The 288358-nt window shown below is 39.1% G+C and overlaps 3 protein-coding genes and 1 pseudogene across 5 annotated transcripts; 2 read left to right on the plus strand and 2 right to left on the minus strand.

Moving 5' to 3' along the window:
* Positions 1–3927: 3927 nt before the first annotated feature.
* On the plus strand, positions 3928–117377 carry MTMR2 (myotubularin related protein 2). Of its 3 annotated transcripts, XM_052652419.1 has the most exons (17): positions 3928–4139; positions 13086–13156; positions 15343–15528; positions 47116–47221; positions 70726–70801; positions 77735–77829; positions 77986–78096; positions 82030–82131; positions 83198–83281; positions 94794–94943; positions 95692–95880; positions 103932–104117; positions 107037–107243; positions 110319–110411; positions 113252–113365; positions 115183–115359; positions 116054–117377. In XM_052652419.1, exons 5-17 carry the CDS (start codon positions 70756–70758, stop codon positions 116213–116215), a joined length of 1716 nt encoding a protein of 571 aa, XP_052508379.1. In that variant the 5' UTR covers positions 3928–4139; positions 13086–13156; positions 15343–15528; positions 47116–47221; positions 70726–70755; the 3' UTR covers positions 116216–117377. The 3 variants fall into 3 exon arrangements, with proteins under 3 accessions (XP_052508379.1, XP_052508380.1, XP_052508378.1); XM_052652420.1 differs by lacking the exon at positions 70726–70801; XM_052652418.1 differs by lacking the exons at positions 13086–13156; positions 15343–15528.
* Positions 89188–90445, minus strand: LOC128060125 (ubiquitin-associated domain-containing protein 1-like; annotated as a pseudogene).
* Positions 117378–126468: 9091 nt separating the features above from the next.
* On the minus strand, positions 126469–149944 carry CEP57 (centrosomal protein 57). Its single transcript, XM_052653148.1, has 10 exons — positions 149794–149944; positions 139311–139490; positions 138831–138952; positions 136745–136861; positions 136075–136152; positions 134716–134823; positions 134086–134163; positions 128689–128927; positions 127954–128098; positions 126469–126785 (listed from the first exon to the last, which is right to left on the minus strand). The coding sequence occupies exons 1-10, from the start codon at positions 149912–149914 to the stop codon at positions 126555–126557; spliced, it is 1419 nt and encodes a 472-aa protein (XP_052509108.1). The 5' UTR covers positions 149915–149944; the 3' UTR covers positions 126469–126554.
* Positions 149945–168581: 18637 nt separating this feature from the next.
* On the plus strand, positions 168582–187247 carry FAM76B (family with sequence similarity 76 member B). Its single transcript, XM_052653006.1, has 10 exons — positions 168582–168668; positions 169518–169582; positions 170596–170650; positions 171677–171832; positions 174295–174494; positions 178310–178357; positions 178546–178626; positions 179272–179407; positions 182410–182511; positions 187158–187247. Exons 1-10 carry the CDS (start codon positions 168582–168584, stop codon positions 187245–187247), a joined length of 1020 nt encoding a protein of 339 aa, XP_052508966.1.
* The last annotated feature ends 101111 nt before the right edge of the window (positions 187248–288358 follow it).

The raw sequence follows: 288358 nt of genomic DNA on the forward strand, positions 1-288358 counted from the left end.
AGTTGCTATCCAGTACCTGCCAAGCTAGGGAATGGAACAGAAAGGCCAAGTCTTTTTGCTTCAATACATATTCATTCATTGTAATAAGTACAACAGTGGCAAATTTTATTTTCTTGAGCTCCAAAATTACTGTGGATGGTGACGACTGCCATGAAATGAAAAGACATTTCCTCCTTGGAAGAAAAGCTATGCCAAATCTAGACACTGTATTAAAAAGCAGAGACATCACTTTGCCAACAAAGGTCCATATAGTCAAAGCCATGGTTTCTCCAGTAGTCGTGTACTGATGTGAGAGTTGGATCAAGGCTGAGCACTGAAAAACTGATGTTTTCCAATTGTGGTGCTGGAGAAGATGCTTGAGAGTCCCTTGGACAGCAAGGACACCAGTCAATCCTAAAGGAAATCAACCCTGAATTTTCATTGCAAGGATAGTTGCTGAAGTTGAAGCTCCGGTACTTTGGCCACCTGATGTGAAGAGCCAACTCATTAGAAAAGACCCTAATGCTGGGAAAGATTGAGGGCAAGAGGAGGCAGTGGCAGAGGATGAGATGGTTAGATGGCATCACTGACTCACTGGACATGAATTTGAGATAGTGATGGACAGAGAAGCCTGGCAAGCTGCAGTCCATGAGGTCACAAGGAGTCGGACAGGACTCAGTGACTGAACAGCAATGAACTACAGCTTACACGGAACACAACTAGGTTAGCTGCTCTTCTGAGGAATGCACTTGCAAGTTAATATTTCACTGCTCCTATACCTTGAGACTTTCTTAAAGACATCAGTTATTGTCAGTGTAAATCATACTCAGTTTAAATCAACATAATTCTATTTATCCTAGCAAGGAAGCTTCTTTTTTTAACCACTCATTGTCTTGATTTCTTTCACAGAAATAATCTTTGCATATTTTTATACCACATACATAAGGTGACTGTGACTCAGTGTCAACCAGAGAAATTCCTTTATGATATCTTTTCTATGGCCTTCCTTTGTCCTCTGTAATAGAAAATTACCAGCAGAAGCACTTCCCCTTCACCCAGTTCCTGTTCTCTTATCACAGATTATCCCTTTACACTCCCTTCCTGCCTTGTTGGGGAATTTGAGAGGGCAGGGAAAGACTGCTAAACCTTTGCCTTCTATCCAATATCCACTGCATCCAATAGTATACATGTCTAATCTTTTGCACATTTAACGCTTCCCTCACCAATTCCTCTTTCATACCTTTTTGAGTAGACAATGGATTAATGCCAAAGTGATTTTTCCCCTTCACACAATTCAAAACCACACAGAGTTTAATCCAAGTTACAGCAGGACTGATAGTTTCAGCTTTTATTTTTTTGTAGTGCCCTTTCTATAATGCTGGGCCAGGGGTGCAAGGGAAACAGAATAATGAGCAGTCATTTTTTTCCCTACCTGGTTTATACTTTCCATACTACCGTTACCATACCAATCACTTCTTCCTTCTCAACCTCCTCCTCTCCTGTAGCTATTATGTTTGAAACTGTGTTAAAAACTGCTTATACACACTAGTCCATTTCATCCTAACCACCCTTACGGAGAGGGTAGTAATACTACTTACATTTGAGGGCTTTTTATGTATGAAGCATTGTTGCAAGTGTGCCACAGGACTGGAAAAGGTCAGTTTTTATTCCAATCCCAAAGAAAGGCAATGTCATAAGAATGCTCAAACTACCGCACAATCGCACCCATCTTACACGCTAGTAATGCTCAAAATTCTCCAAGCCAGGCTTCAGCAATACGTAAACCGTGAACTTCCAAATGTTCAAGCTGGTTTTAGAAAAGGCAGAGGAACCAGAGATCAAATTGCCAACATCCGCTGGATCATGGAAAAAGCAAGAGAGTTCCAGAAAAACATTTATTTCTGCTTTATTGACTATGCCAAAGCCTTTGACTGTGTGGATCATGATAAACTGTGGAAAATTCTTAAAGAGATGGGAATACCAGAGCACCTGACCTGCCTCTTGAGAAACCTATATGCAGGTCAGGAAGCAACAGTTAGAACTGGACATGGAACAGCAGACTGGTTCCAAATAGGAAAAGGAGTACGTCAAGGCTGTCTATTGTCACCCTGCTTATTTAACTTCTATGCAGAGTACATCATGAGAAATGCTGGACTGGAAGAAACACAAGCTGGAATCAAGATTGCCGGGAGAAATGTCAGTAACCTCAGATATGCAGATGACACCACCCTTATGGCAGAAAGTGAAGAGGAGCTAAAAAGCCTCTTGATGAAAGTGAAAGAGGAAAGTGAAAAAGTTGGCTTAAAGCTCAACATTCAGAAAACGAAGATCATGGCATCCGGTCCCATCACTTCATGGCAGATAGATGGGGAAACAGTGGAAACAGTGTCAGACTTTATTTTTTTTGGGGCTCCAAAATCACTGCAGATGGTGATTGCAGCCATGAAATTAAAAGATGCTTACTCCTTGGAAGAAAAGTTATGACCAACCTAGATAGTATATTCAAAAGCAGAGACATTACTTTGCCAACAAAGGTCCGTCTAGTCAAGGCTATGGTTTTTCCAATGGTCATGTATGGATGTGAGGGTTGGACTGTGAAGAAAGCTGAGCACCGAAGAATTGATGCTTTTGAACTGTGGGTGTTGGAGAAGACTGTTGAGAGTCCCTTGGACTGCAAGGAGATCCAACCAGTCCACTCTGAAGGAGATCAGCCCTGGGATTTCTTTGGAGGGAATGATGCTGAAGCTGAAACTCCAGTACTTTGGCCACCGCATGTGAAGAGTTGACTCATTGGGAAAGATTCTGATGCTGGGAGGGATTGGGGGCAGGAGGAGAAGGGGACGACAGAGGATGAGATGGCTAGATGGCATCACTGACTCGATGGACATGAGTCTGAGTGAACTCTGGGAGTTGGTTGACAGGGAGGCCTGGTGTGCTGCGATTCATGGGGTCGCAAAGACTCGGACAGGACCGAGCGACTGAACTGAACTCCTCTAATCTGTGAAGCTGGTTTTCCTGTTTTACAGATTAAAAAATTAATGTTCCATGCCTTGGACTATACTGCAAATAACTGAGAGAGGCAGGATGTGAATCCACTAACTTTAAAGTAGGCTTTGCGTGCTTAGTCGCTTCAGTCGTGTCCGACTCTGCGACCCCATGAACTGCAGCCTACCAGGCTTCTCTGTCCATGGGATTCTCCAGCCAACAGTACTGGAGTGGGTTGCCATTTCCTTCTCCTAAGTGAAGTCGCTCAGTCGTGTCCGACTCCTTGCGACCCCGTGGACTGCAGCCTACCAAGCTTCTCTGTCCATGGGATTCTTCAGGCAAGAATACTGGAGTGAGTTACCATTTCCTTCTCCAGGGGATCTTCACGACCCAGGGATCGAACCCAGGTCTCCCGCATCGGAGGCAGACGCTTTAACCTCTAAGCCACCAAGGAAGCCTCCTAAAGTAGGCTTTAATTATGATTTAAGGAACAATTACTTAATCATTTTCAGTTCTTGACGTGATGAGTATTTCGCCATCTCACCTCTCACAGCCTCATCCTGTACGCGAACCTGTGTTCAGGTCCTCCCCTCCTCATCCCCCACGTCCCTCTGCCTCTCATCCTACGGTTTGCCCACATCCGTTATTATTCTGTTCTCTTCCCCGACCCTCACATTCCCGTCACAATCGTCCCCGTCCTTAAGGTCCTTGTCTTCAGACCCTCGTCCGTAGTACTCGCTGCTTCATTATTTTTCAAACGGCCCCTCCGCCTGCAGCCCCGGCTCCCGCCGGCCTCAGAGGAGCCTCGGCCCTCAGGCGCCGTCACGCGCTCCCCGGCCCGCAGCGGCCGCACGGGGTGGCGGCGTGCGAAGCGCGCGAGGGCGGGCGCCCCCGGGGCGCCGCGGGCTCCTCCGGCTCCCAGCAGCGCCCGCGCGCGGTGCAGGCTGGGGGAACATGGCCGCTTCCGGTCTCCCTGCCGGGCCGGCGCGGGCTTGAGCGCGGACCCAGCCCGTCGCAGCCCGCCCTCCGCTCCTCCCGCCGGGCAGCCGCGGAGGTCGCCGCAGGCTTTTCCTCCGGCTGCCCCCGTGCCGCGCCATGGAGAAGAGCTCGAGTTGCGAAAGCCTTGGCTCTCAGCCAGCAGTAGCACGGCCGCCCAGCGTCGACTCCCTGTCCAGGTAACCGGGGCCCGCCGAGCGCCCGAGGGGGATGAAGAGGAGCCCGGGACCCGCTGGACGGTGCCCCACGTCGCGGGCTCCGGGACTGGGAAGCTGCGCCGGAATTCCTTCCCTCAGGCTGGGCACCTCTTCTTTCTTCCTCTCTGCGGGTTAGAGGCTGGGAAAGAGGAGGTTAAAACTCTGCGGTCTGCATCGGCCTTACCTTTTGTATTCTGGTGTTTTTATCTGCGGTCGAGAACGCCTCAGTCCACTACATCCTCTAATCTCTCACTTCCCTTTAATTCATTTTTTGGACAGCCCTTCCCCAACTCTATCCCCTCCCCCATCTCCTCCCTGCCTTTCTCCCTGGACGACTCTTTTCTGAGACCCTTCTCCAGTCTTTTTTCCATCCGTCTTTCAGTCTTGGGTGTCTGGGTTCTTGCCCACCCTTTCCGCTCTTTCCCGTCACTTCACTCACTTATTTTAAGGTTTCCTTGCATTCTGATCTTCCCCCCTCCCCCCAACTTTGCTTTAAAATGTGAGTACCTACACCGTGAATCTTCCAGCTGAACCTTATTATTCCTGAGTAATGAGTGGTAGTTTTCGTTCTTCCTGGGCTACCTACCGGTTCTCCAGGTTTCCATCTTGTATCAGCTGGGATTTTTTTCCCCCTGGAATTTTGAGGAGGATTTTACTATGTAGCTTTTCACAGGGCTGTCGTAAATATTAACTTGACGTGTTTCAAAGGCAGTTTTTTCCTGTTGTTTTAAAATAGTAAATTTTATTAAGAAATAGGAAGACCTGTATTGTTATACTGCTACATTGAAATCAGCTTCTTTTCCTTTGAAAAAGTCTAGTTGTTATTAGTTATTAGATACTAAATCGCTGTAAACTACTAGCACGTTTCATTTTTTCTTTCCCGTGAATAAATTGGAATTATTAGTATTACTAGTTGCTCAGTCGTGTCCGACTTTTTGCGACCCCATGGACTGTAGCCCGCCAGGCTCCTCTGTCCATGGGATTCTCTGGGCAAAAACACTGGAGTGGATTGCCATTTCCTCCTCCAGGGGACCTTCCCAACTGTACATAAAGGAGACTTCATTAATGTGCATTAGAGGATACCCCAGGTTAACTGTCATAGAAAACTGTCTCTTGAGCCTTTAAATTCTGTTGCTCTCTTTTAATTCGTTTCGGACTCTGCTAAATATGGGTGATACTGCTTTTTTTTTTTTCTGTTGCTGTTCAGGACCTCATTGGGAAGTCAATCATTACTTGATCCCACCTTTCTTTATTAGATTCTCTTCCTAAATGTGTTCACAGCAACCTGCCCACCCCTTTTACAGTGTTTTTAACAAGCACAGTGTTGGTTTAATTGTCTTCTCTACTAGCCTGTCAGCTACTTGAGGACAAGGATCATATCGTATTGGTTTTCATATCACCATCATTTAACAGAGACCCTGCCTGTCAGAGGTGCTTAATAAATTTTATTTTTTGAATTTGTGGTTTGAATTATGCCGGAGAGTGATTTTGCATTTGATTATATACCACTAGTGTGCATTTGTTTCAGGTGCTTTTTAGGTTTATTGCTCCGAAATTTAGGTCTTCCCTGGTGGCTCGGAAGGTAAAGAATCTGCCTGCAATGAAATTTAGAAGACTAGGGGATTTACACTCAGCTGTAAAATCATGCAGAAAACAGGTTGGAAAATTATAATTTTATGGGAAAGTTACAAATGGCAACTATGGCTCAGGATAGATAGAATGTAAAGAAAACAAATGAGACAGCTGAAGTAATATCATCCAAGGGAGGATTTGGAACCACAGGAGGCAGCATACTCTTGTTAGAAAGAAAGTACTGAATGTCAGGAGGCTCAGGCTCTTTAGACCTAGGCTCAGTTTGTCATTTGGCCTGTCTCATTTAACCTCTCCAGTCTGCGGTTTTTTCATCTTTTGAAATAAGGCAGGGGGAAGGGAGAGTTGATCTAGAACATCTGTAAGGTCCCTTTAAGCTTTAAAAATCTGTCAGTTCTGTATCTTAATGATAATAACCTTTGTTTTGAATTTTTGAAATTACACTAAATGTTTATATCACATAACTAGGTTAGTTTTGCCAGTTAAGCACATTTATTTAGTAAAAGAAAAAGCCCAACAACTTCAAAGTTTATATGTATATATTTTAACTTCTTAATGAAACATTAGGTTACATATGAATATGGGGAAGTTAAGAATTCCTTGAATTTTGACTGGAGTTTGTTGGCTTCATCCTCTCCAGACAAAACTACAAGTATGGCTCTACTTTCACAGGAAAATGCCAGCTTTCATTCCTGTTCTCTAGAAAAGTAGAAAAATAATATTTATTGTATTGATTGTCTATAGAATTCATCCTGCTAAATTCTTTCATATCTTTTATTTTGTGAATCATTACACCTATTTGTGGCACTCTCTTTAATCAACATTATAGGATAGCTGGATTGTAGACACTTGTTAGAAAGCTTAATTTTGGGTCACAGTCAATTACAGGTGCTTCTAATACAGAGGGAGGGTGGACAACTATGGTTACAACGGCAATGTTACGTAACTACCCAGATTAGGTTTACTACTTTTGTTATCCTATGATTAAGTGAAATATTGGTGTTTGAACTGTATTATTTCAGTCTTTTGCAGAAATCTCATTCTTAAATTGTAGTTCTGCTTTCGTTTTATACAATTAGAAAATTCTCGTTTTCTTATTTTCAGTTAGGAAAATTGCCTTGTGAAATTACTTTGATATCTCTTGCAAAATAATAGTTAATAATTCTATTCAGTGTATTACAGATTGTGATTTGCACACTAGATTACCAAATTTCTGCTGAGTTTAGTTTCAAGGGAAATTTTGGTTATATTTTCTATTTGTTTCAAAATGGAAATTATGTAGCTGCATCTTCACTTTGGCAAAAAGTCTTCAGTCAAATTTATAACTGAAGTTGGTAATATATTCATCTTTAATTCCTTCAAATACTCCTACTATTAGATGGCGCCAGCTTAAATATTATGTTTAAATGTGTTAATTTGTAAAATGTTTTATACTCTTCTGGGAAGTAGGAAAAATATAAATCTGTAAAATAGTACTGTAACCCTTTGTGGTTGCCCATTGTTTTTTGGAAAACGACACACTCAATTTAGGTTGAGTGATTGGCTCTTGTGGGATCTGTGGTTCACACTAAACATTAAATATTAGTTTTAATATCTATATATCCACAGTCTATGTATATCTATAAATCTGTAGTCAGCTCAGAATTGCTATTGCTTCTAGCTTTGCCTTCTAGGTCATCATAAGCCTTATATCTTTGTTCACAGAAGAGCAATGTCATTCTTAATATGATATTTAGATAGTAGTTTCTATCAGCTATAGCTGATTAGCAATTATGTCATCTTGCATGCTTAAGCTGATTTTCTTTGGTGAGTCCTGCTTGGTATTGCCTACTTGAGTGAACGGTTCAGCAGCTCTTGTATATCCTGCTGTTGCCTTCACCACACATGTCCTGCCCCACAGAGAGAGAGAGAGAGTTGTGGAAAAAAATTCATTTCAGCACACTGATTATCTGACTGTATACCAGTTGGTCTTGCTCTGATTTTTGTGGTCAGACTATTGATAAAACAATACTGTGGGCTGGATATGGCAGCTAGGGTAGACCTGAGCTTCAGAATTGTAGAAGTTATACAGCAGAATTTAAGACTACATTGATATTCATCTGGCTTCTTAGTCTGTTTTTTTCCATCTTTCAGTTTGTACACTGTTAGAGAATGTACTGCTTAAGTGGGTTTCTTTGATTATTTTTTACTGTGCACAATCATGCTAATAAATCTAGTGCCAGAGAGGCACCCAGTAGATGATTGAATAAAGAAATGTTGACTGAATGTTCAACACTTGTCTTATTTGTTGTTTCTACCCAAAGAATTAAAAGGTTTTCCAAAGTGAAATGTGGCCTATAAAGTCACAAGTTCAGGTTCGAGCTGATGGGGCCCTTGTGTGAAGCCTCTTGACACCCCGGGCGTTTTTATTGTTTGAATTATCTTCCTGGGCCCACTCCTCTTGTCTTCACAACATCGTTTCCTTAGCCTACTGGATTTTCCATCTGTCTTGATTACTTTGGTCTCTTTCTCTCAAATTTAGTTTGTCAGTTACTTAATCTGTATTTCTTTCATCCGATATATCCTCATTTTCTAATTTCTCTGGGCACCATTTGTTTGTCTCAGATTGTTTTTGGTTATCAGTTGATTTCTAGTGTATAAATTCATTAGCATTTATGAGCATCTTATATTTACATTTAACTTAGATTAAAACAATCAAAGAGGAGGTGCACATAATATAATCAAAAAAGTAGCTCAAGCTAATTACATTTTTGAATTGCATGTCTTCCTTAAAATTATCATCATTTGAAAACAGCAGATCGTGGATTTCTGTTTCTATGAATTTTGATGATACTTACCGCCTGGAGGGGCTTCCTTGGTGGCTCAGCGATAAATAATCTGCTGGCAACGCAGGAGCCGCAGGAGATGCAGGTTCAGTGTCTCCAGAAAGATCCCCTGGAGGAGGGCATAGCAACCCACTCCAGTGTTCTTGCCTGGAGAATCCCATGGACAGAGGAGCCTGGCCAGCTACAGCCCATAGGGTTGCCAAAAGTCGAATACAAGTCAAGCAACTTAGCATGCTTGTACGCACACACAGACATAGCCTGAAGAGGTAGGAGTTTTTAAGATTTCCAAACTACATTTCACTGGAGGGTCTCATTCCTGGTTTCAGCCCCAAGGTCACTTAGAAGTGATGCCAGTAGGAAGTATCCTTTCAGGTTGTTTTTTTCAGTAGTGGTGATGGATTTGTATCCAATGACACATTCTTACCAGTCTCCTTTTGACTCTTGGCATGACTTCTGAGGCAGCTGGCTGAGTTAGCAGACTATAGCTACAGAACAGAGTGAACTAATCGATTGTATCTCCCACCTTGGCCTTGTTATTAACACCTTGCATCAGACATTGAACATTTAGACAGCCTAAAAATTACTTATTTTGAGTTTCATTATAACAGGACCCTAAAAGAACCTTTAAGTTCTATTAGATCCAATATTATTGTGAACTAATCAGTACTTGTGTATATTTTTCTGGAAGAACATGTACAAAGATTACTTATTGATCACAAGTGTTTGGGTTAATACTGAAGTTGAAACTGGGTCCTGTGTATGATTTTTACCTGCTTACTCTGTCATCATCAGTCTTCTGTTAATATAGCTCAGTAGTTCCAAGACAGTAACATCAGCATCCCTTAGGAATTTGTTCAAATACAGGTTTCCTGGCCCTGCCTCAGATGTAGCTGAATGCAAAGCTTTGGGGGTGGAGACCAGTGTTTGTATTTTATCAGGACAGCCAGGTGATCCTGATGCATGCTGAAGTTGGAGAACCACTGTTTTGAGTCTTTCACTGATGGTTGCTTAGTAACTCCAAGCCTATTACTTGGGAGCACTTTTGTAAAAATATTGACTGAAATAATGAAAGGTAAAAGTCCATCTCTTGTGGATTTATTATATCTGGCTTTTAGGAAATTTCCTGAGAGCTTTTCTTTCTTAGCCACAAGAAAGAACACCAAAACATTATGTTTTGGGGCTTATGAAAATAGGTCCTTGGTGAGATGCATTAGTGGTAACATACAATTTTTGAAACTATTAAAAAGAATTCCAGAAGGCTATCACCTGAACCAATAAAGGATTATGTTCAAGGGAAGGAAATAACCCAGATACAGATGTTCAGAAAACAGTGAGTTTATTTTGGAAAGCTTCCAGTTAATGCTATTGTATTCAAACTCACCAGGGACAAAGGTTGTGTGTGATTCAGGAAATTCTCTAGATTAGTATAGAGTATTTTCTTTCTAAAGGAGGTTAGTTTTGAGTCGGTAAAGCACTTGCTATGTCTTGGCCTACGCTATGATTTAGTTAAATCAATGGATAGGATTAAAGCTATTGAGAGGTGAGAGTGATTTTATCAGCTTGCTTTACACAGGAAGTCAGATTAAAAATGGAACTATATAAAATGAAAAGATTGATACAAGGTGGTTATAATTAAAGGGACAGGGAAGATGCCCTTTTAAAGAAAATAATCTTAGTGACCTCAATTCCCTTTCCTGTAGCTTTATTACACAGAACTAACCGTGGGTATCCCTCTTAATGTGTTTCTATATATGTACCAATGTTGTCATCACTATAGACCACTTATGAGCAAGTTTTCTAATTCTTCTCCTGGCCAAGTACCTTAGTACCGTGGCAGTAATTGCTGATGAATTTTCCTTCTTTAAAAGACTTTACTGGATGTGATTAACTCTTGGGCTGTTTAAGTAATTCTTAGTCTAGATTAAATAAGAGCAGATGCTATATAATAAAAATTTTAAAATGTTTCAACCTATACACTTCAAAAAACCTAAGTACACTTACTTGGAAAACTCTTCTCTTTTTTTTTGAAGTTTAGGTTTAGCAGAGTATAACAGAAAATCCAAAGTAACCTTGTCATAAAACAAAGATAATTTTGTGTTCTTTTTGCCCCACATAAAAACCCAGGAATAGTTAATACAGATCTGATACAATGGATATAAAGTATCCAGGACATAGACTCTTTCTAACTCACTGTATCTTACATTCCAGTGTTACCATGAGAGCCAGAATTACTGTTGCAGTTCTTTAACCACTGATCTTCATGAGTCAAAAAGGCGGACAGGAAGAAGAAAGGCATGTTGCCTCTATTTAAAGGATAAATTTTTTGAAGTCACATACCAGGTTTTAAGTTTACATCCAGTTGGCCAGATCATGGTCCCATGCCATACACAGTGGAGGCTAGATTATGTAGTCTCTTCTGGGAGGCCTTATTCTAAACTAAAAATTGGAAATGTATGTCTAAGGAATAGAAGAGAATAGGTATTGAAGACAGGCAGTAGCTTCTCCCATATATACAGATAAATCATCTTAAAGCAAGGAAAATATTTTTCAGTTGAAGTGTACAAAACTTACTTGTGCCAGAGACATTCTTAGATTTGCTGCAGTGATCACAATGGAAAATGCCTGGAAAGAGAGAGATGATATGTTGTAGCAAACCAAAAATGAGAACTGTATCTTGGAGCCCTCTAAACTTTTGGGTTTTTAAGGTTTTTACTTTTTTGTGTGTGTATTATCTTAGGCTCGATTTTTATAATCTTAATCTAGGACCATACAGTGAAAAGGATGCATTTATTTATTCCCGTGGCATTAAGTGAAAAGCAAGTAGAAATCAAATGAAGAGTGACCAGCTGTGCTATTTCATTTGAGACGCTCAAGGAATTGTTGGGTAAAGTAGTGGTGGTCTGAGGACAGTGGCCTACACTGCTTATTCCTCTGCACTTTAGCATTCATTTCGAGGCCATGTATCCATGTGTTTAATATCCTCCCAGAATGCTGCATCAGGTTATAATGAGGTATTTTCTCTCATTTCAGTTGAGAAGGTTTGGTCTTCATAAGGAAAGGAGAGCAGGCTGTTCAGGGCCATGTTAATTTATGAATGCTTTTGCCAATATCTTGTGTTTATTTTTGTATCTTCAATCTAAAAGTTCTATGTATTTTTGTTACCAAACTTAAATATTAATATTTTAAGCATGTAATGTCAAACATAAGGAGTTTAATCATTGGGGATTAATGGAGGAGGGTAGAGGAGTCTCTTCTGGGAGACTCCTGTGATTCATTGTGCTCAAGGGATTTGATAGGCATGAGTAACAGACATATCCATCTTCTTTCTAACAGCATTGGCAATACTGAAACCAGCAAGTGGGTAGTTGCTCAAGTAAGACTTTGTTAGGAGGTTGTGTGTTAGCCAAAGGTGTAGTAACTTTGACTCATGATGGGCTAGTATCATGAGCCTTAATTTTCTTGAATTGAGCCAGGACACCTGGCAAAAGTCAAGAATGAAATTTTACATAATATAAATGTCCTCTGTTTCTGGTACTAGATAATATTCTTTTACAACCAAAGCAGTACCTAAAAATATGAATACCTGAGATAAACTTTGCTCTTCAAGTGAAAGTTGTTCTAGTAAACGATAGTAATAATATCAGTAGTCACAATAATATTGTAAATAAAAGCACTTAACGTTTATTGAGTGCTTACTGTGTGCTTGGTATAGTGCTAAAATTCCTTATATGCATTTTCTCATATAATCCTCCTCATTATATGAAAGAAGCAGTATTATTATTCGCCTTTTACAGATGAGAAAACTGCAGATTAGGGAGAACAGTTTGACATTTGGACCCAAGTTTTGTTTAACATCAGGGGCTCAGTGCTGAAATGAACTCCTCATGCCCGGCGATCTGGTGCCCCAGCTCCAGGGCAGAACTTGGTTCAGCAGTGAGAGGGCAGGCCCAGGCAGGTCAGGTGGGTGTCTTGACGGGGAAGTGAGTTTCCTTGACCAGTTGCACTTTCTGCTGAGCAAAAGGATGAGGTGCACAGTATATTAAGTTCAGAATTTCGATCTTTGGAGAGAATTTTCTCCAGTTTTTTTTTTTTTAAATTTTTATTTTTACTTTATTTTACTTTACAATACTGTATTGGTTTTGCCATACATTGACATGAATCCACCACGGGTGTACATGCGTTCCCAAACATGAACCCCCCTCCCACCTCCCTCCCCATATCATCTCTCTGGGTCATCCCCGTTTTTCTCCAGTTTTGAATGTTTTTTTCTTCCAATGGAAAATAGGATAATTTTTTTTTCTTTGCCTAAATAGTAAGAGGACAGTATCACTTTCAGTTAGAAGAACAGGCTTACATTTCGAATATCAGATAAATTAATAAAGAATAAACATGATGCCAAAACCTCTTTCTGCTCGTCCCTCCCCTTTAGGCTTTACAGAGTATTTTAGACTATTTTACTGTAGGATTCCTTAAATATCTGAATTCCCTTAAGTTCCTTTGTGTTTGTTTACAGTTAATGTGTTAAGAGCCATTGACATTTGAAGATCATCAGAAGTGAAGATAAAACATCTCAAAAATTATAATGTAAGTGAATGGGAAAATGGAAATAAATGGACGAAAGTTAATATTGCCAACAATATTTCTGCATTTCATATATTATCCCAAATGAAATTTATGTGTATGAGTAACCAATAACTTCAAACTTTAGTCCCACATCCAAGTCCTAGTCCTTAAATTCTGTTCTCTTCTACCTGGGGAAAATAGTCACCAATTTTTAGTCATCAGTAATTTCCCATTAAAATTCTTTTGGCTTCCATGTACTATTTTTTGCTTTTTCCTTCCTAGACTTTGCACTTTGACAAGGGCTGATGTTGTCTTTAAAATTGTATGTGTGTGGAGACTGATGTCTTCACTTTCCAGCCACTGATGTATGTTCTATGCAGTTTTAATTTTACTATTGTTCTGTATTTCTTAGGCAAAAATATGACCAGTAAGCTAGCTAGCCTCTCCCTTCCTTCCCTTCTGTCTTTACCCGCTCCCTTCCTTCCTTTCTTACTCTCTATAAATATTTGCTTAACATAGATAATGTCCTGCACATTGAGCTAGATCTAGAATTCCTGAATAAGACCTTGGTGCTGAAGTGAGTAATGTCATCTTTTTAAACAGTTAGGGTGTTAGAGATGAGCTAGTTAATTTCTCAAGTGTGCCTGAGGCCCGCCTACACATTTCAGTCACTTGTGGTGCTTGATGAGCATTTAGTTTCCTAGGTTCTGAACCAGACATTCTGAATCCTGGGGAATGGGCCCAGGAGTCTCTCCTTAAAGTGAGAACCACTAATCCAGATATTTTTGGATTCTAGTACAGCTGTGTAAGTTTGTAGTTGAGGGAACAGACCTAGAGAAGTTTAGTAACTTAACCCAAAGACACCATAAGTGTTTGAAGGCCAGGAATGGTTTGGTGGTGTTTTCTCCAAAGTCACAGAGATATTTGGTGCCAGAAGTGATCTCCTGACTCCTGCTTCTAGACTTCAAGTCATGGCATGATTTCAGTTAGGCCAGACCGTTTTAGTGTGTATGTGTGTAATCATAAGCAGTTCATCACTGCTCCTGAAAAAAATAACTAAAAAAATAACTGAAGAACATGAACTGTTTGTTTCTTCATCTTCAGTCAGGTGGATGACTGGTTCTGATTTTGGAATCACTGGGTGGGAAAAAGCCCCTGGTAGTCCAGTCCAGAAAGAGTAACCCCTCTCTCCCCTGCACCCATGGCCATATCTCTACTTGGTCTTTAAATTTTATGCTTCTGAAAAGGAAGGATCTGATTTCATTTTTGAATCATGGTAGCTAATAGTAGGTGTTTGGTAAATAGTATAAACAGGTTGCTGTTAAAATTTTTTTTTCCCCTTTGGATTCTATAAGATACTATTAGGAGTGGTTTTATTTTCTTTGTACAGAAGTTGATACTTTATATACTAAGCCAGAGACCTTAAATAGTTGAAGTCATTTGTATGTATGATACTCCATTGTTACAGTTCCTATGTTCACAATATCTCTGAGTATGAAAATATTCTAAAGTGTTTTCTGAACTGTGTGTTAATTAATTTTAGTGTTGTATTTTATATTGTATTGTATATGATATATTGATAATTACTGAATTTTCACCTTACATTAGTAAATGTATTTAGCCAATTTTCTTTGAAATATGCTTTAACTCTCAAATTAACTACAAAGTTTCACTATAAAATGCTGTTAACTCAATTTTCCAGAAATTTTGGAACATATTTTCCTTGTAAGATTTTTAAAAAGGGACATTTAAAATCACATACTCATTTCTAATAAGTTGTATTTTTGTAATTTAAAATTTTCTTCCCATTACACACTTTTTTTTTTACTCTTTTTGTAATCACAGACTTAAAATTGTACCTATGGTAGTTCTAAAAAGGAGTCTTATCTACTATGTAGTATACATCCTTCCTTTTTTGGTGTGTTGAGACACTGACATTAAGGGACTTGCCTAAGAGTGGAATTTTTGTAAATATTAAAATACACGTGAGCAAACAGTAATATTGTATTTCTATAATGATAAGTATGAAATGCTTTGAACACTGTAAAAGTATCACACAAATGTAATGTGTTATGGTTACTGCTCTGGTGATAATATGTGCAGTTAGTTTTCTTATGATTAAATTAAAAACATTGACTATTTAAAATCAGAAAGAAAAATACGCAGATGCTTGTGACATGGTCTGTTCTCTTATTTCTTCTGTTCAGATTTTACTGTGTCTTCTTGAAGTACATGGTACTAGAATAGATACTTTGTGGGTTACCAGTGAAATTTCTCTTTCCTTGTGGTAGTCCAATCCAGATCGTCACCTTATACAGTTACACAAAGTACTCAGAGTGATACTTCTGTATTGCAAGACTTCTGTCAGCAGTTTTCTTTGGGGAAAAAAAATGGTGAGTGAATGAATGTTCAGTATTGTTCCTCAATGTAATCAAAGTAACTAATGGTAATGTTAACACATTTTGGTGTAGTTTATAGTTAGAAAAGTGTTTCACCTACATTATCTTTTGTGAGGAGATTCTCATTGGACAGATGAGTAACTTGAGGCTCAGAGGAGTGCATGACTGTTCATTGTTCTTGCTTAGAAGAGGTTGAACTAGAACTTGAACTTTGACTCTAAATGCATGCTGTTGCCTTGCCCTACATAAATCATAGTATGAACGTGTTCAAGTTTCATGGGGTATACATTTTGTTTTTAAAAATAAACTCTTAAATATTGGAAAATTAATGATAGGTTTACCTTGTCCAGCCAGTCCAATTATTTTCTTTGGAAATCTGACTCACTTTTGCTACTGTTAAAATGCTTAGCAAGAGATGAAGGTTTATTTTGAATAAAAAAGGTATATTCTTAGCATGGCTACCAGTGTGTGCTGCCTAGAATTATTTGAGTGTTTAAATGTTTAAAAGAGTAGTAATTATAGCCTTTAGAAGTATATTGAACTATGTAAGCTAAAAATTTGTCCTGTGTAATATATACAACCTAATGTAGTGAAAAGTCTTGGTACTTTCTTAGGGCTGAGTATTTTTAGTTTGGATTCTGCTTCTTAACTGTGACTCGGCTTGATATCTCTGAGCCTGATTCCTTTATCTGGAAAAAGGGTAAAATGATACTTGCTGTCTTTATAGAATTGTTGTGAGACCTGAATATGATGATTTATCTTGATGACAGTAATTAAAAAAAATAATGCTTATGTAGTGTGTACTATGTAATAGGCACTGTTTTAAGTATTTTATGTATAGTCATTGAATTCTCTATTCATATTCCTGTGAAGTATGAGAATTATCACTATAGATGAGGAAACTGAAGCACGGGGAGTTTAGTAACTTCCTCGAAGTCACATCAGAGTGGTAGAATCGTAATTTAGTACCAGACAGTCTAGTTCCAGAGTTGGTAAGAAGTATGAAAGAGAATATGTATGAGAGCTCTTTGACATTTGTAAAGGGCTATGCTAATGTTAAGTATAATTACTTCAAAAATATTTTAAAAGAGAGATGTTTTCCTCATCTTCATTATATAGCCTGAGGGAAAAAGGCAAAAACAAGCAAGAAAAAGCAACCAGCTTAATCTGGTAAATAGTGAATAGTATTCAGAATAAGGGAGGATAAATCACTGAATGATGCCAAGACACTAGATTTTTAATGTAACTATTCCAGGCTACAGAGAAGGCAATGGCACCCCACTCCAGTACTCTTGCCTGGCAAATCCCATGGATGGAGGAGCCTGGTAGGCTGCAGTCCATGGGGTCTCTAAGAGTCGGACACGACTGAGCGACTTCACTTTCACTTTTCACTTTCATGCATTGGAGAAGGAAATGGCAACCCACTCCAGTGTTCTTACCTGGAGAATCCTGGGGAAAGGGGAGCCTGGTGGGCTTCCGTCTATGGGGTCGCACAGAGTCGGACACGACTGAAGCGACTTAGCAGTAGCAGATCCCAGGCTAGGAAGAGAAAGAGACATTGAATGATCTTATTTTCCTACAAAATGTTTCAGTGACTGCAGAATAAAACAAAAACCTATGTCAACTTCACTTACATTACTGAAGTTTTTGCAGAAAACTTGTATCTCATGTTGATGGGGTTGTGACCAATTAATAGTAATAATTTGTTTTTCTCTGATTTGGAAAAGGAAAAATGTCCGTCTAGATAACTGGAAGAACAGATGCGTGACTTCAGAGTTTTAATAATGAATTATATTTGCATGATGGAATGAGAAAATTACATGCAAGGTCCTTTATCAGTGTGTGAATTCCCCATGTATTTTCTGTATTTGTTTGGGTAAAAGTGTTGAGCAAGCATTTACAGAATAGGTCAACTCTCCTCTTCGTAGTGTTTCTGCCCTGATACTTCAATTTGGATGGAACTGTTTGTTTCTAAAAGGAAATGCAGTATCTGTGTAGTGTGCTTTGAGCTCTAATAATCATATCAGCTTTCCAATAATCTTTCTCAGCTAAACTGATCTATACATAACTTTTCCTCTCTAGGCTTTGTATGAAACCATGTGAGTTTTAATTTCTACTCTCATCAGAGTTTGAATCAGGATTTTTGAAGGGATTCTGAGAAACTATTTATTTATTTTTAAACTTGTTCATTTATTTTATTTACTTGACTACATTGGGTCTTAGTTGTGGCAAAGCATGTGGGATCTTAGTTCCCCAAACAGGGATTGAACCCGTATCCCCCGCATAGCAAGGCGGATTCTTAACCACTGGATCACCAGGGAAGTCCCTGAGAAACTCTTTAAAAAGGAGTTGTTGATGATGTTGGAACTCATGGTCCCTCCTGCTCTCCATGTCTTACCTCATCCCCCATAGGCACATTTCGTTTTGGCCAGAATACTTTTGCTTTCACCTATTTATTTATATTTCCAGATAAGATCTTTGAAGAAACTGTACTCTGTAGAAAAAAAGATGCATGTAAACTATGTTCTATGCAGCTTGGTTTTCATACTTTCTCTTGCATTACCAAATAACATGTCCTACCTTTTACTTAGGAAAATGTAGCTGATAGACCTGAAACTAAAACAGTAAAAATTAAGCTGTAACCAAGGTTGCATGTACCTTAGAACTTAGAGATTTTCCAGATGTCAGCTTGCACCAGCTGTCTCAGAGCTCAAATCCCCTTTGTTTCTCTGAAGAGGAATGTAGTCTCATCTTTGTTAATCAGATGCCATGATGATAAGATCACTGTGCCACCTCTTTTAAACTATGGGTTGGTTAAGTAAAAAAAAAAATTCAGGTTTCTGGTGTACCATTTGAAAAATAATTACTATAATTTGTAATTAATTTGTTTGGGGAGTTGTTTTTCTATTTTGGAGATCCTACAAATATTCTGACAATAGGTCTTTTGTATCCCAAGTGCTTTATACACACTGCAGGCCTTTTATTTATTTTTAATAAAACTTTCAACAGAACGATGAATAGAGCATGAACAGTGCTTATGTACTGTAGTCTATTGTGTAAGTATTGACAGCAAAATTTGCATTTCTAGAAAAGCCTGTTCACAGTCAGAATGTAGAGTACATTCTTTAATGTTCTTGGACAAACATGCTATGTATGTGCTCAGGACATTACTTACAGGAGAATACTTTTTTGAAAAGAACCTTTTCTTCCCATGGGATACTGAAGAAAAATTAAATTGGCTGTAGGAGTGAAGCCGTTTATATAAGGCAAGTGATTTAAATCTTATTGTAATGATTGTTGTCAATAGTGACTGGAAATAAAAGAAATGCAAGTTTTCTCAGATTCTTGGGAGGCATTAGTTGATTAGGATATGTGAAAAGATAGGTGAATTGTTTCCTGTCACTTGAGTTAGGAGTGTAAAGTGTGGGCATATTTATCTGCACCCCTAATTTTCACAAACACTTTCTCACTTTTGCTATAATAGAAATATTTTTTACTGGATTTTGAATTATTAAATCAGGAGAACTAAGAGGAGTATAAATCTATTTTTGGCATCTTCTGATACTTGAGTTTTATTTTTCTGTTTGTTATTGTGAAATACCACTAAGTGTTGGTGTGTTTGACAATAAAGTGATGCTAATTAATTCTGTTACGAGCCCAGCAGACAGCAGAGTCAAGAGGGTTGGTACATTGCTGATAGTTACACTGAAAAATGCTGGTGATGGAATTGGTTTTATTTGGGGCAGTCTTCTGTTTGAATCTGTCAGAAGTTACACAGGATACATGTGTGCATGTGTGTAACATATACATATTTATATATATTTAAAATTTTTCCCCGTGATGTTTGTGCTTAGAATTAAGTGATTTGTCCATTAAGTAAAACTTTTATTTTAAGCTTAAAAGTTTATACATTTAGTTATCTTAGTCAAATGAGGACATTTTACAGTGCACATCTGAGTGAAAAGTACTTTTAGTGCCAAGGACTTTGCTTCATTTTAATTTAATTAGTGGGTTACTTGAAAGGAGACCTTTATTTTTTATTTTATCTTATTTTCCCTTCTGACCAGGGTACTTTTGTATTTTCACAATACTATTGATTTAACACTTTCTCCCAGTTAAGAGTTTAGCACTAATTACTTTCTATAGGTCATGTGTTTTTTTATCCTTATTATGGTTTTAATAAGGTATCATTACCTTATTTTATGAGCTTATTTTATAAAGAAAGACGTTAGACTAAGTAACTTGCTGAATTATTATCTGCTAAGTGGTGAAACCAAGTCTTTGTGCCGCTGCCGCTCATGTGTTCAGCTCCTGAGTGCTTCTGAGTCTGCATCTGTGCTCTGAGCTTTGTATTCTCTGCTGTGTTTCTGCTTCATCCTTTATATCCCTTCATTTCCACTCTGTTCTCTTACAAAATACTTAGATATCCAGCATCTTTGTTGTATTCTTAAGTCCCATGAAGAAAATGAATCTGTTTTCAACACTATCCCTAGTCCCTGATAGATGGATGATGTCAGTAACTGTCAGAGGGGAGGGTATGAAACAGGCAACTTTAGGAAGTTCCTGCTCCGCAAAGGGAGAGGGAGAGTGTGAAGACCAGAGGGGAGACGGCTGAGTCCTTTAGTGGAGGTGGAGATTCCGAGTCTCCATCCTGGCAAGGAAACTGAGGGGTACTTTGAGACATGGGAATATTTGAACGTGATAAGCAACTGAACAGGAACCAGTATCTGGAGACAGATTTTTCTGCTTTTGCAGCATTATCAGGGATGCTGTAAGTTCAGTAGTATGAGGTAAGAAATACTTCTGTGTAGGTACCCAGATTCATTTGTTTAGACATGACTGTCCTAAGTAGCAAGTTTTTAGCCTGATTAGTTCCCAAGAATAATTATAACTTACAGGAATAAGTATAACTTAAAATCTGATTGAAACAAAGAGTTGAAAATCTTATTTAAGGATACTATTTTGAAAAGCATATAAAAAGTAACTTCTGCCTGCCTACCAATAGTTAGTTTGTATAACTTTGTTCACCTAAATGCTACACTTTGAAATAGAAGAGCTTTTGAGACGGAAAGGGTGGAACACTGCTGTTAGGAATGGTGTAGCAAGGGAAAAAGACGTTCTGTTATAATAACAGCAGACCAGTAAATGTGTGGGAATGAGTAAGAGTCAGATGATGGAATTTTTGTTTTGATCTTGTGGTGGAAAGAAAACTGTGTCACTCTGGCTGACATAGTGGCAGAACTATTGAAAAATAGTATGACTAGAGCCGTCCTGTATTATGCTTCTCTTTGTTGTTCAGTCGCTAAGTCCTGTCCAACGCTTTGCAACCCCGTTGACTGCACCAAGCCAAGCTTCCTGTCCTTCACTGTCTCCCGGAGTTGGCTCAAACTCGTGTCCATTGAGTTCGTGATACTATCTAACCATCTCATCTTCTGCTGCCCTCTTCTCCTTTTACCTTCAGTCTTTCCCAGCATCAGGGCCTTTTTCACTGAGTCAGCTCTTCGCATCATCTGGCCAAAGTATTGGCGTTTCAGGTTCAGCATAAGTCCTTCAGTGACTATTCAGGGTTGATTTCCTTTCGGATTGACTGGTTTGATCTCCTTGCAGTCCAAGGGACTCTCAGGAGTCTTCTTCAGCACCACAATTTAAAGACATCAGTTTTTCAGCACTCAACTTCTTTATGGTCCAACTCTCACATCTGTACATGACTCCTGGAAAAACTATAGCTTTGATTAGATGAACCTTTGTTGGCAAAGTGATGTCTCTGCTTTTTGATACACTAACTAGGTTTTTCATAACTCCTTCCAGGGAGCAAGTGTCTCTTAATGTCATGGCTGCAGTCACTGTCTGCAGTGATTTTGGAGCTCAAGAAAATAAAGTCTGTCACTGCTTCCACTGTTTCCCCTTCTGCCATTTTTCTCTGCTGTGTTTCTGTTGCATCTTTTATACCCCTTCACTTCCACACTGTACTATTATGAAACGCTTAGATGTCGAGCATCTTCCTGACACTCTTAAGTCATCACTCATCACTAAGATGTGATGAGACCAGATTCCATGATCTCAGTTTTTCAGCTGTTGAGTTTAAGCCAGCTTTTTCACTCTCCTCTTTCACCTTCATCAAGAGGCTTTTTAGTTCCTCTTCACTTTCTGCCATTAAAGTGTTGTCATCTGCATGTCTGAGGTGGTTGATATTTCTCCCAGCAATCTTGATTCCAGCTTGTGATTCATCCAGCCAGCATTTCACATGATGTACTCTGCATAGAAATTAAATAAGCAGAATGATAATATACATTCTTGACATACTCCTTTCCCAGTTTTGAACCAACCTGTCTTTCAGTGTCCAGTTCTAACTGTTACTTCTTGACCTCCGTACAGATTTCTCAGGAGGCAGGTAAGGTGGTCTGGTATTTAAGAATTTTCCATCTCTTTAAGAATTTCCACAGTTTCTTGTGATCCACACAGTCAAAGGCTTTAGCGTAATCTGTAAAGCAGATTTTTTTTTCTGAAATTTCCTTGCTTTCTTACCCCTCTTACTGTCTATATACCTAAGTTCTATTCTTCCATGGATATGTGTGTATGTTCATTTGGTTATTTTGCAGAGCCAGACATTAACATTAAAACAATACTGACTTGATTCCTTTAAATTAGGAGTACAGAGAATAGTATAGTTTAGGGTAGAATGAAAAGTGGGTTAAAGAGGGGAATTCTGTTGAAAGTGGTTTCCCATTTATGAGGGCGTGGCTTTGCGAATTTGGATGAGCACATTTGTGAATGTGAATTGTTTGCATGTTCATGTAATCTTTAACTGCTCTTCCTAAGGGTAATATAATGAATCAGAATTTAGAGTGTAAGCATATAATGGCAGTTTTATGCTGAGTTTTTTTTAGCCTCTTGAGAAAAGCAGTCTACATATGAATAAATATGTAGAATAATTAGTATTATTAACAAGAGTATTCCACAGTGCTAGTTATATTTTAATCACTATAACAATCTTATTAATTTCTAAATGGTGTTTTATTTATGCCTTTTTTTTTTTTTGACATAGCACACTTATTTAAGTAAAGGTACCTACCCTTGAGGTATTAGGATTGCTTTTGCTCCAAAGTACACTTGCTGCTGCTGCTAAGTCGCTTCAGTCATGTCCGACTCTGTGCAACCCCATAGATGGCAGCCCACCAGGCTCCCCCGTACCTCTCCATTATTTTGAACCGTGTTAATTACTTGCAGGTTATGCAGGGAGTGTTCTATTTATTTATGGCTTAGATATTTGAACCTCTTTGGTGGTTTTTTGTACCTCCATTAAAGGATTTATAGGAAAAGGATAATTATAATTTGATATTATTTCTTAATGATCCTGATTGAAGGTTTGGGCAGAAAAATGCCCATGCTAATTGAAGATGAATAAAATTGTATGATGTTGGTGCTGTGTGGCAGCCTTCTTATAGGGAGAGTTTATGCAAAATAGCTAAGAAGTAATACTGACAGCGAAGTCTGTTAATCACATTTTCATACTGACAGCAAAGTCGTTGAATCACGTTTTCATATGGGACAATGGTTTATTTGTATGTATGTATGTGTACATGTGCGTGTTAGGAAGGGATAGTCAGGGGCATTTTGACTACCAGGAGCTGAAAGGAATATTAAAAAGTGATAAAGTCCAGCTTAGCAAATTTTTCCAATAGTTAGAACCATAGCTCTTTATTTGTAGTCTTAGAATTTTCTAAGATTGTATGCTCTGAGTCATAGGATCTCAAGATTTGAACTTTTGAGACCATCTTGTACAGCAGCGCCACCCCTCACGTCTTCCTTATGACTTGAATGTCATCACTGAATTGAGTTCATTGAATGTCATCGTTCACAAAGCCCTCACTTTCTCAACACTTCCTGCACCATTTTGGAGGTCACTCCAAAGAAGAGGCACTGGATATAGGAAATGACCCATTTGGTTGCCTGTCAGTTAAAGGGAATATGGATAGTGGAGAATGGTTGCTAAGTTTGGAAACATAGTTGTGTTTCTCATGTATGCTTACATTTGGAGAAATCTTTTTTGTCATGAGGGGGAGGTGGCATTTAGTGATTAAACCAGATGCTATGGAATGGCTATAATTTAATTTAAATGGCAACAACTACAGTTCTTTTAATCTTTTTGAAATCACTCAGTGAAACTATAATGACACTGATTGGTCATTTAAAAAAAGTATTTGGACCATGAACCTGTGACTCTGTATGTCATCTTCTCATTTGTGTGACAGATTCTACTCAATCTGGATTTTGTAAAAAGGAAGATGACGTGATTTTTTTTTTTTTTTGGACATTTGGTGACTTCCACAGGTCTTTTATCGTTTGTCTTACAGTTTTCCCTAGTGGCTCAGATGGTAAAGAATCTGCCTACAATGCAGGAGACTTGAGTTTGATTCCTGGGTTGTGAAGATCCCCTGGAGAAGGGAATGACAACCCTTTTCAGTATTCTTGCCTGGAATATTCCATGGATAGAGGAGCCTGGCAGGCTACAGTCCATGAGGTTGCAAAGAGTCGGACACTACTGAGCGACTAACAGTTTACTGTTTGTAATGATAGATTTGATCATCTCAAATATTTATTTAATGTCTTTTCCTATAAATCAGTTATCCTTTTACATTTTTTTTAGTATAAATTGATCTGGCTTAATATTCTATTACTGTCATTTTAAATATAATAGATGTGTTGTAAATGCTAATCTCTAAAGAGCTATTTTTGAAGTTTGCTTAATAAGCAAACATTTATTGAGTTTGGGCATTTACCTAACCAGAAAATGTAAGCTTGCTTGAAAACACTAGCAAAGAACTATAGCAAGTAGCTGTGAAGCAAAGATGAATGTGGTGAGAAGGGTATGTATTCAAGGAATCATCTGAGACGAGTGTTGCTAGTCTAGAAAGTCTTCCTGATGCCTTGTTTCTTAGATAGCCCCATATATTATCTGAAACATTTTAACAGTAGCTTCACTTTAATACATTATCAGTGTTGAATTCTGGTCCTCCCCCTGCACCCCCATTAATGGTGTTTATATAGAAAATAATTTTAATGCTTAGATAGTATTTTCACATTATTTTCACTTGGTCTTTGTAACCATCCAGTAAGATAAGAAGAACGAGTATTTTTATCCCTGTTGCAGTATGAACTTGAGGCTCTGAGAGGCTAAATGACTTTCTGTGACTCATGAGACCTAATTTTCCTTTTTCTCCTTGTAGCTTAAACTTACATGTCCCAGTTAGAATGAGAGATTAGTTATGTGTCAGCATCTGCCAAAATGTCCCATGCGTCTTATTGTGAAGATGCTTTTCAGTATGGTTACTTATAGTAATCCACTATTAAACACATAATGGTAGATATCCTTTTTTGGTCATGAAATAAAATAGTACACAGCTTTTGTGATGAAAGTAGAAAGGATCTTATGTTTCCAACAGTGATTTAATAATTGGAACGGATTGCTAGAAGGGAAATATGAAACTTTCTTTTCCAGAAGTTATTTTTGCTTTCTTGTCTTGTTTTAAATAAATTGTATTAAATATTCTCTGGCAGAGACTATCTGATTATGGGTAATTTAGCTCCTTGTTTCTTTAAGGATCAAATTGCTGAGAGTGTCATTTTTCTTAATTCTCCAGCTCTGTGTTTAACCTCATTCTGTTAAAACTGGAGTTCTCTGACGATAGTAGGAGGCATGCTATTCCAGTCTCCATTAGATAAAAATAATATTTTACATTGTTCTGGTGTTTCTGTCAGGTAATATGCTAAACTCTTTGCATGCATTATTTCATTTAATCTTTACCAGTATTTGAACTCTTCCTGGCATATGGTAAGTAAGTACTCAGCGAGTATTAACTAAATGGAGAAAACAGAAAATAAGTAAAACAACAGTTGTATCAGATTTGGAAAAATAAAGCTGGGAGGATGAGTAAAGAATGAGTGGGTGGATTTGCAGTTGTTTGCAATTTTAAATGGAATGGCCAGGGAAGGTCTCACTCTGCAGGCAACATTTGAGTAAAAAGGCTGGAAAAAGGAAGAAGTACAATATTTAGAAGATAGTTATAGATAAACAGAAAATATTAGGAATTTGAAGTGGGACCTTGCCTGGTGTGTTTGAGGAACAGCGAGAGCTCTGCTGTTGCTGCAGTGCAGAGAAGCAGAGGGGCGATTGTGGAAGGCTTTGGGGGCATTTTAAGGACTTCATGGCTTTTGTTCTGAGTGCTGAGGGAAGGTAGCAGGAGGTTTTTTCGCAGAGGGGTTACTATGTCAAATGTTTCAGAATGGTTAATCTGACTGCTCTGTTGAGAACAGACTAGGATGCAGAAGCAGGGAGACTGGTTGGTAGGCAGTTGGAATTATCCAGAAGGCAGATGATTATAGCCAAAAGAGTAAAGAGACTTGTTTTGAGGGTGCAACCAGGCAGATTTCCGGATGTACTGAACATGTAGTCTAGGAGGAAAGTCAGAAGTTCACTCTAGAATTTTTGGCTCAAGAAAGTGTAGAAGGATGTGCTTAGTTGTGTCTGACTCTGCAGCCCATGGAATGTAGCTTGCCAGGATCCTCTGTCTGTGGAATTACCCTGGCAAGAATACTGGAGTCAGTTGCCATTTCCTTCTCCAGGGGATCTTCCTGACCCAGGATCGAGTCTGTGTCTCCTGCGTTGGCAGGCAGATTCTTTACCGTTGCGCCAGCTGGGAAATCCAGAGAAGGATAGAATTACTATTTACTAAGATGTTAGAGTTGGTATCAAGAAGAAGAGCAGGAATTTGGTTTGGGGTATATTAGATGTTCACCCGAAGGTGTTAAGCAAATTTGTGATTGAAATCTGGATTTCAAGAGAAAAGTGTGCGATGGTGTTTAAATTTGGGCTCATCAACTTAGAAATGTTCAAGTTGTGAGACTGGATGAGATTATAAAGGAGGGGAGGTGTGCATGGAGAAAAGTTTCAAGGACAGAGTTCAGGTGGAATTCAGTGTTAGGAGGTTCAGAAGGGAAAAGGAATCACCATAGGAGACCTGAGAGCAAGCGGGGCTCACGAGGCAGCGATAAGAGTACAGCATTTGGGAAGCCGAAGATAGGAAGTCTTTGAAGAAGGAAGGCTCAGCTCTGTCAAATGCTGCTCACAGATGGGGACTGAGTATTGACAACTGACTTTAGCGAAGTGGAGTTCTTGATGGCCTTTATCAAGCATTTTTGTTGACCTGTTGGAAGCGGGTTCAGAGAAAATGAGAAGCGAGGAGTTGGAAGCAGTGAGTAGACTTCTGTTTCTAGGGGTTTTTCCATAAGGAAGCTCAAAGAAGCGAATTGGTATCAGTAGGGGTTAAGTTAAGAGAAATAATAGCATGTTTCTATGTTGACTGGAATGACTGAGAGGAGAGGAAAATTTTTCTTCTGCAAGAACTAGAGGGAAAATTGCTGCAGAGATTTTCTTGCAAATATGAGGGGAGATAATAGTTCAGTGGAAGAGCTGGCTTTAGATGAAATTATGGATGCCTCCCCTACAGTAAGAGAAAGAAAGGCAGAGTACATGGACACACATGCAAAGAGATTGTAGTTGAGGGAGCCTGTGAAAGATCTATTTTGATTACCTCTGTATTTTTCAGTGAAATGGGTCACCTACTAATATTGAAGATGGAGAGGGCAATAGAGGATGGGGAAAGAAAAGACCATATGAAATAGTTGTCTGGAAGAATGGGAAACATAATGGACTAGAGAAATGTAGTGTAAGTCAGAGTTGCCTGAATGAATGAACAAACAGGTGCTTGACCAAGTAACATGTAAAATCTTGGTCCACTGCTGCATGAGGAGACCTTGATGCCACCTCAGTGTTAATTCCAGGAAGAACCTTGTTAGCTACTTTCCTTGGTCTAATTGGCACACTGGTTTCTCCATCAGCAATACTTGGGATCATATTTTGACCCTTTTCTCTCCCTCTCTCATCATGTCAAGTCAGTTGTTGAGTCCTATTGATTCTGTCTGCAGTGTCCTTTGCATCCACTCCTATTTCCTTTCTCTGCTAGTTTAGACCCTTAATACCTCTACCTTGAGGAGGTCTAATAGTTTCCAAATAGGTTTTCCTGCTGTTATCATCCATTCTTTGACCCACTGTTAAGATGATTTTCCTCAAGCACAGAGACTTCAGTGTCTTCTCACTGTTTTCAGAACCATCTAGATATCAGGTTATTTTTTAGGACTTGTGCAATCTAATAAAATATTACCTTTTCTGCTGTATATCTGATTGAGCTTATAAGTATCCCATGCTTCAGCCAGAGTGGTCTGTCTCTAACAGTGGCCTTAAAATGTCTTGAATTTCCTATTTCTTTTTCTTTTTTTTTTCATGTTGTTTATTTAGTGAAATTTTTGAGACTGTATCGAACCTCTTCTTCTCCTTGTTGAATAGGCTAAGTCGTCTCCGACTCTTTGTGACCCCGTGGACTGCAGCACACCAGGCTTCCATGTCCTTCACTATTTCCCGGAGTTTGCTCAAACTCTCATGTCCGTTGAGTCAGTGACGCCATCCAGTGATCTCATCCTCTGTTGTCCCTTCTCCTCTTGCCTTCAGTCTTTCCCAGCATCAGAGACTTCCAGGAAGTTGGCTCTTTGCATCAGGTGGCCAAATTATTGGAGTCTGAGCTTCAGCATCAGTCCCTCAAATGAATATTCAGAGTTGATTTCCTTTAGGATTCACTGGTTTCATTTCCTTGTTGTCCAAGGGACTCTGAAGAGTCTTCTCCAGCACCATAGTTCAAAAACATCAATTCTTCGATGCTCAGTTTTCTTTATGATCCAGCTCTCACACTTGTACATGACTACTGGAAAAGCCATAGCTTTGAATATATGGACCTTTGTTGGCAAAGTGATGTCTTTTCTTTGTAATATGCTGTCTAGATTTGTCATAACCTTTCTTCCAAGGAGCATGGTTCTATATTCTAGCTAACTTCAAATGTTCAGCTCAGTTCAGTCACTCAGTCATGTCCGACTCTTTGCAACCCCATGGAGTGCAGCATGCCAGGCCTCCCTGTCCATCACCAACTCTCGGAGCTTGCTCAAACTCATGTCCATTGAGTCGGTGATGCCATCCAGCCATGTCATCCTCTGTAGTCCCCTTCTCCTCCTGCCTTCAATCTTTCCCAGCATCAGGGTCTTTTCCAGTGAGTTAGTTCTTTGTATCAGGTGGCCAAAGTATTGGAGTTTCAGCTTTAGCATCAGTTCTTCCAATGAATATTCAAGACTGATTTCCTTTCAGATTGACTGGTTTGATCTCCTTGCAGTCCAAGGGACTTTCAAGAGTGTTCTCCAACACTACAGTTCAAAAGCATCAATTCTTCAGTGCTGAGCTCTCTTTATAGTCCAACTCTGACATCCATACATGACTAGTGGAAAAACCATAGCTTTGACTAGACAGACCGTTGTTGGGAAAGTAATATCTTTGCTTTTTAATATGCCCTCTAGGTTGGTCATAGCTTTTCTTCCAAGAACAAGCATCTTTTAATTTCATGGCTCCAGTCACCATCTACAGTGATTTTGGAGCCCAAGAAAATAGTCTGTCACTGTTCCATTGTTTTCCCATCTGTTTGCCATGAAGTGATGGGACCAGATGCCATGATCTTCATTTTTTGAATGTTGAGTTTTAAGCCAGCTTTTTCACTCCTTTTTCACTTTCATCAAGGGCCTCTAGTTCCTCTTCACTTTCTGCCATAAAAGTGGTGTCATCTGCCTATCTGAGGTTATTGATATTTCTCCCAGCAATCTTGATTCCAGCTTGTGCTTCATCTAGCCCAGTGTTTCTCATGGTATACTCTGCATATAAGTTAAATAAGCAGGGTGACAATATACAACCTTGATGTACTCCTTTCCCAGTTGGGGACCAGTCTGTTGTTCCATGTCCAGTTCTAACTGTTGCTTCTTGACCTGCATACACATTTCTCAAGAGGCAGGTCAGGTGGTCAGGTATTCCCATCTCTTGAAGAATTTTCCACAGTTTGTTTTGATCTACATAGATAAAGGCTTTGATGTAATCAATAGGCAGAATTAGATGTTTTTCTGAAAGTCGCTTGCTTTTTTGATGATCCAGTGGATGTTGGCAATTTGGTCTCTGGTTCCTCTGCCTTTTAAAATCCAGCTTGAACATCTGGAGGTTCACGGGTCACGTACCCTTGAAGCCTAGCTTGGAGAATTTTGAGCATTACTTTCCTAGCATGTGAGATGAGTGTACTTAAAGATGAACACCCCAGGTTGCTAGGTGTCCAGTATGCTACTGGAGAAGAATGGAGAAATAACTCCAGAAATAACTCCAGAAATATCAATAACCTCAGATAGGCAGATGACACCACTTTTATGGCAGAAAGTGAAGAGGAACTAAAGAAGAAGAATGGAGCCAAAGCGAAAACAGTGCCCAGTTGTGGATGTGACTGTTGATGGAAGTAAAGTCCGATGCTTTAAAGAGCAATATTGCATAGGAACCTGGAATGTTAGGTCCATGAATCAAAATAAATTAGAAGTGGTCAAACAGGAGATGGCAAGAGTGAACATCAACATCTTAGAATCAGTGAACTAAAATATACTGGAAGGGGCGGATTTAATTCAGATGACCATTGTATCTACTACTATGGGCACGAATCTCTTAGAAGAAATTGGAGTAACCTCATAGTCAACAAAAGAGTCTGAAATGCAGTACTTGGGTGCAGTCTCAAAAATGACGGAATGATCTCTGTTTGTTTCTAAGGCAAACCATTCAGTGTTACAGTAATCCAGGTTTGTCTCCCAACCAGTAATGCTGAAGAAGCTGAAGTTGAATGGTTCTATGAAGACCTCCAAGACCTTCTGGAACTATCACCCCCAAAAGATGTCCTTTTCGTCATAGGGGACTGTAGTGCAAAAGTAGGAAGTCAAGAGCTACCTGGAATAACAGGCAAATTTGGCCTTGGAGTACAGAATGAAGCAAGGCAAAGGCTAATAGAGTTTTGCCAAGAGAACGCACTGGTCATAGGAAACACAAGAGAAGACTCTACGCATGGACATCACCAGATGGTCATTACAGAAATCAGATTGATTATAATTCTTTGCAACCAAAGATGGAGAAGCTCTATATAGTCAGCAAAAACAAGACCAGGAGCTTACTGTGGCTCTGATCATGAACTCCTTATTGCCAAATTCAGACTTAAATTGAAGAAAGTAGAGAAAACCACTAGAGCATTCAGGCATGACCTAAATCAAATCCCTTACGATTATATAGTAGAAGTGACAAATAGATTCAAGGGATTAGATCTAGTAGAGTGCCTGAAGAACTATGGACAGAGGTTTGTAACACTGTACAGGAGGCAGTGTTCAAGACCATCAGAATGGCAATGCAAAATGGAAATGCAAAAAGGCAAAATGGTTGTCTGAGGAGGCCTTACAAATAGCTGAGAAAGGAAGAGAAGCTAAAGGCAAAGTCAAAAAGGTAAGATATACTCATCTGAATGCAGAGTTTCAAAGAATAGCAAATAAAGTCTTCCTCAGTGATTAGTGCAAAGAAATAGAGGAAACCATAGAATGGGAAAGACTAGTGATCTCGTCAAGAAAATTTGAGATACCAAGGGAGCATTTCATGCAAAGATGGGCTCAATAAAGGACAGAAATGGTATGGGCCTAACAGAAATAGAAGATATTAAGAAATGGTGGCAAGAATACACAGAACTATACAAAAACGATCTTCATGACCCAGATAACCACGATGGTGTGATCACTTAACCTAGAGCCAGACACCCTGAATGCAAAGTCAAGTGGGCCTTAGGAAGCATCATAACGAACAAAGCTAGTGGAGGTGATGGAATTCCAGTTGAGCTATTTCAAATCCTAAAAGATGATGCTGTGAAAGTGCTGCACTCAATATACCAGCAAATTTGGAAAACTCAGCAGAGGCCATAGGAGTGGTAAAGATCATTTTTTTCCCCAATCCTAAAGAAGGGCAATCCTGAAGAATCCTCAGACTTCAAAATATTACCTCTTTCTTAAAACCTTCTGAAGCCCTTAGTCCAGATCCTCAAGTTCTTTCTCTCTTATTTATTTTTTGTATTTTATGTTGTGTTGTGTAGTAAGTACTTTGGAGTGAAAGTTCACTAGGGGCCACAACCCTGTTGTTTATCTCTGTATTAATATGTAGTAACTCCTAGGATAGTAGTATCTTGCATATAATAGGTGCTCAACAGTATTGATGAAATTAAACTTAGATATGAAATAACCAAAAGAATATGCTAGTGAGGAGAGCTGAATTTATAGTATCAGAACTGAGAAAAGACCTTTTTTTAAAAAAAAAAAAAAACAGATCATTAATAAATATATTAAGGAGCCATTTTAAGGCCTTGGTAGAGTCAAAAGCCAAAGTGGAAGGAACTGGGGAAGGAGTGGGTACTAAGCAAGTGGAACCATTGAAGATAGACCATTTGCTATAATGTGGAAGGTAGCTAAACTCTTAAGAAATGGAATATGGTGTGCAGATTTGGAAAGAGACTGGTGAAGGAAAAAGCATATGTGGTGTTTGAAAAAAAAATGAGTGTGTTGGCAGAAATGCAAGTACCAAGATTACTCCAAGTCATGTGTTTTCCTTTTTCACCTTGGCAGAGGCTAAGCACCCCAGTGAGTCAGGCCACTGACGCTAATAATGAGTCCAGTGTGCTGAGGCCGCAGGTTAGAGGAAGAGTGCAGATCACGGACCAGAAAGCCTTGTAAACCGCATCACGGCAGCCATCGGCAAGGACGATGCTCCTGAGTCACTGGACTTGTGTTCTTGTGTTCTCGTTCATTCTGATGAAATTATTTATTTAGAAAACTATATTTTTGCGGAGGTATCTCCCGTAAATTATTACAGATATCTTTTGAAATTTATGATGTTTGTTATAGAATTGTTAAGCTCAGGAATCTGAATGGAGGAAGATGTTGATAATGTGTGGTAGGGACAGGGAGGCAGACAGTGAAGGTCTTTCCATTGTGCTTGAAGTGACATGATGGGGAGACTTCTGTGGCCCATCTGTGGTTCAGTTTTTTTTTTTAAAAGGAAAAAAGAATCATTACTTAGCTAATTAAAATGTTTTTCAAGTGTATTTTAAAAGATATAGTTTCTGATAAAATCACTTGATATAAAAACAATGAAAATAATTTAATTGTTTAAATAGTTAAACAATGAAAGGTAAATAGTTTCTGATAAAAGTCACTTGATATTATAACAATGAAAATATTTCTTGATAGAATATTATTTCTGTTTATCTATAATTGGGGGTGTTGAGTTTACAAAATGATAGCCCAGAGTTCCTAAAATAAGTGTAGCTGTTGGATTTAGTTTCCTTTTGACTCTATTGTATGAAATACAATATTAGAATATTTATGTTTAGGCTATGAGTCTTAAATAAAATTTATTCAAGTCTCTGATTACTTAATTAGAAAACACTTGCGTGTATATACACATACATGCACATGTGCCTTTCGGACAGTCAATTTCATTTTTCAGTATTTCTGTAGATAATTGTGTGACTATTTCAAAAGGTAGAATACTCATTTCCGAAGCTCTGGACTATGTTAGAACTAAAAGAGACCATCTAGACATGATTCTTGACCTTAAAGTGGCTGACATTGGAAACAGTTCAGGGAATAGTTTTCATGAGATTTTCAAAGAGGTATCTGACCATCAAAAAACTAACCACTAAAATAGTCTAATCGGTACTTTTCACGGATAATGGAGCTATAGTGGAGAGGGGGGATTAAGTCACTCGGCTGCGGATACTGCTGTTAGCTAGAATGGACTAAAATCCTGGTTTCTTAATTCTCAACAACTTTTTCTTTAGCCTTTTGGGAACTAGCAGTCAAAAAACAATTCCCACCAGTTGTGTAAGGATTATTTGTCATTTACATAAGACATGGTCTCTCTTTTAAGAAATTATCTATTTATTTATTACTTTTGGCTGTGGTGGTCTTTGCTGCTGCACAGGCTTTTCACTAGTGCAGAGACCAGAGATGAGCTGCGCTGCGCTGGCTTCTCACGGAGCACAGGCTCTAGAGCGCGTGGCCTTCCATAATTGGGGGCACGTTGGCTCAGCAGTTGCAGCTACCGGCTCTTAGAGCGCAAGCTCAATAGTAGTGGCCTGCAGGCTTAGTTGCTGTGCAGCATATGGGGTCATCCCACATCAGGGATTGAATGCACGTCTCCTGCCTTGGCAGGTGCATTCTTTACCACTGAGCCACCAGGGAAGCCCTAAGACATAGTCTCTTTACAAAATGTTTGCTCTAGTGTCCTAAGAAAGTTTTCAGTAGAAATGGAATACTGTGTATATGGCATATGTACTAAAATATCCTCAGTAACTCCAGAAGGAAAATGAAACTTTCTGTTTATCTTCCTCTACTTGTGAGTTTTTTCCCTCAGTTTCAAATGGTTCAGCTGAATGTATTTCTTCTTTTCTCCAATCCTGAAGTTATTACCATTTCCTTTGAGTTTTTTCCCCAATTCTTATTTGTCGCTCTTATGGTATTATTGATATGTCTATGTGGCATAATGTCTGTTTCTGGCTGAAGCCTCAAGGGCAGAGGCTGTTCTGTAATCTGGTGTTTCGTATCAGTTCAGTTCAGTCACTCAGTTGTGTCTGAGTCTTTGTGATACCATGGACTGCAGCACGCCAGGCTTCCCCGTCCATCACCCAACTCCTGGAGCTTGCTCAGACTAATGTCCATCAAGGCAGTGATGCCATCCAACTGTCTCATCCTCTGTCGTCCTCTTTTCCTCCTGCCTTCAATCTTTCCCAGCATCAGAGTCTTTTCCAGTGAGTCAGTTCTTCGCATCAGGTGGCCAAAGTATTGGAATTTCAGCTTCAGCATCAGTCCTTCCATTGAATATTCAGAACTGATTTCCTTTTGGATGGACTGGTTGGATCTCCTTTCAGTCCAAGGGACTCTCAAGAGTCTTCTCCAACACCACAGTTCAAAAGCATCAATTCTTCGGCGCTCAGCTTTCTTCACAGTCCAACTCTCACATCCATACATGACTACTGGAAAAACCATAGCTTTGACTAGACAGACCTTTGTCAGGAAAGTAATGTCTCTGCTTTTTAATACACTGTCTAGGTTGGTCATAGCTTTTCTTCTAGGGAGCAAGTGTCTTTTAATTTCATGGCTGCAGTCACCATCTACAATGATTTTGGAGCCCAAGAAAATAAAGTCTGTCACTGTTCCATTGTTCCCCATCTATTTGCCGTCAAGTGATGGGACCAGAGGCCATGATCTTCGTGTTTTGAATGTTAAACTTTAAGCCACCTTTTTCACTCTCCTTTTTCACTTTCATCAAGAGGCTCTTCAGTTATTTTTCCCTTTCTGCCATAAGGGTGGTGTCATCTGCATATCTGAGGTTTTTGATATTTCTCCCAGCAATTTTGATTCCAGCTTGTGCTTCATCCAGCCCAGCATTTCACATGATGTACTCTGCATAGAAGTTAAATAAGCAGGGTGACAGTATACAGCCTTGACTTACTCGTTTCCCAATTTGGAAACAATCCATTGTTCCGTATCTGTTTCTGACTGCGCTTCTGGACCTGCATACAGATTTCTCAGGAGGCAGGTGAGGTGGTCAGGTATTCCCATCTGTTGAAGAATTTTCCACAGTTTGTTGTGATCCACACAATCAAAGGCTTTGGTGTAGTCAATAAAGCAGAAGTAGATGTTTTTTTGAAACTGTCTTGCTTTTACTGTGATCCAGCAGATGTTGGCAATTTGATTTCTGTCTCCTTTGCTTTTTCTAAATCCATTGAACATCTGGAAGTTCTCGGTTCACACACTATTGAAGCCTGGCTTGGAGGATTTTGAGCATTGTTTTACTAGCATGTGAGATGAGTTCAATTATGTGGTATTTTGAACATTCTTTTGCTTTGCCTTTCTTTGGTATTGAAATGAAAACTGACCTTTTCCTTTCCTGTGGCCACTGCTGACTTTTCCAAATTTGCTGGCATCTTGAGTGCAGCACTTTCACAGCATCATCTTCTAGGGTTTGAAATAGCTTAGCTAGAATTCCATCATCTCCACTAGCTTTGTTCATAGTGATGCTTCCTAAGGCCCACTTGACTTCACATTCCAGGATGGCTGACTCTACTTAAGTGTCACACCATTGTGGTTATTTGAGTCATTAAGATCTTTCTTCTGTGTATTCTTGCCACTTCTTCTTAATATCTTCTGCTTCTGTTAGGTTCATAACATTTCTGTCCTTATGAAATGTTCCCTTGGTATCTCTGATTTTCTTGAAGAGATCTCCGGTCTTTCCCATTTTGTTGTTTTCCTTTTCTTTACAGTGATCCCTGAGGAAGGCTGTTTTATCTCTACTTGCTATTTTTTGGAACTCTGCATTCAGATGAGAAAGCAGTGGCACCCTACTCCAGTACTCTTGCCTGGAAAATCCCACGGCCGGAGAAGCCTGGTGGTCTGCAGTCCATGGGGTCGCTAAGAGTTGGACACAACTGAGTGACTTCACTTTCACTTTTCACTTTCACGCATTGGAGAAGGAAATGGCAACCCACACCAGTATTGCTTCCCTGGAGAATCCCAGGGATGGGGGAGCCTGGTGGGCTGCCGTCTATGGGGTCGCATAGAGTAGGACACGACTGAAGCGACTTAGCAGCAGTAGCAGCTGCATTCAGATGGGTATATCTTTCCTTTCCTTCTTTGCCTTTAGCTTCTTTCCTTTTTTCAGCTATCTGTAAGGCCTCCTCAGACAACCATTTTGCCTTTTTGCATTTCTTCCCTTGGGGATGGTCTTGATCACTGCCTCTTTTACAAACCTCTGTCCGTAGTTCTTCAGGCACTCTGTCTATCAGATCTAATCCCTTGAATCTATTTGTCACTTCCACTCTTTAATTGTAAGGAATTTGATTTAGGTCATGGCTGTACGGTCTAGTGGTTTTCTGTACTTTCTTCAATTTAAGTGAATTTGGCAATAAGGAATTCCTGATCTGAGCCACAGTAAGCTCCTGGTCTTGTTTTTGCTGATTGTATAGAGCTTCTTCATCTTTGGCTACAAAGAATATAATCAATCTGTTTTCGGAATTGACCATCTGGTGATGTCAATGTGTAGAGTCTTCTCTTGTGTTGTTGGAAGAGAGTATTTCCTTTGGCCAGTGTGTTCTCTTGGCAAAACTCAATTAGCCTTTGCCCTGCTTCATTTTGTACTCCAAGGTCAAATTTGCCTGTTACTCTGGGTAGCTTTTGACTTGCTACTTTTGCATTACAGTCCACTGTGATGAAAAGGACATCTGTTTTGGGTGTTAGTTCTAGAAGGTCTTGCAGGTTTTTATAGAACTGTTCAACTTCAGCTTCTTCTTGCCGAAGCTAAAGTCCATGCCCCAACCATATGCCCCTGTAGCTGGGGCATAGACTTGGATTACTGTGATATTGAATGGTTTGTCTTGGAAACAGAGATCATTCTGTCATTTGAGATTGTACCCAAGTACTGCATTTCAGACTCTTCTGTTGACTATGAGGGCTACTCCATTTCTTCTGGGCGTCAGGGGAAGGTAGTTAAGGAAGGAGTTGGATCTGGTGTGGGAAATCTGGGTGCAGCCAGAGAAGAGCTACATCCTGCAGCCAGATGTACAGCAGTGTTTTGTACATAGGGTTTTATCATTGTTAATTTTTTTGAAGAAATATGTGTGTTATGCAGTGAATCAAGATAGACAAAATTGAATCAGTATAAACAGTACATCAATATAAACATAACCAATTGTAAAGGTTTTGCAATGACTTATTGAATCAGTAAGAATAACAGGACTGATTTATTGTGGAAAATATACCTTCAGGATAAGTTCGGGCTGGTTAAAAACCAGAGTTGGTCAGAAGAGAAGACAGTTTGGAGACTAAGTTAAAAAATATTTAACTTTAAGACTGATTCTCATGACCAGTGGCAAGGAACTGTTGTGTCTGGCTGGAATGAAATGTAAACTTGAGCTAGAATGAGATATGGTGGAGTACCTTGGCACTCTGAATACTGTTTTAGTTTGATTTGGAGATAATTGGGTAGCAGTATATGCACTTTCATCATAATGACTACAAGTGCTAAATAATTGTTGGAGTGATGTTAGAAGAAAATTATTCTTATAGATTTGAATATTACATATTAAAAAGTGGTGGGACTAACATCACTGAGAGCATCCCGTTACGAGCTGATTCTGGCTTTTTTCATCCAAAGTGTATTGAGCTAGAGTGAGACATGAAAATGCGAAATAAAAATCCTATTCAATTTGAAAGAAAGGAAGGGAAGAAGAAAAAAAAAATAAACTGTTCCTTAATGGACATGACTTCATGCAATTGAAATGGCTGTCAAATTGGAGTAAACAGTTTTGGGAAAAGTAGTTCTGTGGAAAACATAATAGGCAAAAGAGCGTTAGTTTTTACTCTGATTTTTTCCAGAGAAAGGTTATTTTTGGTGACATAATTAGTTGTCTTCTGGTAGTACTACCATGTCCTTTTTATTACTTTATGGAACACTTGAGCTTTTTAGTATAGAAAAAGTTAATTTTATATTGTCAGTTTCAAGTTGGATGTCTTTCACTTCTGAATCCATATTATCTAACGTAATGTTGTCCAAAAGATATAATTTCTTATTTTGTGAATACCAGGTCTTTAATTATAGTTCTTGCTGTCTCCTCCCCACCCCCACCCCTTAGAAACCTAAGAGTATAGTCACTGAGGCACATTTGTATTCTGACTTGTATGTCACAGCTGGAAGTAGTAATAATGAGAAGTGAAACAGCAACGTTGCCATTATAATTTTTCAATTTATGCAGCTAATCTGACTTGGGGTAGGGTAGTTTCTGTGTAATAACATTTGTTGTAAATAGTAGCAGTTAGTCATGTGGTGCTTTTTTTTAGACACTTTACATATTTTATTGTAACCAAGTTGAGAAAACGATCTATGGTGAAGGATCTTGGAATAGCAACACAAACAACAAAAATGTCTGAGAAGAGGAGCTCATAGATGAGTAAAAACAGTTAAATTTTACAGGTATTGCAATAGAAATATGTACAGTGTACAGTGAAGGAAGACGCAGTTAAGATGGATAGGGACAAACAGGGAAGTGTATGAAGGACGTTACAGGCAAAGACAGCAGAGTCAGCAGCGAAGGTGCAGATGCATGAGATGGCTAAAGAACTTAGAGAGTCTGCACGCCATTCCCAGTGGGTTCAGTTGAGTGAAGCTATGGCTAGATATATGGAACAAAGGCCTGATCATGGAAGACTTCAGGTGTTGTGCTAAGGAGGTTGGGTGCGATTCTGTAGGCAGTATAGTCAGTTCAGTTCAGTCACTCAGTCGTGTCTGACTCTTCGCGATCCTATGAATCGCAGCACGCCAGGCCTTCTGTCCATCACCAACTCCCGGAGTTTACCCAAACTCATGTGCATCGAGTTGGTGTTGCCATCCAGCCATCTCATCCTCTGTCGGCCCCTTCTCCTGCCCCCAATCCCTCCCAGCATTAGAGTGTTTTCCAGTGAATCAACTCTTCGCATGAGGTGGCCAAAGTACTGGAGTTTCACCTTTAGCATCAGTACTTCTAAAGAACATCCAGGACTGATCTCCTTTAGAATGGACTGGTTGGATCTCCTTGCAGTCCAAGGGATTCTTAAGAGTCTTCTCCAACACTACAGTTCAAAGGCATCAATTCTTCGGTGCTCAGCTTTCTTCACAGTTCAACTTTCACATCCATACGTTACCACTGGAAAAACCGTAGCCTTGACTAGACAGACCTTTGTTGGCAAAGTAATGTCTCTGCTTTTGAATACACTGTCTAGGTTGGTCATAACTTTCCTTCCAAGGAGTAAGTGTCTTTTAATTTCATGGCTGCAGTCACCATCTGCAGTGATTTTGGAGCCCCCCAAAATAAAGTCTGACACTGTATCCACTGTTTCCCCATCTATTTCCCATGAAGTGATGGGACTGGATGCCATGATCTTCATTTTCTGAATGCTGAGTTTCAAGCCAGCTTTTTCATTCTCCTCTTTCACTTTCATCAAGAGGCTTTTGAGTTCCTCTTCACTTTCTGCCATAAGGGTGGTGTCATCCGCATATCTGAGGTTATTGATATTTCTCCCTGCAATCTTGATTCCAGCTTGTGCTTCTTCCAGCCCAGGGTTTTTCATGATGTACTGTGCATATAAGTTAAATAAGCAGGGTGACAATAAACAGCCTTGACATATTCCTTTGAAGGTTTAAGCAGGGAATGCAGGTCAAAACCACAGTGTGATATCACTTCATCTCTGTGTTGTTTAGTTGCTGTTCAGTCACTCAGTCGTGTCCCACTCTTTGAGACCCTGTGGACTGCAGCACGCCAGGCTGCCCTGTCCTTCATACCTGTTAGAATGGCAGTTATCAAAAAGACAGAAAATCGTGAATGCTGGTCAGGATGTGGATAAAAAGGGAACCCTGGTAGACTGTTGGTTGGAATATAAATTGGTGCAACCACTATAGAAAAAGGATGGAGGTTCCTCCAAAAATTAAACATAGAACTATCATGTGATGCAGCAATTTGACTTCTGGATATTTATATGAGAAAAACAAAAACACTAACTTGAAAGGGTACTCCCACATTAACTTCAGCATTATTTATAGTAACCAAGACATGGAAGCAACCTAAAGGTCCATTGATGGGTGAATGGATAAAGAAAATGTGCCACACACACACACACACACGGCGAGAGACACAGTGGGTGGCATTTAACCATAAAAAGAAGAAAATACTGCCATTTGCAACAGCATGGGTGGATCTTGGCATTATGTCTAGTGAAATAAGTCAGAGAAAGACAAATACTATATGATCTCACAAATACATGTGGAATCTGAAAAACAAAAACCAAACTCATAGGTACAGAGTGCAGATTGGTGGTTGCCAAGAGGCAGGTGATTTGGGTTGGGGGCAGTGGGTGAAATGGGTAAAGGTGGTCAAAATACATACTTCTGGTTATGAAATAAGTTGTGGGGATGTGATGTATACCATGGTGACTATAGTTAATAATAATGTTTAGTTGAGAGTTGCTAAGAGAGTTGATTTTAAAAGTTCTCATCAGAAGAAACAAATTGTTAATATATGTGGTGATGGATGTTAATGAGATTTTCTATGATTACTGCACAATATATACAAATATTGAATCGTTAGGCTGTACATCTGAAACTAATGTTATATATCTATTATATGTCAGTTTTTTAAAAAAAAGTCTTAAGCAGAGGAATAATAGGATCAGATCTGTTTTTGAAAGATCACTTTGGTATTAGTTTGGGATGATGTATTGAATGAGTAGTTGAGGGAAAAGGTGTTGCGCTAAGACTGTAAAAATTAGGATATGAAAAGGATGCATTCAAGAGATGGTAGGGAGGTGGACTCTACAGAACTTTGGATTGATTGTGTGCGATTGGTTTGGGAAAAAATGGTGATGGTTTAGAAAGCTCACTTGGGAAGTGGGACTGTTGCTGAGCACTGCCTGGGGTCTAGCTAATGTTTCTAACGGTGAGTTAAGATGGCCCCAATGTGAAGATTTACTCCATTAGCACAGAAGAACGTAGATAGTTATATTGATCTGAATTCAGGGATTAGCAGGGCAGGGGTGGTCAGTGGATAGAAACAGGACACCGAGGGTTTGCCGAAAGAGAATGTAAACTGTTACACTGGGTATTTGCGGTTGGATGGAGAAGGAGGTGAAGCGGGGGAGAGAGAAAAGTAAGCATGAAGAATAAGGACAAACGGAGAAGTTGAGGGATGAGTTGTCACCACTGGATTGACGATTCAATGTAGGGAGAGTTACGAAAGTGAGATGTTTGGAAAGAATAGCATCTGCGGTCAGATACTGGTTTCCTTGAGTTTTTGATGACAAAGACTGGGTAGTTTCCAGAAATGGTAAAGTGGGGTATGTGCTGCAGAAACACATTGCTCAGGTGGGGATGTAGATGAGGAATGTAGGAAGTGAGGAATTTTGAGCTAGGCGGTTGCTAGTTTGTCCCTATGAACATTAAAATTGCCGCGATGAAGGCAGAGTAGAAAGAAGCTTTAAGAGGAGAAAGTGAGCCAGGTTAGCAGGAAGTCTTTGCTAATGTGAGAAGCAGTGATTAAAAGGTAGGTGGGGGATAGTAAGAGAGGTTGTCTGCACAAATACCAAGCACCTCGGAGGAAGAAGGCTTTTATATATGGAGATGGAAAAGGAACACTAGAGTGGAAGCATGAGACAGGAGCTGGGGGAATGCTGGCTTCACCTTTGGATTTGGTTAGATGTGGGGCAAGAGTCTTCTCTAGAAAAGGCTGCATGGAAGTGGGCTCCTGGAAGGAGATCTCAGCGGAAGCAAAGAGGTGGAGGGGAGAATTTGGTTGAAGATAGAAGAGAATTTATTCCATATGGCGTAAAAAGTCCAGTGTAAAGGAAAAGTTAGCTGAAAGAAGACTTAGGCAGGGAAAATGGACAGAGGAAACAGAGTTGGACTTGAAGGTTTGGCATTTTTGAAGAGGTTCACGATGACAAGGATAATAAGAATGTTTGGATTGAAGTTTGTGTGTTGAAGTTTATGGGCCTAGGAAAACTGAGGACCAAAGCGGCATTGGTTACTTAGTGAGATTGTTGTTGTTTAGTCGCTGAGTCATGTCTGACTCTCTGCGACCCTGTTGACTGTAGCCCTCCAGGCTCCTCTGTCCATGGGATTCTCTAGGCAAGAAAACTGAAGAGGGTTGCCATTTCCTTCTCCAGACTTAATGAGATTAGCAGACTGCAGTCTTTGCTCTGAGTTCAGATGCCTTGCCAATTCTTACTCTCTAGAAGTTTATCTTTTAAAAGGAGGAGCAGTGTAACCAAAGAGCTCTAGTCTACAGATTTAAATGCCATTATAGAGTATAGGCAGAAGTATAGATGATGGAGTTTTATTCCACTGGATGACCTGGGAAGGCTTCTTGGAAAAACTGGCCTTTTAACTGGGTCTTAAAGAGTAAGTAACAATAGGATGTTAATAAATAGAAAGAATTAGCTCAGTCCTGTTTGACTCTTTGCGACCCCATGGGCTGTAGCCTGCCATGCTCCTCTGTCCATGGGATTTCCCAGGCAAGAAGACTAGAGTGGGTTGCCATTTCCTTCTCTAGGAGACCTTCCTGACCCAGGGATTGAACCTGGGTCTCCCACACTGCAGGCAGACTCTTTACTGTTTGAGCAACCAGGGAAGAGAAATGGCCATTCTGTTTTGGAGTTGCATGAGCAGTGGTATGAATTCAGGGAAATACAGAGCTTATTTATGAAACAGTTCATAAAAGGTAAACATAGAGGGCTAGACCTCAAGAAGAGCAGTGGAGAAATGGAAAAGAACAGTGGAAATGAAGTTATATTATCCTAGTAGCCATGGTGATCAGAAGCATGTACAAAGCCCATATGACAGGAGAAAAATAACTGTTGAAAATAGAGCTCTGCATTCCATAGCCACCTTCAGTCTTGAGTAGCCACTTCATGTTTATACCAGAACTTTCAGCAATTGTGGTGGTGATGGTAGTGGTATGTGTATGTGTGTTTGTGTTTACTATAATCACAACAACAGTACTATGATATGGTCACACGTGTGGCCCCTCCAGCCCCTCGTATCTTGCCTGGAGTTTAAAACCTTCTAGTGCTTATTCAAATATGTTGCAGATCATATCTATTTATATTTATGTGTATCTGAAAAAAGTTACTAATTAAAGGCTGTTTTCCACACTTCTGCTTGAAAGACTGATTCTTTGAGACTGAAAGGTACTAGTTACAATACCTGGTTTTGTTTATTTTCCCTTAGATTTGTTTTCTTCATATTTTGGCTCTAAAGAACTGTTTGGTGTCCTAATGGGACATACTCTGATATTCCTATTGGTACTGTTTTTGCCTAGGTCTGCACTACCCTAATTCCAAGTTGTGTTTTGTTGCCTTTACATAGTTCTGTTTTCTCAGGTCATACACATAAAAGCAGTGTTATACATTTCAGCTTGTTCGAAATAGACTTTATAAAGTATTGGTTGCTGTAACACTTAGAGACTTGTGTTTGGCTGTACAGAATAGAAGATTCCATTACAGTGATTTTAAAAATTAAACTTCATTTAATTTACATAACCAAGACTCCCAAAGTAGGGAGTTGTTGGGGGTGGATTCACCTGCTCACCAGGACTTTATGCCCTTTGATGTCCTACATAGGCCAACACTTGCTCGCATTTACAGGATGCCCAGTATTTCTGAGCTTTGCATTCTTGGTCCAGGCAAGAGAAAGTGGGAAAGGTTAAGAAGTGTCTTGCTATTTCTACTCTCCTTTATTAAGAAAATAAAAGGCTTCCAAAACAATGAAACAGACTTCCGCTTAAATTTCACTGACCAAAATTGTGTCACATTGTCTCCTAGACACAAAAGAACCAAAAGCAAGCATGTCATCTTGGGCTCACCATAACTGTCCTCATGCAGATCAGGAAAGAAAGGAATGTGTATGTATATGGAGTAGGCAGCAAACAATATTTGTCAGAGTACTGTGCTTAAATTTTTATTGTTTTCCTTGTTATTTTAAGGTTATGTTTAGTGTTATTTTAATTAATCATAAATTGGTACAGAAAAAAAGAAATCATTCTCAGCCTATCAATTTCTCTTTCCTTACACTATAAAGCTAAAGATATTCTGTTATCTAAAGATAATAGAATTCTTATGACTGTTCCCTTGTCATATTATAGATTCTTGGCCACAAAAAGAGTTAACCACAATTATACTTTGAAATAGGTAATAAAGAGATGTTTGTATTTGAAAACAAATTTTTTGACGTGTTTGCAGTGGAATGCCATTTTCTTTCTTTTTTTGTTTTTGCCATTTTCATTCATTTAAATGAAGTGATTATTTTGAGGGAGATGATTTTCTCATTGTATAAATATATAAAAATGTAGATAGCATGATTTTATACATGCAACATTGTAAAAAAAAACTGGACAAAAAACTAATACATTCAGGAAAGTAGCAGGATACAAAATCAACATGGAGAAGTCAGTTGTTTCTATATACTAATAATGCATTTTCCAAAAAAGACACTAAGGAAACAAATTCATTGCAATAGCATTAAAAAAAAAAGGAAAATATAATACTAAGGAATAAAATTATCCAAGGAAGTTAAAGACCTGTATGAAGAAAACTGTAAAATGATGATGGGAGAAATTGAAAAAGACACAAATCGATAGAAAGTTATCCTGTGTTAATGAATTGGTAAAATTAATCTTGTTAAAATGTCATTGCTGCCCAAAGTGATTTACAGATTCAATGCATGCTACATAAAAATTCTAATGGCATTTTACATAGATAGAAAAAACAATCTTGAAGTCAGTATGGAACCATTAAAACCCAAAATGGCTAACGCGGTCTTGAGCACAAAGAACAGAGCTGGAGGCATCACACTTCCTAACCTCAAGCTGTATGGCAAGGCTGTGGTTCTCAAAACAGTGGACAGCAGAACAGATTGGTAGAACTACATGTGTACACAGTCAATCTACCTTTGAAAACAGCAAGAATGAACAGTGGGGAAATGATAGACTCTTCAATGAATAGTGTTGGTGAAAATGGATATCCATATGCAGAAGGGTGAGATTGGACCCTTATATTACATCACACAAGAAATCAACCAAAATGGATTAAGCATTTAAAAGTAAGACCTGAATCTGTAAAACCCCAGGAGGAAAACATTGGGGAAAAGCTCTTTGTTACTGGTCTTGAAAATGGTTTCTCAGATTTGCCACCGTTAGGGGAGGTAACAAAAGCAAAAACAAACTATTAGGACTATATCAAAGTGACCAACAGAGTGAGAGAAAATGTTTTCAAATCCTATCTGATAAGGGGGAAAAATCTGTCCTATCAAAAGGGACAAATTTTCAGATATAAATTATGTCTGGGTACCTAATATATAGCATAGTGACTATAGTTTAATAATATTGTATACTTGAAATTGCCAAGATGGTAATCTCAAATTGTCTCACCACAGAAAGAAAGGTAACTGTGTGAGGTGATGGTGTCTCAATTAGCTTTATTGTGGTGATCATTTCATAGTGAATACATATATCAGAATAACATGTGGTACACCTAAAATATGTACAATATTTTTAGTATCCAAACCTCAATAAAAATGAACTGACAGCTGTTTGAGAGGAGATGATTTTTACATTGTAAACATAATTTAGTAGTCACTACATGCAGGTATTATAGTGGACAAATTTTAAAACAAAAATGTGGTTTCTAAATATCACAACCTCAAGGTGGATTATTATATCAGAATCTTGACTTCTTGTGTGAAGTAGGCTTTTAATATGTTGGGAATGAAGCTTTAGAAAAATGTATTTCTTAGTCAGAACTTTAAGTTTCAGTTCAAAATGTCTGAGATTTTCCTACCATTGATTTTTCTTCCGTAAATAATTTAAGTTTCTTCTACTGATGAAAGGAAATGATGTAAATCATTCAGTTTGTGGCATCAGTTTATTGTCACTGTATTTTTGAATTTAATAAACATAATACACGTTAACTATATACAAAGGCACTGAAGTAGATTTTATAGAAAATAAAGACACAGTTGTCCTTCTTGGGACATTGAAATTTTAATTGGTGAGACAACATTTACATACTTGAGACCAATAAACAGTAAAAGGCAGTATGTGATCAGGTATCCAAAGGTCTATAACAATTTAAGAGAATAAAAGTATCGAGTGTGATTACTTAGTGTAATGGAAAAAGTGGATATTTAAGACAGGCTTGTTAAAAAACACACAATTTGGTTGTGGGGGAAAGTTACAAGGTACGAAGACAGGCTTGTCTTTCCATCATTATCTTTTCTCCTTCTGCTCATCTAACCCTGTCAAACTATTTGTAGTTTCTCAAGTGTTCTGTGCTCTTTGATAATTCTACACTTTTAGTGATTTTTGTTTATTTTTGGAATTCCCTTGCTTGTTTGTCAGCCTGGCAATTTCCTATCTTTCAAGACTCAGTTCAGATATCACCTGCTCTGTGATGTCTTCCCTGAACTTTCCTGGGTAGAGTTAGGTACTTTCTTTTCCTTTTTCCAGATTCATAATCACGGTGCTTCTCTGTCTCTCTGCTCTCTGTCCACCTGGGGGTGTTTGTACGTGTATAGTTAGGGTTATCACATTGTGCTCTTTATCTGTCTCTTCCACAAGCTTGTGAGCTTTATGAACATGAGAGCTTTGCCCTATTTATCTCCAAGTCATAGCACCTGGTGTAATGGTTTTTTGCACATTGGCCTGATAATTGAGTGATTAATTGGATGGTTAGATAAAAAGAAAGAATTAATCTGGAGTGTATTCATAAATACTGGGGAAGCCTGTCTAGAGGGAATGTGGATGGTAAGACTACTTAGCCCTATTCTTAGAAATAGAGCTTGCAATTTATCAGTATTTAGAGATAAGATTGAATAGGCAGTATTGGACTGGTTGGCAGTAGAAATTTTAATAAACAGTGGGGTTACAGTTAATAAAATTTCTGATTTTTTTAAATTTTTTTAAATTTCTGAATTTTTAACATGCCCATTTTTCAAATGTCCTGTGCTTTTGTATCTTGTAGTGCTTCCACTTCTCATTCAGAGAATTCAGTGCATACAAAATCAGCTTCTGTTGTCTCATCGGATTCCATATCAACTTCTGCAGAGAACTTTTCTCCTGATTTGAGGGTATGTATATTGTTCCTAAGTCCTAGTGAAGTATTTGCTATCAGCTGTTTGTGGCCACACTATCAGTATAACTTTTAACTAATTAGGCAGGAGACATTGATGGAGCATTCTCAAAGACCTGAATCTGTATGTAATATCCTAGAACAGGCTATTCTTACTTATCTATAAAAAAGAAAATAAAAACATATGTGTCATTTCTGAGTTTGATGTCTTCTAAGTTCTTTGCCAAAAGGTAATTAATGAATTCTGTAGTGGTATAAAAGATTTCCATGAATACTCCCATAATGCTTTACTCCCAGTCATAACTAATATTTATTGAGTGCCTACCATGTGCCAAATGTTGTTCTAAGTGCTTTAGTGAAATATCTCTTATAATACTTCCACCAATTCTGTAAGGTAGAAATTATTATTACCACCATTCTACAGATGACAATAACTCATAGAGAGATTAAAAAACATGTCAAAGGTCTCATAGCCAATAAATCTTATTGTCAGTATTCCTGCTCATGTAGTCCAGTTCTGGAGCTAAGTCACTTAAATATTGTGCTGTGGTTGCTACATAACTTATTGTAGTTTATAAGTCAGTCAGTTCATTCACTCAGTCGTGTCTGACTCTTTGTGACTCCATGAATGCCAGGCCTCCCTGTCCATCACCAACTCCCGGAGTTACCCAAACCCATGTCCATCGAGTCGATGATGCCATCCAACCATCTCATCTGTTGTCCCCTTCTCCTGTCCTCAGTCTTTCCCAGCATCAGGGTCTTTTCCAATGAGTCAGCCCTTTGCATGAGGTGGCCAAAGTATTGGAGTTTCAACTTCAACATCAGTCCTTCCAAAGAACAACCAGGACTGATCTCCTTTAGGATGGACGGTTGGATCTCCCTGCAGTCCAAGGGACTCTCAAGAGTCTTCTCCAACACCACAGTTCAAAAGCATCAATTCTTCAGTGTTCAGCTTTCTTCACAGTCCAACTCTCACATCCATACATGACCACTGGAAAAACCATAGCCTTGACTAGACGGACCTTTGTTGGCAAAGTAATGTCTCTGCTTTTGAATATGCTGTCTAGGTTGGTCATAACTTTCCTTCCAAGGAGTAAGCGTCTTTTAATTTCATGGCTGTAGTCACCATTTGCAGTCATTTTGGAGCCCAGAAAAATAAAAAGTCAGCCACTGTATCCACTGTTTCCCCATCTATCTGCCATGAAGTGATGGGACCGGATGCCATGATCTTCGTTTTCTGAATGTTGAGCTTTAAGCCAGCTTTTCACTCTCCTCTTTCACTTTCATCAAGAGGCTCTTTAGTTCTTCTTCCCTTTCTGCCATAAGGGTGGTGTCATCTGCATCTCTGAGCTTATTGCTGTTTCTCCCGGCAATCTTGATTCCAGCTTGTACTTCCTCCAGCCCAGTGTTTCTCATGATGTACTCTGCATATAAGTTAAATAAGCAGGGTGACAGAATAAAGCCTTGATGTACTCCTTTTCCTTTTTACAACAAATGTGAAAAGACTGGATAGAAACATCTGTAAAGGTGTCTGCATATTAGCCATTATCTTTTGTGAAATGTCACAAAATACTAAATAGGGTATAGCACTTTAAACATCACTACAAATGGTAAATGTTTATTTTTAGAATCTAAATATATGTTGTACTGATTTAAAAGGCTTCATGATATCATTAACTGTTATCTTGAAGCATAACATACATTTAGGGCAGGGCTCATCATTAATGATAGTGCATATAAATCTACTATTACCTTTCATTAATTTATTACTATTTAAAATACACATTTGATATATGTATCTAACTTTGGTTTATTCATTACATTAAAAGAATGCATTAAGGGCCTCTGGGCCTCTTGATAATTTTGAAGTTTTTGGCCTACTTCTGATCAGCTTTTATTAGTTAAAAACTATCATTTTAAACCTCATGTGACTGATAAAGAACTCATATTAGGAATGGGAGAAATACTGCTTTTATTTCTAGCCTATACTTACATTATTAATGTTATATTCTACCTGCTATTTCTTGCCTAAAATATGTTAAACCATTTGTGTGTTCTTGTGAGAGTTAGTTTGTTTAAATTCCTTATGGTTACATTAAATTTGGTTAAATTCCTGGGCACACATGTGAAATGCAGTACATTGTAGGAAGCTGAAAGAAGGCCTCCATTGTCAGCTTGTCTGCGTGCAGACCTCCTTTATTTCCTCAGGATGTTGTATGTATGTAGGAGTGGTTTACATTGGGAAAAGTAGGGGTCAAGCCAGGAGGAGAATGGGACAACAGAGGATGAGATGGTTGGATGGCATCACTGACTCAATGGACATGAGCTTGAGTGAACTCCGGGAGTTGGTGATGGACAGGGAGGCCTGGCGTGCTGCAGTCCATGGGGTCGCAAAAGAGTTGGACATGACTGAGTAACTGAACTGAACTGAATGTTAAACTATATGTTAAACAGTTTAAGTTCTTATTTTGAATAAAGTTTTAATTTTAGAACAGGTTTAGATATACAGAAAAATTGCAAAGATACTACAGAGTTCCCAGATATTTGACATCCAGTTTCCCCTGTTATTAATATCTTAGAATACATTAGTATGGTATATTTGTTAAAATTAATGAACCAATGTTGATACATTATTATTAAATAAAGTCAATGCTGTATTCAGATATCCTCTGAGTTTTTATCTAATGTCCTTGTTTGTGTTCCATGGCCCATATCACAGTGCATTTGGTAGCCGTGTCTCTTTAGGCACTTCTTGGCTGTGATCTCAGACTTTCTTTTTGGTGAGACTTACTTTCTTTTCTTTCTTTCTGGCACTAGTGGTAAAGAACCTGCCTGCCAATGCAGGACATGTAAGAGACATGATCAGGAAGATCCCCTGGAGGAGGGCATGGCAACTCACTCCAGCATTCTTGCCTGGAGAATCCCATGGACAGAGGAGCCTGGTGGGCTACAGTCTGTGGGGTTGCACAGAGTTGAACGTGACTGAAGTGATTTAGCACACATGCATGGTCAGATACTTTGTAGAATGTTTGATGTTTTACCCTTAATTAGACTGGGGCTACCTGTTAGACCACAGAGATGAAGAACCATTTTCATCACATCATATCAAAGGTGGTATGTACTATCAATATAGTTTGTCACTTGTCAGTGTTGACCTTAATCTCTTGGTTCAGGTAGTGATAGGTTCTGTCACTATAAAATACTCCTTCTTCCCCGCTTCTTACTCTTACAGTGTACTCTTTGAATGAAGTAACTATGCACAGTCCCTGTTTAAGGAGCCCAGATAGAGTGGAACACTTTTTATTTCTTTTGCATGAGAGATTTGTCTCTTCTACCCTACTCAAGTACTCTTGCCTGGAGAATCCCATGGACGGAGGAGCCTGGTGGGCTGCAGTCCATGGGGTCGTGAAGAGTCGGACACGACTGGGCGACTTCACTTTCACGTTTCCCTTTCATGCATTGGAGAAGGAAATGGCAACCCACTCCAGTGTTCTTGCCTGGAGAATCCCAGGGACGGGGGAGCCTGGTGGGCTGCTGTCTATGGGGTCACATAGAGTCGGACACAACTGGAGTGACTTAGCGGCAGTGGCCTCATTTATTGAGTTATGCAGTTATTTATTTATATCAGTGTAGACTCATGGATGTTTATTTTATATATGTTACAATGCAGTATTACTTCGCTGCTAGCCTTGTTTCAGTTTCAGATTGGGAGTTCTTTCAGTCAGAGCTTGTGTCCCTTTGACATACTCCCATTATGGTGTTTTGTGGTTGTTTTTCTCATCTGTTTTTTGTTTAGTCACTCTTCCTTACTTTTTGTCACTGTAAGATGCTTCACGCTCATCCTGATGCTTCCCTCCTCAGGCCTGGAAGCATCATCTGTTTCTCAGGGGGCCAGTTTTCTTTTATTGGAAAATGGCATTTGAAAGCTAGATCTGGGCACCAGGCGTGCTCACTTTCTTTTTCTTCCCTCTCTCCTCCACCCTCCCTCTCTTTTTCTTTCTTTTTTTTTAAGACTTGTTTATTTATTTATTGGCTGTGGTGGGTCTCCATTGCTGTACGTGGGCTTTCTCTAGTTTTGGCGAGCGGGGGCTGCTTTTCCTTGCAGGAGCTTCTCATCGGGGTGCACAGGCGCTTGGCACGAGGGCTTCAGTAGCTGTGATGCCTGGGCTCAGCGGTGTGGCTCGTGGGCTTAGTTGCTCCGTGGCATGGGAACCCTTCCCGGACCAGGGATGGAACCGGTGTCCCTTGCATTGCAAGCTGGATTCCTGGAGAAGCCCCTCTTTCTTTCTTTTAACAAAAAAAGGTAACACAGGACTTTTTTTCTCCTTCTAAAGCAAAAGATCATTTGTGTGCATCCTATTTGGAAATAATGAGAATCGTGATCCCATATGCAAGTTTGTCTGGAGTAGTCTTACTTTATGCTATTGTCTCTTTAGGTTTAACAGTAGACACACAAAGGTCCTCAGTCAGTGACTCTCTTAGCAGTAGCATACTAAAGGAATCTGTTAAATTTATACATCAGCTCCATGACTTTGGGATTGTCCCCATTAGTGCCTTATTAGCTCAGTATCTTTTACAACTGAGTGGGGCCCTGAGATAATTTTCATTAGAAAAATGAAGAGACAGTTGTTAAATGTTATAGTAAGGAGTATTAAATGTTATATTAAGAAGATCATTTTGGACACCAAAGGTTAACCGTACTTACCACGGTAGGGTGCCTGAAAGGCAGAGAAAAAAAGGAAATTAATATGTTTAGGCTGATTGTTTTCATGTTCCTTCATTTTAAGACATACCTTTGATAATTAGATATAATCTTTACTTGAATCACAGTCTGTTTTTTAGTTGTGGGAAGGAGATGAATGAGGAGCATCTAATATCATTTAAGAAATGAAGCCTGATTTCGAATGTATGTGTAGGATGGAAGGAAGGATGTGCTTCTCATAATTAAAAAAAAATCCAGTGTGTTACCTGGATAAATATTCATACAAGCTTTGTCTCATCACAACAATCCTATGAGACAGATATCACTATCCCATTTGACAGAGGCGCAGCCGGATACTCAGGACAGCTGAGTTAAATGATGTGCTTAAAGACACACAGCTCAGTGTTGCCATTTTATTTGGTCTCGGGTTGGTCACATTCCTGTACAGCATGTTACCCAGAGAGACTGTGCTCCTGCGATTTTGCTGCTAAGTTTTTTCAAATGTGAGGTGTCTGTTAGTCACTCAGTCGTGCCTGACTCTTTGTGACCCCGTGTATGGTAGCCCACCAGGCTCCTCTGTCCATGGAATTCTCCAGGCAAGAATACTGGAGTGCATTGCCATTCCTTCTCCAGGGAATGTGAAGTGAGAAGTTCTTAATTCAAAGAAGTATCTTTAAGCCATTTTTTGAGGTAGAAGTAGCAGTTTTCAGCATTCCTTAATAAATGAGAATTGCTTTTCTCTCTAATTCTAAAAGAGGGTTTTTCTAATAAAATCTGATTTTTCCCCTTTCTCAGTTTCATTAGCTGTTGATATTTTAGTATATATACCTTTAGCTGTAAAATGATAGTGTTCTAGTTAATTATAGGTGGAACTCACTGCAGACAGCTATGTGTTTTTCTTTCACTGATCACAGTTTGGCTTTGTTATGAGATGAGGGGCTTGGCCTGCAAATCGTCATTCACAGATGATTTGAACTTGGTTAACCTCTGGGCTTTGAGTTTTCCTTAGACTGTCACTGTTTATCTCTGCTCTGAGCCTCAGCATTTTATAAGCTCCATTAATAACAGCTTTTAAATAGAAGTAGAAAGAACACAATGTGTTGAAAAGCTAATTCAGTTTCATTAAAAATATTAAATTAGATTGTATAGGTTTTCTGGTACAAGTACCATGAAGTGACTCCTCAAAGGATAGTGTTGTAATAGAGCAATGCCTGTGAAAGCTTCTGTTAAGAATTTCCTATTCAAACAAGGTTGTTTGCTCCCACATCAGTAAAGCAGAATCGAAAATCATCAGGGATAAGGGGTATTTACTCAGGTAGAATTCCGTTTGTGTTACTTTTTCATCTTGTAAGTGTAGTTTGTTCTGGAAAAAGTCATATACAGATTTAATCCGGTAGATGTGTTTCTGAAAAGTTGAGCACAGTCTCAGGCTTGGTAAATTGATTCATGCTTCCTCAGTGATAATACTTGTAGTGTTTTCTGTTTGCTTTGTTCTTCACTTTGGCACTTGGCCTATTGAATTTCATTTAAAAAACTTAAAATCCTTTCATATAAAAATTTTAATCATCAAATTATTTTAAAATAAGTTTTCCGTTTTAAAAAGCAAGCTTTCTTTAATACAACTATGTTCCTACTAAGAACATAGTTTTAGAGTTTGACAGGAGAATTAAGAAGTTAGGAAACTTGTGTTTGGTTGATTTATTTGTTCACCAAAGACTAAAATCTCATGAAATATAGAACTTTAAAATTCAAATGCACAGCTCTATTTATTTATAGAATGTAATTTATATGGCATTGGGCTTTAATTAAAGTGTATTCCTTAAATGATGGTGATTAAAGATAAGTTAAAAGTCAGGCTATGCAGTATTCCCTTTCCTTTGTTGATGCTTGTGATATGGCACTTATAATGATGTTTGTCTGCAATTCAAAATCAAATTGTATTGATACTGTATTCTGTGTTTTTTATCCCATTATTTTAGAAGTCCTCAGACATATGATCTCAGAATATATATATGTATTTATATAGTTTATATATGTGTATATTTGAGATAAAAGTTGTAGTATTTTGGGTTTTGTTTATAACCATCTTTCCTTATCTTGAAATATTAATGGGCTTAAATCAAGCAAATGTGATTATCCATTCAAAATTTGTGTTACATTATTAATATTTCTTCGTGAACCAAAGGTCACAGATAATTGGATCATTTCTTCTAGAGTATATATGTGAATGTAGTTTTGACACATTCTGTAAGTATGCAGGTCTAGTCAGAATGAGTTAAGGCTCATAGGGCAGATGTTAGGTAAACGGAGAACAGTTTCTGTTATACATAGTTATCTTAATAGCCCGAGCAAAAATTGATTGAAGATAGCCCTTATTTGTGACTAACACCACCACCCCTCATACCAATGTTACCTCTTAACAGCCTACAAATTGAAAAGAACAACTTAGGCAAATAAAGGATATCCACTAAAAACTCCATTATAAGCCTCATCCTTAATGGAAATGTGTTAGAAGCCATTTACTTGGAACTTAGAAGCATGATCCTGGTTTCTGTCACTGCTTCCAACATTATGCTAGAAGTCCTAGCCAGTAAAATAAGAAAAGAGTAAATAATATAGGGAATGAAAAGAAGCAAAACCTTAATTGTTTATTGATGATTGTTGATACAGAAGATTTAAGAAAAATCTATTATATACACTTCTAGCACTGATGCTGGATATAAGATAATTTAACAAAAAAAATCATGCTTCTATACTTTAGCAAAAATGTTTAGATAGTGTGATTTAAAAAATACTCTAGTCACAAGAGCAACACAATTACATCACTTGTCTAATAAACGATATGTAACAACTTCATGGAGGAAGTTATAAAACTTTACTAAAGAGCCTAAAACTATCTCAAATATATGAGCAGACAGAAAAGCTTGGGAATGTCAAATTTTTTCAATATATCACTTAACTCAGTGTCATTTCAAACAAAATTCAGCTTGATCCTGTAGAACTTGACAAGCTGATCCTAAAATTTATATGGAAAGATAAAATGCCAAGATTACTAATAAGAAAAATGAAGCAGGAGGATTCATTTAGTCGATATAAAGCTAAAGTAATTAGTACAGAAATAGATGAATGAAAAATAACAAAGTTCAAGAACAGATATTTATAGGAACTCTGTATTGGAGTTGGTATAATAGGTCATTGGGGGAGGAATGAACTATTTGGTAGTCAGCCATATCAGCCATATGGTTAGCCATATTGGAGAAGAAAAATTGAATTCTTAATTCAAACACAAAAACTGAATTCTTTAGACTTAACATTGAAAAATCAAAAATTTATAATATAATGTCTTTATAACATGTCAGAAGAGAACGTTAATATAAGACCCAAAGTATTAACCTTAAAAGAAAAGCTATAGAAGGCCCCCCTAGTGGTTCAGTGGTTAGGAAGATCTCTGGTCTGGGAATTAAGATCTCACATGCCACGGAGCAACTCAGCCTGCGCGCCCCGCCGCCGAGCCCGCGTGCCGCCACTGGAGAGTCTGTGAGCCGTGATCCCGAGTGCTGCAACTAACACCCAATGCAGCCAAATAAATACGTATTTTTTAAAAGATATAAAAAATAAATTTTAAAAGTTACATTTATAAAAAAATAAAACAAAATTTTATTATGCTAAGATGGTAACGAACTTTTCCTGTTTATTTGATTGCTGTTCATCTTAACCTCTATCAATTTAAGCTCTACAAAGGCAGGAGCCTTGGTTATTTCTCTAGTTTGTAGAATAGTGCCTGAATCAATGTGACTTAAAATCTATTTTACACATATGGCCAGTTGCAACCTAAAGCTCCTTGGGATGCTGGGAACATACATCCTCCCATTTGCTGTATTTAATTGGTGGAAAAGGTTGAGGAGCACTCCTAATTGACTGAAATTTGAAACCACCTGTTGGCTACATCTAGGAAACTAAAGAAGAAAATTTTGTGTTTTATTCATAGTTCCCAATGAAATCTATGCATTTAATGGCAACCCACTCCAATATTCTTGCCTGGAAAGTCCCATGGACAGAGAAGCCTGGTGAGCTACAGTCCATGGGGTCACGGCTTAACAACTAAATAGGATTCACTAACTCACTGCCCTCTCTTGAAATTTCTTGAGTGGGGAGAAAGTATCCAGTAAGACCTGGCCCCAGCCAGCGTGAAGGTTAGAATCATGTAGTGGAAAAGGAGATAAGTAAATCAGTGATTATTATGTGACAGGTACTATCACAAAGGTATACTTTGGAAGCAGAAAGGGCAGAGCATTCTAAAACAGTTTATATTATAAGTAAATAAAGTTCTACTACATTTAAACACACTTTAAGTATTTGGAGGGTATTCACAAAATAAGAATTCAAAGAAAAATAAACTTTATGAAAAAGAAAAAGAGAATATGCTATAACATATATACAGGTAAGAATGTATCTGTTTTCCTTTCTTGTATCCTTAGAGCTTAGTATTTGGAATGTGGAAGGTACCCAGGAAAAGTGTTTTGACTAAATCAGTTGAAGAAAATGAGAAATATTCAGTTATTTTCTCTTTTAACAAAATGTCGTTATCTTCTGAAGAATGCTCATTTCCCTTTACTTTCCATCCTTAGTAGTCCCCTGGTTCTTATGTCTGGTAGACTTGTCTTTGTCTGTTGAAGCTAATGTACCATCATAAAGCTCATCTTCCTTTGACATCACTTTCCATGTGTGATACCCCGGTTTAAAAATTCTTCAAGGGGATCCTTGTTTCTTATAGTGGTGACTGCAGACTTCTGAGCCTTGTGTTCAGGGTTCTTTGTGTTTGGTCCCATCACAGCTGTCACACTGAATCACCCACTGTCACCAAGTATGACTCCACCTCTTCAGGGATTCCTCAGATAGTCTCTCACCTGTTACACAAAATGTGCTCATCTCACTTCCTTTCATGCTCACTTACTCACATATCTGGAGTGTACTCTGCTCTTCAGTGAAGCAAATGATGCTCAGTCTGTTCATCACAGACTCCCTGCCACCTCTGTCCCTTCTAGCCCATTATGATCTTTATTTTCTGATAGAAGATACTTAGATAAGTCAGAGAGACAGCAATGGTGAAAGACTTTACAGAAATTATATAAGGTGAATTTGAAAGACGCAGGCAGTCACTAATGTGCACCTCCTTCATGGAAATCCCCTTGAAAATGGGGTTTATGGTTGTCTCATTTCCATGCTTAATAAAGAAATGACTTTAGACCATACCCTTATGATTTCCATTTTACTGAAACTTTTCTCTCCAGAGTCCATTGGCTCTCCTTTCTAAAAGTTTGTATCTTTTATAATAACCTTGAGAGTTTTTTTTTTAATTATAAAAGCAATACAATGTAATGATAATTTGTGGGAAATAGAAACAGGGTTAAGGAAAAAGTAAAAATCACCAGTGCTTCTACTGTCACCATCTCTTTGGTATACAAACAAATCTTCCCTAAAAGTTCCCTAAAAGCATTTGATACCCCCCAAAACATCTTCCTTTAAAGTTCCTATGTAGAATTTTTGGGTATCGGAGTAAAAGCTCTTCAGCTCTGCTGACCGTAAGTTTATGATGTCAGCAGTTGGCTAAGTTATAAGTAGAGTCTTGCCTATTATACTGTTCAATGGTCTGTAGCCTATTTATTGGGTTTGTAATTATTTTGATGTGATTTGCAGATTATATTACATATAGTATTAATGTCATTAAGGCTTAAAAGAATAAAAACTTTAAATGTGTTAAAAGTTTCAGTAAAAACAGCCAAATAATTATAATAGAAATAAATATAGAAATTATTAAAAAATTAGAAAGTGTGGAAAAACGGATGAACATAAAAGTATATTTAATACAGTCATGATGCAGCAGGGATAATAATGACTATATTCAGTTGATGGTAAAGAAATAAGTAAAACTGTGCCTAGAGGATATTTAATTAGGTGGTGGTTGTAGAGTCGCTCAGTCGTGTCTGACTCTTTGTGACCCCATGGACTGCAGAATCAGCGTAGACAAGTAGAAAGTGAAAAACTCCAGGGGCGTCCCAGTCTTAGGTGGGTCTTCATAGTTTTGTGAGATTTACCAACAGGAGCCCCACCAGGTTCTTACAGTGAAGGCTTAGAAAAATTCTCTTTTGATACTGGCAGAGGGAGAGGAAAAGCAGTTATTTTGAAAATGTCCAGAACATTCTGTTTTTCTTAAACCTGCCCTCAAAAGAACCTGTTTTGCTAGCCTAGCCTGTGGGTTTTGTCAGAGCCTAACTGATCTGGGGGAAGGGAGATACCCAATTCCAGCCTCCTCTAACCTTCCCCACGGGTGAAGAGAAGTACAAACTGCAGCACCCTCTGGCCAGCCTGTCCTATGGGGGTGGCGGTGGGGACAGTGAAAGTGTTAGTCCCTCAGTTGTGTCCGACTCTTGGTGACCCCATGAACGGTAACCAGCTAGACTCTTCAGTCCGTGGAATTTTCCAGGCAAGAATACAGGAGTGGCTTGCCATTTACTCCTCCAGGGATCAAACCCCAGTCTTCTGCATTGCAGGCAAATTTTTTTTTCACCGTCTGAGCCACAAGGAAAGAAGCACTTATAAATGTCACAGTCTTTATAAAAGGCAGAGGATTAAGAGATTGAGACACAGAACTATGGGACATTTCTCCTCCCGCCTCCACACCTCACCACCACTTTAGGAACCTGTTTATTTCAGCTCTTTTTACCTGGTGCATTATGTTCAACTTTTAACAAAAAATTACAAGGCATACTAAAAGCCAAAATTGATATGTATGAATCAACAACAATTTTATATTTCTATCATAAAATAGATCACCAAAAGAAACTTATATTTCTATTATCAGTTCAGTTCAGTCGCTCAGTCGTGTCCGACTGTTTGCGACCCCATGAATCGCAGCACGCCAGGCCTCCCTGTCCATCACCAACTCCTGGAGTTCACTCAGACTCACGTCCATCGAGTCAGTGATGCCATCCAGCCATCTCATCCTCTGTCATCCCCCTCTCCTCCTGCCCCCAGTCCCTCCCAGCATCAGAGTCTTTTCCAATGAGTCAACTCTTCGCATGAGGTGGCCAAAGTACTGGAGTTTCAGCTTTAGCATCATTCCTTCCAAAGAAGTCCCAGGGCTGATCTCCTTCAGAATGGACTGGTTGGATCTCCTTGCAGTCCAAGGGACTTTTAAGAGTCTTCTCCAACACCACAGTTCAAAAGCATCAATTCTTTGGCACTCAGCCTTCTTCACAGTCCAACTCTCACATCCATAAATGACCACTGGAAAAACCATAGGCTTGACTAGGTGGACCTTTGTTGGCAAAGTAATGTCTCAGCTTTTGAATATGCTATCTAGGTTGGTCATAACTTTTCTTCCAAGGAGTAAGTGTCTTTTAATTTCGTGGCTGCAGTCACCATCTGCAGTGATTTTGGAGCCCCCCAAAATAAAGTCTGACACTGTTTCCCCATCTATTTGCCATGAAATGATGGGACTGGATGCCATGATCTTCGTTTTCTGAATGTTGAGCTTTAAGCCAACTTTTTCACTCTCCACTTTCACTTCATCAAGAGGCTTTTTAGTTCCTCTTCACTTTCTGCCATAAGGGTGGTGTCATCTGCATATCTGAGGTTATGGATATATCTTGCATTGGTATGTTGCATTCATTATAATTGATGAACCAATATTGGCACATAATATTAATTAAAATCCATGGTTTACATGAGGGTTTACTCTTGGGTTGTATGTTCTCTGGGTTTCAACAAATGTATAATGACATGTTTCTACCATTACTGTGTCATGAAAAGTAGTTTCACTACCCTGAGAGCACTCTTGACCCCACCTCCCTGTCCTTCCCCCATCTCCCTGAACCCCTGGCTACCACTGATCTTCTCCCTTTCTCCATAGTTTTGCCTTTTCAGAATGTCACATAGTTGCAATCATCCAGTACATAGCCAGATTGGCTTCTTAGCAATATGCCTTTATGAGTCTTCCATGTCTCTTCAGGGCTTGATAGCTCATTTCTTCTCATCAGTAACTAATCTTCCTTTGAATTGATATACCACAGTTAGTTTGTCCATTTACTTACTGGAGGACTTTTCAATTGCGTTCAAGTTTTAACAGTTATTGAACACCTTGCATTTTAAGATTTAAACTTTAAAATTTTTCTTCATATCAGGTATATTCATTCCTAGGATTATTGTAACAGAATATGCAAACTGGGTGGCTTAAAACAACAGAATTTTATTCTCTCACAGTTCTGGAGTATGTAATAAGAAATATATTTATATATATAGGTCTTCATCTTTAGCTCTTAGAGCTCCTAAAACTTGTCATCTTCTAAGTGATAAGAGCCAGAGAAGCATCTTTGGTTATAATATTTGGCTTTTTAGTCTCTGGTTCCAGAGTGATAAAAGTAAAGAGCATCTTTTGTTATTCATAATACACCCTCTTGGGTCACACCTGAGTTTGTGTTAATGAATAACTCTTGGAAAGCCCCTAAGGATGGGGCCTGGTTATCGTGGGAGCCCACCTTGATTGCTTTTGGAACTTTCAGCCTCTTCCATCTCTGGGGAGGGTAGAGAGGTTGGAGGTTGAGTTGACCACTAATGGCTGTAATTCAGTCCATCTAGTAATGAAGCCTCCATAAAGATACCCTGACTGAGGGGTTTGGAGGTCTTCCAGATTGGTGCACACTTTTAAGGGTATGGAAATTTCAAGGTGTGGAAATCCCACACAGCCTTATACCACATACTGGTATCTAAGTACTGTCCTTCATAAAAATTTGGCAAATGTAGGTAAGATGTTTCCCTGAGTTTTGTGAGCCATTTTAGTAAATTACTGAACTGAAGAAGAGCTTGTGGGAAACTTTGCTATATGAATGTTTGCCCAGAAATAAGATGACAGTCTAGGGTTTGAGATTGGTGCTTGAAGTGTAGGGGCGGTCTTGTGGGACTAAGCCCTTACAACATGTGACCTGCACTAACCACTGTTGATAGTGTAGTAACTGAGTTGTAGAATACCCAGGTGGTATCTGCCAAGAACTGGAGATTTCCTTGGTATGGAAAAACCCACATATCTATGTCAGAAGTGTTGAGAAAGAGGATAGAAAAATAAATTTTTTTTTTTTTCCCCTTTTAGGAGGCTTGTAATGTGAAATCAAGGTGTTGGGAGGGTGGTTACTTCTGAGGACTCAGGCTCTCAGAGCCCTCGCCATCTGTTCCACACCTCTTTTCCAGCTGCTGGGGAAGACCCGTGATTCTTGGTGTTGCTTGGCTTGTAGATCCATTACACTCATCTCTGCCTCCATCTTCATGGGACATTATCCGTGTGTCTCTGTGTTTTCATAGGGATGTCATCCTACATACACGGCGGTCATCCTGGATTAGGAGTCCACCCTATCCAGTATATATCCTCATTGAACCAACTGCATCTGCACTGACTGTATTTCCAAATAAGGTCATGTTCCCAGGTGCCATCAGTTAGTACCTCTCCCTATCTTTAAATAACCTGTAGCATGAAGTGATGCTTTCCAGCCTGCTCCTGTGTGCATACTCTCCCTTTTTTTTTGTTATTGTTGAATCATTGATGATGATGTAATATTATCCAGCTCTTACTAATTGTGGTTTCAGCTGAAAACCAAATTTTCCTTGGCAGTGTTATAAAAAAGGGCTTCCTTGTGCTTGAATTTGGATGTATTTTCAAATATATAACCAAGAAGATACATCCCAGATGCCAGTGTGTGGCTCTACCCTGCTCAGATTGGTTTTTATGGTTCATTTGCGTACTTTGTGGTTTGTCAAGTATAAAAAAATAACAATAAAGTGAAATTGATGTGAAATGATTTTTTCCTAGAATTATCCAATGAAGGATGTTTATTCTTATTATTTACTGTTTTAGTACATAAAGAAACTGTGAAAGATAGTTTATAACATCTACAGACTCCTTTTCCCCTTTTAGGTGGTTATAATTTAGTGTTTTGCAGATTTCAGAAAGAATTCTTTTCCTGTTTTTCTGTTATCTTACATTCCATGTGAAAACTGACCCCTAAGCTTGCCAATTTCCAGATCATCATTATAGACAAGGTTTCTGAATTTCCTTTATAATAGTTTCCTAATCAGAGAGGAGAGAAAGGGAGGTTGGTTAGAGTCTCATGGAAAGTTACTGAGCACTCTGAAAATAGTTTGATAAAAAGGCCATGGAAGAAAATGGGGAAGAAACATGCTTGGAGATAGGGCAAAAGTGAATTCTGTTTTAGGAATTAAAAAAGTTATAAATTTCAATCTGTGTGGGTTTTTTGGTTTGTTTATTGTTTCCACCAACAAGATTTTAATGTGTTCAATAGACTTTCTTTGAAAAGGGTTAAATATTGTATTAACTGCTATTAAAGAACAGATTTTATGTAATCTTTATTGATAGTGGAATACAGAGGAGCCTGATGTGCTACAGTCTGTGGGGTTGCAGAGTCACAGTTGCAGAGAGACACAGTTTAGCCACTGAACAACATCATCATCTATTGATATAGCCAGAGCTCCTGAGTCAAGTCAGCGTCTAATGCAGCTGACCGGGAACAGATTGGCGAGCCAATGGTAGTGGCTTTGGTTCAGTAGGAGAACACATCTTATATATTCCAGAGGGTGTCTCCTGAGGGGAATGTCTCTCTTCCTCTCATATCTGAGTGTTACATAACTTCCTCTCTGCTGGAGATATTTGCATGTGAGTGCTGACATGCCTGATCAGTCTGGCTTTGCTGTCTTAGTTTCTCTACTCTCATTTTAGAAAGCTAGGACCCTTGTGTTTTTTAATTCTTTGTTTTGACCTTAACTCCTTTTTTCATTTAATCTATGTTTCCTTTTTCATTACTGACATATCTGAAATGCAGTTTTCTTCAAGTAAAAATCATCATGCGTGATGAAATAATTGTTTGCATTTGTTTTATAAACTAGGGTCAAATTTGATCACTTCTTCCAACAGTTTATCTCTTATCCCTCTTTATTTCTCTCATCATGGACTAATGTAGGATTTTGGTGTTTCTCTTCTATATTGTTATTGTCTCATCTTTGTCATATCAGTTTTGTGCACCTCTTTGACCATGCTATTTACCTCTGTCAGAGATCTGCAGTGGTCTTCCTTTAGATGACTGGTCAAGTTTAATATCCTTTCTCTCCTCCCTCCATGTATTTTATTATAAAAATTTCCAAACACATTACTGAGTTATATGAATTCTCTGTATGTTGAATATTAACCTCTTATCAATTAATGTGATTGGCAAATATTTTCTCTCATTTGGTAGGTTGTCTTTTATTTTGTTGATGCTTTCCCTTGTTGTGCAGAAGTCCTTAGTTTGATATAGTCCCACTTGTTTACTTTTTCTTTTGTTGCCTTTTTGTGTGTGTGTCAAATCCAAAAAAATCATTGCAAAGACTGATGTCGCTGATGTCAAGGAGCTTGTCCTCTATATTTTCTTCTGGGAATTTTTTCAGGTCTTACATTCAAGTCTTTAATTCCTTTTGGGTTGATTCTTGTGTTTGGTGTAAGATAAGAGCTCAATTTCACTCTTTTGCATTTGATTATCCAGTTTTCTCAGCACTATTTGTTAAAGAGACTGTCTTTTCCTCATTGTATATTCTTGGCAACTTTGTGGTAAATTAATTGACCATGTATTAGTGGGTTTATATGTGTGCTGTCTATCCCATTCTGTTGATCTATGTATTTTTCTAATGCTAATACCATACTGCTTTGATTATTATAGCTTTGTAATATAGTTTGAAATCAGGAAGTATGATGCCTCCACCTGTGTTCTTTCTCCAGATTTCTTTGGCTATTCAAGATCTTTTGTGGTTTCATACAAAAGATCTTTATTTCTGTTGAAAAATGTCAGTGGAATTTTCATAGGGATTGTATTGAGCTTTTTTAATGTCAAAATTTACTTCATTTTATATTGTATATTCATGAAGAAATTATACTGGCTCTAGTTATTTTTAATAGTCTTTTCCTTTAAACTATATAATATATTTAAAATTAAGTGGTTAATGTACCTGTCCTATTACAGAATTTGAGTTTTCTGAATCTCACTGTATATTTACCTTTATCAGTGAGTTGTACATTGTCATGTTTTCATGTTCCTATTAGTGTCTTTTCATTTCAACTTGAACTCTTTTCAGCCTTTTTTTTTTTGTAGGGCAGATCTAGTAGTGATGGTTTTGTATGACAGACCTAACTTTTATTCATCTGAGAAAGTTTTTATTTCTTCTTCATTTCTGAAGGATACCTTTGTTGGATAGAGTATTCTTAGCTGGTAGTTTCTTTCTTTGACTAAAAGAAATGTGAAATGTCATTCATTCCGCTCTCTTCACCTGTAAGGTTTCTGCTTGGAGATCTGCTGATGGCCTAATGGTTACAGTCTGTCTTACTGGTGTTAGGATTTTCTGTTTGTCTTTGGTTTTTGCAAGTTTCATTATAATATGTCTTAGAGATAATGGGGGGAATCTGTTAGCTTCATGAACTTGGATATGCAGCCTTCTCTCCAGGTTTGGGAAATTCTCAGCTATTATTTTTTTTTAATGAGCTCTATTACCCCTTTCCTTTCTGTTCTTCTTCTGGAACTCTAATGATTCTGCTGTTTATTCTTGATGGTGTCCTGTAGATCATGTAGTTCCTTTTTATTCTTTTTCATTCTTTTTTCTTTGTTCTCTCTGACAGAGTTATTTCAAAGTTCTGTCCTCTAACCATGGATTCTCTCTTCTGCCTGGTCTGTTCTGCTATTGATGCTTTCTCTTACATTCATTTTGTTCATTGAATTTTTAGCTCCAGAATCTATGTTTAGTTTTTTTAATGATTTGTCTCTGTTTATTTCTCGTTTTGATCATGTATTGTTTTTCATGTTTTGTAACATTGTGTCTTTATTTTCTTGTAGCTCATTGAGTTTCCTCAGATGGCTATTTTGAATTCTTTATAGGATCAATCACTTTTCTCTGTATCTTTGCCTTAAGTTGCTGGAGGATGATTATGATCTTTTGGAGTGTCAGGTTTCCCTTATTCTTCATGTCCCTTGTCATTTTACACTGCTGTTTTGGCACTTGAAGTAACAGTTAACCTCCTCTAATCTTTACTAGCTGAGAGATACTTGTTGTTGGTCTGGTTTATGTTCTTGGGAAGGGTGATACTGGCAAAGGTCTTCCTACCCACTCTAATGTCCATACTTGTATTTTTCTTGTTGTTCTGATGGGAGTGCTGGAACTTCTTTAGAAACCTGAACTTCCATAAAGGCTTTCTCATATGTGGGTATCTGCCCAAGTGCCGTGTTTTCCAGGTACTGCAGTTACGAGGGGTTAGAGTCAGTTCACAGGCTCCTGCTGGCTCCACATCCTGTACCAGGTTCTTTCTGCTTGTTACACATTGCGCAGGTGGATGAGGCTCCTTCTGGGTCCTTCAGCGTATGATGCTGGGTTCCATAGCTCCCATGAGGCACTTTTGCTCATTGTTAGATGCCAAATTTTAGATGTTAAAGGGCAACAGAAACAAGAGACATCTTATGCTACCGTGATGCTAACATCATTCCTCTTGCTGCTTTCTTTAGAACAGTAAGTTGCTTGCTATTCTGTAGCTAAGTCTAGGAGTTTAATAGTTCAAGAGTTAAATATATGGTTCCCATTATGACATCCTATCTCAAATATTAATCCTTGTGTATTTTAGAGCAGAGAAATAAAGCACCATGTGAATAAGCCATTGTGACAAGAGACAGTGCCAATTTATGCTGATGCTTCTGTTAAGTGAATAAGTGTTTCTTACATTTTAATAGCACCTTGCAAGTCCCTTTATGATGCAGTGATCTCATTTCATATTCACAAACTAGTAAGGTGGATATTAATATTACCTTAATAATATAAATGATGAAACTAAGACTTAGAGGTGTATGGTGGCAGTAAATGTTTTTTGGTTTTTTTTTGTGTTTTTTTTGATTGCAGGGTAGTTAGGATGTAAAACTTGTCTTTGCTGGATACCACAAATTTATTATATATATTTTAATTTTCATTCCCCCTTTTCAGCTTAATTACTGCCTCAAGTAATTTATTTTACTTTTTTTCAAACGCAGGACACATGCGCTATATTTTTGTTGACTTGGCATATCTGAGAATGACTTCTGTATTAGAGTGATCACAGACTTCCTTTAAGAATCCAATAACATTTTCTTATTGTTTTCTGGGATATAGTTTTACAGAGAAACCTGAAGATTGCTGGGTTTTGCTTTTGTATGTAAATTCTCCAGAAATTTTTGTCTATGTAGCCATAGTTTGTCTTTTCATTACAGTTCAAAAAGTTTTGCTAAGATGCACCCATATATGTCTCTGTTCATTGATTTTTTTTATTTGGAACACGGTAAACTAGTCTGATCAGCAAACATAGATTGCTGCTGCTGCTGCTGCTGCTGCTAAGTCGCTTCAGTCGTGTCCGACTCTCTTTATTCAATTTCAAAAACATGTTCTTCAGTTACATGTTGGATTATTACTTTTAACCAGTTTTAATTTTTTCCTTTAGGGAATAGAATTATTTTATTGGTTATCATCTTCCCTCATGATTTTTATGTCTGTTCTTCTCTACAAATTCTTAAGAGGACTTTCCATGTTTGCCCTCTACATAAGTGCTGCTTTCTGAATAATTCATTCAACTCTTTATTAATACCAGCACAGGTTTTATTTCTGCTATTACATTAAAATTTTTTGTAAGCAGTTCCTTATTTTACCCATTTCTCTTAGTTTCTGTCTCTCCTTTCTGTTCCTGTTTCCTGGGAGGTATGGCTCATTTACTTTTAGGTATGCAGATAGCTTACAGATTGTTTCTACTAATGCTTGTAGAAATTATTTTCAGAAGACTGCTGGTTTGATACTTCTTGTCAAATAATCTTTTTTTCTAGGCTCCCCCTCCCCCCTTTTTTTCCTTTGGTTTTGCTACCGATAAATTTGTTCAGAGTCAGTGTTTGCCAGTAAACAAAGTGTCTGAATTGCCCTTGGCCTGCCTTGTTCAGTTGTTTGAGTTTCTTTTTATGCCAGTATCTTGAGCTCTAAGTGAGTTGTTCATGTAAAACCTCCAGTGTATGCCTGTTATTAAAAGTCTGTCATCTGGTGCAGATTTTCCAAACAATGCTGTCCATCTTGCTTCTCTTCATTGTCTTGCTCTCTGACGTTCTAGTCAGAGAGTATGAGAGAGCCTACAGTTCCTGACGTGTACTACTGACATGCATTTCTCTGTGTCTTTTCTCACTTTGCAAAGCTTTACTTACGAAGATTATATCTCATCACGCACCCATGCCTCTGCCAGAACTGCCTTTGTCTCCACGCCTGTCTGCAGTGCACATATTTTCTGGGGGTTGTAGCTTCCTACTGAATGCAGAAATATAGAAAGAGAGGAAATCATGGGGAACAACACTAACAACTATGAGAAGTAAATCTGTGCAGTAGAGAACTAGTGTCCAGCTTTGTAAGTGACATGAACATTGAATTTCCAAATCAAGTGGTAGACAATGGCCACAGAATAAAGTATCTTCCCTTTATATGATCTTTCACATGTGTTTGATTGTGTTATTATTTGTATCTTTTGTTTTCATAATTAGTAGAAATTCTTACCAGATTCTGGCAGTCTTGTTAGTCTGAATATTTTGCTATTATTATTGATGGAAAATACTTGTTAAGTATATTTTTGTGTCAACTCTAATATAAATACTTTGTGTATTAACTAATTTAATTTATAATAACCCTTTTGTGGAGTACTGTGATTATGACCATTTTATAGGTGGGGGAAATGAGGCATAAAGAAATTGAACACCTTGTCTAAGAGTACCTACATAGCATGTAGCCTAGTTAGAATTTGAAGCCAAGAAGTCTGCATATATTTGCATTGTGCAAGTTTTCATCCTGATTTTCTGTATCTTCATAGGCCCACCCTCTCCTTCCTTCCCTCCTTATCTCTCTTCCTTTTTGCTTACATTTCTTTTATGACTACATAAAAGATTATATCAGGAACTAGCAATGAGATACTATTAAAAATGTGACCTTTTTGAGTTCTAGAATGTGGAATATTAAAAAAGTATATATGTGTGTATATATTTTAGTTCTTTAGGTATTGCTTTATGAAACAAATTATTAAATTTTCAAAAGTGAATTTGTTCAGCTTGCAGATGTATTAAACAGAAGTAATTTGTTCTGTGTAGTTCTTCCTTTATTAACCTTGATGAGTGTTGGGCTGTGGCAGTAACGTTTAACCCTTTGTCTCATCCTCCCTAAGTGCACAGCTTAAACTTGGGAATGACTTGATTATCAGTAAGAATTAGATTCATTGGATTAGTGCTGCTCAATTCAGGCACCACTAGACTGATGGCTGTTGAGCACCGGAAATGTGGCTGGTCTGGTTGAAATGTGCTAGAAGTATAAAACATACTCTGGATGTTGAAGGCTTAATATGAGTAAAAGAATATAAAGTATCTTTTACTTAAAAATACTTATTATATCTTGAAATGACTGTTTTTGAGTTGTTAGATTAAGTAAAATATATTATTAAAACCAATTTTGACTTTCTTTTTACTTATTTACTGTTAAAAGACAGTTAAAAATTATGTGTGTGCCTCGTATTTTATTTTTGTTGGGAATTCAAAAATGTGTGCACTGTGGTGTCTCTTCCCACAGTCTGGTAGGGAGGAGAGGGGCTCCTCTAAAACATACTCTGGATGTAGAAGGCTTAATATGAGTAAAAGAATATAAAGTATCTTTTACTTTAAAATACTTATTATATCTTGAAATGACTGTTTTTGAGTTGTTGGATTAAGTAAAATATATTATTAAAACCAATTTTGACTTTCTTTTTACTTTTTTACTGTTAAAAGATAGTTAAATATTATGTGTGTGTCTCGTATTTTATTTTTGTTGGGAATTCAAAAATGTGTGCACTGTGGTGTCTCTTCCCACAGTCTGGGTAAGTGCCAGAGAGGGGCTCATGCCTGCAGACCTCTGACCTAGTTTCGATGACCTGTGGAAGGTGACCTGTAAGGCAGTTGTAGTACCTTGTGTTTTCTTCCTTTTTACCTTCTTTTGAGGACTCTCAGTCTACTTTTTGGATGGAAGGAAAGAAAAGTCAAACGCTATATAACAAAAAAAAAAAAATTGAGAATCTTTTTTCTAGTTGTTTTGGTTCTCAGTCTAATGAAACAAATCAAGGTTGAAGTAGAAGGTCTGAGTCTGCTCATAGAGACCACTGCTCGCCCACCTCCTACGAAATTGACTTTGACAATCAAATGGCTAGTAGTGCCTCTTGCTCAGTATGGAACACAGATCGATTTGAGATCTCTTGACTTCAAAGTGTGGAACATATAGAAGGAGAGGGACATTAAGCAATTGGATGTGTGGAACTGGAGTCCAAGAAAAATATTGGCTAACGATATAGATTGAAGTGAGGTAAGGTCATAGTATGAAATCAACAGGAAATGAGTAAAATGAGAAATGGGACAAACCTCTGAGGAATAAGTAAGGTTAAGAAAAGGGAATAGAAAGGTCATTGAAAAAGAGTGGCCAGAGAAGGAAGCATTAGCCAGGAGAGTGTGCTCTCAAGGAGCAGGTAAGTGCGGGTAGTATCAGATGTAGCTAGGAAATAGAAATAAAGACTGAGAAATGTCCATTGTCTTTAATAATGAGGTTATTGGGGAGAAAGGGCTTCCCTGGTGGCTCAGACGGTAAAGCCTCTGCCTGGAATGTGGGAGACCTGGGTTCGATCCCTTGGTTGGGAAGATCCCCTAGAGAAGGAAATGGCACCCCACTCCGGTCCTCTTGCCTGGAAAATCCCATGGATGGAGGAGCCTGGTGGGCTACAGTGCATGGGGTCGCAAAAGAGTCAGACAGAACTGACCGACTTCACTTTCACTTTCTATTGGGGAGAAAGCAGGTTCCCTGCAAAAAGTTGGGTTAGGTGGCAAAGCCAGGTTGCAGAAGGTTGAGGAATTGATGGAAGGTAAAGAATTGGAGACAGTGAAGGTTATTGTTTGGCAGTGAAAGAGGTGAAAGTTAAGGCTATTGAAAGGTCGTGGGGTATACTTGGCATAAAACAGTTGCATGTGCTCATGCATGCACTTGTGTGTGTGTACCTGTGTTCTGTGGGTTGTCCATTAGAAAACCATGATTCTGTATCTTTACATTCTTGGAATCCAGTGTAACACCCTTCATAAGGAAACTACTCAGTAAGTGTTGTTGATCTTTATTTTATTAAATATTTCTTTTTCAACAAGACTCTTGATCAACATCATTTCCAGATCCTCTAAACATTAAATCTACATAAAAGTTTGATTTTATGTAAGTCTTAATGCAATAAGGCACTTGGATATGGCTGAAGGGAAAGAAAATGAGCTTTGTAGTCCACCAAAACTATAATTCAAATCTAGGTTCTGATGCTTTTTAGCTGTAGGATTTTGTATAAGATAATTGTTGCTTCTGGCTTGTTTTTCCTTATCTAGGAAATGAGAATAATGATACCTTTCCTTATAGGGCCATTGTAGGAGTCAGTAAAAAAAATAAAGTGTTTTGTATAGTACCTTCTACAAAGTAGGCACTTGGTAAATGTTTTGTAGAAAAATAGCAGCTTCATGTGTTATACATGCCAACATTACAGTCTTTATAATCACATATAATAGTATATGTGATATAATGCTGTTACTTTAAATAAGACCAAGCATACTCAGTTGAAATTTAAGTTAAAAATTAGCCTTTGAATAAAAAATTGTTTCTTTTCTTGCCCTCTCCTCTCTTTTCCAATCCAGGTCCTGAGGGAATCTAACAAATTAGCAGAAATGGAAGAACCGCCCTTGCTTCCAGGAGAAAATATTAAAGACATGGGTCTGTAATGGTATTTTTTGTCAAATTTCCTCCTCTGTGACTGTACAGACTATTCAGTGTTTCCAGTGTACAAAGAACAGGCTCACTGTGCAGACACCTCCTATTTGACAGACTCGTTCCTGACAGCCTTCCCAGCCTCCAGTGTGTTCTTGATCTAGACCTATTGACTGTGTTTGGATTTTGACTAATGGAAACATGCCATTGAGTTATATTTTGCTGCTTTTCTGGTTTGAAAGAAGGTGACTTATTTTAAAAACTGTTGTGGAATTCCATCACAGTAAATTTTATTATTTTGAATTACTGCAGTTAGATAGTAGGTTGAATAGATAAAAAATTGAATTGTCACTTTGTACAAGTAATTTTTCTTGTAACACATTCTTTTTTTACTTCTTTATTTTTCTTCCTCTGAATAAATTTGTCAATTTTTGGATAAATATATTTCATCTACATTGCAAAGTGAGTCCTTTGCATGTCAGTGCCTTTCTTTATCCAACCTAAGTAACTAAGTATTAACTTATTGTATGGACTGGAAACACACTTTCAAGTTATTTTTTTGTCCTTATGCTTTAACTTTGTTACATTTGTGTGATAATATACAAAATACCCATAGCTTTTTTATTTTTAAGATATTTATTTATCAAAGTATAGTTGACTTACAGTATTAGTTTAGGTGTTCAGCATAGTAATTTGATATTTTTGAAGATTAAACAGCATACATAGTTATTATAAAATATTGACTATATTCCTTGTGCTGCATATTACATCCTTGTAAGTTGTTTATTTTGCAACTGGTAGTTTGTACTTCTTAATCCCCCTTACCTGTTTTGCTCCTTTCCCCACCCCTCTACCCTCTAATAACCCCTACTTTGTTCTCTGCATCTGAGTCTGTTCTGTTTTGTTATATTTATTCCTTTTTTTTGGTTTTTGATTCTACATATAAGTGGAAATAGTGACGCTTGTCTTTCTATATGACATATTAAATATAATATCCTCCAGGTCTGTTCATATTCTCACAAATGGCAAGATTTCATTCCTTTTTAGATATTCATTAACAGAAGAATGGATAAAGAAGATGAAATATATACAGAATAACCATATGATCCAGCAGTTCCACTCCTGGGTGTATATCTGGGGGGAGAAAAGCCTTAATTAAGAGAGAGACACACACCCCAGTGTTCATAGCATTATTTACAGTTGCCAAGATATGGAAGTGAACTAAGTGTTCGTCAGTAGATGATTAGATAAAGAACATGTGGAGTGTTTGTGTGTATATATGGGAATGTTTGTGTGTGTATGACATGGAATACAACTCAGCCATAAAAAAGGATGAAATTTTGCCATTTATAGCAACGTGGATGAACTTAGAGGTCATTATGCTAGACGAAGTCAGTTAGAGAGAGACAAGTGCTGTATGATATCACTTATATGTGGGATCTGAAAAGTAGAGCAAACTAGTGAATGTAACAACAAAAGTAGACTCATCACAAGTATAGAGAGCAAACCAGTGGTTGCCAGTAGGGAGAGGGAAGAGGGAGGGGCAGTGTAGGGGCAGGAGATTAAGACATACATGCTACTGGGTATAAAATAAGCTACAAGGATGTATTGTACAACACAGGGGATATAACCATTATTTTATAATAACAATGAACGGAATACTACCTTTAAAATATACCTGTAACTTAACTGTATAGTACAGCAAGTACATGTTATTTAAAAAATGAAAGGGTTGTATGCTTGTATTCACCAAAGAACTCTAAAGAAATAGTGTAAGATGATTGAGAAAAAGATGTGGTATACACACATATTGGAGAAGGAAATGGCAACCCACTCCAGTGTCCTTGCCTGGAGAATCCCAGGGACGGCGGAGCCTGGTGGGCTGCCATCTACGGGGTCGCACAGAGTCTGACACAACTGAAGCGACTTAGCAGCAGCATACACACACACACACACACACATACACAATGGAATATTATACAGCTGTTAAAATACTCATAGCTTTTGAGAAATAAAGTAATGTGTAGGTGAATACAGTAAATGATTTCTTAGTCACCTTTCATTTTATCATCAATCATAATTTTAAAAAGAACTTGAAAGTGATAGTCACTCAGTTGTGTCCGACTGTTTGCAACCCCATGGACTGTAGCCCACAGGCTACTATACTGGAGTGGGTTGCCACTCCCTTCTCCAGGGAATCTTCCTGACCTGGGCATTGAACCCACATCTCTTGCACCTCCTGCAATATGGGTGGATTCTTTACCATCTGAGCCACTGGGGAAGTCTTAAGCCAAGGGTCATTTATTTGTGTAAAAATAAGCAGGCCAAAGGGGACCTGTCCTCTGTGTTGTTGTTGCCTATGGCACATTTAGTTCCTTCATGTTTGGCATTTCTCTCTTGTTACTTGTAACTCTTGGTTGAATACTTGCCCATTCCTTTTTCCCCCCTCCTCACTTCAGGTATCCTAAGTTCTCCTGAGCTACTTACTCAGTAAGGTGTTATGTATTATTCCTACTTGATACTATATAATAATGATAATTATCATTACTGAGTGCTTACCGTCTGATTTAATCATCCTCACAATGACCTGAGAAAGATGCTGATCGCATTTTGCAGATGAAGAAACTAAGGCATAGGAAGACTGCCTGGCTAGTAAAGTTATATCTAGCACTGTGACAGTTTTTTTCCCTCTTGTGAGCCTAAAAGCATATGCTGTTTCCACTATGATAAATGACCTTATAAAAGAGTTTCACATTATCACTCAGTCTCTTTTGTTATCATCTTTTTTAGATAGCAGCACTCCATTTAGGACTTCATCCTTGGCTTCTTTCCCATTCCTCTCTCATTTGTTCTTTTTGGTTGATGATATCTAAGTTAGTAGCTTTGCCTACCATGTATTTACTGATGACTCCAAAATTTGTTGCTTCTAATGTGAACCTCTGTCCTAATACAGATAAATGATGCCGGCATCTTAGACACATGGCCATGGGTATTCTATAGATACTCTTAGACCCAACATATCCAAAACTGAAGTCATCACCTTTATTTCTAAATTTATTCCTTTTCTTCTTTCCGTCAGTTAACATTAACACTGGTTGTCCATTCACTCAAGGCAGAAATCTGGGAGTCATCTTCAGCTGCTCTATTTTTCTGAGCTTTGACATTCAGTCAGTTACCAGATCCAGAGGAGCAATCTCCAAAAATTTATGGAGTGTTACCTTTTTCTCTCAATTTTCATGAGCCCTTGGTATAGTATGTATGTTGAATTTCAGGTACCTATGAGAAACTTTTAGGAGTTTAGGAGAGAGATCAGGTTAGAAGTCATATTTTGGAATCATCAGCATATGGATATTGGTTGAAAATGAAAGTATGAAAATAACTCAGAGTGTATGGATTAAAAACAGGGCCAAGAACATAGCTTTGGTAGGCATTTTACAATTATATGGTAGAAGAAGAACCAATGAGGAGGAACTTAAGAAGGAATGAGGAGAATGTGATACAGTGTAAATTAGAGCAATCCAGACTGTATACTTTGTGCGAATACTTGCTTTACTTTCCCACGTCTGTGTTTTAGGTTCTTCTCTTCACTGGATGCTGTGTTAGCATCTCCACCCATCTAAAGGGTACTAACCATTGGGGCACAGCTCTCATGCCTGTGTTCCTTGAACCCTCTCTCATCCCATAGCTTAGTGCACTTTCCTTCTTTATATTGCTTAGAGTGTGTTTTTATGCCTCTCTGCACAGATTGTGTGCTCTCGTACATTATATTTATGTGCATATACTTTTCACCCTTATAGATATGTATTATCAGGTGTTTTCGTCTATCCCATAGAAACTATTATGGATTCTTTGTGAGCTTAGGGAGAATTTGAGAAGATCAGTAATTTAAGCTCTTTCGGCATCTGGCAGTATTAGTATTGCAAAATTTAGAGAAATACCTAATATATTAAATAAATACTCTGATTCAAATAATCAGATAGACTTGATTATTCAAAAAATTGAATGTAATATAAAGTGTGAAAAGTGAAAGTGAAGTCGCTCAGTCATGTCCGACTCTTTGCGACCCCATGGACTGTAGCCTACCTGGCTCCTGCGCCCATGGGATTTTCCAGGCAAGAGTACTGGAGTGGGCTGCCATTTCCTTCTCCAGGGGATCTTCCCAACCCAGAGATTGAACCTAGGTCTCCCACATTGCAGACCGATGCTTACCGTCTGAGCCACCAGGGAAGCATGAGGCTAGAATACCCTTGAGTGTATTAATTCATATAGAAAATTAGTTCATATAAAAAATTCATTAAAAAAAATTCATTTACATTAGGCCAACTAATGTTCCTAGTTGGCCTAATGTAAATTTGCAGTTTAGATATTTTTTAAAAAGTCACAGTGGTGTTAGAGACATCTACAGAATGTTTTAACAGTAGCAGCAATAGTTGAAAGGTACTGGCCTGGGCACATCAGCAGTAGTGATGGCCCCAACTGCAGTATTTCACCCTTTAACACAGGAGACAGACCGTGTTACCTGAGTGGCTTAAAAGTGGCTTAAAAGCGACACAATTGAGTTAGTCACTCAGTTGTGTCCAACTCTTGGTGGCCCAATGGACTGTAACCCGCCAAGATCCTCTGTCCATGAAATTTTCCAGGCAAGAACACTGGAGTGGATTGTCAGTCTCTTCTTCAGGGGAAGGGATTCTTCCTGATGCAGGAGACCCAGGAAGTGAACCCAGGGTCTCCTGTGTTACAGGCAGATTCTTGATCATCTGAGCCACCAGGGAAGCCATTTGCATGATGCTCTGGAAGGAGGTTTGAGTTTGCAGTCATGGAAACTGCACTCAAGTCCTAATCTTAGCAGTTACTGGTTCTGAAGCATTAGGCGATTTGTTTTACTTCTGTGAACCCTGGTGTTCTCATCTGAAAATTGTAGATAGTTAGAGGTCTTAATGTTTAAAGGTGATTTTGAAGGTTAAGGCAGGTACTCAGGTGAAAAGTACTTTATAAATTCTGTCAGTGGTGGTTTTATTGTCATTTGCTCTGATAAGGTTCCTAGTCACAGTCTTTCTTCTAATTCATACAAGCCCTGCTAGGCATAAATTCTCTCTTCAGAGTGACCTAGTTGCTACCAGCCTGAGGAAAAAGATAAAAGGGACAGAGCAAAGCAGAGCCTAATGATGATAATAGTAACATAGCTATAAGCTCTTGTGTTTAGTAGAGTACTTTTAATTTTGGAAGCGCATTATTTCATGGTTTTATAATAAAGAGGAAGTTGTAGCAAAAACTTTGGACTGGGACTAAGAGGGACATATCCTGTAGAAGAGTACAGAATAATAAGATTGATTTTCTTGTGTGAGTGAAGAAAATTGGCTCTAGAAAGAATCCAGGAATAGTAACACTGAATAAAGCTTTCCCAATTGAGGTAAAAATTCATAAGGGCAAGAAATTGAATGCAAGTCAAGTTTATGTATCTTTCTTTAATGATGGGTTTATTTAATTTTAATATCTTCCCTCTAAATGAAACATTGGAAATGCATTGGAAACAGTGATTAAAAAAAATGTAACTCATACTTGTATATTCCCAAGGGAGCCATTTTGAAGGTTAGAAATGTATGTTACAAGATCAGTCTCATTTCAAATGCCATACTAAGCAGTCAGTCCTTCACAGTGAGGAATAGAAAGCAAACTCAGGAAGTTGCATGCTTTATTAAGCATATTTCATGTTCCTGAGTTTTCCCAGAAGCCCCTTGAAAGGTTCTTAGAAGTTTTTTGCTTCTAATTGTGCCTTAGTTTCTTGGAACAATCAAGGTACTCCTTTATCTGCTGATTTGCTGCAATGATGACATAACAGGGATTTATGAATATTTTAAAATAGAAAAACCTTTGTATTGGGCATATGAACGCTACCATATTAAGTATTACTTTGAGCTGCTGCTGCTGCTGCTGCTAAGTTGCTTCAGTCGTGTCTGACTCTGTGCGACCCCAGAGACGGCAGCCCACTAGGCTTCCCTGTCCCTGGGATTCTGCAGGCAAGAACACTGAAGTGGGTTGCCATTTCCTTCTCCAATGTATGAAAGTGAAAGTGAAGTCGCTCAGTCGTGTCCAGCCCTCAGCAACCCCATGGACTGCAGCCTTCCAGGCTCCTCTGTCCATGGGATTTTCCAGGCAAGAGTACTGGAGTGGGGTGCCATTGCCTTCTCCATACTTTGAGCTAGTGGTAGTCAAGTTATCCTGCTTAATTAATGCATGTTTTAAAAAGAAATAATACTGTATAGATTCCTCATTTAACATTTAATTTAACAATGTGATTATTTCTCTACAAAGTTTGACATCTGTTTCTTAATCAGGTACATAATATCCTCTTATTATGCTAGTATATTTTTCTAAGAAATCATAGTTCATATACATTTTATTTTCTCTACAGTATTTTCCCCATAAATATAATCAGATCAGGAGTTACTGGTATTATGTTTTAGGTATTGTATGTTCAGAGGAATGTTGACAAACTAGACTACGGTCAGAAGAAGACCAGTAGACTGGGGAAGAAGATCTCGGAGCTGTGATTAAATGATGGGGGGATAGTGACTTGAAACACTGATGGCTGTTCCCACCATTACCGCCCCTCCTCCACTCACTGCTCCAACTGCCATGCCTGTTCTGTCCATCAGGGAGGGTGTCTGCCTTTGTTTCCCTGTGTCTGTCCAGAGTAAAGGATGTCCCTCTGTTTCTTTAGTCCTTTCCACTTATTCTGCTTTCCCTCCCCAGATTGTAGTGCGTGGTTGGAAGCTTGGATTTAGTTCCCGAGGTCTCTTGGAATCACTGATTCCGTGATTTTCAAGCATAATTTAAACTAGTGGTCAGAATGCTGTTAAATGTTATTTGTGAAAGATCGGAGTGCAGTTTTTAATAGTGTACAATAGAGAGTAAATTGTGGGCTCTTTTTCTTTTCAGCCAAAGATGTAACTTATATATGTCCATTCACTGGTGCTGTACGAGGAACTCTGACTGTTACAAATTACAGGTTATATTTCAAAAGCATGGAACGGGTAAGACTTGCTTGATTAGATTTTTTTTGTGTGTGTGTACATCTGTGTGTTGTTTGTTCATTTTTAATCATTTTTAGTTAAATAAGTATTTTTCTCAGGTACAGTTATACAGTATTAACTGCTCGGTTTTAATGTTTTTTTTTTCCCGTCTTTTAGGATCCCCCATTTGTTTTAGATGCTTCTCTTGGTGTTATAAGCAGAGTAGAAAAAATTGGTGGTGCTTCTAGTCGTGGTGAAAATTCTTATGGACTGGAAACTGTGTGCAAGGTAAATGTTGTAATATGTATGCAGTTTTTTCTTTTTTTTGGTTTGGAAAGCTTTCTATTAAATAGAGCCAGTGTTTAGAAATTGGTTTCCAAAATATCAAATGGATTTCATGCTAGAAGCATCATTCTAGTAGGATAAAACAACATTTAGCAGTAATAAAAAGGTGATCTGTTGTGAATTTAATTTTAAAATTAGAAACATAAGGCTCTGAGCAGTTAAGACTTGTAGTACTTCGTAGTGACAGAACTGATTATGATGTATTTACCTCTTTCCTATTTTTAGTTTTCATAATTTTTCTGCTTCTGAAACAGTAGTGGGGAAGACTTCGTTTGGTAGACCTTCTGTATTTTATTATCTAACTCATTCTATAAATGCATTGATACTTATCACTTACAGTGAACAATGTTAGATTTGTGATCTCTGAAGATTTTTCTTTGGGACCAGGCTTGATCACTGAAAAGCTTCTGTGTAGCAGTTTTTTTAAAGTATAAAAAGGGACAGGGAAAGCTTCTGACATAGACATCAGAAGAGGGATAGAGAGAGTGCCCCCTTGCTAGTCTTAGGAAAGGGAGCTATATACCTTTTCAGTTGGCTGTTACAGTAAATCAGAAGAATGTCTCAAAGTTGTAAAGGTCTTATCAGACCCACTCCCTTGGTTTACATTTTAAGATAATGGAATTAGAACTAACAATAGAAAGATCTTACCAGACCCCCTCCCATAATGTACATTTTCAAATAACAAGATTAGTCAGAAGGTTCTCAAGAAGGAGAAACATGTCTTCAAGCAGGATACAACACCACATTCATAACTTTAAAGATCCTTTCTTATGACAATCTTAGAAGTTTTATCAATCTAGTATTGAAACTAATGCCTTAGTAATTACTTGTATGCTTTTCCATTATCATTGGAAGGCCTTTAAGAGCGTAATACAGATATGGTATGGACCTAACAGAAGCAGAAGATATTAAGAAGAGGTGGCAAGAATACACAGAAGAACTGTACAAAAAAGATTTTCATGACCTGGATAATCACGATGGTGTGATCACTCATCTAGAGCCAGACATTCTGGAATGTGAAGTCAAGTGTCCTTAGAAAGCATCACTACGAACAAAGCTAGTGAAAGTGGTGGAATTCCAGTGGAGCTATTTCAAATCCTGAAAGATGATGCTGTGAAAGTGCTGCACTCAATATGCCAGCAAATTTGGAAAACTCAGCAGTGGCCACAGGACTGGAAAAGGTCAGTTTTCATTCCAATCCCAAAGAAAGGCAATGCCAAAGAATGCTCAAACTACCGCACAATTGCACTCATCTCACATGCTAGTAAAGTAATGCTCAAAATTCTCCAAGCCAGGCTTCAGCAATATATGAACCATGAACTCCCTGATGTTCAAGCTGGTTTTAGAAAAGGCAGAGGAACCAGAGATCAAATTGCCAACATCCACTGGATTATTGAAAAAGCAAGAGAGTTTCAGAAAAACATCAATTTCTGCTTTATTGACTAAGCCAAAGCCTTTGTGTGGATCACAAGAAACTGTGGAAAGTTCTGAAAGAGATGGGAATACCAGCCCACCTGACCTGCCTCTGGAGAAATCTGTATGCAGGTCAGGAAGCAACAGTTAGAACTGGACATGGAACAGCAGACTGGTTCCAAAGAGGAAAAGGAGTACGTCAAGGCTGTCTATTGTCACCCTGCTTATTTAACTCCTATGCAGAGTACATCATGAGAAATGCTGGACTGGAAGAAGCACAAGCTGGAATCAAGATTGCCGGGAGAAATACCAGTAATCTCAGATATGCAGATGACACCACCCTTATGGCAGAAAGTGAAGAGGAACTCAAAAGCCTCTTGATGAAAGTGAAAGTGGAGAGTGAAAAAGTTGGCTTAAAGCTCAACATTTAGAAAATGAAGATCATGGCATCCGGTCCCATCACTTCATGGGAAGTAGATGGGGAAACAATGGAAACAGTGTCAGACTTTATGTTTTTGGGCTCCAAAATCACTGCAGATGGTGACTGCAGCCATGAAATTAAAAGGCGCTTACTCCTTGGAAGGAAAGTTATGACCAACCTAGATAGCATATTCAAAAGCAGAGACATTACTTTGCTGACTAAGGTCCGTCTAGTCAAGGCTGTGGTTTTTCCAGTGGTCATTTACGGATGTGAGAGTTGGACTGTGAAGAAAGCTGAGCGCTGAAGAATTGATGCTTTTGAACTGTGGTATTGGAGAACACTCTTGAGATTCCCTTGGTCTGCAAGGAGATCCAACCAGTCCATTCTGAAGGAGATCAGCCCTGGGGTTTCTTTGGAAGGAATGATGCTAAAGCCAACTCCAGTTTTGGCCACCTCATGTGAAGAGTTGACTCATTCTAAAAGACTCTGATGTTGGGAGGGATTGGGGGCAGGAGGAGAAGGGGACAACCAAGGATGAGATGGCTGGATGGCATCACTGACTCGATGGATGTGAGTCTGTGTGACCTCCAGGAGTTGGTGATGGACAGGGAGGCCTGGCGTGCTGCGTTTCATGGGGTCGCAAAGAGTCGGACACGACTGAGCAACTGAACTGAACTGAGCTGTCAACCAAGTGACAGGCACATTGTCTCCTGATTACTCTTCTGTGGTATAGGAGTAAATACAGCATAGAATGGATATAAGAGGGCATGGAAGAGGGTGATTGGGAAATTTTGATCAGTTTAAATACAACTTTTCCCATAAAGTAAGACCATTATCAGTAAACTCAAATGTTTGTAGGGCCACTGCTACAGTACTTTTGGAAAACTCTTGTGTTTAACAGAATGATTATGAATATCTATTTGCTGTAAAAGTATTCACTAAGGAAAAACAAAAAGCTTAGGTTCTGACACATTTGTTTAAGAAGGTGGGTTTCTAATTTTGGACCAGATTTGTAATGTTCTACTTGTTCATGTTCTGTAAGGGCATTGTAGTCCTGTGCTCATTTTTACGGGATGCAGTTTAATGAAGCTATTTGGAATTCTTTCTAGATGAGTCTGAGTGAACTCCAGGAGATGGTGATGAACAGGGAGGCCTGGCGTGCTGCGATTCATGGGGTCGCAAAGAGTCGGACACGACTGAGCGACTGAACTGAACTGACCTGACCTGAACTAGATGAAAACAAAATGAATAGTCTTGAAATTATTCTTAATCCCAGTTTTTTTTTGTGCTGCTAATATCTTACTAAATTGGAATGTGGGTATCTACATTCAGTCTGAGTATAGAAACCTGCTTGAAAACAAGTAAGGGAAGGGAACTTTGGTTTTATATCTGAATATAGAACCTGGATGATATCAACCAAACTATTCAGAATTTTTGCTAGTAGATGATTGAAGAGCCTGGGACCTGGAATGGAGGAAGACCTTTAGGCAGAGTTTTGGTTTTATCAGTCTAGTAGCCAGAGACTTATGAATTAAAGATCAATGGAAGTGAGTCCTGGGAAGGAATTATAAATAGGAAAATGATCACCAAGCTTAATTGGAGTGAAGACTTTATGAAATATGTAACAATAGCTAGTCAGGTTTTTGGTGGGGAAATTCATAACAGAAAATGGCCTTTAACGGGGAAGGACATACTGTTGACAGTGTGTGTATGACTCGTGTGATACTGTGATTTCAGATGTAACATCTCTAATCTCCTGTGCCTACATCAGGTGCTGCGTCCTTCAGTGGCCCAACTTGAATTCATAAACAGAGGAGAGTTTTCTATTCTCTGAATCCCACCTTGTATCCTGTGTTTATTTTATTTCTCTTAATAAGGCATTGTAACTTCCCTTCCTCCAGGGGCTGTTGTCTGATCTATTTTTGTATCCCTCATTCACAGATCTTAACGTTTTACAAGATAGTTCCAAGTTGCCTTATTTATTCATTAAATAAAAAGTTAGCAAACAGTGATAGGTGACTTGAATCCTGACTCTTTTCTAGGATATTCGGAATTTACGATTTGCTCATAAACCTGAGGGGCGAACAAGAAGATCAATATTTGAAAATCTAATGAAATATGCATTTCCTGTCTCTAATAACCTGGTAAGAGATTTCTTCTATCTTTGAAAAATCTATTATAATTATTGGTGTAGTGTAAAGAAACTTGTATAGGCTATCTAGAATCTTGGTGTTTGCAATCTCACTTTGCCTTTTAACCAGATGTGTAGTTTAGGTTTAATTCAATCTATGGGACCAGTCTTTTTAAGATATAAAATGAGGAAACTGGACTGATTTCGCAGGTTCATTCCTGCAGATTGTTTAATTATGTGATCTTTATATCCAGGATGTTTCCATGATGAAAATCTGTATGTGAAATCTCCTTTTTAATTGAGAGCTGAGAGTTAAGTCTAGCAATATTGGAGGAAAGGTGGATCAATACTTAGAACTGAGTTTCTTCTGCGTGCTATTAACAGTGTTAGGTTTACTCATTTATTTTATATAATCTAATGTCCAAAGTAGCCCTATGGTGGTAAATATTGTTTATCCAGATTTTAAAGTTGAAACCAGAAGCAGGTAAGCAGTTAACTCAGTGGCACAGTTAGTAAAGAGTAAAATTTAGAATCGGTTTTGGTTTTCTGACTCAAGTTTAAATGGTTTTCATCATAGTTGTTCCTGCCATTCTGTCCATATTAATGATAAATTTTCATTTTTGATACACAGATTGCATGCCCCCAAATAAAAAGTTTTTTCAGTATGTTTTAGAATATGTTGCATTATCTGTAAAGCTGCTTAATTGCTGACATCTGTGGTGTCTAATTAATTAATTATATCAGAAGTTGTCTTTTTTATGTAATGTCTTTCATTATTTAGAAGTAAACCTAAAACAGCTACTAAAGATATCTGAAGGAATTATGGTAATATGTTAGCATTTGATAAATCTTGGTGGCAGGCCTTTGTGCTTTTCTGTGTTTGAAAAATACAAAAAAAGCAATAAACTTTCAAAATTACAAAACAAACGCTTAAAACAACAATTGAAAAAAAAGGATACCAGTACAAAATATCCTTTCAGATAAGTCAGTGAAAACTTGGGGTATGATAAAGGTACATTTCTGACTCATTACCTTCTTAAAGGTCTTTTTTAGCTATTAACTCTGTTTACCTTTTGTAGTCTCTTTTTGCTTTTGAGTATAAAGAAGTATTCCCTGAAAATGGGTGGAAGCTATACGACTCTCTTTCGGAGTATAGAAGGCAGGTAAGTACTTAAAAAAATTTTTTTTGATATTCTATATTCTTTAATACAACAAAACTCATGAATAGAAGTGAACAAACAGCTTTATATAGTTATGTGGTTTTTTGTTGTTGTAATAACCCATAATGGAAAAAAGTTTAAAAATATACGTAGCTGAATCACTTTGTGGTACATCTGAAACTAATTCAGTATTATAAATCAGCTGTACTTCAGTTTAAAAAAGAGTAAATAAACAGATACACACATTCAGAAAAGAGAATTATGAGATTAGGAAATACAGTAGTCAGAGCATTGGACTCTATACAGGTGCTTTATGGTCTATTGACTTCAAAAGATTAAAAATTAATCCATTAATTTATTAACTTTTTGCTGGAGAGTTAGGCACTTTGTCTCTGGGTCAACTACGTTAAAGTCTATTGGAGAGGACACTACTTGGTGTAGTTTATTACCAAAGAAAATGAAGATAATCTCTTTTTTCTGTTTCTTTCCTTGTTTTCATTGAAATATAATTGACATACAACATTATATTAGTTTCAGGTATATCAGATGATGATTTAATATTTATATGTATTGTGAAATGATTACCACAGTACTTGTTAACAGCTCACCTGTGTCACCATACACAGTTACAGAATTTGTCTTCTTGTGATGCGATCTTTCAAGATTATTCTCTTTGCAACTTTCAGATATGCACTACAGTATTAATTATGGTTACCATGCCGTACATTATCCCTGTAACTACATTACTTTTTAACTGGAAGTTTGTACCTTATGACTTCCTTTACCATTTCTGCCCACTCCTGACTCCCTACTTCCAGTAATCAACCATGAGTCGGTTCCCTTTATATATGAGTTTGGGTTTTTTTGGTCATTTTTATTTTTTAATTCCACATGTAAGCGAGATCATCGTACAATACTTGCTTTCTCTGTTTTATTTAAGTTATATCCTCAAGTTCCATCCATGTTGTCACAGAGTGACAAGCTCTTTTTCATGGCTGAATAAAATTCTATTCAAGAGCCAACTCATTGAAAAAGACCCTGATGCTGAGAAGACTGAAGGCAAAGGAGAGGGGCAGCAGAGGCTGAGATGGTTAGATAGTATCACTAACTCAATGGACATGAGTTTGACCTAACTCCAGGAGGTAGCGGAGGACAGAGGAGCCTGCTGTGCTCTAGTCCATGGGGTCTCAGAGAGCTGGCCAGGACTTGGTGACTGAACAGCAATATAATTCCATTTAGAGTGGGAGTGATTTCTCTATCTTACTATATGTATGTATATATATGTTTGTGTGTCAGTTCAGTCGCTCAGCCGTGTCTGACTCTTTGCGACCCCATGAATCGCAGCACGCCACGCCTCCCTGTCCGTCACCAACTCCCGGAGTTCACTCAGACTCACGTCCATCCAGTCAGTGATGCTATCCAGCCATCTCATCCTCTGTCGTCCCCTTCTCCTCCTGCCCTCAATCCCCCCCAGCATCAGAGTCTTTTCCAATGAGTCAACTCTGCACATGAGGTGAGTCAACTCTGCACATGAGGTGGCCAAAGTACTGGAGATTCAGCTTTAGCATCATTCCTTCCAAAGAAATTCTAGGGCTGATCTCCTTCAGAAGGGACTGGTTGGATCTCCTTGCTGTCCAAGGGACTCTCAAGAGTCTTCTCCAACACCACAGTTCAAAAGCATCAGTTCTTCGGCACTTAGCTTGATGTGTGCCCAATTGCTCAGATGTGCACTACTCCTTGAAACCCCATGGACTGTAGCCTACCAGGCTCCTCTGTCCGTGGGATTTTTCAGATAGGAATTTAGGAGTGGGTTGCCATTTCCTCCTCCAGGGGACCTTCCCGACCCAGGGGCAAAGCTGTGTCTCCTGCATTGGTAGGTGGATTCTTTACCACTGAGCTGGCTGGGAAGCCCCCGTATATTATTATGTATATATATTACATGTTCTTCATTCATTCATTCATCAGTGGGCACTTAACATTGTGTCCTTATGTTGGCTATTGTAAATAATGCCGTGGTGACAGGGGAAGCATATATCTTTTTGAGTTAATGTTTTCAAAATGGAATTGCTGGATCATATAGCAGTTCTATTTTCAATTTTTTGAAGACCTGCCATACTGTTTCCCATAGTGGCTGCACCATTTGCATTCCCAGCAACAGTGCACAAGGGTTCCTTTTTCTGCACATCCTTGCCAACACTTGTGATTTTTTATTTTTTTCTTTTATGATTACTATTCTAACAGGTTTGAGGCAGTATCTCGTTGTAGTTTTGATTTGCATTTCTCCATTAGTGATGTTGAGCGTTGTTTCATGTGTCTTCTGGCCCTTTGTATGTCTTTGGAAAAATGTTTATTCAAATCCTTTCCTCATTTTTAATCGGACTTTTTGTCGTTTTTAAGTTCTTTATATATTTTGGATATTAATAGCCTTACACATGGCACTCTATGGAACTGGAGAAAATATTTGCAAACCATGTATCTGATAAGGGTGTTAATATCCAAAATATATAAAGAACTTGAACTTTAACATAAATGTTGAGACTAAAGATAGAGCATCAGAGTATTCCTTTGTTTGTCTTGTAAATTAAAAGTTGAATTCAGTAATTTACTGTATAAAATTCAAAAGATATGAAAGGATATACTTGAAGGTTTTCCTTCTGGGCCAGCATTTTTCCCAGCTGTCCCAGCTCTTCTCCCTTTAGGAAATAACTTTACTCACCACTTGTATATCCTTTCAGAGATTTTTATGCTACATAGCCTGTATATGTGTGTTCAGTTCAGTTCAGTTGCTCAGTCGTGTCCGACTCTTTGCGACCCCATGAATCACAGCATGCCAGGCCTCCCTGTCCATCACCAATTCCCGGAGTTCACTCAAACTCAAGTGCATAGAGTCGGTGATGCCATCCAACCATCTCATCCTCGGTTGTCCCCTTCTCCTTCTGACCCCAATCCCTCCCAGCATCAGAGTCTTTTCCAATGAGTCAACTCTTCACATGAGGTGGCCAAAGTACTGGAGTTTCAGCTTTAGCATCATTCCTTCCAAAGAACACCCAGGGCTGATCTACTTTAAAATGGACTGGTTGAATCTCCTTGCAGTCCAGGGGACTCCCAAGAGTCTTCTCCAGCACCATAGTTCAAAAGCATCAATTCTTTGGCACTCAGCTTTCTTCATAGTCCAACTCTCGCATCCATACATGACCACTGGAAAAACCATAGCTTTGACTAGACGGACCTTTGTTGGCAAAGTAATGTCTCTGCTTTTCAACATCCTATCTAGGTTAGTCATAACTTTTCTTCCAAGGTGTAAGCATCTTTTAATTTCATGGCTGGAATCACCATCTGCAGTGATTTTAGAGCCCCCCAAAATAAAGTCTGACACTGTTTCCACTGTTTCCCCATCTATTTCCCATGAAGTGATGGGACCGGATGCCATGATGTACATTATTATTATTTTTAAAGCAGATAATAGCATTCTCTGCACACTGTATATATCTTTTTCATTTAATACATTTTGGAGATTATACCATCTCAGAATCACGGGCCACTCAATTCTTTTCTTCTTTGAAACTGAGATATCATTCACATACCATAAGATTTTCTACTTTAAAGTGTATAACCCACTATTGTTTAACATATGAAGTTGTGCAGCTGTCACCACAGTCTGCTGCCAGAGCATTTGCGAGATTCCACTTCTGAATGCTAGCTCTAGCTCTTGCTTAGTTCTCACACTTAGAGGTGTGCCACAGTGCCTTTATTTTTCACTTACCTTTATGGATTTTTTGAGGAGTTAGTGTGATATGCAGGAAGGTGCATTGTAAACCACAGAAATCTATCTAAATGATTATTATTGTATTTATTACATTGTAAAGCTCTAAAAACAAATCATGATTGGTTGGCTTTTTTGTGTGCTGTTGCTGAAACACAAAAGGAAAGTCGCATTAAATGCATAGACTTATCCATTATCATGCCTAAAGAAATTAGATCATATATTTTTAAAATGGACAAAACCATGAATAACCATTTAAGTTTTCTGTGTGGGTGAATATTCGTTTAATTGTCTCTTGACACATATAGTGATTTACAGAGGACTCTGAAATTTGTGGGTAAGGTAAAGAGAAATCATCAGGTTGCTAAAATGGTAAAAATCAGTAAATAAAAAATAAGTATGGTCTTCTGCACAAATAATCATATGGTAGATATCTTGGTTAACAAATCTGAGAGCACTCAAGTACAGCCAAGGAAAATAGAATTTTATTCTCAGAGCTGAGATGTAACTAACAAGGAAAGCTATAATCCTGTTAATTTGGTTGTAAATTGACTCTGACAAATGGATACATTAACTGAAGGGCAGTGATTTTGTGGAGAGCAGAAAGATATATGTCAAAGATCAATAGTTGTCAGTATGTCTTTGAACAATGTCTACAAAGAAAGTATGTGCTGACTAGCCAACTCCAGTTTGCTGCTTGGAAGGCAGTTCCTTTAGTGGAGATAGTTATGTCAATTTCTCTAAGAGTGAGGAGAACGAGAGCCCTTAAGGTAATGGCTTACCTCAGTGATTCTACTCCAACCTAGCCATTTTTCTGAAGTGTGCTGTATGCTCAGTCACTTGGATTGTGTCCGAATGATTCTTTTGTGACCCTATGGACCGTAGCCACCAGGCTCCTTTGTCCACGGGATTCTCAAGGCAAGAATACTAGAGTGTGTTGCCAAGCCCTCCTCCAAGGTCTCTTCCCAACCAGGGATTGAACCTTCATCTCCTGTGTCTCTTGAGTTGCTGAGCCCCCGGGAGAGTCCATTTTTGTTTTTTTCTGAAGAAGATGACACAATCTCAGTGGTTACAGCAGTTCTCCCTGGCAGTGATTTTTGAAGGATATGGGAAGACGGTGAGAGAGAGAGAGGAGTTAAATACCTGGGTTCAAGGTGGTACACTAGGATCTCCAGAGATCTGACCCTTTCAGCTTTGACTCTGTATTTTCTAAGAAAACTTCAAAAGCCAGTTTTTCTTCTTGTAGAAGCTTCCTTATGGTTCGTTGATTTCTTCATTTGTTAATCAGATTCATGTATCACCTAGTGTGTGTTAGTGGCTAAAACAGAAAGACACAATCCTGACTCCCAAAGGATACATGTTTAATGGCAGATTCAAAGAAATAAACTAATAATCAAAATATATGGTCATGAATCCTGTGATTAATAGAGCAAGTACTCCGGTGAGAGAACATGATGCCATCTGGAAACAGAAGGTGTTTGGTTTAGGCTGGACTGCAGCAAGCACCAGAGAGTGCTGCAGAGTGGCCAGAGATCAGTGGGGAAAAGCAAGGGGGTGAGGATCTTTGTCAGGTCCTGTCTAGAGTTCTAAATGTATCTGAAAAGAAATAGGTAGCCATTGATAGTTTTAGGCAGAAGAATGACATGATAACTTTTGCATCTTAAAAGAATTTTGAGGCAGTGTGGAGAATGGATTGCAGAGGTTCAGAAGAGAAGTGAGGCTTGAGAGGAGTGAGCAAAGTTTTCTGGTGCTTTTGTGTTTTTTTTTTTTTTGGAAAATGGGAATTTATTTATTAAAGAGAAGTCATCTGTGAATTCTTCTACTCAAGTTAGTACCTTTGACAATAACACTTTGGATTGAAACATGCCTTGTTTCAAATAACAAGTGGACTCTACAAGCAGCGCCTACGGTCAATTCAAGTAGCGGTTCAAGAGCCCAGGGGGACGTTGGAGGGAGGCGACCCCTTCCTGGGGTGACGGCCTTGTCTGTAAACACTGTCGGAGGCTGGAGGCCCGACCGAGCACGCTGCCGCCCGAGGTTTTTCAGCAGTAAGATCCCAGCAGGAGTGCAGCCCTGGCGCCCGACACGCAGGGCAGGGTCCCCTCCAGCCCACCTGCTCCCCTCCCCCAGCCCAGGGGCACCCTGGGGTCTGCACACTCTCCCCACCCCTTGGGCTAGGAAGAAGAGGCCCTCCGGGCCAGGTGGCTGGAGTGCGCGGCCTATGTGCGGTTCAGGGTCTGGAAGATTCTGGAGATCTGCAGCATGACCGGGCCCGTCTCAGGGTCGTTCATCCCCTGAGTGCTGTTCAGCGGCTTCTCAAGCATGTCTTCAAATGCTAGTAAGGTTTTCGAGTTGGTCAGGCCCAGCTGCACCACGGGGTTGTCCAGGATGGCCTGAAACGGGGCTTTCGGGGTCGATGCCCTTGTCCAGCTCCTCGGGGGAGGGCCTGCGGTCACCCAGCAGCCATTCACAGGCGGCGTTCTGCTGGTTGTTGCTCACTCTGAGGGCGTCGATCACTTCCTTCTCGTCGAAGCCCATCTCCATCAGGGAAATGACAGCCCGGGCGTCCGCACGGAACTCCCTTCTCCTCCGGATCTTCCTGAAGATCTCTGTCAGCTCGTCTCTGCCCTCCTCCTCCTCACTGGTCCCGGCAGCAGGGGCGGCCTCGGCGCCCACCTCTCCCTGTGAGGCTGGGCCTGGGAGCGGAGTGCCGATGGTGGGGTCCTCTGCGTGCTCAATGAGCCACTCCATGGCCTGGGGCACTGACATGTGGTTCAGCCGCAGGGCCTTGGCCGCCCTGGTCTCCGGGAATCCCATCTCCGTGAGCTGCCGCAGGGCTGCCTCATCCACGTGCTCGTCCTCGTCCTCGTCCAGCATGGCGTTTGCCTTCCTAAATAATTCCACGGCATCCGGGTTCAGCGCCAGCAACTTATGAGCCACCTCGATGAGAGACACCAGGATTCTCCGTAGCTCCGTCTGGAAGTCCCTCGCGCTGGTCTGCACCACGGCCCGGTCCATGTTGTGGGAAGGCAGGCTGGCGGTGGCTCGGAAGATAGCGTCTCTGTCCCGGGCTCTCTGCTCTTGTTTACTCTTTTCTTCTGCGGAGACTTCAGCCATCTTGGGGAGGGGGGCTGGAGCGCGCTTTCGGATCAACAGTATCACATCCTCGTCCTGGACGTGCTCCTCCAGGAGGGTCTTGGCGTCACTCAGCACCCTCTCAGATGCGGCATGTATTAATTTGTGATGGGTCACATTCTTGGGGTCTTCTAAGCTCCCAGGCGCACAGTGCTTGAGCCAGCGCTCCTTGAGCTTCTCCACCGAGGTGTCCTCGGTCGCCTCCTCCAGCCACTCGGTGCAGCCGCAGCACCTTTGCCCGCAAAGATCTTCTCCTCCTGCACGAACATCTCGCCGCCGCCGCCTTCGCCCGGGCCTGGGGCCTGCGCCCGCCGCCCGGTCCCTGAAGGTCACCAGGGCGGGCGGGCCGGGGGCGGGGCCAGGCCCCCCGCGCGCTCCCTCGCTGGCCGCCGCCGCCCCGCCCCCGGCTCTCCCGTCGTCGGCAGGCCGCCCGCCACTCGCCCCACTGCCCGCCCGCCCGAGCAGTCGCCCTCGCCCCGCCGCTGAGCCACCGGGGGGCCTTTCTGGTGCTTTTGGAAGAAAAAAAATCCTAAAAATTGATTGTTGATTGGATGAGTTAAAGATGGCAGTCAGTTTCTTGGTTCTGGACCGTTTAGGTATGATGTAAATCAAATCCCTGATGATTATACAGTGGAAATTAGAAATAGATTTAAGGGCCTAGGTCTGACAGACACAGTGCCTGATGAACTATGGACGGAGATTCATGACATTGTACAGGAGACAGGGATCAGGACCATCCCCAAGAAAAAGAAATGCAAAAAAGCAAAATGGCTGTCTGAGGGGGCCTTACAAACACCTGTGAAAAGAAGAGAAGGGAAAAGGAAAGATACAGGCATCTGAATGCAGAGTTCCAAAGAGTAGCAAGGCGAGGTAAGAAAGCCTTCCTCAGCAATCAGTGCAAAGAAATAGAGGAAAACAACAGAATGGGAAAGACTAGAGATCTCTTCAAGAAAATTTGAGATACCAAGGGACCATTTCATGCAGTTATAGGCAAAATAAAGGACAGAAATGGTATGGACCTAATGGACGCAGAAGATATTAAGAAGAGGTGGCAAGAATACACGGAAGAACTATAAAAAAAAGATCTTCATGACCCAGATAATCATGATGGTGTGATCACTCACCTAGAGCCAGACATCCTGGAATGTGAAGTCAAGTGGCCCTTAGAAAGCATCACGGCGAACAAAGCTAGTGGAGGTGATGGAATTCCAGTTGAGCTATTTCAAATGCTAAAAGATGATGCTGTGAAAGTGCTGCACTCAATATGCCAGCAAATTTGGAAAACTCAGCAGTGGCCACAGGACTGGAAAAGGTCAGTTTTCATTCCAATCCCAAAGAAAGGCAATGCCAAAGAATGCTCAAACTACCACACAATTGCACTCATCTCAGACACTAGTAAAGTAATGCTCAAAATTCTTCAAGCCAGACTTCAACAATACGTGAACTGTGAACTCCCTGATGTTCAAGCTGGTTTTAGAAAAGGCAGAGGAACCAGATATCAAATTGCCAACATCCACTGGATCATTGAAAAAGCATGAGAATTCTGGAAAAACATCTATTTCTGCCTTATTGACTATGCCAAAACCTTTAACTGTGTGGGTCACCACAAAGTGTGTAAAATTCTGAAAGAGATGGGAATACTAGACCACCTGACCTGCCTCTTGAGAAATCTGTATGCAGGTCAGGAAGCAACAGTTAGAACTGGACATGGAACAACAGACTGGTTCCAAATAGGAAAAGCAGTACATCAAGGCTGTATATTGTCACCCTGCTTATTTAACTTATATGCAGAGTACATCATGAGAAATGCTGGGCTGGATGAATTGCAAGCTGGAATCAAGATTGCCAGGAGAAATATCAATAATCTCAGATATGCAGATGATATCACCCTTATGTAAGCAGAAAGTAAAGAAGAACTAAAGAGCCTCTTGATGAAAGTGAAAGAGCAGAGCGAAAAAGTTGGCTTAAAACTCAACATTTAGAAAATGAAGATCATGGCCTCTGGTCCCATCACCTCATGGCAAATAGATGTGGAAACAGTGCCAGACTTTTTGGGGGTGCTCCAAAATCACTGCAGATGGTGACTGCAGCCATGACATTAAAAGACACTTACTCGTTGGAAGAAAAGCTGAGACCAACCTAGCTAAGTCACTTCAGTCATGTCTGACTCTGTGCAACCCCATAGACAGCGCCCCACTAGTCTCCTCTGTCCCTGGGATTCTCCAGGCAAGAATACTGGAGTGGGTTGCCATTTCCTTCTCCATGCATGAAAGTGAAAAGTGAAAGTGAAGTCGCTTAGTCGTAGACAGCATATTAAAAAGAAAAGACATTGCCAAGAAATGTCCGTCTAGTCAAAGCTATGGTTTTCCAGTAGTCATGTATGGATGTGAGAGTTGGACTATAAAGAAAGCTGAGTGCCGAAGAATTAATGCTTTTGAACTGCGGTGTTGGAGAAGACTCTTGAGAGTCCCTGGACTGCAAGGAGATCCAACCAGTCTATCCAAAAGGAAATCAGTCCTGAATATTCACTGGAAGAACTGATGCTGAAGCTGAAACTCCAATACTTTGGCCATTTCATGCGAAGAACTGACTTATTGGAAAAGACCCCAATGCTGGGAAAGATTGAAGGCGGGAGGAGAAGGGGAAGACAGGATGAGATGGTTGGATGGCATCACTGACTCAATGGACATGAGTTTGAGTAAACTCCTGGAGTTGGTGATGGACAGGGAGGCTTGGTGTGCTGCAGTCCATGGGGCTGCAAAGAGTCGGACACAACTGGGAGAGTCAGACACAACTGAGCGACTGAACTGGACTGAAGTTTCTTAATTGAGCACTTCCTCTATAAACTCACCAGTTCATTGTACATTCTGTTTTTTATTATTACATGTAAATACGTTTTAAACATCTTTAATTAAACCTTTCTTTTATTTCTGAAAATAAGTTTGGATTTTACCTGAGTATAAAGTTGAGGAAGGCAAGAGGAAAGGAGATATGTAGATCATAGGTAGCAAGTTAGGGCCAGGCTAAATAAATGGGGTAAATAGTATGTAAGGCACTGATGATAAAATGGCTACTGTAAATGGAAACTCTGTTGATAATATTTATCACATGATTACTGGGAACGAATTTCGCCTTCTTTCTGATTAAAATTTAGTTAATTTATTTTTACTTTTGCCTGTGATGTATCTTTGTCACTGGACTCGGGCTGCTTTCTCTGAGTGCACAGGCTTCTCGTCACTGTCGCTTCTCTTCCTGCGGAGCAGGGGCCCCAGGTGCGGGCCTCAGAGCTGTGGCACGCGGGTCCTGGAACACGCAGGTTCCAGCACAGGCTCAGGAGTTGTGGCGCATGGCTTAGTTGCCCCGTGCCATTTGTGATCTTCCTGGACCAGGGACAGAAACCCTGTCTCCTGCGTTTGCAGGTATATTCCCATCCACTCTAGTACAGGGAAGTCCTCCCTTCTTTCTTAATTTTAATATCTTTTTGGGTGTTTGGCAACAGCTTGAGAAATACCCCTTTGGAGGAGAAGTATCTCCTGCACTTTGATTTCAGGTTTTTATAACTATTTTGTGAATCAGGATAGTGAAATTTTTCTTGAGGCACAATGTATTTTATTATAAAAAGGATAGGTTTAGAATTTACATAGAATTTTTTACTACCTTTAATCAAGTTATAAGCTGTGCCACAATTTCTTCATCTCTACAGTGATGTTAATGAAACCTGAGTACAATAAAGTGTGTGTGTGTGGACGCACATGCATGTATAGGCATAGCACTTGCAGATAGTAAATGCTCAGTAAATATATATACATATTTTTACTGTAATTTGGTTTCTTTCAATTCTTTTTCTGTTTATTATGAGTTGTCAGAGGTAATAAAATTAAAAATAAATGTATTTTCTTAATTCTAACCATTTGCTGTAATGTTACAGCTTTATTTTCTATACTAATGGAGAATGGAAATTTAAAGTGTCTTATTAAGTAATTGTATATGTGAAGCGGTATACCAGTTATAAATATAACAAACCTGTAAGGACCAAAGTTTAACAATCGATGTGTATTAAAAAAAATGTTTCTCTTGCTTCTTTTTTTGGGGGGGTGGCTTTGCCTTCTGTTAGTTTCTTGTTTTTCTCATATGTTTTACATTAGTGACATTAATACTATAAAATTCACTTTATGTATATGTGATAAATATGTGCCTAGCATTCTAGTGGATGCTTAATGCCTGCCCTCAGACATTTCTTTGTACAGATGAATGGCAGCAAAGTCAGTCATCCAGTCAAACTATATGAGACTGTTCTTTTTAAAGACAAGAACATTTTTATTTTCAGTCTTACTATTTCCTTTGTTTGATATGTTTAGGACAGACCCAGCACTCAGTCAGTATTTAATAACATAATAAATCTGTTAACATAAAACTGAGTGCCAAAATGAATACAGATTTTCTATGTTACAGGGTCTCATCCTAAAAGCCTGATCACCATAGGCAGACAATAACTATTCCAACAGCTTAAGACATGGATAGTGGAGTTTAAGAGAAGTTGAGTAGGAGCCTTCTGTTGTAATATTTTCAGATATTTCTCTTAGGCAGTGATTTGTCTTATGTTTATTTAACATGTAGGGAATTCCAAATGAAAGCTGGAGGATAACAAAGATAAATGAACGATATGAGCTCTGTGATACCTACCCTGCCCTCTTGGTTGTTCCGGCAAATATCCCTGATGAAGAGTTGAAGAGAGTGGCTTCCTTCAGATCACGGGGCCGTATCCCAGTAAGTGTGAAGCTGTGCTGAAGCTTCCTCATTGTTTTTGTGCTCCACATAGTACAGAGGATAATGAATGGGGGATTGGGTGCGGGATAAAAATAGCTACAGCAGCGGGTCCTCTGTGGGGCTATTAGGGAATGAGTTATTGAGTAAAATTAAAACCAGAGGAAAGACTTAGACTAAAGAGGTTTCTGGAGAGTTTGAAATGGGTATAAAAGAGCTGCTCAGAATTGCATGGCTCTTAACTTGAAGTCAGAGTTGGCTCTGGTATTATTCACTATTTCTTTATCTTATATAGTTGGTCATAGTGATAAATGCTCTCTTCCTTTAAATCCTGGAATGAAGAAAACCGTACAAATTTGTGATGAATTTCTGTATTCTGGAAACATAAGCTGTAATAATTTTAGGTACAAAAATGTGTAGACCCTGAATGCTATAATTGGGCATTTTTGCTGAACTTTAAAAATGGAGTTTACTTAAGCCCTCTTTTAATGTATTTTTTTCCTAGAGACAATACTTTTAATTAATGACTCTTCAAAATCAATATCTGATTAACTAATAAGACCAAGTTTTCCACATGCCAGAGTTGACTTGAAAGAAAAATGATGATTTTTTATAGCAGCTTCATATTTCCTTTCATGGCTCAGCTTTGAATCCAGTTAGAAAACAGAGTTTTACTGAGTAATGTTTTGGGGAAGAACTATAACTAGAGAAGCATGTCAAAGGGTGTGTTGCCACTTTTCCTCCCATTAAGGTTTTGTCATGGATTCATCCTGAAAGTCAAGCCACAATCACTCGGTGTAGCCAGCCCATGGTAGGGGTGAGTGGGAAGCGAAGCAAAGAAGATGAAAAATACCTTCAAGCTATTATGGACTCCAATGCCCAATCTCATAAAATCTTTATATTCGACGCCCGGCCAAGTGTTAATGCAGTTGCCAATAAGGTGAGCTCCTCTTTCAGTAATTAAGATTATAGTTACAGTTTCATGAGTTTGTCAGGAGGTAGTTCAGTGGTAAAGAATCCGCCTGCAATGCAGGAGACCCTGGTTTGATCCCTGGGTCGGGAAGATGCCCTGGAATAGGAAGTGGCAACCTGCTCCAGTATTCTTGCCTGGAGAGTTCTGTGGACAAAGGAGCCTGGAGGGTTACAGTCCATGAGGTCACAATGAGTTGGATGTGACTGAGCGTGCGCACATGTACACAGTGCAGTAGGATGAGCTTAGGCTTTTCATATGCTAAAGATACAGATTCTAATCCTGGCTCTTCTACTTGACAGTAGAACTTAAAAAATTTTTATTTTTAATTTTATATTGAAGTATGGTTGATTAACAATGTTGTGTTTCAGGTGTACAGCAGAGTGACTCAGTTATACATGTATCTTTTCTTTTTCAAATTCTTATTCCTATGTAGGTTATTACAGAATATTGATCAGAATTACCTGTGCTTATTGGTCCTTATTGGTTTTCTGTCTTCAAAATATCAGTGTGTACATGTCAATCCCATTTAATTTTAATCTTTTTAGTAACTTTAGTTGGCTTTTTTGTAAAATGAGAATCATAAAAACTAACAGAGTTGTTTTCGGGGCAAAACTCACCTGATAAACTGTTGTTTTAGGAGCAAGACTCTCCGTTCTCCAAACTGGGCACCAAACTGAGTTTGTGAGACTGAACTCTGCCCAGCACCCTTGTAGGAATCATGTAGAGTTCTCAGTGACCAGTGCTGCTCTCTTCTGGCAAGCCTCTGCCTGTACAAGCTAGTCACACTGAGACTGGCAGTTGAAGCAGTGGTCCTGATTTCTGCTATGGAATCAATATTAGCATTGTGGAAACAGAAATTCTGGTCCATTTGGAAAAATCTACTACCGGAGAAGAAAAGAGAAGAGAGATAGTTTAGCTTTAAAAAATTACCTCACAGATAAGACAAAAAAAAAACCCACACGGCTTCCCTCCAAAACTGAAACACCCCAAATTCTATGACTAAATAAGAGACACAATTGTTTTGGTTATTTAGGTTTTTTTTTTTTTTTTCTTTTTTTGCTATTATAAACATTGCTGGGGTGATCATCCTTTAATTAAATTATGGAGCATGTACTTAATTATTTCTATCCTGTTTAGTGTTTTGAGGACACTTTGAATTCCAGGCATTCCCTGTTAAACTGTAAATATTTCCCCTTAAAGGCGAAACAGGACACTGTACATATGAAACTGGTTCCCCAGGGACTGGTGTGTATTTTCCCAGTAATTACTTATACCATGAGTTAGCAGGAATGAGACTCATTGTCTAGGATGAGGGACTCCCCTGGTGGTCCAGTGGGTAAGACTCCATGCTTCTAATGCAGGGAATGCTGTTCTATGCCTGGTCAGGGAACAAGATCCCACATGCCGCAACTAAGACCTGGTATGGCTGAATAAATAAATAAAATATATTTTTTTAGAAAGATGTTTTCTAGGATGAGAAGCGTATAAGGCAGAAAAGGGAGTAGGCAAAATGTTATATTCCTTATAAAATGATTCCCACATGTATTTCACTATGGAAATCTCTTTCTTAATGAAGACTGGTATATTTTATGTATTGGGACATTTTTCTGATCATAAAATATGTAATAGACAACAAAAATCCAGGAAGGGATAGGCAAAGTGAAGGAATAAAAAGCACCTATAATTACTGATCTTTGATGTATTTTCTCCCACTGTTTTTTCTATACATTAAATATTGATTGTTTTGTTTCATTGTTTTTCATTTTTATAAAAAGTATTTCTTTCCAATAACTGTTCTTGAGAAATACTTTAGAGTACTCATCATATAGCTGTGTCATTGTTTACTTAATCATTCTTCTAATTTAGATGTTTGATATTTAGTATTTTAAATATAACTAAAACAAGTACCTTTTGTTGACATTTTTGTTCCCTAGCTATACTATTACTGTATCCTAATTTAAAATATTCATATTTTTAAAAGTTTTGCACATATTGCCGTCATTCTTCAGGAAAGTTAGTTTACCAGCTAGATAGATATCTTTTTTCTTGATGTTTTATTGAGATATAATTGACATAGAAAAGTATATAAGTTTGAGGTATACAACATATTGATTTAAAATATATATATATTGTGAAATGATCACCACAGTAAGCTTAGTTAACATCCATCACTTCACATAGTTATGGTGTCTTTTTCCTTGTGATGAGAATTTTTTAAATTTACTCTCTTAGCAACTTTCAGATATATGATATAGTGTTGTTGACCGTAGTCATCACATTGTACATTATATCCCCACAACTTATTTATCTTTTAACTGGAAGTTTGTACCTTTCGACCACCTTCACCCAATATCCACCTGCTCTATCTCCCTTTTAAAATCTGCAAAAGCATACATATTTTTTGCAACAAATATTTTTTATCTTCATGGTAAGAGTATTTTTTTTAGCAGTGTAAATATGTGTGAATAGTGTGAATCTGTGTGATACAGCAGTGTGTGAAACAGTGTGTGAAATGTGTGAAACAGTGTGAATATGTGTGGAACCGTGTGACTGCGGCAACTTCTTTTGCAGTCATGAGCCATATCAAGAATTAAAGCTTTACTAGCCACTAAGCCTTCCATGTGCACCTTACCCCAATCAGATTTGCCTTCTACCCCTGCTAAAGGTAACCACTATCCTAACTTTTATAGTAGTCATCTGCTTACATTACTTAGTCTGTTGTTACTGAAGTATACACATCACTAGTCTCTGTAGTTTAGCCTCGCCTTGTTAAGATTGTGTTTGTATGTCTTTTAAGTCTCTCTTCATCTACAGTCTTCCCCTTGCGCTTCCCTCCCTGATTCCCACCTTCTCTCCAGTATATTTTACTGTGGAGTTTCCCACAGTCCAGACGTTGCTGATTGTGCTATGGTACCGTTCTTCTGTCCTCTGAATTTCCTTCACATGAATTCAGAGGTTTATTCAGATTTAGGTTCAATTCCTTTGGCAAAGCTGTAGGGGATACATCAGGAGGCACACAATTTGTGCCTGATTCTTCTTTTTGGATATTAGCAACTGATCAAGCTCAGTGCTGAGATCTGTTACTTCAGTGAGGTTGCAAAATGGTGATACTCTTAAGTTCATAATTTTCTTTTCAGCTATCAGTTGAACTCTTTCTAAAAAGAAGCACTTTCTCTTATCTAAATTGTGTTTAATCAGCAGTTCAGTTCATATAAGAAAGCCAGGGTAAATAATTGATTCCTTTTCCTTATTTACCAGTTTTCTCAATAATAAATTTACTCCCTCCCATCCCAGGAGTATGACTAATTTTTTAAAGTGTCATTATGAATGCACTGGGGCTTCCCAGGTGGGACAGTGGTAAAGAATTTGCCTGCTAGTGCAGGAGGCACAAGAGACACAGGTTCAATTTCTGGGTCAGGAAGATCTCCTAGAGTCGGAAATGGCAACCCACCCCAGTATTCCTGCCTGGAAAATTCCGTGGACAGAGTAGTCTGGTGGGCTGTAGTCCATGGGGTCACAAAGAATTGGACACAACTAAGCACATACTGTGTTTGTATGTCGTCAGCAGTTTCTAATTCATTGCAGATAGTATTAAAATTTTTTTTCTGCCTCTGATCAAAAGGAGACGTTTCAAGTTACCTCCCGAGTGTGTTTGGCATGACCATAGTAAGTAATCTTTAGGCTTCCCTAGTGGCTCATCGATAAAGAATATGCCTTCAATGCAGGAGACGTAGATTTGATCCCCAGGTCAGGAAGATCCCCTGGAGGAGGGCATGGCAACCCACTCCAGTATTCTTGCCTGGAGAATCCCATGAACAGAGGAGCCTAACGGGGTACAGTGCTTGGCTTCGCAAAGAGTTGGACACAACTGAAGTGTCTGAGCCACACACATCGTAATCTTTGCTATCTGATATGATAAGATACAGCAGAGTCATCCGGAAATCTTGTATGTTTCCTGCCCCAGGCTTGGAATAGCCATTTCCCTAAAAAGTTCTGGTTTCTGTTAGTAGGAGATGGTATTTGAAACCATAATTTGGTGCTAAGGATACTTATTTGCTACTGGACTGGTCCAATTTCTGAGTCTTTTCTGAATAGACTAGGTAATGGATAGAGCCAGGAAATGTTAATATATTTTTAAAGATAAAGTACTTCATGAGTTCATACTGGTGCTTTCAGTTTGAATTCATTGTTATGAGTTTTTACATGTGTGTATGCATATGTATGTCTGGCTCTTTACGACCCTATGGACTGTGGCCGGCCAGGCGGCTCTTTGTCCATGGGAATCTCTAGGTAAGAATTCTGGAGTGGATTGCCATGCCCTCCTTCAGGGGATCTTCCTGACACCCCATCTCTTATGTCACCTACATTGGCAGGCAGGTTCTAACGTAACTTCTTCAAAATTACATGTGTAACTCCTAACCCACCAGGAATGCTGATTCTCAAAGTCAGAGGGAATGATAAGATTTGTTATGTTACATAAATACTTGCTTTATCCTACCATGGTGCTAGAATAACAGTGTGACTAGTATCCCCAGTACATTTAGGGAAAAATTTTTTTAGACTTGCTCCCATTGTAAAATACATGTGTTGTATTTACATTGTCAGAGTAGGTAGTCTTTATACTCCCTTCTATACTCTTACTCTCCTGTTTACCTCTGACTTCTACAAGTAGCTGTATTTTGTGCACATAACCAGTTCTTCTGTGGAAGTCTTTGTAGTCTTTTTCTTTTGTCTGAAGTTCAGTTCAGTTCAATTGCTCAGCCGTGTCCAACTCTTTGTGATCCCATGAATTGCAGCCCGCCAGGCCTCCCTGTCCGTCACCAACTCCCGGAGTTCACCCAAACTCATGTCCATAGAGTTGGTGATGCCATCCAGCCATCTCATCCTGTCGGCCCTTCTCCTCCTGTCCCCAGTCCCTCCCAGCATCAGAGTCTTTTCCAGTGAGTCAACTCTTCACATGAGGTGGCCAAAGTACTGGAGTTTCACCTTTCGCGTCACTCTTTCCAATGAACACCCAGGACTGATCTCCTTTAGAATGGACTGGTTGGATCTCCTTGCAGTCCAAGGGACTCTCAAGAGTCTTCTCCAACACCACAGTTCAGAAGCATCAATTCTTCGGCACTCAGCTTTTTTCACAGTCCAGCTCTCACATCCATACATGACCACTGGAAAAACCATAGCCTTGACTTGATGGACCTTTGTTGGCAAAGTAATGTCTCTGCTTTTTAATATGCTGTCTAGGTTGGTCATAACTTTCCTTCCAAGGAGTAAGCATCTTTTAATTTCATGGCTGCAATCACCACCTGCAGTGATTTTGGAGCCCCCCAAAATAAAGTCTGACACTGTATCCACTGTTTCCCCATCTATTTGCCATGAAATGATGAGACCAGATGCCATGATCTTCATTTTCTGAATGTTGAGCTTTAAGCCAGCTTTTTCACTCTCCTCTTTCACTTTCATCAAGAGGCTTTTTAGTTCCTCTTCACTTTCTGCCATAAGGGTGGTGTCATCTGCATATCTGAGGTTATTGATCTTTCTCCCGGCAATCTTGATTCCAGCTTGTGCTTCTTTGAGCAGAGCTGATAGAAACAATATTCTGAGTTATTCACCTGCTGATTGCAGCTTATAAGGGACTTCCCAAGTGGAGCAGCAGAAAGAATCTGCCTGTCAGTACAGGAGGCGCAGGAGTTGTGGGCTTGATGCCTGGGTTGGGAAGATCACCTGGAGCAGGAAATGGCAACCCACTCCAGTGTTCTTGCCTGGAAATTCTGTGGAAAGAGAAGTCTGGTGGGCTGCAGTCAATGGGGTCCCAAAGAGTTGGTCACGACTGAGCATGGACATGGGTTGGGGGGACCAGCTTATGTTCTTTATATTTATATTGGTTTTCCTGGGCATAAAATTCTTGATTTGCATTTGATTTTCTTGAATGTCTTAAATATATTGCCTTTTTTTTTTTTGTCATAAAGTTTCAAAGTCTGATCATAAACTAAATTTCTTTTCTTTCTGAGTCACTCTTTTTACTTCTATGTGCAAAGAATTTTCTCTTTTGTTTTTCTTTGAAGTCCAGTTATTTTGCCAGAATATGTCTTGATGCTGTGTTTTTTGGGTTTATATTATCAGGTATGCATGTGTGCTGTTTTCATTAGTAATTTCAATTTAAAAGCATCATGACTGTTTTCTTTAATCATAGTTCTTAGTATTTATTTCATTTCTTTGTTTTGGCTTTCTTCTTCAGGACTGCTATTACTCCTGGGTTGTCTCTTCTTTGCCTCTCTTCATCATTTGTCGCTTTCTCTTGAATCTTTTTTATGTCTTTCTAATTCCATTTTGGTTTTATATTTTACTTTTCACTGTCTGTTTCTTTTAATTTAACATCCACTGTATTCGTTTGCTCTTGAGTTTCTCCTAATTTGGTCTTTATTTCTAATTTTTTTCCCTTTTATTTGTATTTGTTTCCAAATTCTTTCACTTAATCTGTGAGTTTCTCTAATAACTCATCTGTTAGAATGGACAGAACCCTTCTCGGTTTCAGCTGCACTTCTTAGATTGACCTGTTCTTTCCTGTAGTTCTGGAGGAAGAAAGCTAAAACCAGGAAGCAGAACAGTAAAAACTGTAAGACTTTCTTGTGATTCCCTTGTTCTCTAGTCATCTTTTATGCATTGCTTCCTTCTGCATTTCCTTACACTTTCACCAATAGCATCGAGATCTTGTGACTGTTGGTGGTTTTGGGGTTTGATGGAATGCTCTGTCCTCTAGTTCAGTGATTTTTTTTGTGTGTCTTCGGTTTTACTATCTAGTTGCTCTGTTTTTAAATAATACCAGTTGTATTGAAATATAATTTACATAAAATGGATTCTTATCAGTGTTTTTAGTGTATTTTCAATGTTCCATGCCAACCTTTGGCATACGCATCAAGCCGTGCGAGTCTTGCTTCCAGAGCGTTTTCGCCCTGTGTGTTTCCGTGACAGGCTCTGTGTGGCTGCAGTACTGCCTTGTTTCTAGGATTTGTTGCAAAACATTTGAATGTCCCTCTGCCCCTGATGTGACCTGTCCTGACTTTCCAGAATAATCCTTGTTAACAGGGACCTAATGAAATGCTGTTAATTTTGTACTTGTGCCCATCTCGACTCTAAACCATTTCCCACACTATCAGTGTCAGACAGGAAACTTGAATGTCTAGTCTTCACTAATTTGTTGTTGGTTAAGAGGTAAGTTTTATTGTTTTAAAAAATGTGATCTCTTAATTTTATATAACTACAGTGACTGTTCCAGTATCTTCCTAATTTTTTTTTCCATTAGTGCTCAAAGAGGCATGATTTTATATCTGAGATAAGAGGTATATTTTATCCAAAAGGCAAAAGAATATTTTATTCATAAAACAGAGAAAGATTCAACCCAGAAAAATTTGGTTCTTTCCAGATGTAGCTTACTGTGAACACCAAATATTTCTCATTCTATTCTGTAGATGTAGATTTACCTCTTTGAAAATAGTGATATTATTATTCTATAGTACTCTGTGCTTTTATGTTTGTTTTGTCTTTTTATTTAATAATAATTGTGCAGTTACCCTAGAAGTCAGTCACCACGATTGCAAAGCACTTTGCAAATATTAAGATGAAGTGAAGAAAAGCGTGGTCAGGTGTAAACTAGACAGATGTCCCTGCACATGGAGCTTCAGTCTTCTGTATGAAATTATGTTTGGGTAGGACTTGAGATTTGGAGAGTGAAATTATAGTGCTTTAAGTATCTTCCTATATGTTATCATATGTAATTTTAGTAACAGCAACAAGAGGAAGTCAGGGTGAGCATGTATATTCTTGTTTTATGAAGAACATGTGGGACAGCGTGGTTGTGTTAAGTTGCCCTGAGGCAGCCACATTTTCCCATGGAGTTTCCTGTCCATCAGTGACATGTATCAGCTTTGATGCTTTTGGGTATTTTATGGCACTCTTTCAAGGATGTCATCATACAATGGATATGCATTCATTTTTTATTTCTTGTGATGTTATTTTTCCAGGCAAAAGGTGGAGGTTATGAAAGTGAAGATGCCTATCAAAATGCAGAACTAGTTTTTCTAGATATCCATAACATCCATGTTATGAGAGAATCTTTACGAAAACTCAAGGAGATTGTCTACCCCAACATTGAGGAGACCCACTGGTTGTCTAACTTGGAATCTACTCACTGGCTGGAACACATTAAGGTGGGTATATGTTACTCTTTCTTTAAACTGTTAGGGACTATCACACGACGACTTTCTCTGCCCTCTTGTGTTGTTGGCTCTTACAATTGAAATCAAGATGAAAGTACCTTTTTAAACAGTGAAAATTGATAACTACTTTGATAATTAGAACTACTTTTAAGTTTTGGCGCTTGAATGAATTAGGTTTCTGTATTACGCATTTGGCTCTGTTGTACTTTTTTCCCCCTCTCTTTCCTGTCCTATCTGAATCTGCCCATCCTTCAGTTCCCGGGTCACTTCTTTGATACAGTCTTCTCAGATGGAATTCATTTCCATTTTCTCTGAGCTTTTCATTTTACTTTTCTTTCCAGCTAATCAGATGCTCCCATGTACTTGATTTAATTACTTTTATGTCTCAATTAATGTGGATTGCTGATTCATGGAGAGTAGGACAGGATAAATCATATTTCTTCTTTGTCCCCACAGGAGCCAGGGTAGCACTATATGATGTAAATAAATCACCCAGTAAATAATTGTTGCATAGCTTTTGAAAACCACTCTGGTCAGGCACATGAGGTGAAGTAGTTAAATGAAGGAGACTGTATGAACCTCAGCTTGCCTAAACATAACGTTTGAAGCACCAAACATTATTTCAGTTAATATAGTTATAAATATTTTCAGATAGGTCTGAATTTCAGTAACATAGCTTACCAAAATATAGATCTCTCTATATTATATATAGATCTCTATATAATATATAAGCACATATATTAATATTAGGAAATAAATGGAAATAGGATTTTTCCTGTTAAAGAGTAGATTATACTCACGTTAAGAGCTCTAAAATTAAGAAAAATTTGAAGGCTAAATTGACTTCTTGAGAATTATAAACTATTTGGATTATTGTTTCTCTTCTAGAAACATAGAAGCTTGAATGTAGCAAAGTACATGAACATTCTTCTGTTAGCATGGTCATGGGGACCATCTATTACATTGTATGATGTGTAAATAGAAAACCATAAGGCTTGATTTGGAACTGACATTCACTGCAGCATTCTGTAAATTACAGATCATTTTTTAGTAGGTACAACATTGTCTCCAAAAAGCTGGCTATAACAGAAACACATTTCCTTGGAAGAGGCACAGTTGTGCCTGGACCGCCTTCCCCCCCTTCAGTCCTTCACACCTGCAAGGCTTACCCGCTCACTTTCTTTAGATCTCTGCTCAGACATCAACTTCTCAAAGAAGCCTTTCCTGACCAATCCACACACAGTGACAGTTCTGCCTTAGAACTACTTTTAAGTTTTGGTGCTTGAATGAATTAGGTTTCTGTATTATGCATTTGGTTCTGTTGTACCTTTTTACCTAGTCCTGCATGGTACTTTTTCACTTGTTGCCATCTGACACACTGTTTCTTTCTTTCTTTGCATCTGGCCGGCCTCACCTAAGTACAATATAAACTTCATTAGGCCAGCACTTTGTTCTGTTTGCTGCTCTATAGTTCCAGCACCGTGAGCAGTGCCTACCACATGTTAGGGGACTCCATAAATGTTTATCTTCTAAGTGAATGAATGGATGAAGATGACCACTTTGGAGAACTCTTCCTTGTTGTCTTAGCTTTCCAACTGTTCTAACCCTTTAGGTCAGTGACGTGTAATTTTGCATATATATTTGACTTATGTGCCCTGTGTGTGCTCATTCCCTCAGTCATGTCCGAGTCTGTGATCCCACGGACTGCAGCTGACCAGGCTCCTCTGTCCATGGGATTTCCCAGACAGGAATACTGGAGTGGGTTACCATTTCCTTCTCCAAAGGATCTTCCTGACCTAGAGATCAGACCTGCGTCTCTGGTCTCCTGCATTGGCAGGTGGATTCTTTACCACTGCGCCACCTGGGAAGCCCCATATTTGAATTACAGGTGGAAGTTATTTAAAAGAGTGAGTTTGGATTAATGGAGACCAGGCTTTTTTTTTTTAAATGCTCACAGATAACTCTGATGCATAGACAAGATTGAGATTGCTTTGGAGTATCCCACTTCCAAAATATGCCTACGATTATGATTAAAAGGAGATCATCATGAGATTCTCCAAGCCTAGTATAGCATATCTTTTCTTTCACTCTTATCTATGTTTGTGTAATCATGCTGTTCTTAAAGTATGATTGGGCCATTGCAGAGAAGAGGGGGGCTCTATTGTTCAGTTTAAAGGATATTACACTGTGTGTTTCTCTTTAGGTTACATCTAATTCTGTCTAGTTTTAACTCAAGATCAACTTCAGAGAAGGTAAATTATTTTGCAGAGGGAGCCTTCATATTTAACAAAATACCTGAAGTTATTTTAGATACCAGTTAAATTGACATGATAATATATTGGTCCAATGAGAATTGTTCATTCATACCAATATGTAAAAGTCAGCTTTCTCTAAAATTTAATGCTTTGCTTGCTGTGTGGTATACAAACAGTACAATAAATGCTATAAAACTGTAGAATATTTTATAATATCCAACCTTACTGCTTTCGTATTTATTCTGATTTGGTTAAGTATCACTGTTTTAAGTAACAGGTAAGAATTCAATTGGTATATTATTTTTACTTAAATGGATGATGTTGGAATATTTGAAGAATGTTAGAAATAGATCTCTTTGGAACTTAATCCTTCTTTCTTATTAGTCATACTCTTGATTTGTTTAGAACCCGAAGGTACCTTTTGTTTCGATATTTCATTGTGTGGATTAATAGGAGTCTGCATTTTTGAGACTTTTCAGTTTTAAAAGCAAAGCATCAGTATCTTCCACCATTCACAAAAATTCCTTTTAGGAAAGGACTGATGTTCTTTTCTCCACCTGTTTTTGAGATAGTTATCTCTGAACAAAACTATTATAAATTTTGAGGAATATAGCCTTTAATTAAAAAAAATTCATTTAAAAAATCCTTTTCTCAGCTTATTCTTGCAGGGGCTCTCAGGATTGCTGACAGAGTGGAGTCAGGAAAGACGTCTGTGGTGGTGCACTGCAGCGATGGCTGGGACCGCACGGCCCAGCTGACCTCCCTGGCCATGCTCATGCTGGACGGATACTACCGCACCATCCGAGGGTTTGAAGTCCTTGTGGAAAAAGAGTGGCTGAGCTTTGGACATCGATTTCAGCTTGTGAGTGAAGAACCTTGACTCAGGGTATCACATGTCCATCTCACACAAGGCGTGTGAAGATCATGTCTTTTATTCACTTGATATTCACATAAGACTGACCCTTTGTTCTAATGGGGTAAACTGCTCAACAGAAACTTGTCAGATTATTTAGAGGATCCTGGAGATGAGAGGTAAGATTCTCAGAGGCCTTGAAGCCCCTGAGAGTGTGATTTTGGGCAGCATTTTCCTAGGTTAGCTGAAGGACTTTCTGAAATATGTTTGCCCAGATGCTGTCTCTAATGTTAGCTGTTAGTATCCACGAGCAGTGTTTATTTAAAAAAACCTTGCAAGAAATGGACATTTAAAGCTAGTCTGCTGCTTTAAACTTGAACTGTTAAATAAAATGGCATATCCATTCAGATGGCTTATATTTTTCAACTCTCTATAAAATGTACTTATTATGATAAGACCGTTAAAAGAGTGACGTTTCAGTCATCCAGTGCCGCACATGTTCATATAAGTGTCACCAAAATCATAAGCATTTCAGACTGTTTGAAGCCGCAGTGGATTCCTAAATTGCTGACTCTGACTACCTACTCCATTCCCCCTCCTGATTGTTATCTGAAAGCAGGATTTGACAAAGCACATCTGATTCAGAGGGTATGTGCACATGTTTAATATAGGGTAATAATTCTCAAACTTTTTGATTTTTGGACCTCTTTCCATTTTTAACAATTATTGATGACCCCAAAGAACTTTGTTTATATCAGTATTTTCCATATTAGAAATTAAAATTTTTAAATGTATGTATTGTTTAAGGAAATAATCTATTTTCTTAGTCCTTCTCAGTTTTGACAGCTGGAAGTCCAAGCTCAGAGTGCCAGCATGTAGGGTTCTGGTGAAGGCCCTCTTCCAGATTGCAGACTGCCAACCTTTCACTGTTACCTTTAATGGTGAAAGAGGGTTAGGGAGCTCTTTGGGGCCTGTCCGTTTTGATAAGAGCACTAGTCTCATTCATGAGGTTTCCACCCTCATGACCTTGGTAGCTCCTAAAACTATCAAATTGGGCATTCGATTTTCAACATGTGAATTTTGGGGGACACAAACATTCAACCCACAGTCCTGTTATATATTAGCATGAATAACATTTTAAAGAAAAGTAACTAGCATAATAGGTTAGGCAAGCATGAAGTTTTATGAGAAGAGTGGCATTATTCTACATTTTTTACAAGTTTCTTTAATATCTGGCTTCATAGAAGATGAGTTTCTTCTCTACTTCTGCATTCAGTTAGTTGCAATATGTTCTGTTGATTGAAGATATGAGGAAAATTTGACCATATGCAGATATATAGGTTGAAAAAAAGGGTATTTTAATTTTCTCCAGGGAATTGTGGATAGTTTTCTTTGCTACTGTGCCATAATTTGACAAATGGTAGTTTCTTAGTGGTTATTTGTAATGTGGAATCTAAAACTAGCTCGATGGGTTTTTTGGTGTTTGTTCTATTAAATTCCTTTGGTACGTCTTGCACTTTGAATAAGTAGACCTTTTACCTGTGCATGATTTTGTAATATCATGTGTTGGTAATTGGGAAAATACTGGCTTACTGATTTATACAGCTCCAGTCTTAATGCATTTCATTATATATAATAAAATCACAGATATTAATACTACTACTAATTTTATCAGAAAAATCTTTTAAGTATTATCAAACTCATTGTGGCAGGTAAAATTTTCCCTCAAATTTAACTTTCATTCAATAGCTTGAATTTCATCACTGGTAACAAATACTGTCCATTGTCTTCCTTGAAGTGAGTGACACATTCAGTTTTGTATATTTTCAAAAAAGATATCTACAAGATATTAAGATCTTAATAACCATAATTCATATATCAACTGTTCTTTCAAGTTAAAATGATGGTCCATGAAAAAGCTGTTTCCTACATTCTATTTAAGCCTGCAACAGAAGCATGTGATGTGTATTTCCCATTTTGTTACATAGGATACTTAAAAAATTATACTCCAATGTGGAGATTTATTAAAGTTAATAATAATTTTTACTGCTTCATCAAGGACATTGGCTTAAGAGAGATTAGCTTTTTTCTTTGATTTAACTGCAAGTGTTTGGCAGGGCAAACATAATAATTATAGTATAGCTAGATTCCAGTGCCTTGTTTCCTGATTTCTTCCTAAGGTACCAAAAGTTTTCTTCCTTCATCCCCTTTACACCATTCTGGAGGAGCGCATGGCAACCCACTCCAGTATTCTTGCCTGGAGAATCCCCATAGATATAGGAGCCTAGTGGGCTGTAGTCCATGGGGTTGCAAAGAGTCGGACACAACTGAGCAACTAAGCACGGCTCAGTGCAAATGTCAACCCACTGAAAAAGGTGGAGCATGTCTTAGTAATATTATGAAAACAGTTTTGAACGCGCAGATCTCTCCCACTGCTGGAAGTCTGGATCACTCTTAGAATCACTGCCTTGGGGTATAGGGTAGGTGTTTATCTCAGTCATCTGGAGCAGAGGTCCTCAGAGGAGAAAAAAGATAAGAAAGTAGGTGAGTGCAGATGCTTGAGGGGAGATGCCAAGCATTTTTTTAAAGTTTTCCGAGGTTTGTGCTGATGTGATTCTTTCTGAAAGACCGCCTGGAGCTCCAGTGCAGTAGGTCCCCCTCATGCCCTGGCCAAGGTGTTAAAGAAGATCTGTGCTTCCTGGGGCTAGTGTGCAGGGAACTGTTAATGTTCAGGGCATAGTAAATCTTCGGGACAAAAATCTGGGCTCTGAGGTCTGACTGTTCCTGTCTCCCATTGTCAGCTTTTTAGGATCTAAGCTTCATTTGTTAAACAGACTTGTAATTCCTGTTACAAGTGTCTCCTGCCAGGAAATAATTGGACAGGTTGCAGATTGAAACGCTAATAGACATTTCTCCTTGGTGGAATTTAGTGATTTTTGTTTTTTCTTGCAGTGCTCTTTTAAAAAGATTTTCTGAATTTATGAAATATTGAGAAAATGTTACTTTTCTTGAAAAATAAAATTACTTTCATCAAAAGGTAAAAATTCCTACAAAGCTCATATAATATTTCACTCTTTGCTTCAGAGAGTTGGCCATGGAGATAAGAACCATGCAGATGCAGACAGATCACCTGTCTTTCTTCAGTTTATTGACTGTGTCTGGCAGATGACAAGACAGGTAATTTATCTGGGGTATCCATTCTTAGAGCTCTCTTTTAAGCTATCCAGTCAGAGTTGGGTTTAGTCACTGACTGTCTTACATTTCATGTAAAGTGGAAGTTCTTATAAGTTTCCTAGATACTAGAAGTATTTTTATCACATTAAATTATTTTATTTAATATTTTAAATTTATGTTAGATAATGATAATATAGTCACTCAAAAATTCATTTATACATTGCTAAAGGAGGTAAAGAAATGAAATAGGCAAGGTAACTCAAAATGAAATCCTATTTTAGGCAGTTTTGATGAAAAAATGTGTTTAGATGGAAATCATGGCAACATATATATAAAATAGATTCAGTTTTTTTGTTTTTAGGTATGGAGCAAGAGATATGTGCTTTAGAGCTATCAACATTCTAGCAAATGATTTGAAATATTACTGTGAATAGGTTTAGTGCTTTGGAAAGATACAAGAGGAGATTGAAAAATACCTGATTTATTATGGGATAACTTTACTAATGAGGTAAAGAGTTCATGTCTTAAAAATGTTTAACTCATGATAAATGATCTGAAAACCCAAAAGTTAGGTACAGCTCAGTGGTATATCAGATATTTATCCAGGAGTTCTATTAGACCTCAAACCACTGGGAGCCTGGTTGGTTTTTTGTTGGACTGCCATGGGAATGTGCAGTAGGGCACTTGCTGGCTCTGCTTGGCATTAGCATTCTGTTTCAGCTTCAATGAGAATATTCTTTACTTCATTAAGAGAAAAACGAAATAAGACTTTTTTTTTTTTTTTTTTTTTAAATCTTTTGGCTGTACCTCTGTATTGGCAGTGTGGAGTCTTACCCACTGGACTGCCAGGGAAGTCTGGACCCACTTTAAACTATTACCATATTCTATTTTAAGATAGTATTTGACAGTGTTGGGAATAATCAAATATGCCTTATCAGGGGACTACAAAAGGTGTCGCTGATGGTTAAGTGTACTGCTCTCCAGGGAGAGTGTCTTGAAAGGAGCAACTCTTGCTTCTGGTATATTTGTTAAAAAAACAAAATAGACCACATTTACTGATTGCATAGGAGAATACATGACAAATATACTTCTTTCTTAGTAATTGTGTTAACTTTTTGTATGCCATACATCTAAAAGCAGTTTAACTCTTGATTTTGAGCTTAAGTTGCTAAGTAATATTAAATCTTATTTCACTGAAGAACTTAAAATACACTATATATGTATAAATAAAAAATATATATATATTTCATTATATAAGTGTATATAATAAATATACTTTATTATACATGTCTGCTTACATTTTTCTTTGGTATTTTCCTCCTCACCATGTGAAATAGTAATAATATTTGTTGGCAGTCACCAGTTTTATAAATAATTGAATGTTTATGCAGAGACTTAAATAGCAAATTTATCAAAAGGACCAATTGTGTTACAATTAGCCAGATTCTATGTCTCCTCCTGCCCTCATCATCATCTCTCACTGCTGGGATCAGGAAGCAGGATGAAGGGGCCCTTTAGATTTTAAACATAGAAGGAGAACAAAATATTCCTTCTTTGCTCAGGATTTTAAAAACAATAGCAGGGACAATGTTCTATTTAAATAATGCTATTTTAGTAGTGTTTGTGAGGAAATTCCACTAATTAAGCAGTTTTCTCATAACTGAGCTAATAGTTTTGCCAAGAAGATAAAAGGCTAATCATAGGCTTAACTCCTTCGAATTGCTATGTAATGATGTAGGGTGCATTCATGGTTGGCTAATAAATAAGCTGTTTAAGAGTAACAGTACAGGAGATGGGATTTATTCTGTAAATGAATGGATGGAATTTGACAAAGTTTTTTATGATTAATTGGCTTTATGTTGGCATGTGCTTTATCACCTGCTTCATTTGCTTCAGAACCACAAAAATTATTATTCAAGAGTAAATTGTTTAAGAAGATAAATTTGCCTTGTTATCCTACTAATGAATTTAGGAAATTTGAAGACAAAGTTGTTTTCACTCTTGTCCCTTCTATGTGCAGTTTATGCTGCTTTCATCCACTATTGGGTAGGGATCATTGTAAGAAAAACTTGGCACCAGTATTTATTTACTAAACCCACAATCCAAATATTCATGGAATTCCTTTTCACAGTCCTATAAATGGTACAGTCTTACATAGAAGCTTTCAAATAATTCTTGAAACAGTAAATGGTTAGGATGGATTATACTAAATCCCTTACCTTCCTGGGATCTGTAATTGGTCCTTGATAAATTACCCCCAAATTATGTTGTGTAAGACATCCAGTCAAACACCTGTCCTAGTTAAAGAGTGAATTTCCTCTTTTAAGAAAGGCTGCCAAAGTACTGGATTATAAGATATCATGGTTTGAGTGCATGTTCCTTGAAAAGATGAGTAAGGTTGGCTTTTAAATGAGCTGCACATCTCCTTTTCTCGAGACATTGATATTTTTTGTGTAATTCCTAAAAACTATGCCGTTGAAAATTTAAAGAAAAATCTTACTATGTTGCTTATGGTCATTCTTGGCAGAGAAAGACAAGTCACATCAGCCTCAAGTTGAGAGTTAACTGATAAATGGACAGAAGAACAGCAAGATCAGAGCATTCAGATTCTTACTGTACAAGAAAAGGAGATATTAGGAGAAATTATCTCAGCAAAGTGATATTTTTTGAACAGAAAACCAAGAAAATATTAATAATACCATAATAGCTTAGAAATATATAGTTTTTGAATACTGTTTAGCCTAATTTTAAGCAGTTTTACAAAGCACCCACCAATGTACAGGGATGAACATGCTTGGGAAGCTGTCCTAATTATTTCGTGTGTTTTGATGTTTGATTTGCAGTTTCCTACAGCATTTGAATTCAATGAATATTTTCTCATTACCATTTTGGACCACCTATATAGCTGTTTATTCGGAACATTCCTCTGTAACAGTGAACAGCAGAGAGGCAAAGAGGTAACACACGATCCCTGCCCATCCCGCCTCTGTCTGTATATACACACTTTCTCTGCTGAGTGCAGCCTGGGATGGCTTTCAGCTGAACAGTTGTTCTTTTGCATGATGCCTTTGGCCATGTGTTCTTTTATATACTGTAATATGCTCACTTCTTTCCACACGTCTGAGCTTGATCTGTCTTAAAGTACCTCTGTCATGAGGATGGGTAGGAGGCAGCATCTGCTGAAGGGAACTGAAGTATGCGGTGTCTTAGGAGCACTCGTGTACCTGTTACCACACTCCCTGCAGGATGGAAGTCCATCAAAAGCAGGTGCAGCAAGATATAATTAGCAAAAAATACACATTTGAATGAATGCACAGCTCAATTCCCAGATACATTCTCATACATATGAACCAGTTTAGTTTTTTTTAATTGTAAAATAATAGCATAAAACATTCAAACACTGAGAAGATATTAAGGAGAAAGTTAAATTTCTTACCCCACTTGCCTAGAGATAGCACTTTTCCGTGGTTAATATTATTTATAAGAAATGTATAATGATTATGTTTCAAGTTTTACTTCTGTGTTCCTCAGAACACATCTGCCTTATGTATGAAGTTCTAAATTATCTTGATTAGTGTCTCCCTCTGCTTCAATTTCCATTCTAAAAAATGTGACTCTCAAACAGTTTCTTCATGCTTTTCTGTAAAGCCTAGTGGCAAAGAATGCTTGCTCTGGAGCCAGGCTGCCTGGGTTCAAATCTAAGATCTTTCACTTACTGTGTGAAGTTGAGCAAGTTAATTTCAGCTTCTGTAAAGTAGGGATAATAGTACTTAACTTACATACTTAATAGTGCTTACTATTGTGAGGATTAAATGAAATAAACCATACAAAACACTGTGATAATGGCCATGTAGTAAGTGCCTCCTAGACTAGAAATTCCTTGAAGGTAGATGTTAAATTTTTAAAATCACCCTTACATCTTCAGTAAATATTTCTATGCACACAAGCCAATCAAGAATTTTTTGAATGTTGGATGATCAGTGGATAACTTTCAAAGAGACTTTCAGTTTTTGAGAGTCTCAAGTAGGATTTACTATATCTTAAAAAAAAACGTTTTAAAAACTGAGCTATAATTTGCATTCCATAACATTCACTTTCAAAGCATATAATTTAGTAATTTTCAGCATATCTAGAGTTGTATAGTCATCACCACCATTAATTTCAGAACACTGGAAAGAAATCCCATGCCTATTAGTAGTTACTACCTACCCATTCCCGTCTCCTCTCAGACCCTAGCAGACACTGTAATCTCTGTTGGTTTGCCTCTTCCGGACATTTCATATAAATGGAATCACTTGGGGTGTGGCCTTTGTGTCTGGCTTCTTTCAATTAGCATAATGTTTTCAAGGTTCAATTTGTAGCACGTACCATTACTTCAGTTCCTTTTTATTACGGAATGGTATTCCGCTGTATCATTATGTTACATTTCATCCATCTGTCGGATGGTGGACTTGGGTTGTGTCTACTCTTCGGTCATTGTGACCGATGGCTACTTTCACCGTTGTGCACAAGGTTGCTTGTGCATGTGTTTTCACTTGTCTTGGATGTATATAAGAGTGGAATTGCTGGCATGGGAACTCTTGTTTGCCTTTTTGGGGAACTGCACTGTTTTTCCACTCCTCTAATTTTAATCGAAGTGGTGCTATTGCCAAAGTATCTGAGTTCTGTCCCTCTAAAGCAGTTTAAATGATCACAAATGCCTTTTGACAAATTTCATCTAACGTACAATTAGCTTGTGTAGTGGAAAACCTTAACCTATTTTTCCTTCTTATAGAATCTTCCCAGGAGGACCGTGTCGCTGTGGTCTTACATAAATAGCCAGCTGGAGGACTTCACTAATCCCCTCTACGGGAGCTATTCCAATCATGTCCTTTACCCAGTAGCCAGCATGCGCCACCTAGAGCTCTGGGTGGGATATTACGTAAGGTGGAACCCCCGGATGAAGCCCCAGGTATATGCCCTGCAATATCCAGTGAGAGGTTTTATCCAGGCAGTTGTATGAATTATTTTGTCCCCTTTAAAGTGGCTAGAAAAGTCATCTGTGCATATTTAAAATTTCCATTTTTTCCTGTTAACAGTCACGTGGGACAGTAGAGGCAGCACTGTGGTGGGGATGCGTAGTGCCCTGGCTCTTGTCGTGACTGGCGTTTTGGCCTTGCACAGATCACTTCTGCTCGTTCTCATCTTCTGTCCTCCGTTAGATGAGGGTGCTGGGCTGGATAACTTCTAGAGGTTGGGGAAAATGGCTTTAGGGGAGTTAAAAGCCATTTTTTAAAATGTTACAGAATATTTGCTGCCTAGAACTGTTTAAAGGACTGAAAGTCTGCAACTAAATGACAGGAAATCTTTAAGTATTGGCTTTTAGATTATGTTGTTACTTAATTATTTGTTGTATTTGGCCAAGCACCAGTTTCAGGGTGTTCTGTGGAAACACCTGGGGAGACCAAGGAGGTCAGTGAAAGAGCCGCGGGTCAGTGGAGTTGTTGAAGTTAATTTTCACTGCTGTTCGGGAAAGGTGGGCATGGTCCCATAGCTGAAAGCACACACTGAACATTTAGGGAAGAAGCTAAATACCAGAATGATTTGACTTCGGGTTTGTTCTGGATTGCTTAGTTAAGTAACTTTATGGTGTATTGTTCTCGTAGGAGCCCATTCACAACAGATATAAAGAGCTTCTCGCTAAACGGGCAGAGCTTCAGAAGAAAGTAGAGGAGCTACAGAGAGAGATTTCCAACCGATCAACCTCATCGTCAGAAAGAGCCGGCTCCCCGGCACAGTGCGTCACGCCTGTGCAGACGGTCGTGTGAGAGCGCCGCCTGATGGGGCGCGGTCGCCGTGAACTCTGATGACAGTGGCAGCTTCATGAGGAGGAGGGCTTCTGAACATAGAACTCGTCTGTGAGAGAACTTCAGTCACTTTATTTATTTCAGATCTCTCTAGGATGAGTTCAGAACTGTAGGAGTGCAGGTGGTTTAAGGGAAATAACCTCACATGTAATTACATGATTACAACACTAATCTTCTAAGTCGCCCAAAGAATATTAAAATGTTTGAATCCTGGCTCCACAGTGGGAACAAGTTTCTGATTTTCAAATACTGTCTCAGAAGTTTTGGTATTTGCTAAAATCAAAACACCACTTGAGAACAACACTTCTTGGCAGAAGAGCGCTCATTGCACAGAAGGTGGAGCATCAGTCTTCCAGCCAATCCTGACATTCCATGGACTGGGACATACTGGGCCCTGTGTAGATAAATCAAGATGGGTTGATGCTCCTTTCTCAACTTCATGGGTTTGTCTTTTTTGTAGTAATTTAACTTTTACCATTCAAAACCCATGTTCTTCATATGTAATCGGGTCTATGATATTGAGGATATTATGATGTAGTAGTAGTTGAAAATTATTGCCGTCATTATTTATGTGCTTAATTTAAGATATATTAGGTAGCTATTCCAAAACGATGCCTTACAGATGTGCTTGGGAGGAGACTGCAAGGGAGAGAGTGGCAGCTGTCCAGGATTTCAGAGAGTTCCACATCCTTCAGATCAGTTATTGGAAACATCATGAAACGTATTTTAAAAACTCATTATCTGCCCTACTGTATCTTATTTACTTTTTGTATGTCTCTGAAGACAGAAGTAAATTGGTGAGTTTTGAGGCTCTATTTAAAAGTTTAGTAGGATTGACGTTTTTATGAAGTCTGCATAAAGAGCATATGATGAGAAGTACTGTGCTCAAATTTTACATGAAATATTCTACTTTTCTTTGCAAATTCTGTAATTCCACCAAATGATTAAGTCTACCAAAGAACTTATTGCATGTAAAGATGTATTACAGTCTCCATGCCAGTAAAGGGAATCCTGCCTCACTTTTTGCCTGCTACAGGAAGAGTCTAGCGCTGGTATAAACACTCGACTCCCTGGTGTCTGTTTTAATCTGTATAAGAGCCATATGTTATGTACTGTAACACAGAGGAGCTTCTTGTCCCTTGGGTCTTTAATTAAAAGAAAATTTCAACTGACTTTTAAACTTTGTCCTTGTTCTAAGTTGTCTTAAGTTGCATTTGCAGAAATGTTATTTGAATTGTCCACTGCAGGGGGCATAGGTTCCATCCCTGATCAGGGAACTAAGATCCTACATGCTGCAGCCAAAAAAAAGGTATGTACAATTTGAACTGATAAATAATAATCAAAAATAGCATTTTTTTACTCATTAACTCAGTAGGCTGAACCTATGCCCTTCTCTTGATTTTGCAGTGAGTAAGTATAATTTCTGTTATTAATATATCCAGTATTAGCAATGAAGGACAGAAATGATATGGACCTAACAGAAGCAGAAAATTTTAAAAACAGATAGCGAAAATACACAGAAAACTATACAAAAAAGGTCTTAATGATTGGGATAACCACAATGTTGTCATCACTCAACTAGAGCCAGACACCCTGGAGTGCAAAGTCAAGTGGGCCTTAGGAAGCATTACTACAAACAAAGATAGTGGAGGAGAGGGAATTCTAGTTGAGCTCTTTAAAATCCTAAAAGATGATGCTGTGAAAGTTCTGCACTCAATCTATGAGCAAATCTGGAAAATTCAGCAGTGGCCACAGGACTGGAAAAGGTCAGTTTTCATTCCATCCCAAAGAAGGGCAGTGCCAAAGAATGTTCAGACTACTGCCCAAGTGCACTCATTTCACAGGCTAGTGAGGTAATGCTCAAAGTTCTTTAAGATAGGCTTCAATAGTACGTGACCCGAGAACTCCAGATGTACAAGCTGGATTTAGAAAAGGCAGAGGAACCAGGGATTAAATTGCCAACATCCGTTGGATCATAGATAACAAATTCCAAAAAAAAATCTGCTTTATTGACTACAGTAAAGCCTTTGACTGGGTGGATGACAACAAACTGGAAAATTCTTCAAGAGATGGGCATACCAGACCACCTTACCTGCCTCCTGAGAAACCTGTATGCTGGTCAAGAAGCAACAGTTATAACTGGACATGGAATAACACACTGGTTCCAAATTAGGAAAGGAGTATGTCAAGGCTGTGTATTGTCACCCTGCTTATTTAACTCACATGTAGAGTACATCATGTGAAATGCCAGGCTGGATGAAGCTCAAGTTCTATCAAGATTTCTGGGAGAAATATCAATAACCTCAGATGTGCAGATGACACCACCCTAATGGCAGAAAGTGAGGAGGAACTAAAGAGCCTCTTGATGAAAGTGAAAGAGGAGAGTGAAAAAGCTGGCTTAAAACTCAACATTCAGAAAACTAAGATCATGGCATCTGGTCCCATCACTTCATGGCAAATAGACGTACAAACAGTGACAGACTTATTTTCTTGGGCTCCAGAATCACTGTAGATAGTGACTGCAGCCATGAAATTAAAAGATGCTTGCTCCTTGTAAGAAAAGGCTATGGCAAACCTAGACAGCATACTAAAAAGCAGAGACATCACTTTTCCAATGAAGGTCTGTATAGTCAGAGCTAAGGTTTTTCCAGTAGTTATGTGTGGATTTGAGAGTTGAACCATAAAGGCTGAGCACCAAAGAACTGATGCTTTTGAACTATGGTGCTGGAGAAGACTTGAGAGTCCCATGGACTGCAGGGAGATCAAACCAGTCAATCCTAAAGGATATCAACCCTGGATATTCATTGGAAGGACTGATGCTAAAGCTGAAGCTCCAATACATTGGCCACCTGATACAAAGAACTGACTCATTGGAAAAGACCCTGATGCTGGGAAAGATTGAAGGGGGTGACGGAGGATGAGATGATTGGATGGCATCACTGACTCAGTGGACATGAGTTTGAGGAAACTCCAGGAGATGGTAAAGGACAGGGAGGCCTGGCGTGCTGCAGTCCGTAGGGTTGCAAAGAGTCGGACACGACTGAGCAACTGAACAACAACAGTATTAGCAAAAGTGGTACCGTAATGGTTTGGTCATTGCCTGAAATTTGTTATAAGAAAATTTATAACAGTATTTACATGGCCAGTCCATCAATATTAAAGCTACGTTTTCTTTTCTAAATTTGTTCTCTATCCATTTTGCGATTTTTTTCACTTACTTTGTGCGGGAGTCTCCAAAATGGAGTGCCTTCAAGATAACCCTGTAGTGAAGGCGTCAGCATCACGATGGCACAAGTGCTTCCTTCTCTCTCCCTTTTACTTGTAGCGAATCAGACATGCATAACTGGACAGAAGTGCCTCTGCACAGCACACCAGGACACCTGAGATTTCTCCGTCTGCGTATCTGAAACTGGGTGGATGAACCCCCAGAGGAGGCCTGGGAGCCGGAGGTTTGTGGCGACACTGGCTGCAGCAGGAGCGCCGACCTGCCCAGCAGAGGAGGGGGAACATGAAAGGGGCGAGTACGGTCTGCCCAGCTCTGAGGCTGCAGTCGGACGGTCCCACTGCTCTACAGCAACACCCTGGGTTTCTGAGGAGAATCTCCATGACAGACCAGTAGTTAGTAAAGAGATTGAATCAGTAATCAAAAAATCAAAAATGCCACAACACAGAAAGCTGCAGAGCCAGATGGCTTCCGTGGTGAATTCTAGCAGTCATAATAAAGAATCAACACAGTCTTCCTCTAAACACTTGCAAATACTGAGGAGGAGGGAACAACTGCAAACTCATCTACAAAGCCAGCAGTACATTGATACCAAAACCAGATGATGATACAGGAAAACGAGACTCATATCTCTGCTAAATATAGATACAGAAATTCTGAACCAAACATTAGCAAACCAAATTCAAGAACACATAAAAAGGATTATATACCATGACCAAGTGGGACTGATCCCTAGTATGTAAGGATGGTTTAACATATGCAAATCAATAAATGTAATATGTCAATAAAGTGAAAGAAAAGCTACATGACCATTTCAGTAGATGCAAAAAAAAAATAAACATCTTTCATGACAAAATACAACATCCTTTCATGATAAGAACCTTTAACAGATTGGGTATAAAAAAGAACATACCTCAGTAAAGGCTGTATGCTCCAAACCAATAGCTATCAATGGAGAAATGCTGAAGGTTTTCCCTCTAAGATCAAGAAGAAGACAGTGAGGCCTACTCTCACCACTCTTGTTCATTACAGTATTGGAATTCCTAGTTAGAGCAGCTAGGCAAGACAGAGAAAAGGCATGCAAATCAGGAAGGAAAGCATAAACTTCTCTATTTGCTGATGATTTGATTTTATATGGGTATAATCGTGTCAACCAAAAAACTATTGGAACTAATCAACAATTTCAATAAAGTTATGCAGAAGTCAGTTGTATTCCTTTACAATAATGATGAAGTACCTGAAAACTATCCCACTCAAAATAGCATTAAAAGCAATAAACTATTGAGGAAAAGTTTAACTTAGGAAGTGAAAGATCTGTACAATGAAGACTACAAGGAAGACTGTTGAAGGAAATCAAAGAGGACACAAATGGAAACACATCCTATGCCCATAGAGTGGAAGAATTAAAATTGTCAAGATGACTGTTACTGCTCAAAGCTATCTATAGATTGAATGCAGTTCCCATGAAAATACCAAAGGCATTCTTTATAGACACAGAAGAAACAATCCAAAAATTTTTGTGGAACCACAAAACAAAACCCCAAATAGCCAAAACAATCCTGGGTAAAAAGAACTAAGCTGTGGGAATCATGCTTTCAGATTTCAAACTATACTATTAATACAAAACCACAGTAATAAAAACAGTATGTTACTGGCACAAGAAATAGACACACTGACCACTGGAATAGAGAGACCAGAATTAAATCCCACTGAGAGAAAAGTGAAAGTGTTGGTAGCTTAGTCGTGTCCAACTCTGTGACCCCATGGGCTGTCGCCTGCCAGGCTCGTGTCCATGGAACTCTCCAGGCAATGTTATTGGAGTAGGTTGCCATTCCCTTCCCCAGGGATCTTCCTGACCCAGAGATCGAACTCTGGTCTCCTGCATTGCAGGCAGATTCTTTACCATCTGAGTCACCAGGGAGGCCCACTGGTCAACGAACATTTGATGAGGGATCCAGGAACACCCAATGGGGAAAGGAAGTCTCTTCAATAAAGTTCTGGGATACTGGAGAAACACATGCAGAACAAACCAGATTGGATGCCTGTACTGTGCTTAGTCGTGTCTGACTTTTTGCCACCCTATGGACTGTAGCCCACCAGGCTCTGCTGTCTATGGGGATTCTCCAGGCAAGAATACTGCAGTGGATTGCCATGCCCTCCTCCTGGGGCTCTTCCCAACCCAGGGATCGAAGCCAGGTCTCCTGCATGGCAGGAAGATTCTTTACCGTCTGAGCCACTAGGGAAGCCCAAGAATACTGAAGTGGATAACCTATCTGTTCTCCAAGGGAACTTTCTGACCCAGGGATCAAACCAGGGTCTCCTGCATTGCAGGTGGATTCGTTACCAGCTGCACTAGCAGGGAATCCCAAATCGGATGCCTATCTAACACCATTCACAAAACTTAAATAGTGGTAAGTGTTGTGAATAAAACAGCCTAATGTGATATTAATAAGGCAATGAGGGGCAATTTTTGAAATGTAATCAAAGGCCTGCTTTGAATATATTAACATAAATCATGCATTAAAATAAAACTTGAAATAAAAATAAAAACTTGAAATGGATCAAAGCCTTAAACATAAGACCTGATGCCATAAAACTTCTAGAAGGGAAGAATATACTCAATATTGGTCTTGGCAATGATTTTTTGGGACATGATGCCAAAAGCACAAAAAATAGAAGCAGAAAACGGAGGAGACTACATCAAACTCAGAAGCTTCTGCACAGCAAAAAGAGACAAAGGATGAAAAAATAGCCTAGTGAAAGGAAGAAAATTTTTATACACCACATAGAATAAGTCCCCACTATAACAAACCTTCAAGCTGGGAACTCTCAAAGATGCAAACAGGCCTTCACAGGTCCAATCACAGAAGTTCATGTGTCTGGCATACATAATCACGTGCCTGCATCCTCTACAAGTGGTGGTGCGTTACATGTACATGGTGGTGTCCATTACCATACAGTGTACAGTGCTTTAGTTCAAGCCCAGGATGTACAGAAGCAAGCAGAAAAGCAGTGGTGTATAACCAACTGTGTAAGTTGGGTACCTAGGCTAACTTTGTTGTACTTACAAATTGGACTTACGAATGTGTTCTTGGAATGGAACTGGATCATACTAGGGGATGATCTGTATTAAATAAGAGGTTAATATCCAAAATATATTTAAACAAAAATACAACTTGGTAACAATGAAAAAAATCCAAATGAAAAATGGACAAAACTAAACGGACGTTTTTCCAAAGAGGACATCAGAGTGGTCCATGGGTACATGAAAAGATGTTCAGCATGCCTAATCTGCAGGGAAATAAAATGAGGTTCCACTGTTGGAATGGTTATCATCAAGAAGATACATAACCGCTGCTGGCTGGTGAGGATGTGGAGAAAAGGGAACCCTTACACAGTTGCCAGTGAAGAGGTTTGAACTGTGCAGGCCCACTTGGATGATTTTCAATAGTTAGGTACTACAGTATGACATGATCTGAGGTTGGATCTGTGGGTGCAGACATGCTGTTCAAGGGTTAACTGTACACTGTTGAAGGGAATGTAAACTGGTCCAACTATTATGTAAAACAGAGGTTCATCAAAAAATTAAAAATAGATCTCATACTTCCAGGTAAAGAACTAAAGTAAATGAAAATAGGATTTCAAAGAAAATAATGCATTATTCCCATGTTTACTGCAGCATTATTCACAGCAGCCAAGATATGGAAGCAACCTAAATCCATCAGTGAATGAGTGGATACAAATAATGCACACATACACACAGAATATTACTCAGCCTTGAGAAAGGATTCCAGTCATTTGCAACAACATGGAGGAGCCCTGAGCACATTACGCTAAGTCAGAGAAGAGAAAGACACTGAATGGTCTCATATGTTGAATCTAAAAACATCAAACTTATAAAAATCCGTAAAATAGTGGTTAGCAGGAGATGGAGTTTAGAGGGACAAGACTGATGTTAAGGGTACAAACTTGCAACAAGTAGTAAATAACCCATAGAGATAATGCACAATGTAATGAATGCAGACAGTACTGAACTATAGTTATATAATGGGATACATGGCACTACAGTGGCAATCATATTACAATACATAGCAAAGTAACACACTATACACCTTGAATTTGTACAATGTTACGTCAAATTTGTTCAATTTGAAAACCTCCTTACAATAAAGATGTTTCTAACAAAGCTACTTACAAGCTGTGTTCCAGCAGTGTCATTTCAGGGATTGGAAGTGATACCCATTTTGAAATGCATGTAGTTAAGTATTTAGGAAGACATAATATTGTTCCCAACAAAGCTACTTGATGCTGTATTCAGCAGTGTTATTTCAGTGCATGCAAGTGATACGCATTCTGTAATGCATGTAATGCATGTGTTCAAACAAGCAAAAACATGTGTAATAAAGGTGTTCCTAACAGAACTAAAGGATAATCCATTGGGGTGTGTTTGGAAGCTGGGGAGAGCAGTCTTAGCACTTTTTATATCTACAGTTATACTATGTTTTCTAACTTTATCTGACTTGGTTACACAGGTCTACTTTTTCCTTTGTGATTAGGGATATGAGATTTACAAACGTGTGGTTAAGTCAAAGCTCCTGAGTCTCCTGATTTGTCTGCTTACCTTTCTATTCTCAGTGTCATAAACTTAACAAGTACGACTCAACTGGTCCCAATTCTCCATGTACGCGCAGATCCCTGCATCCTTGCTTTAGTTATCCTGCAGATGTCCTCAAGGCAAGGAGTCGTTGCCTTCTCCAGGAAATGATCCTTGTTTCCTCACTCCCTTCTCTGCCGCGCCCCGCCTCCCTCTGCACCACCACAGCACTGTACACATGCCACCCACTACTTTCCCAAAACGCATAATCAACGCAGTAAAAGGCCTAATACGGTTAGTGACCGCAGAGCCACTGCATTTCATGCTGCTTGTCTAGATAAAATCCTAGAACTCCATTTCAACCCCAGGCAAAAAGGAATCTCTTTAATGTCTAGTCAAAGTGTTCACTAGCACAAAATTGGGAAAGGAATACATCAAGGCTGTATGTTGTCACCCTGCTTATTTAACTTATATGCAAAGTACATCATGAGAAACACTGGGCTGGAGGAAGCACAAGATGGAATCAAGATTGCCGGGAGAAATATCAATAACCTCAGATACGCAGATGATACCACCCTTTTGGCAGAAAGTGAAGAGGAACTAAAAAGCCTCTTGATGAAAGTGAAAGAGAGTGAAAAAGCTGGCTACAAACTCAACATTCAAAAAATGAAAATCATGGCATCCGGTCCCATCTCTTCATAGCAAATAGATGGGGAAACAATGGAAGCAGTGACAGACTTTATTTTCTTGGGCTCCAAAATCTGCAACCATGAAATTAAGACGCTTGCTCCTTGGAAATAAAGTTATGACCAACCTAGACAGCATATTAAAAAGCAGAGACATTAGCTAACAAAGCTCTGTCTAGTCAAAGCTATGGTTTTTCCAGTAGTCATGTATGGATGTGAGAGTTGAATTATAAAGAAAGCTGAGTGCCGAAGAATTGATGCTTTTGAACTGTGGGACTGGAGGAGACTCTTGAGAGTCCCTTGGACTGCAAGGAGATCCAACCAGTCCATCCTAAAGGAAAGTAGTCCTGAATATTCATTGGAAGGACTGAAGCTGAAACTCCAATACTTTGGCCACCTGATGTGAAGAGCAGACTCATTAGAAAAGACCCTGATGCTGGGGAAGACTGAAAGCGGGAGGAAAAGGGGACGACAGAGGATGAGATGTTGGATGGCATCACTGACTTGATGGACGTGAGTTTGAGGAAACTCGGGAGATAGTGAAGGACAGGGAAGCGTGGCGTGCTGCAGTTCATGGGGTTGCAAAGAGTCAGACGTGACTGAGAGACTTAACAACAACAAGGAGTATCTTATATACTGTGAGACAGTTCAGTTTTGTTGGATCTGGTTTCTATGTAAGCATGAAAAAGGCAAATTATGTATTAAATACCATATATTCTTATTGTTTCTCGTAAGAGGTTAATGTTCTATTTAAAAATGTATTTTTTTGAGAGATTACAACAAATAAAGCCTTTATTAACAGGCTGCTGAGGAAAATTTCAGTGTTTCCTTAAAAAAGCTGCTTTATTGATTTCAGTGTCAAATTTATAAAGTTAACAAGTCTTGAACTATTCAAAACTATGATTCACATTATTAACAATGACAATTACATGTGTACAGTTAATACTGCACTCATACTGTACACAAATAAAATTAAATAATCAAGGGATTTTGAGTTTAAGATTAAAAACCATAATGCCTTGAAATGAATAGCATGATTACAAACAGGTATTATCTAAAAATACATATGTATATACTTTACAACACCTCCCTTTCTCTCTTCATTCCAAAACCTCATTTACATCATTAACAATTTGTTTATAGTTTTAAAAATGCTTTTGTGATCTTCACATTTAACTGATTTAAAATGAATGCATCTTTAAAATTTTTAATGGTGAATTAACATCAATGCAAGTGTATTTAATACTGACCAATGTCTGTAACGTCAAAAAGCAAAATAAAGCTATCTTCTTAAATATGTATAAATATTTAAATATCAAAAACCTCCATCAGTAGTTGAAATGGAGCATATTTAATGGTTGTATTGAAAAGCAAAAGCAGGCGATTCATGCCAGGGAAGATTTAAAAATGAGACTTTTCAAACAAACACTGCCTATGGGATAGCCTCATACTTCGATAATTTAAACCTGATTTTACTTATATAATAGAACTATTAAAAAAATCACACCCACAAGTAAAAAATTGGTAATTTGTTTACAAAGTGCAATATCTCAGTACAGCAAATTCATCTCAAACAAAGAAACAGAGTATGTGTGGCTTCTTGGCCTTTAAAACTACCCCCAGTTTCTGTTTAGATGGCTAAACATTTAGTTGTGATATGTAGCACAAGAAGCCTGTGTAATGAAGCTTGGGTCCCTAAATGCCTGCTATTAATTAATTCCAACATGAGACCTGGAAAGTCAGTATCTGATTGATGAGGTACAGATTATGTGAATAAAATTCATGACCTGGTACCAGTCAGTAATCCCAACACAAACTATTGCTTTGTAATGAATTCTGTATGGATTGCATATCTTTCAATAACTGAAGATTTTTCCTGCTTTTTTCTCCAGGTCTCGGTTTGGCAAAGTCCTTCTTATTTGTGGTCCCTGTGGTTGCAGAACGGCTGCTGCTGTTTCCTTCCTCATCAAGAGTCTTTTTGGTGGCTTTTAATTCCTTCTTCTGCTTCTCCAACTTTTGTTTCTCCAGCTATGCCAAAAAACCAAGGCAAGGAAGAAAAAGGAAAAATTAATAAAAACATATGCTTGGACAAACTGGTATTTTTAACTCTCATACCAACGAAAACGCATATATATATTTTTCCCCCTGGGTTTTTTTTAAACCTTCAAAAACTTATTGTACTAGTGTATAGGGACATAAAAACATGTAAACAAGAGGAAAAACATCAATTCTGGTGCTATACCAGAAGTTAAGATAATGCTGCCAAATGCAGAACAGGGTATGTAAGAAGCAAGAAGGTTTCGGGGGAAGTCAAGGAGGAGGCAAAAAACTCCCATACGGGTAATGGAAGACAAGAAGGATTTTAAATAAATGAGCAGGAGAAAGGCATTCTTGAAACTAGTCTGAGCAGAGAGAAGCATGTTCTGGATAGATAGAATGTAATGGTTATATATTAGTACTATGAAAAGGATTTTTAAATTTTATTATCACTCTTTTAGAATAATTTCAAAGGGGGAGCTTTATTTTCACTTTAGCTGTCAGCTAAAATAAATTGCTGGTGGTGTTCAATTAGAAAAAGGTAAATTTAATGTATGGAATACGGACTTTCCTGGTAGTCCAGTGGTTAAGAATCTGCCTGCCAGTGCAGGGAACACAGGTTCAATCCCTGGTTCCTGGAACATTCCACGTCTCGGGGCAACTAAGCCCGTGTACCACAGCTCCTGAGCCTGCACGCCGTAATCACTGAGCTCACGCACTGCAACCACTGAAGCCCACAGTAGAGCCTGTGCTCCGCCAAAGAAGCCACCACCACGAGAAGCCCACAGACCCAACCCGCCAAAGGCAATGAAGAGCCAGTGCAGCCGAACAGATGGATAAATCTCACTGATGTAAGAATATTATGGCAAAACCAATACAGTATTGTAAAAAAAATAAAATGAAAAAAAAAAAACAAACAATTCAGTACTTGGAAGATGTGTCTCAGATGATAAAATCTACTCAAAGAGACTACAAGACAGTGTCTTCCTAGCCTGCTTAACACCAATTCTTAATAACTAATGAACCGAATTAGTATCTACAATAGGGAAATATTTCTTATAACTGTGATAAATATCATCAATATATTTGAAGGAAAGGGTTTTTTGTTCTGTTTCACTCGTTTTTTAATCATTAGAAATGAGTAAAGGAAAACAGTTACCTGGGCTTGATATTTTCGAACTTTAGTTATTTGATTGGCTTTTGCCTCCATCCTTCCCACTAATGCCTCCAGTTCACACTCTAGGTTGTCTTTCAGTTCAACAGTCGGTGATTCTTGGATAAGTTTTGCAAGCTGCTGGTGATCACTATATAAAACACAGAGAGGTCTTAGTTTCCTATGTTACATGGCTGTCCACTACATCTCCCTCACCATGGGATCCCTGCTTTGCCCATTAAAAAGTGACTCAATTTTTAAAAATAGAACAAATTTCCCTATTATTAGTGATAGTAAAGAAGTCCAAAAAGGGTACCAGATGCAAAGGAAAAAGTTAAAGCACTAATCATCTATCTCCCCCACAGAGCATTACATAATGTAGAAAAGGAAAGTGCAGAGAAGGATTCTTGTCCTTCACTCACTCACTTCCTAACTTATCAGTTATGTTTAGATAACTCAATGTATAACAAGCTCCCAAACAAGGAAAAAAAACTTGAATATAAACCTTGATCTTCAAAACACTTAACAGTAATAGAAAAAGGAGACACTTTGCCCAGAAGAGCTGTTATTTGTTAAAGTCCTAGCAACTTGTTGAGTGGTTGGTAAAATGATTGTGTTCAGTAAATATTTCTCGAAGTATTTAAATATGATAGAATTATTAAAGTCACCAAGAAGTTAAAATGAGGTTTTAGAATTAAATGAAATTAAAAAAAACAAACAAACTGAAACAGTGAAACTCACAAGCTCATTTGCCCAAATTCATCCTGTAAAGTCTGTAGGACTTCAGACAGCTCTTCATTAACACTGCTAGAGGAGGCAGGCGTTGCTGGCTTCCTGCTCTTCCCATTTCGTGAAGACACTTGTTTTGCCAAAGGAATACTGCTGACTACTCGATCGTTGCACAAGACTTTACTGTGTTGCTTCATGAGATGCAAGACATGCTGAACATTGGCTACCACCGCATGGCTGGGGCTGGTGGACTGAAGGAAAGAGAACTAATTGAAGCCACATCTTCTGGAAAAATGTTTTTACCCCCTAACCTGGGTAAAAAGACTCTTTCCTTCCCCACGAAAAACCCTATGAAACAAACTTCCAGCATTACAAGTGCATTTCCAGTCTGTCTCTTACTCTCCACCCTACTGTCATGCACGTGGCTTACATGCCCACCTGTCAGTTACAGAAGAACATCCCGACTGTCTGTTCCCGTTCCCCGTCTCTTAACTCCATAGTGCTATCAGTTCTCCTATTATTCTGGTCACGTTCCTCTCCTATTTAACACATTCTGACGTTAGGCCCGCTGACTCTAAATCAAGCCCCTGTGGACACTGAGCTACGACTTCCATGCCTCAGCCTTCTGTCCCACTGTCCTACCCACTCTCCGCTCTTATAATAAGCTGTACTTGCACATGCCATTTCTTGCATGTGCCAATTTTTATACCATTAAAAAGAAAAATGCACAGTTCATTATAGGATTTGTAAAGACTTTCTTAAAACCTCCAGTTAATTATTTGGTCTAGTCTCGGATGACCTATGGCATTTATCTCTATCACAGCATTTATTAGAGTAGATTGTTAAGTGTATTTGCATATCTGTTTCACCTGTGAAATAGTGTAAGTACTTCCAGGTTTTAGAGACTTACCATATTCATTTTGCTATCCTCTAGTAGGAAGCACTAAGTTCATGTCTGTCATATAAATAACAGGAAAAACCTGGCAGCCCTCTCAAAACTTTTTTGTTTTTGAATACTAAACAACTGTCTCAACGTGCAATTTCAGTGCATAAACAGACAGTTGCGCCAACTTGGCTCCATAAGCATCAGCTAGACAGACTGTTTAAAATGCAGATTCCTGGGAAGCACTCCCTACTCAATCAGTTCAGGATCAAGGCTTAGAAACGTACATTTAAAATTTGCCAATTGATTCTGATCAGCCAGGTTTGCAAACCACTCTGCTAAGTTAAACAGATGTTTTGTTTACCCTAGTTTTTATGGTTAGGTAGCAAATCAAATTTAGTTATATATATATATATATATAAGCTTTCCTGGTGGCTCAGGTGGTAAAGAATCTGCCTGCAATGCAGGAGACCTGGGTTCAGTCCCTGGGTTGGGAAGATTCTCTGGAGGAGGACATGACTACCCACTCCAGTATTACTGCCAAGAGAATTCCATGGACAGAGAAGCCTGGTGGGCTACTGTCGATGGGATCACAAAGAATTGGACACGACTGAGTTTGTATACAATATACAAAGATTCATATACAACATCCAAGTGGGGTTTATTCTAGGGATGCAAGGATAGTTCAGTATTTGAAAATGAATCCAGCATATCAATAACGTAAGAAAGAAAAACCACATAATCAGTATCACTTGGAAAAAAGCATGTGAAAAACTCTAATACCCATTAAGGGTATAAACTTTCAGCAAACTAGGAACAGAGAGAAATTTCCTCAAGCTGATGAAGAGCATAGACAAAGAGCCTAAACCTGATATCACACTTATTGGTGAAAGACTGAATGCCTTCCCCTGAAGAACAGAAAAAGGCAAGGATGTCCACTCTCATCACTGTTACAACATGATACAGGAAATCCTAGCCAGTGCAGTAACGCAAGAGAGAAGTAAAAAGGTACACAAATTAGACAGGAAGAAATAAGCTATCCTTATTTACATATGACATCGTTTTTTACATAGAAAAGCTTCAGTTAATTCAGTTCACCTCAGTCGCTCAGTGGTGTCCAACTCTTTGCGACCCCATGAATCGCAGCACGCCAGGCCTCCCTGCCCATCACCAACTCCCGGAGTTCTCGCAAACTCATGTCCATGGAGTCAGTGAGGCCGTAGAAAAGCTTAAGTAAATAATAATAAAAAAAATTTCCTAGGACTAATAAGTGAATTCAAGGTCACAGAATGTAAGATTAACATACAAAGTCCAAATATACTACTAATGATCATGTAGAAACAAGTTGAAACTCAACACAATTCACAACTGCTAAAAAAAAATTGAATACAAATATAAAAAAACTGGTATGGGACTAATATGTTGAAAGGCCTAATGAAAGAAATCAATGATCTAAATAAATAAGAGATACACCATTCTCACGGCTATCAACAAGGATGTCAATTCTCCTGAACTAATACAGTTTCTATCAAAATCCCAGCAATGCATATTTTTGGTAGAGAAGTTTATTCTAAAATTCACATGGAAAAACAAAGGAAGTAGAAAAGCTTAAAGAATTTTGAAATTCTTCTGTTACTTTTCTGACTCTCCTTAAGATAATTTTATGTCTATTGAATTTAGAAATGAAAAAACTGGAACTTGTATTCTGTCTTAAACTTCATTTTTTTCTAGCCACTAACTTCTATTGCATTTTACAAGTATATTAGTTTATGACAATGTATAAATAAAAATAACTGGCCTTCACAGTAGACAGTTTGGGATATACTCAAATTGACAGCACATTCTTAGCTGTTTGAATAATATTTCACAAAAAGTACAAATTATTACTTCTAGAGACCTCAGGGCACCTGAAACTATCACAACACTGTTATACTGGCTCTGTGGGAGAAGCCAAAGGTGGGCTGATTTCAGAGAATAGCACTGAAACGTGTGTATTACCATCTGTGAAAGAGATCGCCAGTCCAAGTTCGACGCAGGAAACAGGGCATGCAAAGCCGGTGCACTGGGACAACCCAGAGGGATGGGATGGGGAGGAAAGGGGGTTTGGGATGAGGGGACACTTGTACGCCCATGGCTGATTCATGGCAATGTATGGCAAAAACCGCTGTAATACTGGAAAGTAATTAGCCTCCAATTAAAATTTTTAAAGTTGAAAAAAGACAAGACGACCTTGGGTTGAAAAACCCTATCTTTGAACCTGCCCTGTTCAATCTCTGTATTAATGACTTCAAAGGGAATTAGCAAAGTTAGCAAATTAAATTTGGGGATAATACAAATACAACAGAAAACTGAACTAGATTCTAATCTAACATGGGTTCAGTTCAGTTCAGTTGCTCAGTCGTGTCCAACTCTGTGACCCCACGAATCGCAGCACGCCAGGCCTCCCTGTCCAACACCAACTCCCAGAGTTCACTCGGACTCACGTCCATTGAATCACTGATGCAATCCAGCCATCTCATCCTCTGTCGTCCCCTCCTCCTCCTGCCCCAAATCCCTCCCAGCATCAGGGTCTTTTCTAAGGAGTCAACTCTTCGCATGAGCTGGCCAAAGTATTGGAGCTTCAGCTTTAGCATCAGTCCTTCCAATGAACACCCAGGACTGTTCTCCTTCAGAATGGACTGGTTGGATCTCCTTGCAGTCCAAGGGACTCTCAAGAGTCTTCTCCAACACCACAGTTCAAAAGCATCAATTCTTCAGCGCTCAGCCTTCTTCACAGTCCAACTCTCACATCCATACATGACCAGTGGAGAAATCATAGCCTTGACTAGTTGGACCTTTGTTGGCAAAGGGTGAATCAATTCCTATAGTGCTTCATTTAATTAAAAATTCTGTGTAAAAAAGTCAATTCCACAAATATAGGACCTAGAAAGGCTGATCCTAAGACTAAGTAAAAGACCTGAGTAAAAGTTAACTTTAGTTGACTCTGGAACTAATGAGTGAAAGGGATGCTATGGCTTCGCTGTAACATGAATTCGATACTAGGCTGAATTCCCAGACCTCCAGAACATGACACTCTATTCTGCGCTAGTCACAAATTGAGAGGCCTATATTCGATTTAGGAAGGAATGGAGTGATGAAGCGGTTAAGAAACTCACAAAGCACATCTTATGAACTGCTGAAGAAAAAGATTTAGTAACCTAGAAGAAGGTAAGAATAAAAATAAAGCTATCTTCAAAAGTTCATCATCACCCATGTGTATCCCTGAGAGCAGAGAAAACCCCACTGAGTAGAATTTACGACGACATATTTCATGTCACTTAAGCATTTCCAAGTAAAGCCTTATAAAAACGTGAAGGGCTGTCTGAGGTATAATGAGGTTACATCAGTAGTGTGTTTGGACAGAGTCTAGGACCATTATGCTGAATGTTTACATAATGAAAACACTGGATGGGGAATTGTTATTAAATGGGTTCCAAATATAACTGAACATCAGACTGAGACTGGGCACCGATTAAATATACTCTCTAGGCCCCACACCTAAACAATTCTGATTTAGTAGAATTGTGTCAAGGCTTCATAATCTGCTTTTTCAAATACATAGTCAATGATTCTGATACAGCTGGTCGTCCTTTAAGAAACTGTTTCCAACCCAACTCAGAGATTCTATGGCAAAGCAGAACCATGGTTAGGAGCAACAGATACAAGACAAAACGTAGGTCAAAAGATATCTGCAATCCAAGAAGAGGTTAAATTTAGGGTAAAGGACAGCCAATGGCAAAATTTTTAAGGAATGATTTGTGCCAGGCACATCTATAAAGGACAAGTGGAAAAGCTAGGAAATTGTTCCTTCCCCAAGCTTTCACTGAGAATTTACTGTGGGTTAAAATAAATAAGTAAAATTTATTCCTCAAGCCTCTCAAACTCACTATCTAGAGTTGGGTATTCAAGGTATTGAAACAACCAGAAACACAAACATTAGTGAAAAAAGTGGTATAAACTAACACAATGTTAAGCACTTCTTAGAAACTACCCAGTACTTGCTGATATTTGACAAAATTACCATCTCCACATTTTTAAGCACTAAAGGAACTTAAGATTCAAGTCTATTTGTGGCAGCTTCTTGGAGAATCAATCCTTAATAAGCACATGAAGACAAAGAGGACGTGACTTCTTTTCACTTAAATACCTAAGTACAAATCAATAGGGCTGATATGAAAATTCCAGTGCTAGAAATATAGTTTCCCATTTCCTTTCCTATCCATAACCATACCTTCACCAAACCAGGGTCTCTGCTTTTGTTCATTACTTCCTTCCATATATACTTCACCTGCTTTAAAGTGTCCCACCGAGGCTTCCCCCTGCACCCCAGTCCTATAAAACTTTCTTCCATCTCTTTCTTACAACACTAGGATTCCTTGGTAAAAAAACAGAATAAGTTTTCACCATTTATAGGTATACAGGCAAATGAGTGGATTTAATTCAAAGATCTAAGTTGTACAAAAAAATTCAGAGTTCAACCAACTCACCTTTCCAGCAACAAATGGCATATCACCCAAGCATAATCGATAGTGTGGCTGTACAGCAAAATAGTTCCTAGAAGCCTTCTGCATGGAAGAGAAGAAAAAGAAAGCAGTTTTACTCACATGACGATAAGAGCTGCCTATATAAGACTAATCTGAAACTTCATGTATCTGCTGGGCTCCTGCTTGTTTTATCTCTACTGGCATTAGGCCAGTGCTCCTCATAATACTTGTCAACACACATCTTACCCTAAGGAAAGGCTAAGAAAGAAAAAAATAGTACCTGACGAAACAGCAGTTACAGTCTCAGTAGAGAAATTCTCTGTGTGTCTATATGCATGTACATATGTATATACATACACACAAACTTTCAAGAGCAAAGGGTAATTAATGCAATACTGAATAATAACTAATATTTGTGCAGTGCTATGTAGTTCTAAAATGTTTTCATATTCATTATCTCACTGTTAGGGTTAAAATGTACAAGTAGGTATTACTTATCCCCATTTTCCCAATGAAGAAACTTAGAATGAAACAGATTTACCCATCCAAGATTGAAGGACCACATGGCTTATGAGTACTTTCACATAAACTATGTCAAGCAATAAACAGTACCTCACGGTTCTTTTCTCATACCTTTTCTGGTGGTTTTGACTTCTTTTTTTTAATTCTTTTTGTACTGGGAACACATGAAGTTGCCTTATCTTCATAGATAAGTCTATTTACTTCTAGACCAGTCTGCAACTAGGAAAAACATGAGAGCCTAAAGTCAATACTTAAGAAATAAAAGTTATGATTCAATGCCATGTAAACGCCTATACAAAACCTATAGCAGTATCATACAGTACAGATTAAAAAACACATCACAGCTGTGTAACTATGTCTTGAGTCAATCTGTGAACATTTGTCCAATATTTTAAATCAATACCACTCTCTCATTTTATCTTGAAGTACTGTCCTATAATTTGTCCTTTTACTTAGCCTGGCTCCTTTTAGTTCCTTATTTGAGGTTGGTCTTTAAATTTTATCTAACAAGTTAAAGCCAATATTTCTAACTCAACCAAAGTTTCAGTATTTTCTTCTTTTCACACACCACATGTACAACAGTGCTAGACACAAAGCAGCTGGACAACAAAGTACAATCTTCCTCTTTTAAAAGCTCATACACTTAATGTAAGAAAAAGGAACAGGAAATCTATGTCCAAAGGAACTGGAAGGTATGTCAGAGAATGTAATCAAGCCCTTTTCTGTAGAAGTTTAGTAACTACATTAATTTAATGCAATAGAAATTCCATAAGCAACTACTAAGTATTTCAAAAAGGGCTGCTGTTTTCAACTTTTCCTTAACAAATATAATTATATACATATGTACATGTCTGTGTTGTCTCGAACAGTGGTTTTCAAACCTGCCTATGAAACAAAATTGTCTGAGTTTTTGAGAAAAATTCCGATCATCACACTGCTTCACCTATCCTACCTGGTGACCACTGCATGGGATAAAAATCCAGGGCTAGGAATGAGCAGCGTTCATTTTCCTCATATGGTGGCTTTAGTGAATTAGTATAGGTCACCAACTCTTGGGCAGCCTACTACCTTCACTACTGACCTGCTGTCTGGAGGCCACCAGAAAAGAGAAGCTCTTACAAGACGGGATACTGAATGAGGATTTCAAACATTTCCAATGGTGACTGATGTGAAGTTCTATATGACTGTAAAATTTTATATGATTATGTGTATAGATTCTGATATTTTTTAGTCTATTGATTAAAGAAAAGCTGGCTAAAAGTCTACAACTGGAAAACCCCTCAAGAATTGCTCAGCGTTTACTATCTGCCTATAAAAACATTTATATTTTTCACATGAAGCTAAGTCTGCAAATTTATATACTGGACCATTCTGAAATATAAATAATCAAAGCAGTCCACATCTACATCTATTTATATAAAAAGAATAGCAGGAAATGTGAGGAGCTTACCTGCTGACATTTCAACTTACCTGGGCTGCCTTAGCTTGCATTCGTTTCCTTTCTTGTTCTTCCTGACGGAGTTTTGCTTCCAACTCTTGCATTTTTTTCTAGTGATAAAAATATTAAAAGTGCTAATAGTGAAAAGACTTTCAATGTGTATTTGCAAAACTTTAATATAAGCAACATAGGTTAAGTGTAAACTTTTAGCATGGTAAACATAAGCCTGTGAGTTCACCCTAGTGATGGCTCTGGGCGTGCCAGCGTCCATGACTTCCTGAAGACTTCCCAGAATTATGAGCGACATCCATGGCCAAGAGCACAGCCTCTGTGTGAAGGCCCGTAGGCTGCACAGCTGCTGGATCTGGAACCTCACAGTCTCAGTGGTATTAAGAACTTCCCAAATGAATCAATTAAAAGTAAAATTAGCTCAGAGAAAAACTTAGAGTGAAACAAGACTTACGGATACTGAAAAACATTTCATCTGTCAATATTTTCAAAAAGAACTCCTTCCTTAGGTACACTACTATTGCAAAATGTGAACTTTCTCTCCAAATTTATGTTTCCTCCTAAAAAAAAAACTCCTATATGTTTCTTTGCTATCAGGTCACTTTTTTCCTATAAAATATCTAGTATTATAAAATGACCAATTTTACAGAAGAACCAATATTATGCACTGGTGAGGAAGAAATTTTCACTGACTTCTGCAAGGGCCTGCATTGTGGTAAGCTTGTTATACTCCTGTTCAAGAAGGTCCAATTTTTCAAGTTGGTTTTGAACATGCGTTTGATCATGTTGTCGTTCTCTTTCCAGGGAGACCTGGGAAACAATATTAAATGCAGCATGAAAATACAGCATGATAATCTGACAAAAAACTGAAAAAACTATTACAGAGTATAATAGGCTACTTGTCTTTTCACAGAACTACTTAGATACTGCAGAGAAATTCTAGGAAAACAGTATTAAGATGAAACCATAGAAATGTTAACAAATACAAATGAAATCTTATCGTATACCATCATAACATGTGGTTCTATACACCGATAATACTCTTGACAGTATTCACACGACATACAGGCTGCACACAAATACTTGTAATTTGTCTGGTTTTCTTAAACAGTTTTAATTAAGGCAACAGTCATGGTATTGGTATCTACCATTTAACACTTCCTCTGAATTCTATGCAAATCATCCATCATTTTTTTCTTTTCTGAGGTTTATAGTTAAAGATTTGAAGACTACCACCTATCAGATTTAATGACTATCAGTCACAGGATAAACTAGAATAAGAAGTGGAAATATGCTAAATTGAAGTATACACATAAAAAGTCAAAACACTAACCATTTGAACAGTTTATCTTCATATACAAGTCAGCAGTAGGCATCATACTAACAGAAATTTGAATATGACAAAGTAATACAAAGCAATACATTTCTCAGGAATTTGCGTGAGCTACCAATTGCCTCCTACCCACCTTAGTGGATAGTAACTGTCCTTAAAAGAATACGTTAAGCTAAAAATTGCCACAAATCACATTTTTTCAGTACTGGAACCATTCTTATTAAATGAACTAGTCAAAGTTTACTGATGAAAATAGAGCTTAATTCAAAGACATATTTATGTATAATAGATGTATTAGTCAAGACATCTTACTACCATTTTATAGGTGTTTTCTAACCTGTGAACTGAAATATCCTAATAAAGAGAATTACTATATTGCTTACTGAACATGCTTGGCTATTTCCAATCATGTGGCAGATCACCTCCTTCCCCACTCCAACTATCACATAAAAATGTTAGACCCAACTGGAAACAAGAATATAAGGTCACAATAAACTCAACGGCACAGTAAAGAGAACTATAATTCACACTAAAGAACTGCTGAAACATTCTCTATTTAAGAGAATTTTAACTGTCATGCAATCAAGTATTTCTTTTAGGTCTAATATCTCCAACTATGACTAAAGGCTAACTGAGGTGGAAAGCATTCAATTTCTTTCACACTGCAGAGTGTTCAACAAAATATTCAATTTCTGTATAACAAAATTAAGATGCTAAAAAAGTATTCATGATTAATTCAAATTCTAGATTTACAATAGGAAAATGAGGCATGTTTTAAAAAATATATTTAGGCTCATGTTGAAGATGTTCTCTCACAAATGTATAGGTTACTTAAATAAAAATACCTCTGACATGACAGAACAAAATATTTTTGCTAAAGTAACAACTGTGAAGAGCTTTTCAGAGTATAAAGAACTTTGAAACACGCTTCCTGACTTGAGTCTTTTAAACAAAATACAAGAAGCAGAGAGGTACATAATATGCTTATTTATGCTTTTTATAATGTACGAAGAAGTTAACATGACTTGAAAACTCAAGTGACAGTATTATTCCAATATAAGTAAACATCTATCAAATACATCAACAACAATGAAGGAGAACAATCAAATCTTCAGACACCATAACTGATCCCAAGTAATTTCAGTCCTGGGCTATTATACTGTCCCAAAGCAGAAGCTACAGAGGATATGTCAGTGTGTATGAGGGTCATCCAAAAAGCAAACTCTTCTCTACAGCTTTACTGAAAGAAAAAAAAAAACTACTTTTCTCCCAACGCTTCCACTAGCAGTTCTTCAAAATGACAGGTACTATTACCTTTTAAGAGAGAGAGAGAACTGACTATTTGTAACAGCACCATTAGTCCTCACTGAGTAAAAAGGTCTTTATATCTACCTGATTTTCTCCATAGCTAACTTTTCTTGAGAATGACTCTGTGAAGTAACAAACCTGTTTCTCTAATACAGATGTCCTCTCCATTTCTGCATGCTTTATCATGTTCCGCATGTATTCCAATTGTTTTTCTAAAAGATTACATTTATTTTCTGCAGCTAACAACTGAGATGTCAGTTCTAAAAAGAAAAACAGAAATTAGCTCACTCACAGGACAGTTTAACAATCTGTTTAACATGAATCTACAGTATATATAATAAACATTTTCCAGTACCTCTGGAAGCGTTTTCAGAGGACCTAAGTCATTCACTTTCTGTATGTTAGTCTAATCGGCCTTGCATTCAGATAATAATTTTAATGCAGGACATCAGCACTTGTTCCTCAAAATGCACTCAAATATAACGCAGTTTTGTAGTGCTAGAAGACACTAAGCACTAGAAAACACTAATGTGGAATTTCTTTTAGGGTAATTTTTTAAAGAGTAATTTCATAATACTTATTTTGATGGTGTTTTATTTCCCTCATAACTAAACAAACCTTGATTGTGCTTTGATTCCTCATTCTTTGAATTCTCCCTTTCTTGTATCTGTTCATCCAATACTTTCTTATATTCAATTGTTTCTTTAGACAAGGTTTTCACACTTTCTTCTGCCTGAATCCTTTCAAGTTCTAAACGTCGAATTTTATCTTGAAGATTCTTCAGAGCAGAAAATATAGCTGTCAAATACAAATATGGATACTATAAGATACTATCCATGGAAAAGCTTACTGAAAAAGAATAAATTCATCTAAATAAAAAATAAAATTGATGGAGGATAACTCTTCGGGAATTAATTAGGATCACATGATAGTTGCTTCAAAAAATCTATTTAAAGACATCTTGTGAATCTCTGAAATTCTGCCACGGTAAAAACATTTCAAGGATTTTATAAAATGGTAAAAATATTTAGCTAATCATACAAAAGCCATGAACTGTGCTAAGGCATATTATTAACTACCAATCTTTTGTTTTACTAGTAAGATCACACGCAGAATCCAATTATAGAGTAAAAAACAGTTAAGCACAAAAACTAGAGAAGGAAATGGCAAACCACTCCAGTATTCTTGCCTGGAAAATCCCGTGGATAGAGGAGCCTGGCGGGCTAGTCCACGGGGTTGCAGAGAGTCAGATGTGACTGAGCACACACGTAAAAGCACAGAAAGGACAATTTTTTTGATCTCCAAAAAACCCTAAGCACTCTGCCCCTCAAAAAGCTTCTAATTATAATGCATATTCACTGTAGAAGGCAAATACAACAAAGAAGAACTACTACCAAGAGATAATGACTATCAATTTTGGTCATTACTTAAGAGATTATTTCCCTGTGATCAGTTAGGAGTTGAAAAACAAAGTTATTAAATCAAAGAATATTCATATTTAAAGGTTCCTGAATAGAGCAAAATACCTTAAAGAAAATGGCTGTATCAATTTACACTTTTATCAGAAGTACCTGTCTTTGCCAATACAGACCGTTATTAATTACAATGTCACTGCCATTCTGATTAAGAAATCCAGGGTACTCCAGTTACTTTTACATTTCTATTAAAAATTTAAATATTTTGATATATGAATTTCATATAACTGTAAGTTCCTATATATCATACAGCAGTGTTAACAATATTCAATTATTTTCATTCTTTTCTTGTTTGATAATTAAAAGTATTTAAGATTATATGAATTTCCTTCCAACTACTACAATCCATAAGTTTAGTACTTCTCCATGTCAATCTACAGGTACATTTCTAGAATTCCACCTTTGTACATACTTGGCTATGAACTTTCTATTCCACTAATGTCTATTTCTGTACCAGTTCCACACTTCCTATTTTTATAGCTCTACAATCTATTATTAGTTGATATGGTGAGGCCATCCTTTATCTGAGTGAAGCCTTCTATTAAAACGTACACTTCTCACACATTATTCTTTTAAGTGATATTCATAGTATTAAAGTTTCCACTGAGGAACACTGCACAGCTCTATTCAGGTCTTCAAGTATCCTCTTAGCAGAGCACACAGAACAAGCCTAGGCTGATATACCACATGGGACTTTTCTACCACAGCCTCCTTCCCAGGCCAGGGGGCTGGGCTATTCCAGTTCCTTTTCTCCAATTAGACTTCCAAAGTAAGTCACTTCATCTGGGCCTAAAGTTTTTATCTACAGTTGCTACCTGGATTTAAAATCCCAACTTCTCCCCTCAGTTCAGCTCAGTCGCGTCCAACTCTTTGTGACCCCATCAATCGCAGCACGCCAGGCCTCCCTGTCCATCACCATCTCCCGGAGTTCACTCAAACTCCATGGCCATCGAGTCGGTGATGCCATTCTCCCCCGCTGTACCCTAATTCCTAAGGCTTTTATATGATATCAAGACTATTAGTGTCTCTGAGGCTTTCAGCCTTAAATTCACTGTATTTCTGGCACCTAGGTATTTCCTTTCTTGCTTTAAAGCTGGGTCTTACTTCTTTTGTTATACAAAACTGCTATTTGTCTATGACACTATTCTGACAGTAATGCTATCATCATCCTTTTTATTTGCTATGTTCCTTACTTGTCTCTGCCAACTTTTCACTTTTAATCTGTGTCATTTTGTTTGCGCATAAATTGACTTTTGAGTTGTTTTTTCAAACACAGTCACACTTGTCATCATATGTAATAAAGGTTGCCCTATTTTTTCACTGTATTTTATGTTTTCTAATTTTGTTTCCTTGGTTTTCTCATTACTTTATTTTACTATAAGTATAGTGAACTGTTTGTTTGTCTTATTCACCTCTTTTCTCAGCAATTTCCTCTTACATCAACATGGCTACAACTATAACTGAAGTGTCCGTTTAGTATCCTCTCACAAACCTGGCCACCGCTGACTGACCTACAAGGGCACTCAAACGAAGCCCAGACAACGGCTCTCTTCTTGGGATTTTTGGACTCTGGTCCAAAAAGGTGAAGTCAACTTAAAACTCAAGTATTAGTAGCCATGTTTACCGATATGTGGAAAAAGTGAGTCTGTGGCTAGAGTGAAGTTAGCTAGAAGAATTAAACAAACAAACAAACAAACAGATGGAGAGAAAGTATCGGCCATGTCTGAGTACCTGGTTTCCAATGCTCTTAAAGCCCATCTGTGTATCTGCCATTCTTTTCTTGGTTGTTCAATCGTTCCTTGCATGTTTGTAAACCAAAAAGATTCCTCTTTGCCAAAGCTAATTTCATACTGGGAATTTCTTATAACTAAGTTTTTATTGGCTGCTTTTTCCATTCTAAGTTTTATTAAATAAATCTAGTACTGTGAAGACAAAAAATGACTTTATTCTACCAATGACCTATATTTAAAAACATATAAAAACCTAAGTTTATATGCACACACATCCCTGAAAACATTTTCAATGTCAAAAATGAAATTTTACACAAAAAGAGTTCATGTAAGAAATATGACAAACTTTTATTTCATACATTTATTTTCTGATCCAGATGACTAAATAACTTACATTATATCTTCACTTTGAGAGTTAAAAGAAAAAGATTCTAGGTGACGAAATGATTGCTCTTGTTTTTCTTTTCCCATAGAAAAGTATGTGAGTGAGCTCTGGTACCACGGCGTCATTTATGTTCAAATGACTACATTACCTAGAAAGACCCTTGAGTGAAAAATATTTTATGTAGAAATGAATAATGAAAAATTCAGAGATTTTTAACTTCATATATTTACTGGGAAGGGATATAGTGGGCAATACATTTCTAGAACAAGAAGGATATTCAAATACTGAAAGATGGAAAAGTGACATACTGAAATATAATGTCATACATATTTGCTTTATTTTCACAAACAGACCTTTCACAGCAAACACTAAATTTTTTATCCTCTTCACCCTCAGTAACCTTGAACACACATCTGAAATATTAAATACATTTTGGATAGCTGAGTATGAGAGAAAACTGGAAACCTTAGCATTAAAGACAGATACTGAGTTCTCTTTAAACTTTACTTAATCATCTCTGAAATGTGAACTCCATATTGGAAAGAGAGAACCTATTATTCATAATTGAAACTCCAATGCTACATACTCTGTATGGTACATAGGTGGTACTCAGATAATGTTCAATAAACATATCCAGCAAAGTCTCCATGATTAATTTAAAATCAGAAACAAATGGCAGCAACCTCTTGAATTCTTTACCTAACAGGATTAAACCTCCTATTACTAATTTATAATTCATTCCATTTGCCTATGACAGTTAGCGATTCCCTTCCTTTGCTGCATTTTCTCCTGTACTATTTGGTGAGCTTTAAAAAATCCTAATGCCCAGAACATAACACATAAAAACAAGTAAACTAAAAATATCAAAGAACATTTGGAATGAAAGCTATAGATCCAAGAAGATCCTCAGGTGATTCTAACATGCAAAAGTTTGAAAACTCTAGCAACATCTAGGAGCACTAAAAAAAAACAAAGGCTTTCTCCTCTTTACAATCCCAGTTTGTCACTCATTCATAACTTGGGGTGGATTAAGCCTAGCAGATCTTAGCATCACCTCATTAACAACAAAGTTGGGTCTATTTGTTATCTATATTTCTTTCTATCACTAATGTATCAGCACGTTTGCTATAGATTAAGTAGGGTGAGGGGGAGACCCAAATCACTAGTACACATTTTTCAATTTCCCTAGTATTCTTCTCTCATGGTATCTCTCTACCCTTTTGGCTATTTCCACTTTTTAGTTCACCATTTAAACAGTGCTATTTTCCAGTACCCTTTTCCCCCTCTACTCTCTCTCCAGAGAAATCCTTCCATTCACATGGCATCATTCACTATTGTATACCTGTTCATGTCTGAGTTCATCAGTGCAGAGTTCTCTTACACTTCACTTTTATTTTCCTGTGCTTACTAGTCACCTCCACTTAACTCACAGGCATCTCAAATTTGATATAGCCAAAATTAAATTATCTTTCTTGGAAAGATCCCAGTTTTCCTGTAATCTGTCTTAATCACACCAACCACAACAGAAAATCTTGGATTCAAAGATTGCTCCTTCTTCACTGCCCACATCAAAAATATGGATAAATCTCCCAGTCTCCATTCTCCATCCCAACAGGCATTGCTTCAGTTTAATTTCTGATCAAAATTTCAGTCCAACAAACAATTTACAGAGCACTCTGTAAGATAAAGGAGAAAATTACAAGCCCTTGCTTTCAAGGAGCTACTATCTAATTTCTGGAAAGAGAAGCTATTATCTACTCTTCCTACATCTGGTGAAAAATACTTACAGAAACAAACATTACTCTGCATGTACTCATAGTCTTTATTATGCTGGTTCTCAAAGCACAGCATATGGTCATATGGGGGGGACGGGGCGGGCAGTGCTTATTACCAGGTCTGTGAGATCTGTGAGATCACTAGTATTCCCATTATACTATTAATACTGAGATTTTAATATTTACTCTTTTCACTGTGTTGATATTTGTAAAGATGATGCGAAAGCAATGCTGGGTAAAACTGTTAATTTTAGCACAAATCAAGGTCCTGGCCCTATATAGTTTTGGCATTGTACTCTTCACCACTGCTCCCAGTAACAAAAACAAAGTCGTGTGTTTGTTGCCCTTGATAAAGCAGTAAAAATCAAATCTCAATCTTAAGCCTTAAGTACACATCCACTTAATATTGTGTTAAATACATAACACATCTGTAAAGTACATAACAAAGGTCAATTGTCCTGATGTACGAATGTTTGAGTTATGAACTGAACAAAAACCATTTCCTTCAAGGAAACACCAATTTTATCTTGAAAGCATTTTTGTTAGACCAAGACTATTCAGATGTAAGGAATTTAGTAGTCATTCCGAGAATCTAATGAGCTTGTCCTGAATTTCTGGAATGACTTGGGCCTTCAAAGATCTGACAATAATTGCTGTCAGTGATAAAATTCAAGTAAAAGTTAAAATCCTGAAAAATTAAAAGTTATCTGTTCTGAGAGTTATAGTTCCCCAATATCAAGATTTTCTTCTACTGAGATCAGTGATATTAGCAAATTAATTTTTTGATATTGTATAATGAAACATCAGATTTTGAAAGTGTGGACAAGTGAATACAATTAAAAAGATCATGCATGGCTAAAGAGCAACGCAATGTTCAAAACAAAACCAATGGATTTCAGTGGAAAGGCACTAAAAAAAAAAGTTTACAGGCTTGAACATTTAACTTCTAGGAACTGACTTTTGGAATGTTCTCTAGGTTTCTAACTGATAAGGTAGCTTTGTATGACTAGGGCACTGAATCCTGCTGTACCAGTCTGCCTAGGCTGTATAAACAATGTGCTTTATGGTAAATATCATGATTGGTCGAGCAGGCACAAAGTGTTTGTGCAACTGACTCCAGATAAGAGCCCTTGTCTCTAAGCCTAGTTGTGCAGTTTACTGCTGGAGGAAGAAGTGTGTTTTGCGTGACCAGGAGAAAAAACTTCCGAAGTCTGAATGTGGATTTCTCCAGATGCCACTGTAATAAATAACAGTTGTAATTACAACTGCTTCTGAATCTTAAATTTAATCTGCAACAGTGTAGATGGTCCCAAGGTCCCAGAATATAAAAACCTTTGTTTTCATAATCCACATTGCAACAAAATTTTAAGAAACTATTATCTGCCAAGTTGCGATGAAGTATCAAGGAAGAATAGCCACAAATTGTTAAAAAGGTATTAAAATTTTACTCTTTTCCCAACTGCATGCCTGTGCAAGGCCAGATTTTCTTTCCCACACACTTTAATCAAAATAATTTATCATCATAAGTGGAATGCAAAAGTAGATATCCAAGTTAAGCTGTCTTCTATTAAGCCAGGAATAAGAGATTTACACAGTGTAAAATAAAAGAATGTTACTCTTTGTACTACGTTTTTTAAATTTGGGAAAATAGTCTTCACTGAAAATCTTATATACACAAGTAATGGGTTTCCTAGACCAAAAATAAATAAATAAAAATCTAAGAACCAACACTTTAAAGGAGATCAGATGCACTGTAAATTGTTATCAATATCTAAGAGAATAGCTATAATTTGACTCCTTTATTGGTCCCAATATCACTGAATTTGTAAAAGATACACCAAGATGTTTTTTCTCTGTTTTTATGGGGAATAACAACAAAAAGATCTTTTGTTTTGGGACAAGAAAAGACCTCAGATTACCTGCCATCAGCCCCATCAGTTTATCTCAGCCTGCTGTACATACATTACCATTTTACCGTCCATAGGTACTATGGTATGTGATTAAAGGTTAGAAGGCACTGGCCTGGAAGAACTGCCTTACAGCTACTTATTTAGCTTTAAACATCTAAGCCATTTGTCACATTACTATCATTTGAAACGTACTGAATAACATGAGCTATAAGTTTTACTGAAAGTCTTTGGAATGATGTTGTCATAGTACATTTTTTGATGTCAGTAACAATTCCAAATTTGTTCATTTCTTTCTAAAGTTTAAAATTAATGTTAGAATACAACAAGAACAGTTTAATTACCTCTTTCCATGGCATTAGTCAAACTATACTTTCAAAGTGATTTTCAGATAGCAAAGTGAAATTGTCATTTATTAATGAAAATGCTAAACCATAACTAAACAAAAAAAGGTTTAGTTTCCCGCCTCTCAAGCATTAGTGAGAAAAAAATGTTGACTAAGTAGAAAAGAAAAAGTTATCATAGTGAGTATCTATTCCAAATAAGCCTTCACTCATTCAGTAAATATCTGAAGGTTCGTTCAACAAACTGGGGAAAAACTGGGAAGAGGAAATGGTTGTGATACTGCCTATGTGAAAGTGACCATCTTTGAGATGTTTCTTCATCAGTCATTTTCAATATAACCACCTTATACAGTTTTTCTGAGAGGTTTACATGAAACATACTTGCTTTGTCTGAAATGTTACTGCATTTTCTTCTTTTCATGTTTTAAAATTGTGTTTAATCATTCGTACTGTGGCAATTATACTTACTAATGAATTTCTAGATAAAAGAAGTGTTATATTTTATTCACATATGGGTTAAACAGGTGTTTGCAAATTAGTTTAGGCACCCTTTGGTTTCAACTGAGAAATGCACTGCAAATATCTTAAAAATTAATCTCACAGTAGCATTATTTTGTACACTATGCACTGACTGTATAATGGAGTGCGAGGTAGGTAACAGTATCCGAGGACGGTTATGAATGTAGATTCTAGCCTGTGACGGGGCCTTGAAACTGCTTGCTGAAATAAATTTAATCTGAGGTCTTTAAAGAATTTTAAAAATTTAAGTGTTTTTTAAGGATTTCTACCAAGAAACATCTTATAAGACACTGTATCTCAAAGATGATGATAAAGAAATTGCTAATTTAATGGCTGATAAAACAATTGAAAAAGTGCTACTCATTAGAATACAGCAGTTAAAGACTGGCAATTTAGAAAAATAACAAAAGTTGTATAACTTTCAAACATCCAAAAAAGCAAGAAACAAACAGCTGAAATCAACAGTGGAGCAAAATTCAATTAAATTTTAGCAATACTTTCTTTAAAAAATTAAGCACACACAAAAACATGCCAGAGTTCTGGCAGGAACACAAAGTCTTAAGAATAAGATATCAAACCTATCATGATATTATATCTAATTCTGATCTTTACATTCATATTAAAAAGAAAGCAACTTTTTTTTAAAGTTCAGAGAAAAGCAAATTACTAAAGAATAAGAAAAATTAAACAGGGCAAATTTACTTAGAGTGAAGAGTTGGCAAGGGTTTTATCTAGTGTGTTCATAATAAAGCTAAATTCTTCTTGTGAGTAATTAGTGGCTTTCAGGAAAGAGAGAGGGCAGAGAAAAGGAAAGAAGAAGAAAGTAAACAAGAGAAAAAAGAATGTGGAAGGCAGTAAGTTTCTTTTATTCTTTCAGAATGTAGTGTTATGAACTACTTAGCAATGCCCCAGGATAATCAGTAAGCTCCATTATAGTTTTACTGTGGTTTTCGGTACCAATCCAGTGATAACGACTTTTAACACAGGATGATTAGAGACAGAAACCATCAGCCCCCAAACAAAGTGTGGGGCTATGAGACATGAACAAAGGCCCAGCAGGTTCCGAAGAGACATCTGAGGAGACAGAGAGGGGCATGTGTTGAGGGAGTTGGTAGAGAAGACTTCTCAGAAGAAATATATAACCTCAGTTTCAGAGTAAGAGTATAATTCTACAACAGAAAATTTCACTGGAGGGTACAGCATGAGAAGTGCTTGTCAACAATGTGGCTGGCACGGTAGGCAGAAAGGACACCCAAGGAGGCCTATGTCCTAATCCAAGAAGCCTTGAATACCTGTTATATGGCAAAAAAGACTTTGGGAGATGTAATTAAAACTATGGACCTTTCAGATAACGAAATTATTTCTGATGATTTGAGTGGGCTCAACGTAACTAAACACATGAACCCTTAAAAGCGGACAGGAGATATCAGAGCTCTGAAGTATGAGAGCGCCTTGACCCACCATTCCTACGGGGACCTTAAAAAAAGCGCAAGAATGCGGACAGTCACTAGGAACACGGACTAGCCCTGATTGAAAGTCAGCAAGACAGTGAACCTCAACAACAAGGAACTGAACTGGCGGAGAACATGAATGAGCTAGCAGAGGTGCTGCCTAGACTCTCCAGTAAGGAACGCAGGCCAGTCAACACCATGATTTCAGCCTTGCAGGACCCTAAATAGAGAACCCTGCTGAGGTCATTCAAGTTTCTGACCTACAGAAACTGTGAGACAGTACATTTTGGTTATTTAAAGCTGCTAAATTTGTGTCAATTTGTTAAGGCAGCAAGAAAACTATTACAGATGGTAAGTTTCAGGGCAAAAATATATTTCAAAGTAGAGCAAAGGATGTGTGGGTAAGGAAGAACGGAGGAGCTGACAGGGATGAAACTGGTAAAGCAGGTACAGTCCAGGTTATAAGAAATCTACAAGTGTTATTTAAGGCATGGAGAGATGCTGAAACTTTTAAAGTGGGAGAGACGATAAATAACAGCAAGTGGCAGCAATGCGGTTCACTGGGTATGAGTAAAGGTTGTATAACAATTATCAGTGCAACAGATGATGAAAACCTGAACCAACCAATGAGAATGAAGAGACAAAACCAGTAAGTTTGGGGGACATTTCAGAAGCAAAACACAAGGCTTGGTTCCTGAGTGGTGCTGGAAATGAAAAAAGCAGTCCTAGATAATTCATCACTTAGTCCTGATTGTTAGGTGGATGATGATGTTTACTCAGGGAACAAAAGAAAAAACAAAGTATTTTGAGGAGGTTAAAAACAGGAATGGGTAGGGCTTCCCTGGTGGTACAGCAGCGAAGACTCCACACCCCCAGTGTAGAAGCCTATGTCTGATCGTCTGATCGCTGGTCAGGGCTGCAGTACATGGGGTCACGAAGAGTCGGACACAACGGAGCGACTAAGCATGCGCGTGCGCGCGCACACTCTTATACACACACACACTCTCTCTCTCTCACACTCACACACACACACACACACACACACACACACACACACACACATTCTCTCTCTCTCTCTAACACGGAACTAGATCCCATAAGCCCTAACAAAGAGTTTGTATGCCCCAACGATCCCACATGCCGCAACTGAGACCTACTGCAACTAAATAGATTAAAAAACACAAAACAGGAAGAGGGACTTTCCTTAATTTTAAAATAAATGGAAAACATAAATTAAGAGTTTTAAGCACTGAGTAAACACACAAAGGGCTTCCCTGGTGGCTCTGTGGTAAAGAATCTGTCTGCCAAAGCAGGAGACCTGGGTTCGATCCCTGGGTTGGGAAGATCCCCTGGAGAAGGAAAGGCAAACCGCTCCAGTATTCTGGCCTGGGAAACCTCATGGACAAAGAAGCCTGGTGGGCTACAGCCCATGGGGTCGCAAGAGTCGGACACGACTGAGCAACTAAACAACAACGAACACACAAAGGCAGCACCTATTTTGTTAGGCTCTATTACCTCTGCTGTTGCTTTCCGGATAGGCAAATGTAGGCTTATTTGGGGAGCGTCGCAGATCACTGTTAAGGAAAGGCTTATCGGGTGGATATACTACATATGGAGATGAGGAATGGCGAACCATACTTCCATCAGACTTTGATGGTTCTGCTAAGATGTTCTGAAAAATAAAAATGCGAAATTACCTTTCAAAATTTTAAATCACATATATTATGTATATATACCTATGTTCCACCGATAGCAACAAAAGAAGAAATAAAAGTCAATGATCATACACAACAGAATTCCATCATTACTCAAAAATAATAAAACTTTTAAAGTGCTTCACGTCTAAATGTAGCCATATGCCAAATACTATAAAAAGGAAATAATGTTCACATAACTTGAATACAACTGCTCCACAGAAATACTTAAATGTGGTACTCACAATGAATTTACTACTTTCTTTTAAAAATACCTACTGTAAGATATATATTCAGAAGAGTAAATACTACCTTCTTACAGTATCAGGAACTGCTACAAAGTGACTAAATTAGTCTATTCCCAGTCAACTACACACTTCCTAAGTATCTATCAAAATGCAAAATTCCGGGGGAATACAGAAAGAAAATAAGGTACAGTCCTTATCTCAACAATTTTACATTCAGTTAGGGGGGAAAAAAGGGAGGAGCTACTAGAAAACATGAAGTCTTATCAAACACCTAACTATAAAACTTTACTATTTCCACATGTACATCATTTTGTCACTTGTCATGTTGTGTAATTTGGGATTATGTTTTACATGGTGATTTTTCAGTGCACGATACTTTTTTGCTTGTTGTAGGTGAAGTGTTGGTAGAAAGACCCAGAGTGGGAAAAGCTCAAGTGGAAGATATGACTCCTAGCTGCTCAAAACGCTGACATTCATTTTTCTTATTCAAATAGCCACAGTAAACTAGGTTCTCAACTCTTACCTTTGGGGAACTATGATTATAAAGTATACTCGTAATAACCTGAGTCCAGAAAAGTAAAAATGAACAATGAATATTTACAATACAGTACAATGCCTTCTGGGATAAACAGAGGCCATCAAAATAACCATATTTTATTTTATTCTTATTAAAAATGGTGGACTGTATTTCTACAATAAAAGCCATGCAATTTTGCAGCTGATTTAAGAAAGCAAATACAAAACACACACTACGGCTGTGAGAACCAGAAGCGAGGGAAAAGGGCTTGGAAAGGGTAGGAGATAAATCTCAAGAAGTTCTCAAATCAATGCTACTCTGCTGTGAAAGTCTGTTCACATGCATTTTTCAAACTTTTGGGCAAACTGACATCAAGTTTTGGAGGTGGCTGGAAAATAGGGTGTCTTTCAATTCTTAAAATATATAATACCACCAAAGCTCTCGCAAAACACCATGAATATTCACACAACTTTAAGTATTATTCTTCACAGAGAGCCTTTTATCTCCATACAACCTATGAGAATCCTATCATTTAACTACTATTCAAAGAACAATGATTAGGAAGCATTTTAAGGAACATATAAACCATGAGCAAATAAACTTATGATTTTCAAAACAAATTTTATTAGTACTACCAAACACGGTACAGATATTAACAAAAGGATTGTGTATAAATAACTACCAAAAACCAAAACAGAAAGTAAACACCCAAATCAAAAAATGAGAACCATCTTTCCTAAATTCATTGCCTACTAGACCTTGTAAAGTGAACAGTTCAAAATTTGTATTTCTCGCTCCAATAAAAGTAATTCCAACCTCAGAAAAAATCTGTTACATATATATCATCAAAATACTGCTTGGGTTGAGTCAATTGACAAAAATTATTAAGTCTTTTAATATGGCAAGTTATAATGAAATTGTTTTGACTAGTAATTCTAAATATATTCCATTTTCTAAGTCTGTCACCTCATTTTGAACATCAGGGTTTAAGCAATGAAAGTCAGTTTTACTATGAACGCTTTGGATCACTGTCTTCATTTGCTGCCAGAAGTCTGAAAGCAAAGAATCGGAAGTCACCCCAAAACAAAAGGAAGACAGAAAATAAAACAGCTTTATGAAGTGAAGTGAAGTCGCTCAGTCGTGTCCGACTCTTTGCGACCCGATGGACTGTAGCCCAGCAGGCTCCTTGGTCCATGGGATTTTCCAGGCATGAATACTGGAGTGGGTTGCTATTTCTTTCTCCAGGGGATCGTCCCGACCCAGGGATCGAACCCAGGTCTTCTGTGTTGTAGGCAGACGCTTTACCATCGGAGCTACCAGGGATAAAAATTAATTATAAGAACTATTCTGAAATAAAATTAAACCAAGAAATAAGAAACTGATAACAATTACATATACAAAGTGTCTATTAAAAATTGTAAAGGATAAAATGTGGTACTTCAGTTTTAGGAAGTGAAATCCCATCACATGCTACATAATGATGAACTTTGAGGATTTATGCTTAGTGAAATAAACCTGTTACAAAAAGACAAATATTTTATGATTCTATTTACATGAGCTATTTAAAGTAATTCATAGCAACAAAGTAGAAATGGTTATTAGTAAGACTAAGGAAGGTTGCAAAGGGGAGTTGTTTCATGGATTACAGAGTTTCCGTTTTGCAAGATGCAACCCACTCTAGTATTCTTGCCTGGAGACTCCCATGGACAGAGGAGCCTGGTGGGTTACAGTCCATGGCGTCGCAGAGTCGGACAGGACTGAGTGACTCAATTACAAACATGCTAAGGTAGTATATAAACACCTAAGATAATAATACTTTGGCCACCTGATGCGAGGATTTGACTCATCGGCTCATTCCCTGATGCTGGGAAAGATTGAGGGCAGGAGGAGAAGGGGGTAACAGATAACAAAATGGTTGGATGGCATCACTGACTCAATGGACATGAGTTTGAGCAAACTCCAGGAGATAGTGAAGGACAGGGAAGCCTGGCGCGCTGCAGTCCATGGGGTTGTAGAGTCAGACATGACTTAGCAACTCAACAACAATCAGACTCGAGTCCTCACTAATTCAGAGAGACACTTTTTCAAGCTCACCCATGACTTTCACAGTGCTGAACTCACTGATCTCCCAGAAGCACGTGATACAGCAGATCACTTCATCCAAACACTTTCTTCAGTGGAAAGAACACCACAATCTGGTTTTCCTTCTAACACGCCAGTGTCTCCATCAGAATCTCTGGCTCTCTCTCACCTTCCCCTTTCTAACTTTAACGCTGGAGTTCTCTAAAGCTTAGTCTTTCCTCCTCTTGTTTCCATTTACATGGATACCTTTGATGATATCATCAACTCTCAGGGCTTTCAAAAAGCCTCTGTTTGCTGATAACTCCCAAGTTTAAGTATGGAATACACACTTTTCCCTCTTGAAACTCCATATTGAAATCAACCTTCCTACGTGCTTCCTCCACTTGGATGTCAATATGAGTATCCCAAACAATGTGTCTATAACCAAATTATTGAATCTACTTCTCAAACCAACTCCTCTCATAAGCACAGCACAATAACTGGTATCACTACCTACCTAGCTGATCTGGCCAAAACCCGTGGATGAGTCATTTCTCCTATATATTCCACATCCAATCTTTCTTGTTGGGTCTCTGTCTTCACAATATAGCCAGAAACTCTGCAACTTCTCAATTCCACTACTAATTCTCTGTGATCTTTCTGTTTGGACTACCGTAACAGCCCCCCGCCGCTTGAACCATTCTTGCCACAGTCCCCCCAACTCCATTTTCCAGATAGTAGTTGTTATGATTAAGAAAATAATTCAAGTAATGTCCTTAATCAAAACCCTCCCAATTGCTTTCCGTCACAAAATCCAAAATTCATACTATGGCTCCACATTATCTGACACCAGGCTGACACTGACCTCATTCCTCACCAGTCTCTCTCTAAACTACCTACCCGCCAACCCCCTCCCCCACCCCGCCACTACCCTGCCACCCAGATTTTCCAACCATACTGACCAACTTTTGGATTTCTACAATGCATAGTACACTCCATTTTCATTTGCTACATTTACTCTGCTCGGAAAGCTCCCTTCCACACACCACTCAGTTATCTATTTGAAAGTATGTCAGTGAGGTAAAGGGAGATTGGTTCAAGATGGTGGAATAGATGGATGTGAGTTCATCTCTTCCTGTGAAAGCACTGAACTGAAACTAGCTGTTGAACCACCACGGACAGGAGGATGCGGAAACCCACCAAAAAGATACCAAAGGCAAGGGAGAAGCCACAGATGGAAGGAGGGATTCAACCATGATAAAACAAATCCCATACCCACCAGGTAGGCAACACACAAACTGGAGAAAAATTACACCACAGAGGTTCTCCTGTTGTGAAGATTCCAAGCCCCACTGTGAAGATTCCAAGCCCCACATCAGGCTTCCCAACCTGGGGATCTCACAAAGGGATCTGACAAAGATCAGTCCCCAGGGAATCTGACTTTGAAGGCCAGTGGGATTTGACTGCAGAACTTCCACAGGACTGGAGGAAACAGACTCCACTCTTGGAGGACACAAACAAAATCTTGTGAACACCAGGGCCCAGGGAAAGGAGCAGACATCCCTCCCACAGGAGACGGAACCAGACCTACCTGCTAGCGTTGGAGGGTCTCCTGGGGAGGCGTGGGCTGGCAGGGGTCACAGAGGGGACGGGGCACTGGCTGCAGCAGGCCTGGGAGGTGGCCCCCTTGGCATAAGCCCTCTTAGAGGTTCACTTCAGTCGCTCAGTCGTGTCCAACTCTTTGCGACCCCATGAATCGCAGCACCCCAGGCCTCCCTATCTATCACCAACTCCTGGAGTCACCCAAACTCATGTCCATCGAGCAGGTGATGCCATCCAGCCATCTCATCCTCTGTTGTCCCCTTCTCCTCCTGCCTCCAATCCCTCCCAGCATCAGTCTTTTCCAATGAGTCAACTCTTCGCATGAGGTGGCCAAAGTACTAGAGTTTCAGCTTTAGCATCAGTCCTTCCAAAGAACACCCAGGACTGATCTCCTTTACGATGGACTGGCTGGCTCTCCTTGCAGTCCAAGGGACTCTCAAGAGTCTTCTCCAACACCACAGTTCAAAAGCATCAATTCTTCGGTGCTCAGCTTTCTTCACAGTTCAACTATCACATCCATACATGACCACTGGAAAAACCATAGCCTTGACTAGACGGACCTTTGCTGGCAAAGTAATGTCTCTGCTTTTCAATATGCTATCTAGGTTGGTCAGAACTTTTCTTCCAAGGAGTAAGGGTCTTTTAATTTCATGGCTGCAATCACCATCTGCAGTGATTTCGGAGCCCCCCAAAATAAAGTCTGACCCTGTTTCCACATCTATTTCCCATGAAGTGATGGGACCGGATGCCATGATCTTCGTTTTCTGAATGCTGAGCTTTAAGCCAACTTTTTCACTCTCCTCTTTTACCTTCATCAAGAGGCTTTTTAGTTCCTCTTCACTTTCTGCCATAAGGGTGGTGTCATCTGCATATCTGAGGTTATTGATCTTTCTCCCGGCAATCTTGATTCCAGCTTGTGTTTCTTCCAGTCCAGTGTTTCTCATGATGTACTCTGCATATAAGTTAAATAAGCAGGGTGACAATATACAGCCTTAACGTACTCCTTTTCCTGTTTGGAACCAGTCTGTCGTTCCATGTCCAGTTCTAACTGCTTCCTGACCTGCCTACAGATTTCTCAAGAGGCAGGTCAGGTGGTCTAGTATTCCCATCTCTTTCAGAATTTTCCACAGTTTATTGTGATCCACACAATCTTGGAGATTAGTCCTACCTAAAGTCTGTAGACTCCAGGGCTGGGTCCCTCAAGCAAAAGGACTGACAGGGGTGCAGCAGCGTGCCACCCACCAGCAGACACTTGGATTCAAGTTTTATGGAACATTTGGCCTGCCCACCTGAGTCAGATCCAGTCTTTCCTACCACCAGTCTGCTCCATAAGGAAGCTTGCCCAAGTCTCTTGGCCTCATCCACCAGAGAGCAGACAGAAGAAGCTAGAAGAACTACCTTCCCACAGCTTCCAGAATGAAAACCACAATCACAAAAAGAAAATCAAAATGAAAAGGCATTTTTTCTGGATTCCATACATATGCATTAATATATTACACTTATTTTTCTCTTTCTGACTTACTTCACTCTGTATAACAGGCTCTAGATTCATCCACCTTATTAGAACTCACTCAAACTCATTCCTTTTTTATGGCTGAATAATATTCCATTGTATATATACCACAACTTCTTTATCCATTCATCTGTCAGCGGACATCTAGGTTGCTTCCAGGTCCTGGCTACTGTAAATAGTGCTGCAATGAATACTGCACTACCTGTGTCTTTTCCAATTATGGTTTTCTCAAGGTATATGCCCAGCAGTGGGATTGCTGGGTCATAAGGTAGTTTCACTCCTAGGTTTGTTTGTTTGTTTTAAGAAATCTCCACACTGTTCTCCATAGTGGCTGTATTAATTTACATTCCCACCAACAGTGTAGGAGGGTTTTCTTTTCTCCACACCCTCTCTAGCATTTACTCTTTGTAGATTTTTTGATGATGGCCATTCTGTCCATCATCTGTCAATGAGGCCATTTTCTCCAATGAGGCAATATCTCACTGTAGTTTTGATTTGCATTTCTCTTTTCATTCCAATCCCAAAGAAAGGCAATGCCAAAGAACACTCAAACTACCACACAACTGCACTCATCTCACATGCTAGTAAAGTAATGCTCAAATTTCTCCAAGCCAGGCTTCAGCAATACGCGAACCGTGAACTTCCTGATGTTCAAGCTGGTTTTAGAAAAGGCAGAGGAACCAGAGATCAACTTGCCAACATCTGCTGGATCATGGAAAAAGCAAGAGAGTTCCAGAAAAACATCAATTTCTGCTTTATTGACTATGCCAAAGCCTTTGACTGTGTGGATCACAATAAACTGTGGAAAATTCTGAAAGAGATGGGAATACCAGACCACCTGACCTGCCTCTTAGAAATCTGTAGGCAGGTCAGGAAGCAACAGTTAGAACTGGACATGGAACAACAGACTGGTTCCAAATAGGAAAAGGAGTACATCAAGGCTGTATATTGTCACCCTGCTTATTTAACTTATATGCAGAGTACATCATAAGAAACGCTGGACTGGAGGAAACACAAGCTGGAATCAAGATTGCCGGGAAAAAGATCAATAACCTCAGATATGCAGATGACACCACCCTTATGGCAGAAAGTGAAGAGGAACTAAAAAGCCTCTTGATGAAAGTGAAAGAGGAGAGTGAAAAAGTTGGCTTAAAGCTCAGCATTCAGAAAACGAAGATCATGGCATCCGGTCCCATCACTTCATGGGAAATAGATGTGGAAACAGTGTAAACAGGGTCAGACTTTATTTTGGGGGGCTCCAAAATCACTGCAGATGGTGACTGCAGCCATGAAATTAAAAGACACTTACTCCTTGGAAGAAAAGTTATGACCAACCTAGATAGTATATTCAAAAGCAGAGACCGACTAACGTCCGTCTAGCCAAGGCTATGGTTTTTCCTGTGGTCATGTATGGATGTGAGAGTTGGACTGTGAAGAAGGCTGAGCGCCGAAGAATTGATGCTTTTGAACTGTGGTGCTGGAGAAGACTCTTGAGAGTCCTTTGGACTCCAAGGAGATCCAACCAGTCCATTCTGAAGGAGATCAACCCTGGGATTTCTTTGGAAGGAATGATGCTAAAGTTGAAACTCCAGTACTTCGGCCACCTCATGCGAAGAGTTGACTCATTGGAAAAGACTGATGCTGGGAGGGACTGGAGGCAGGAGAAGAAGGGGACGACAGAGGATGAGATGGCTGGATGGCATCATTGACTCGATGGACGCGAGTCTGAGTGAACTCTGGGAGGTGGTGATGGACAGGGAGGCGTGGCGTGCTGCAATTCATGGCGTCGCAAAGAGTCAGACACGACTGAGCGACTGGACTGAACTGAACCATGTTGAGCATCTTTTCATGTGTTTATTAGTAGATTTATTAATGTATAATAGACCTGTATGTCTTCTTGAGCTGCCTGTATATTCTGGAGATTAATCCTTTGTTAGTTATTTCATTTAAAATTATTTTCTCCCACTCTTAGGGTTGTCTTTTGGATAATTTTTCAAGTTTTTTTCACCTTGTTTAGTTTCCTTTGCTATGCAAAAGCTTTAAAGTTTAACTTAGGTCTCACTTGGTTATTCCTGTTTCTATTTCCAATACCCTAGGAGGTGGGTTGTTGAGGATCTTGCCGTGATTTATGTCAGAGTGTTCTGCCTATGTTTTCCTCTAAGACTTTTATAGTTATTGGTCTTATATTTAGTCAGTAGAGGTTGGGACAAATTGAGAGAGTAGCACTGAAACATACATTACCATATGTAAATCAGATCGTATGAATTGGCTGTATGACGCAAGCTCAAACCTGGTGTTCTATGACAACCTAGATAAGTGGGATGTGGGAAGGAGGTTCAAGAGGGAAAAGACATATGTATACCTATGGCTAATTCATGCTAATGTATGGCAGAAACCAACATTATAAAGCAATTATGCTCCATATTAAAAATACATTTAAAAAAGTTAAAAGGCAGAAGATTCTGTCCCAGAAGAAGAAGCGAGATAAAGCCCCAGCGAAGTCTGTCAGTGAGTTTTCCCAGCCTACCTATCTAAAGTTGCACTCTGTCATTCTATCTTCTTACCCTTTTAAAAACACTTATTTCTACATGATATATTTATTATCTCTATGTCCTGTGGAAAAATAAAAACTATATATTTAGTTTATGTTCCTGACAGAGATTTTTAAAACTCTTAGAATTTTTAAGTAATGGACTGTCTTTGTTATAGTGGGGCCTCTGGCAGATAGTTAAAAAAAGAAAAAAAACAACCTACCAGGCAATTAGCCCTCAAGAGAAGGGGATAGAGATTGAGTTCAATCACCAATGGCTGATGATTTAATTAATCATATCCACATAATGAAACCTCCATAAAAAAAACTCTTGAACAATGAGGCCCCAGGAGTGTCCAGACTGGTCACAGAAGCTCGTTTACATCTTACCCTGTGTATCTCTCCATTTGGCTGTTCTGGAGTTGTATCCTTTATTTAAAATGAAAAACATTTTAACTGTAAGTGTAGTGTTTTCCTGAATTCTGTGAGTCATTCTAGCAAATTACTGAATGTGATGGGGGAGAGTTAGCAGAACTCCTTAACCTGCAGTTGGCTGGGAAGAAATAGATTCCTTAGGGACATCTGGAACTTGCAGGTGGCCACTGAAATGGGGCCCGTCCTGTGAAACTTAGTGTCCTAACCTGCATGTTTGCACTGCACTATCTCCAGCTAGTGTCAGGACTGACTGATGGGACACCCAATTGGCATAGAAAAATTGGATGTTGAAAAAACAGTCATCCTATTAAGAGTTTAAGTTCCAAACAGACAGTAAATGCTTAATCTGTTCAATGAATTATATAAATATTCTTCAAAATATGAAAACTTCATAATGTTTATAATACTGAATTATTCTGTTCAATAAAGTTCTAGAATTTCCACCGAAGAACAGCAGAAGACCAAGAATAGCTGCATTTCTCTGGAAGAACAAGGCAGATAGTTGCACTCAGATTAAAAAAAAAAATCAAAATCATTAGGAAAGTGAGTAGAGACATAGGCAGAGACGAATACAACAATGGGACAAAGAGCCCAGTAACACAGCCACACACATATGGAAATTAATATACTGACAGCTGGAACTGTAAACCACTAGGGAAAGAACGAGTTTCAACAAGTAATGCTGAAATAATTGTGCATCTTAAATAAAACATGAAATTGGATCCCTACCTCACAGCACACTAATTTCAAGCAAATAAAAGACAATGGGCCCCAACTTTAAAATATGTAGAGAAAAATATGGAAGAATATCATTAAGGCTTTGGAAGAACTTAACCAAGGAAGAATTTAACCAAAAAATAATAATCCTGAAAGAAAAAATAAGTTTTATTACATTAAAACAATGAACTCTTATTAATCAAAACATATCATAAAAAGACAAACTAAAGAGTACTAGAATACTCCTGAAAGATAATAAACACCTAGAATACATAAAGAATGACTATAAATCAGTTTAAAAAAAGAAAAACCAATCGAAAGCAGGCAAAAATTACCAATGGGCATTTCATAGAGTAACAAAACCCACAAGACTAGGAAAATAATGAAAAGAAACAAAGCATCTTCATCAATGAAGAGGGAGCACAAAAAACAGGATATCACTTCACAGAACCTCTCAACAACAACAACAAAAAGACACAACATCACCTGTTAAAATAGGACAGACCTATTAAAATAGACTAAAGGAGACTGTTGATGGGAATGCAAACTGTAACAATCACTTTGGCAAGCAATTCAGCAATTCCAAATAAAGTCAAAGATGCACCTACTCTATGACCCAGTATTTCATTAAATTATTAACTGAACTATTTTCTCTGTATTCTCTTAAAGAAAAGTGTTCTAAGTTTCTGAACATATACTACAACCCATTACTGAGCTGCAATTCACAGCCCAACCATCACTTGTAAAATCGCTGCTTCTCAGACCTTTTGGTGTCAGGCAGCCCTTAAACACTCAAAAATTGCTTAAGACCCCCAACAAGCTTTTCCTTTTAAGTGTGTTACATCAGTTGCTATTTATCACATGAAAAAATTAAAACTGAGAAAATTTAAAGATGTTTACTACCTTAAAAATAATAAATCCACGTTAGCATAAATATCATTTTTGAATAAAAATTAACTATATCACCCAAAAAATTAAGTGGTACTGTTTTACATTTCTGCAAATCTGTTTAATTCTTGCCTTTAAAGAAGGCTGCTAGATTTTATTTGCTTCTGTATTCACCCTGTTTTGGTTGATGTATATAAAGAATCTGGTTTCCCACAAAGTGGCTGGGTAAGGAAGGATACTGAAGATCTCCTCAAAAGTCTTCAGACCATTCTGAAAACTACCATTGTAGAGAAAATTTTGCACATATGGAACATACAGAGATGATCACAACAGGACTGTTCATTATAGCTGGCAAACATGAACAAACCCTAAAAACTCCAAAGCCCATCAAGATACTATACTACACAGAAATATAAAAAGACGACATTTGCTAGTTGTATAATTCTGAATTAACCTTTCTGTACCTTATTTTGCTCATTTGAAAATGCAGATACTAAAGCCAATCTCATAAAATTACTGTAAGGATTAGATATGTTAATATATAAAAAGTATTTAAAATGCATGCCAGAAAATGAGTGCTACACAAGTATTACACATTATCATAACCTCAAAATGTGTGTGTGAAAGAGTGAGGGTAAAAGACAAAAGCAGGAAGATGCACAAAGGGGCATGAATGTATTCATTTTATGATTCCCCCCAAAAAATCTCATAAGGAATCTATGAAACAATCATAAAACTCTTCTCAGAAAAATAAATAAAGAGCAAGTTTGTTAATGGGCCTGGATAAAAAGCCAGAGACCAATTAGGAGACTAGCTTGTTAAGTCCAAAGTGATATAAGAGTGTGTTGACCAGACTATTCAGTCCATGAATTCTCAGGCCAGAATACTGGAGTGGGTCGCCTTTTCCTGCTCCAGGAGATCTTCCCAACCCAGGGATCGAAATCAGGTCTCCCACATTGCAGGCAGATTCTTTACCAGCTGAGCCAAAAGGAAAGACTGACCATTACTAACGGGAAAATGTAAAACAAATTAAAAAAAACAACACAGGAAAGATATTGTTACAACACTATGCTGACTATATACTTTGTATCATTATGCCTGATCATGCTTACTAATATTTCCCTGAGACTCTCCACTAGTGAGTTGATACACAGCAGTCATTCAATAAATGTTAGCTGCTAGCTGTCACTCTTCCTGCTGTTGTTGCAGTGAAAGGCTTATAAGAACAATTCAAATGTATCACCTACTTCCACATTGTTCACATTTGAGATTTACACCTCAACTGCTACTTACAGATTGTGTTATTTGTGAATACACCTAAGAAAAATCCTCGCCTGCTAAAAACATCTCCACTTATATTACACCTAAACTGGGTCTGGGGCTTCCCCCTTGGTTCTGCGGTAAAGAATCTGCCTGCAACGCAGGAGCCCTAAGTTCAAACCCTGGGTCAGGAAGTTCCCCTGAAGAGGGCATGGCAACCCACTCCAGTATTCTTGATTGGAGAATCCCATGGACAGAGGAGCCCGGCGGGCTACAGTCCATAGGGTTGCAAAGAGTCGGACACAACTAAAGCAACTGAGCACCCATGCTGAGTTTATCAATGTTAAATACACAAAAACTGTTAATATTCACAACTCTGAAATCTCATTATGAGTAGCCTGCTGAGTTCATGTTGTAGGTTTAAAAGGTCTTTTGTTGTCTTATTTTATGAGCAGTTGTCTGTTAAGCTAAAGTGCTTTATAAATTCTGTTATAAATGCCAGGCTTATTTTTGATACGACAGTTAAAAGTATCAAAGCATGGCCATTATACATCGATAAATTATCATTTTTGTTTTGAGACATAGTGACTTCCAAATTAGACATTTTGATTTAAAACATCAAGTTAAAAGAGTTACACTTTGATGTGTAAAGCATTCTAGATATTCTTAAGAGTACTCGAAGCTGAGAATCCACTTAAAGCTGAGCTTAGATATAAAAGTATATGTTTCCTATTAAAAACTCTATAGAACTGTCCCTTGGAGAAAGAAATGGCAACCCACTCCAGTATTCTTGCCTGGAGAATCCCATGGGTGGAGGAGCCAGGCAGGCTACAGTACACGGGGCTGCAAAAAGTCGGACACAACTGAGGCACTTCACTATCACTTTCAGGATTTCTGTCCAGGTTACCTTAAAATACTAAGGGTTGACCACACGCCAGTAACTACTTTGACTAGATGGCCTTGGCAGACTTCAGTTCAAGTCAATATTTATAGGCATTTTCCTTTCTCAGTCTCCAAATGATGTTTTGAGAGTGGTGAAAAACACTTCTCTCCTAATATTATTTATTTTTTCTCCCAATAAAATTTAATCACAACTCCTAGATAATCTCAAAAACCACAATCAGAGAAAACTAACCAATCTAATCACAAGGACCACAGCCTTGTCTAACTAACTCAATGAAACTGTGAGCCATGCCGTGTAGGGCCATCCGAGATAGGTCACAGTGCAGAGTTCTGACAAAATGTGGTCCACTGGAGAAGGGAATGGCAAACCACTTCAGTATTCTTGTCTTGAGAACCCCACAAACAATATGAAAAGGCAAAAAGATAGGACACTGAAAGATGAACTCCCCAGGCGGTAGGTGCCCAATATGCTACTGGAGATCAGTGGAGAAATAACTCCAGAAAGACAAGAGCCAAAGCAATGAAGAGATGGAACCAAAGCAAAAACAACACCCAGTTGTGGATGTGACTGGTGATGGAAGCAAAGTTCGATGCTGTAAAGACCACTATAGCATAGGGTCCTGGAATGTTAGGTCCATGAATCGAGGCAAATTGGAAGTGGTCAAACAGGAGATGGCAAGAGTGAACGTCGACATTTCAGGGATCAGCGAACTAAAATGGACTGGAATGGGTGAATTTAACTCAGATGACCATTGTATCTACTACTGTGGGCAAGAATCCCTTAGAAGAAACCGAGTAGCCATCACAGTCAACAAGAGTCTGACATGCAGTAGTACTTGGATGCAATCTCAAAAACGACAGAATGATCTCTGTTTGTTTCCAAGGAAAACCATTCAGTATCACAGTAATCCAAGTCTATGCCCCGACCAGTAATGCTGAAGCAGTTGAAGATGAACAGACTTAACTAACACCCAAAAAAGACGTCCTTTTCATTACAGGTGACTCGAATGCAAAAGTAGGAAGTCAAGAAATACCTGCAGTAACAGGCAAATTTGGCCTTGGAGTACAGAATGAAGTAGGGCAACGGCTAATAGAGTTTTGCCAAGAGAACGCACTGGTCATAGCAAACACCCTCTTCCAACAACACAAGAGAAGACTCTACACATGGACATCACCAGAAATCAGACTGATTATATTCTTTGCAGCTGAAGATGGAGAAGCTCTATACAGTTGGCAAAAACAAGACCAGGAGCTGACTGTGGCTCAGATCATGCACTCCTTTATGCCAAATTCAGACTTAAATTGAAACAAGTAGGGAAAACCACCAGACCTTTCAGGTATGACTTATATCAAATCCCTTATGATTATACAGTGGAAGTGAGAATTATATTTAAGGGACTAGATCTGATAGAGAAGCGAAAAGCAAAGGAGAAAAGGAAAGATACATCCATTTGAATGCAGAGTTCCAAGGAATAGCAAGGCGAAATAAGAAAGCCTTCCTCAGTGATCAGTGCAAAGAAACAGAAGAACACAAAAGAATGGGAAAGACTAGAGTTCTCTTCAAGAAAATTAGAGATACCAAGGGAACATTTCATGCAAAGATGGGCTCAATAAAGGACAGAAATAGTATGAACCTAACAGAAGCAGAAGATAAGAAGTGGCAATACATAGAAAAACTGTACAAAAAAGATCTTCATGACCCAGATAATCATGATGGTGTGATCACTCACCTAGAGCCAGACATCCTGGAATGTGAAGTCAAGGGGGCCTGCGGAGGTGATGGAATTCCAGCTGAGCTATTTCAAATCCTAAAAGATGATGCTGTCAAAGTGCTGCACTCAATATGCCAGCAAATTTGGAAAACTCAGCAGTGGCCACAGGTATGGAAAGGTCAATTTTCATTCCAATCCCAAAGAAAGGCAATCCCAAAGAAGGCTCAAACTACTACACAATTGCACTCATCTAACATGCTAGCAAAATAATACTCAAAATTCTCCAAGCTAGGCTTCAACAATACGTGAACCATGAACTTCCAGATGTTCAAGCTGGATTTTAGAAAAGGCAGAAGAACCAGAGATCAAATTGCCAACATCTGCTGGATCATTGAAAAAGCAAGGAAGTTCCAGAAAAACATCTATTTCTGCTTTATTGACTATGCCAAAGCCTTTGACTGTGTAGATTACAATAAACTGTGGAAAATTCTGAAAGAGATGGGAATACCAGACCACCTGACCTGCCTCTTAGAAATCTGTATGCAGGCCAGGAAGCAACAGTTAGAACCAGACTTGGAACAACAGACTGGTTCCAAATAGGTAAAGGAGTACTCAAGGCTGTATATTGTCACCTTGCTTATTTAACTTACATGCAAACTGCATCATGGGAGACGCTGGGCTGGAAGAAACACAAGCTGGAATCAAGATTGCCGGGAGAAAGATCAATAACCTCAGGTATGCAGATGACACCACCCTTATGGCAGAAAGTGAAGAGGAACCTCTTGATGAAAGGAAGCCTCTTGATGAAAGTCAAAGAGGAGAGTGAAAAAGTTGGCTTAAAGCTCAACATTCAGAAAACTAACATCATGGCATCTGGTCCCATCTCTTCATGGCAAATGGATGGGAAAATAGTGACAGACTTTATTTTGGGGGGCTCCAAAATCACTGCAGCTGGTCTCTGCAGCCATGTAATTAAAAGATGCTTACTCCTTGGCAGGAAAGTTATGACCAACCCAGACAGCATATTAAGAAGCAGAGACGTTACTTTGCCACCAAAGGTCCATCTAGTCAAGGCTATGGTTTTTCCAGTAGTCATGTATGGATGTGAGAGTTGGACTATAAAGAAATCCAAGCACCAAAGAACTGATGCTGTTGAACTGTGGTGTTGGAGAAGACGCTTGAGAGTCCCTTGGACTGCAAAGAGATCCAACCAGTCCATCCTACCATCAGTTCTGAATGTTTACTGGAAGCACTGATGTTGAAGTTGAAATTCTAGTACTTTGGCCATGTGATGAGAAGAGCTGACTCGTTTGAAAAGACCCTGATGCTGGGAAAGACTGAACGTGGGAGAAAAAGGGACAACAGTAGATAAGATGGTTGGATGGCATTACGGACTCAATGGACATGAGTTTGGGTAAACTCCAGGAGCTGGTGATGGACAGGGAGTTCTGGTGTGCTGCAGTCCATGGGGTCGCAAACAGTTGGACACTACTGAGTGACTGAACTGAACTGACTGAAATAATCTCATCCATCTACTTACACTTAATAGGCTTAGCTTGTATTTTATCTTCCCTTTCACTGACTTAGTCCCTGGATAACTCCAGTTGTTACCTTCCTTTTTTCCTGTTAATCTTCTCTGACCTCTCCACACACTTTGCTACCTTCATTGTGCTGAAACCCTGAATATCACTTCTAGCCTCAGCAAAACAAATTTTAGCAACAGTCACCAAAAGGTAAAACTGGGAAAAGGTGTATTTTCGCCAAGGTGATTCTGCTGTTACTGTTTCCCTAAATTTTTCCCCATTAACTTCTATGACAATCTTACCCTAATATTCTCTTTTCTCATATTTTAACAATTCACCTCACCGAACTCTACCTTCACACTACCTCTGCCTATTTCAAATTATTTCAAGTTTTCTGAAAGCACTTGTGTTGGCACATATTCCAAATTGCCTGCGGTGCCTTTTTCTCCTCCCTTTTCGTCTCCTGGGACAAGCATTTCCTATTCCTTCACCACTCAGCTAGTTCCATCTTCCCTACCCCAAGAACTGCTAATCACTTTCACGTAGGTTCTTCTAGCAGGGTGGTATTTATCAAACTGTACTGTGTAACAACCTAATTACGTGTAGCTTCTCTTCAATGCTTTCTTCCTTAGTAGCAAGGATTCTCCCCTATTCATCTGTGTAATCCTAGAGCCTGTCTGTATGCCACTCAGGTTTGCTAGACGAAGAGCTAATGGCTCCAACTTGAGCTTCTTCACATTCATTTACTGCCTATCTACTCCCAAGGCGAAGGGTCCCGCTCCAACAAAATACTAATACCTTAACAGGCTAGCGATTCTTCTAAAGGTCAATACAGTACTTAACATCAGCTCTTCCTGCTTGTTTGCAACCTGGGGTCACCGTAATATAGTGGAAGCGGGAAGAGCGCCCGCGCGCTCGGGGTAGGCTAAGCACAAATCGAAGTTACTGGGAGGAAAGGAGGAGGCACTGAAGGCAAAGAAATCCGCAGAAGCACTCGACTGCGTACAATTCAACATCTGCCGATCAAGCCGACTAACTAGAGCGCCCACCTGGTCTCGGAGAGTTTTCAAGAGGGGCCGTTACACCCACGTGACCCGGGAAGGCGGTGGTCGCGGGCCAAGGTGTAGGTAGCCATCCCTGCGAGTCCAGGCAACGTTCTGCAAACCAGAGCCGCTACGCCGAAAGGTGGCGGGGAGAGACAGACTTGGGCCGTCTCAATTGCAGGGTGCAGCCTCAAACGAAGCAGTGGGCGCCGAGGCAGCAACGGGGCCACCTAGGCGTACCCCGCGGCTCCCCAGGACGGGGGAGAGGCGGGACCGAGAGCGCTCTGAAAAGTGAGATAATGCACAGGGGGCGCCGGGACCGACTCAGGGTCTGTTCGGAGGTCAACGGCTTCTTACCGAGAACTGAGAAGCCGAAGTCTCAGAGACCGATGCTGCCGCCATCTTCCAGCCCGCCCAGGGGAGCTCCGCAGCCCCGGTACGCTCCGGGTTCGCGTGGCTGTTCTTCAAGATTCGCGAGCCGCCCGCCAGGGGCGACCCTGAGCCGAACCCCTGATGGAAGGGGCTAGGGTGCTGGTGCCGGGTCTGGAAACCCCTGCCACACACCCCCAGCGGGACGCCCACGCTCGGAGCACACACGGAAGGACCACACGCCCTAACGGACGTCCTGAGCAGCCAATCAAAAGAGCAGGCGTCTTCCGGTGGCGGGAGAACCCGCCTCTTCCCTCGGTGACGTCACAAGGTAGCTCGTCGCCGACGGAGCCCCGCCGGGACGCGGCGGGCAACCGGGCGGCGCTCCTGAGGGGCTCCTCCGCAGAGGCGGGCCTTCTCGAGGGGGAAACCTGGGCCAGGGGTTTTGGTTTCTCCAGTGGCGAGTGAGTCGAATGGGATAAAATAAAGCCGAATTCGAAGCTCAAAGCCCTCCATCACTTCCCTCGGGCTAAACGCCGGAGAGAGCTTGAGTTTGACCCGGGGACGCCTCTCCAGGTGAGGTACTTCCCTTTCGGCCAATAACAAATAGGATAAGGAGGGGCCTAGAGATTTGGTCCAATGGAAGTCAAGGGGAGAAAAAAAAAAAAAAGTCGGGGCAGAGAGTAAACCTCCACGAACAACTGCCCAATTAGATTGGGAGCTCCCACGCAAACCTGGGACTGGCTGCTGGAAATAGCCGCGACCGGGGCCTCGGGGCGGGGCGAGTTTAAAGCTGCTTTCGCGCGCTGAGGGCGTCTGGCTGTTATTGGCCAGCGACGTCCTCCCTTTGTGGGCGCGCCCGGCGTAGCGGGGGTCAAAAGCTAGGCGGGGCGGCCGAGTGACGCAGTCGCCGCCTCAGCCAATCAGGGGTGGGGAAGGGGAGGCCGAGGAGGAAGCGGATCTGCCGCCGCGCAGCTAAACCGCAGCGAAACTCCCCGCTTCGTCTCCCTCCGCCGCTCTCGGGGCCTAAGCGGGAGCGGCTGGGACGGCGTCACTGGGTGGGCTGGGGCGGAAGTGGAGGCGGAGGGAGACGGCTGCGGCCGCGGGGCCTCGGGCTCTGGCGGCGAGGGTCTGGTGGGCGCGAGGCCGAGGGCGGGGGAGGAGGAGGAGGAGCCCGCGCGGCCCGGGCGGCGGCGGCGGCGGCGGCGGCGGCGGCGGCGGCGCCCGAGTTCCCCGTGGGGCCCCGCCTCGGAGCGGGCGGCGGTAGAGGAGGAGGCTGAGGAGCAGGATGGCGGCCTCGGCCCTGTACGCCTGCACCAAGTGCACCCAGCGCTATCCCTTCGAGGAGCTCTCCCAGGGCCAGCAGCTCTGCAAGGTCCGTGGGCGCTGGGTGGCGGGCGGGCGGGGTTTCCTCGGCCGTGGCCCGAGGGAGCTGGGTGCCCGTGTGGCACTGCAGCCCCCCCACCCCCTCTCTCTGTCTCTCCTCGCTGGCGTTTTGGGGGTTTGGAGTTCTCGCCTCCTCACCCAGAGACCCGGTTCTCCGAGGACCTGGGCATCCGCTGGGAAAGCCCCTGAGAGGAGGACAGAGCCCTGCCCTCTTCCAGGCGGCCCGGGAAGGGTCCGGGCCCCAGCAATGTTGAGGGGGTCTCGGGGTGGGGCTGCGTAAGGCAGCCACCTGTCTATGCCGCAGAGACCCCGGGGTGGAGACGTTTTCCTCTCGGTTTTCTGTCTGGTCTGTCCTCTCCTTCCACCGGGAAGCAGAGGACGGTGTTTGCACTTTCTTGCTAGGAACCCGAAGCCGCAGAGCTGATGGCATCCTCCTTCCCTGTCCGGGAAAGCGAAGCGTCTGGCTTGGGAACAGAATGCTCTAAGATTTGGAGCTCCTCCCATCCCATTAAAGCCGGGATGCTGTCTGTGAGCGACGGTGCAAAATAACAAGTAGTTTCACATTAACCAGTCCTTGGGGTCGGCCCTGACAGCTTTCTGTAATTTTCATCTGTTGAGTACCCCCCACATCTAATAAAGACAAAGACACCTAAGCCTTCCCTAAGGAATTATGCTGTAATTGGCCACTTATTTGATAAAATCACTCAATTGTCTTCTTTGGGGGACAGATTTTATTGACATTTCAGGCATTTGACTAGGTTGAGTAATAATTTTCCACCAGAAAAGTGAAATTTGGGACTTCGAGATAGATACTGACTAATATATTGTCTTATTACAGGAATGTCGGATTGCACATCCTATTGTAAAATGTACTTACTGCAGATCAGAATTTCAACAAGAGAGGTTTGTATATTAAACAGTTTTTGATTGTTAAAGGCAAAGTATTGTCTGTAAGGAATACTTGAGGCTTGTAACCCCATATATATATTAAAGCTTTTTAAAATAAAATGATTTAGTTTCTCCAAATTTTAGTTGTAAGTGCTTAATACATGCTGCTACATAGTAGGAGAGAGAATGTTCACCAAAAATTAGTATTTTACAGCTATACTTTATACCTGAGGAAATAAAAAATATTGCAAGGAAAATATACAGCCTTGCTAATGAAAAGTGCAAATATCAATTGTTATTGTTAAGATGTGAAAAAAAAATGACAGGATCATCTTTTGTAGTACGGTGGTTAAGTGCCTTTCAGTGCAGGGGGTACAAGTTCCATCCCCGGTGAAGGAGCTAAGATCCAACGTGCCTTGTTTGTTAAAATCCAAGTAAGGACTTTAAAAATGGCAAACATCAAATAAACTTAAAAAGGTAGAACATTAGTACTGACATGGACTTGAGGAAAGGTCTATAGCAAAGTCTAGTAACTTGTCACCAGTGGAAGAAAAACACATATCTTTTAATGGAGTGATTCCTGTTAGAGCCTCAGTACCCATAGAAGAGCTTATAAAAAGAATAATGAACAAGAAGAATTTCTTCACAAGTAGGTATAAGCATCATAATAGTGAAGAACAAACAGTGGAAGGTTATGTAGGCACTGATGCTATGCATACATAGTGGCAAGTGAAGATTTTGGAACTAAATAGGAAATGATAGAATTTGAGTTTTGTTTCCATTTAAAATATGCAATAAAAACATGTAAAAACATTTATCTTAATTAAGAGGAGTAAACTTAGATAATATACAGCCCTGAAAAGATCTTACGTTGGTATTTTTGAAAAATTCTTGCTCTGTGTTAGAATAAGTTTTAAGTACTACTAAAGCAAATAGTACACTTTTACTGATAGTACACTTTGACTACTTGCTTTAGTTCAACATTGTGCTGCACAAGTTTCATCATCTATATACAATTTCTTTTTCAGCAAAACTAATACAATTTGTAAGAAGTGTGCTCAAAATGTGAAGCAGTTTGGCACTGTAAGTATATCTTATATTTTTATCTTATTGGCACAGATCTGTTAATGTTTTCACAAAGATTCACCTTTTAAAAAAATATATTGCTGTGTTCTTAAATGTTTCAAAGTAGCGAAATATTTCAGGAAAGAAACTTTCTATGGGGGGTCAACTGGGAAGACAATATTTTAAAACAGTCATATTATGTGCATGTTTATATATATTGAATTTCAATGTGATGTTTATGATCTTATTTAGAGTCAAATATAACAAACTCATGATTTTAGAAAACCTACATGTCATAATTTGCATAATTATATTTTCCCCCTTCCTTAGAATCTCTGACAGTTTTTGTATACGGCACAGTGTTCAGGAATTTAGTCTCAAGAGTCAAGAAGTTATCCTAGTATAATTCTTTTCTTTTATGTATATTGCACTCATTATTGATATATTAAAGTCATGGTTAGTAAAATTGCTCGCCTTAAGGCTTTCTAAAATCTGGGTTGTCTTGAATATCAAAGAAAATCAAGGTATGTTTGTTATAGTTGAATTGAATTCGCTTGTGCCAAATTTTTTAGTTGAAAACTCATCTGTTCCTTGCATCATCAGTACTTATATGATGAAAACTGTTAAATGTATGCTGAATAAATGATGACGTAATTAAGCTAACAGGACATTAGTAGAAATTCTTTCCCTCAAATATGGATATATGAAACTTTTCTATAAGTGTGTTCCTTTGATTGGAACTATTTTACATGTAGCTTTTGTATTATATAACATACTGTGCGAATCATAAATACATTTCTCATGGTGTTATTTATTTAATAGAGTAAAAAGTTTCATGAGTGTAGAAATAAGTGTTAGTAAACGAATAAAGTAAATGTCTTTGACTATAATAGGGCAACATAATTAACAAATTTTTTCACCCATTATGACATTTCCTTAATTAACTCCTGGAATATGTCCTGTGCACTGAGATTAGGTTATACACCAGAATTTTAGTATTTTTAAATGTCTCAGTTAAAGAAAATACATATCTGTATTTTTCAGCCTAAGCCCTGTCAGTACTGTAACATAATTGCGGCATTTATTGGTACAAAGTGTCAGCGTTGCACAAATTCAGAAAAAAAATATGGACCACCTCAGACTTGTGAGCAGTGCAAACAACAATGTGCTTTTGATCGGAAGGAGGAAGGAAGAAGAAAGGTATGTTTTATTTATGTTATGACGTCTTCTGGAAATTAAATACATCACAAACAAGTTGGAAGTTTTTATGATTAATACATTACTGAAGCTTGATGTATTCTTTGAGTCCCTGAAAGTAGGTGGTTAGATGATAGTGCTCAAACAGTACATTTTCTCCTTGTTGGCATCATATGTAGATTCATCTTGATAATCAAGGTTACTCTATTTTAAAAAGGGGGCTTCCCTGGTAGCTCAGCTGGTAAAGAATCCACCTGCATTGCAGGAGACCCCGGTTTGCTTCTTGAGTCGGGAAGATCCCCTGGAGAAGGGATAAGCTACCCACTCCAGTATTCTTGGGCTTCCCTGGTGGCTCAGAAGATAAAGAATCCGCCTGCAATGCGGGAGACCTGGGTTCCATCACTGGTTGGGAAGATCCCCTGGAGGAGGGCATGTCAGCTCACTCCAGTGTTCTTGCCTAGAGAATCCCCATGGACAAAGGAGCCTGGCGGGCTACAGTCCATGGGGTCGCAAAGAGTCGAACATAACTGAGTGACTAAGCACAGCACACGTACTTTAAATTAAAGTATTCTGTGATGGCTGTTCTGTACTATTTGGCTATCCAACATTTTGTGTGGAAAAAACTGCTGACTGCTTTTAAATCCTTTCAGCTACTTAACCTTTTGCTGGTTACTTGAGGGTGCCAGTGTGAAAAAAAAACCTGATGACGCTTCAACATGCATGTGTTTCTAAGTCATGTGCCTTTTGATTTGAGGCTCATATTTTATATCATTGTTTTTTTTCCCTCTACCTGTAGTAAAAGTATGTGTATGTGTGTGACGTTGTGCTGCTGAGCATTCACACAGGCTTCCTGATGTCTGTCAGTGTCAATTGATTTGGAGGATGACTGTCATTTTGAGGGGCTCTCCTAGGTCCCAATACAGCAACTGTGTACCCTAGTTGGAAAACATGTCCCTTCAGCATTCTTGTGTGAACAAATAGAAGATAGAAACCTAATTTTTATAGATTTAGTCTTAATAATTTTGGAAAGAAATCTCCTTTCCTCCCCATTGATACACATACAGTGGACTTCCATTGTTTCTCATAGTTTTGTTCTATAAACTTGCTGTGAACACTGAGTTAGTGAACACTGAACTGTGACTCTTAGGGCAATACAGGATTAGGTTCCTGCCTCTGGTCACAATCTGGTAGCGTCAATCAATATCTAATCCTGTTTTGTATATGTCTCTGTTTAAAGACACCTTACTTAATATACATTGTTGATTGATTACATTGAACTCAATAGGAAACAGCACTATAACTGCCTGATTGAATCTTACCTAACATAGGTGTTTTCCACGTAAGGGCTTCCCGAGTGGCTCAGTGATAAAAGAATCTACAATGCAATGCAGGAGACATGGGTTCGATCCCTGGGTTGGGAAGATCCCCTGGAGGAGAAAATTGCAACGCACTCCAGTATTTTTGCCTAGGAAATCCCACAGACAGAGGAGCCTGGTGGGCTACAGTTTACGGGTCACGAAAGTGTCGGACACGACTTAGCACCTGAACAACAGTTTTCCACGTAAGGTACACAGCTACCTTGTGCTTAGGAACACTACATTACTTTAGCATTACACTTGGGGACAATGTTAACAGTGAAATCACCAATAAAAACTGTAAAAAAACAAAAAATAAGTAGAATAAAAATAAAAATAAAAAATACTAAGTAGACTGTGAAAAGGATACTTGTTTATAATGTGAGAGCTGAAAAAAGGCAGCAGAACATCACCTTGTTCAACCTCATCTGGGAACATTTGCAGTCCAGCTACACAGATTTTGAGCTGCTCTGTGCATGTGGGTTTCCACTCCAGTATTCTTGCCTGGAGAGTCCCATGGACAGAGGAGCCTGGCAGGCTGTACAGTCCATGGGGTCACGAGAGTTGGACACAACTTAGTGACTAAAGAGAGATGCATGTGGGTGAATGATCACAAAAGTGCTGCAAGTTGATTTAGGGGTGACAGTTTTTAGCTTGTAGGTGGTGAATTTGCAAATGAAAATTGGTTCTGTGTGTCATTCAATCTCTCCTTTTTTTCTGTAAGTTAACAGTTTTGCTGTCATGATAGATACTTTGTCTTTTTAGTAATAACAGTGATTTAAGAATTCAGGTTAGTGCTTAGATAAGGTTTCTTTGAAATATATCTGTCATCAATTTATGTTTATTTGCCAGTAATAAGAAAACAAATTTCTCTCTATAAATTCAAATTCATCAAACTAATGGATGTCCATATATCATCCTTTGCCATTTTGTGAGCCTCTAAACAAGTGTTTTCCCAAGATTGAAAAAGTCTAATTTTACTTCCATTTTGCAAAACTCTGTGTGTGCAAGAGAGAGAGTCAGAAGTTTAACAGCTTATCTTCACCTGGTTTCACTTATAGCTAGTTACAGGTACATTTAATCTAATATGTAAGTATTGTCTTTTAAAAGGTTGATGGGAAGTTATTATGCTGGCTTTGTACTTTATCATACAAGAGAGTTTTACAGAAGACAAAAGAACAAAGGAAGAGCCTTGGATCTTCACATTCAAATTCATCATCTTCATCTCTTACTGAGAAAGACCAGCATCATGCAAAACACCACCACCACCACCATCACCACCACCATCGTCACAGCAGTAGCCATCATAAGTAAGTACTTTGAAAGCATGTTTTCCAAAGTCCTCTGTGGCATTTTAGTACCTGATTTGGTGTTTAGCTTTTTGTAAATGCTAGCTGTGTACTAGTTTAGTATGTGGTAAGCCTCTTGAGTGTCTAGGGCTATTTCCTCACTTTATTCAGCATGCAGAATTACACATAGTGAGTGTGTTAAGTTGTTTACCATAAATGTGAAGATCAGATATTTCGGGAATTACAGAATAAAGTTATCATGTAATGAAGTCAAAATACAAGTACACAGTTAATACTTCATTGATTCATGATATCAAAAACCTCAATATTCAAAGAATTGTTAGGATTTTACTTGTAAAAATTACATTTGCCTCAGTTACTGTTTGGAGAAGAACATGGCAATGCACTCCAGCACTCTTGCCTGGAAAATCCCATGGACGGAGGGGCCTGGTAGGCTACAGTCCATGGGGTTGCGAAGAGTCGGATACAACTGAGCGACTTCACTTTCACTTTCATGCATTGGAGAAGGAAATGGCAACCCTCTCCAGTGTTTTTGCTTGGAGAATCCCAGGGACGGGGGAGCCTGGTGGGCTGCCGTCTATGGGGTTGCACAAAGTTGGACATGACTGAAGCGACTTAGCAGCAGCAGCAGTTACTATTGACTTGTTTTAGTTAAAATAAATTTTAACCAGTGACTGGAAAATGTATTTTGTATTTTTGGAGAACAGATTGTAACACTATCATTTGTGACTGTGATAGAAGCATTCTAAACATTGAAGATTCCCAAAATGTGAGACAGAAATCTGACTGGTGGTACTTTGCTGTTTTTAAAAACAGGAACTGTATTCAAATATCAGCTACTTGACTTTTAAATTGTCTTGGGAAGAAAAGTTAAATAGTAGTAATATAGTAACGCTTAATTGTGTGTAAAGGTTTGTTTTTTTTTAAGTGTGGCTTTAGTCTTCAGGGAAAATCAAGACTATTAAAATGGAAATTAAACACAAAAATTAAAATGGAGAAAAAAGGGACATGATACACACTCAGGAGAATTTATTATATATTCTCAAATTTCTCTGAATGTTTTTCAAGTTCTGGGTAGTTAAAACATGGCTTCATGTACAGAAAACTGATGTCTGCCATATTTAGGAACACAGATGATGTATTTGTAGTATTTTATAGGTCTGTCTAATAGACAACATTTGACTAAACTTTAGGCAAGCACATGTAGTAGATTATGGGGGTTCATTGAGGCACTGATACTGTTTGCTTCTCTAGCCATTTTTCATTTGTCACTGTGCTGTAGTGCTTTCTGAACGTAACAGTGGTAGATTACATAGTGCTTTCTAACCTAGCTACTTTGAAGAAATGTTCTGATCTCTGTATCGGAGAATTACAAGGAGCAAAGGAACATAAATCTTCCTTATTTTCACTTCTTGGTTTAGGGAAAAATATGAAAAAAAAACTACCGTGATGGTAACTGGCAGACCTATTTCTCAGACTCAGCTGAAATATCTCTTTTCCTTGTCCTTTACGGATGAATTTGTTCTAGCATGAGGTGAAAGGACACACGCACATTGTGTTTATTGAGATCTAACATTGTCACAGTAACTTAATCTTTTGAAAGAATGACAGGTTTCAAAAGTAAAGGGAAAAAGAATGGATTGATTTTTAAATTTTCCTTTTGATTATTTAAGAAATGTAAATATTTTGTATGTGATGAGTAGGCAACCAGTCGGTGGAGTCATATTTGAAATTCAGTGGGATGGGGATGATTACAGACAGTTTACATATTGTGATATAAATTGATGGGGGTTGGAGGAAGAAAGAAACTCAGGTTGATACGGATACAAGAAAAGCCCACCTCAGAAAGCTGAGATTGCAAGTGTTTCTATTAAGTCACTATTGTGATTTTTCTCATTTCAAGGTCTGGACTTTGCCAGTGCATATGACTTGCCAGTGCTTTTAATGAAATTTGTAAGAGAAAATGGCAACTGAATTCCTCAGTAGGGTTGCTGTTTCCCACCACAAGTAGAAAATAGCTCAGGTTGATAGAATTTCAGCTGTTGATTCCCCGGCTTATTTATTTATAGCTGATTCTTAAGAACAGGACTTCCCTGGTGGCTCAGACGGTAAAGCGTCTGTCTACAATGTGGGAGACGTGGCTTCCATCCCTGGGTTGGGAAGATCCCCTGGAGAAGGAAATGGCAGTTCACTCTAGTACTATTGTCTGGAAAATCCCATGGACAGAGGAGCCTGGTAGGCTACAGTCCATGGGGTCGCAAAGAGTCGGACACGACTGAGCGACTTCACTTTCACTTTCACTTAGAACATGGTTAAAAAACTTCTATACCTACAACAGCAATAAATTTTATATACACACACACAAACACATGTACATATTTCTATTGTGTATGTAGCACTGTACTAAGTATTTTACATACATAACTCATTTAACCCTCATATTCCCTATAAGCTATGCATTATATCCATTTTGCAGATGAGGTAACTGAGGCTCAGGGATTTTCAGTAAGTTGCAAGAGGTCGCACAGCCCAGGTCATCTAACACCTCTTACGTTGTATAAGGTTCAAGTGGACCCTTGAACAAGTGTAAACTGCTTAGGTCCACTTACATACTCAGATTTTGTTTTGTTTTACTAAACATTTACTATAGTTCATGATCTGTGGGTGATGGAGTCTAGATGCAGAACCTCCTAAATGGAGGACTGACTGTGCAAAGATTTTCAATTGCTTGGAGGATCAGTGCCCCCAAAGCCCCACATTGTTCAAGAGGCAGCATTTTACGTGATGTCTGATACATACATAGGAGATGCTTTGCACGTGTTGAATGAATAAACTAGAGGTTAGTGAAGGATTGGGTAATGTGAAAATACAGGAGAAAGGTATGGACATTTCATAGTGAATTATTAAGTGGTTATTAGCATTGTGGCATAATGCAAAAGAAGTAGTACTGTAGTAGTAATTATAAGGGGCTTCCAGGTGGCTAAATGGTAAAGAATCCATCCGCCTGCCAAGCAGGAGACTGCAAGTTCGATCCCTGAGTTAGGAAGATCCCCTGGAGAAGGACATGGAAACACATTCCAGTATTCTTGCCTGAGAAATCCCATGGACAGAGGAGCATGGCAGGTTAGTCCATGGAGTCGTAAAAGTCGGACATGACTTAGTGACTAAACGGCAGCAGTAATTATAAGGAAAAGTAAAATCACTTGTTTCTGTGCGATTTCTCAATATTTGCAGCTTGACTGCTCTAGAGTACAGCCTAATGAAAGACTGGAGGCTTTGGAGGAGAGGATTCTTAGGAAAACAAGGAAAGAAAGAAAGAAATTCAGATATTTCCTGGTTTAGCCTGACACACTATTCTGAGCTACCTGAGTTACTCCAGCTCATCTCCATGTAGGATTATTAGGAAGGCCTTAACTTTAAGATAAAATATCTTCTGTCTAAAATAGTAAGGGTAGCCTAAGTAGGATGATTTTCAGACTGTATCATTATAGAACCCTGTTACGTTAATTTTCATGCTCATATACCCTAACCCTTAATATGATATTGAATTATAAAAATCCTAATTAAAAAGAAAATTCAGTCCCTGTCATTGTACTTTTCTTAAACAAGATGGTCAGTAGTCATTTGATTAGAATTTATTTTATTAAAATGTGATTTATTCAATATATATTAGCTTAGTCTGAAAACTTAGTTGAATGTGCCTTTCATTGATCAAAAGAGTATAAACATGTATCATTTGATTCCATTAGGAAGAATGCTGTTAAAATGTTGATGTTTTAAATGTTGTTATTAGATGTCATTTGTGTCTTTTTCAGAATCAGCAATCTGAGTCCAGAACAAGAACAGGGACTGTGGAAACAGAGGTAAATATGTTAATATATTTCCTGAAATACTTTGACATGTATTTTTAAAAATGTGACATTTCTTTAACTTTGTTACTTAGGCTTTAAAAAAATTGATGTTCAGTAATGTTTTAGGGGAAAAAAAATAAATTTCCCTTGGTGCCTCTTCCCTTTTTACTCTAATTATTTTTGTTAATGTTTGGTTTCAGCCATAAATCCTCTGCAGCAATTCAGAATGAAACTCCAAAGAAAAAGCCCAAATTGGAATCTAAGCCATCTAATGGAGATAGGTAAAAATTAAATTCCTTTAGTGCTGTGAAAATTCAACTTAGTCGAACAATTATGGCTGGTTGCCAGTTATTACTAGGTAAAAGAATAGAAACAGGTATCTTCTACATTGACTTCTTTGAGTCACCTCGAAGAGTAAACATAATCAGTTAAAATTTTTAACTTGATTTTAGTAATAAGAAAGTGGCACTGAACTATGTTATTCTATTTGGGGCATAAATTTGGGTTTTGAAAAAAAAGTCTGAATTCTCTGTATCTTAATTAATCTTCAGTGAAACACAAAACTAATTGTGGTATTTGAGATTGACCTGCTTGGAAAATGTTTTTAGATTTAAAGTATTATGAGAGTGACTTTGTTTTAGTTCATTAGCCAAAAGTTTGCTGATGTTACTGTACAAATTGGCTGCCTATTGCTTTACACTAGAAGTATTGACCCCCTAAAAGCTAATACTGAATTATATTTCTGCAGGTGTATGTAATGTGTGCCATTAGTAAGGTAATTTGCCAGTTGCATCCATTTCTGTCAGGTACATATTTTTTTGCATTAGCCTTAAGGATGTTTGTGGAATTGTCTAATTTATGCAATTTGAACACCTGCTAATTTTCCTTCTACTTCATTTAACTGTGTTTTACTTTTTTCTTTTTAGTAGCTCTATAAATCAGTCAGCAGATAGTGGGGGAACAGACAATTTTGTCCTTATAAGTCAACTGAAAGAAGAAGTGATGTCACTTAAACGTCTCTTACAGCAGAGAGACCAGACCATTTTAGAAAAAGATAAAAAGGTAAGTACATGGTTCACTGAAGCCTGGTAAGATTTACATCTTGACTGTTGCTTGATAACTGCAAATTTTACTAGACTTTCTTTAATAACTTGGTAATGTGTGTTGTGCATGATTCTTACAAGACACAGAGGTGCAAATTGGAACCTAAGCCATCTAATGATGATACATAAAAACAGTATTTCAGAATTTTAGTTCTCTGAATTAGTTGAGGGCTATAAAATTCTAATAATTTCTGGATATTAGTTTCACTAAGCCAGAAATCTAAAGTTAGGTCTAATGTCTTAATTTAAAAATGAGATATAAGTGAATATTGTGTCAATTCTTTTGATAAAAGAAAGTAATTGAATTGAATGCAGTCTTTTATATACCAATTGCCTATTTAAATCAGGATCAAATAACTGAAAATTAATGCTCTGGGAATTTCCTATGTGATAGTGATTAGCTATATATAAGGTGGAAAGTAAGTCTGCTTATTAGAACTTTATACATTAGATCAAGAGGAATAATCAAATACATAGTCTGTTTAGTAAAAAGTTGTAATATTTCTCTGTGCACTTGAGCTGAATTTTACCTCTTTGGGCCTCAATTTTCCCATCTTAAAAGTGAGAGTAATAACACCGTCTCATGGGATGATTGTAATGAAATGAAAATGTGAAGTCCTTGTATAAGTGCTCATAGCTGCTATTTCTGGGGTCTGGTCATTTTTGAGGGTAGAACCTATATATCTGTACTTGTTTTATGGTCCTGGACTATCTAGTTTGACCTACTTCAAACATTATTGCAATAGGAAAACATTAAAAATACTCTTCTTAAAATTACAAACAAGACATAATTATGAATATAGCTGTCTCTGAGTATCCACGGTAATGCTTGAATCTAAGTTGGCTTGTACTTCTGACATTCATGTGAAAAAAATGTAACTTTTACATTACATTTTCCCTCACCTTGACGGTTAACAGATTTAAATTTATTTTACTACATTTGTACCTTACTTTAAGCAAATTCAATATATGAAATTTAGAATTGACATAAAAGTAGCAAAATTATGAGTGTCTTATGGTTCTTTTTGCTTAGTAATAGAATATTTTCGGTTAGTTTTAATGAAAATTTGTTTTACACTCAAAATTTTAGAGAAATTTCCATTACACAAAGACAGGTCTATCTGTACTAACCTAGATAAAAGTTGAGTAAAATGGTTAAGTTTACTATAAAATAGCAGTGATTCCAAAACCAAGTAGTAATGAATTGTGGAATTTTGGCTTCCTTAGATTTTGCTTTCTTTTTCTAGCATGACTAGTCTATTAGTGCATTTAGGTAAAAGTTTTCTGTTTTTGTTAGTGTTCCTTTTTTCTTAAACACTGATGGGCATGGAAATTCGCAGTATTTTGAGGAAAATAATAGTAAGCCTAAAATAGCTACATATTTACACCTTTTTCTTACAATATAAGACAGTCATGTTATTTGCTTGAATTTAGTTCACTTCATTCAGTGACTTCTGCAGCCAGCCACATACTAGATCAGAAGGATAAAAAGACAGAATAATAAGAAAAGAGACATGTTCTTATTTTTCAGAAATTTAATAATATGGAGGCAACTTACGATATAGAGATGAGAATATCATAGTTTATCTGTAGTGAACTGGTCTTTCAGCACAGGAATTCCTCTGTAATATAGAAAACAGAATTCAGTTATTCTTTGAATTTGACAAAAGCGAGAGCTTTTGTCAATATAAGACACCGTGACTTCCTTTTTCTCTTTCTGGTGTACTTCTTTGTTTAGTGATTACTGGGTAGGTAGTTACAGAAAAGAACCTGCAAACCTTTAAAACTTAAATAATGAAAACCATATTAAAAAAACCAGAAGCATGTAGAATCTACAAAAGTGGTAAAGATGATCTTATTTGCAAAGCAGAATAAAGAACAAACATGGATACAAAGGGGAAGGGTGGGAGTGGGATTGACGTTACTATACTGTACTGCTATGTATAAAGTAGATAACTAACGAGAACCTGTAGCACAGGGATGTCTACTTGGTGCTTTGTGGTGCCCTAAATGGGAAGGAAATCCAAAAAAGAGGGGATATACCTATATGTAAGGCTGATTTACTTTGTTGTACAGCAGAAGCTGACAGAGCAGTGAAAAGCAACTATATTCCAATTTAAAAAAATAATAAAAATCAATCAATAAATTAAAATGACCAAAAGCTTTCTTCTACCTGGTTCTTTTATTGAAATTATGTAATACCAATTTATTTTTTAGTGTCAAGTCATGAAATTTTATATCTTTAGGCCATCTATATTTATGAAGAAAAATTGTCATGTAGTAGCTGTCTTTCTCAAATCACTTAACTCTTTTAAGTTGTCTTAAGTGCAAATTTTAAAGTAACCCTCTTTCCTTTCTCATTCCATGTTAGTTGTATTTCTGTGTTTTGTTCTCCATCTTTACCTCAGAACTTAGGAGGTATCAGATACGGAGTTCTGGACATAAAGTTTAAAGGAAAAGCAATATAGCTTTCAGTTGATACAACTGTTTCTCTGTTTTTCATACTTGTCCAATGTGAACCTTTTTTCTTCTATCATTGAAAGATTATTTTAACCTGAAACCAGTTGTACAGTTTACTTAGTTTTTATATGCAAAGTATGTTTTAACCAAAGCATTTTCCAGAACATTAACCACTAAGCTTTCCTGTTGGCGTACCAGTTGCCAAATTCTGTGTCCAGTGAAACTACCTTAAAAAGAAACAAAAGCAGCAACTTCTCAAAATTTTACTGATGTTTCAATATTATCTTAATATTAGTGTTAAACTAGTAAATTAAATAGAAGTCATTTCACAAAACAGAAATTCTAGATAAATTACAAAATGCAGGAATCTGTTAACATTCTCCATTTTATCATGAATTGTGAGTTTACTTTGAAAAATATTTAAAATGATGTGTGTTCATCAGGTTGTATATATGCATATATATGGATATTTATATATCTATATATTTTTTAACCTTTCAGTTAACTGAGCTTAAGGCGGATTTTCAGTACCAAGAGTCAAACTTGAGAACAAAGATGAACAGTATGGAAAAAGCTCACAAAGAAACAGTGGAACAACTCCAGGTAAATGAGATAATTCATGTAAACTGTTAGGCAAGGATGGCTAAACTTGGTTAATAGTATTCTTTCTCTTAAGAGTCATATTGGTATCCCTACTTTATGCATATCCAGAGCACTTTCAGCTTTGATTTTGAGTTTGTAATAGTTTTTAATCCTGCTCCCATTAAAAGTAGTTGCTTGAAATCACTTGATAGAGGGGATTCAGTAGATTAAATCTGAAAACTTTTGCCTGAAATTTAGATGGAGTTTTCAGATTCATGAAACTAAGGTGAAAATTAAGTTTAGTACACTGTGTAGCTATTCTTCTGTTTCCTCCCAGATAGTGGGAGGAGAAGTAGAGGTACACACCAATTTTCAGGGACCTCAAGTGAAGGAAATTCATGCTGCATGCAGAGATGCAAGGCCCAAGAGTGTACCTTAACCTTTGGACTATGATTTCCAAAGTGCCAAGTAGAGCTCTGGGCTTCGCTGGTGGCTCAGACAGTAAAGAATCCGCCTCCAAAGTGGGAGACCTGGGTTTGATCCCTGTGTTGGGAAGATCCCCTAGAGCAGGGAATGGTATTCCATTCCAGTATTCTTGCCTGGAGAATCCCCATGGACAGAGGAGCCTGGCGGGCTACAGTTGATGGGGTTGCAAAGAGTTGGACACGACTGAAACAACTCAGCAGCAGCAGCAAATAGGGCTCTCAGTATCCACAGGAGGGATCCTGTACAAGCCAGCCTCCAAGTACTGCAGGGTGTACTCAGTAGGGTTTCTGTATATAGAACAACTGAATGGTGATGTCAGGAGTCACCATAGTGACACAGAGGGTGGTGTCTGAGGCCTGGCACACAGATGGAGAGCATCCAAAATAGACACAGGTTACCCCTTCAAGCCTTTTTTCACCGCCGTCTCATGAATTTAGAAATCAGACGCACTAAGTTAATTACATGTTCTGTCAATTTATACATTCTGACATTTGTTGTCTTAAAAGCATAGACGATGGCAGCACACAGACTTTGGTCCATTAGTTGCGAGAGTGCAGCTTGGGAAGGAAGGAATTAATACTGCCCTACCTTCTTTTTTTTTGACATTGTAACAGCAGGGGATATTTGCTCTTCCTATCCTTTGGTTTTGTGTTCTTCATTGTTTAAACATAGCTTACATTGAGTAAGATTGTAAAGTGGATTTAGGAACTTGCTGAAATTCAAGGTAGAGGTTGTCTAGTCCTAATGCTGATCTTACTGTTACAAAGAATTGTGAAGAGAAACTTGAGTAGAACCTGACACATAGTAGACATTCGGATAGTTTGCCAAATGAGTGGTGATTTATGGAAATACCCATCAGCCCTCCTTTCTGAGAGATTTGCCCTTTTTATATACTAGGCTTCTTGTACATTATCATTTCTCATCCACCAGCAAATAGTAGTTCTATTTTGTTTTACTCATTCGGTTATTAGTGCTGAGTGATTACTAGAAATAAAATCTTCTGCATGGTGATCTCCAGTTTGATGTAGCCAAAACATGAATAAATTCAGAATGATAAGCAAAAAACCTGTGAGCAGTACTTAAATTTGATAAACCTTAGTATGTCTCACTGTTCAGAAGAGCAGTTCGTTGTTTCATTTTGTAGTTGTGAGCACAGGGGACTTCTCTTTGACATTTTAGTCTGTTTAGTATCCTTAGCCCACCTCTTCTTGGTTGATAGCTGAAATTTCATATAATAGAATAATAACTAATAATTACATGGAAGTGTACATTTTCAACATAATTTTGCATAGGCGGTCTTATTTGCACCTTATTGTAACTTTGAGTTATGTGGTGTCCTCATTTTACACATGAAACTGGAAACATAGTCAGAAGTGGCATAGAAACCTACATCTTCTAACTCAGATTTAACTATACTTTCTCCTGTTCTGCACTGCCTCCCACCTCAGGTTACTCAGGTTTTGTGTTCATTCTTGCTGTTAGACCACTTCCCTATTTGTGTTATTATTGGTGACCTTCTGTCACAGTTAAGTATCCTCTTTTAACCCCATTCCCCTTAGCAGCCATGTACTAGTAAGGTTCTCTACCTGAGTAAATATAGTAAACTGTTTTTCTCATCTTTTTGTGATAAGAAACTGAACACTGAAGCAGAAAATTATCTTGTTCTAATAGCTCTCAAAACATTTGAAATTATCACACCTGAAAAATCACTGAGTGACACAAGAAAGAAACTGTCCAGAAAGAACAAACCCCTTAACAAAACCCAACCAACCAAATAGTAACCAGATTGTCTGAAATATCAGGAATTCCTAATAAAAAATACACCTTCATTTAGGGGATAAGGTGATAAAAAGGAAAAGAGAAGTAACATTTGAATGCCTGCTGTATACCAGCCACTGTGTTAGGCTGTGTTTTGTATATTTGATTAGTTCTTTCAACCCCTGTTGAGGTAGATGGTTTGAGTTCTGTTTTACATATGAGAAAGTAAATTTCCAATTACATAGCAGATAAATGGCAGAACCAGGAATCAGAGAAGGATCTGTGGTTCTTAATCCACATATTCTTTCCTTTAGGCCAGCATTTCTAAACATTTTCAACTTGCTTAAGAGTTCTTAAATAATTGATTTTTGCATGGTGTGTAATAAAGAAGTAATAAATACTAGGATAAAACATTTTTAATGCATATAATTAAATATTATTATAAAATGTATTTTAATTGTATCAGAATAAGATTTAGACTTGTCTCCTTTTAGCAACTGACCGTTGATTTTTCTTAAAGGCTTTTTTCTTAGTTTATCAGCAAATTTAATGATGTGATTAGGATACTAAATAATACATGCAGATTGAAAATTCGCTGCTAAAGAATTAAAAGGAAAAACTTCTTTCAATACCTAATGTTTTTTTTAATATTTATTTTTAACTGATTGATTATTGCCTTCTAATATTGGTTTGATGTCTGTCATCAACATAAATTAACCACAGGTGTACATATGTCCCCGCCCTCTTGAACTCCCTTCCACCTGCCGCCATCACCACCCCTCTAGATTATCAGAGGGCCCCAGGTTGAGTTCCCCGAGTCATAACAGCAAATTCCCACTGACTGCGTGTTTACATATGTTAGTGTATGTGCCTCCATGCTGCTTTCCATTTATCTCATCCTCTCCCTCTTCTCCCCCACCCTTGTAATATCTAACATTTGAGTTCTTGTATTTCATACTTAGAATATGACAATTATAAACTCATTGATATTTTATTTTTTAATCATGAATGAGAAAAGGTAGTTTAAAAGTTAACTTTTTAATGATTTGCTATGTCATTGTAAACACTTCTACATAATGTAGCTTATAGATCTGACAGATCTCTTTGGAGCAACTTTGCAAACATTTCCTTTTTTTATGCCCTTCATTAGTTTGTATTTTAAAATTTGTTTCTTAAGATTCCTTGTTTTAGCCAGTGTGTCTATTATAAATTAAGTAATATATGTAGCTAACAATGAAAAGAAAACAATTTATGACTACCGTATTTACTAGGATGGTCAACTGAGTGTTACACCAATTGATAATGAGTGTGTGTATTTGACTTTCACTAACTGCCAGGCATTCTCATTGATTTGTCCTCTGAGTTTCTCAAACTAGTTCTAAAGGGAAAATAAAAATCCTTTTAGATGCTTTATGGTTTTCTGAAATTGAATTTGAAACCGAAACTCCTAATTATAACCTTAATTATTTAATAATCATGGAATAGAGAAATGCTGTTAATCATGCAGTCGAACATTAAAAAATGATTTGACTTGCAAATGTAAGATAGCTAGGTTATTTGCATTTTGGGGGTTGTCATGGGTATTAATTAAGGAGAATTGATTGGAGAAGGGTGAGGGAGATGCTAAGTACAAAGCCTGAGACAGGTTTGTATTGTAAGATTGTAAATTGAGAAGGCAGTGTTACCTTGCCATACAAAGGCTAAAATTAAGATAAAACACTGAGGTTAAAAAAGTCTAGATAATAAAAAAATCTTGAGACTTGTAAAGGAAAATGATTTTCAAACAGAAGCCACAGTGATGATGTATAACTGCTCAAATTATATCAAAGCCAATACCAGATTAACTGTATGGCAATTAAAAGGAACAACCAAAAAAAGACCAGAAAGATGTGATTCTGATGGGTGCTTCAAAAAAAATTATTTAAGTATCGTTAACAGAGTAGTCTGTTTGGCAAAGCAATAAAGTCTGTATATTTTTGCAGAAAGGACCTCTTATGCATGTTTTATAAACAGGTATACACATCAAAATGAAGGTCTTTGTAGTTGTTCTGGAAATGGTCCTCTCAAATTACCACTTGAATTATTTGATCTCATTCATTATAAAATAATACTTATATTCATAGCTTTTGCTTCATGGTTTTTACAATAAAGTGGAAATATTTTCCCTGTATTTAAAAACTTGACCTTCTTTTAAATGTATTTACTTTAAGTTGCTTTTTTTGTAACCAGTTGAATCTTTGGACAACAGTCACATTAATATAAACATTTACAAAGGGGGCTGACAAACCAATCTAAAGTTTTCCTTCTACATATCAAAGAGATGAGCCTAAATATATCACCTCTTTCATTCTGATAGTGTGTATTCTTCAGCTTGACTTAATATTTGAAATATTTTTAATGGTAAATGTTTTTGTCTCCCACAGGCCAAAAACAGAGAGCTACTCAAACAGGTTGCAGCATTGTCAAAGGGTAAAAAGTTTGACAAAAGTGGAAGTATATTAACATCCCCTTGAGAAAATGCTTATTTGTTAAGTGTTTCTGCTGCAAATGTAAAATTTGAAAAAAATTCTGTGAAGCCCTTAAATTCTGTGTAGTGAAAAAATATTTTTGCACACCAAATGAATTGGCGTGTTTCCTATTCACTTTTGTAATTGATATACAGCATTTTTTAAGTTGTAAAACATTCAAATGAAACTTCAACTGGTTTGAAGTAACTTTTTAATTATTTGATATCCAGGAACTTTTTTGCCAGCAATAGTATTAAACAGTTGTAAAGGAGTGCATGACTAGTGCCCTTTATAAAATGCAACATGCAATAATAGAGTAGGTATGGTTTTCAGAAGTCAGAACAGCAGGGCTTTTTGTTGGTTTTTTGTTTTACACTATGCTAATTTCATATAAATAGTTTTCAATTCAGAAATACAAAAACTTTTGAACAAGAAAAATTGTGAACACTGGTTTTTTGGTAATTGTGTTTATACTTTTCATCAACATGAAATAGAGAATCATGGTGCTTTTATTAAATGAACTTCAGAGTATATGTAAATATGTTTTTAAAAGTTACATTGTTAACATTGGTTAGTAAACTAGTATTTTCATTATTGGTATAGGAATTAATGTTTATTGTACAGTATCCAAGGTAAAATGTGTTTGTTTTGTAAAAACTACTGTAGATTTTTACTTACAAGTGCCTTTTTGCCACCTAATGTTTTTATTTATAGGAATGCTGATCTTTTGTACATACTGTTTGTTTTAAAATCATGTTGAATAAATGTTTGTATATAAATGCACATGTACAGAAGCCTGTTTCAGAAGGAAAAGTTGCTAGTAAAATGTTTGCGACTGCATTAAGGACTGACAGTGCATTAGACTTGAGATGACTTCGTGGCTTGTTTTTGTGTGGCATGGGAAACTGTTGGTCATTGAATTCATCGAATTATGTTAAAATAGTTCCCAAAAGATTTAATTTTAAATCAGTATGGGTAGAATAATTTTATTTTTTGTGTCATATGGCTTCATGTTCATATTTTGTGAGTTACATGTTTTATTTTCTTTAATTAAAATTAAAAAATTTTTTCTTCAATGGTCCATATATCTGCTTTCTCTATAATATGTGGTTATCTAAGTTAATATTTATGTATACCATACTTAAATTGTAAGTTTAAAGCAAATCTGGAAAAATTAAATATCTTTTAAATCATTCTGTGATTATCTTTGAATAAATTGGAATCTACTGTAAGATTCAGGCACTATTTATAAGAAAATTATATCAGAGTCTTTAAAATTGTCTATAAAAGGTTAAGGGTAGGGTGGGATAGGTTAGGAGAAATTACTGACTAATTGCATTCTGATCCAGTGGTTTTCAGCCTGTAATAGAATTGATCTCCTACTTAGTAAATGCCAATTCAGACTTTTCAGTTCATTTTTAAAGTATCAAACGTTGCCAAGTATACTGTATAGAGTAGAAAGTCTCCTCTTAGGAATTTATGGGCAAGGATAAATTTGTTTTTAGTAAATTGTTATTAAATTTATCAGTTTTGAAGATTGGTTTCTAAGAATGTCATATCCTCTTTCCTCAGAACACAGGATGATTGTTTTAATTGTTTTTAACATAATTCATGTTTCAGTAGATTGTTCCTAAAGTTTCATTTTAAACTGATTTCAAATAATTTTTTATCCAGTTTGAAAACATATAATCTAGGGTAATTTTCAAGTGATAGTAAAATATTGAATCAGTCAGACTTGGAAAAATTAAACCAGTTTGTTTTTATGAGATCTCATGCAATAAATTTCCTAAATTTAATACTCTCAACAATGATAGCTAATGCCTTCCTAACACAGATTTTAATGTTTTCAGGATTTGCTAAATTCGTAATACAATCATTACCTTTCTTTAAAATTTATACTGTTTGTATTCTGGATTTATAGCCATTTGTCAATCCACAGTGGTCATTGTGGTTTTAAAATAAACTGTGTAATAGTTCTTACACCTTGTTGGAGCTGCTACAAAAGAAAGGTGCCCCTTACCCTTTTTTGTAGGTAAGCGATTAAAAATTGAAATCAGTCTAAATAATTAAGCTTTGTAAATTCAGAGGCTAAAACATTTTAGGGGCTTCACAGTATTTAGTCCTAATTAAATGCCTCTCTTTATTCCATGGCCTGGTTTTATAACTTAATTATTTTGCAATTGTATAAATTAGTAATGAGTCCCAGTACCTGGATCTGTAGTGTATTGACCTAATGACCTAATAGCCTCTCAATGTGGACCTGTAAGGAGATACTATGGTGTGCCGTATATTGTGCTTTTTTAGGCTGCTTTCAGCTATTGATTAGCATTTACCAGTGAGGGTCATTTTGGCTCCAGTTATTTATGTATTAATAGCCTGTGAATATTGCAGTCCCTTTTAGATTGTATTGGTCTAAATATGCATTCTGCAGTGAACCTGTTAAGCTGTTCACATGTATAGACTATTGAAATACTGTACCTGTACACATCTGACCGTTGACATTTTGTACTTTTTTCTAAATCCAATATTTCACAATAAAAACTCATCAAAAACTTTGTATTGGTTTCTTGTTGCTGCAGTAACATCTTTCCATAGATTTAGTGGCTTAAAACAGCACAAATCAGTTCTCTTATAGTTCTGGAGGTCAGAAGCCCCAAATCAGTCTGATGGGGGTGAAGTCAAGGTGTGAACAGAGCTGCTTCCTTCATGAGGCTCTAGGGAGTAACTGTCTCCTTGCCTCTTCCAGCTTCTGGAATGCATTCCTTATATTCTGTGGTTCTTTGCCACTTGCTTCATCTTCACACTCAATTTCATCTTTTAAGTCTCTGCCTCTGTGGTCATAGATCTGTTGGTCATAGTGTCTCCTGCTTCTTAGGACCTTACAAGCATGAGGACGTTGTCGGGAGCTCATGGATGATCAGGACAGTCTCCCTGTTTCAAGTCTTTAACTACATCCATAACTCCCTTTTATCATGTAAGGGAACATAGTTGTTTATATGTTCTAGGGTTTAGGACTTGGACTACTCGAGGCAACATTATTGAGGCTGCCATAAACTTCCACAGTTTTCTCAGTACAAGGCTCTAAAACAATAGATTAGAGAGCATTGATGCAGGCCAAATGTAATTTTCCTGCCTGTTAAGACTGCTTTTGTGAAATACTCTTCTGAAAAAATTGTGTTAATTTTTATTGTGCTATTTCAAAGCAACAATAGATGCATTAAGCTATATGTAATTAAGCCTTTGCAAGTGCTGGAACTTGACTAGAACCATGCTAGGTGATAGAATGAGAGTTATGATAGAATAAGAGTTGAAGATTATGACTTCTTAATTTATAGCCTGTGTGTGTGTGTGAGTCGCTCAGTCGTGTCCGACTGCGACCCTATGGGCTGTAGCCCCCCAGGCTCCTTTGATTCTCCAGTCAAGAATACTGAAGTGGGTAACCATTCACTTCTCCAGAATTTATAGCCTAGTTGGGGAGATAATATACATGAAAAAATACCTAGAACTTCAGTATTAAAAAAGGCAATAGAAGCTAACAGCTTTCAGCACGAGCATTCCCAGAACCGTGGGCAAGGTTAGTCTATATCATTGTTTTCTTGATCCTGAGCATGTGTCAGTCAGGGATGGGGTGGTGGGGCTCAGCCCGATTCTTGAGTCCATACCTCTGGGATGGGGCCCCAGACAGACATTTCAGACTCAGGTGAGCCTGATTCCTCTGATGCAGAGCCCACACCTTAAGAATGAGCAGTTTTTAAAAAAAGCATGAGAAGGTTTCAGGGACATTGAGTGGAAGCCATGTTGAGAATTGGAGAATAAATTTGGAAAAGGTTTTGGAGATGCATTTTAAAAGCAGGTTGGGTAGAATCTCCATAGAAGGAAGAGATATGAGACCAGAATCATTTTTTTTCCAACTGCTTTATTATATAACCAAAGAAACGGAGCAGGCGAGGGCAAATGACAAGTACTGACTTTTATTAATGTCCTGACATTTTCTAAAAAGCATTTGAGGTCGCTTGGTTTAAGTGATGTGTAACTAGCCAGTTTGCAACAGTTAAAAATCAGTTTTAGGGAGAAATGTGTAGTCATATCAGAGTTAAGTTGAGGATAGGGAGGAAAGTCAATTGGATGCAACAAGCTTATGGGCAGAGGAAATCTCCATTCTTAGCAATGACTTGACATATAAGGCACAGACTGTTTTTTTAACTGACAAGGAAATGGTGGATGATTCAAGCCCAGTGTTTCTTCTCTCATGTTTAATGTAATAGGGTTGTATTTGGAATATGTAGTGCTAGTCACCACTTTTCAAGAAACACATAGTATGAAAACGGTTTTGACTAAAATCATTGACTTGTTTCCAAAATAGAGACGAGACCCACAACCCTATCGAAAATGAGGCTAGAGAAATGAATAGTTCATAGGAAAAATGCACAGGGTTCTTAACCTTGTGAAAAGATACTCAACCTCACTTATAGTAGGAAAAATGAAAAAAGTACATGGAGGGACTTCCTTGGTGGCCAATGGCTAAGACTCCATGTTCCCAATGCAGGGGGCCCGGGTTTGATAGCTGGTTAGAAGTTTATGGAGTCACCATTTCTTACCTATAGGTTTGTCTGTGTGTGTGTGTTCAGTCCCTCAGTCATGTCTGACTTTAGCGACCCCATGGACTATAGCCCACCAGACTCCTTTGTCCATGGGATTCTCCAGGCAAGAATACTGGAGTAGGTTGCCATTTCCTTCTGCAAGGGATCTTCTCCACCCAGGGATCAAACCTGCATCTTTTGTGTCTCCTGCATCTCTTGCATCTCCTGCATTGGCAGGCAGCTTCTTTGCCATTTTGCCACCTGGGAATAGGTTTGCAGTATTCCAAATCTAACAAAATATTTATTGAAAAAGTTTTGGGGAAGTACTCTGCTGCATTCCTATTTGTCATTGTAAAACAGTTACTATGGAAGTATATTTCAATAACTATCAAAATTACATTTGCAATTCTGCTTTGACTTGGCGATCCAATTTCTAAAAATCTCTCTCAAACACACATATATGTTTTTGAATATATAATTATATATATATGTTTAAGAGATTGCTTAAAAACTATAGTATGTCCATGTAATGAACATACTATATACATTATATATATACACATATATATGATGTAGCTATAAAAATAGCTATATCTCTAGAAGCAAACTAGAGGAAAGTATGTTAAAAGCAGGTTACTATTTAAGAAGGATAGGGCTCTACACATGCGCACACACACACTCGTATACACATACAAATATCTGCTTATATGTTTTTAAAACCAAAGGTTTAACCATGATTTTTTAAAAATGGTTATCAATAAGGGATGGGTGTAGGAATAGGCTGGAAGGGACAATACAATGTTGGAAGCTGGAATTCTTTGATTATACCATGTTTTGTTGATTTGACTTTGGAGTCATTTAAGTATTTTTACAAAGTTATAAAACAATAAAACATGAACAAATGTATCCAAATGTATAGCCAGTTGCTGCCAGCAGATAACTATAATAATTGCTATAAATGCAGTACTTTGTACCTCCCTAGTAGGCATATCCTGAAGTAAAAAAAGAACTCAGAATCATCTTAGGCTCTTGACAGTCCTATTGTTGGTGACAGCATCAGCATTCTGAGATTATTGTGTGGGATTAAAACATTGTGGAATAAGTCAAGAGAATAATTAAGTGATTCTCTAATTCCGTTATTCTTCATTGTTTAGGACTAGGATTCCTGGCTAAAGAGAAAGGAAATATAAATGGAAGTTCAATATAATCCTGTTTTTAATTAGAAGTATCAGCATAAACTCAAGTTACTTTAAGAAGAAATAGATGTATTCAGTAGGGAAAGTGTAAAATGAGCCTACAAATCTTGTCAGGTCAGATAGCAAGGAAACTATCAAGGACAATTTAGTGGACTCTCAAAAGACTCATGAGCCAGGCAGAAGATTGCACAATTTGAACATTGATATAGGAAATAATATCTGTAGTGGGTGGAAACACTGAGTATGTTTAAAACACAAAAATCCAAATGAGACTAAATGAAGAGACAAACACACCGTACAATAACTGAAGCACCAATTGCTCACCATTGGAGGATGCTAGCAAGCTAGCTTATCATTTTGAAAAGTTGTAGATAAACAGTAATTCAGTATTTCCTACAGTTCCCATACAAACTCCCATACCTCTGGGTATGCAAACAGTAAATGAGGGACCCTTTTTCTTAGAAAAAAACAAAAACCCCCAAAACAAGTTCCACTTAATGAGTGAACAGGGAATGATGGAATTGCAATATCATTTTGCACCTTCCAAAGAATTAGTGAAGATAATAAACATTGTTCATGCTATTGATGAGCTGCTTAAAATACACAGAGATGCTTTCTTTGCATCACATGCTTTCTGAGGGAGGTGCATACTACTGCCCATAGAGTTATTTTGCCAAAAAGAATCAAACTTAAATCTGATCAAGCATCTACCAATTTACAGGGAAGAGAACAACATATATTGTTGAATAACACCAAAGGGATGGTACTGGCACAATTATTTCTTCAGTAACTTTTAAGGAGAAAAAAACTGATGGGGGGAAGTTGAAGGGGAAACATACAAGGTGAGAGGCACTAAGAGGGCATCAACCAATCACAATGGGTGGACCTGATCTTTAGTTCTTAAAGAAACAAAAAAAAAGTTTCTAACATTTATGACACAATTGGAAATTTGAATACTGACTGGTTATTTAATAACAGTAAGGAATTATGTTTACTTGTTAGACTTTATTGCAGCTATGTTTAAGATACCTACTAAAATACAGTGAAATGACATGTTTGGTATTTGATTCAGAACAATAGAGGGAGGGAGATGGATGGCAATAAAAATGAAACAGGATTGACTGTATTTGGTAATTATCAGAAATGAGCAATTGGTGTATGGCAATTTATTATACTCTTCAGTTCAATTTTAGTATGTTATTTTTATATAATAAAAAATAACCACCATGACTACCACCACTATCAAATCTGCTGAATTATGGCTTACCTTAAACAATACACCTTTATTGAAAAAATCAGGGACAATACCAAAAAAAAAGGTTCAGTTCAGTTCAGTCGCTCAGTCATGTCCAACTCTTTGTGACCCCATGAATTGTAGCACGCCAGGCCTCCCTGTCCATCACCAACTCCCGGAATTCACCCAAATTCGTCCATCGAGTCGGTGATGCCATCCAGCCATCTCATCATATGTCATCCCCTTCTCCTGCCCCCAATCCCTCCCAGCATCAGAGTCTTTTCCAATGCGTCAACTCTTTGTATGAGGTGGTCAAGGTATTAGAGTTTCAGCTTTAGCATCAGTCCTTCCAATGAACACCCAGGACTGATCTCCTTTAGAATGGACTGGTTGGATCTCCTTGCGGTCCGAAGGACTCTCAAGAGTCTTCTCCAACACCACAGTTCAAAAGCATCAATTCTTCAGCGCCCAGCTTTCTTCACAGTCCAACTCTCACATCCATACATGACCACTGGAAAAACCATAGCCTTGACTAGACGGACCTTTGTTGGCAAAGTAATGTCTCTGCTTTTCAGTATGCTATCTAGGTTGGTCATAACTTTCCTTCCAAGGAGTAAGCGTCTTTTAATTTCATGGCTGGAATCACCATCTGCAGTGATTTTGGAGCCCCCAAAAATAAAGTCTGACACTGCTTCCACTGGTTCCCTATCTATTTCCCATGAAGTGATGGGACCAGATGCCATCTTCTTTGTTTTCTGAATGTTGAGCTTTAAGCCAAACTTTTCACTTTCCTCTTTCACTTTCATCAAGAGGCTTCCTTTCATCAAGAGGTTCCACTTCACTCTCTGCCATAAGGGTGGTGTCATCTGCATATCTGAGGTTATTGATATTTCTCCTGGCAGTCTTGATTCCAGCTTGTGTTTCTTCCAGCCCAGCATGTCTAATGATGTACTCCGCATATAAGTTAAATAAGCAGGGTGACAATATACAGCCTTGATGTACTCCTTTTCCTATTTGGAACCTGTCTGTTGTTCCGTGTCCAGTTCTACTGTTGCTTCCTGACCTGCATATAGGTTTCTCAAGAGGCTGGTCAGGTGGTCTGGTATTCCCATCTCTTGAAGAATTTTCCAGTTTCTTGTGATCCACACAGTCGAAGGCTTTGGCATAGTCAATAAAGCAGAAATAGATGTTTTTCTGGAACTCTCTTGCTTTTTCCATGATCCAGCGGATGTTGGCAATTTGATCTCTGGTTCCTCTGCCTTTTCTAAAAAAACCAACTTGAACATCTGGAAATTAGATATAAGGGAAAAAAACCACCCACATTTCCACAGCTGGGACATTCATGTTTCTGTTGCACACATATTCTTCTAGCATTATCTGTAAGGGCTATGATCATGTTACAATATAATTTTAATTTCTTATTTTCATTCTTCCTTTCTCCCCTCGCCTTCATCACAAAAGCAATTCCTACATTATAAAACCATTTGTAGTCATTTCATAGGCGTATATGTATGGCAGTAGAGCCCACTATTTTTGGAATCAAATCTGGTTTCAAAGCCAACTCTGCCATTTATTAACTAGATATCTTGGGAGTATATTTATTACTATCCCTGAGTCTCGGTTTCCTCATCTGTATCACTAAGAATTTATAGCATTGTTACATTTAAATAAGATAAAGTATTAATATACAAAGCCCTTTACATATTCTCTGGCACATAGTAGACATATCACATGATTAGGCAAATTTTTACTTAATCAACTAAAACTTTTAAAAGATAACATGAAGACTAACTGTGCCTTTTCAGTTTTCTTTTTATTTATTTATTTATTTATTTATTTAATTTTAAAATCTTTAATTCTTACATGCGTTCCCAAACATGAACCCCCCTCCCACCTCCCTCCCCATAACATCTCTCTGGGTCATCCCCATGCACCAGCCCCAAGCATGCTGTATCCTGCGTCAGACATAGATTCTAACATGTATACTATCATGTAAGAATCGAATCGCCAGTCTATGCCTTTTCAGTTTTCAAGCACATCTTTTGATGAGTCAGATGACAACAGACTACTGGGATTGATTCATGACTTTATAGTTTTTAACCATAGAACTAATTTTCTTTTATCAAGTAAAATCTTACCAGGAGTCCCATTATGTAAAACAAATAAAAGCTGAGACACTTTGGTGCAGTCAAGGCAAGAATGATATCCCTTTCATTGTAGGATTCACTATAGCGCATGTATCTATTCTTTTTCAAATTCTTTTCCTTATTAGGTTGTTACCTAATACTGAGCAGAGTTCCCTGTGCTACAAGGTAGGTCCTTGTTGATTATTCATTTTAAATATGGCAGTGTGTACATTTCAATCCTCAACTACCTAACTAATGATAAACAAGCAAGGGTGATGTTCTGGAAGTCATGTGTCTTTGTATGTAGATGTTTTTCTTTAAAAAATCTTAGTAGCTAAGTATCTTAGTAGCTCCCTGCTTAATGTTATCATTAGCGAATACCTGTAATTTATCATACTTTCTGCAATAAATTATCTGGTTGTTTCTTCTAGGTTGTGAGCTCCTGAGAATGAAGATCTATCTTGCATCTTTGTAACAACTGGCACAGTGCCTGGCATCTAGTACATAAAAGATGTTTATAATTTAATAGGAAATTCACTCCTCTGAAAGGAAAATACCTGCACAATAAGATGACAGTCATGGAGAGTCTCAATTAATTCAAAATTAGCAATAACTCAGACATAATGCTAGTTACTAAGATCTTTAGATTATGTGGCATTATCAAGGACTCTTAGCTACCAACATGTACTAACTCAATTTTTACTTAATCAACTAAAACTTTTTAAAGATAACATGAAGACTGTGCTTTTCAGTTTTCAAGCCCATCTTTTGATGAATCAGATGACAACAGACTACTGGGATTGATTCATGACTTCATAGTTTTTAACCATAGAACTAATTTTCTTTCATCAAGTGAAATCTTATCAGGAGTCCCAATATGTGAAACAAATAAAAGCTGAGACTCTTTGGTTGCAGTCAAGGCAAGAATGATATCCCTTTCGTTGTAGGATTCACCACAGCACATGTTGGTGGCTAAGAGTCCTTGATAATGCCACATAATCTAAAGATCTTAGTGACTAGAATAATGTCTGAGTTATTGCTAATTTTGAATTAATTGAGAATCTCAATGACTGTCATCTTATTGTACAGGTAATTTCGTTTCAGAGGAGTGAATTTCCTATTAAATTATAAACATCTTTTATGTACCAGATGCCAGGCACTGTGCCACTTGCTACAAAGATGCAAGATAGATCTTCATTCTCAGGAGCTCATAATCTAGAAACAACCAGGTAATTAAGTTATTGCAGAAAGTATGATAAATTATAAATATTCAGTAAAGATAACATTAAGAAAGGAGCTACTAAGATAAAACCATTTTTTAAAAAGAAAAAAATCTGCATACAGACACATGACTTCCAGAACATCACCCTTTTTCATAAATATATATAATTTTTTTTATTTCTTAAGTTCATTAAACATTATCTATAATATTATCTGTAAGGTACTGACTCCCAAACTTACAGCAACAGTCTGGACCTCGCTCCTGATTTCTAGACTGTCTAATAATATCATCTCCGTTTGGGTGTCTACAACGCCTCTCAAAGCTAACATCCACAGTTGTGTGCTCCTGATCTGGGTCCTTAAGTCCAAACAGCTCCAGAGCCAGGTCTTCCTGCTGTTTTCCCACCTCAGTTAATGGCAACGTAATTCTAGTTGTTCAGGCCAAAATCTTGGGGGTCAGCCTTGATTCTTTCTCCCTCTCACTCCATATCTGTCCATCAAAATTTCCGTCAGCTGTAACTTCAGAATAAATCCAGAATCTGACCGCTTTTTACCATCTCCATGCCTAGCTGTTGCCTGCCTCAACAGAGAAGCAGAGAGTGATCTTATTAAATGATATCATATCATATCATGTCATCCCTCTACTCCTACTCCAGTGGTTCTCAACTGGGGGTTATTTGTAGTGTTAGCAATGTGTGTGTGTGTGTGTGTAGTAGTAGTAGTAGTACTACTACTACTAACATTGGCTTGATAGAGGCCAGGGATCTGCTGAACATCCTACAGTGCCCAGAACAGACAAAGAATTGTCAAGCTCAAAATGTCAATAGTGCCAAGATTGAGAGACCCCGTCCCATTCCAAACCCTAAAATGGCTTTTCATCTCAACCCTTACAAAGACCTAAAAAGCCTTGACATTAACATAAAGCTTTCTACAATCCTACAGCACTATGGCCCACCAAATGAAGCAGCTATTCCCTTTTAATTTTTAATTCTGTGATTTAAACATTAAATAGGAATGAAATTTATGTAAAGGTTTTACAGATTTTAAATTCCTACTTATGTCCACCAGGGGGTGCGCTTCACTGCTAAATAATACTACACAATTTTGCTGTGCGGAGGAGTCACCCTGGTAAGAGGAAGCATCCTCATAGCTGCTCTTTGTAAAAACAAATTTTGGCATGTATGAGCACACCCTTGTGGCTCTGTCAGTAAAGAACCCACTTGCAATGCAGGCAGGAGGCCTGGGTTTGATCCCTGGGTCCGGAAGATCTCCTGGAGAGGGAAATGTCAACCCTCTCCAGTATTCTTGCCTGGGAAATCTCATGGACAGAGGAGACTGGCAGGCTTCAGTCCACCCGATCGCAGAGTCAGACTTGTTTTAAGTCGGATAACCCATTTGCAGAAACAATTGGTTTTGTACAAGTCCCACAACTTTTCCATTCACTTAGCCGATTAGCTCACAAGAAATGAGTTTTAAAATGTTGTCTTTGGATCAGTTATTTTTGAACTCAGAAACACTATTTTAAAAAGAGTTACTCTAAAGATTTGTCTTGATGTTTTGTGTATATGTCTTTCTCTAAAGCCAGGCCTGCTAAAGCACTAGGGTCATCTGGGCCTTCCTCCTCCACCTGGGAGGGACTCCTTAGAGAAAAGACACTTACTTAGGGGCGACCTAATGGATCAGGGAGTCGGCAGTCCTAAGTCAGAAGTCCTGCATCTCCAGCTAAGCTGTGTCTCCAGAGAGGCGTGACACGGCCACTACGTCACTGAGCAGGTTCGTCAGCATAGCCTGGAGTCCTGGGTCGTGTCACACGGCCTGTGTAGCCATCAACAGTGGCTTGCAACCGGGCAGATCTCAGGGCTGGAGTGCTGTCCTTTGAGTCAGGCTATGAATGTGTTTGACGGCTGCTAGATGACATTTCTTGGTAGAGTTTTTCTCATTTTTGCACATCTCATGTGACATGGATTTTTCTTTGAGACGGTTGTTAGGCCTCCCTTAATCATTAGTAATGATCTGCCAAGATATCGGGAACTCATATAGACTGGGCCATTCAACTTCTATTTTTTTAAACTATTATTTTTGTTTTGTTTTGTTTTTTCTTGGCCACATGGTGAGGCACGTGGGATCTTAGTTTCCTATGTCCCCTGCTGTAGAAGTGTGAAGTCTTAACCACTGCATCGCCAGGAACATCCCTTCAGCTTCTCTTGAAGGCCCCTCTTTTTAATAATCTTAATAGTCAGTGCAGCCAGAAAATTGTTTCTCTCTTGCCCAGAGAACAACTAACCAAGTGCTAATTATTATAACCACGATGGGGCTTGTGAATTTTCTTAGTGGGATAAATCTCCAACTTATTTTTTTGAGGCTCTAGGCCAAATATATTACATGCATGAGCATTCTGAATAGTAAATCTGGTGTGGCATGTTATTTCAGGGTACAGTTGTAGAGATGCCCTGGAAAGTAATGAGTGAAGCTGGAAGGCATGATGGAGCAGAACAGGTGTGAGGAGGTAATATGAGAGCCTAGAGTGTAGCTGGAAGGAAAGTGGAGCATTAGGAAAAGCACAGTTCAAGCAGAAATCAATAAACACCATAGGCCAGCCTAGTTACTGCATCCAACTTGTGTTTATATGAAAATGACTTTATACAAGTCTCACTGAGTCTGGGGTGATGGCATAACCACCCTACAGCTGGGTGCCTTTATAGTCAAACTAAAAGCCAAAACTAACAATTGGTTTAAAGAGAATGTATGTGCTGGTACTGAGATGCTTGTCACGTCCAACTCTTAGTGACCCCATGGACTGTAGCCCTCCAAGCTCCTCCATCCATGGGATTTTACAGGCAAGAAGACTGGAGTGGGTTGCCATTTCCTCCTCCAGGGATCTTGCCAACCCAGGGATTGAACACATGTCTCTTAGGTCTCCTGCATTGGCAGGCGGGTTCTTTGCCACTGAGCCACCTGGGAAGCCTATATATACATATATACATACATATGTGTGTATGTGTGTGTGTGTGTGTATATATATATATAATATAATGAAAAATAGAAAGTAGATCTATTTGAATCTGCATTCTCATTACTTTACATCACTTTCAAATTGTCAAGTTCTTTTCTACTATACCTTTTATTAATGCAAGTTGAAGGTTTAAAAATGGCTGCAGGGATTCAGAAACTTCCTTTAAAACCCATTCCCAAGCACCTCTCAACAGGAATGAAAGGCTTTTTGTCTAATGTTTTCCTTACACCACCTTGTGATTTCCTCAACACAGCAGCACTAGGCAAACAGAAGTCACAGTGCTGGCTTCTGATGTCACTGCCTGCCTGCTCCTGTGGTTACCAAGATGGACCCTGATTCTGGATCATCTGTGTCGGTGGAGTGGCCTGGCTCCAGGCTGTGAATATCTGTGTAGCTGTACAAACCAGAAGGAGAAAAGGGCATTTGTTAGTATTTAGTCTCTCCTTTGGGTTAATCAATTTGAGGATGTTGTGATATAAATGTTTTTGAATTATAAAGCACTCCACATTCTCTGTGATTTCTAAATCAGCAATCCCCAACCTTTTTGGCACCAGGGACCAGTTTCGTAGAGGATGATTTTTCTCATGGATTGGGATGGGGGGTGGTATGGGTTGGGTGTACTTTATTTCTATTATGATTATATTAATATCAGCTCCACTTCAGATCATCAGGCATTAGATCCTGGAAGTTGGGGACCTTTACTCTAAACAACTGTTCCTAATCCACTTGTGTCGAGGTACTTAATATTGAAGGAAGAAAATCTTTCAAAAGCATTTGAAAGGAAGTGCAAAACAAACATTTGAATTAGAAATCAGGCTATGAATTCGGCAAGTGCAAACATCATTTGTATTAGGATATGGGATTAAAAGTCATGTTTGAGATGCCAAGATACAATAGCTAGTAGATTCCAAAGTGAGATGAGCCACCCTTGGGGACTTGGAAAAGGAGGTAACTGAAAACTCAAGACACAAATCTTTTTTTTTTTTTCTAAATTGAAGTATAGTTGATTTACAATGTTCTGTTAATTTATGCTGTACAGCAAAGTGATTCAGTTATATACATACACATTCTTTTTCATATTCATTCCATCATGGATTGTCACAGGATATTGCGTATAGTTGCCTGTGCTATGCAATAGGACCTATTGTTTATCTTTTGTACAGGTAATACTGTGCATCAGCTAATCCCAAACTCCCAATCCATCCCTCTCTCACCTTCTGCCCCGTTGGCAATCACAAGTCTGTTCCCTATACAGGACGCAAATTTTAAACCTCTCCCTACACTGAGGGTCTTAAAGGTTGAGAGTTGTACCTAGGAGAAGATTTGTTTGGACAGAGCAAAGCTGTAAACCGTTCTCTCCACTCAAGGAGGTAGTTGGGGTGTGAACCCCGTGAAAAGAGTGGATCTTCAGTGAATTTACTTGAAGAGCTTGATTTGTTCCCTGCCCCTGGGGAGATACAGCTTCTCCCTAGGAAATTAAATCTGAGAGAGTTGACTGGCGTGGCTAGTTTTTCTGATGGTACCAACTAAGAACATGGTCCTGCTTTGAGATTGGTTTCCACTCTCAGAGATTGTTGCGTCGTGTCCTTGGGTAGTGGTTCCAATTGTGGGAATGTGACTTAGGACCAACTAGGAGCTGGTCTGAATCTTGTCCGAGAGGACTGCTTTGGATGAGTAGGAGATGAGCAAAGAGGGGATCCCAGCGAAGGGTCTTCAGTGAAGAGACAGAAGATAAACCTGAATGTTAAGGCGTCCAGTAAGCCTCAGGAAACTCTCTTGTTCGTGTTGTGGGACGTACAACATGACGATGCCCATGGCCTGGCTAGAGATGGCAGAAGCGCTCAGGAGAGCACCAAGTCCTGGCACAAGAGAAGACGCCAGTTGTAACACTTGCCAAATTCAAAGACCAAGCCATCTCGGAAAAACATCAGTCCAGTTCAGTTCAGTCACTCAGTTGTGTCCGACTCTTTGGGACCTCATGAACTGCAGTACTCCAGGCCGCCCTGTCCATCACCAACTCCCGGAGTCCACCCAAACCCATGTCCATCGAGTTGGTGATGCCATCCAACCATCTCGTCCTCTGTCGTCCCCTTCTCCTCCTGCCCTCAATCTTTCCCAGCATCAGGGTCTTTTCAAATGAGCCAGCTCTTCACATCAGGTGGCGAAAATATTGGAGTTTCAGCTTCAACATCAGTCCTTCCATTGTCGTTAAACACTCCCACTCTGTTCACTGCTCTTCATCTCCCTGCTTTGGTGCCGCTGGGTCAGGGACACTGGCAAGCTGGCAGAAGAGGACAAAAGGGAAGTGAGGGAAGAGAAGGCTGGGACCTCTCTCCCCACCACAGTGGCCAGTCCACAGCGGTCCTCAGCTGGAGAGGAGAATGCGTCTCAACATTACAGTTTTATTATTATTATTATTTTTTATGTTAAAGACTTTTTTGATGTGGACCATCTTGTAAAGCCTTTGTTGAATTTGTTACAATACTGCTTCTGTTTTGTGTTTGGGTCTTTTGGCCATGAGGCCTGTGGGACCTTAACTCCTTGGCAAAAGATTGAACCCACACCCCCTTCATTGAAAGGCAAAATCTCAACCATTGGACCATCAAGGTAGTCTCAATGTTACAATCTTTGTTTTGATCAACACGGGAAGTGATAGTCAGTTGGTCGTGTCTGCCTCTCTGACCCCATGGACTGTAGCCCACCAGGCTCCTCTGTTCATGGACTTCTTAAGGCAAGAATACTGGAGTGGGTTGCATTTCCTTTTCCAGAGGATATTCCCAACCCAGGAATCAAACCCAGGTCTCTTGCATTGCAGGCAGATTCATTATCTGTGAGCCATTAGAGAAGCCCCAGTGAGAATCTTAAAGCAGTGGATTCCAAGAGATTCAGTAATCCAGCCACTGCTTAGGGTCCCCAACAATCCACCTGAGCTCCTGGGAGCTCATGAAGGACATGCTCCCAGTGAACAAGGCCCAGAATTTAGAGAAGGAAGATCAGCCAGAACAAATAACACTGCACAATGAAGTAGGGCTGCTGATGGGGAGAGAGGAACATTCGAACAGAAGGATCATAAAATACACTTGAAGAACAGCCAGCATGTGGAGAGGGAACAGACTTTCTTGACCCGAAAAAGATGATTTCCTAACCAAACATTTGCTGATTGGGACTAGTGGGTCTGGAAGAATTATAGCAAGAAATAAATCCAAAATGCAAAGTAGAAATGATGAGAAAATATATTTTTTTCCTAAGATACATTTAGGAGTCCTGACATGAAAAGTAGTAGTAGCAGTAATTTTAAAAGAAGTCCTAGAAGAAAAAAATCAATAAGAAACAGGAGGAAAGAATTTATTATATTATAGTAGAAAATGTCTCAGAATTATGAAAGAATTGAGTCTGCATATTGAAAGCAATCAATGAGTTTCTGGTAGTATTGATTTTTTTTTTTTTAAAGACATGTCTTGGTAATTCTAAGGGTGGGGAGAAAAAATCTCAAACTTCCAGACAAAAAGACTTTCCAGGAAAAAAAAAAAAGTCTGATTTCCTACACAGGATGAGGAATCAGCCTTCTTATCATAGTAAAAGCAACAGCAAACTAACATCCCAAAAAACTACTTAAAAAAAAAAAAAGCCTGCAATCTAGGAACCCTACACTAACCAATGATCATTCTCCTGTCAAGATGAAATTGTGGTCGTGCTAGTAATCAGAGACTCTAGCATCTATCTTCTCCATATGAAGAAATGATTCTAGAAATGACACCAAACAAAGGAATGGAAAAACACAATCAGTATGGAAATGTCAAGGGGAGGAAACAGTGGTGAGAAACCAGGCTTGCAAGATGTATTTATTTTAAATCTAATAGATAATATTAGCCTGGGAGGTTTTAATATGTTTAATATGAAAATGAAAATGTTAGTTTCTCACTTGTAGCCAACTCTTTGTGACCTCACGGACTGTACAGGCTCCTCTCCACGCAATTCTCCAGGCAAGAATACTGGAGTGGGTTGCCATTCCCTTCTCCAAGGGATCTTCCGGACCCAGGGATCAAACCAGAGTCTCCTGCATGGTAGGCAGATTCTTCACCATCTGAGCCATTAGGGAAGGCCATTTTAATAATAGGAAGTGATAAATATTTGTCTCTTGAAAAGACAAACCAAAGATTTTAATGATCTCAGCAAAATCTAAAAGTTCGAGATAGGAAGAAGGACTAAATATTCCATTCCTGAAGTTTCATGGTGAGGAAGGCAGGCTGTCAAGGACAGGAAGTGAAAGGGGAATGGGTATATTTTAAAACTTGGTATCATTAGGATCAGGAGAAAATGGAAAAAATAGAACACCTAGGGTAGAGGAGAAACCAATGGTATCTCTTCTTCAAATAAAAGAGAAAAGCCTGAGCATGATTGAGAGCACAGGAAAGGGACTGGAGCCATCAATGAAATGAAGCGGGGGTGAAACCTGCAAAATAATAGGGGAAAAACTGGACTGAAAGCAGCTTGATCACACCAGCAAAAATAATGAAAAGGCAAAAGGGAAACCTTATTCAAAACATAACCACAGGAAGGTAGAAATGACAGAAATGTGAAATGGTTCAAAGAAGAGGAAGTCACAAAGAAAAGAAATGTGCCATAAGAATCCAGTATGAATATATCACATTTATTCACTTATTCATATGCAAAAAATTATGTGGGTATGTACTTGTAAATTTTTTAAACTACTTATCAAGATTTTTTTTTATTTTTAGAAGAAAATCCTTTTGCTTTATGTAAATAAAGATAATAGTGTAATCAACATACTACTAATAAAGATAAGGGTTTGGAAGATCCCCTGGAGATGGAAATGGCAACCCACTCCAGTATTCTTGCCTAGAAAATCACATACAGAGGAGCCTGGTGGGCTACAGTCCAAAAGACCACTAAGAGTTGGACACAATTGAACATGAGCATATATACAAAGTAAATGTGGAATAACAACTCATGTGCAGTGAACTGCAAGGAAAAATGTAATTTGGAAAAGTAATCCCTCCAGATCACTAAAGTTTAACTAAGTCAAAACATTTAAACTAGATTTTGATGATGCTCCTCTTCCCTCCCCACCACCACGGCCAATATTTTTATATATAACACTTGCTGACATTCTTTGATGGTGATTGCTGGAAAGAATTTAACTTTCCCTTAACTCAAAGATAAGACACATCACATGTGACTTAGCACATTGTTGCTTACCAAAGCAATAAGATGTGGTCTTTAAGAACCAAGGCTTTAAATATTTACAATAGCCAAGATATGGGAACAACTTAAATATCCATATGCAAATGAATGGGTGAAGAAACTGTGGTATATACACAATGGAATATTACTCAGCCATCAAAAAGGATGAAACAGAGCCATCTGCAGTAACATGGTTGGACCTAGAGATTATCGTACTAAGCAAAGTGAGTCAGAAAGAGAATGACAAATTCCATATGATATAACTTATGTGTGGAAGCTAAAATATGATACAATTCAATATATCTATGAAATGAAAACAGACTCAAAGATATAGAGAAGAGACTTGTGCTTGCCAAGGGGGAGAGGGTGTAGGAGAGGGAAGGATTGGGAGTTTGGGATTAGTGGCGGTAAACTAATAAATATATAGGATGGATAAACAACAAGATCATACTGTATAGCATGAGGAACTATATTTAATATTCCATGACAAACCTTAATGGAAAAGACTATGAGAAAATATGTATGTATATCTGAGTTACTTCACTGTACAGAGGAAATCTGCACAAAATTGTAAGTCAGCTTTTAATACTTACTAATAAAAAAAAGAACCAAGACTTTAGACTCCAAGACTTTAGATTCAAATTCAGACTCTGTTATTATCTGACTGTGCAATGCTGGGTGAGTTACTTCACCTCTCTGAGCCTCAGTTTTGTCATTAAAATGAAGGTCAGTCACATTTGTTGGCAGGTTTGTATAAAGCATCTAAGATGCTGATCCCATTAAATGCTCGATAAATGGGCTATGATTATTCCTTATGAAGGTAAATGGAGGAGTGAATAAGATAGGACACCGGAACTTGCTCACTTGGAAAATCCTTGATAGCCACTTTCTTGTTAATTATTTGTCTCTTCTGAATAAAGAAGAGTGATATCTCTGTCACTGCATAACTTCCAGAGCTGAGTTTCTAGTCAACCAAAGTCCGTTGTGATGTTTTGAAAGAAATGTGAAATGGGGAGTCTTTGAGAAGATAACTTTTTCTTGTTTTCATCTTACTTTGCTCAGTTTTAAATGCAGTAATACTGCTGTAACTATCAGTGCCTGGGGCTGTGAGGATCAAGTAAGATTGTGATTATGAAAATTCCTATACATTTCATAAGCTGCTGTAAATGTTCTTGTTCTTTAAATTTTATTTTTTTGACTGTGCTGGGTCTTCGCTGCTGCATGGGCTTCGTCTAGTGGTGGAAAGTGGGGCCGCTCTCCAGTGCAGGGCACCGGCTTCTCACTGTGGTGGTTTCTCTTGTGGAGTAGGGCATCCCGGGTGGCACCGGTGGTAAAGAACCCGCTAGCCAATGCAGGTTAGATGTAAGAGACACCGGTTCTATCCTTGAGTTGGGAAGATCCCCTGGGGAAGAGAACGGCAATCCACTCCAATATTCTAGCCTGGAGAATCCCATGGACAGAGGAACCTGGAGGGCTACAGTCCATGGGATCGCACAGAGTCAGACACAGCTGAAGCAGCTTAGCATGGTACAGGCTCTGGAGTGTGGGTTTCAGTAGTTGCTGCATGTGGCCTCAATAGTTGCCATTCGCAGGCTGCAGGGCACAGGCTCAATAGTTGTGGCCCGTGGGCTTAGTTGCATTTCGGCATGTGGAATCTTCCCAGACCAGGGATTGAACCCATGTCTCCTGCCCTGGCAGGTGGGTTCTTTAGCACTGAGCCACCAGGGAAGCCCAAATGTTATTGTTATTAAAGACCAAGTAATACATGCTCCCTTGGCAGCTGAGCTAAACCCATCAGAGTACCTTGAACATGACACACTCTGAATTCTGCTGTGTTCTATGGACTGCCACAAGTAACAAGTCAGATGCCCTTTCAGTGAATGTTCCCCTGGACCACAAGTTCTCAGTGAGCTCCAGAGACAGCTGTTTTCTTTGACCGCCAGCATTTGCCACTCTGACTCTTCTTTAGTCTTTCTCCCTCCTGTCTTTCTCCCTAGTAATTTTTATTTTGTTATTTTTGCATGTTTACTGTGGCTTTGTTTTAGTTTTGCTGTGCTAGTGAGTTGCCTGACTTTCCTGGCCAACAGAGACCGAAGAAAGTGCTTCTTGCAATTTTAGTATCCTAACCAGCCAGCCAACAGGTCCAATTCGATAAATGGGACCTCGAGCCAAGATAATCAGGAATATGAATGAAAGTCGCAGTTAGGATGATCCAGTATGTACCAAATTATTTTGTTGAGGCCAGGAACCATATAACACCCTGCCATGGGGAAAGGCTTTCCCCTGAAGGCAATAGATATTCCCACTGTCATAACTTCATTGAGATAAGTGAGGACCATGTTCCGGGGGAGGGAGGCTTTTGATTCCTTTCTGGGGCTCTGTGTCAGTTTGTTACTGAAAGTGAGGTCCAGCTGCTTGCCTGCTCCAAAGCCAATACTCAAGAGGCAAGGCTAGTGGAAAGTTTGCTTTATTTTGGAGACCAGCAATCCAAGGCCGATTCCCCACTGACAATCAATGAGCAAGAGCTTTTAAGGGGAACTTTCAAGGATGCATAGACAGAGGGAGGGGAGGCTCCATGCAAAGCAGCACCGTCAGTTCTGACAGTATCTTGAAACTGATCATGAGGTGGTCTAATCAGCATCACCTTTATTGCTCCTGTTTCCTTGAGGCCAGTTCTTGGAATTGTGGCAAGCTTATATCATGACTACAGTCTTGTCATCATGTGGTTAACTTCTTTTACCTGGTGAGGGTTTCAGTATATACAAAACAGCTCAAAGAATATGGCTCAGAATATTATTTATAGCCCTTGAGGGAGAGCTAAAGATCTTTGATTTTAATGACTAATGGATGTGAGAGTTGGACTGCAAAGAAGGTTGAGCGCTGAAGAATTGATGCTTTTGAACTGTGGTGCTGGAGAAGACTCTTGAGAGTCCCTTGGACTGCAAGGAGATCAAACCAGTCAATCCTTAAGAAAATCAACCCTGAATATTCCTTGGAAGGACTGAAGCTGAAGCTGAAGCTCCAATACTTCGGCCACCTGATATGAGGAACTGACTCTTTGGAAAAACCAGAGAAAGATTGAGGGCAGGAGGAGAAGGGGATGACAGAGGACGAGATGGTTGGATGTCATCAGTGACTCAATGGACATGAGTTTGAGCAAGCTCTGGGAGATGGTGAAGGACAGGAAAGCCTGGTGTGCTGCAGTCCATGGGGTCACAAAGAGTCAGACACCACCAAAACACAACAACAACAACGAATGCCTAAACAGTTATTTGGTCTTGTTTGATTGCTGCTCTTGCATTTTCTCACTTCTCTGATTAAACCTATTCTTTGGGTAAAGCTTTTCTACAGACAAAAGTCAGGTGGAGGACATGAGGCAGGGGTCTATCCTGGGTAGGGAGACGGCCCTGTAGGGGCCTACTCTGTTTCAAGTAGGCATGGTCTCTGAGGGGTGGGGGACCTGGAGCAGAACGAGCTGCACCAGCAACAAGAACAACAGGTAAGGAGAGATCAGTGCAAACAAATAACCTCTTCCTTGTGGCAAAAGTTTCCCTGTGGCTCAGACTGTAAAGAATCTGCCTGCCATGCAGGAGACCTGGGTTTGATCCTTGGGCCAGGAAGATCGCCTGGAGGAGGGAATGGCAACCCACTCCAGCATTCTTGCCTGGAGGATACCATGGACAGAGGAGCCTGGAGGGCTACTGTCCATTCAGTCGCAAAGAGCTGGACACGACTGAAGCTACTTAGCACGCACACACACATGTGATGTACACATAGCATCTCATTCCTTTGGGCTTCCCTGGTGGCTCAGATGGTAAAGAATCTACCTGCAATGAAGGGACCCACCTCCAGTCCCTAGGGCGGGAAGATCCCCTGGAGAAGGGAATGGCTACCCAACTCCAGTATTCCTGCCTGGGAAATGGACAGAGAATGGAATCGCAGAGTGGTACACGACTGAGTGACAACCACTCTCACTTTCAATGCTCTAAGGAAACAGGTGTGCAAGAACTAGAGAACTGGGGTGGTTATTAATGTTGTATGTAACAAATTACCACAAAATTTAGTGACAAAAGCATTCACCATTTAATTATTCTGAATCCATTATTCTGTGGGTAAGGATTTCAGATGGGACAGTCTCTAACAAAAATTAAGTGGAGATGATTCGTCTCTGCTTTATAATACCTCAAGTCTCAGCTGAGAAGACTCAGATTTCTGGAATGACTCAACTGGTAACGGACTGGAATTAGCTGGAAACTTCAACCGCAGGTGTGGTGCCTGCTGAGGTCAAAGACTTGGTTTGACTGGAATTCTCAACTGGAATGTTCACATGTGATGTCTCCATGTGGCCTGTGACTTCTCCATGCCTCGCGTATGGTGGATGGGTGCAGCTACAATGTTTGGAGCTCCCTGGCCATTTATGACCCAGCCTTGTAAGTCACATTGTATCACTTCGACTGTATTGATCAGCAGTCCAAACTCATCCTGATTCAACTGGGGCAGTGACATCATTTCTCAACAGAAAACGTGTTTAAGAATTTGTAGGTAGGTTTAGAGCCACCACAGATAGTCACATGTGCAGTAGTCAGATGGTTGGAAACTTACCAGGGAAGTAAGCAGGAGCACAAAGGAAACTCAGACTCAGCTCTAGCTGATAAGAGGTATGGCAAGGAAAATAGTTTTCAGATCTCCCTGCTGATTGTTAACACTGCTACAATCCTGGCCAGATCAGCTTGGACTCAGGAGCTGCAGGGGAAGGGTATTGAGGGCCCTGGCGGGGAGGCTTTGGACAGGTCACCATGGAGTGAACTTCGGGAGACCTCTCAACCCAAAGCAGACTTTGGGCTCCTATGCAGGGAAATTTGTGCAGTGATGATACTGAAGATTTACTTCAATTTGGGAGGTGAAATAATGACACTTGTTATATTAAAAATGGCAATACCTTTTGTTTTTATAAAGAATCCTTTTTTTTTTTTTTTAAAGAAACATGCTAAGGTGTATATAGATAAAATGATATGATATATTTACCTTAAAATAATCCAGTGAGAAGATGGGGTATAGGTGAAACAAGATGGGCTATATGTTGATAATATGGAAACTATGAATAGTACATGGGGGGCTATTATACTATTTTCTCTCCTTTTGTGTTACTTCCCCTTATATTTCTTACCATGTATCCAGTTCAAGACTGGCTCAATTCTGAGAGGTTCAGATATATTGACCATAATCATTGCTGAAATGGTAACCCCTTGGGAGTTATTGCCAGGCGTAGAGAATGTCTCCTTCTGTACTGCTGTAGCTCAGAGCACATCTCCCTAAAATGACTTCATTATATTATAATGATCCACTTACACATCCTGCTCCTTTAGGAGACTGTGAGAATCTTGGGAACAGCCACCAACTCCAGCCACCAATAGGGAACGGCTAGGATGAGGCATGACACGTAATAAGAGTGAAATAAATAATTCAGTATTTCTGAATTAATAAATAAATGAAAATGCAATTTAACAAATTAATTAAAATAGTAAAAACAAAATAAAATAAACATCTAGCCTGTAACTGCCTGGCGGGTAACTGTATCATCCCTTGGAAGTCAATTAAGAAGGAATTGTTTTGAATGCTTCCTTCTATTGCTCTTCTGGAGACTGGAGGGAGAGAAATAAATTTTGGTTAAATGTCATTGAAAGTTCTCTTGTTTTATTAGCTGCCCACCTGGAGACATTTAAAGACCTTATTTAATTAAAATGTTCACTTCCAATGACTGGCCAAGAGGCTTTTGTCCTTCCTGGATTGATTAGATGTACCCTTTTGGGTTAAACAATAAAGGCAGAAGTGTTTCTTCAGAAGGTGTCTGCTGATGCTAATAGATGTTACGTTGGTCAAAGGCAATAAACCCCGAGTTGGTCTCCCACCACCACTGAAGTGTGGCCCACGTAGATGGTCCCTGCATGGGGAGTTGGACTCTGAAGAGATGGATAATTAGGCAAGAAATTCTGCTGAGAGACATTCTGGATGAAGTGGGGGACATGCTGTACTACATGGGGGAATCCAGAACCAAGAATCCAAATTAACAAAAGCAGTGAGGCAGAGAGTTGTTGCTAAGTGAGGAGGTGCATACATTCATTCAATGGAAATCCTGACAAAGTAACCATTTAGGATTTCTTTGACCATTTGTTCTTTTCTCTTTCCCAAATTTTTTCAATGATGAAAAGGGATTACTGTGATCCTTGAAGGGGAAGGTTAAGTCTTTTGTAGTTTAATGTTAATTTTACCTAAATCAGAAAATCATTTTGCTTAAAGTATAACAGAAAAAACAGCAATTGACTTCCAGTTCCAAATATGATGATGTAACTGAGATTGGACTTGTTCTCCCACCAGAAACACTAGAAAATTAGACAAAAACACATTAAACAACTGTCTTCAGACTCTGGGCTTCCCAGGTGGCTCGATGAAGGAGGTGTGGGTTTGATCCCTGGGTCAAGAAAACGCCCTGGAGAAGGAAATGGCAACCAACTCTGGTGTTCTTGCCTGGGAAATCCCATGGACAGAGGAACCAGGTGGGCTAAGGGCCATGGGATTGCGTAAGAGTTAGACATGACTTAAAAACTAAACATCAGCAACTTCAAATTTTGGGTAATAGGCAGTGCAGCACTGTGATCTCTAAGAGATCACAATAAAAGTAAGAAAGCAATGTGGAGTCACCCTTTCGATGACCTCAGCTCATAGAGGGAGAGTCTAGGCAGAGTGCAGTGACCCTTTTACATTGAGGACACAGAAACCAGTGGCTGGGAAGGCTCAGACAGCTGCAGCCTCTAGGTCAGGGAACTGGACTGTAGCGCACCGTGCAGAGAAAGAGCACCCGACACTTGCCCAGAGGTCCACTGGAGTCTCTAAATGAATTGTAAGCTTTGCATGCAGAGGATGAAAACCCCTCAAAGCCAATTAAGGGACCACTAGGGAGGTGTAAAACAAGCAATTCTCAGAGATCACACTTGACTAGAGTCTATTTGAGTTCCAAGTAGCCAAAGTAGTAAGACACTGAACATTAAATGGGGACTTCAGAAAGCTCACACTTTAGTGCTAAATCTAGACTAACCCTAGAGTAAAGGCTACTCTTGACATTCCTAAAAACTTGAAAGAAAACCTCAAAAAGATCAAGCTGATCCACAGAGAAATTAATCTCCTGCCAATACAAACTTTCAGTTCAGTTCAGTTCAGTTGCCCAGTTGTGTCTGACTATTTGCCACCTCATGGACTGCAGCACACCAGGCCTCCTTGTCCATCACCAGCTCCTGAAGCTTGCTCACACTCATGTCTATTGAGTTGGTGATGCCATCTAACCATCTCATCCTCTGTCATCCCCTTCTCCTCCTGCCCTCAATCTTTCTCTGACTTTTCCAAAGAATCAGTTCTTCATATCAGGTGGCCATAGTACTGGAGCTTCAGCTTCAGCTTCAGTCCTTTCAAGGAATATTCAGGACTGATTTCCTTTTGGATTGACTGGTTTGATCTCCTTGCAGTCCAAGGGACTCTCAAGGGTCTTTTCCAACACCACAGCTCAAAAGCATCAATTATTTGGCACTCAGCTTGCTTTATAGTCCAACTTTCACATCCATACATCACTACTGGAAAAACAAACTTAAACACACTTTAATAAAAACCAATAGAATCTAGGCATTCAAAGTGTAACAGTCACAATCCCCAGCATCCAATACAAGTTATTACATGTGTAAAAAGCAGGACAATGTGACCCATAACCAGGAAAAAGTCAATCAGTAAACCTAGAAATGACAAGAGAAAATTAACATGTAACAGCTTTATAACTGCTATAAAAATATGCTCAGGTATAGAAATGCTATAAAAAAACATGCTCAGAGAAACATGTAGTTAGTGTGTGTGTCTATGTGTGTGTTAGTCATTCAGTCATGTCGGACTCTGCAAAACCATGGTCTGTCCGTGGAACTCTCCAGGCAAGAATACTGGAGTGGGATTGAACCTGGGTCTTGCACACAGATTCTTTACTGAAATTAGTGAGGAAAGAAACAAAAAATTTAAAAAGAAGAAAATGGAACTTCCAGGAATGAAAAAATCAATATCTAACATAAACATATTACAGAATGAAAATACAGAAGATTAGATTGTGTAGAAGAACAGATCAGTTAAGTTGATGCAGGAATAGAAACTACCCAAATGGAAGCACACAAAGAAAAAGTAAATGAACAGCTCCTCAGTGATCTTTCCAAGAATTTCAAGTACTCTACATATGTGTAACTGGAATCCAATAAGAAAGGAAAGGATAGAAAAAGTATTTGGTGAAATAAAGAAAAAAATTCAAAGTTTGATATAAGCCATAAAATAATATAGTCAAGAAACTCAACAAACCCCAACCAAAATGAACAATCACATAAACAAGCAAAACCCCCCAAACCCACCAAGGCTTATCTTAATCAAATTGCTAAAAATAAATGATAAAGAGATGATTTTAAAACAGCCAGAGAATATCATATTATATAAGAGAACAGATAAGAATGATATCAGACTTACTAGAAAGAGTGTGAGCTCTAATACATAATGGAAAAACATTTAAAATGCTGATAAAAGTACAAAGAAAAAAGCAAACTTGCTAACCTAGAATTCTATATTAAGCAAAAACATCCTTCAGAAAATAAAGATGAGAAGAAACTTATTCAGACAAATACAAACAGCACATGACAAGATTATGGATTTAAACCCAGCTATATCTAGTCAAGGCTATGGTTTTTCCAGTGGTCGTGTATGGATGTGAGAGTTGGACTGTGAAGAAGGCTGAGCACCAAAGAGTTGATGCTTTTGAACTGTGGTGTTGGAGAAGACTCTTGAGAGTCCCTTGGACTGCAAGGAGATTCAACCAGTCTATTCTAAAGGAGATCAACCCTGGGATTTCTTTGGAAGGAATGATGCTACAGCTGAAACTCCAGTACTTTGGCCACCTCATGCAAAGGGTTGACTCATTGGAAAAGACTCTGATGCTGGGAGGGATTAGGGGAAGGAGGAGAAGGGGACAACAGAGGATGAGATGAGATGGCCGGATGGCATCACTGACTCGATGGATGAGTGAACTCTGGGAGTTGGTGATGGACAGGGAGGCCTGGCATGCTGTGATTCATGGGGTTGCAAAGAGTCAGACATGACTGAGCAACTGAACTGAACTGAACTGAACTGAACTGATATCAATAATTTATGAAATGTAAATGAACTAAGGATCCTAAATAAAAGACCAAGATTGCCAAACTGGATTTAAAAAAGCAATATTCAACTCTGTGAGAGAAAGAAACCTACCTGTAAGAAACCTATTTTTAAGTATGAAAAACCAGGTTAAAGTTAAAAGAATGGGAAAAAATACCAAGAAAAATCTAATCAAAAGAAAGAGTGACTGTATTAATATTAGATAAAGTAGACTCAGAGCAAGGAATATTACCAGGATAAAAAAGGGTATTATGATCTGCATGTTGTACACTACAGAGGAAATGAAACCCAAAATAAGCAGAAGAAAAAAAATAGTAAAGATAAGGACAAAGTTATTAAATACAAAGTGAGAGAAAATGAAACCAGAAAATAAAACCAAAAGCTGATTCTTTGAAAAAAATAAAAGCAATAAAATAGACAAGCCTTTAGGCAGGCTGATCAGGACAAAAAAGAAAAAAAGATACACCTTACCAAATATCAAGAATAAAAGGATTGGGACTTCCCTGGTGTCCAGTGGTTGAGAATCCGACCTGCGATGCAGGGACTGGAGTCTGATCTCTGGTTGGGGGAACGAAGGTCCCACGTGCATTATGGCAACTAAGCACAAGCACAAATACTGAGCCCAAGCACCGCAACTAGAGAACCCACCCGCCATGTGGAAAGAGTCTGCATGCTGCAACCAAGATTAGCGGCAGCCAAGTCAATCAATCAATAAACAATAAAAAAGAATAAAAGAATTTATCACTATAGATCCTGCTGCATTAAAAGGAAAATGAGGAAGTATTGTGAACCACTTTATGCCAAAAAATTGACAACTTAGATGAAAAAAGCATTTCTTGAAAAGCACAAATTATCAAAACCAACTCAGGTAAAATAGTGTCTATATAGTCCTATACCTATAGAAGATATAGCATTCAAAATTAAAAGATTTCCTATAAAGACTACTGCCAATTTACTAGGTTCCTTCATTAGTGAATTCCACCAAATATTTATCGAAGAAACTACATGTTTTATACAAACATTTTTGGAAAACAGCAGAAATATAAGTACTTCTTACTTGTTTTGTAAGGCCAGCCTTAGATAAAAAAAAAAAAACAGACTGAGGCATTACAAGAAAACTGTGGACACGTGTTCCTCATAAACATTGAAACAAAATTACAAATGATCAGAAAATGGAATCCAGCCATACATGAAAGAAATAATACAAAATGAACAAATAAGATTTATCCTAGGAATGCAAAGCTGGTGTATATTAAAAAATCAATATCAATCACCATGTCAACAGAATAAAGAAGAAAAACAATATAAGCCTCATTACCTACAGAAAAAGCACTGAACAAAATTCAACATATATTCATAGTAAAATATCTCAGCAAACTAAGAATGAAAGGAAACTTTTCAATCTGATGAAGGGCATATACAAAAAAAAAAAAAGAAATCATGTCTAAGATCAGACTTAATGGTGACGCACTCAACGTAAGACTGGGAACAAAACAAGGAGGTCTGTTTTGTCAATTCTATTCAGCACCTCATTGGTCCTAGTACATGGGCAATGTCTGTGCAATAAAGGCAGACAAATAAAAAAGCATACAAATTACAATGGAAGAAGCAAAACTGCCTTTATTCAAGTATGACATGATCATATATGTAGAAAAACCCTAAGGAATCTATAAGAAATCCATTAGAATTAACTGAAAGGTCATAGGATAAAAGTTAGTATGCAAAAAAAAATGTATTTTTATACATTAGCCATGAATTACTGGAGGATCCAAGAAAAAATAGTGATTCCAAAGAGGAGGGTAAAATGCATGAAGTAATCAAGGATGAACTTAACACTAGGTATTAAGACTGTAACACTATGAAACTTGAAAACTACAAAATGTTGCTGAGAGAAATGAAAGGACACTTAAATAAATGGTAAGATATGTGTTCATGAATTGGAAGATTCCGTATTAAGATATCAATTCTCAAGGACATAGAATTTTACCTCAATCATAGCATAATTTTGTGGGGGCAGGGGCAGGGGAGAAATTGTCAAGTTGATTCTACAATTTATATGGAAATATAAAGGACCTACAAGGTCAGAACAATTTTGAAGAAGAGTAGAGAACTTTCACCACCTGCTTTCAAGATTTCTAAAAGCTACAGTAATCAAGATAGCATGGTACTGATATAAGGCTAGAACAGAAGATAGTGTGTGTATATGTGTGTGTGTGTATTGAATTGACTTTGAAGAAAGTCTTTTTCACAAATGATGCTGGAACAACTGGGTGTCCACTTAGAAAAAAATGAACATTGTACTTCACATCATTCTCACACAGTACTTTGACATGTTGAACAGACATAAATGTGAATGCCTAAACTATGAACATTTTAAAGGAAAAATATAAGAAAATCTTTGTGAACACGTATTGGCATAAATTTATTAGGAACACAAAAAAACATGAAATGTGAAGAAAAAGTTGAAAAATTTAACTTTATCATAATGAAAATTTTCTGATCTTCCTAAGATACCATTAAGAAATGAAAAGGCAAGCATAGGAAAAAGTATTTTCAACATATTTTCAAAATATATATTTCAATATATATGCATATATATGTATATGTAATGGAATAAAAAGGAACAAATATGAATCAGTTGAACTGAGGTGGATGAACCTAGAGCCTGTTATACAGGGTGAAGTAAGTCAGAAAGACGAAAACAGTTATTGCATATTAACACATATATATGGAATCTAGAAAAATGGTACCGATGAGCCAATTCGCAGGGCAGGAATAGAGGTGCAGATGAAGAGAATGGACCCAAGGACACAGTAGGGGAAGGAGAGGGTGGGACAAATTGAGAAAGTGGCATTGACATATATACACTATCATGTGTAAAACAGATAACTAGCGGAAAGCTGCTATATAACAACACCGGGAGCCCAGCCTGGCACTCTGCGACAACCTAGAGGGGTGGGATATGGGGATGGTGGAAGGGAGGCTCAAAAGGGAGGGGATATAGGCTGATTTGCATTGTTGTACAGCAGAAACCAACACAACACAATTGTAAAGCAATTATCCTCCAATTAAAAAAATGTTTATATATATATACATGCACATGCATATATATATGTATATATGGCAAAAACTTGTATCTTTAATGTATAAAGAACTCTTAGAACTCAATAATAAGGAGACAAAAGAAACCAAAGTAGAAAATGGGCAAAAGAGTTAACAGATACTCTACCAAAGACATACAGATGGCCAGTAGCACATGAAAAGGTGCTGACCATCACTACATATCAGAGAATGAAAGTTAAAACACAATAAGATATAATCACATATCTACTGGATTGCTGCTGCTGCTGCTGCTGCTGCTAAGTCGCTTCAGTCGTGTCCGACTCTGTGCGACCCCATAGACGGCAGCCCACCAGGCTCCGCCGTCCCTGGGATTCTCCAGGCAAGAACACTGGAGTGGGTTGCCATTTCCCTCTCCAGTGCATGAGAGTGAAAAGTGAAAGTGAAGTCGCTCAGTCGTGTCTGACTATTTGCAACCCCATGGACTGCAGCCTACCAGGCTCCTCCATCCATGGGATTTTCCAGGCAAGAGTACTGGAGTGGGGTGCCATTGCCTTCTCCATCTACTGGAATTACTAAAATTTAAAAAAAATTTGATAATATCAAGAATTGACAATAATGTGAAGTAACTGGAACTCTTGTACATTACTTATAGGAACATAAAATGGTAAGACACTTTGGAAACCAATCTGGCCAATTTTTATAAAGTTAAACACAGATTTACCACAGGACCAGGATTCATGCCTAGGAATCTATCCAAGAGAAATCCAAAGCATATGTCACACCAAAAATTGTACATGAACATTCACAAAAACTTTATTCATCAGAGCCAAAAGCTGCAGATAATTCAAATGTCCATCAACAGTTGAATAAAACAAATTATATCTATTCACAGGACTACTACTTCGCAACAGAAAGAAGCAAACTACTGCAATATGTAGAAACATGAGTAACTCTCAGAAACATGTTGAATAAAAGAGAACACACAAAAGTGAATTTATATGAAATTCTAGCAAAGGCAAAACTCATCTGTAGTGGGAAATGAGTGATTGCTTAGGGACTGGTGTGGGAATAATTTACTATCAAGGGGCACACGGGAAACTTTGGAGGAATGGAAATGTATTCATGATGGTAGTAGTTACCCAGGTGTATACATTTGTCAAATCTTATTATACTGATTGTACTGAGTGTTTAAAATGGGAGCATTTTACTACATATAATTTATACTTCAATTAAGTTGATTTTTTCTTTTTGTGTGTGTGTGACTACTGGGTCTTTGTTGTCCCATGTGGGCTCTAGTTCCCTTGACCAGAATGAACCCAGGCCCTCTGTTTTGGGAGCATAGAGTCTTAAGCACTGGATGACCAGGGAAGTCCCTGAAGTTAATTTTTTAAAAAGCACTTTTCATTGCGAAAGAGGAAAGCCATTACGAAGCACGAGTCCCTGAGATGATCACTGGTCAGCCAGCAACTGTCATCCTGCTAGCCGTATGAATTCACGTTACACTGACTCACTGTCTAAGGCAGGAGGAGTATAGGTCCCCAGGTGAGGCTGTGGGAGTTTTGCATGGCTGCAATCCATCATGGTCTCTGCGAATGGAAGGTATGAATGAGAGACCCCCCAGGAGCGATAAGAGGGGAGGCCAAAGAGCACCAGTCTGCCAGGTGGTAAACAGTGTCTGACTAGTCTCCACTTCCACTAGGTCCCAGAGAGATCCGAGTAGGGAGCAAAGGCCAGACAAATAGGGGTATGTGTGTGTGCGCGCGCACGCGCACTCAGTCGTATCCGACTCTGCGACGCCATGGACTGTAGCTTGCCAGGCTGCTCTATCCATGGAATTTTCCAGGCAAGAACACTGGAGCGGGTTGCCATTTCCTTCTCCAGATAAACATGTACATACTATTTATTGTTAGACTCTTGGCTGGGGCTTCCCAGGTGGCACTAGTGGTAAAGAACTCTCCTGCCAATGCAGGAGACCTAGGAGACGTGGGTTCAATCCCGAGTCAGGAAGATAACCCTGGAGGAGGGCGTGGCAACTCACTCCAGTATTCTTGCCTGGAGAATCCCATGGACAGAGGAGCCTGGTGGGCTACAGTCCACAGGGTTGCAAAGAGTCAAACAAGACTGAAGCGACTGAGCACACACACACACTCTTTGTTGCCTCTGCCTGTTGAGAAATGAATTCTAAGAGATGCAGAAAAGGGAACTGTGTTACGTTAAGAGAGAGCCATTGACATGGAAACAAGGATCATAAGCTCATTACCGCTGTTCTCCTAGTCCTTCAGGCTTACATGGTGTTTACCATGTACCAGACAGTCTACGTAGACAGACAAACATAGATACACAGATAGATAGTACCGAGATTATATAAACTATATTCAGTCCTCTTGCTCATCCTCATTATCATCCCTGTCTGATAGTTTAGAAACTAAGATACAGAGAGGCTAAATAATTGGCTCAGAGTCGCACAGCTATGAAGAGACATCAAGATTTAAACCCACATAGGACGGTCCACAGTCCACATTGAGCTGTTGCATAACTCTACCAGGGTTACTGTGAAGTTATCAGCGCTTCCGAATTTCGGATTCACAAGTAGAATCAAGAGGGCCTTCACCTTAGCCTTCAGACTGAGAAGTATGAAAAAATGACCGTTCTCTCTTCCCTTGCTCCTTCTCTCCCTCCCTCCCCCTTTTTCCTCCCCATCTCTCTGTTCCTTCCTCCTTTCCTTCCTTCTTTCTCTTTTCCCCTCTTTCCTGAGGGTAAATGCCTGTCACTTATTTGATTTTTTATTTAACAAATACATTTTGTGCAGACTCTGTGGGCTTGATATTTTGTCCACTACTTGGCATTCAGAAATAAATGGAATGCAATCTTGACTTTCAAAGGACCGGACATTCCTCCGAGGCGACTTTGTGAATGACCTATAGTCAAAGGAGAGTGTTGCACACCTGCCACCCCAGTGCAAAGCAGGTATCAAGGCAACACGACTTGCATGCACATTATCAGAAGCCTGTCTGCAGGTCTGATGGGCACACCTAGGCCTCCTTGGGTGGTCCTCTCAGCTTTACCATTAAAGCAATCTGAAGCCATAAAATCATTAGGGTTGCAAGCTTTTAGAGGATTAATGTTCTAACAAATTGGGTGATTTTGCTCAGCGTGGCTATCGAGGATAACATACTGTGAATTTACTAAGCTCATCTGTGACCAGATTCCTCTGCAGGGTAATTGAAAGTGAATGGAAATGGCTATTTATGTATTCGCCGCCATTAGATGTTGCTTTCATCTCTTGATTTTGTCGGATGATGAGTCAAAATAGACACTGAGATTGTTGCCTGCAGGCGGCACTTTGAATGTTCAATTAACTAGGGCCTGAGTGTAGCACTGGTCTTGAAAAGGCAGATGGGTGGGGGACACTGCATCTTCAGAGATGCCCCTCCAGCTGGTTGGGGATATATGTCTGAATTGTGTTTCCTTTTTTTAGGGTTTGATGACCACCAGGGTGTTTGTGGCTCTTAGCTATATTCAAAATCCTATGGTGGTGGTGCATAAAGTTTTTACATGGATGTTAGGAAATAATTTTAAAACCACACACACACACAAAGAGTTCATGGTGAAATACATTTAGGAAGTCAATGTATATTGTAGTGTATTTCAGATCCCTTAGGATACTTCCAGTAATTGTGAATCTCTAACAGAGGGAAGTAATAAAGTTATCAAAGGTATGCAAGGAAGTCAGCATTTACCAAGCCTCCTGGGCTTCCTAGGTGGCGCTAGTGGTAAAGAATCTGCTTGCCAATGCTAGAGACATGGGTTTGATCCCTGGGTCAGGAAGATCTGCTGGAGTAGGAAATGGCAACCCACACCCATATTCTTGCCTGGCGGGCTACAATGGGGTTGCAAAGCATTGGATGTGACTGAGCATGCACACAACTATGTACTGTTTATTACGTTAAATGCTTTGCATAGGTTACCTCGTTTAATCCATATAACAATTCTATGGCACAGCTTTGTTTTTGTGGCATGACAGTCCCGAGGCCAGGAATGCTTTCATATCTTTGCCAAGGGCATTATGAGTGAGTGGCTTTGCTGTGATATGAACCAAAAGAGTTTGGCTGCAGAATCCATGGTCTTGACCACAATGCTCTATCTTCTTCCTTTAAAAATGATTTTTTCCCCGAAGAGTATCTTCCTCAAGCAGAATCCCATGGGACATACTTTGAGAAAGGCGTCCCCAGGATAAAGACAACAAGTATTGCCGCAGCTCAGGCTGAAGATGTTAATGACAGGATGATATAATAATAAGGAAACACAGAGCTGAGGTCAGACATTCTGTGTCTCCCCCTATTTTACTCCTTTCCTCTAAGTACCAAATAAATGAATGAGTCCTAGACTGGAATCAGAACTGACTCTACATTTTCCTGAGCATTGAAGTTACCTTGTGCTGATCTAGCTCATCCTTCACATTTCTTGTCAAGTATCACAAAGACCCCGACAATATTATTTCATTAAACTCTCCCGCTTTTGAGCACATATGATGAGCCAGGCCCTTTGCTGGATATGGCATTCAGCGGATTCAGGCACAGCTGCAGGAATTTCACAGAGATACAAAACTGGCTCTGCTGGTAAGCCTGATTAGGGAACATGGTTTAGAAACAGCATCTCCAGTGGACCACCTAACACTTAACTCCTGGATGAGGCAGACTTACCCACCCAGGGCTGGAAGGACAGTACAAGACCTCACTCTCCAGCCTACCTCGTACACTTACCCCAGGGCAGTGACAGAATACCGAGGTTCTGAGGGCAGTCAGCCCAAACGGGGAGGCAGATGGTGCTGAAGTGAGTGTGTGTGGTTTCTTCCCCTGCACTTCCCAATGAAGAAAGCAGTCTAAATGGAGTGAGGGAGAGTTGTGAGAGACATTAGAAGTTCCTCCTGTGCTTTTCTTAGAAGGAAAAATAGACATTCCTGCTCCTCTCTGGCTGGAAACAAGTAGTGGGGAAAGAAGTTTTCTCCTATCCTGGATGTTGCTGACTGGAAATGAAACAGCTAAATGCGTAGAGTCTCTCAAGAAGCTCAGAATCCAGTGGAAGAGACAGGCAGACAAAGAGACAAAGGAAATATTGTGAAATGAAAATATGCACAAATAGGGGATAAAGCAGAATATAGGAGAGGTGTCGTCTCAGTTTCAACAACTTAAAATTCACATTGTTTCCTTCCCTCCAACAGGATTATATTTTCATGTATTAGTGTTAATCATTCATTCATTTATCCCACTGTTCATTAATCAAGCGTGCATTGAGTACTAAGGTACATTGAGCCCTAGAGATACAAGGCTGAATAAGATGAGGCCAGAAACCACGTCCCCCCTTAAAATCTTTTTACTTTAGTTGGATCATGTAATGGTGAATTAACTCAGTATCAACCACTGATACACAGGTTATGTGGAAAGTCCTCAAGGAAGTGCCACGAACCAGGTAAACTTGGGGAGAGTTGTACTACAGAGTTGGGCCGCCATCAGAACACTATACCTTGGAAGGGAGGGGAGAAGGAAAGTACAGTAAAAAATGGGTGAAGAACCTCAGAAATGAGTTTTGGAGGGTCTTCCTTTCAGTGTTCAACTACTCCACAATTTTGCCACATAACAAAATATGTCTCTTATTAAGATGGGCTGGTACTGGTAGAAGTTCAAATGAGGTCCCAGGAAAGTCTTAGAACTGAATTGCTAAAGCACTGACTGATTGGACTATTGTGATGTCAAAAGATGTGAACTGGTAATTATTCTATTTGTGAAGGGAATATGGAAGGATCAAGGACTTGGAGATGGAGAAGCTAAATTAGCCCTAATGAAATATGATGGATGTAGAAACTAGAGTATCCTAGTTTCCATAAAATCAGATCTGGAAATTAAGAGTGAAAACGACTATATAAAATTGCCATTACTTGCTTGAACTGAAAGGGAACAAGTTATTATTTGCCAGTATGAAGCCTTGTTCTAGAGGAAAGGATGTGGGTCTTTACAAAATCCTCACTCTTTTAAAAAAATTAGTTAATTTATTTTAATTGGAGGATAATTACTTTACAATATTATGATGGTTTTTGCCATACATCGACATGAATCAGCCGTGGGTGTACACATGTCTCCCCATCCTGAACCACCCTCCCGCCTCCCTCCCCATCCCATCCCTCTGGGTTGTCCCAGAGCACTGGCTTTGAGTGCCCTACTTCATGCATCAAACTTGCACTGGTCATCTATTTCACATATGGTTGATGCTGTGAAAGTGCTTCACTCAATATGCCAGCAAATTTGGAAAACTCAGCAGTGGCCACAGGACTGGAAAAGGTCAGTTTTCATTCCAATCCCAAAGAAAGGCAATGCCAAAGAATGTTCAAACTACCACACAATTGCACTCATCTCACATGCTAGTAAAGTAATGCTCAAAATTCTCCAAGCCAGGCTTCAGCAATACGTGAACCGTGAACTTCCAGATGTTCAAGCTGGTTTTAGAAAAGGCAGAGGAACCAGAGACCAAATTGCCAACATCCGCTGGATCATCGAAAAAGGAAGAGAGTTCCAGAAAAACATCTATTTCTGCTTTATTGACTATGCCAAAGCCTTTGACTGTGTGGATCACAATAAACTGTGGAAAATTCTGAAAGAGATGGGAATACCAGACCACCTGATCTGCCTCTTGAGAAACCTATATGCAGGTCAGGAAGCAACAGTTAGAACTGGACATGGAACAACAGACTGGTTCCAAATAGGAAAAGGAGTACATCAAGGCTGTATATTCTCACCCTGCTTATTTAACTTCTATGCAGAGTACATCATGAGACATGCTGGACTGGAAGAAGCACAAGCTGGAATCAAGATTTCCGGGAGAAATATCAACAACCTCAGATATGCAGATGACACCACCCTTATGGCAGAAAGTGAAGAGGAACTAAAATGCCTCTTGATGAAAGTGAAAGAGGAGAGTGAAAAAGTTGGCTTAAAGCTCAACGTTCAGAAAATAAAGATCATGGCATCTGGTCCCATCACTTCATGGCAAATAGATGGAGAAACAGTGGAAACAGTGTCAGACTTTATTTTTGGGGGGCTCCAAAATCACTGCAGATGGTGACTGCAGCCATGAAATTAAAAGATGCTTACTCTTTGGAAGGAAAGTTATGACCAACCTAGATAGCATATTCAAAAGCAGAGACATTACTTTGTCAACAAAGGTCCGTCTATTCAAGGCTATGATTTTTCCAGTGGTCATGTATGGATGCGAGAGTTGGACTGTGAAGAAAGCTGAGCGCCGAAGAATTGATGCTTTTGAACTGTGGTGTTGGAGTAGACTCCTGAGAGTCCCTTGGACTGCAAAGAGATCCAATCAGTCTATTCTAAAGGAGATCAACCCTGGGTGTTCTCTGGAAGGACTGATGTTGAAGCTGAAACTCCAATACTTTGGCCACCTCATGCGAAGAGTTGACTCATTGGAAAAGACTCTGATGCTGGGAGGGATTGGGGGCAGGAAGAGAAGGGGACGACCTAGGATGAGATGGCTGGATGGCATCACTGACTCAATGGACGTGAGTTTGAGTGAACTCCAGGAGATGGTGATGGACAGGGAGGCCTGGTGTCCTGCAATTCATGGGGTCACAGAGTCAGACAACACTGAGCTACTGAACTGAGCTGATGTACATGTTTCAATGCTATTCTCTCAAATCATCCCACCCTTGCCTGCTCCCACAGATTCAAAATTATGTTCTTTACATCTGTGTCTCTTTTGCTATCTTGCATATAAGATCGCTGTTACCATCTTTCTAAATTTCGTATATATGCATTAATTTAGAGTATTGGTGTTTCTCCTTCTGACTTACTTCTCTCTGTATAATAAGTTCCAGTTTCATCCACCTCATTAGAACTGACTCAAATGCATTCCTTTTAATAGATGAGTCATATTCCGTTGTGTATATGTACCACAACTTCCTTATCCATTTGTTTGCCAGTGGATGTCTAGGTTGCTTCCATGTCCTAGCTATTGTAAACAGTGCTGCAATGAACACTGGGGTATATGTGTCTCTTTCAGTTCTGGTTTCCTCAGTGTGTATGCCCAGCAGTGGGATTGTTGGGTTGTATGGCAGTTCTATTTCCAGTTTTTAAAGGAATCTCCACACTGTTTCCATAGTGACTGTACCAGTTTGCATTCCCACCAACAGTGTAAGAGGGTTCTGTTTTCTCCACACCCTCTCTAGTGGTTATTTTTTGTAGACTTTTTGATGGTGGCCATTCTGACCGGAGTAAGATGATACCACATTGTGGTTCTGATTTGCATTTCTTTGATAATGAGAGATGTTGAGCATCTTTTCGTGTCTAGCCATCTGTATGTCTTTTCCAATCGAGATTCCTTTTATTTATTTTTCTTTTTGGATTGCTGTGGCTAGGACTTCCAAAACTATGTTGAATAGTAATGGTGAGAGTGGGCACCCTTGACTTATTCCTGATTTTAGAGGAAATGCTATTAATTTTTCCCCATTGAGGATGATGTTTGCTGTAGGTTTGTCATATATGGTTTTTATTATGTTGAGTTATGTTCCTTCCGTGCCTGCTTTCTGGAGAGTTTCTTTTTTTTTTTAACCATAAATGGGTGTTGAATTTTATCAATGGCTTTCTTTACATCTATTGAGATAATCAAATGTTTTTTACCTTTCAATTTGTTAATATGGTGTATCACATTGATTGATATGCAAATACTGAAGAATCCTTATATCCCTGGAATAAAGTCCACTTGATCATGATGTATGATCTTTTTATATTGTTGGAGAATCCCCACTCTTTAAATGTTATGGTTGAGAGGGCAGGGGAGAACCATCTGCCTCCTTCCCAAACCCAACTCAGCAGTTTTGATCCTGTGCTACCATTCATAACACCAACACACCTAACACTAACCATCTAACACTAACCATCTAACACTAACCATGTGACACATTATGTAGCTTACTTCTTTATTATAGTTCTTATTTATTGTCTGTATCCCCCAGTAGAATATAAGCTCCACAAGGGCATGGACCTTTATTTATTTCTTAATGTATACCAAGAGCCTAGATGAGGGCATGGCAACTGGAAGTTTTTAACTATTCGTGGCATGATGAATTCCTTGTCGTACTCCATCAAGGAACTAAACTGGAGGTAATTTTGTGAAAAAAAGAAAAAGTACTTTTATGAAAAGAAAAACAAAGTATCCTTTGAAAAGAAGAGCGAGTGAGTTGTGACAGAGCAGTTCTCAGGGTCTGAATTAGAGAGGAACACAATTGGAAACTGATTTGGTGATTTGATTAGACAAACAGCTTCCCACAAGGTATTTAAATAAGAAAACTGCTGCAAGAAATGTGGACTTAAAAATAATATTTTTCCTAACCCCGTGTCAATTATTTTAAGACAAAAATGTTCAGGTGATCTTCATGTCTTGTGATTATTTAATCCCCTGTCTTGTGGAAAATCATTGGTTACCATATTTCATGGCTTACCAGACCTAGGTAAGCCCTATACCTCTGGACTATTTAGGAATCTACCTGCAATGTAGGGCATGTGGGAGACACCGTTTTGATCCCTGAGTTGGGAAGATCCCCTGGAGGAGAAAATGGCAACTCACTTCCATTTTCTTGCCTGGGAATTTCCATGAACATAGGAGCCTGGTGGTCTACAGTCCATAGGGTCACGAAGAGTTGCACACAACAAGCAACTGAGCACAAAGATTCAGTAAAATAGATGGAGGCCATCAGTGAGCTTGAAGGTCTTCATTCAGCTGCTGCCATGGATAAGGCATAGAAAACTGTGTTTTCCCTTCTCTATTCCTATAATCGTTTTCTCTTCTGGAGACTGGGTTAATTCTATCATGGCTATTTTAGATTGCTTCTGACTACATAATGTGTGTGCTCCATGTTTTTTCATGCAATAAAAGGAAGGTTCATTCTTGGGTCCCTGAAATAAAAAAGAAAACAAGATCCAACGTTTGTGCCATCATAGTCACCAACTTTATTTCTTTAAGTCATCACCACCAAGTGGTGCTGTGATCGTACTATTATTTGCAAAGACCCAAGACTCGGAGTTGTCACGTTCTTTGTCTAAAAACACACAGCTAGGAAAGGACTCCAGGTGACACTCAGACCCATGTGTTGGAACTCAAAACGCTGGGCACTCACTCTGTACTGCTCCTAAGTTATCATAGTCTTCATGCAATTATAGCCTGATTGTTATTCTTGTCATAACATTCTGCCTAACAAATTATAGACTATGGACTCTTAAACTTCATGACACAATCTTTCTTCAGAGTAAAATATTTTAATTGTCAAAATAATATTACAATGTCCAATAGAAGAAAAAGACAATTTATCTTCCAATTTTATTTACTAGTTTCATTTCTCTAAAAATATAAAAAACTGAGTTTAATATCAAGATCAAATCTGAACCATTACTGTTTTTTTTTTCCCCTATGCTGCAACTGGAGTAGCCAGAAATAACATGTTAACTTCTAACCTTTTTTTCACCTCACCGCTACCAATCTCTTATGCCATAAAGGCCAACAGAATAGGATTATTGTGTGGTGGAATCCAACAAGAGCTCCCTTTACAAGCTCTGTTTGAGTTGTTATCTATTCTAATAATGTTTTAGCATTAGGGAGCTTTAATTTTTTGGAAACTAAGGACGCATAAGTCATTTAATCTTGTTTACGTTAAAACATGCATTTTGAAATGTTCTGAAAGAGCATCTATTTCGATAGGAATTATTGAACAAATTTTCAAATTCTGCCAAATGTGTTTATTCTTGCTTTGGTGCAGTGCTGATTGCTGCCCTCAGATCCAATCTTTGCCCTGCCCCTGCTTGGGTGGGCTGATCCCTGTAGGCTCTTTGCTAGGTTCATGTGTCAGCTGGCTTCTGGCTCAGTGTGGTCAGTGGTAAGCCCTGAAGGAGATGGGAGGATGAGAGAAATGGAGATGTCAGAGTTTAATTGGGATCTGTTAATTAAACTATTGGGCTTCCTAGATGGCACTCGTGGTAAAGAACCCGCTTGCCAGTGCAGAAGTCATAAGAGATGTGGGTTCGATCCCTAGGTCGTGAAGACCCCCCCGCCCCTGGAGGAGAGCATGGCAACTCACTCCAGTATTCTTGCCTGGAGAATCCCCATGGGCAGAGGAGCCTGGTGGGCAAGAGTCCATGGGGTCACAAAAATTTGGACAGAACGCCTGAAGTGACTTAGCACGCATGCAGTTAAACTCTTACGGTTTATCACAGGATATTGTATATAGTTCTTTGTGCTACACAGTAGGACATTGTTGTTTATCCATCCTATATATACGAGTTTGCCTCTGCTAATCCCAAACTCCAATTCCTTCCCTTTCCACCTCCTTGTTTCATAACCACAAGTCTGTTCTCCATTTCTATGTGTCATTTTCTGTTTCATAGATACATGCTTTTGTTGATTTAAACTCCACATATATGTGATCTGATCTGATCTATGTTTTAACAGGATCAACTCTGGTTGCTGTGTTGAGAAAAACTGTGGGAAGCAAGGCAAACCCGTTAAAAGATCTCTATTACACCCCTGACATGTCCATTTCTCTCACCCTCCCTTCTCCTTCAGGGCTCCCCATTGACCACACTGAGCTGGAAGCTGGAAATCCATTGCTATGGATTGCAGTCAGAGTCAGTGATGGCTTAGATGAGGGTGTCAGCAGGGGAGGCAGTAAAAAGAGGTGGATTCTGGATGTAATATTGAAGGAGAGATGATGGAATTTGTGGAAAGATTGAATGTGGGGTAAGAGAAGAAGAAAAGAATAAAAGTGATTCCAAATTTTGGCTTATGCAACAAGGATGGGGCTGCCGTCAGCTGAGTGGGAGAGACAGCAGATGGAGCAGGCTTTATGCTCATGTTCACTGTGAGAAGCCTGTTGAGCATCCAAGTAAAGATGAGGATCAGACAGTTGGATGTCATGGGTTTTTAGTATAAAGCTACCAGACTGGGTGACATTACCAGTGAAGCAAGGGAGAACGGATGACAGGAGAGGTTCAGGGCATTTGAATGTCAGTCATACTGGATGGATTGCTAGCCTGCCCATGCAAGACAGAAAGGAGAAACCACCAACAGGGAGAAGATGGAAACCTCAGGGGGGCAGATCAGAACAGGAGCCTTGTTCACTTGTCACTTCCTCTCCTCCCTGACTCCACATCAGAGGAGGATAGGAAGCAGGAAGAGGAGGGGAGAAAGGGGGAAAAGTCAAGCAATGTGCTCCTCACCCTCCTCCAAGTTTCTGGAGTCATTAGTCTAGTTTGCCAGGGCAGGGAGAAAGAGGACTGAGAATCAAATTTGAGACTGAAGTCAAAGGAGCAGCACTCAGTTTTTAAATTCACAATGTGCTTATTTGAATAACTGAAAGTGGCTACAAAGTTATGGAGTCAGAATGCGATGCCTGAAGGGAGCCTGCTCCCTAGCCTGGAAACTGATGTGTGCTTGTGACTAATTCAAACTTGGGTCCACTTGCCTGCCTGCGGTAAGCTAATCTACTGACACCAGGTTGTGATGAAGGAAAGTTCAGTGTTTAGCGCAGGGTGCAAAGCAAGGCGTCCAGGTAGCTAGTGCTTATAAGGCCCGAACTCCCCAAAGGCCCTCAGGGAAAGGGTTCAAAAAGAGAGTGGCAGAAGGTGGTTGTGGAGTGTGATTTTTATCTCGTGGACAGTCTTCTGATTGGTTGGTGGTGAGCTAATCATGAATGAACACCATCAACCTTCTGGTTCCAGCCATCTGGGGTCCATACACTTGTGGGCAGCACGCAGTTAACTTCTTCCACCTGGTGGGGGTTTCATTAGGATATGTCTCAGAATATTATTGATAGCCCTTGGGAGGAACTAAAGGTCCTTCACTTTTATTAACGGTTCAGCTCAGTTCAGTCCAGTCCAGTCACTAGGTCATCTCCAACTCTTTGCGACCCCATGAACTGCAGCACGCCAGCCCTCCCTGTCCATCACCATCTCCTGGAGTTTACTCAAACTCATGTCCATCGAGTCGGTGATGCCATCCAGCCATCTCATCTGTTGCCCCCTTCTCCTCCTGCCCCCAATCCCTCCCAGCATCAGGGTCTTTTCCAATGAGTCAACTCTTCGCATGAGGTGGCCAAAGTATTGGAGTTTCAGCTTCAACATCAGTCCTTCCAATGAACACCCAGGACTGATCTCCTTTAGAATGGACTGGTTGGATCTCCTTGCAGTCCAAGGGACTCTCAAGAGTCTTCTCCAACACCACAGTTCAAAAGCATCAATTTTTCGGCACTCAGCTTTCTTCACAGTCCAACTCTCACATCCATACATGACCACAGGAAAAACCATAGCCTTGACTAGACGGACCTTAGTCGGCAAAGTAATGTCTCTGCTTTTGACTACGCTATCTAGGTTGGTCATAACTTTCCTTCCAAGAAGTAACCATCTTTTAATTTCATAGTTGCAATCACCATCTGCAGTGATTTTGGAGCCCCCCCCAAAATAAAGTCTGACACTGTTTCCACTGTTTCCCCATCTATTTCCCATGAAGAGATGGGACCAGGTGCCGTGATCTTCGTTTTCTGAATGTTGAACTTTAAGCCAACTTTTTCACTCTCCTCTTTCACTTTCATCAAGAGGCTTTTAAGTTCCTCTTCACTTTCTGCCATAAGGGTGGTGTCATCTGCATATCTGAGGTTATTGATATTTCTCCCGGCAATCTTGATTCCAGCTTGTGCTTCTTTCAACCCAGCGTTTCTCATGATGTACTCTGCATATAAGTTAAATAAGCAGGGTGACAATACACAGACTTGATGTACTTCTTTTCCTATTTGGAGCCAGTCTGTTGTTTCATGTCTAGTTAGTTCTAACTGTTGCTTTCTGACCTGCATATAGGTTTCTCAAGAAGCAGGTCAGGTGGTCTGGTATTCTCATCTCTTTCAGAATTTTCCACAGTTTATTGTGATCCACACAATCAAAGGCTTTGGCATAGTCAATAAAGCAGAAGTAGATATTTTTCTGGAACTCTCTTGCTTTTTCAATGATCCAGTGGATGTTGGCAATTTGATCTCTGGTTCCTCTGCCTCTTCTAAAACCAGCTTGAACATCTGGAATTTCACAGTTCACGTACTGCTGAAGCCTGGCTTGGAGAATTTTGAGCATTACTTTACTAGCGTGTGAGATGAGTGCAATTGTGTGGTAGTTTGAGCATTCTTTGGCATTGCCTTTCTTTGGGATTGGAATGAAAACTGACCTTTTCCAGTCCTGTGGCCACTGCTGAGTTTTCCAAATTTGCTGGCATATTGAGTGCAGCACTTTCACAGCATCATCTTTTAGCATTTGAAATAGCTCAACTGGAATTCCATCACCTCCACTAGCTTGGTTCGTAGTGATGCTTTCTAAGACCTACTTAACTTCACATTCCAGGATGTTTGGCTCTAGGTGAGTGATCATACCATCGTGATTCTCTTGGTCGTGAAGCTCTTTTTGTACAGTTCTTCTGTGTATTCTTGCCACCTCTTTTTAAAATCTTCTGCTTCTGTCAGGTCCATACCATTTCTGTCCTTTATTGAGCCCATCTTTGCATGAAATGTTCCCTTGGTATCTCTAATTTTCTTGAAGAGATCTCTAGTCTTTCCCATTCTGTTACTTTCCTCTATTTCTTTGCATTAATGGTTAAACTGCTATTACTTTCTCGCTCGACCATTTTCCTTTCTTTCTGCATTTTCTGTCTTCTCTGATTAAATTTACTCATCAGAACTTGGGGAAGGTCTGGGAGGATAAAGTTTTTCTACAGAAAAGAGGCAGGTGGAGGACTTTGGGAAGGTGTCTGTTAAAGGAAGGCCCCATAGAGTCCTTGCTTGGTTACGGGGTGAGAACACAGTTAGTTTTAGCACTTACTAGGGAAAAAAATCTTTTAATGTTCACAACCTGTGAGAGACTGCTCGTGAAAGCAGCATATCAGTGTCTGATGCTATGAGATCAACAACAGATACAGCTATTCACTCACCTATAAAGAGAAGTAGGTTGGATAAGATGATAATCTCTAAGGTCATTCTCAAATCTCAAATTGTATCACTTAATTTGAAGCACCTAAGTTCAGTGTTAACACATTGGCTCTTGTGAACCAATATTTTGCTAGTGATTTTCTTTTCTCTGAAACTACATTTATGATAACAGGATTTGACCACTTGAGTAAGAGTGACACTAAAGAGCTTTTTAAATTCGGTTACTAAAATACTTTTAAGATTCTGCTTCTAAAGCAAGCATTACCAACAATAAGAAGCAATGTAATTTCTACCCATATGCATCCCAAGCATGTCAATGAAATTTCAGTTTATGCAGACACTTACTTTACTGGGTTTAATGAGAATCTAAAAATAAGAATGAATGTCCTATGTGGAGATAAACACGTTGACAAATTTCTTTGACACAGAGTTCCCAACACTGAGGAACACATTCTTCCAACTCATACTTTGGCCTCGTTAAGCTCTCAGATTACTCACTTCTAGCAAACTCAATGACGGATGTGTTCCAGAAATGATTCCTGTAATTCTTCCACATTACTGTAGAAATCAGCTAAGGTCGCAGAATGCAAATCAGTGATTTTACCATACAAAATTTATTCTAGTTTTCCTCCTAGGAAAAACCTTGTGATTGAAATACACCAGTTTTTGAGCATATTTGAAGCCCATTTTGCAGCTACAAATACAAAAATATTAAAACTGGAGCAGCAAATAATAGTCATTGTATCTGAGTGACTATGTTATAAAATATATAAAACATGGCATCTGGGTGACTAAATTATACAAGAAGAAAAGCTATCTGAAATTGACTCTTGGAATTCATTGCTGTTTTGAGCAAACTTTTTTCCTAAAATTTAGAGGATAGATAAAATTACCAACAATAAAATTTTGGGGAAGCTAGATGTATCATTTCAGTGCAAAACAAACAAACAAAAGGATGTTTAAATATCTGATCTGAAATACTTATACAGTCTTGTTTCTTTGGCAGGTTTGGACTGACCACCTGATTGGAATTTTCATAGAGATGGAGGGATGTAGAAAAGTGCATCTCAATCATTTATTCTTTTATTTAATAGGAATTGAGGTGAAATTTTCAACTTTAGTCAAAAGTAGTAATAAAAGGGTAAGGCAAGCTGCTAATTTAAGTAAATTTGAAATGGTTAAAAAGTGTAAATTTAATAGTTTTTATCCAGAATATTGAGGTGTTATGATGTTTTTCCTGTCTTGTATAGTTTTTAAACTTTTATTTCTGTATGTATTACTTAAAAATTCTAAAAATGCTATTTTATTTGGAAACAAAAAATGTGAATATTATATATATTACATATTAATAGTGGTGGTAGTAGCAGTGAAAGTCAGTCAGTTGTATTCGACTCTGTAACCCCCATGGACTCCAGCCTGCCAGGTTCCTCTGTCCATTGAATCCTCCAGGCAAGAATACTGAAGTGTGTTGCCATTTCCTTCTCCAGGGGATCTTATGAACCCAGGGAGCAAACCTGGGTCTCCTGCAATGCAGGCGAATTCTTTATCATGTGAGCCACTAGAGAAACCCCATAGCTTATATATGTGTATATACATATTATATATGCATAGATATATATGATATTAGAGGAGGAAAAATGGAAGCAGTGACAGATTTTATTTTCTCGGGCTCCAAAATCACTGCTGATGGTAACTGCAGCCATGAAAATGAAAGATGCTTGCTCCTTGGAAGAGAAGCTATGACAAACCTCAGTTCAGTTCAGTTGTCACTCAGACATGTCCAGCTCTTTGCAATACCATGGACTGCAGCATGCCAGGCTTCCCTGTCCATGACCAACTCCTGGAGCTTGCTCAAACTCATGTCCATTGAGTCGGTGATGCCGTCCAACCAACTCATCCTCTGTTGTCCCCTTCTCCTCCTGCCTTCAATCTTTCCCAGCATTAGGGTCTTTTCCAGTGAGTTAGTTCTTTGCATCAGGTGGCCAGCGTATTGGATTTTCAGCTTTAGCATCAGTCCTTTCAATGAATATTCAGGACAGATTTCCTTTAGGATTGACTGGTTGGATCTCCTTGCAGTCTTAGGGATTCTCAAGAGTCTTTTCCAACACCACAGTTCAAAAGCATCAGTTCTTTGTTATTCAGCCTTCTTTATGGTCCAACTCTCACATCCATACACGACTATTGGAAAAACCATAGCTTTGACTAGATGGACCTTTGTCGGGAAAGTAATGCTTTTTGATATGCCATCTGGGTTGGTCATAGCTTTCTTCCAAGGAGCAAGCATCTTTTGATTTCACAGCTGCAGTCACCATTTGCAGTGATTTTGGAGCCCGAGAAAATAAAGTCTGTCGCTGTTCCCATTGTTTCCCCATCTACTTGCCATGATGTGATGGGACCAGATGTCATGATCTTCATTTTTTTAAAAAATCTCAGTTTTATTTATTTATTTATTTTACTTTACAATATTGTATTGGTTTTGCCATACATTTACATGAATCCACCATGGGTATACATGTGTTCCCCATCCTGAACCCCCCTCCCACCTCCCTCTCCATCCCATCCCTTTGGGTCATCCCAGTGCACCAGCCCTGAGTACCCTGTATCAAGGCATTGAAACATGTAAATTATCACATGTGAAACAAATCACCAGTCCAGGTTCGATGCATGATTTTCATTTTTTGAATGTTAAGTTTAAGCCAGCTTTTTCACTCTCTTCTTTCACTTTCATCAAGAGGCTCTTTAGTTCCTCTTCGCTTTCTACCATAAGGGTGGTGGCATCTGCATATCTGAGGTTATTGATATTTCTCCTGGTACTCTTGATTCCAGCTTGGGCTCCATCCAGCCTGGCATTTTGCATGAGGTACTCTGCACATAAGTTAAATAAGAAAGGTGACAACATACAGCCTTGAAGTACCTTTTCCCAATTTAGAACCAGTCCATTGTTCCATGTCTTGTTCTAGCTGTTGCTTCTTGACCTGCATTCAGATTTCTCAGGAGGCAGGTATGTTGGTCTGGTATTCCCCTAGAGAGAATTTTCTACAGTTTGTTGTGATCCACACAGTTAAAGGCTTTAGTGTAATCAATGAAGCAGAAGTAGATTTTTTTTTGAATTCTCTTTTTTGTGTGTGCATATTGAGTGCAGCACTTTCATAGCATCTTCTGTTAAGATTTGAAATAGCTCAGCTGGAATTCCATCACCTCCACTAGCTTTGTTTGTAGTGATGCTTCCTAAAGTACACTTGACTTCGCACTCCAGGATGTCTGGCTCTAGGTGATTGATCACACCATCATCGTTATCTGGGTCATTAAGATCTTTTTTGTGTAGACCAATGCTGTAAAGAACAATATTGCATAGGAACCTGGAATTGACAACCTTGACAGTGTATTAAAAAGCAGAGGCATTACTTTGCTGACAAAGGTCCATATAGCCAAAGCTATGGTTTTTCCAGTAGTCATGTACAGATGTGAGAGTTGGACCATAAAGAAGGCTGAGTGCCAAAGAAATGATGCTTTTGAATTATGGTGCTGGAGAAGACTCTTGAGAGTCCCTTGGACAACAAGGAGATCAGACCAGTCAATCCTCAAGGAAATCAACCCTGAATATTCATTGGAAGGACTGATGCTGATATTGAAGCTCCAGTGCTTTGGCCACCTGATGCAAAGAGCTGACTCATTGGAAAAGACCCTGATGCTGGGAAAAATTGAAGGTAAAAGTAGAAGAGGGCGAGATGGTTAGATAGTATCACCAACTCAATGGACTTGAATTGAGCAGACTCCGGGAGATAGGAGGCAGTATAGGACAGGGAAGCCTGGCATGCTGCAGTCCTCGGGGTCACAGAGTCAGAGATGACTTAGCGACTGAACAACAACAACAAAAGTATATATGCATATATTTTAATCTCCATATGAATATATATAATTATGGAGAAAGAGAAAAATACAAAATATGACATATGTAAGCATCTAATATGTACACCCTCCTTATATGGTTCCTCACAGTAAACTGTGAGATTATAGCTTTACTTACAGATGAGGAAGCATGCTCAATAAATCTTAGAAACTTGTTCGAGATCACGCAGCTAGTTAACGGTAGATAAAGATTGATTTTTAGTCTATTTGATTTTAATCCCATGCTCTTTTCACACTGCTGTGTCATCCCCTTTCTGAAAACCGACTAAGGAAGCAAGACAAATCTACAAAAGAAATGAATAAGTGATTATTTCTTTTACAAATGAATTCTCACTCTGGATTTTTTTTCAGTGATCATTGTTTAAAATAGCATTTGCTTATATATGCAATTCACTGCATAGAGTTTTCAGGAATGTAGGTATTATATGTATTAGATGGAGTATTACAAGTATCGTGAGCCCACAAGCTGAAACTACTGAGCCTGCATGCCACAACTACTGAAGTCTGAGTGCCCTAGAATCCATGCTTTACAAAAGAGAAGCCACCAGTAAGAGCAGCCCGCACACCACAGCTAGGCCGCAGCTAGAGAAAGCCTGCACGCAGCAATGAAGACCAAGGGCAGCCAAAAGGAATTCTTTAATTAATTAATAAAGTGAATGTAATAGACGTGTTCTGGGTTTCAAAAGATCTATGTTGCTATATTCCATATGTATTACTTACTGACATCTTGACCAATCCTTGGAAGAGAACAGAAATGACCCTGAAAGGAGACCATATGTGTGAGGCATCAGGCTTGTCATAAACACCAAGGTTTATTAAATCCCTACAGTGTGTCAAATAGTGCTCAGGCCAGGGCAGACAAATGTACAAAACAACTTTTCTACCGTCAAGTCCCGTGAATAGTATGGCTCCAAGGTAATTATCAGAGATTTCTATAGATACAGAGATAGAGATACAGTCACATATTTCTAGTGACGTATTATACATCATGTTTCCCAAGCCACATTGGGTAAGAGGTAAAAGAAGAGGATCAGAAAATCAGGACAAATATATTATTTCCCTCACTCTGCCTATTCACTTGACTCCTTTAAAACTGTTACGGATTATTTCTGAGCTGTCCTTAGGGAGAGTCTCACTATAACGGACGTGGCACAAACACCATTCTACTTTTTTCCCAGCCACAGCTGCTCTCCCCAGGGGAGGGTCTGCTGCCAAGTTTCCCAATGCCAAAGAGCAGATGCTACTGCCCAGGGTGCTTGCCTTGGTTCCCTCCTACCTCCTGCCCCCAGCTTTTCCCCATGCTAAAGCCATTTCATTGCACCAAAGTCACCGATGGGGACAGCTTTGGTGCAGAAATCTCATGCTGTGTTCTTCACTGGTCTGTGGAGAATCCCTGTCCCTCTTTTGTATCTCATTCCTAGACTCTGTGTAACTCATGTCCTCAGGCTTCTTCTGTGGATAGAAATAAAGTTACCTTAGCGTGTGCTTCACTCAGTCATGTCTGACTCTTTGCAACCCCATGGACTGTAGCCCGCCAAGCCCCCCTGTCCATGGGATTCTCCAGGCAAGAAAATTGGAGTGGGTTGCCATGCCCTCCTCCAGGGGATCTTCCCGACCCAGGGATCAAACCCAGGTCTCCTGCAGGGCAGGCAGATTCTTTACCGTCTGAGCCAAGAATGTCCAAAATTTTCCTTTGTCCTCATTTATTGAACTTCAGTAACTTAGTAGTCCCCACCCATGTCTGAGTATCTGAAGTATGGGAATCTGAGAGCGTTTCTGTACATGCAGAAACAAGTCTGTTCAGATTTTTCTACCATTTGAGTCCTCTCTAGACTTGCTTTTCTATTTTCTGGTCTCTTCCCTCCAAGCAGAATGCTTAAAAATAGAGCCTTCAGAATCATGAGCCCCAAACACACAATATTGGATTCTGTGCAGCACCGAGTCCTTATAATAAAAATGTCCACGTTTGGCTTAAACAAAGCTAAGTTAGTGTCTCTTATTTTCAACAAAAAGAATCTCAACTGAAACAAGCATGGAAGGAAGGAGTGGTTTGTTTATCTCTGAACACGGTTACTTTTTCTGTTCTGAATCCTTCCAGTTCTTCAGAATTCCCAAGATTATCCCCAAGCTCTCCATTACTAGTTATATCCTACAAAATGAGTCTCTCTCAGATGAATTAATGTTGAGGGTTTAACTTGATTTTCTGAAGTGATTTGTTGTCAGCATTAATTAACAGAACAGATTGTTGGGTAATTTCCTTTTCCTCTGATACTGCAAAGTTTAACATTCTCAGTCTCATTAATATATTTATGTGTTTTATAAACAGTTAAATTGAAGAATGTTCTTTTAATAAACAACTCTCAGTGCAGCTGTACTGCAAATAATATGATCTTATAAAGGTCTAGTTCTGGCTATACACTGAGAGACTTGTAATTTGGTCCTAGGCAAGGAGGCCCATCATTTACTTGTTGCAAGACATTAAGTCAGGCATTTAGTATCCCTAAAATTATTTCACCACCTTTAAAACAGATGACAGATGTTGTGAAAAGGGCACTGTTGTGAAAAGGCAAAGTGCATGATATTAATAACAGAAATAGTAAACAGAAGGCATTGAGAGTACTTTCTTAGTTTCTTTGTAGAAGATGTGTACAACTTTTTCTTACTTGAGAGCTTTTCATAATACTTTTGGAAGTACTACAAGAAAAATATTTCAAATAGTATTCAAGCTGAAATTAGTAGAGAAATAATGGTGTATTTGAGTGAATAAATATTTTTGGCAGTTGTTCAGTCACTAAATCATGTCCGACTCTTTGCAACCTCATGAACTGCAGCACGCCGGGCTTCTCTGTCCTTCACTATCTCCCTGAGTTTGTGCAAACTCACATCCACTGAGTCAGTGATGCCCATCCAGCCATCTCATCCTCTGTTGTCCCCTTCTCCTCCAGCCCTCAATCTTTCCCAGCTTCAGGGTCTTTTCCAATAAGTCAGTTTTTCTCATCAGGTGGCCAAAGTATTGGAGCTTCAACTTCAGCAATAGTCCTTCCAATGAATATTCAGGGTTGATTTACTTTAAGATTGACTGGTCTGATCTCCTTGCTGTCCAAGGGCCTCTCTAGAGTCTTCTCTAGAGAGAAGACTAGAAGCTGGAAGGCAGAGGAACCAGAGATCAAATTGCCAGCACACACTGGATCCTAGAAAAAGCATGTGAATTCCAAAAGAACATTTACTTCTGCTTCATTGACTACCCTAAAGCCTTTGACTTGTGTGGATCACACCAAGCTATGGAATATTCTTAAAGAGGTGTATTTTAATGAATCAATATTTTTGGCAGTATATAATATATATTTAGGGCTTCCTAGGTGGCCCTAGTGGTAATGAAACCACCTGCCAATGCAGGAGAAGTGGGTTTGTTCCCTGGGTTGGGAACATCCCTTGGAAGAGGGCATGGCAACCCACTCCAGTACTCTTGCCTGGAGAATCCCATGGACTGAGGAGACTGGTGGGCTACGGTCCATAAGGTCACAAAGAGTTGAACATGACTGAAGTGAATTAGCATACTTGCATGCAATACATATTTATGAATTCATTAGAATGAACTAAGAATATGTATTTGTCAAAATCTTCTTTGTAGTCTTTTTAGTGCTTGTTGCAAGTGACATCTTCTCTAGATTTATTATAATCAACCTACCTAAACAGTTGCTAACTCAATCACATTTTAGGATGGGAAGAGGGGAGGCAGGGATAAAGTTTAATTCTGTGCTTGCTTCAGGGCTGCTGATGATATTAATATACTCAATTTTTCAATAGGTGCTAGACACCATCATCTGAATTAGATTAAAAATTAAGATTAACCAGGCAATGGATTTGGGTCTTCTGATGATTGTTCACCTGAGAACATTTCTTATTTGACATTCCAAGTATTTCTTTCTCCTTTCACTCCTATCCTAACAACACCTTTTTTTGTCATCATCTTACACACAGCTATTGTATGTTTGTTGAGCCCTTTGGTTGTTTTAGCATCCTTGGCATTACTAATGCAATACAACATCACATATCCAAAATATGGTTGTGACTCAATTATCTAATACATCTAAAATGACTAGAAGAGTGTGCTCATATAACAACAATGTACTTTAGCATGGGTTTGTTTCTATCAAGTCAATTAATTTAAATAGAATATACCACTAAACATATTACACTGCAACTACTAGCCTGTATTTTTATTCAATAGAAACACATGGATTCTTCTAATTATCAAAAAGTCTGAGTTAGCGGTATACAAGTCAATGAGGTAACGTCTCCTACATGCAGTTGTATCCTCTAATTTTTTCTCTTTCTCTGTAACATAGTCCCTGCTTCCAGAAATAAATTGGAAGAAACTTCCTTTTGCCCTCTGCAAGATAAATTGAGCTTCTTTGTGTGAAAGCAAAGCAAGTGTAAAAAATGATTTTTTTCCATTTTGGGCAGCTCTGTAGGGTTGTAGTGTCATCGCACAGGAGGCTTTTATAGATAAGAAAGTCAGGTGCGGAGGGACAAGAGTTCTCAAGGAGAAAGAAGCATATTTGGGGAGAAAGGAGAAAGCATACCTGGCAAGACTGTGATTTGTGATCTACTTGAGAAAAAGGAAGACAGCATTATGGGACAGAACATGGACTAAGGGAGCTAACTTGTATAAGGTTTTAGCTGGGCCTGAAAATAGACATTAAGTGTGCCTGGCAGTTTATAAAATCACATTTAATCTTCATACCAACTCTGAAATGTAGGTATTATCATCTAAATTTTATTCGTGAGGAAATTGTAGCTCAGGGAATTAAAAGACTAATAAGGGACAGGATGAGGAATTTGATGCCAGATCTTCTGATTCTCTTAGATCCATTTAAGTCCTGCCTACCCCACCGTTCATAGAGTCTTCTTTGTCATCAACAGAAAGTGTTTGCTAGCTGAATTAAAAGTCAGCCTGTGGTTGTGGGGCCAGAGTAAAGGATAAAGGGCATGGCAACCCACCCCAATATTCTTGCCTGGAAAATTCCATGGACAGAGGATGTTGCTTCCTCCTTTGGGCTCAGTCTTAGGACATCTTTACATATCTGTAACCATTAGACTTTATAAAATCCTCACAGCATAGTTTCTCTCTCTCTCTTTGAGTATTTGCTGAATGTCATCAGTTCAAATTAGATGATAAGTTCCTGAGGGCATGAAGCAGGTTTGTTTTGCTCACCACTTTATAGACAACAGCCCAATACAATGCACGAGCATAGCAACATTTAGATAAATTTTAAATAATCCAATTATCCAACTATGGATAATTTTAAAAATAAATGTTCTTCTCAGAACAGTTTTATTGATATACAGAATTATTGTGAAGATGGTACAGTCTTCCCATATATTCCACTTTCAGTTTCCACTATTATTAATGTCTTACATTAGTGTGGAACACCTGTCACAATTAGTGAACCAATATTGATACTATGCGGAGAAGGCAATGGCACCCCACTCCAGTACTCTTGCCTGGAAAATCCCATGGATGGAGGAGCCTGGTAGGGGCCAGTCCGTGAGGTCACTAAGAGTCGGACATGATTGAGCGACTTCACTTTCATGCATTGGAGAAGGAAATGGCAACCCACTCCAGTGTTCTTGCCTGGAGAATTCCAGGGATGGGGGAGCCTGGTGGGCTGCCGTCTATGAGGTCGCACAGAGTTGGACACGACTGAAGCGACTTAGCAGCAGCATTGATACTATGAGCCTCCCTGGTGGCTCAGATGATAAAGAAACTGCCTTCATTGCTGGAGACCTGGGTTCAGTCTCTGGGTCAGGAAGATCCCCTGCAGAAGGGAATGGTATCCCACTCCAGTATTCTTGTGGAGAATTCCATGGACAGAGGAACCTGGTGGGCTACAGTTCATGGAGTCACACAGAGTAGGACATGACTGAGTGACTAACATTTTCACTTTCAGTTTTCATTGATTTCATTCAGAAATCCTGTGAACTCTAGTTTTTTTAAAATCCAATATCCTTTTAATTTCCAAAATCTCATCTGGAAACTGCATGCTATAGTCCACGGGGTTGCAAAGAGTCCAACATGACTGAACGACTGAACAACAACATCTAGAATACAATATTACACTCAGGAGTCAAGTCTCTTTATGGCTGTGACAACTTCTCAGCCATCTCTGTTTTGAGGACCTTGAAAATTTTGTGGAACACTAGTCATATATTTTGTAGAATGTCCCTCAGTTGAGATTTGTCTGATTATTTTTTTTTTCTCTCATGCTTGGATTGGGTAATGTGTTTTGGGGAGGATGACCACTTAGGTAGAATGTCATTCTCACTATATCATATCAAGGGTACATACTAACCATGTGACTTATCACTGTTGGTGTTAACTTTGATCACCTGGCTTGAGGCAGTGTTTTTCAGGTTTCTTCACTATACAATGTTACTCTTTTGTTTCTCCCCTTCCCTTGTACTATTTGGAAGAAAATCATTATGTGGAGCCCATCTTTAAGTAGTGGGGATAAGTTGCATTTTCTTTAGGGTGGAGTATCTACAAACATTATTTGGAATTTTTCTGCTCAGATTTATTTCTACTCTGCTTACTTATTTATCTAATCATTTACATCAGTGTGAACTCACGGATACTTACTTTATGCTTTGGGTTAGAATCCAATGCAACGTTGTTTTTTTTTCTGAAATTATTTCAACGTTTGTCATTAGGAACTGTTTCAGTTGGCTCCTGTATACCTTTGGCACTCCCCCACCCCTCATCAGTGCAGGGTTTTGTTTTGTTTTGCGTGCTTTCTGACACTACAAGTTGCTCTAGGCTCATTTTTTGTATTTTATGTGGAAGTCCTAAAATCATCTATTTCTGCAAGGAATTCTCATTTCTTTTCTTGGAGAATGGTATTAGAAACCAAGATCTGGGCACCAGAAGTGCTCATTGCTGTTGAAGTGTCATTGCTTCTAAGTCCTCTCAGATGACAAAGCAAGGAGATAGGTGTATGTATTCTTACCAGTATTTATACACATATCTATAAATATTTTTATATGCACCATTTGTATCTATGTTAAGTTAAATATTAGCTTATACTGATGCGTCCAACTCTAACTTGTTACCACATGGACTGTTCTAGACTCTTCCCATTGCTTGTCTGTAATCTCCCACTCCAATAGTGAGAAACCTGGCTTCCATCATTTGCTATCCATTTATGTACTAATTCATTTCCAATATCCATTAGTGGTTTTAGAATTGTTAACCTATATTTCACAGGAAACAACTTTATCAACTATAGAACATGTAGAACCCTTTTAGACTTATAGACTCCCCTGATTTCCAATGTTTTTTGGGACAGCACCCTAATTCTTTGCTGTCTTCACTGAGGTTGTTTCATAAATCTATAATATATTTAGATTCCTTTGTCACAGTCTAAATTCAATCCTGGGATCCTCTGACCTCCAAAATGATTTTTTAAATATTTGCATACATTAAGGTTGCACGTTATGTTGTAATGTTCTGCGGGCTTTGACAAATGTGTAGTGCCACATATCCACTATTTCAGGATCATACAGGATAGTTTCATCACCCTAAAAATATTTTGCATTTCACCTATTCAACCTTACCCACTCACCTCCCACCTGAATATCTGGCAACCACTGATCTGTTTAATGTCTCCATAGTTTAGCCTTTTCCAAAAAGTCGTATAATTGGAAGTACACAGCATTTTTTTTTAAACCACTGAATGATATTTCATTGTATTAATGAAGTAGTGTTTGTTTATCCATTCCTATTGAAGAACATTTTTGTTGCTTCCAGTTTTGGGCAATTATGAATAGAGCTGATATAAACATTCATCTGTAGCTTCTTATGGACATTGTTTGCGAATAAGTTGGGCAAACACCTAGAAGCACAACTGCTAGTAAGACTATTAGTTTTATAAGCAACTGTCTTCCAAAGTGTATGTACCATTTTGTATTCCCACCAGCTTTAAATGGGAGTTCCTATTGCTTCACTTACCTCTGTGCACTTAGTATTGTCAGTATGTTGGATTTTAGCCGTTTGAATAGGTATGTAGTGTTATCTCTTTGTTGTTAAATTAACGCATTTTTCACAGGGAAGAGTACCATTTACTCATGTTTCTTCTAAATATACAATTTACAAATTACCTTCTGGACCAAACCCTCATTTTACAAATCAGCAAATTGAGGACCAGTTACTTTTCAAAGTCCCAGTGGCATCTGATAGAAGGGAATGCATACCAAGGCTGTTGGTGGGGCCATTTTCTACAATCAAAAAACAAACAAACAAAACAATAATAATAATATGGTTAAGCTTGTTGGATAGAGTTTGAAGAAGTCACATGGCAAGAGATGTTTTTTGAGAAACAGAGACATGAACGGGGAGCATGAGCAGATCCTTTGTGCCAGGCATTACATGGGCTCAGTGAGTGATATGGGGCCATGTTTCTGAGGCTAAGATGGAAAGTCATTGAGCATGCAATCCTGTTAGCTTTATATGGAGAACAGTTCTACTTCCTGACTCTATGATTGCATCTTTTTTAAAACCTAGAAGGATTAGAGTAAATCCATGGGACATTGGAAGGGGAAATATATCCCTCAATGCTTTATGTTTCCTGTTTGTAAAACAAAAATATGGAATAAGAGCACCTGCTGTTTACCTAGAATTTTTGTCTGGATATGAGAATCTTGACTGCAAAGTTCACTGAAGTTTCATTATAGTCCAGAAGTCTTGATGTAACAATATATGAGGAAATTCTTTATCTTGGATTTTATTAAGAAAATAGAAGAATTAATCTGTGGTTAGTGAGTCTATATTATAAAATGAAAATTATATGAACTTGACTACATAGCTAATATGAACAAATAGTAGTATATGACAAGCCAAAAACCCTGTTCTGGTAGTAATTCTGCTTCCTCCATCCCAAAGAACTGGTGAAACCCTCTGCTAGACAGGACCAAAGAAAACAAACAAACATTTTTGTGTTAGTTCTTTATCCAGGGCCTACCTTGCTATTCTGCTGTGCCTCACACTCTTATGTCCCAGACTCCATGTGCAGATAGATTACTTTCTTCATTGGTTTTACATCTAATTGCATAGAATTTTCTGTATTTCTATTTGCAGTTGCCCAAAGTGCAGATGCAGTGTTCTGAGTGAAAGGTGTTTATTATCTCTAGCCTTTTTATTCATGTAATTGCTCAGCCATAATCAAATCTCTACAAGACACTGGATTCAGCTTTCCCTATTGCTTTGCACATGCATGCTCTGATGTGTACTGTCCTGGTGATTTTTGCTTTGTGGAGGGAAAGAGCTGCTGCTTAAGTGGGGATGACCTGAGAATGTTCCCTAAAGGTAGAGAATTTGTGGATTCTTTAGACTGATCAAGTGGGCATTAGTAATTACCTGGTGTGGCAGTCGGAATGGGAGCTCCCAGTGTTATTTTTCCCTACCCAGAATTGGCTGGGGGGTGGCCCTGTGTGCCAACCTCCTTTTAACAGCAACCCTTCCTATAGGCAAAGAATGCCAACTGTGTTGAATCATTTTGGAATCTGTAATTTCTGTATACTTGTCTGACCTGAAGGCATGAGATGGATCTCAGGAGCTTGGCTATAATATTTGCTGATTTTATTCTCTTCTCTTTCAAGAGATGGAAGATCGGGGTGGTGGAAGCCTAAGAAGCTCTCCCCCAAGACCTCACTCTTGCTTCAAGATTCTCAGGTCCTTTCTCTTTTATTCCCCTAAAGATCTTTAGAGTCAGGCAATTTAGAGTCACATTGATGTTGCCACATACCCGCAGTGGTGTAGGATGGATAGATTGCCAAGAAGAAATTTCCTTAAGGAGGAGGCAGTTCTTACTTATAAGGTGTGGTTTTAGAGACTCTAAAAATCCTTTTTGACTCCTTTACTCGAACATTTCCCTTCCTGATCCTGGCAAAGTTCTGGAAATGTCCCCAAATCACCTACTCTCTCGGGTTTGGGTGCTAAAGTCTTTTGTAAAGTACGTGTGCTGGGCAGGTACGGGAACCAGGAAAAATTGAACTCCGATTAATTTATCAGTTAAGCCATAGTAATTTAGCAAGGGGATAGGATATGCCTGAGGGAAAAGGAGGTGAGAGAGATTTGACATAGGAAGAGAAGTGATTCTTACCTTGGGTGGTTTTAAATTCTTTAGAGAGTATTTCAAAGACTTTTTCTCCAGAAAAAAAGAAAAAATACATACAATGGAAGTGACTTTTGCTACCTGGGCATGTTCAAAAGTCAAAACTTAGAGGCAATGTTTTGTTAGAAAAGCTCTTAGCTAATGTTTACAGAATCGTAAGAGTTGTTTAGAGGTATTTTGCTTTCCAGTAGTATTTACGCATGTTGGAATTTGATTATCATTGATCTAGACCAAAAGTGGTATAAAAAGAATATATATATTCTGATATCTGGCCCTACACAACGTTCCGCCTTTGAAGTACCTATTAAACTTCAGAAGGAGAAAGGGAGTGTCAATTCCTGCCTGCAGGGTATATTCCATTCTGGTTTGGACTATTGAGCCACTATAACCTTAATGCATGCTAACAGGTTTGTTTGTGGTTGAAAGTTAAAAGTAATTAGTTGCAGGTCTAGATTCTAAAGCCAGAATAAAAGTTAAATGTGCTGTTCCCCTGAAACCAAAACAAAACTGTAAATCAACTAGACTCCAATAAAATTTTTTAAAAACGGAAAAAAATCTGTATATTCTAGAACCCGTAAAACTAAAACTGATTTGCTAATGTTGCATTCAAAGGGAAACATGAGTAGTGTCCAATGTTTTAATATAAAATAAAAAGCATTCATCACCCCCCCGCCCCCCACCACCACCAATTTTTGGACAAAACGAGGCTCCACTGCACACACAGGGCTAACTCCTGTTTCAGAGCATTTGTTGTTTCAGGTGCTTAAGGGGATAGAAAACAGAGCAGCTGGGAAGGGAATGGGAACGGAAGGTGATGAGAACAGGGCAGAGAACAGAGAGCGAGGGAGGCAGAGAGAGAGGTGCAGAGGATTGTGTTAAAGCCCCTCTGCTGACCTTGATTTTTCCTTGGACCAGCCCCAGCTGGAGACCTTTCTCCTTTGTAAAATTCCCTTTACTCTCTCTTTGCTTCTCTCCACCCACCCCAACCCCTTCCATATGCCCAGAGTTCTCCCCTGGCCTCTTAGCACTCAGCAAGTGAAGCCCAAAGGAAGTTCCCAGTTGAATAAAGAAAAAGCATCAAGCAGTCTTATCACAACTTCCCTGATTCCTCTGGGTTTTCTTGTTATTAATTTTCTTATGCAGTGTTTCTGTAAGACAGCTGTGTTTTCAGCTGGAGAAAAGCTTGTGACCTAAAGGACAGGGGAAAAAATTGCCGTTAAGAAAGGGAGCGGAGAATCTGAAAAGTCAGGATTTCTTTAAATAGCATCAGCTGTAGTCAGTTTCCATATTTTCTACAGCATCTTGCCTGGCTGAATAGAAAGTAGATAGCCATTCTCTCTAGTCTGATGGTTTCCAATTTCTTTTTTTGGCACAGGGTCATGAACAACAAATTTCTTAGTATCTGGAGAGACCATTCATTTATTCACTCTTTAAGCAAGTTCATACATTTGTTAGTTGGGAAGTTAATAAGTGATTTAGGAGCTCTGTTCACTGCAGAAGCTATAATCTCTCTATTGATATGTAAAGACACAGCTCTGCTTCTGACCCTATTTCCTCATTTGATAGGAAATAAAAGGGAGCCCATATGATTTGCCTGGAAAATCCCATGGACGGAGGAGCCTGGTAGGCTGCAGTCCATGGGGTAGCTAGAGGCGGACACGACTTAGTGACTTCACTTTCACTTTTCACTTTCATGCATTGGAGAAGGAAATGGCAACCCACTCCAGTGTTCTTGCCTGGAGAATCCCAGGGACAGGGAAGCCTGGTGGGCTGCCGTCTATGGGGTCGTACAGAGTCAGACACCACTGAAGTGACTTAGCAGCAGCAGCAGCATATGATTTAATTTATTATTTGTTTATTGTCCAGATTAAATGAGATGACGTAGTATGTGAAAACATCAACCATAATTTAGCACCTGCAAACAGCTTGGTACATGTTAGTTTCACCTTCCTTCTCTGGACATATCTCTGCACTTCACAAGTTTCTACTCCCATCAGAACCTACGGCCCATTACTCAGAACCCTAGTATGTAGCAAGAAACAACAGGACACATGTATTCGTGCTAAAGCCACTGGGGAATATTCTAATGTTACACATGGAAGAATGGCCCTGGGTGGCTTTGATATTCATTTCAATAAATTTCTATCCCTTTAAGTTATTTCTCAAGTTAAAACTCTCCTGGTTATATGGACACATATCTCCACCCGATCAAGATGGAAAATCTGTGAGAGCCTTTGCCTCACATGTAATCTGCAAACTAAAGGATTTTGTAGTCAAATTGCTGGATTTTAAAATTTCTATCTCAAATATAGTTATGCTTTCATGCAAGTTCCATGAGTATAAAGTTTTTGTCCCTTTTCTTCTTTTCATTGTAGAATCCCAATCATTTAGTGCAGTCTGACACATATGAACTAAAAATTATTTGTTGAATAAATGAATGAATGATTTGGTCTAAGCAGCCTAATGAAAGAACTCTGCCTCTCTGGAATGTCTGAGAATATTTAGAGATATTCTCAGGAGTGCTGAGAAAAAATGCTTTTGAGCACCTGCTAAGTGTCTGGCATTGTGTTGGGCCCTTGGGGTTTTAATAAGGCAGTCATACCCCCTGCCATGAAATGAGCATATAGCTTAGCAGAGAAGACATAGTGTATTACAAACTGAATACTAGAGGACTGGTTTATGAGGAAAAGAAGGTACAGAGTGTTGTGGGGGCACTGTAGAGGGCCACACTCTGTAAGCAAAGTTTCTAAAGCAAGTGTTAGAAAACGTGAAAACATCTCGAAAACTTAAAAAAGTATCTCAGGTGAAAGATACTATTATTAAAGTCCTTGTGATTATTAGCTATCTGCTCTGTCTCTTTTTTGGGATATGGAGGGAAGAGCATAGTTGCTGCAATGTATATATGACCCTGAGATGCAGCTAAAGAACCCAGCCTGAATAGGACTGCAAGCCACTTGTTCTAAAATTCTTCTTTTGAGGAAACATCTGTCTCTCTTTCGGGATGCCAGTGATCACGTGGGCCTTCCAGCATTAGCATCTTTTCCAGCCATCTGCAGTGTTTGCCTCCCCCACACACAGGCTTCATCACTGAACACAAACACTCCTCTTTGCCCAAACTTCAGTACCAGGCTTTACTATGAAAAATTCTGCAAAATCTCCTTGAGACCACCTCAGAGTTTCATAGTCCGTGCATCTGTTCCCACGACATTGCAGTTACTATTTTTACAATATATTTATCACCTTTTTAGTTCATGTGAACGCAAGGGAAAACACAGGAGAAAGACATTATTGTTGGTAGATGTTTTTATTTTTTGGTTGTCATTGTTTTTCTTTAGAGTCAGAGGCTGGAAGACAGCCTGAGATGACATTTGGTTTCATTTCCTATTAAACAATCACGTAGGCCCACTTTTAAATCAAATCTACTTTTAAGTTACTTAGAGAAGATGAAATTCTGTAGGTTTCTCTCGTAAATTATTCCAGGGTAAATAAAGCTTGTTTTCAAAAATGCCTTTTACATTTAATTCAAGTATTTCCCATCACCTCTGAGGATAAGTGTTAAGCTTCAGAGGTGTAGTAAAGAGCTAAGTTCTTGGAATCAGGTAGATCTTGGTTCAAATATGACCCCTGTTCAGATGAATTGTGTGACTTGAGACAATTACATGACCATTTTGTATCCTGGTTTTCCCATATGTGACTTGAAGAAAATAACACTTAGATAAAGAAATAATGTCTGTAATCCTGACATTGACCTAATTTCTCTCACATGATAAATGTTTGATAAATAGTGCTCATCATTTTTTTTTCTGTGTCGTGTGTAATTATAATATATTTGGGAGCAGGAATCATGACTTGTCTGGGTTTATATGCTGCACAGCCCTTAGACAGCACTGTGGATACAATAGATACTCAGGAATTATATATAAATGATTAAAGAAAATGATAGTAAGTGGAAGAAACAACTTGCTCTTCTCTTAACTAAGTCCATGATGGGGCAAATCATTTGTACTTTCTGAATCCTAATTACTTCATTTGTAAAACTGTCGCTTCATAAATGACCTTTTGCAATTGAATATTTCTGAGGAGTATTTATTCTGCTTTATCAGCACTCCAGAGAAGGATGTTGTTTAGGCAAAATTTCTGAGCCTAAGAATGATTTTTTATTACTAATATGATTTTTAAATACTTTTATGTATTTTATATAGCTACATTTTAAAACATCTTTCAGGGGAAGGGTTAGAAATTTTGTCATATTTTCTTGATTAGATTTGAGATAAATGGAAGTAAATGTTGAGTTCCTGTTCCCTTCAGTATTATTTCACGAACAGAGTAGAACCAGTATTTTTAATACTGGTTGCCAAAGTGAAAGTGGAGGTGGGGGAAGGAGGTCTAGGAGCAAATTCTAGAACAATCCACTTTATCTGTTGTTCCGGTGACTAATGGCTTCAGCGTTCTCCCTAGAGTGTTTCCAAAGCTCTTTACAGGATGTTCACCTTGACTCTGCCCAATATTCTCAACCTCAGCTAAATGAAACTACATTTTATGACAGCTTAGAAGCTGCAGAAATGTAGCTTGTAAAGCCTGGGCACAGTTCCTCTTAGACAATGATAAATTCACACATATTCATTTGACTGTATTGATTTCTCAGTATTTTAGATGAATAGAGGATCGAGGTGTGTGATGGGGAGGAAGGGGAAAATTCCTCCCCATTGCTTCTTAAATAGCCTTTGGAATTTCTTTCTACACTTGACTCTTTTCTTAAATGTTGAAGGTTCTAAGATGAATATTAACTACATCACAAAATTCTAAGAAAATGAATCATTTTGTCAGTTTTACCTAGAACTCTTATGGATTTCCAAAGAGAATGGTAACCTTCAGTTAAGTGGATAAACAATTAGGTGAAGAAAGGAGCATGTTGGTCTCAGCATAATCTTCTCATCTGATCCACTAAACTGCAAATCTCATGGAGTTCCCAGCATATACACCTGTGTTGACTGAGATACATATCAGTAATACAGAAATATTAGTGATACATGAATAGGAACAGGCAAATAAGACTTTATCCTTGTGCGTGTAGACTTACATAAATCTAGTTTTGTGATATTCTACAATGGAATTATGCTAGTATTTATTTCTTTGACAGGTAGGTGGCATTCCATAGACTTTTAGATAACCTAACTCGTAATCTGGGAAAATTATTTGTCCAACTTCACATTAATTGATAACACCAATGAGAATAAAATATAAGTTACTTGATAGAATTTCACAGCTTTGTTCCATAAACACTAGATTCATATCTTTATATTCAGCAGTTTGACTTTATGCCAATGACATCAACAGAAAGAAATCCAAACTTAAGGAAATTTCCATGTTGAATCAAATAATTGTAAACAAGATATTTTTTCTTAACTTTCTAAATACTATGCCAGTGATTTCATCGGATATAGAGCAGAGTCTTTCCTTTGAGAACTTCCTTTCCCACAAACTGATTAAAAATATTCAATCCAGGAAATCCTTCTGGTACAAACTGGGAAAGTTGATATAAATGAAAATAGGTAAAATGAAAACAGTGGGTAGAACATGACATATTTATTTGATAAAATATCATAAATAGTTACGAAAAGCACAATATAATTTGGAGTCCACTAACATTTATTTTGATATCATTATTGCATATGTTATCTTATTTAATGTTTACTTTAAACTAGTAAAGTAGCTTTGACTACCCCTCAATGCTCTTTTTTGAAGACAAGGAAATGGATTTAGGGAGAAGTTACTTAATAGCCCTAAACAAGTATTTGGTATGTGTGGGAACCCAAATTCAATTCTTGGGTTTGAATGGTTTGAAACCATTCAACTCAGTGGTTTTCCTCTTTTTGCTGATGACTGTCAACCTTTTCTCAGTCAACACACCTGATGACTTCTGTCCATCCACAACAGTCTTCCTCTCTGAGTTGGGAAGGGAAGAATTTTCCTTTGAGATTCCATCAGAAACTATGTATGGGTAGATGTGTGTAATTTGGAAAAGACACCAGAGATAGTTCTACTTCCCTACTGCACATTTTAATGGACATTCTCTGTGTTATCTCACACCTTATGCCATGATGGTTTTATGTAAATCTATTGATTTTAGAATAAAATGTCTTCCAGACCTCTTATTTAATAACTCTGCATTAATTTTTTGTATAAATTTACCAGGCAATAAGTTTTGTAGACTGTTTTTGGGTTAACATATTTCCTTTTATCAGAAGTAAATCTTGAAATATATAGGGCAAGAAACTCTTAACATATAGTTATGTTAAGGCTTAAATAGGGGAAAAAACCCATCAATTCAGAGGTTATAATATGAAACTGGAAATCTCTGCTTAATTCTCATCTAGTGAGAGTCTTTGACCTTGCCTAGGATGCATTAATGTAGTAGGAATCATTCCATCAAAGCTCACTCTGATATTCACATGCTCCCTAATATGCTTACAGGATTGGGGTGTAATTCCTTTCCCCATCCCTGTACACACAGGGCCTTTATTTCCTGGCCGTGGTCATCATTGGTTCCTCTTGAGGCTCTCCACCTCAGCCACATGCTGCATCTCCCACAATCCCCTCCCTTCCTCTATGGCATGTTGGCCAAATTACGTCCATACTTAATGTTCTGTTGTGTTTTTTACTGATTGGCTTGGGATTCCATCACAGTTTCCTCCAAATTTTTTTTTTTTTTTTCAATTTGTTAGCAAAATGAAGTGGTGAGCTTTATGCTGTTGAACTGGGCATAGAAAGAATACAACATTAGAGGATTAGGACTATGTTGTTCATTGAATGTAGGTGCCCTGAGCCATCTGGAGGGCTTCCCAGCTGGCTCAGTGAGTAAAGAACCCACCTGCAATGCAAGAGATATGGGTTCAATCCCTGGGTGGGAAATATCTTCTGGAGGAGAACACGGCAACCCATTCCAGTATTCACGCCTGCAGAATCCCATGGACAGAGGAGCCTGGTGGGCTACAGTCCATGGGGTCACAGAGTCAGACACAACCGAAGTGAATGAGCATGCATACACACCAGCCATCCGGAAATAACGTAGGTTGAGTTCTATAGATTTATCTTCGGTCTTTATGACTCATCCTGCCTGCTAAAAAGAACATTTCTACTTTCTCTCCATGTTGGTGGTTTCAGTATCGAAATGATATCCTTTTAAAATCTTTGGCCAATTTGGATTTCACAGAAAGCACAGCCATTTCAGGTTTTACCTGAGGGAAAGGAGCTGTTATTTTTCGTAAAAAAGCTGCTGTTTGTCAGGAGCCAAATCAGGAGGGGCTTTTTCACAGCTGGCCTTGCTTGTTTTAAAACTCTTGTTGGAGCAGCTGTGAGTCAATGGCTCTGCTTCTAACCTCAGAAATCAGATGAAAGAAGGGAGTCCTATATTTTATATATTCATCACTATCTTTTTATTGTTTACTCTCTGTTCTGTCTGGGCTCTATTGTTAGCGGGATGATGGAGTGACCAAGCCCACAAATGATGTAATTTCAGGAACCTATGTAATTTCCAACCTTTTTCAAGACATCTGAAATCTTACACTAAGAGCCCGTCTCCTGGGACTCGCCTCAAGAGTTCCATATAAAAGTGCAATACCACTGGGAGGTATTGTATTTTAAGACTTATACGTCTTTGCACTTAAAACACCTTAAGGCAATGTCAATTCACACCTGAGGGATATTCATTGACAACTAGCTGAAAGCAAAATAACAGGAAAAACAGTGCATCACACAGTTTGCCAGGAAACGGTGCTAAAACAAACCAAGGACAAACTTTGTCAAGTTCACACATTCTTGGTCCTCCATATGTGTGCAATAATCATCCTATTGCAAGAGGTTTTGGTGCATCACGTTTGCAGGACACATATTTATAGTTTATTGTAAAAATTAACAGTGGTAAGCATTAATCTCAAACAGTAGACAGGCTAATGTACAATGTTAAAGTGTGGAATACATGATTTTCCTGCAACCGGTCAAAATGTAATTGAAAAATTGTGAGTGTATTCATCTTTCAAGTAAATAACGGATATTGTTGTTTTGTTAGTTACTCATTCAGATTATGGTGGCCCATTTCCCTCCCTTGATGAGGTCAGAAGGGATTCCCTGGAAGGATGGGAAGCAGAAGCAACCTTTACTGAGTAGAGAGTATGTAAACCCAGACTATGCTTCTCAGCTGGGTCAAAGAGCATGGGGGTCAACTCACAGGGGCATATCCCACTGGGTCATCAGCACAGAAGCGCCAGAAGTAGAAACTTGGAGTTCAGAGATTCAGAGGAGACGAGAGCAGAAAGAGAAGACTGTAATAAATGAACTGCTCAGACAAGTACTGGATGCTGAAGGCAGGGCCAAGAGTGGATCTTTGTGGATTTGCATCACCTAGTGGCTGGTCAGGTGTCTGGGGTACTTGTTTATAGTGTCTGGGATAGGATGAATCTATTCTCTGTTCTATTTAATTTGATGTATATGTGTGTGTAGTGTGTTGAGTACTTCCTGTGGGCCAGGTTCCTGTTAGACTTTGTGAATATTAACACCATCACCACCAACACTTACTCTTATGCACTGCAATAAGTGATTTATGTATATTACTCATTTAATTCTCATAAAAATCCCTTTAGGTGAATGTTATCTCCTTTTACATATGGGGGAGCAAGTTTGATGATATCAAAAAATATGTCCAGGGTTACATGGGATACAACTGATAGAGCTGGAAATTGAGCTTAGTTTACACATTTTCTAAAATTTATGATCTTACCTAGTATGCTTCAGAGCAGGCTATATACATTAATCTGTTTATAAATATTAATGAAAACAAAGAATTCAAGAATTTCCATAGCATTGGCTGGGTAATTAAAATTAAGCTTGTTAGGTTATTGGGTCATGAGGAACCCCTAAAGCAAAGAAAAAATTATTCAGTCTTAAGCTTTGCGGGTATTTCTTTTCCACTTTTGCCCATCCTCACTCCATCCTCTCGTTCACCGTGTTGTGAAGGTAAGAGAGTATATGATTAACAACTGGATTCAGAACTCTCTCACAAAGATAAGTTCTTATGAGGAATTACACAGAGCACAGTGAAAGAAGTTCTGAAGACGACGGCATAAGATCAAAAGAAAGCACCTATCTGGTTTAAGGCCCTGCTCTGGGTGCTGTGTGATATGAATGAATATCTTGCATCACCACTGCCTTCCAGGAGCTTAAAAATCTGTTGAGATGTTACCCCAAAGCACATGATACCTAGTGAACCAGAAAAGAATTAAATAAAAAAACCTCCAAGAGATATCACTAAGCAGTTTAATTGAGAAATAATTTCTCTTTGTGCACAGTATGAGGAATCACAGAGACTGGAAAGAAAGCTTGCATTGAAGTCAAAAGAGGTTCTTAACTAGTAATCCAAAGATGCATAGGCTTTGGCTTGGAGGTGAGGCTGAGGCAGTAGGAATGGAATGAACGAAGCCATGGAAAACAACGTTAAGAGATGAGGAGGAATTCAGTTTCGTGCAGACTTGGATCCAAGGACTGGTGGCAGGTAAGGCCAAGAAAGTGGGCTGGTGCAGAGGCGGTCAGACCGGTGTGTGGGTGGTAAGAAGAAACCTAAAGCTGTCCTTCCACACTCCAAAATACTCTTTCTAATCTTCAGAGCTGGCCCTTCCTTCCTCTTTCTTTATCCTCCAGTCCAAGACACATATGTCCGACTGATGCTTATAAATATTAGCTTTGGCCCTGGGCTTTCAAAGCCTTGGGTGTTTGGGATGCTGACCAAGGAGGGCCTTTGTGAGCAGTGCAGTGGGGTAGATACACTAGGTGGAGCTCTCCAACCAAGGCAGGAAGAGCCTCCACTGACTAGGCAAAGTCTGACTGAGGTCTACCTTCCCCTAAATCTGAAGTGAGTTGCTTTCCTACTTAGTAAAGGAATTACCATGACTTGCTTTAGTGAATCCTTCATCGCTTTAATTTTAACTATTTAGCTTTTTCATGATATTTTTGAGGTGTGAGGGCTGGGAGATTTATTTCTTAAAGATGTTTTTGAAGCTCATTTTGGCAGAGGGAATTGAGAGCTGCATTAAAAGCTGGTGCTCTTCTGCTCGGATATCAGGTAGATGATGATCTTTTAAACTCAAACAACTTTCATGCCATTGAGTGTCTGTTTTGTTTTTTTCCTAGTGCTTAAAGTTTTCATACTATTGCTAAGCTTTATGGCAATAAATAACTAATCAGCAATTACAGCCCTTTCTCAGAAGTGTGAAGGAAACTCTATTTCTGCTTGAGATAAGCCTTGAGAATATTTAGAACAGAAGCTCAGTGTAAGTGGGGCATGAGGAGTCTTCGGTGGTGGGTCACTAAGGGAACATGCATTCCACTACCTGGTCCTTGGCCCAGTGGGGAGAGTCAGGGGTTGGCACAGCATAGGGACTCAGGGAACCATGAATTGAGCACCCATTCTATCCATATTTATCTTTGTCCACTTTTACTTCTTCTTTACCTGAAGACTAGAGCAAAAATTTCAAGGGCTAAGTGGAAATATTAGGGCCACCCAGAGCTGCCCTGTGACTTTGTCTTTTCAGAGCTGGCGATTCCCGTTCCTTTCCCATCTTCCCATTCCTCTTGTGACTGCTGTGATCTTCTCTGAGACTGATGGCCCCACCCTCTTCCATTCCACCTGAACCTATTGCCCTGTCTTTCTCTCCTTCAATTAAAATGACCCTATTCCATGCTTGTGATGATTTAATAGCTTAGTCCTTATAGTACTGTTATGATTTCAAAAATTGTAAAGTTCACAACTACACTTATACTTTTGTAACCCCTTGACCCAGCTTTAGACTTGTAAAAATATATTCACTGTATTTGAGACTCCTTGCTAGTTAATCTGAAGCAATGGCCTTGCAGTGCCTGAGTAGAAGCAAAGCATGTCAATCACCGCTTCCCCTCAACTACATGTTAACATCATGCTTGCCTCAACAAAAGGAGTGGAGAATTTCAGGCACAGGTCAGGCTGATGAAGGAGATGGCTTGTGGGTGACCAGGTCATCAAGTTCTGTCAAATCGCACCTCTATGGGGAGAGTTTTAAATCACACAAAATCTCTTGGACCCCTTCTTCTGCAGCTCTTTACCCTGCCAGTATGTTGGTATGGCATATCCAGATAGGAATAATCTTGCTGGAGCAACATTCTGGAAGGCTTGTTGCTAATGTCTGCTCACTCAAATCACCAGAATCTGATTATGATTGTCCACTGGGCACAGCTATTCCAGGTAATTATTTATTATGATATTTTCTGTGGAGTTTCACACTGGGTCTGGTAATGAACACAAGAAGAATTACATGAGGATAATTAAACAACATACCCTAGAATGTACTAGGTCCCACTTGCTACGTAGTTAACAAGCAAATATACATACACATAGGTACATACCAAATTACCGAATCTTACACATTCAAGCAATCATAAGATTTCCCATCTTAACTCCTTAGAGAACTGGTAAAGATTTGGTCAGGAATGCCTAAGGGAAATATCTATGCCCAGTTCCCCTCCCCATTTTCATCTTGTTCTAGGATGTGATTTTGTTATCTTCTGTATGCCACACTATTCCTTATTCCTCACAGGTCTGTGTTGGAATGATTTATTTCTTGAATCAGAGCTCTTATACTACTTTAGAATTCTCAGGCTCTCTGCAACTGCTCAGAATTCATACTTTGAGCTTCTATCAGCTGTATTTCATCAGTTAAAGAATCCACCTGCCAGTGCAGGAGACATAGGAACTGCAGGTTCAATCCCCATGTCGGGAAGATCCTCTGGAGGAGGGCATGGCACTCCACTCCAGTATTCTTGCCTGGAGAATGGACAGAGGAGCCTGGTGGGCTACAGTCCATTGTTTTGCACAGAGTCTAGCGTTGCACACAGTCGAACATAACTGAAGTGACTGAGCATGCATTCACACACTCATGTGTTTCTTTAATCACCCTGCTTCCAAAGTACTACTGCCCAGGTCTGTGTAATGTTGGAACTTCTGGAGATTTTCCTTTTTTTCCCCATCAGTGTACAGTGCTGGAAATGATATAACTCTCTCCTATGCTTCACGTCATCTTTTTTTTTCAGCCCTCTCATTTAGTGGAGGCATTATGAGTAGTTGTAGACATAACTGGCTGTTAATTGAAAAGATAACAACTTGTAGACCAACTAGTACCTTTTATAATGATCAAACCGAAGTCTTGACTGTTATAAAAGTATCATTCATTTTAGACTACTTCCCCCCTCAATCTGAAACATGCGGAGATCTTCAACGATTTTTTGCCTATTCAGTTATGAAAACCTGAGTCTGATACTTGGGTTCTCATCTTCACTCCTGTCTTAGGGCCAAGACAGCAAGCAGCGTAGCCCATGGCACTTCTGCTGAATGTCTCCAGCCTTCTTCCACAGGGAAACCAGTCCAAAGCAAAAAGACAGTGTTACTAAAAGCCACAAACTGTGATTGGTGGGGCAGGCCATGGGAAGAAGAACAGCTTTGGCGCTCCTCCTCTCCAACAGAAAGGCTGCAAGCCCTGAGACTCTCCTAGCCTTATAAGCCCTTCACTACCTTAATGGCTAGTTGCTGGGTGCCCTGGTTGTAGAACCTGGTGGGCTTTCAGTAACCAAGCTGTACCCAGTACTCCTACTCTCTCTCTCTCTCAAGACAGTGGCAGAAACCTCAGGGGTCAGTACTGTGTTGGTTAGGAGGTAAAATTCTGGACTGAACTGGGGACCACAGAGACTTTTTCATATTCTTTTCCATTATGGTTTATCACTAGATAGTAAATATAGTTCTCTGCTAAACAGTAGGACCTTGTTGTTTATCCATTCTATATATAACGGTTTGCATCGACTAGTCGCAGACTCCCAATCCATCCCTTCCCTTCCCACTCCATGTGGGCAACCACACAGGTGTTCCTTATGGATAGACTGTAAGTTTTTAATTGAACTGTAAAACACCTTTATCATTTGAACACTATTGTTTAGAAAATGCCATGATTCAAGCTGATGTGAAAATTGTGTGTGTGTATGTATTCGCATGGCTCCTTTCCCAGATCCTAAAGTCTCACTGCTTTCTTTCCTCCCAACAAATAATTATCATTATGGATTGAATTAACTGGAAATGACAAAGAGCAATGTTTGATTTTATGATTACTATAAATCAGTAGTGCCAGAAAAATATTGGCTTGATAGGTCTGGACTCTTTAGTCTGAGTTCCCTGAAGGTCAGTGTTTCTTCAGCATCAGTAGGGTATCTAGTCTGTCTTCAAGTTGCTTTTCTGTTTGGAGCAGAATAGACAAGGGAGAAAACTTTTAAAGCCCTCTTATAAAAATGCTTCTCCTGGTTACTGCCTGAATGAGTGGCTTAACCATTTGGGTTCTTTTTATGGGGCAGTGTTTCTTTATTAGCGTAAAGGAAGTTAGCATGCTTTGAGAACAGAGGCTGCTTTATGCAACTCTTAACACAGTAATAAGAAGGTACTCAGGTTGCATTTGCTGATTAAGTGATTGCAAAGTCAACTCTAATCTGCCGCTCGACTCCTCTCTCTATTAATGAAAACAAATGTAATCCTGGCACACAAACTTTAATCTGGAAATGGCTTTTAGAAATCCACTCTACTGAATAAATGGTCCATTAGAGCCCATCAATATTAAGGTTAAGAAGGTACATTAGACTAGATGGAAGTGGGTGTCAAAGGGGGTGAGGTATATTTATTTCAAGATATTAATAGATAAAAAATTGACATCTACATTTTTACTTGTTTTCTATTCTTACTGTCAGTCTAAAATGTTATAATGTCTGGAAATTGTTAAGAGCTCAGAAGGGTTAAGGTTTTACCCTACCTGTAATTTAATACATTAGTCTGTTGCAGTACAGTCCCTGGGTTGGGAAGATGCCCTGGAGACGGGCATGGCAACCCACTCCAGCATTCTTGCCTGGAGAATTCCATGGACAGAAGAGCCTGGTGGGCTACAGTCCATGGGGTTGCAGAGAGTCGGACGTGACTGAAGTGACTTAGCACACACAGTGTCATAGATATCGGCAGAAGATACAAGACATCTGGGCCAGAGGCAAAAGACTTCATTACTCACTGACATAGAAGTAGAGTATCAGGATTTTCTTGTGGCAGTTCCTTGAGTCTTGGTTCTCACAGGGTGACACAAAGAGGTCTAGATGACAGCTGCACATGCAGAGTGTTTCATGACAGGAGAGCTACCCTCAGCTTGGGGAACTCAAATCCATTACAGTGATCAATGTGGAAGCCTGCCCTTTGCTCCAGAGGAAAATGCTCTATCTTCCAAGGCTGCTTTCTGTACAGATATCCTTGAAAACTACTTCCAAACCGAGGAAGTCAGTGCCTTGCTAACGAGATGTGCATAAAAATGAGTCCACTGGAGAAATTGTCCTGAAAGAACGCGATCTCTATGCCCACTGCAGCTCTCCATCCCTTTTGCACTGCTATCTTTAGGCTACCATCTTGACTGGAATGTAGTGGTCCCCACTGCCTCTAGTTTCTGCTCTCAAACTGGCCTTAGAATGATGCTGGGTATTTTTATTTTCCTTGGCTCTGAACACCTGAGGATTCCCAGGGATCTTTGTAATCCATAAAGATGATTAAAACACACAAATTACCATATGTAGAACAGATAGCGAGGGGAAATTTGTTGTGTGATGCAGAGAACCCAAAGCAGATGCTCTGTGACAACCTAGAGGGGTGGGATGGGGTGGGAGGTGGGAGGGAGGTTCAAGAGGGAGGAGATATATGTATGCCTATGGCTGATTCGTGTTGATGTATGGCAGAAACCAACACTATGTTGTAATTATCCTCCAAAAATAAAATTTTAAAAATTAATAAAACTAAAATTAAAAAATTGAAAATAAGGTGACAAATCAACTAAATTTCTGGCAGGAGGAAGTAACATTTATGGGGCCAGTGCTGATACCTGCTTGGCCTAGGCATAGGGAAGGAAGAAGAAATGAAAAGGAGAGGAGAAAGATACAGTGCAGGAAAGAATGGACAAATGAAGGACAAGAGGGAAAAAAGAAGAGGACTAGAGTGCTCCCTTCCCCCATTTTAATTAAAGGGCTATGCATTCATGGGAATGAGAAATAACGAGCGCAGACTTATCTGACAGAGTTTGTCAGCCACTGATTATGACAGGCTGATGAGCAGAAAACCTAAGAGAAGGCAAGAAAAGAGGAGAGAGGGCGGAATCCATGGCATAGTTCAAATCTAACTGTATTTGTTGAGCTTTTTCTTTGAGTATTTTTATCTGCCATTTTCAATAGAACCAGGGACAGTATTTAGCATCTATTTATGAAAAGTAAAGCAGTGAGTCATAGAATGATGGTAAGGCGAAGGCCCCAGAGGAAACTGTGGGTAGCAAAGAAATCAAGCTTTCACATATTGAACTTGCTGCAAAAGATAAAGATGCTTTTTTAAAAAGTTCCTCTCTTTGGTAGAGTGAAAAATTTTAAGGGAAATTTGAAGAAAACATCTTATGTAAGTTTAAGGCGAATGTTTGATGGTTACAGTTTACAGAGAAACTTAAATTAATCCAGAGTTCTCTAAAGATGGGAATGTGGACTCCACTGGTACCAACAGCATTTGATTGTGAAGTGTGCCTCTGCCTGTAAGGTACCATCTTGATTGAGCTTCTTAATCTCCTCAACAACCATCCATGACTTTACTAACTCTCCTTAATAGCAGATGAAACACTGGCACGAAGCTTAAATGACCTGCCCACTAGTGGACCAAACTGAGTCACCTGACTCCAAGCCCAGATTTTGGTCCATGGTGTTAGACTGTAATGGAAACTGGTTAAGCAAAAAAGCAAGGGAGAAAGCATGTCTTTTCTTCCTCTTTCTTTTTGCTTAAAGTTGATCCTCCTCTCTAAGACAGACAATATGGCAGGCTACTCTTTGCCACACTCTGCTCATGCAATGAACAGCAGCAGGGGCAAACAGATGCCTGAATCAGGGGATGTGCTGGTCCAGTGGGCAGAGATGAGCAGCTGCCTCCTGGGATCATTCGTGCAGAAGGGCCTCAGTTTCTAAAAGGTAGAGAAGGAGAGCTTTCCAGAGCAAGCTGCCACCAACAACAATGTTTTTGGGTTCTTATGTTCTGATTTTTTTTTTTTCCAGAAAGTAGTTGAATTTCCTCATGAAATACTGTGGTCTTTCTCATCATCATTAAAGTGGTTCAACCTGCTGGGCTGGAAATTTGTTTTGTTTGAGCCCAGCTTTTTTTGGAACGGCTGTCTTGTACAAGTCCTGGAATCCATGGAGACGAGGAGTTAATGGGTACAAAGTGTTAAGTCCTGAGTGAACGAAAATTACAACTATCATCCAAGCAGCATCCTAAATTTATGTTTCTTTCCTAAGGAGATGATGACTTATGTTAGCCTTATCCAGGAAAGAAATTTTAGCCAGTTTTATCTTTTACCTCCCGACCAGTTTCCTACCTGGTCTTGTCTAGCCCAGTGCCCTTCTGCTTCCCTTATTTCCTCCTGTAGAACATGAATACTACTTTTAACCTCAGGGAGGTATTGTTCAATGATTACTGCTCTATTCTGTGTGTTCTCTATGCATCAATCCTATAAATATTGTCTGTCATAGAGAAAAATTGTCTCAAGGGCATGGAGTTTGTTATGGTGAAGTCTGTCTACAAAAGCGACAAACACAAATTTGTGTTGAATAACACTTCACGTTAATTTGAAGACAAAGTTGACAATGATAAGGGTGACAAACTTTTTCACCTTTACTGAAAGTGTGTAAGTGTAAAGTAAAATCTCTCAGTCGTGTCCGACTCTTTGCGACCCCGTGGACTGTAGCCTACCAGACTTCTCCATCCGTGGGAATATCCAGGCAAGAGTACTGGAGTGCATTGTCATTTCCTTCTCCAGGGGATCTTTCCGACCCAGGGATCGAACCCAGGTCTCCCACATTGCAGGCAGATGCTTTACCATCTGAGCCACCAGGGAAACCCAAGGGAAGTGCTAAATGTATTCCCAAAAGTCTTCAGAAAAAGAGCCTCAGATGCACTCAAAATCACGGAGAGTGAACAAAAAAGGAGGAAGAAGAAGGAAGAGGAGGAGAAGGCAAGAAAGAAGGGGAAAAGAAAAGGAAGAATGTTACTCTAGTCTTGCCCTTTCAAATCTGTGGAGAGCATTTCCACTTACACATTCTGTCATGATGTGAAATTCAACATGCCTTCACCCAAACTCTCTGTCTTCCCTCTCAAAGCAGCTCTCTCGATTAGCATCTCCATTTCAGATTTATTCTCATAGCTTCCAAGCTCAAAACCCCTGAGTCATTTATTATTGCTGCCTCTCTCATACACTCATGTCCAATCAGTAATCAAGTCCTGTTGTTTCTGCCTTCAAAATAATTTCCCTATCTTTCCCTTTCGGTTTCCATGGATACCATCAAATCTCCCTTTTCGCTTCATGCCTGGACAACTACAGTAACTTCCTGAGTCTCTTGGCTCCAATCTACCATGCATACGGCTTCTGTGGAATAATCTGTTCTGTCATATCACACCACTGTCCAGAAACTCTCAGTGGCTCCTCACTGATCATCCTTCAAGTCTAAATCCTTTAAAGTAGCTTGCATGGTCTTCCGTAATCTGACCATATTTCAAGGATTTCTGCTCATTTACGTGATGCTTTTGTGCAAAACTGAGGAGGCACCCACTGCAGGCATAGAAAGCCTGGTGATGTAAACTTACAAAGAGAAGCAAGCGTTTGTGTGAACACCCTCTGAAGGGTGGTCGCATCTCAGGAAGCATGCCTTTTGCTGTGGGGTACACAGAGCCCTTGGAAAGTAAAGGACATGCAGTGTTTCAACCCCTAACCTCTCCAAGTCCCTTGCAGGTACAATCTCCACAACCATTAGCAGAGCAGCCTCGTAGTCTACTTGTTCCAGCTGACTTCCCTTTGCTCCTGAGTTCACACAACTTTGATTTCCTTGAGCAAACTGTACTTACTTTGACCAAAGTACCCTGACTCATGTGTTTTTTGCATTTCCTGAAATATACTTCTGCTTCCTCATAGCTGGGTCATTCTTGATTGCCCTTCAAAATTCTCCTTTAGATGTTATTCTTCTGGGAACCGTTTTCTAATTCCACAGTCTGAAAAAAAACCTGACCTCCTAGATTCCCAGGCCATGATGCATAATCAATCATAGTGCAGAAAGGTCAAGAGCGATGACCCACAACTCAGATAGTGGGCCAAAGCAAACACTTTTCAATTCTGTGATAACTGACTTTATCTGGCCCTGGACTTTTCATTTCTGGAATGTTGGAAATCTTTAAACTTGCTCCTTGTGAAGTAATTCTGTCCCTTTTGGATAATCAGACAATGCAAATGTTCTAACTCCCTTCTCAAAGGAGTTGGAGTGCGAGTGGGAGAATGTTTGCATGGACCAGTCTATCCAGGAAGAGGTCAATGGTTTCTGTGTTGTCCTTTCTGCTTCCTTCTGATTCTCTGTTAAGCTCATCTCACCTAGTATTTGGGAGGCAGCCTCTGTGCACATTAAAATTGCTACTGAGCATCTGACTGTTGGAACTCAGAGTCTGTTATCCCAAGGTGAGTGATGCACGGTGATCCCTCCTGGAGAGCTCAGCTGTTATCTCCTGCCAATCGGCGACCTTATGGTGCTTCAGATTCCCAGGGACTCCATCTCATATCCTGCTTGGCCTGCCTTTGCCTCTAGCCAGTTCACAGCCAGCATGCATGGTTCACACCCCAGGAGGCATCCAGGAGCTTTGGGGTTCCTTCCACATCTGGTAAGTACCAAGGCAGAGTCAAGTGCACCACACCAGTCCCTGGTCTCCACTCTTTGCTGCTTCAAGGTCAGTTTGGACAGCCTGGGAGAACACAGTGCTAGCAGGGATGCTCTAGATTTCCCCCTCAATCTGTCTGGAGTTTTTGTGGTAAACTCTTACCAAAAACCCCTCATGTCTCCCTGTTCTGGGGATAGACTCAGGGACCCACGACCATGCTCTCTGTACCCTGACCTCCTTAATTTTTTTTTTAGTTGTTAAAAATGTTAATCAAGCACTTTTAGCTGAACCACAGGTTGGTAAATTTACTTTCTCATTAAGACCACTCAAGAAATACATTCTCTCAAAACACGTGTCTTCATAGCACAATCTCTAACTAAAAAAGAGAAATTAAGTGTGAAAAACACCAGCATCTCTCATACACAGAGTCTTCTTTGAAAACTCTCATATATGACAATAAGGAGTATTTTCTGTGGGCTCTGACCTTCAAATCTCCTTATCTGACCTCTGTTCCTCAAGTCAGGAGTTCTTTCTTTCCCCTTCCTGCTCCTTAGTGGATGGTAACTTCCCTTTAGTTATAAGCTTAAATTTATCTCTATTTAGAGCTTATAATAAAATTATATGTGTAACACTTCCCTTTTCTTTTTTTTTGCTCCTGATATGAAAGGCCAAGTTACTGAACTTTAGAGATACCTTTATTTTTTAGCAAGTTCTGGCTTATATTGCTACAATCTTGCCATAGGCTTCAAGATCCTCTCTTACAAATCAAAAGCTGAACAGTGACTCTTTCTTTGCATTCAGCTATAACAACAACAAAAAAGATCCTCCCAGAAGTAACAATGCATCTGGTTTTGTAGAGGAGAGTCTTACACAAGGAAGAATGAAAAAGGAAACCATTAGTATATTGCAGAAATGTTATCTACTGCTGCACAAACACCTATACTGTAATCACAGTTTCCCTGATCTGTCTTCCCTTCAGTACTAAAAATCTACCATGGGGATGTGTCCTATTCAATTTCGCATCCTACTATAAATAAAACAAAAGCAAGGTTTAGGACTGCCTCCTAGCCATCCCTGGTCCACTGGGAATGACAGGGGAGAATCTCAAAGGAAAACAAATTATTACAATTTCAACTCTCAAGCATGGAGTAGCATGGTGGAGAAGATGAATAAGCATCATTCTGGAAGTTTCTGAGTTCTTAACTAACTAGATCCTACATTGATTGGTTGGTCAGGTGAGAATTTTGCAATCTTGTCAGTGGGTCTTCAATAGGGAAAAAAAAACTAGATATACACTGTGTTGTTTTAGGCTTCCTTTAAGAGAATACCATAGGTGGCTCAGACAGTAAAGAATCTGCCTGCAATGTGGGAGACCTGGGTTTGATCTCTGGATTGGGAAGATCCCCTTGGGAGAAGGGTGTGGCAACCCACTCCAGTATTCTTGCCTGGAGAATCCCGTGGAAGAGGAGCCTGGCGGGTTACAGTCCACAAGGTCACAAAGGGTTGGACATGATGGAGAAACTGAGAATATTTTATATTTCAGGCTTAAACTCTTCAACAAAGGTAGAGGAGAATCTTTTGACTAAAAGGAGGAAGATTTGTTTCAAGTAGAAGATGTGCAAACATCATCCAAATGGAAATTCTCCCAAAGGAAAATTTCCTGGGGAAATCCACTAACACAGAGTCAAAGAAAATTTACTTTCATGATCTAAATGTTTTCAAACTTTTATTTAATATAAAACGTTTGTTTTCCAAATAATGTCTTACAAGTCTAATAAGTAAGATAAATCAAAGTGAAGCTACAAAGTTTGCATTATCTCAGAGACTTAAATCCTCATCAGTCTTCAGCATCTCTCCCACCGCTCTTCTTTCACCTGCACACAACACTGAGGACAGATGGAGCTCGGTAGACAATCTGACAAATTCATCATACCCCTTCTATGGAGCAGGAGCTTTGTTACCTTCTGCTTCAAGCTTTTATAAACCCAAATGTGGTTAAAAGAACTACTTTTCACAATACATCTAGTCAATCTGCAACTTGCTTTCTGATGAGCTGTTTGAACACACACATGTGTTAGAAGAGCTGTGAGGATAGCTATTTGCTTGCATGACCAGGTATGTGCATCAATTTTGGTTGGGGAAACAGTGGAAACGGTGGCTAACTTTATTTTTCTGGGCTCCAAAATCACTGCACATGGTGATTTCAGCCATGAAATTAAAAGACACTTATTCCTTGGAAGGAAAGTTATGACCAGCTTAAACAGCATATTAAAAAGCAGAGACATTACTTGGGCAACAAAGGTCCATCTAGTCAAGGCTATGGTTTTCCCAGTCGTCATCTGTGGATGTGAGAGTTGGACTATAAAGAAAGCTGAGCGCCGAAGAATTGATGCTTTTGAACTGTGGTGTTGGAGAAGACTGTTGAGAGTCCCTTGGACTGCAAGGAGATCCAACCAGTCCATCCTAAAGGAGGTCAGTCCTGGGTGTTCATTGGACAGACTGATGTTGAAGCTGAAACTCCTATACTTTGGCCACCTGATGCAAACAGCTGACTCATTTGAAAAGATCCCGATGCTGGGAAAAATTGAGGGCAGGAGGAGAAGGGGACAATAGAGGATGAGATGTTTGGATGGCATCACTGACTCAATGGGCATGAGTTTGGGTAGACTCTGAGAGTTGGTGATGGACAGGGAGGCCAGGCGTGCTGCGGTTCATGGGGTAGCAAAGAGTAGGACATGACTGAGCGACTGAACTGAACATTGTCTGACAAGGGGAATGAGTCTTTCAAAATCTAGGCCATCTAAACAGTTCATTATATGGTGGCAGTTTAGTGTAGTCGGGTCAGAAAGGCCTGGTTTTGAATCCTGATTTCGTATATTTTGAACAAATCTCTTGACTTCCCTATGCCTCCATTGCCTCACCTGAATATGGGATAACTGTAATATTTACAACTCTTAAAGATGTTCTCAGTTCAGTTCAGTTCAGTTCAGTTGTTCAGTTGTGTCCGACTCTTTGTGACCCCATGAATCGCAGCACACCAGGCCTCCCTGTCCATCACCAACTCCCGGAGTTCACTCAAACTCATGTCCATCGAGTTGGTGATGCCATCCAGCCATCTCATCCTCTGTTGTCCCCTTCTCCTCCTGCCCCCAATCCCTCCCAGCATCAGAGTCTTTTCCACTGAGTCAGCTCTTCGCATGAGGTGGCCAAAGTACTAGAGTTTCAGCTTTAGCATCATTCCTTCCAAAGAACACCCAGAGCAGATCTCCTTTAGAATAGACTGCTTAAATTCCTTGCAGTCCAAGGGACTCTCAAGAGTCTTCTCCAACACCACAGTTCAAAAGCATCAATTCTTCAGTGCTCAGCTTTCTTCACCATCCAACTCTCACATCCATACATGACTACTGGAAAAACCATAGCCTTGACTGGATGGACCTTTGCTGGCAAAGTAATGTCTCTGCTTTTGAATACGCTATCTAGGTTGATCATAGCTTTCCTTCCAAGGAGTAAGCGTCTTTTAATTTCATGGCTGCAGTCACCATCTGCAGTGATTTTGGAGCCCCCCAAAATAAAGCCTGACACTGTTTCACTGTTTCCCCATCTATTTCCCATGAAGTGATGTACAAATAAAATCACAAAGGTAAAGTGGCATAGTACGCTGAATGTAGTAAATGTTAGCTATCATTACTATTACCAGGCTGGCAAAAATAATATTTTTGTGTTGGTATCATTTTTTGAATATGGTCAGCTCTTAATAAGTAATGAGCAAAGGACAATTCATTCCTGTATACATCTGTATATTAAAACATACTTGTGGTACTGGTTGGCGCTAGGAGCTGTGGTAGATACTACGAGTACAAGGCTAGTAAGACTCATCCTCCATCCTCAAGAAGTGTGCCTTCTCATGGTGGAGCCAGAGAAGGCCAATGACCACTCTCAGGAGACCTGTGGAAAACAGTTCTACCTATTTACACAGGGTGTGATATAGATGGATAAAAGGAAGACACCTCAATGCAACTGTGGCATTAGAACAGGTTTCAAGAAGGTTGGAAGTGAGCTAAGATTTGAAGAATGAGTTGCAGAATTGTGGACATAAGGAACAACATGTCCAAAAGGACTAGAGATGAGAAACATCTTGACATATTACTGAATTTGTAATAATTTAGTATGATCCAAACAGAAGGTACATAGAAGAGAGGATGAGTTGGGGAGTTGAGTTGAGCAATTGCAAGATCTTGTGGGGTGTTGCACACTAAGAAAAAGAATTTGGACTTTATCAAGAAAAATGAAGAGTTGTTAAAGGAGTGTAATCAAGGGAAACAATATCAGCTTTGCCTTTTAAGAAGTCATTCTGGTGGAGAATGGCTTGTATGGGGATGTACTGATAAAAGTATGATCGGTTAGGATAGGAAAGCAGTTAGGAAGCTATTGCTATAATTAAGTATGAGGAGGTTAAAGAAAGAACTAAGGAATGAGAGTAGGTATAGAGAAAGGTGTGTGGTGGGGGCAGATTCAAGAGATATTTAGGAGGTAGAATCTACTAGGACTGGGTGAGTGTTTGGACTGTGGCCCTGTTGGCGAGGGAGGAAAGAAAGTATAGACAAAGTCTATCCTATTCTACTTTGGGTGATATTTATCTAGATGGCAACTGTAAGAAAAAGGCACTGATTTGGTATTGAAGGAATGAGTGGGCATAATTAATTTGAAGACTTTTTGGGTTTTAAAGAGTAGCTGTCCCATAAGCAGTTGGATTAGGGATCTCAAGTTTAACCAGGAGGTACAAGCCAGAGAAATGGGCTTCCCAGGTGGCACTAGCAGTGAAGAACCTGCCTGCGATGCAGAAGACAACGAGATGTGGGTTTGATCCCCAGGTTGGGAAGATTCCCTGGAGGAGGGCCTGGAAACCCACTTCAGTATTCTTGCCTGGAGAATCCCATGAATGGAGGAGCCTGGTGGGCTACAGTCCATAGGGTCTCAAAAAGTCAGACACAACTCAAATGACTTAGCATACATGCACAAGCCAGAGAAATATGTTTAGAGTCAATGTCACATGCATAAAAAAGAGGCGATATTCTCAAGGAGAGTACATAGAGTAGAAAAGCTAGGGTAAAAATAGAACCCCAGGAGGCAATAAATTTAAGATTTAATTAGAGACAGTAGATTCTACAGGGGAGATTGGAAAGAAGCAAAAAAAGGGAAACCAGGCAAGGACAGGTGGGGTTATAGAATCCATAGGAGGAAATGGTTTCATAAAAGAGAAAGTAGGTGCATCAAACCCCACAAAAGTCAAGAGAGAAAACTTTGGAATATCCACTGAAACTTGGCATTTTGCGGGAAAGTAGAGTCAGCAGAAAAGTCAAGTAGACATTGAATGTCTAATTGTATGGCTGTAAAGGAAAGAACATGAGTTTGAGTGAACTCCTGGAGTTGGTGATGGACAGGGAGGCCTAGCGTGCTGCAATTCATGGGGTTGCAAAGAGTCGGACACGACTGAGCAACTGAACTGAACTGAACTGAAAGGAAAGGAGACAGAGTGGGATCTTATGGAAGTGGGAGCTTGAGGTTAAAAAAGTAACTTTGGGGGGGCATTTAAACCAGTCATTCACTTTCTCCCAGATTTGTATTTGAGAAGTCTGGCATGACTCAATGGATCCTCTGTTTGGGGTCTCGAAACAAGCAATCAAAGTGTCAATGAGGCTGGCTCTTATAAAGAGGATTTGGGGAAGAATCCACTTTCAAGTTCTTTCAAGTTGTTGGCAGAGTTCAGTTCCTTATGGTGATAGGACTTAGGTTTCTATTTTCTGGCTGAGTCCTTCCAGTAGAGGCTACCTGAATTCCTCATTAGGTGGTCTCCTCCAGCTTTAAAGTGACAGCAAATTGAATCATTTTCATGCTTTATATTTCTTTTTATTTTCTTACTTCTAGCTTAAATTTCTTAAAATTCTTAATTGTAAAATACATACAGTGTAAAATTTACAATTGTAAACATTTTTAAGTGTACAGTTCAGTAATGTTGAGTATATTCACAGGGTGCAACTAATCTCCAGAACTTTTTCATCTTGCAAAACTGAAACTGTACCAATTAAACAGAAACTCATTTCCCCCTCTTCTCAGCCCCTGGAAACCACCATTCTACTTTCTGTTTCTATGAATTTGGCTATTCTAGATATTTCATGTAAGTAGAACTATACAATATTTATCTTTTTGTGACTGGCTTACTTTGCTTAGCATAATAGTCTCAAAGTTCATCCATGTCATAACGTGCGTCAGAATTTCATGGAGAAAGAAAATTTTAAGACGGAAAGTATGAGAAAATAAATTGATGCAACAGGCCTTAGGAAAGGAAACAACCCATGTATTAAGATTGGAGAAATCCTGCTTGAATTCCTACCACTTGAGAGTTATTGTTTGTTCTTCAAGATCTTTCATTCTTTCAATCTCCCAGGTAAAAAGCAAATATATCTGGAGATGAGTAAGCCATTAAATAGCCAATAAATTGATTAGTTGGCAATTGGTTGAAATCTAGACATTACAAGAAATGAGAAGACAGTGTCCAAGGATCAGACTGGTGGTCAAAAGTCATCCTTCCTAAGAATCCTACAAAAGTCTTCTCGATTGTCTTGGAAGGGAAATTATGGCTTTACCAAAGAAGATTTGCAATTTCATTTAGTTTGGGTTAGGTGGCTATTAGTCTATTTTTGAACAAGAAGAGATTATTGACAAAGGAACAGAGACCAGAAAGGCCTCAGTGAGTGGGAAATCAGACTGAAACTAGATATTTCCATGGAGACTCACTTTTTCAGAGCAAATCAATTGTACATGGAGACTTGGAAATGACTATATTGCAAAGGGTTCAGCTCTCAGGGGCCTTATGAGACACTTTATATCTCCAGCTATGGCCCCCTCCTCTCACCTCTTGTATACTCAGCTACTACTTGACAAATGGACTACAGCCTGCCAGATTCCTCTGTCAATGGAATTTTCCATGCAAGAATACTGGAACAGTTTGCCATTTCCTACTCCAGGGGATCTTCCTAGCCCAGGGATCGAACCTGCATCTCTAGTGTGTCCTGCATTGGCAGGAAGATACTTTACCACTAGCACTACCTGGGAAGCCCTTAGATGACTAAGGAATCTCAAAATTAACATGTCCAACACTCTATCCTGGATTTCCTACCTCTCTCCCAATTCTATGCCTCTCCTACTTTCCCCCAGTTCAGAAAATGTCTTCAGTATCAATCCATTTGTTTAGGCAAAATTCTGGAAGTTTTTCCCTTTCCTTCATGCAATCTATCAGCAAATTCTGGCAGTTCTATTCCAAGAAACTTTTACTTCTTCCCATCTTCCGTGAATCATCCAGTTCAAGCATCAGTACTTCTCATCTATACTGAAAGCCCTGTTAGGTCTATTGCAGTTGACCTAACAGGTCTTTCTGTCCCATTTCTGCCAGCCTTCAGTCAATTCTCCAAACAGCAGCCTCAAAATCTCTCAATGTCTTTTCACTGCACTTGGAGTGAAATCTAAGTTTTCTATCATGGGCCCTGGAGCCTGTTAACATCTTATCCACTTTTTTCTCTTTTCTAACCATTCTGCAGCTGCTTCTGCCTCCTTTCTATTCCTCAAACTTTCAAGTTTTGTTCTCCTCTGAAGGCTCTTCTTTCCACCTGGAAACACTCTTCCTCCAAATCATTTCATCACTGTCTCCTTGTGGGTATTCTGCTCTCAGCTCAAATGTTGCCTCCGTAGAAAGTCTATCTAAATCTACAGAAACCTCTCACTCAGTCACTCTGTGGCATACCACCATCTTTATAGATATTTTCTGTGTCTGGAAAGATCATTTGTATCTATATGCTTATCATGAGTGTACAACCACCAAGGAGAAAAGATCTAGTTTGTCTAACCACCGCCTTCCCAGAATGTAGAACAATTTATGGTACAAAGTAGGTGTTCAATAAATGTGTGTTGATTGAATAGGTGAATCCTTTGCAATCCTTTACAAAAATCCTTTGAAAATGCTGGTGGATTAATCAGATGGTGAGCAGCGCACCCTGTTTTCACAGTGAATTTCTGCTTTTGTGAAAGATGAAACAAGAACATATTATTCAACGAATTAACAATAACAGTTCTGGATTCTTCCGGTTACAGGGTAAATGTGTTTGAAGGTGAAAACAATGTGGTGTTGATCTCCTTTCCTGGCTTTGCAGAGAACCAGGAAGATGAAATCAGTGATTTCAAAATGAGTCACTGGAAACAGCGGTTTTCAAAGAACACACCTTGAAGTTTAAACCAGGTGACACAGAGGGAGGAAGAAAAACATGACAATCATTTAGACTTTGTAACTTTTCAGCAGTTCAGTATAGGTTCATCAGTTAAAATATGTGCACTAAAGCATGGGCTTTGGCACCCTCAAGCAATGAGTGATTCTGGGTCCTCATGGGTGGCTGTTTTCCTGATAGTTGATGGTTAACTTGTAATTGCTGTAACTGATCTTTTTAAAAAAGGGAAACATTCTAAAATTTTCCCCTAATTAAGGGAGGCAATGGAAAAAAACACCGGCTTTAGAAAAGCAGGATAGACTTGGTCTCTGTCCAAGTTCTGCAACTAAAAAATTCTGTGACGTTGGCACTTAACCCTGAGCTGCAGATTCTTTATCTGGAAGATGAAACTAACAATCTCTCATGGATATGTTATATGGATGAAATGAAGCAATGGTTATAAATATGTCCTTATACAAGATAGGAACTTCAGAAATGATAAATAGGTTGAAGACTATTAGTAAAACATATTCTTTAAAGATATCCAACAACCTGTATTCTTTTCTAAGGCCTCATTGTTAATACTATGAGCAGAATAGTTGTGATGTTAAAATAACTAGAAATGTATGTGGTGTGAAATATGAACACAAATATATGTCAATACCTCCTGCAGCATTAAAATTCTCCTTTTCTGAAGATGTTCCTGATTTCAGATTACTTTGACTTGTTTGACCCCGTCTCATGAAACAAATGAAATAGGGCAAATTTGTAAGTTCCAGGGAAGACTAACATGGCCACTTTCCTGCAAAATGAATTAGTTCAGTAAAGGCTACTCTTCCACAAGTGGATCTCAGATCTTCCAGAAACCCTCCCTTTTGGGGCTGTAAGGCAGTGTTTTGTAAGTTCCTTCCATAAGACTCTGAACCCAAGAGATGTCCCTCTGAAAAAGGTTCTATGGTGAAATACACTTGGAAATGAGAGTCACAGCACACAGTGATTATCTTCAAGACTGTAGAGGAAGAAAGTGTCCTAGGGGAAGAAAAAAAGCATTCAAATCTATTTAAACTATTGTTTGTTAAACTATTGGACTATACTTTTTTTTTAAAATAACATAACACTCATTAACAGAAGTTTGCTTGCTATAGAATACATTGGTAGTAATACTGCTTTAGGAAAGGGCTATGTTTATTAATAAAATAAAACTACCAAGACCTTCATGATTGTCCCTGTAGGGGAAGAAGAGGCATCATTCCCACCCCAAAGTTTTACCACCTTTCATGGTAACAGTTGCCTGGGGAACATTTTGAAAATGTGGGGGCACTTTTGTCTTCCAATGTGATCATACTTGAGCACTTACCTGGAAAAAGCATTATTCTTATTTTATTTTTCTTTTATATTATAGTTTGAGGTTTATATTGATTTTTTAAAATTTATATATTCAGATCAGTTATATTACCTCTGAATTGTATTTTAGGGTAGCAAAGAGAGGACTGCAAAAATTTGTTCTAGAAAGATGTCACTGGTTTGGTAGCTATAGGAAACATTCACTGAGGATTTCTCACTAATTTTGATTGTCATCTCCATTTAGGTGTAGAAGTGTCAGAAGGTCCTTTTCTCAGTTTTGTCCCAAGCATGGATAAAAATACTTGCCTCCATTCCCTTTGAGCCTGAAAAGCCTCAAATGAAAAGGAACAAAACAAAGCAAAACTCTGATAGCAGGGAAATAAGCCAGGAAAGTTGGAAGGATCCAAAGTAGGAGAAATCTACACATTTTGGCTTATAAGATATAACTGTGCAGGGTCTTGCAGACTCTGTCCCAACCCTTTGGTGGGCTAGACAGAAAGAAATGACTGACCTGAGTCTTTATCTTTTTAGCACTTCAGCTCCATGATGGATGGGCCATGGTGGAAAATTCTAACAAAATGTGGTCCACTGGAGAAGGGAATGGCAAACGGTATTCTTGCCTTGAGAACCCAATGAACAGTAAGAAAAGGCAAAGAGATAGGCACTGAAAGATGAACTCCCCAAGCCAGTAGGTGCCCAATATACTACTGGAGAAGAGTGGAGAAATAACTTCAGAAAGAATGAAGAGATGGAGCCAAAGTGAAAACAATGCCCAGTTGTGGATGTGATTGGTGATGGAAGTAAAGTCTGATGCTGTAAAGAGCAATATTGCATAGGAACCTGGAATGTTAGATCCATGAATCAAGGTAAGTTAGAAGTGGTCACATAGGAGATGGCAAGAGTGAGCATCGGCATTTTAGGAATCAGTGAACTAAAATGGACTGGAATGGGCAAATTTAATTTGGATGACCATCATATCTACTACTGTGGGCAAGAATCCCTTAGGAGAAATGGAGTTAACTCACAGTCAACAAAAGCATCTGAAATGCAGCACTTGGGTGCAATCTGAAAAACAACAGAATGATCTCTGTCCATTTCCAGGGAAACCGTTCAGTATCACAGTAATCCAAGTCTATGCCCCAACCAGTAATGCTGAAGAAGCTGAAGTTGAACAGTTCTATGAAGACCTACAAGACCTTCTAGAACTAACACCCAAAAAAGATGTCCTTTTCATCATAGGGGACTGGAATGCAAAAGTAGGAAGTCAAGAGATACCTGGAGTAACAGGCAAATTTGGCCTTGGAGTACAAAATGAATCAGGGCAAAGGCTAACAGAGTTTTGTCATGAGAATGCACTGGTGAGAATGCAAACACCCTATCCCAACAACACAAGAGAAGACTCTACACGTGGACATCACCAGATAGTCAATACTGAAATCAGATTGATTGTATTCTTTGCTGCCAAAGATGGAGAAGCTCTATACAGTCAGCAAAAACAAGACTGGGAGCTGACTATGGCTCAGATCATGAACCCCTTATTGGCAAATTCAGACTTAAATTGAAAAAAGTAGGGAAAACCACTATATCATTCAGATACGACCTAAATCAAATCCCTTATGATTATACAGTGGGAGTGAGAAATAGACTCAAGGGACTAGATCTGATAGACAGAGAGCCTGAAGAACTATGGACAGAGGTTCATGACATTGTACAGGAGACAGTGATCAAGACCGTTCCCAAGAAAAAGAAATGGAAAAAGGCAAAACAGTTATCTGAGCAGGCTTTACAAATAGCTGAGGAAAAAAGAGAAGCTAAAGGCAAAGGAGAAAAGGAAAGATATATCCATCTGAATGCAGAGTTCCAAAAAATAGCAAGAAGAGATAAGAAAGCCTTCTTCAGTGATCAATGCAAAGAAATAGAGGAAAACAACACAATGGGAAAGACTAGAGATCTCTTCAAGAAAATTAGAGATAGCAAGGGAACATTTCATGCAAAGATGGGCTTGATAAAGGACCGAAATGGTATGGACTTAACAGAAAGCAGAAAATATTAAAAAGAGGTGGCAAAAATACACAGAAGAACTGTACAAAAAAGAGCTTCATGACCCTGATAACCATGATGGTGTGATCACTCACCCAGAGCCAGACATTCTGGAAGGTTAAGTCAAGCAGACCTTAGGAAGCATCACTACAAGCAAAGCTGGTGGAGGTGATGAAATTCCAGTTGAGCTATTTCAAATCCCAAAAGATGATGCTGTGAAAGTGCTGCACTCAATATGCCAGCAAATTTGGAAAACTCAGCAGTGGCCACAGGACTGGAAAAAATCAGTTTTCATTCCAATCCCAAAGAAAGGCAATGCCAAAGAATGTTCAAACTACCACACAATTGCACTCATCTCACATGCTAGCAAAGTAATGCTCAAAATTCTCCAAGCCAGGCTTTAGCAGTACATGAACCAGGAACTTCCAGATACTCAAGCTGGATTTAGAAAAGACAGAGGAACCAGAGATAATTGTCAACATCTGTTGGATCATCAAAAAAGCAAGAGAGTTCCAGAAAAAACATCTCCTTCTGCTTTATTTACTATGCCAAAGCCTTTGACTGTGGATCACAACAAACTGTGGAGAATTCTTCAAGAGATGGGAATACCAGATCACATTGTCTGCCTCCTGAGAAATCTGTATGTAGGTCAAGAAGCAACAGTTAGAACTGGACATGGGAAAACAGACTGGTTCCAAATCAGGAAAGGAGAACGTCAAGGCTGTATATTGTCGCCCTGCTTGTTTAACTTACTTCATGTGAAATGCTGGACTGAATGAAGCACAAGTTGGAATCAATATTTCTGGGAGAAATATCCACAACCTCAGATACTCAGATGACACCACCCTTATGGCAGAAAGTGAAGACAAACTAAAGAGTCTCTTGATGAAGGTGAAAGAGAAGAGTGAAAAAGCTGGCTTAAAACTCAACATTCAAAAAATGAAGACCATGGCATCCGGTCCCATCACTTCATGGCAAATAGATGGGAAAACAATGGAAACAGTGACAGACTTAATCTTGGGTCCCAAAATGGCTGCAGATGGTGACTGCAGCCATTAAATTAAAAGACTCTTGCTCCTTGGAAGAAAATCTATGACCAACCTAGACAGCATATTAAAAAGTAGAGACATTACTTTGCTGACAAAAGGTCCATCTAGTCAAAGCTGTGGTTTTTCCAGTAGTCATGTATGGATGTCAGAGTTGGACTATAAAGAAAGCTGAGCACCAAAGAACTGGTGCTTTTGAACTGTGATGTTGGAGAAGACTCTTGAGAGTCCCTTGGACTGCAAGGGGATCCAACCAGTCCATCCTAAAGGAAATCAGTCCTGAATATTCATTGGAAGGACTGATGTTGAAGCTGAAACTCCAATACTTTGGCCCCCTGATGTGAAGAACTGACTCATTTGAAAAGATTCTGATGCTGGGAAAGATTGCAGGTGGGAGGAGAAGGGGATTGAGTAAGCTCTGGGAGTTGGTGATGGACAGGGAAGCCTGGCGTGCTGCAGTCAGTGGGGTCGCAAAGGGTCGGACAAAACTGGGTGACTGAACTCTCTCAGCTCCACGAGTTTACTAGTAGTTATTAAACTTGTGACTCAATAAACACTTTCTTAGGAATCTACATGCTGCAAAGCCCAGGGTACAAAAGAAAGTAATTTGGTTTTCCTCTTGAATTTGTTGGAAGCCTGTTCAGTGTCTTATGGCAGAAAAACCAAACTTGTTGTGTTAACCCAGAATGTTTCATTACCTCATGTAGCCACTCCAGATATTTTTACTCTAGAGATCAGCATACAGGGTTGACATGAATTTGTCAGGAATGTGGCATCCTCCAGCTTTTTTCTCTGCAGTCTCTTAGGAGCATTGAGTGTTATCCATGATGGCTACCAAAGTCCCAGTTATTTGCCCACATCAGCCATCAGAAAGGAGAAAAGAAAGAAGAATCACGCTTTATCCCTTTTAGGATACTTTCAGAGTTGTGCACACCATTTCCATTTCCATCCCATTGGCAGGAACTTGGTCATATGGTTGCATATTGCTGCAAAAGTGGCTAAAAATAGAATCTTCATTAGGAAACCCCCGCCTAGCTAAAATCAGTGGGTTCTTCATTAGTTATTAATGACATCATATACTTTGGGTGTGACCTTAGGAATGATATCATACATTTTGAGTGTGACCAGCTACTTTTACAGATTTCACAGTCATGCATCTCTCATTTTAATACAACGATTATATTCATATGATAGAAAATTTTCACATGCATTAGCGGGGAAATGTTTTCTATGAGGAAATGTTTTCTCAGGTGTGTACAATTAATTTTTTCTCTGATTTCTGCATCATTAGTAGCTAAAACACCCTCAAAATACTTTCCTTCCATTTTTCTTAGGAGGTGTAATTTAATGATTATCTTTTCCCAACTATACTTAGCGTTCTGATACCAGTTTGGTTTGCAATATCAAAATTATCCCTTATAAAATGCATATGATGCAGCCAGCTTCAGTTATTCGTATGACATTATGGTTTGTCATTGAGCCAGAAAAATGCTAATTATGATGTTACATGGCTGAGAACTAGAGAAAGTACTGTACATTCTTCAGTTTATGAAAGGGGCATCTTATTCTATCTCTGTAGGCTTACATGAAGCCTATTCATCAGTATCACAGAGAGTAGAGAAATAATTTCGTCTGGATTAACTGGTATGCTTTCCTTTCTCTCTTTTTTTTTTGGTTTGGTGTGGGACCTGGGATCCTGCATTTCTAAACTCACAGGTGGGTGCCAGTGGCCCTGCTGCACCTCATTTTGAGTAGAAAAATATCAGAGGTACTATTGCTGAGCTTAAGTTTTTTTCTGTACTTTTTTTTTTTTTACTACTTTATTTATTTTTTATTACTGAATTTTGTTGTTTTCTGCTCAACATCAACAAGAATCAGCCGGGTGAGATGAATGGGGAGAGTAATATGGAAACTTACAATATTATATGTAAAATAGACAGCCAGTGGGAATTTGCTGTATGACTCAGGGAACTCAAACAGGGGCTCTGTGACAATCTATAAGTTTAGATTTTTCAATTTAATTTTTAATTTTATATTGGAGTATAGATGATTTACATTATGTTCATTTTGAGTATATGGCAAAGTGATTCAGTTATACATATACATGTACATTCTTTTTTAGTTCCTTTGCTTTTCAATGTAAACTTTGGGTCCTCATGTTCTACAGACTTTAGGAGCCCCTTACTCTGAATAATAATAATTAGAGAGGAAGAAGAGGCAGAGAGGGAGGGGAAGGGGCAGAAAGAGGGGGATGAATAATGTAAGAGTTCTTTCCATTGCACAGAAAATGCAGCATTTTATTTTATTGTAACTTTAAACTTTTTATTTTGTATTGGGGTATAGCCAATTAGCAATACTGTGGCAGTATTTCAGGTGAACAGTGAAGGGACTCAGCCATACATACGCATGTATCCATTCTCCCCCAAACCCCACCCCCATCCAGGCTGGCACAAAACATTGAACAGGGTTCCATGTGCTATACAATAGGTCTTTGTCAGTTACCCATTGAAAATGCAGTATTTTGTTGTAACCCCTCCCCATGTGTTACTGAGAATCCCCAAGGAATGCTCACATGCCCCACAAATCTATCCTGTTTGTGACTTGTCCCCTTAGCTGCTCATTCTGTTCCAGATGACTCCTCTGTGCTCTGGGCATCCCTTGCTAGCTCATAACCCACCTCTCAAAGCAGCTACTGCTTTCATTGCACTGATTGGAGAAGGAAATGGCTACCCATTCCAGCATTCTTGCTGGAGAATCCCATGGACAGAGGAAGCTGGCAGGCCACAGTCCCTGGGGTCGCAAGAGTTGGACACAACTGAGTGACTGAGCACACAGACACCCTCACAAGCCGATTCCTTAATTCCCAAAAGCACTGGTGGGGCTGAGCTGTAATGGTTAACAAAAGTAACTCTTGGCTTGGAAAAGCAAAGGAAAGGCAAAAAGGGTGAGCTTAAGCTTTTTCACCAGATGCTGATACTCCTGGAGCCTCCTGCTCATGCCATTCCAGAGGGGAAATCTCGTCTTGAGTCACTTTCTCAACAGAACTTTAGGAGTTATTGTTTTTTTCCCACAACAGCGCCTTTGCCCACGTTCCTTTCCGTTTCCCTCCTCCCATGGCAAACCATGAGGTCCAGTGCTGGTTAAAGCAACTGGGAACATGGAAATCTATTTATTTTCTCTTTTTGTAAGATTATCAACTACATTTTACATTTGTAGACTTTTGCCTTTCATTTAAAAATTTAAATCAAGGAATGACTTCACTGAGATGCCACACTTCTGTTTACAATCCAGTGCCAGCAAAGTGAGCGTTAAGGCTGGTTTTGTCTTGATACAGTGAACAGGGAACACCTCCACTTCCTGCTAAACTATATGCCAGGTGTCATGGCTTAGATGGAGCCCCTGGGTGTTTCAGTGAGAATGGGGCACAGTGCAGCATGGGGCACAGAGCTGGTGGCTGTTGGTGTCTCCTCTCTGCCCACTCTCTGTGGGTAAGGCTCTGCTGTGTTCTCTCCCATGGTATGGGGCAGCTGCTGCTCACCACTGCTGGTCCAATCCCTGAAACGCAACTCCACCACCATGTTGACTTACATTTATCATTCTCTTCCTTTGATCCCACTTTCCATCTTTCTAGCCTCTTACATTTCCTATCCTTTTACTCATGTATCTTACATAATGAGATATATAGATTTTGCCATCTAATGAGATTTTTTTCCTTTCATCTCACAGCCAGGTGGCGCTAGTGGTAAAGAACCCGCTTGCCAATGCAGGACACACAAGAAGATCCCCTGGAGGGAGAAATGGCAAACCACTCCAGGATTCTCGCTTGGAAAATTCCAGAGACAGAAGAGTCTGGTGGGCTTACAGTCGATGGGGTCACAAAGAGTGGGACGTGACTGAGCAACTTAGCACACATGCGTAGCACAGAAAGTCAGCATCCTGTATCTCCTCATTGGGTGTGGGGTATTCTCAGAAACTGCTTCTCTATTGCTGAGAGCTGTTCACTTTGTTTTGTTCAAGTTTCTCAGGCATTTGTGCACCTGTTCCACAAGTCTAATGGCTCCGAAGGACTTCAGGTATGATAGCCAGCGTATCCTGTTCATGGATTATTGAAATGCTCCTCAGGATACCCCATGCACTGCATACTGGAATGTACAGACCTAAAACAGAGACTGTATTTTCTAGGAAGGCCCATTTCAGCCTTGGTATGTATTCCGGTTCTTGATGCTCTAGAAAGATACAGTTCTATTCTACCCATTATAGATTTGAAGGGATTGTGAGTTGCTTAAAAGATGATTTGGGTTTAAAAATTAGCTGTAAAGAAGACATTGCTCCAGGATGATATAATATGGATATGGGGTTCCCCAGGTGGCTCTGTGGTAAAGAATCTGCCTACCAATGCAGGAGATGCAGGAGACATGGGTTGATCCCTGGGTCAGGAAGATCCCCTGGAGAAGGAAATGACCGTCTACTCCAGTATTCTTGCCTGGGAAATCCTGTGGACAGAGGAGCCTTGAGGGCTATAGTCCCTGGGGTCGCAAATAGTTGGACATGACTGAGCAACTGGGCACACACATAATATGGATATAATATGAGAAAACAATAAGGAGGGGGAGAAAAGGGTTCTATTAGTTGGGCACTTTTTGATTGTAAGTAACAAAAACCCTACTAAAATTAACTTAAAGAAACAGGGAATTCATTGGTCCATGCGATTAGAAAGAATGGGGTGGAACTGGCCTTCAAGTCAGCTGGTATCAGGGCTTTCTCTGCTTCTCTGCATCTGTGCTCCCTTTGCCTGGTGGTGCTCTTCTCTCCTGTTGCAGAGAGATTTTTTTCCCCCATACAACATGGCTAAGGGGGCACACTTGATTTATTCATTGCTCCAGGTTCTTGGCTTGAAGAAAATCTTCCCAGCTCAGCGACCATAGAGGATCAGATGGACCTTTCTTCCCCTGCTCCAGTGTGTATAAACCACAGTGGAAGATTTTGTGCAGCCTAGTCACAGCCCTGAGCCTGTCACATTGCTGTAACTGGCTCTACCTGCCCAGTTCCTAGTCCCTTGCCCAGGCCTGCAACAAGTGGGGTGTGTGTGTGTGTGTGTGTGTGTGTGTGTGATGCATCAGGGTGGTGGGGGCTGTAATTGGCAACCCCCTCCCAGTATCATGTTAATATTTGAGGGCAGTAGCAACAGTTACTCCCAAAGAAGCAGTTATCTGGAAAAGGAATAACTATCAGACAAAACAGGGATGAAGAAAGTAATTAAGATTTTCCAACTTTGGAGAGAAAGTAAACAGAAAGTAGAATACTAATAGAAAAAAATATGGAGAAAAAAAGACAAATTTGTAGAGAGAATATGAAATAAAAACCATAATGACAATGATAAGACATTTGACAGTAAATACTTGAAGTTTTTAGGCATTGTAGGATAGTTAACAGTAGGATGTATGATTTTGCTGTTCAGTTGCTCAGTTGTGTTGACTCTTTGAGACCCCATGGACTGTAACACATCAGGCTTCCTTGTCCTTCACAATCTCCTGGAGCTTGCTCAAACTCATGTCCATGGAGTCAGTGATGCCATCCAACCATCTCATCTCTGTCATCCCCTTCTCCTCCTGCCTTCCCAGCATCAGGGTCTTTCCCAGTGAGTTGGCTCTTCCATCAGGTGGCCAAAGTATTGGAGCTTCATCTTCAGCATTAGTCCTTCCAGTGAATGTTCAGGGTTGATTTCCTATAGGATTGACTGGTTGGATCTTGCTCTCCAAGGGACTCTCAAGAGTCTTCTCCAGTACCACAGTTCAAAGGCATCAATTCTTTGGCTCTCAGCCTTTTTTGTTGTCCAGCTCTCACATCCTTATTGCAAAATTCAGACTCAAGTTGAAGAATGTGGGAAAAACCACTAGGTCATTCAAGTATGACCTAAATCAAATCCCTTATGATTATACAGTGGATGTGACAAATGGGATAAGATCTGATAGAGTGCCTGAAGAACTATGGATGGAGGTTTGTAACATTGTACAGGAGGCAGTGATCAAAATCACCCCTAAGAAAAAAGAAATGCAAAAACGTTGTCTGAGGAAGCCTTACAAATAGCTGCAAAAAGAAGAGACACAAAGGCAAAGGAGAAAAGGAAAAATATACCCATGTGAATGCAGAATTCCAAAGAATAGCAAGGAGAGATAAGAAAGCTTTCCTAAGAGAACAATGCAAAGAAATAGAGGGAAACATAGAATGGGAAAGACTAGAGATCTCTTCAAGAAAATTAGAGCTACCAAGGGAACATTTCATGAAAGGATGTATGATAAAAAGTAAGATAAACTAAAGTTTGGAAATGATTTGAGGACTAGAATAATGTCTATTGATAGAAAGATCAGTGGACTCAGTTACTTGGCTCAAGTTTCATATACTTGTTGGTTTAGAAAGGCACTGGGTGAATTCCCTGGAAGACTTGGACTTACAAGTGGATTTGCAGTGAGGAAGAAAGAAGGAACAGAGGTGGGAATTTTATCTGGAGTGAGAGGTGAGTGCGCTTTCAAAGCTTGAACGAGCAGGAAAGTGTAATAGTGACCTCAGCCAGAATTCCCATCTGTGAACCAACACGGCCAAGCACAGGCAGCCTGAGCACTGGAGGAAATTTCCAGCGAGAACACGAAACAGTCTCATCTGGATGGAGGCTTGTGCCAATGTCAAAAGGGACAGAAGCAGTACAATACTGGGAAGTGTGGCCTGTGTTTGGCCCTGTAAGGTCCACGAGTTCATGGATTATTCTTTCCTTGGGAAATAAACAGTTGGAAATCAAATGAGGTAAAAGGAAAATTACTTGGTAAGAGTAAAGCGTCACCTCCTTAGGGTTCCTGATTAAGTAAATCCATACACATAATCTCAGGAGAAACACTGTTACAAATACCTACTCCTTCCAATCCTTTTATCAGCTGTATGATGCTGATTAGAAACCTTGTATAAGACCCTGTGTCTAGGTTGATGGTTTAGTGTACTACTGGAAAAAGAGTAGATTTCAATTCCTAGCTTTACCACTTGGGTATGACGGTCATTCAACTGTCTGAGTTTTGATTTGCCTACTTGGAAATGGGGAATCTGGAACTAAGAACCTTCACCTTTTATTTCTAATTTAGTGCAACACTCTCCCCTAAAAATCAACATTTCCCCCCTCAAAGCATGTAGTTGTACAAACTGAATGAACAGAGAATACATAAAAGCACTGTACAAAGTGCAGACAGAGAGGATGATGAATGTTTATTGAGCACAGACTATGATCTGGGAATTTGGGATATAGAGATGACTGAGGCATATACTTGCCATTGAGGGATGAGGTAGAGAGAATAAAAGCCTACCCCAAATTCCACATCCTGATCTTCCCAGTCTGTGAATATGCTACCTTCCTTGGGAAAAGAGGTTTTGCAGATGTGGTTAAGTTAAAGATCTTAAAATAGAAAGGCTACCCAAATTATGTGGCAGGTCTAATGTAATTGCAAGGGTCTTTATAATGGGTCTTCCCTGATAATGGTGGCTCAGATGGTAAACGATCTGCCTGCAATACAGGAGACCCTTGAGTTTGATCCCTGGGTCGGGAAGATCCCTTAGAGAAGGAATGGCTACCCACTGCAGTATTCTTGCCTGGAGAATTCCATGGGCAGTCCATGGGGCTGCAAAGAGTTGGACACCACTGAGTGACTAACACTTTCACTTTTTTTTTAATAATGGAAAGATGCAGCAGTAAAACCAGAGTCTGAGGGGAGGAGATGTGATAATGGAAGCAGAGATCCAGGTGATGTGAAGACCAAGAGTCAAAGTCAAAGTCAAAGTCAAAGTCAAGAAGTGAAGGCAGCCTCTAGAAGCTGAAAAGCAATGCTATGGATTCTCCCCTAGATCCTCCAGAGGAACCGTTTTGCCAACAACTTGATTTTAGCCCTTAACAGCTATTTTGGGCTTCTGATGCCCAGAACTGTAACATAATAAAGTTTTGTTTTAAGCCACTAATTTTGTGATCACTTATAATAGCAGCAACAGTAAGCTCATTTAAGAGCCTTACAGTGTATATGATGAGAAGATCCATAAACAAAGACTTTCAATCTAGAAAGATCGTTGCCATGATAGGGGTGTGCACAGCGCCCTGTGTGACATGCAATGCCCTCTCACCTAGTTTGAGTGTGTGTGGAGGGTTGCTCAAAGAGGGATTTCTCATGTAGATGAGCTTGGTCTTAAAGATGGCATATCCCTTGCCTATATTGTCAGTGTCTCTATTTTTTTTTTTTTTCCTATCAAACACTATCCTAAATATTTAACTTCCTAAAAACTTCCATTGTTTATTTTGGCTTTCTCTTGAAAGTCAAACTATTGCTTCTTTTCATCTAATGATTAAGTTACTCGACAGTTGCTGCTGAGCTGTCTCTGCTCTCCATTTCTGCTTCATTCCTCTATGCTATCAGAATTCTTTGAGCTTCTGCCACCATAATTCATTGAACTGTTCTCTTTGAGGCCACTGGTGTGCCCTAACTATCAAAGCATTAAAAAGAAAAAAATATTATTTCTTGGCTCTACTGAGCACTTCCTCAATCTGACATTCTCTTTTTTTCTGTTTCCTTCTGTTAGCCCCCTCTCTCCTTTTTCTCCTTGTACTTCACGATGTATTTTGGGAGAATCACAAATGGGCTGGGGTTGCTAAAACACTTATTATAGGGAGAAGCAGTGGGTAAGAGGCTGAGTGGGTGGTAGTAGCATTTTCCAGGCCATGATAAGGTACTTGGGCTTTATTTTGTAAGCAACAGGGGCCATTGGAAGTTTTGGCTAAGAGATGGATGTAGATATCCCTTGGACTTTTCTCAGTATGCCGGGGCTTCTCAGGTTGTTTTGCTCAGGTGGTAAAGAACCCACCTGCCAATACATGCTAGATGTGAGACGTGGGTTCGATCACTGGGTTGGAAAGATCACCTAGCGGAGAGCATGGCAACTCATTCCAGTATTCTTGCTAGGAAAATCCCATGGACAGAAGAGCCTGGTGGGCTACAGTCCAAGGGGTGGCAAACAGTTGGACATGATGGAAGTGATTTACCTCATAAGATTTTTATTGTTCACTCACTCAGTCACGTTTGACTTTTTGTGACCCCGTGGACTGCAGCATGCCAGGCTTCCCTGTCCTTCAGCAAGAAATAATGATGAAGTGGAGGGAGATTCCATTGTCAAAGATTTGGGGAAGATAAGAAAAGAAAATGAAAAAAATTGAGAAAATGCAAGACATTGTATTTTACTTTTTGTGCACTTTGGCATCTTAAAGTTCCTAGAAAATCCTGGAGTAGAGAAATTTGTTGACCTTTGTTAACTTACTATTTCTCAAATTTATTTGACCATCGGAAATCCCCTGTTTATTTCCATATAAGGTCTATTGGTAGGTTCTAGTGCTACTCTTTGGGTAATCCCTTCTACTCTTCCTCCATGATTTCTTAATCTTCTTCCTTTTTTTTCTCTTTCATATTTTATAACTGTTTATCCACATAACTCCCAATGAGGATTATGCTTCTGTGATTTGTTCTTCAAAGAACCTAAGTGAGAAGATACACATCTACTTATAATGTTTATTAATCTCATTTTACTAATGTGAACTTTAGCTCTAGTTTATTTTAAAAAATCAGTGTTGATTATTCTCACTTTTCTC

The sequence above is a fragment of the Budorcas taxicolor genome, chromosome 15 (assembly GCF_023091745.1).
Source record: "Budorcas taxicolor isolate Tak-1 chromosome 15, Takin1.1, whole genome shotgun sequence".
In the NCBI taxonomy this organism is placed as follows: Eukaryota; Metazoa; Chordata; class Mammalia; order Artiodactyla; family Bovidae; genus Budorcas; species Budorcas taxicolor.

Bases quoted from the DNA above. Each gene is read 5' to 3' on its own strand.
- MTMR2 (XM_052652418.1), top strand. From the start codon at position 4,060: ATGGAGAAGAGCTCGAGTTGCGAAAGCCTTGGCTCTCAGCCAGCAGTA. The intron at 47,222-70,725 runs GTATGTATATTG...TTTCCAATCCAG, and splicing joins ACTTTTCTCCTGATTTGAGG to GTCCTGAGGGAATCTAACAA. The intron at 83,282-94,793 runs GTAAGTACTTAA...TTTAACATGTAG, and splicing joins TTTCGGAGTATAGAAGGCAG to GGAATTCCAAATGAAAGCTG.
- CEP57 (XM_052653148.1), bottom strand. From the start codon at position 149,914: ATGGTTCGCCATTCCTCATCTCCATATGTAGTATATCCACCCGATAAG. The intron at 138,953-139,310 runs GTTTGTTTAGTT...TTTTCTTTTTAG, and splicing joins GGAATCAAAGCACAATCAAG to AACTGACATCTCAGTTGTTA. The intron at 128,099-128,688 runs GTGAGTTTCACT...TGTTTTATATAG, and splicing joins GAATTTGGGCAAATGAGCTT to TGATCACCAGCAGCTTGCAA.
- FAM76B (XM_052653006.1), top strand. From the start codon at position 168,582: ATGGCGGCCTCGGCCCTGTACGCCTGCACCAAGTGCACCCAGCGCTAT. The intron at 168,669-169,517 runs GTCCGTGGGCGC...GTCTTATTACAG, and splicing joins AGGGCCAGCAGCTCTGCAAG to GAATGTCGGATTGCACATCC. The intron at 179,408-182,409 runs GTAAGTACATGG...TTAACCTTTCAG, and splicing joins TTTTAGAAAAAGATAAAAAG to TTAACTGAGCTTAAGGCGGA.